This window comes from Natator depressus, chromosome 10, assembly GCF_965152275.1.
Source record: "Natator depressus isolate rNatDep1 chromosome 10, rNatDep2.hap1, whole genome shotgun sequence".
NCBI classification, from domain to species: Eukaryota; Metazoa; Chordata; order Testudines; family Cheloniidae; genus Natator; species Natator depressus.
In genome coordinates, this window is record NC_134243.1 from 42155283 (window position 1) to 42433951 (window position 278669).

Sequence of the window (278669 nt, forward strand, 5' to 3'; positions counted from 1 at the left end):
TCAGACTGGGCAAGGGACTCTGCCCAGCTGGCATTACTGAAAAAGATAATTTTCAATAAATATGGAGAATTAGAGTATTGAAAGCTGGGATAAAGGGTCAGCAAGTGAACAGTGACAGACAGCCTATGCAGAACTTAAACACTACATGGGAGATGGTGGTTTTAATCAGTTGTCTTAAATGAGGTCTACAGAGATCAAGATTTAAGAACACAAATCCCTTCATCTTTAGGAGCTGAAGTTCTTATGTGTACATTGGGTTTCAGGTGATGGGACAGTAAGCAAATAGGATAAAACCTGACCCCTGGAAATTTCAACAGCTAACTGAGGAACATTTCTTTTCAGGGGACCCCCCCCATCCACCCACCCAGCACAGCTAGCTGTGCCCCTCAGTTAGCTCCAGGTGGAGATGCTACTTTAGGAAGCATTTTGATTTACATTTTTAACCTGAAATATAGATTTTGGGTCTGATGTTTTCAAGAGCCAATGAATAAAGTTTGGGTGGCAGAGAGCTGCAAGGATAGAGCAGTTTTAGAGAAGTGAGGCCAGATGATGTCCTCGTTGTTGTGTGCCCAGCCTGTCAGAACAGAGCTCTTCACTGTACAGACATACACCCTCGGATTAATTTCCCTCAGAGCAGCCTTCTAAAGAAAAGGGTACAGGACACAAGTTGTGAGGGTGCATGCGGTCATTCTGCTTCAGTGCAATTCTGCAAGAGGGCTTGAGGAAAACAAGCCCTTTCAGGGGAAGCTGATGCACAGCAGGAGTGGAAGTGCAAAGCTAACCTGCTGTAGGTGTCAGCATTTAGCAGCATCCTCTCCAGGGGCAAGAAAGCTGAAGGAAATGGCTAACACCACCTCAGCAGAAACTGGTGTTTTATATTAGGGACCTCTCTGTAGACTGCCTCAGCTACCCCTCTTTATTCCTTCCCCCTTCACTTGGTAGGTTATCAGCAAGCTTTTAGAACACTGGCCTGGTGAAAAATACCACAGAAGGGATTCCTATACAGAAGTAAATTTAATAAAACCACCACCAATTGTGTACTTTAACATAGCTCTTGTTACAGAAATAATAAAAATGGACTCAGTAGCTAAAACTCATTAGTTCTTACCCCTTTTAATTGAAAAAATATCCCAATGATTTCAATTGCTACTGCACTAGATGGAGTGTTTAATACTTGCCAGGACAGTTTGCCCAATAACTGAGCCCAAAGAAACAAAGACAATTCCACCATCTTCCTTTTCAACGTCACGATTTGTAATAATGTAAGTGAAACTTAAAAACAGCAAGGAATGTTCCATTTGATAGCTAAAGGGGGAGGGAGAAAAGATCCACAGTTGAATTCTTTCAATGCTCTTTAAGAAGTGGCGTAAGAGAGAATCCCCCTTTTCCTCCATCAAAAGAAAAATTCCTAACACACACTTCCCATAGATTTGAACATCAGCCAGGTTCAGAGCGCACGTCCTGGGTGCATGGGAATGGCTAGGTCTGATTTTGGTAACATTCTGGGTGAAAAAGACACAGCATCCTGAATCATAACATACATTCATCTCTAATGAAATGCACACCAAGTTAATCAGTTTGCATTAGGAGCTGGAAATTTGAAGGGGTGGTTCCGTTGCCAGCAATGGACACACAAACCATGGAGGCCAGGGAATCAAAGATGCAGGAAGAGGAAAAACTAAACTTCTCAGGTAAAAACCTTTAAAAGAGTCACTACACCAACACACGCTTCCCCCACCCCAATCCCAGGGCTAAAAAAAAGCAAACAAAGAAAATGCACAGCAAATAGACATAATCTTGAAGATTTTTAAAGAATAAATATTTTTTGTAATTAAACATTATGCAAACACGTGCCACGCTTGCTCTTTGTCCATGCATATGCGCTATATACAATTTTGAAAAATACTGTGTTGTCCTCTTTTTGTTTTAAAAGTCATATACAAAGTTTTTTCCTTGCTGTGTACCCCCCTCCTCCCCTCCCCGAGAATCATCTTTACAATGAGCCAATCAACATTCATTCATGAACTTGGGTGTGTGAGAGGAGGAGGGAGAGGGAGAACCCCTTACCAAAGTACATCAAAATGGCTGGTTTGGACATGAAAAGCGGTGTCAAGAAACTGGTTTAAATTTCATCTGTACTACACACAGGAAAAAAAGAAAAAGAAAAAAGGAGTCGGCTTGGAGAATGAAGCTACGTTACAAGTTAAAGTTGGAGGGTTTTTTTAGTGCGTCTGTCACACTCTTATTGGCCGCCTAGAATACTGTTGTACAATGGTTTATCTACCTTTTTTATTACAATATAATTTACTTAAATTTTCTGTTAGCAAAACAGAATCCCGTACTACAGACCCAGCGGTGTAATAGGCATAGTGCCTCTTTTTGTGTGTGTTTTGTTTTAATTGCATGAGCACTCTAGATGGTAAAGTTTTCAGAGTTCATTTTATGCAGGGCCAGTCTCAGTCCTCAATGTACTCCCACAGGTCCTTCTCATAGCCTTCATGCACATGCTGCAACAAAACCCTTCGTCGACTCTCGCAGTATCTGCAGCAAAGGGGGAGAGCACATTGAGATGCTGGTTAGGAATTGCATGTACACAAGTGACTGTCATGCTTTGACATGGTTTGATAAGGCCTGGGAGTCAATCAAGATGTCTGTGAGGTACACATTATAAACATGCGTAATATAGTGCTTTGATCTGCAGAGAAGGAAGTCATTTGCAAAGCTAGCTCAGCATTATCCCTATTTTACAAGCTGAAAGATGGGCACATGGAGGGGTTGTGTCATACCTACAAGCACATCACAGGTTAGTGGCAGAGCTGGAAACAGAAGCCAAGTTCTGCTGACTCAGCATGGTGCCCTAGCCACTGGACCACATTACAATGACAGACGAGAAAAGCCAATATAACACAAAGACAAGGTCCAATTTTGTTCAGCTCCAAAACAGTAAAGATGGAAGCAATAAAGACAAAGCAATGGCTGGTTACCCTAGCTGGACCAAGAGTCTGTCCTAGGAATCACAACCGCATGTGCCTGAAAAGTTTACCCACTATGTCTTAAAAAGCCTCTCCAATCTGCACACATTCAAAACAGGATGTTTTCCCTGTTGGTGAAGCAGCAGTTAACACCGATCCCAGAGCTAGGTACACTCCTATCAATATCAATGGCATTGGGGCAAAGCAATGAATCAAAAGGAATCATGTTCGTTTCAGATGTAGTAGCCAACTAGAAAGATAAGAAATAAGTCTTCAGTGTCCCTTTAATGCTACTTATTGACACATTTCTGGAGATAATCCCTGTTCACTGGCTATGCCAAGTTCTGCCCTCTGCCCCCTCGCACTTGCATGTTAGGGACAAAAAAACCTTTACTCCATTAATTGCTTCCCAGTACAGCAGGTATGACCATGTCACTAATTCCATGGCTAATCAGTGCAGCTTGACAGCACAGGTGGAATACCACCAGCAGAAAAACAATTAGCTGAGCCAAATCCATTCAGCTTCACAAAAATGTTGAGCTGCAGTATGAAAAGCTAGAATTTAGGAACTAACTCATGAGTTAAAGGCTCCCACTGAGGGTAGAGAGGCATGTGACAAGGGCTGTAAGTTCAGTTTCCAGGCACATTTGTCTGTCAGTGTCATCTGAAGGGCTCTCACAGCTGAGTCTTCTGCTCCACAAAAGCAAAATACCTCTCGCCCTAGCTAAGGCAAGATACACATTAGCAGAGGGGAAAAAAGTTGTCTCGTAGGTCTATTGCAGGAATCTTCAAACAGCCAACAATCCTTGATTACATATGCTACCATACCTAGGAACAAGAGGGAAAGCCACAGAGTAGCAGCACTCAGAATTGTCTTGCTTTAAATTACAGCCTTAACATTAACACTCAGCATCTGATCCAGCTGACAGATTTATTTGAATGAACCTATTCTAGTTCTTCCCATTGGTATCAGCTGTTGGAATGTAAATCATAGCACAAAGTCCCACTGATTTAATGGAACATGTGATAATGGAACATGCACAGTAATTGCTTTCCAATCTTCGGTTATTTTGCTGGCTTTTTCTAACTCCTGTTTTCCAGAAATGTCATGGGCATCACAAGCTGATAGGCCAAAAACAGCTAGAGCTGAATGAACAAGGTGGACATTCATTGGAATTCCCCAAAGAATTCTTTAAAGCTGCATGATTAAGGTAGTATCTGGTTAATCAAGGACCTGTGCATGCTTGGAAGGCCACATGGTCTCCCCAGAAATATAAAGGCGGGTTTGGATGCTGCGTTTTCAGGCAATCCAGACCATGTTTAGTCTTAATTTGTCTGTCTGTTTTGGATAGTTGATAACAGAATAAATTTTAAGAGCAACTGCATCAGAGCCAAAGTAAACAGCCTAATGACAGAACAAGTTAAAAACTACTCAAAACCAGAGAGTCTAACGGAAATGTTCCATTCTAAGTAGTGCTGCCAGCCACTACAGGAATGGGCAGAACCTCAATCATACGATCATTAGTGTTTATATTCACAGGGGAAACTTCCTAGTCAGTAGAACTCCTTTTACTTGTGCAGTGGCTTGCTTTTCCTGCTAGACATATCAGACATTTAGTAACTCTGGCCTGTTGTCTTAGAACTGAAGCCCATAATACTGTAACCCATCTATGTTTACAGTTTTTATATTTCCATATTGTAGGAGCACTTCCCAAGGACTTTCAGGAGCAGTGGGATAATGTGCCCTTTAAGCCCCATCTCTCTAAGAGGCAGTAGTGAGGGAGTACATGACTCTCCCCCTTTTCTTGCATGTTGCTCTTCTCTCACTATAGCCTTGAGGTGGAGGGATAGCTCGGTGGTTTGAGCATTGGCCTGCTAAACCTAGGGTTGTGAGTTCAATCCTTGAGGGGGCCATTTAGGGATCTGGGGCAAAAATTGGGGATTGGTCCTGCTTTGAGCAGGGGGCTGGATTAGATGACCTCCTGAGGTCCCTTCCAACCCTGGTATTCTATGATTCTATTCATTGGTTAGCTTACAGTCAGGGAGAGCAAAGATGCAATGGAGTCTAGCTGCCCAACTACAAAAACATTTTGGTTGACTCATCTCAGGGCAAAATTATTGGAAAACAACATTAAACCAACTCATCCCTCTCCCTTCACTACATATGAATCTTCCTTGATCTTTTTCAGAGCCTCCTTCCTTGCACAAACTGCATGGTCCAAAGGCAACCACACTTTACAGAGGAGCCTTATCTACACTAGGAACACTCTGAAAGTTTCCCACCACTGCTCAACAGAAGAGGAGTTAACAGTGCTGAGAGTCCTGCTGTGGGCTTCCCTCCAGCACCACAGTCAGTTCAACTTGCTCCCAAGAGGGCTAGATGACTATGCTGTAAACTGTGCTGGCAGCCTGTCTTCACTAGGAATCCCGCATTGCTAATACTTGCTTGGTTTGTGTGTGTGCAAGAGATCAGCCTTCTGCTGCTTGACTAGCTGCTGGTCAGAGATTGGCTGCTGATCAAGAAACAGGGCAGAAAGCCAACAATGAGTGAGACTCTCGGAAGGGATAAGGTCCGGGAGAAACTTGCGGCCTGGCTGTTACACATGCACTCTCCACAGGCTCTTACCTACCAAATCAAAAGTGACCTACAGAGGGATGATATCAGGGTCTGTGCAATATATGACATACACTCATTTCAAAGTGTACCTGTACTTATCTTGTACTTTCTGCTTTATGTCTTGCAGCGAATCTTGGGATATATCTCGCTCCAGGTACCCAGAAAGCACCTCCGTAGCATTCTCTAAGTCTGCTTGGTTATTCTGCAAAGACAAAGAGACCAGTTTTTTGTAGACACTTCCTCAAATCCTCTAGAAATCCTGACCTAAACGAGAAACAGGTGGGGGCAATTAGGTTGGATAACACTTCAGAGAGTGCCCCTCTACAGATCAGAGGTGTGAAGGAGAATTCATTTCACAATTCAACCAAAAGTTACTACAGATATTCAAAATTTCCTTTACATTTTTTGACATAATGCTTGTTTCCTGGTTTGGTTTTTCTTGCAGGGCAAGCAGAATCCTCCCCCCTCCCATCCTTTGTACATCTAATTCCGCTCAACACTAACATCATCTTTGCTGATATGTCCATAATCAATGACAAAGCACAGCTTTGAATATTGGTCTTTTACTCTACACTCCTTCCACGGACTGTAGGGCCATACAGCATTTTGCTTAGGTCCTGCATGAATAATGGTGTATGGTTTTAAGTTAACAGCCACCACTGCTTCTATCTATGTAGCATAGACTCAGGGACTGTTTTGGCTTTTGACCACTATTTTACTGCTACTGTCCTGAAACCAAGCAATATTGGATAGATAATGTTAAAGCGAAGATCTAGGTGACACTTTCAACAGATCAAACCTAAAACTTGCTTTTTGTAGGTCTCATAATACAGTGATTATTTTATAGCATGAGACAGCAGTTAGACAATGATTTACAGTGCCAGTTTACTTTACTTTCCCCTTTCCTCAGCGGGGAATGCTTCATGTGATACTAGATGACCTCTGATTATTACAGCCTCACCAGCACTCAAGAATACTCAATAAACCCACATCTGTATGGCCTCTGAGTAACTCCTTTCCACGGATCAAGTCCCCCCATGGTACCCAGTAGTGTTGCTTGCTGGGAGTAAGGAGTACAAAGTGTATTTTCCCTACCTCGAAGATAATGGACTGATTATTCTTTTTGAGGTAGAAGGCAAAGACATAAGTGTACATGAGTGTGGCACGACACTGGCAGAGGACGTCAACTGCTTTCTTCAGGAACTGCACCTCGATCCACGACATGTTGTGCTGCTGCATCTCCTCCATTTTCTGCTTCACCTGAGCATAGAGTTTGTGCTCAAAGCGCAGGCTCTGCATGTGGTTCATATAGCGGTTGCAGTAGAACAGGTACCTCTGCAGGGCTGCTCTGGATCGCTGTGTTAATTCCCATTAGGGAAAATAAAATAAATAGTTACAACAAAGTAATGGCTGAAAACTAGGAGAGAACAAATAGTCTGAAGGAATTCAACTCTGACCAACAGAACAGAGCTTCCCTTCGGAAGATGTTTTTGCGCCTTTCAATAGATCAGGCTCAGATGGGACCCTGGCACCACTGAAACACACCCAGTCACTGCGCAGGTCTAAGTAAGCAGGTCCACACCCTCTGGGGAAAACCAGATCAAAGAGGGCGTTAGCACTGCAGGAGGAAATCCCAACCCATGGCATCTAGAAGAATAATTAAACCACACTTCTAAAATACAATCCATTTACAGTACACAGGCACACCTGGGTTGTCATGCCAAGCACTGAATGAGGCAGGAAGAAGAGAGGAGAGCATGGAGGAATGTGCTACTGCATATGCACAATAGCAGGTTTAATTCTGACATTTACTAACTGCTGAGTGCTTGATTTTGCTTTAACAATCCAATGTAGATTTTTGTAGGTTTTTAAAAAGAAAAAACATTCTATTTTGCACAACTAACACCCTAGCCCAATTATCAACAAGGTTTGAACTCTGGACCTTCTGCACCTGGGCTAATAGAGTAACTTCAGTAGCTGTCAGCAGGAGTAGGTTGTTATCCTCTATGGAACAGCCACTGAAGGACAATGAACACCACATTGAAGGCAGTGGGTTATACATGCAAGAGCTGCCCCATTTTACAGACAGCACAGCCAAGTGCAGATATGGCAGCTTCTGGGAGGCAGCACGGTTAAGCAAGTGAGACTGTGTTCAACTATGTAGGAGATAATGGGTCTCTTCCCAGTTCTGTCAGAAGTGACCTTGTGTAATCTCAGGGGAGTATGAGGCTTTGCTCTTAATAAAGTTTGTGAAGGGTACAAAATTAACACCAACAACAGTCAGCAAGGAAAAGAGTTACTTTTTCCGTAACTGGTGTAACCACGTGCACTGGTGCCGGAAGCCTTTCCCTTAGCAGTACCTGTATGGGAGTGCCCCTATCCACCCCTGGAGTGGCACCTCCATGACGTGGTATAAGGAGAGCCGCGCGTTCCCCCCACCCTCAGTTCCTTCTTGCCAGACAACTCCAACAGAGGGGAAGGAGGGCAGGATGTGGAATAGACATGAGCAACACATCTCGAAGAACATCAGTTACAGAAAAGGTAACTGTCTTCTTCGCGTGATTGCTCATGTTTATTCCACAATAGGTGATTCCAAACTATATCTGTTGGAGGTGGATAGGAGTTCACAAACTCTCGGGACAGAGCACAGCCCTGCTGAACCCAGCGTCTGGGAGACAATCACACAATGTGAGGTGAATGTGTGAACTGAAGACCATGTGGCATCCCTGCAAACGTCCTGAATGGGGACATGGGCTGAAAAGGCAGCCGACGAGGCTTGCACCCTAGTTGAGTGTGCCCTCACAATCGATGGCAGAGGGATTCCCGCCAGGTCATAACAGGTATGGATACAAGAGGTGATCCATTTGGAGAGCTGCTGAGTGGAGATTGGCTGACCCCTCATGTGTTCGGCCAAGGCAATAAACAACTGCAAAGACTTCCTGAATGGCTTAGTCCGCTCCAGGTAAAAGGCCAGAGCCTGTCTCACATCCAGTGTGTGGAGGCGGCACTCCTCACTGGGTGCATGGGGCAGAGGCCTGGCAGGAAAATGTTGTGACCCATGTGGTAGGCAGAGACCACCTTCGGGAGGAAGGAAGGATGTGGGCAGAGCTGGACCTTATCTTTATGGAACACCGTGTATGGGGGCTCGGAGGTCAGAGCCCTGAGTTCCGAGACCCGTCTAGCAGATGTGACCACCACCAGGAAGGCTACCTTCCACGAGAGGTGCGACCAGGAGCATGTAGCTAATGGCTCAAAGAGGGGACCTGTCAGCCAGGCCAGCACCAAGTTCAGGTCCCACTGACGGACTGGGGGCCTAACATATGGGAAGAGACTATCCAATTCCTTAAGGAATCGGCCAGTCATAGCATGGGAGAATACCGCGTGCCCCTGTACCAGCGGGTAGAAGGCTGATATGGCTGCCAAGTGCACCTTGACCGACGAGGGCGCCAGGCCTTGGGCTCTAAGGTAAAGGAGATAGTCTAAAATGAGCTGGATTGGGGCAGCCACAGGGGAAACGCCCTGCTCAGTCGCCCATTGGGAAAACCAAGATCACTTTGCCAAGTAGGCTCGATGTATGGAGGGTCACCTGCTTTCCAAGAGGACACACTGAACCCCTTCTGAGCATGCCCTTTCCTCCCAGCGTAACCATTGAGCAGCCATGCCGTGAGGTGTAGGAAGTGACCCTGGTCCTGGGAGAGCAGGTCCGGGTGGGACAGCAACGGCCATGGCGGAGCGACCACCAGGCTCGTGAGGGCCCCGTACCAATGTTACCTGGGCCACGCTGGGGCAATCAGGAGGACCCGGGCCCGGTCCGTCTTTATCTTTTCCAGGACCTTGCCGATCAACAGGATCAGGGAGAAGGCATAGAGAAGCTGGCCTGACCAGGATACGAGGAAGGCATAGGCCCATTCCCAGCCACCCCCCGGAGCAGAACTGGGGACACTGGCGGTTCTGCCAAGTCGCGAACAGGTCCACCTGGGGAGTTCTCCACTCTTGGAAAAATCTGTGCATCCCCTCTGGGTGTAGAGACCACTCGTGCTGAGAGGCGAAGTCTCGGCTTAGGCGATCCACCCAGTAGGTGGCAGGACTGTATGCAAATGTCATGGGCTATACTGAAGTCCCACAGCCTGAGGGCTTCCTGGCAGAGGAGTGGGCCCCGCCTTGCCTGTTGATGTAAAACATCAAGGCCGTGTTGTCCGTGAGAACCCTGACGACTCTGCCCTCCAGGTATGACAGGAAGGCCACACATGCCAGCCGGACCGCCCTGAGTTCCTTAACATTTATATGAAGGGCAAGGTCTTGCGCAGACCACAGACCTTGGGTCTGAACATCCCCCACATGGGCTCCCCACCCCAGGTCCGAAGCACTGGACACCAGCTCCACCGACGAGGGCCTGCCCCTGAACGGGACCCGGCGGAGCATGTTCCCCGGGGAGGACCATCCGTGTAGGGAGGCGATCACCGGCTCGGGCACAGTGAGGACCTTGTCCATCCTGTCTCTGGCCTGGGAGAACACCAAGGCCAACCAGAGCTGGAGGGGCCTCTTCCTGAGTCTGGCGTGGCGAACCACTTATGTGCACGCCGACATGCGACCCAGGAGCTGGAGACACATGAAATTTTGTGACTGTATCGACGAGCCCTTTCAGGGTCTCAAATCTGTCCAGTGGGAGGGAGGCCCTGGCCAGCGTCGCGTCCAGGACCGCCCCGATAAACTCTATGGGCTGTACCGGGACTAACGTGGACTTGGTGTCGTTCACCAACAGGCCCAGGGTGGTGCACGTGGAAGGAGGAGCACCATGTGATCCCGCACCTGCGACCGGGAACTGCCCTTGACCATCCAGTCATCCAGACAGGGGAAGATCTGGACCCCACAATGTCTGAGGTAGGCTTCCACCAGAGACATGCACTTTGTGAATACCCTGGGAGCAGTGGACAGGCCAAACAGGATGACCGTAAATTGGTAGTGCTCCTGCCCAACCGTGAAACAGAGGAAATGCCTGTGCCCCTTGAATATATGAATGTGGAAATACGTGTCCTGCAGATCGAGGGCGGCGTACCTGTCCCCGGGATCCAGGAAGGGGATGATGGAGGCCAGAGAGACCATGTGGAATTTGAGCTTTACCACGTACTGGTTCAGGCCTCACAGGTCCAGGATGGGCCTGAGCACCCCTTTGGCTTTCAGGATAAGGAAATAGCGGGAGTAGTACCCTTGCGTTTGAACTCCGCTGGCACCACTTCCACCGCTCCTAAGCCAAGGAGCTGCCCCACCTCCTGCTTGAGAAGGGCCTCGTGAGAGGGGTCCCCAGGAGGGATAGGGGTGGAGGGTGGTTGGGTGGGGTAGAGGTAAATAGGAGGGCGTAGCCCCAGGAGATGGTGTTGAGGACCCATCGGTCCGAGGTCAGCCGCAACCATTCCGGGAGGAAAGCACACAACCGGTTGGAGAAGGGAAGCTTTATTACAGGTGGATCCCTGGTGTGAACTGGTAGGTCGCCCCCGGACGTCCCGTCAAAACTGACGTTTCCCCGCCTGTTTACCCTTGGAAGACCCAGGCTGTGGGGCAGACCGGGACTGCCTCTGTGGGCGTTTCTTATAGTCCTGCGACTTTTTACAAGTATTTAGAGTGGATGGCCTGGGTGGGAACCTGCTGCAGCTTAAACTTAGGTCTAGCTGGAGCTGGAACATAGAGGCCAAGTGTCTTAAGCGTAGTGTGGGAATCTTTCAGGCTGTGCAGCTTTACGTCCATCTGTTCCGCAAACAGGGCCTTGCCATGAAATGGGAGGTCCTGCAAGGAGTTCTGCACCTCACTGGACAGCCTAGACAGCAGAAGCCACAAGGAGCTTCCTCATGGACACCGCAGAGGCCATGGACCATGCAGCTGTATCTACTGTATCTGACACTGCCTGTAGGGTTGCCCTGGCAGCTGCGGTACCCTCCTCCACCAGAGCTTTGAACTCCTTCCTGTCACACTCCTGGAGGGAGTCCTCGAATTTGGGTAGAGCGCTCCACAAATTGAACTCATACCGATCCAGGAGAGCCTGATGGTTTGCCACCCTTAACTGGAAACTCGAGGACAAATAAACCTCTCCCCCAAATAAGTCAAGCTCCCTGTGGCTGACCGACTTGACCACCAGGGAGTTGGGGGCAGGGTGGGTGTACAGGTATTCATGCCCCTTGGCAGGCACAAAGTACTTCCGTTCAGCCCTGTTAGAGATGGGAGGCAAGGAAGCCAGGGTTTGCCACAAGGCGTTTGAAATTTTTGCCACCCCTTCGTGGAGTGGGAGAGCCACTCTGCCCAGTACTGAGGCCGACAGAACATTGAAGAGGGAGTCTGAGGGTTCCTCCAACCTCCTCGGCCTGAAGGTTGAGGCTTGATGCCACCCTTTTCAGTAGTTCCTGGTGGGCTTTAGAGTCCTCCTGCGGTACAGAGGGATGAGGGGTCATAATCGCCTAATCAGGGGAGGGTGAGGAGGCGGACGCAGTACTCTGCGTACCCACCGGTACCGGGGGTCCCACCACTCGGTAGCCCTCTGGTCATGGATGCGAAGATGCACATCCCACCGACTCCTTCCTAGGAGGCTGCGAGAGAGAGGTCAATGGCTGTTCCAAGGCTCCGGCCACCGAGCGAGCCCTGACCGGGGGCTGCGTCGGGGCCACGGGGCCCATTGGTACCATGGTGCCAGCCAAGGAGCCCAGTGCCACTGCACATGCTCTGGTATGGCGGAGCAGGCTGTTCAGCCTGACTGGCCTGTCCCATTGATTGGCGGCTATGAAGGGAGGCCGGGATGGCATACGACCTGTCGCTGTCCCTGTCACTGGACCAGGAGGAGAGTCGTCGTTGGGAACGGTGCCGACCACGAGACCGCAATCCTGACATGGAGGAACGGTACTGCAGGTAGAAGCTGCTCCACAATCTGCTCCAGTGGGCGGATCCGTGACAGCGAGGTGCCGGTGATCAATGCCCAGGACTGCGGGAGCGGTGCCATAGCAGGGTCCTGGAGCGAGACGACGAATGGGAACAGCGTCGATGTTTGTGTAGCGACTGGCTACAGCAGCCCCTCGGAGACGAGGGCCTTTGGTGCCATCTGTCTCAGTCTCAATGGGGCCCGCTCCTCGAGGCAGAGCGGTGCCTGGAGCCTGTTAGTCAGAACCCAGCCAGACAACCAGGTAGGGGTTGACGATGACCGGCGTGGACTACGCACGGGGCAGTCGCTGAGCAGCCAACAGCGTCGGGAACATTCCCTCTACCGCAAACAGTACCGAGCAGGGGCGACTGTAGAGATCCCAGTGGTGGCTTGCCTCTGGACCGGGGAGCCAGAGTTGGTGGTCCCCGTGGTACCGGCAGGGACATAACGTCCTGGACCGCTTGCAGGGCCTCCGGCGTGGAGGACATCCGGACATCTGGGGAAGCCTGCTCCAAATGGGCTGGGCTACTCCGCTCAACCTGAGTTGGAGGCCTGGAGGCCAATGGGGACCAAGGACTGCCCAACATGGGTCTAGCCTCTCCCCTGGTCTTGCTCTGGTGCCGCAGCGGAGAAGGCCTCTTCTTAGCCTTCTTGGCATGCCCCACTGATGGGGAGTGGTGCCGACTGGTAGATGGCACCGAGGGGTTGCCGTGCACCGACACCATAACTAGTGCTGACTCGGAGCGGCGCACTGGAGTTGCAGTTAACGCCGACTCCATCAGGATAGCCCCGAGCCGAATGTCCCTTTCTCTCTTGGTCCAAGGCTTGAAAGACCTGCAAATCTTGCAGCGATCACTGAGATGGGTTTCCCCCAGACAGCGCAAACAATCTGCATGCAGATCACTCACTGGCATCGGCCACCTACAAGTGTCGCACAACTTAAAGCCCGGACCCGGGTGCACTAAACTAAACCAATCTGACTCCTTCAACTACAAGTACTACTACAATGAACAAACGAGAGTTCTAGAGGAAAGCTGCAGACAAGCTGGAGCAGAGCAGTTCCAAAGCACCTTCACTGGCAGCTGAAGGTAGGGGGAGTGCGCAGCGCCCCTTATACCGTGCCATGTAGGCTCCACTCCAGGGATCGCTAGGGGCACTCCCCTTTGGGTACTGCTAGGGGAAAAACTGCCAGCACCAGTGCACGTGGCGAGCATGCACACCTATTGTGGAATACACATGAGCAATCACTCAAAGAAGAACATCACTCTAGAACCTCACTTGCTCCAAGCCAAGTGTATCTTCATTTAAGTCAGTGGTTCTCAACCTTTTCTAGGTCATGACCCACTTCAGAGTTTCAGAAGGTGCGGGAATCAATTATATTATATTATATATAATATATATGAATAAGGGGGAGGGGGGGACCCCCAGGTTACAACAGAAGTTTTGGGCCTCCCACTCCCATCTAGTTATGGGAGAGGGAAGGCGGTCAGAGAATTCAGGCCTTAAGTCAAAAGATATTGAGATCGACAAGGAAGAGGCCATGTCAGCAGCAGCAGAAGGAAGAGCAGGGGTGTGTCCCCAGCCAGAGGTTTTGTTGTATGCACATGTGACCACAAGAAAATGTGGGGAGTAGAAACCAGGAGTGGGAACTTTGTTCAGCATTAAATATTAAACAGGCACCCACCTTGTCCCTACAGCATTAAAGACGCTCAAGAAAGGCAGGCTAGCCAGCCAGGGTTGGCCCTAAACAGTTTACTATCCTTCAAAGCTCATTTTATCCAATCCCTTAGTGGATTTTTGCCAAGCAGCAAAAGGCACCCCTTTGACCACAGGGCCATCCCCTGGCAGATTTCAAATCCCTGCTGCAAACCAAGAAGACATTAGAGCAGCTCAAAAAAACTGCCAGAGAAGTTTTGATAACAGGAAGAGTTAGGCAACTGTATCAGAGGAGTTGTTACAACTCATCTGTATTGATCTGTATTGTATTGTTATGGGTCATCTGCTATTACATACCCTTTAAATGGCACTTGAGAAGCAGGCATACAAGTTTTTGTCATAAGACCTTAGTTAGCATGCATGTCCTTACAAAGCCAGTTACCTGTAGATGAGGCACAAGACTGCGTGCATGCTGGCACCCAAAACACAAAATCTAAGGAAGAACTTTTTTATTATTTATTTTTTAAAGGAGGCCCTCTGTTCCCATTGGATACCTGAAGATATGTGCCCCCATTTCAACCTTAGCTCCTTTGTGGCCACTACTGCTTCTAAGTGGAAAGTAAGATTGTCACTCAAAACCCCATCCAGACCAGAATGGTGATTAATCTTATCTCTGTCTCAGCATCACTGCTAATCCCTGCCATTCCATGCTGTTAGACCCACAAAGTAAACCCACATCTTCTGTACAGTTGTTAGACGCGCGATAGACCATTGGGATGGTCAAAATCATCTCCTTATGGACATTCAACAATTGTTTTCAGGAATTTAACAGGAAGTGATACGCTATGGGGTCATTTCATTCCAGTATGTGTGTACAGCGCAGCACACAAGGGCCTGATCCTGACTGCAACCTCTGGGTCCAACCCACAAAGGAAATTAATATCCTAATTAGAACACTGATTTACACCCTTCCAAGTTAAGTGCTGGTTATAGGTTACTACAATGTGGTTGTAAGAAACAATACTTATGACCAAGATTGATTGTACAGCCAAAAATATTTTTTTTAAATTACATTTTGAGATTAGCAGCTAGAGATGAAAAATTAAATCGTTTCACTATACTGATATTTACACTATATCAAGGAAAAACCTGATCTCAGAGTATGGGAAAGAGGTGCATATATTTAGTATGGAGAAATGCATCACTGATGAATAGTACAAGCATGAATCACATGCATCCTAGTTTTCTTTTCACTGGCAGATTAGCTGAGGTAGTAATGACATGCACAGGATAAATATGATGTGCAGAAGATGGCTTATTATATACTTCAGTACACGTTATAGCCATTTGTAGTACAGGGTGTTTCAGGAAATATGCTAGTTACCAGCTATAGGAATACTTAGCCAAAGTGGGTGAAATGAACTGCTGCAATCTGCTGTATACAGGGTGCAATCCCTCCCTGTTTGTGAGAGTCCTCCTGGTTGTACTACCCATATTCACACTACAATGTTTAACTCAGCTGCAAGTATACCCAGGACTTCTATTCAGTGAGCCTGCCTTTCACGAACATCTCAGTGAATGTGATGCATGCAATCAACAAACCAGCAGGCAACAAGAATGACAAATAGCACAGTTTAAAATGTTCTGAGGACATTGTACATTGACCTTATCCCAAAAGGAAGATTTCGTTGTTGTGATCGAATTTAAATGTTTTTTGGAGGTTAACTGTCAACCTTCACTATTTGTGTATTTTAACAAGAAGTAACAATATATGGTATTTAAAGGTTTACGAAGCCCAAAAGAAAACGTTCCTCAAAACTAGATGTTCTTTCAATGCCCACCAAGAGTTATGTACTCACCTCCTGTGCATCTCTTGCTGCCTTTGCATCATCCTCATTGTAGCGATTACAGTTGTACCTGGAAAAAAAAGACAAAGACTGAGTTCATGGACTGAAGTTAAAACATGTAGAATGTTGGCAATATAGCTGCCCTATCCTTCCACCAGATTAAGGTTCTAAACCTACCAGGCAGATCCATGTGGCTCCCAAGGACCAAGACACACCCAGCAGAACTCTGCTTTACAGTTCTGGTTCCGACAGACCATGTGGTTGCAGCCTCCATCTTTTTCAATGGTCACATGGCATTTTGGGCATTCCTGTGAACAGAACAGACACTGCGATCAATGTTAGAAGCAGGACATCTGCTCAAATCTTTCCGATCTTGTTAGAACACAACACAAATATGGAACCTAATACAGCCAACTTGGTTCACAACAGAACTGTGAAAAATTACACGCCCTCAGAAATGAAATGGGCAGGAAAAAAGTCAATATGATCCTCTTCCCTCCTGAGTCAGGCCCCAAGAAACTTTCAAATACTGGAAAAGGCATAACTATAAAGCTTGAAGAATGACTAATCCGGTTACATGACTAGTCACTGTAAGCTGACTTGCCAATATTGCCCTGGTACTTCAGGGGAAAAAGGTAATTTTATGATCATCAGTAATATCAACAACTGCCCTACTACTACCAGCAACTAATAAAGTGGCTCAAAGTAGACTAAGTGTGCTTCACACATGTTGGGAGATTTACCTTTTTTTTTTTTTTTTTTTTTTTTAAACTTTGAAGACCAAGGCTGATATAGGCCAAGATAGACTTACACCAGCAAGACTTTTTGGATTGGCTGAAAATTGTGAAGTATTTAACATTTGGCTGCCACTTATAGAAGCCAATCTGTGTTGATGTAAACTGTTATTTTTTTAAAGTCGTCCCCAACATGTGAAGAGCTACTGTACTCAAATGTTTCCTCTGTTTGGGCAGAATGTCTCAACATCCCAATTTAGGCAGTGGAATTTGTTTTGCACACAGTTCTTGTAATGAACACCAGAACTGCTTTCGCAGCATGCTGCTTTCTTCACAGCAAAACTTTTGGTCTACTCCAGCACATACACTCAATATCAGAGCTCAAAGTGCCCTGGAGGCTGTCTTGGATCAGTGACAACAACTGTGATCACATTTCATCTAAAAAAGTATCTGAAAACCTCAGAAAAAGTTCCTCCTTCTGAAGTTCAGCCTCCCCGCCCCAACAACTAAACAGGCCATTAGTTCACCTTCGCACAATATGCCTACAATAAAATAGAATGGAATTAATGATTCCCACCTCATACACACTTTCCCCGTGGTGATTTTCACATTCCTGTTGTACTCTCCTCTCCCCCCACATGCCACCCCAATCAAGGCCTTGCATTACCGCAAGGGATTGGATGGTAATCCCTCTGGAGTCTGCCAACAATTTTCAGTTGGCTATCAGGTAAAGGGGTGCCAGGAATGCAGCACTGACCGTGGCAACCCTTTCCAAAACAGGTTTTCCTAAACCCAGGGCCCCAGCCACATAAACCATCAACGTCATTAGTAAGACACAGTCTCATCCTTCATTGTATTCATGGGCTACCTTACCTCTTACATGGTATTGTCAGGAAATCAAACACATTTCTCTTAGTGTAATTTAATGATTGCTACATTACACACACACACAATATTTGCTGACTTGCCTATTGTGTGGTAAACAGTTGAAGCAAGACCCAGAGAAAAACATTTCCAGGGCCTCTCATAAACCAATATGCAAACTGCTGTGTGGCTGTAGTAGCAGCGAGAGTGAGTGTGCGGGTACAGTCAGCATCAGCAGCTAGGGGAACATCTCTGCACTTTATTTGCCAAACTGCAAAAATACCAAGAACATGATTTCTATTTCTTGCACTCTTGGGGCATAACTGTGCAGTAGAGAGATGCTCTACAAGGGGCTAAAATAGATTTAAAATTGGTTTACAGTTATTATTCAGCAGTTACTTCATTTATTTCAGAACACAATTCCACACACTTTGTGCAAAGCCACTTTTACAATCTGAACTTCAGTTTTGCTCATTTACATTTCAGGATTGGAGTCTTGAGACAGAAATAGGATGTTTCTAAATGTAACTCCTGGCTTGGGAACAAAGAAGAGAAAGTTACTCACCTTGCAGTAACTGAAGTTCTTCAAGATGTGTGTCCCATGGGTGCTCCACTCTAGGTGACGGTGCGTCCCAGCGCCGTTGATCGGAGATCTTCGGTACCAGTGCCTGGTCGCGATGCACGCACTCAGTTGGTATCTCCCGTCTCATTGGAATCTTCCTGAGTGCGTGCGTCCCACACCCTCCTCAGTTCCTTCTCTACCGTGGAGAAATCATACTAGTACTCCAAAGTGGAGGGGAGGAGGGCGTGGAGTGGAGCAACCACAGGTACACACATCTCGAAGAACTTCAGTTACTGCAAGGTGAGTAACTCTCTCTTCTCCTTCGAGTGCTGTCCCTGTGGGTGCTCCACTGTAGGTGAATGTGTAGCAGAACCCACTATGGTCGGTGTGACTTTGGAGATGCTGCAGTGAGTACTGTAGAGAGTACTGCATGGCCTACTATGGTGTCTGCCGTGGTATCTTGCGTGATAGCATAGTGTTTGGCAAATGTGAGTTCAGAGGACCATGAAGCTGCTTTACAGATGTCAGGAATGGGTACGTTATGTAGGACGGCAATGGATGTCGACATAGCTCGAGTGGAATGAGTTCCAATGCCTTTGGGAGGTTGAATATTTTGAGTACTATAACAGGATCTGATGCAGTTAGAGATCCACTTGGACAGACGTTGCTTAGAGATTGTCTCCATTACTGAAAGATCGAAAGGTGCAGCTAAGAGTCGTGGAGACTTACAGAATGGCTTAATCCTGTCTAAATAAAAGGCAATTGCTCGCCTGATGTCGAGAGTATGCAGGGTTGCCTCTTGAGGAGTCTTGTGATGTTTAGGATAGAAAGCAGGTAAGTATATTGGTTGGTTAAAGTGGAAGGTGGATACCACCTTAGGGAGAAATTTAGGATGTGGTCTCAGAGTGACTGTCTTTGGAGAAGGTTGTTTAGGGAGGATAGGCCATCAGGGAGTGTATTTCGCCTACTCTCCTTGCTGATGTTATTGCAACTAAGAAAGCTACCTTCATGGACATATGAAGAAGAGATGAGGTCGCCAAGGGCTTGAATGGCGGTTTCATGAGACCGTGAAGAATGAGATTAAGATTCCATGTAGCTGCTGTTGGGTAAATTTATGGGTAGAGATTTTGTAGGCCTGTGAGAAATCATTTTATGGTGGGAGAGTCCGTTTTTGACGGGAGGACATGCGGAGTAGGTAAGGATACCACAACTGTCTGGCCCAAGCCGGGGCAATAAGTATGATCCACGCATTATCGTCTATGATCTTCCAAAGAACCCTGTGTAGCAGAGGGATTGGTGGGAAGGCGTTCAGGAAAGAGTTGTTCCATGGGATGAGGAACGCGTCTCCTAGGGATGCAGTCCCGAGTCCTGCTCTGGAGCGAAAACAGGAGACATTTTCAAATCTGGGTTGTGGCCAAGAGGTCTATTGATGGGGTGCCCCAGAGGGAGAAGAGCTGTTGAAGTAGTGCGGGGTGCAGTTCCCATTCATGTTCTGTCGAAAAGTGCCTGCTGAGTGCGTCGGCAGTGGCAGCTGGGTAGGTATGAGGCAATGATTTATATTTGATGTTGTGTGCACCAATTTCATAGGCGGATGGCTTCCATGCAAAGGGAATGTGATCGGGCCCCCCACCTTGTCTGTTGATGTAGTACATACATGCTATGTTGTCTGTTAAGACCCGAACAGATTTGTTCTTTATGAGGGGAAGAAAGTGAAGGCATGCTCATCGCACTGCTCTGAGCTCTAACAGATTTACGTGTAGGTGCGTCTCTGATGCAGACCACCAGCCTTGTGCTCTGTGTCCCCCTAGATGCGCTCCCCAGCCGATTAGGGAAGCGTCCGTGGTGAGCATGAGCGTTGGGGATCGTTGCTGGAAGGGAACGCCCGTGCAGAGGTTTTCTAGTCTTCTCCACCAGTGTAGGGAAGCTAGAACATTGGGAGGAGGAGTTAGCAGCGTCCCTAAGGTGTGTCTGTTGGGTTTGAAGTTGGAGTTGAGCCAGCCCTGAAGACATCTCAGGTGTAGCCTGGCATGCTGGACCACGAAGGTGGTGGCTGCCATGTGAGCAAGGAGCTGTAGGTAGATTCTTGCCTGTGTCCTGGGACGAATAGAGAGCGTGCATATCAGTTGTGTGATAGTGAGGAATCTGCGATTTGGGAGTGAGGCTCTGCTTCAGATTGAGTCCAGATGAGCTCCAATGAACTCGATCTGTTGGGTAGGTGTCAGGGTGGATTTCTGGACATTTATTTGGAGGCCTAGGCTGTGAAAGAGGGAGATGGCAAAATGGGTAGCTTGAGGTGTCTCGCTATAGGAGTTGTCCTTGATGAGGCAATCGTCCAGATAGGGAAAAAGCGTGATTCCATGTCTGTGGAGATGAACCACAACCACGGCTAGAGTCTTGGAAAAGACTCTCAGCGCTGTGGAAAGGCCGAAAGGAAGAACTCTGTATTGAAAATGGTTGTGACCAACTGTTAATCGTAGGAAGTGTCTGTGAGCTGGATGAATTGGTATATGAAAATAAGCATCCTGTAGGTCAAGGGCTGTGAACCAGCCCCCTTGATCCAGTGCAGGAATTATTGTGCCCAGTGTGACCATCTTGAATTTTTGTATCCTCATGAATTTGTTCAATCGGCATAGGTCCAGTATAGGCCTCCATCCCCCGGTCTTTTTCTGGGTCAGAGAGTAATGGGAGTAGAACCCTTTCCCTCGATGTTGTGTCGGCACAGTTTCCACTGCGTGTAGTTGTAGAAGGTGAGCCACTTCTACACGAAGTAAGTACTCGTGAGAGGGGTCCCTGAAGAGGGACAGGGAAAGGGGAAGGGTAGGATATAAAGGGGATAGAGTAACCGGACTGAACTATTTTGAGGACCCAGCAGTCATGTGTAATCCGCTGTCAGGCATGTTGGAAACTCTGGAGGCGGTGGCCAAACAGGCAAGTAGGCAGTGGATTCAAGGGGAGGTCCTGCAGACCCTCGACCAATGTTTCAAAATTGTTTATTCCCCGGTGGGTGGGAGGTGGTTGCTTGAGCTTGATTTTTTCTGTGCTTAGGGATTCTAGCACGACTCCTAGTTATGTCGTATGATTTGGGTTGAGGCCAATAATACTGTTGTGTGTGTGGTCTTTGGTAAGGTTGGTATTGTCATCTCCTGGGAAAAGAGGGGTGAATGCCCAGGGTGTGCAGTGTCGCTCTAGAATCTTTCATGGTGTGGAGGAGTTCATCAGGTTTTTTTTTTGGAGAAAAGTTTATCCTTATCAAAGGGGAGGTCCTCCACTTTGGTCTGTAGATCTTTAGGGATGCCAGATGCAGAGCGCCATTAAGATCTGCGCATAACCACAGCAGTTGCAGTAGTACAGGCTGCTGTGTCTGCCATGTCTAGAGCTGCTTGTAGGGCTGTTCTGGAAATTAACTGGACCTCAACCAGGATTGATTTGGAGTCTGCTCTCCTATCCTCTGGAACGTAGGAGGCAAATTCGAAAAGTTTACTGTAATTATTGAAGTCGTAGCTGGCAAGGAGGGCAGAATAATTCGCAATTCTGAACTGTAGAGTGGAGAACATGTAAACCTTGCGACCGAAGATGTCAAGGCGTTTAAGGTCCTTGTCTTGCGGAGTAGGCCGATATTGCGGCTGTTTTATCCGTTGTGCAACTGCATCCATGACAAGAGAGTTCGGTTGTGGATGAGAAAATAGGAAGTCAGCGTCCTTAGCGGGAACATACTATTTACATTCAGACTTTTGCAGGTTGGTAATAAAGAAGCTGGAGTTTGCCAGAGAGTGTCAGCTGGCTCCAAGAGTGCCTCGTTTATGGGGAGCACGATCTCTGAGGGCACAGAGGGTTGAAGGATTCTGAGGAGTCTGTGTTGTGTTTCCTGAACCTCTTCTAAGGGGATGTCTTGATTGATTGCCACCCTCTTGAAAAGTTCTTGAATTGTTTAGTGTCATTCACATTCTGTGAAGGCGGAGGGAAGAGGGCTCAGTCTGGAGCTGATGGAGCGTCAGCGGTCGGTGAGTCAGGATACGGTCCGTAGCTCATGTTCTCAGGAGGGGGTTCAGGCACTCTAGAAGTGGACGGAGCTGGAGATCGAGGCATAGAAGGAGGTAGTGGTTCGGTAGAAGAGGTCTGAGGGTGAGTAGGAGGAGGATGTGGCCCAAGGGTACCACTGAGGCCAAGGCTCCGGTGGAGGAAGAGAGGCAGGTGGGGAGAACTCCACCTGCTGCTGTACATTAGGTTCGCTATCAGTAAAGGTAGCCAGCTCAGGTGGGGAAAGCGACTGTTCAAAAAAATGAGCCCTGTGTGTCCAGGAGCGGGGAGTTAGGCTCAGGTGGTACTGAGAGGTCACCTTGAGTGAGGGGCTGTGCTGAGCCTGAACTGTGCTCTAGCCCATTGTCAATTGAAAGCCTCACTGGTGCCCTGGGGCTTACGGAGGAGGCCTGCTGGGGGTCCGCTGCTGGTGCCGGGGCGGGAGGCAGGTTTGGTGCCAACGTTCTTCCCAGCACAGGGGAGAGTGCGCAGTCGGCACTGCGGCTATTTTTAGCCCGGAGCGGGTCGGTGCTGACGTTCTTGTCTGCATTGGAGCGGAGCGCGCAGTCCGCACCACAGCTATTTTTAGCGCTGAAGTGCTCAGTGCCGCGGAAGCCTTCTCAGCACAGGAGGTCGGGTTCCTGCCTCTGCGGGAGCCGTGGCTGAGGTGTTGTGACAGCCTGAGGCGCCTGCCTTCTGCGCTGTCAATACAGAGGGTAAGGATCTCGTGGGAGACCTTTTACCCTTGTTAAAGTCTCTGCTCGGAGACTGTTGCACTTCTTGCCTCTGCTACAGAGGGTGAAGCCATGCTCCCAATTGGCTCTGATCTGGCCCGGGAGCGTGAGGGAGAGGGTTTAACTTTCCCCATCTCCGAAGGCAGCTGCAGAGATTTTTCCATTTTAAGCCGCAGGTCCCAGTCACAACAAAGCCCTGGTCTTGAGGCTTGCACAGTGAAGGCATTTTGCAGGGACGTGTGTTTCGCCAAGGCACTTCACACATCATGAGTGCCCATCAGACCTTGGCATGGAGTCCTGACAGGAAACACTTCTTGAATCCTGAAGCCCTGGGCATATTGAATTGGAAATGGCAGGGGAAAGTGTCCCTGCGGGAAACAAGCCTGAGGTGAAAAGGTTTTTTGTTTGTTTTTTTAAACTAAGTAACTAAACTATGTAACTATTCTAAAGGAAGGGAAACAACTGGGATGTAACTAATAACTATTTCTATGTTCTTTGTTACTGTTTCCTACAAAGCCCAGGGAAGAGAAGCAGCACTGCCCCGAGTCCCATCTTCAGCCTTGGACGGTTGAGAAGGAACTGAGGAGGGTGCAAGACGCACGCACTCAGGAAGATTCCAACGAGACGGGAGATACCAACTGAGTGTATGCGTCCCAACCAGGCACTGCTACCGAAGATCTCTGATCAACGGCGCTGGGACACACTGTCACCTAGAGTGGAGCACCCACAAGGACAGCACTCGAAGAAGAAAATGTTATTTCTCTGTTTCAGTGCACCGTGCAGCCAGTCAAACTTCCTTAAGCTCCCCGACCCAGGTTAGCCATGTTGCATTAGAACCAAGTGAACGAGCAGGTAACTATTCTCCCCAATTCCTCAGAAGTGTCAGGAAAACAATTTCCTAGGTGCTTGGCTGCCTCCCACCCTGTCATCATGATAGTATCTAAGCGCCTCAGCCTTTAATGTACTCATCCTCACAACACCCTAGAGAGGTAAAGCAGTGATACAATCTCTGTTTTACAGATGGGGAATTGAGACACTGAGTGTCAAAGGGTAGTGCCCAAGGTCATGCCGGAAGTCTGTGGCAGAGAAGGAAATGAATCCAGATCTCCCAAGACCCAGGCTAGTGCCATAACCACTGGACCTGCCCTCCTCTAAAATGTTAAGTTTAAACTTTCAGATGTTTAAATGCCTTTCCCATCATCCACCTGTGACCCCTCTTCCTAGGAAAAACCAGGAAGAGCAAGCAAACCTTGCAGTGTGACCCAAAGGTCAAATTCTCACCAAAACAGTCTCCTCCTCTCTGTCCTCACAGTTACACAGGGAGCAGTTAGCTCAAGTGCCTCTGATCTCCATGGTATCACACCAAGAGAGAAGTATCTCCACCAAGCCCTAATGCAACTAAGGCTTTCTAGGTTAAAGACAATGACTTAAGTTGCACCAGAAAGTTATTACAAAGCTAGTGCCCCATGACCTGCACTAGTTTAATTTTTTATTTTTATTACGGTAGCATCCTAGTGGTGGACCATGACATTCACTCTTCAAGAAATACCCCTCAACTAACAGTCCGCGGCATTCTGCATCCATTCTGCATAGTCCATTTTTAGGTGTTGCCCCACATGCAGTAATCCTATTATGACAATGGCCTGGATTGCTGAGAGGAGGTCACTAGACTAAGATCACTGCCTTTGTGTTAATTAAAAGGTGCTTTACCCACTGTTGGTTCCTGGCCACCCGGAAATAGCTGGAGATCCAGGAGGACACCAAGTTTGCAAAACAGTAATAAGAGAACAGATTTCCTACAACAAAGGAAGCAAACATCAACCCTGCTATTTCTTGCAGTTGGCTCCCCTACAGCACAACCCAACTCTTCCAGGTTGAATCATTGTCAACTTACCCTAATCAAAACCTTGATCCTAGCAGGACGCTGGACAAGCCAACCAACCACACTAGCTAAGTCTAACAAAACAGAAATAGAGCCAAACCATTCAGAAGAAATCTCAGTCCTTCATTATCTCCACATTCACATAAATAGGGTGCGTGACAAGATAGAACCCTGTGGGACCTCACATGAGAGCCCACAATGCAGCTGAACTGTTATCCAACACAACACTCCAGGTCACATGAAGGTGAAGAAACTGAGCCACTCAACAGCAACTGTATCCATGCCAGGGTCTCCAACTTAGCAGTAATACTTCACGGTCAATAGTTGAAAAGACAGCTGATAGACCCAGGAGAATTAGACGCTTTGCTTTCTTCCATCACCAGAAACCCAACCAGCCAAGGAAACCAGAGCTGCATCGGTCACATTCAAGCCTAGAACTAAATTGACCAGGATTAAGGAAAATTGAGTACTCTATGCACAAACAAAGACACTTCACCACCTTCTAACCTTTTTTGGGAGATGGTTAGAGAGAAACTGGGTGGTAACTGGTGACACTATCAACTTCCAGAGAGGGTTCTAACTGCTACTGTAAGAGAAGCTGGGACTGTGTCACTGCATCCTTCCAATCCCATCCTCAATAAGGGCCCCAATATCTTCACTGGCTGAGCAGCGAAGGGATTCTGATGCTACTCACAGGTGGTGACCAAATGCTCCTATAGCTTCTCCATGAATAAAAATGGCCAAAATTCAGAGCTTCTAACCAGAGATGGAACCATCCTATCCACAAAGAGCAAAGAAAACTCACATCAGTAAGCGAAAGTGATCTAGAAGAATAAAGCTGAGAAGGGCACATGGGAGTCTCAGTATGACTAGTTACGGACAAGAACCTTATGATGCCCTGCCAGGCTATCCACCGGGTGACCATATGGCTAGGAAGCATCCACCTGTAAGGGGCTTCTTATTCCAGTTCTGTGAGCCACAGAGATTCAGACAGGTCTCCAGTCCAGGAGGGTATCTAACATTTTAGCTTAGAGTGGGGATTTTAATGTCCATTTTTTCCAAGGGAGATCGTATTCTCTCCCTCCTGCCATCTTCCTTTAAATGCAGGAGAGTCAAAATTAGATTTACCACTTGGATACCTTTCACACTTGCGTGGAAGGTCTCAAGACAGCTAAGCCACAATTTTTGCATAATCTTGCTGAGACTTATTAACATATCTGTTTATATTATGCTGCTACATTAAAAAACAGCACATTTTATGTTACTGGTCCAACAATTAACCAAATATTGGTCCTACAGTAGGCTGCTCTGGACTGGAAGTGGGTGTCTGGTGCATTTTTAAGAGCGCTGAGGAAGACCACCCCCAACTTTCATGATTAGAAGAGAGACAGGAAGTATTTACAAAAGCACTTCATGGTACTACCAATCCTCAATGCTACTTTAGATTAACACAATACTAAGTAGCAAAGTCTGTTGCGCCTGACCAGACGTCCTGATATTAGGGGCTTTGTATTATACAGGCAACTATATTCCCCGCCTCCCAGAAAAAATATCCCAATTTCTCACACATGCTATCTGGTCATCCTAATTGTGCATCTAAATCTATGATGCTTGTGTCCCCCTAACCTTTCAGATTCAGATTAAGCAAAAATATCCTAGAGGAAAACAAAATATATTTTTGATGATTCCATCAAAGCTTCAGAACCAATTTCCTTCAAGCTTGGCTTTAGTGAGCTCTAAGGAGCAAGCAAAGTTTGAACAAAGCGGTGTCTGCTGTTGTATGTTTCAGAACAGTAGTTCTCAAGCAGGGTTACATGTACCCCTGGGGTACACAGAGGTATTTCAGGGGGTAGATCAACTCATCTAGATATTTGCCTAGTTTTACAACAGGTTACATAAAAAGCACTAACAAAGTCAGTGCAAACTAAAATTTTATACAGAAATGACTTGTTTTATATGCTCCAGATACTGTACACTGAACTGTAAGTACAATATTTATATTCCGATTGATTTACTTTATAATTATATGGTAAAAAAATGAGAAAGGAAGCAATTTGTCAGTAACCGTGTGCTGTGATACTTCTGTATTTTTATGTCTGATTTTGTAAGCAAGTAGTTTTTAAGTGAGATGAAACTTGGGGTACACAAGAAATCAGATCCTGAAAGGGGTGCAGAGAACCACTGCTTCAGAACACATTAGGAAATCATTTTATTTTCCACAGAAGTAAAAAAAAAAAAGTCATTTTACTGAGAAATTCCCAGAAGTTTGCCTAGAAGCAGAGCACAAGCATACTAAGTTTCAGAATTTGAGCCAGTAAGAAAATGAACAGGGTCTTGCAATGGAAGCACCACTTCAACTGAACATATCAGTACACTCGGTAGTTCTGCTCCCACTAAATGTAACTGATTCTACTTAAACAGAAAATAAGCAATGCATGCCCCAGACCAGGAGCAGCTGTCTGCAGCAAACAATGCTGTTACCAGATTACACTGCAAAACTAATAAGAAAACAGACTGGCCATTTCCTAACACCCCCGCCTCCCCTATTCACAGCAAAATCTCACACACATGCACACAGCCTCTTGTCTTCACAGGCAAAGGCCCAGGTTTGCTCCTAAACTACATTCCCCACGTGATAGTTACATGTTTTGCCTCCTTGCTACCATGCCAACCCTTGTTTTGACTCCTCACAAAGCACACAAAAACAGACCACTGAAGTTTTATGTAAAGTTGGGCTGGCTAGAACCAATATATTTGCATAATAAAATCTTAACAGCTGGTCTACCAGTCTCCATCTGGAATCCTGCCCAACAGAAATGAACAACTGCTGAAAAGCGAAACACGGGGGGGGAGAGGGGGGGAGGGGGTTAAAGGCAGATGTAAATTAACCCAGCCTAACCAAGCCATGGGTGGCATAAACGTCTTCCACACTTACAACAGAACAAAGCACAAATTTGCTGAAGGACATAATCAGTGCTGGACAGAAGCCCTAAAAGCAATAGCTTCAGCTTGCTTTGGGTTTCCAATTAACTCTTTAGTACAAAAGCAAATAATCAAATGCCACTCCCTCAGCTATAATATGAAGAATCTTACCCATCCATTAGCAGAAGCATTTTTGCTTGCACCTAGGATGATCATTTTCATCTTACTGGTGTTGTTAGCGTTTGACGTTGACAACAACACTGTGCTGTGGTGGAGCATACTCCTAGTGCCAAAGGATTACGCTGCTGTTCTGGCTTCCATCAGGGCTTCTGTTTAGTATGTTTATGAAGGAAACTGAAACCAACCTTTGTGTTTGCTGCAATCCAATTGGAAGTTTCACTGTCATCATCACACTTCTTAATCCACTTCTTTAACCACTGTTCAGAAAGTGAAAAAATAGAATCCATAGACTTTATACAGTTTAAATCTATCTTGCACAGACATTACATTAAGCTAACACTAAGCACTTAACATAAAAAGGAGAGCTGCAAAGGTACACCTGAATGACATCATTTGCCAAGCAGGGTGGAGTGAGCTTTAACTTGACAATTCCTTTTGTGGCAGAAAATTAGTTTGCCAGAATCACTAGATAAACCCTGGAAAAGAGTATTATAGAACCACAGAATGCCATTGGCTAGGGACTGCATTACTTGTGAGTCCAGAACAAGAAGTTTTTGGAAGGTAAGCTCCAGATGTAACTTGCTTCTGTGCAGGCTCTGCCCCAATACCAACATGGTCCAGTTAGTAGGAGCACACAGACTAAAGTCTCAGTTTCCCTTTGCTATTCTACCAGCTAAGAAAAGCAAGAAAAAAAAGAGTACTAACGCTATCTTTTTGCTCTTACACATTAGCTGTAATATTCTGGCAGGCTGTAAAACAGGGTTGCTTTTCTTCTCTAACGATGTGTACTAACCCAATTTGCTATGTTGGGTCTCTGGGGATCTCCATGCACTACATTCCATCGACTAGCAATGTTCATACATTTCTCTGCATAAACTCAAAGATGCAAAGCCTCCACAGGATAAGTCTCCTACGATGTCCTAGCTACTTTTATGTCATGAGAGAATTACATATTATTCTCTCCTGTAAATTGTTTTTTGTATTAAAGATGCTGAATGTGTTGCATTTGAGATGCACATTGGGGCTATTTGGAAAGCCTGCACACCCTTTGCTTTCACATACTTCCCTACATTTCTAGGAGGAACACTGCTAAGTCAATGGATTTAAATTACTGAAGAAAAAAATGGGACTTCTTATACCGTGTAGATCAGGAACTGACTGAACTTCTCATGGAAATGCTGATAAACTGAGCTACAACCCCTCCACCCCCCTTTACTGCTCCAATGGTAGCTAACTGCACTCATTCTTCCATTAAAGATCTTAGATTTTATTCTCTTTAGGGTATGGAACAAGTCTTCCTGTGTGTTTGCACAGCGCCTAGCCCAAGAGGGTCCCACAATCTTGATTAGGGCCTCTGGGTGCTACTGTACTAAAATAATCATCCATCTTTTCCACAGATCGTGCTAGATGGCAGGGGCACCTGAAATCAGGACCACTGGGATTAAATATTAAAACCAGAAGCAAGCTATGAGGTTACTAAGGTATTAAAGCACCCACAGGAGTGTTGTGAGAATAGGAATACTCCTTGTAGAGTGAAGTGTTTATTCCGGAGGTCGCCCATCTCTACTGATGTAACATTATTCTACGACAACAGACTCTTCCACATAGCTGCACTAAAACACTCTTTTCATGAAGGCAACGCCGAGTGGTGACCCTGAAGACTGCTAGCAGACTTCAGGTGCTGCTTGTTACTTCCTTGATATGAAGAGGCAGAAGCCTACAGTGCCCCTTAGTGTGAGCATAGGCATAGTTCGACTTCTCAGCTCCAGTCAGGCCAACGGGGCCACGCGTGGGTGGGCAAATTCTGTGCCTGCCCAAGGCTTGCAGTTTGGAGGCAACGCCCCCTTTACACCTCCCCAAATTAAGCTCATAGGTGCGAGTGGTTATTGTACAGCAGCTATGGGCTCATACCTAGACACTGTAAATACCCACAGTACCACACTACTTTGCTGGGGGTCCTGCAAGCAGTTTGACTTTACTCCTTTAGTTTTGCAAAGCCACAGGTTCAGCGAGGAAGTTGGACATGCTCACCTTGCACTTAACAGGATCATGCCAATTTTCACCGCAGTTAAAGCTGTACGTGAAAAAGAGAATTAATTCACAGAAGTTTAGCGATCACACTATGTAATTAAATCATAACTCCATTAAAAACTTACTTTTGCAGTAGTTTTTGTCTTTTGGGTTACTCCACTGAAAGGGTCTGGGCACCAGATCTTGCTGAAGATAATTACTGTAAGTGTGTTTCAGTTAAATTAAAACGAGGAGTCCAGTGGCACCTTAAAGACTAACAGATTTATTTGGGCACAAGCTTTCATGGGTAAAAAACCCACTTCTTCAGATGCATGGAGTCCACTCGAAAGCTTATGCCCAAATAAATCTGTTAAGTCTTTAAGGTGCCACCAGACTCCTTGTTGTTTTTGTGGATACAGACTAACACGGCTACCCCTCTGATACTCAGTTAAACTAGAATCCCATGCCCCCGATGGGTGCATGACACACTTTAGAGTGTTCCCAAAGGTGCCTGGCTACTAACATTAGATCTGAAATGGATTAGTTTTCCATCCAGACGTATAAGGCTGCCTTGTAAAATAAAACAGACATCTGGACTCTTAATAAAAAAGCATAATGCTGAATAAAAAAATCTTCATCTATGCATAGCCCTTCAAATGGCTAGAGGGGTATAAAAATGGACTCCTTGGTTTATAGGGAGTTTCTATGTCTAACTGTTTTCAGACTCCCCCCCCCGAGAAGTGTTTCCTTTACTGAACATCATCTGTTTGAATGAGGTTAACTGCCCTAACAGTTTGCAGACTTCCATGTAATTCAGGTCTCAAGCAAAGTTCCTTCCCAAAACATTTCAAGAGCATTTAAAAACTTGTTTCTTGGCTTTTGGCTACAGCTGTTGATTCTCTCATTGAAAGTGAAAAGATCTAAATTAGATCTTTAAAAGCACTTTATGCACAATATAAATAATAATCCTTTGCTATAGGTGCTTCACATATGAGGCGCTCTCCCACTTGGCAAACGGATTAATTCAGCCTTAACCCACCTGTGAACATGAACTACCTTCACTTTAGATGGGATACCAAGGTAGAGAGAGGATGACTGAATTTTCAAAGGCCATTGAGTGAGTATGGGACTGACTTGATTCTCAGTCCTAGGTTTTACCCACAAGATGACCCTACATTGTTAACATGTTAATTTTGCCATTTCTAAAATGAAATTCCAGTCATTTATCAATACATTTCCCAGCTTTAGCTTTTAATTTCATACATGCCCATCACCAAGTGCTCACAGAATGATTTGGTTATGAGGGAACTGACTTAAGCAGCTTCAGTTTGCTCAACATGACTCCCGTTCCTTCGTTAAATGAATCAATTGAGGGAGAGAATCCAAGGGATTTGGAATTGCCCCAGAAATTTCTCTACAAGAGAGATTTCTCCCCATCAGCTGCTAGACATTTTCACTTGGAAGACGTTTTTATTTTCCAATTAGGAAGATGGGCAAGAACATTTTCAAATGAAGCAAAAGAAAGATGAACCACAAAACTAATCCTTGCTTTTAAAACCTCTCCTCTTCTTCCAAATGGTTACTAAGCTCTCCCCCCTCATATTGGCTCCTCTGGCACAAAACTTCTCAAAAAGATATTTATACAGTACTTAACTCTTAACTTTTGAATGGTCCTTGAAGCTCTGAATTAATTCATAAGAGTGTTCTTACCAAAACTGACGTCCACATTTGCAGCGAACAGGTTTAGCATCAGGATACTGAACTTTAACAACATGGTGGCAGTCTGGGGCAGGACACCATTTTAACAGTCGATTACACTAGAAAATAAAGTGAGAAAACATGGCACAAAGAACTACCAGGAAAAGGACACTCACCCTAACAAATCATCCTTCCCCCCTGTATCCCATTGTCCCTGTATCCTTTAACCTTAAGTGTCTTCGGGTATGTTTATGTTGCAATTAAAAAGCCACAGCCGGCTCATCCCAGCTGACTTGAGCTCAGGGGGCTCGAGCTGCAGGGCTGTTTAACTGCGGTGTAGACTTCCAGGCTTGGGCCAGCCACGGGTGTCCAACTGCAGTGTAGACATACTCTTCCTGTCAGACTCCTATCCACAGTGGCCTCGCGTGTCTGCTTATTCTACATGATCACTCTATCCCCACAAAACAAGTGACTGAATAAATCAGTCAGTCAATTACTTCACCGTTGCGTCTCCTTTCTGAACAAGCAGTAATGTGAACAGTTACTGCTGTCCCACTTTTATCTCTTGTATTCTGAATGTATCTACTAGGCCACCTGGAAGATACGTTTCATGAGGAAAGTATAAAACGTTTAAGCTTTCCTTTGGGGAAGTATTGGTCAAACTAACATCTGAGCAGTTTAGCCCCTCTCCCATTCTCTATGCTGCAGTGATACCCTTTTAATGAAACACTGTCTACCTACAGCTGTGTTCAGGAACTCACCTTTACAAGCCATACGTATTCTCAATCCCTCTGGTAACACATCCCACTGCTTTGTTTGCCTTTTTACTGCAGCCACCAATGGACTTCTAGGACTTCTTCTAACCATTATAAACCCTTGTGGATTGTAACAACTGTGCATCTCCAGTGCTACATTAGTGCAATGTCAAGAAGGCCAATTTAAACAAGAGTCAAGAAGTGAACGTTATTGTTTGACTGCAACCTTAACTTTCCCAAGCTATTTCTGATTACTGAACAGGCCGTTTACAGTATATCTGAATATTCGCAACACAGATGCAGTGAGGGAGTTAATACAATGAAAATTTCCCAACTTGCATCTTTAAATCTTAGTTTCTGTATCTAGGTTTATTCATTTATTTGTCAGTTATGGAGCCCATAGTTAACAGAACACTGAAATATTTTATTCAAAGCAGTTATACATCGTCATGTCTTACAGACTGGCACTTGGGGTACCCTCTACACTTTAATGCTTGGTGTGTCCAGGTTTTGAGGCTGAAAAAAGCTTATCCAAATACAGTGATTACCATATTGGAAAGACAAGAACCATTAAATCCTTCTCAGGACTTCTGTAACACCTACTGCATTTTGCTCATCTACTGTGACAGTAATTCTCTAAATTTCTAAGTAATGTTCCACTGTCTCTCCCACTCACCCGCACATACCTTTCTGGGTCATGTGTCTTCCTGGTACACTGGGTTTAATACTTTCCCCATAATTGCACATAGCCTAAACGGTTTATAAACACTTGCTGCAAGAGCACTACCTTGTTACAACTGATTAGAACATCTCCTGTACAGAAGTCTATAGCCATTAAACTTGGGCAGCTCTTCATTTTCTGCTGACTTGGAGCATATTGTCAAAAAAGAGTCAATGCAAGCTCAGCCTTCAATGAAAAATGCCTGCTCATTTCAAGAAAGTGTTGCCATAGTAAAAGGAAAAATTTTGATTACTAGCTCTCACATGCATATATTCTATCACAATTTAGAAATCTACATTGTCCCCCACAAGAGTACCCGACCTAATTAAAACGAAAAGGTGTTAAAAATGAGCCTTTAGACTTAAACAGAAGCAAGCCCCCATCCCGCAACACCAACCATTGAGCCATAATTCAATCAAAAACGTGTCCAATACACTACTATAAATGGAAATAATCAAAGCTAGGTAACAAAGGGGTCTCACTGTATCTGTGTAGAAGAATAAAAAGATTAGAACAGAATTATTTCTTTCATGAAAGAAATTCAAATAAAAAAACTCACCTCTACAAAACTATTAGTTATTAAATGCTGGTACTTTAATTTAACCTTTGAATCTGTGATCAGACGCCTATGGAAAGGAGAGAAATGCAGAAACATTCACTGTAGTAGAAAACTCGTTTATTTGCACATAGTCAACAACTAAAGAGACAGTGTAAGAATGTAGTTGTTTTCCCATATGCTTGCAGTTACACAAACATGTATCAGGATCCACAATCCAGGAACACTTATCTGTTTCCTATTTGTGTAACATTACAACACAATACAAACACTTTGAACCTTACTGTTTTCATTTTGGATTCTTAATACAGAAGCACAAATGAAAGTTGTACAGTTCAAGCAAGACTGTTTTGAGGAGCGTACCTGCATTTTTCTAAGGCTTTCTTGAAGAGTCCAGGGGTACAGTAAACAATTTTGCTAATTTCTATTAATGTCAGGTTTGCACGTTTCCTATAAACTGCTTTCAAAGGCTCCAGATTGCACTCGCTGCACTAGTGACCAGCACCAGGTATGCCCAAATGTTATTTGGATTTCAACTGAAAGTTAATGATCATCAGCTTAAACGTTAACAGGATATTGCTGATATAGTCATATACAGAAAGGCAACAAGTTAAAGCTGCAAGATCAGCAAAATACATGGTCTTCTGGACAGTGGCAAAAGCAAATAAAATCTCACTAAGTTAATCATTTCAATTGTTTTAGGGGAGTTTGGGAGCACTTTCAGTTATATTTATTGATCCAATCTGCATGATTCTGGGTTTTACAATTATTATGTTGTGTATATACTGAGCTTAGGACTGGTGCATTGTAAATAACGACATTAAATTATGTATTACTGGAAACACAGATACAAGACTTTAGGACTGTCAATCAGTTAACTCAAGCGATTAATGCAAAACAATTAACTAGATAACTAGTGCCAATATTTGTAATCAAAAATATGAAGTGACCACTATATACTTTGTGTTGTAACTGAAATCAATTATATTTGAAAATGTAGAAAAGCATCCAAATACTTTTACATCAGTATTCCATTATTGCTTAACCGACTTAATTGCAACCTTTTTTTTTTTTTTTTTTTTTTGCAATTAATTGCAACTTTTTTTAAAATCTCACAATTTCCTTTTTTTTTGCGGGGGGTAATTTGACAGCCCTAATGCCTTCATGGGTACAAGGCAGAACAGTTATGACTGCTTGAGGACTATGACTGAATTTCTTTTTTTAGTATTTAAAATCTCAACCTATGAAGTTGGAATGATTTACACTTTGCACAAGTTATTGTTAAAAACAATCACTTTGTAATCACACACTGGAATATACACGAAAAAGCTTTGAGTGATTTTACTACATACAGTACATGCACACCAACCTGTTTATATCTGGAGGGCCACTCAGAAGTAAGTAAATACTGAAACTAGCACACAGTAATAAATATTATAGTACCTAGCTTTTATATAGGACTTTTCATCCATAGATGTGTGTTCATTTCATGGTGTAATCAAAGGAGCTTTCACATACTCATATTAATAATAAAGATTGAAATGAACCTGCATTGAAGTTCACCTCTGGGATGAGAATAGGAATGAGAAATTTCAGCCCCAAATTTTCCAAAAGCTGCACATAATCAAAGACAAAATTTAGGATGCAAGAGCCACCCCAAATGTAACTAGAATACAGCTAGTGTGACACTAGAATCCCTTATATGTGTTGTTTACCAAACTAGGCAAAGAAGCCACCTTCACAATTGCACCCTGCTCCTGTCTGTAGGATTTGGAAGTGTCACTTTAAAGTGACAACTGCATTTCTATAGCACCATTCACCTGAGGATCACAAATTCCCATAAGGTGGTGGGTGTTATTTGACAGACAAGGAAACTGAGGCAAACAGGGTCAGTGACTTGCCCACGGTCACAAATCAGTAGTTATTTGGAATAAACCCCATCTCTTTCCAATTCACAGCCCCCATGCTCTAGCCAACCAGCCAAGCTTCCTTCCTTCCTTAACAAATTAAGTTACACATACAGACTGACCTCACTGAAGGAATCAAGCAGGAGAAGCAGCTGCTTGACAATTTGTTACCCACTAACCTCTCCTGGCAACAAAGGGACGGGAAATAAATGCTATATACTGGGGGAATGTTTTTACAACAGCTCCATTAAACTTCACCTAAGTGGTCCTTTAACTTTGTGGTAGTTTTCTTTACCAGCTGATAAGGTTTAAAACATTACTACATTACCAAATTTCTTGCTGTCTAAGGAATTTAAGACCTAGAGCAGTAGAAATATAGCAGGATGCATATGATATGGAAAGAGGTAGCCAAATTTGGATCATAGCACGCTATATTGAAAACTCAACTGGTGCTGTCTGCTCAGTAGTGGCCTCCTGACAATACTCTGATGAGGGTTAAGGGGCATGAGGATCACTAGTGACTGCAGACATGGTGCGGATAAAAATAAGGCCCTAATGCTGGAGTGTAAGCACTTCTGACTTGCTGCATCCTCCCCATTTACAGAGTTCCTCAACACTGTCCTTTCAATTTTGTCTGAACTTTCTTAGCACCAAATGGGAACAAGACCTACTGTCTAACTATAAAGTTGTAGAGAAGCTGAGAAGGCAGATTCTAGCCAGTTGCTACTGGACAGCAGAGGCTACATGACAGCAGCAGCCATTTGGCACCAGTAATAAAGGCAGCTTGCTGTGCTTATTAATGAAAGCAACAACACTGCATGTAGGTTAAAGCAATTACCAGCAGCATTAGATAGGGTGAGGAAGGAATAGAACAGATTACCTTTAGCTGGTTTGAAGGTCTTGAAAGATTTAAGACAACCTTCTTCCTTCTCCCCCACAAGATCAATAGCTATAAAAGCCATAGGAAGCATAACTGACAAGAATATAGCTACACAGTGATGGATCTGGGAAAGTCTATCTTCACTGCTGAAACTGGCTTGCTCACAGGTAGCGCAGCTTAGAGATCCCACTCCTTCATAGACTGGGGGAAGGCAGAACTGGGTCTGTGCTTTCTCTGCTTTTATGGTGGTTAAAGAAGCCCCCAAAATTGTTTTTTCTTTTCAATATGCTTGCTTTTAAGAAATAGAAATTCAGGTCCTGTGTAGTCTGGAAGGCTAAGGTTGGAGAGCTTGAGAAACGGTGACATCACATGGCCTAAGAATGGAAGTTGGTAGGGAAGGGCTTTTTAGTCAGACTATTAAAAACAACTTTTGTTTGCAGCTGTTTAATTTTAGTCACTTAATAGCTTGAAGCCTCTTAAAGGTTGAGCATCCTTCACACTTTCAGTTAAGGTGTTACACCTCCAAGACCTTCCAGAGATTAGGGAAGAATGGAAACAACAGGGATTTAGAATCCAAGTACTTGTTCAGCTAAGAGTAATTCCTGGGTGGAACTATAGAGACATAGCTCCACTGCTGCAAGCCCCTAGTGTAGATACATGCCTCTAGGGAAGTCTCATTTTGCACTGCTGTATTCTAAGTCACACTGGTGGGTAAGTTTGGATCCCAGTAATATAAGATCCCTACAAATAAAGTCTACTTAAAAGGTGGAATCTAAAATACTATGCAAAAACTAAAATTAAGTGTCACTGCAACACAACAATGTGCCTCTTTCCCCCCCACCACACACACACACACACACTATTTCCTTCCCAGTCATGGCTGGTTATGAAGATATTTAAGAGCAGCTTTCCACTTACTGTCAACCTGGTTCCCCTTTATGATTGACTCAATGATGCCTCCATGCACACAGTGACACTGCAATTCACTACCTTGGAAGCAAGTGATGTAAAACAACAAACTAACATAAATGAACAAGTCTGGCTCCAGGCAGGAGGAGCAGGTTGACAAGGAGAAAGCTTCAATTCAGATGCTGATCTGGCATGAAAAGTTAGAATGGACGTAACTGAGGTTTAGGATTATGAAGGGTGTATCTGTTCAATAATAAAGGTGTCACCTCACATAAAAACAAGAAAGGCAAACCCATAGAATTCATTGTCGCATAAGGCTGCAGTCACTTACTGTAGCTGGTAATTTTATGAGCAACACCACTTAGGACACTGGCTAACATAAAAGGGTAACTGAATCTCATGACTCAGGGTGTAATTAACACAATTCCCTATGAAGGGGTCAGGAAGGCATCTCTCACATCAGCCTATGTGGAATAGGTAGCACTGCAGAGTTGGCCAAACGCATTACAGGAGTGCTCTTCTGAAGCTTCAGGTATTTTTCACTGCCCAAGACAGAATACAGGACTTGATGGACCAGCGTGTTGACCTGCTGTAGGAAGTTCTATATTCCTAGTCAGATGAGAGGAAACTAACAACTGTACAGGCAATTAACTGGGGTTTCGGTGACAGCGTGCAAGTGCTTTTATTCTACTTGTAAGTTTAAGAAGTGTGGCAGGGATTCTCCCCTCTAGCACAGAGCTGAGAATTGGTACACCAGTACAGGGCAGTTCCTTGATCAATCTCTTTACACATTAAGACTTTAAAGGAGCTTCAAATGAGCCATTTCATACATACAACATTTACTGGAGGGGCAAAATGGAAAAACATTAACAGAGGAAGGGTGACATGATGCCATCCTTCACCTGTGGTACTTACATAACTGTATTGTCGTCAACTAAGATATCACAGCCATGAGCAGGGCATGAAATAGTCTGAAAAAGGAACAAACTGATCAAGTAAGGTCTTGGAATGTTTTTTTGGTGCCCCTTTACCCTCATGAGGAACCCCACAGGATTTTATTGCAAACTAGCCATATTTGCTCAACAAAATCAGAACTCCAGATACATCAGCCAGACCCACCTCCTTGAGCAGCATGATTATGTTCAACCAGGGCTGAGATGCTTATACAGAGTCCATACAGTTCCCCATGAAACTCACATGCACTCTGTAGATGAAGAACTCAACCTCCAAGACTTGTTTATTCATTTTTGTTAGAAAAGACTCCTGCCTCCATCCCATCCTTCCCTCTTCCCCAACACAAGACCAGCACAAGTCACACAGATCCAATATTTACCTGTCCCATGCCTTCCTCCATTATTTTGGTAGTTAAATATTCACTCCAGCACTGCATACAGAACTTATGTCCACACTCTAGGCCAGTAAAGTACTGCAACAACAAAGACATGTGACACTGTATCCATTCTGTCCTTCCTGGAGCTGTGCAGTTTTGCTTATTTCACTCTTACTTGCAGTACAGAATCTGACTGTTCCAACAATACCATATTGTTTACTCTGCATCATTATCACATCACTACATTGTTACAGCAGCTTTAAATGTGCTCTCAATGTAGCTGCAGTCTGCATCCCTAACAGCAGCAGGAAAAATGGAGGTATAGGATTTGCCCCTCCCTCCTCAAATACCTCTAAGTTGTCCTTCATTTTAGGTTATGTCTACACGGAGCCAGGGGTGTGATTCCCAGCTTGGGCAGACACACTCACGCTAGCTCTCATTGAGCTAGTCTGCTAAAAATAGTAGTGTAGCCATGGTAGCGAAAGCAGCAGCACAGATTAGCCCCCATCGAGTATAAACCTGCCCAGACCCCAGGGGTATGTTCTTGAGGCAGCTAGACCATGCCTCCATTGCCAGTGCTACCACAGCTACACTACTATTTTCAGCATGCTAGCTCAATAGGAGCTAGTGTGAGTATGTCTACTTGAGCTGGGAATCACACTCACACCTCTATCTAGATATGGCTTTTGATTTATGCACCTGGTATGAGAGAGCTTTTTTCCCTATCTTTATTACTGTAAGGCTGCTATTCTGTCATGGAGGTTGCAGAAATCATGGATTCTGTGATTTTGGCAACCTCTGTTACTTTTGTAGCTGGCAGCCCTGACAGCAGTCAGCCCCGGGGAGCGCCCGAGCACTGGTCCCAGGAGCAGCCCTGGAGGCCAGCCGCACCAGCCAATGCTCAGGCGGCCACAGGGAGCCCCCAAGCAGTGGTCTTGGGGGCTGCCTGGAATCAGCCACACTAGCCACTGCTCGGGTGCTCCCCGGGGAGCACCCGAGCAGTGGTCCTGGAGGCCTTGCAGCAAACAGGTGGCTGGGGGCAGTCAGCCACCGCAGGGGCTAGCTGTCAGCCCCCGGGGCCCCACGAGCTGCTAAGTTTTAGTCAGGGGTATTTATATAGTAAAAGTAATGGACAGGTCACAGGCCATGAATGTTTGTTTATTGCCCATGATCTGTCCATGACTTACTAAAATACCCATGACTAAATCTTAGCCTTCACTGTAAGTCACTAACAAATGCTGCACCATGGAACTAGGGTTAGAGTTAAAATGATACCCACTGTTTTCTTTCCTGCACTCACATCCCTCCACTTGGAGAGCACACTCAGTCGCTCACAGTTCCAGAATGATTACCAACCACATTCTGCCTGAGGCAGCTAAGATACTGCCCATGCAGGTAGAAGCAGAAAGGAAAAAAGGGGGAATAGGATGTGTTATGGGACTAATGTCGAGTAACAGGAGTTTATAGCATTAGAGGTCTACGTGAACAGACGTATACAGTTAACTTTCAGAGGGGTAGCTGTGTTAGTCTGTATCAGTAAAAACAACAAGGAGTCCTTGTGGCACCTTAGAGACTAACAAATTTATTTGGGCATAAGCTTTTATGGGCTTTCACCCACTTCATCAGATGTATGGACTGACAAAAAGTTAACTTTCAGTATGTCAACTTGCTTGGTAAACTCTTTAGCCCCTTTAGAACCCAGATGTTCATCTGATCAGAAGGCTGAAGAACCTATTGTTAGAAATAAGTTACCAACTGAGATTTGATACAATGTTAATCATGCAGACAGTGATCCAGCAAGGACAACTGACTTTGTATGCATTATCCTCTACACCAGTGGTTCTCAAACTTTTGTACTGGTGACCCCTTTTAAATAGCAAGTCTCTGAATGTGATTCCCCTTAAATATATAAAAAAGTGTTTTTAATTTATAACACCATTATAAATGCTGGATGCAAAGTGTAGTTTGGGGTGGAGGCTGACAGCTTGCGACCCCCCATGTAATAACCTCACGACCCCCCCATGTAATAACTTGCGACCCTGAGAGGTCCCGACCCTCAGTTTGAGAACCTGCTCTATACAAGGTGTGCCAAAACAACTTGTGGGACTCAAGTGATTATGTTGGGGGGGGAGGGGGGAAGAGGAAGAGAGAGAGAAGAACTAAAGAACAATAAATAAGACTGCTAGAGAGAGTAACTTTGAAGTGACGGTATTATATAAATGAGACTCAGATAGGACAATTATGTTTCAAATCACAGGGGGGAAAAAATCTCCCTCACTACCACTGTGCAAGTTCTAATTTCATATCATCTCAGGATTGAACCCTCATTTTATGTTCTGCCTGTAAAGCACCATACACTTGTGTAAGGCTATACAGATAATAGGGTGTCTCCTGGACAGCAGGATGATACAACAGAAGCAAGATTTTGTCAATTAAAAGACCTTCAACTTGAAAAAAAATCACTTTTTCAGAAAAAGTATTGTTACGAACAACACTGAAGATTACAAGTTTTACGTTTCTTTACTTTGGGCATCTGGACACTGGAGTATAGTTTACACTTCCTTCACTAGCATGACCACCCTACTAAGGTACCGCTCTGGGGGGCACTCACCTATACACTCTTCTCAAGGCCCTGCTAGGGGGTCCCTTGGCCTCCACTAGAGCTGTCTAGATTAGTAGTTCTGCCTGGAGTCATCTCAGGTCCACTCCTCCTTCCCCTCTACTAACCTAGACAGCTCAAGTGCAGGCCAAGGGACATCTACACAGGGCTTTGCCTTTAAGTGGAAGCTTCCTGTGGGAGAAGACCTTCATCTTCTGTCAGCACTCAGTTATCAATGATGCAGGCAGCTACAGGGCCATAATCTCCACATGGGAGAAGACCTGCGTCAGTTTTCAATTATTATTTGAACATCCGATTCAAGAAGACATCTGAGGCTCTGCAAACATTCCTGTGCTCAAACAATGCTCCCCTGGAGATGGAGCTTCAGTCGATCGGCAAGGAATTTCCCCCTGAGGTTTTGAGAAGTCTCTGGTACATTTGGGTGGAACTATGGGAGACCAAAGATTTGAAGATTGTGCTGGTTTACTCCAGATCTATGGTTACCATGGCACAGAAGGTTCATCTGCATGGGGTGGGGGTTCACAGCCTAAAACTATCATTAACAAGGATATCCTTTAACTATCCTTATCAAAGCAACTATACCAAAGGAAACACCATCCCTAGAAAAGAGATAAATGTGTGTCCTTAGTGCAAGACTGATTTTGATGGCTTCCAGCAAGTAAGCTGATAGCTCCCTATTTCATGGTCAGTCACTGTCTCCTCCCAAGCTGTACAGAACATCTGCTTCTCTATCTAGCCATTTCTTTACTTTGAGGAACTTCCCTTCTTGCCAGTCAGCTTCAGACAAACTGAGAACCACCAATAAAGCTGCCCCCTCCACACACCCCTGGCAATTAATACAGCTGATAAATAACTATTCTGTTCCAAAAATGGCATATCATGGGCAGACATTACCTTACTTTCACCTTACCTTGCTATACTGATGAGATTCTAATGACCTCATTTGGGGGGCCAGGAACAGAGTCATTTTCCTGCTTTTTGCTTATTCCTATTTGCAAGAATTCTAGCATCGGTATTTTACTACCTTTTGATATCAGTATCTGCTCTTTTGTAAGCAATAACTGAGCAAACACAGCAAGGACTCTGCTGATCCAAGACTGACATTTTCCCGAGCAGCTCCACTCAAAACATTTTTCTTCTTTAGTAAATAGCTCAGTGAAAGGTACCACAGTGACAGATCCAAGGAAGCCATCTATATGTCCACAGAATAAGTGCACCGCCTGGGCTACAGAACAAGCTTCCCAGAAACACTACCTGTTAATGCTCCCATCAAATTTGACCTGAAGGGACACTGGGGCAGCAGAAAGGACGGAGTTCTGTCTACATAGTCCTTTCAATTCTTGTCCTCACATCGAAGACTGCCAAGAAGGGGTCACAGTACAATTAGTGACTGGCTGACACCTATCCATTAGGAACCAAACAGACCAACAAGTTTCACTTAGGCCACCAAACTGTCACTGCTGGATTCAGACTTGTGATATAGCAGCAAAAGGCTCTTCTCCAACCGGTATTCCCCACCATTCTCAAAACATGTATCATGGTGGCCACCATTCTGCCAGTTGAAGTTGGGATTCAATAAAAATCTCTCCTGAACAGACCAGATGGGTTACTATAAAGGAACACAAAATCTACACTCCCACTAGTCAGAGAAGGCAGAGTGTGACGCCATCTGCGATCTCTGCACCACAAGTTGTCTCTTGTGAATTTTTAGCACTTAAAATTTAAAACATCTGAAATCCCCAGCATTTTAAAAGCAGGAAGGAACTCTTACCAAAACTGTAGTGTTTTGGATCACCTGGGAAAGAAATCAAAGCTGTTCAAAGTTAAGGAGGTAAAGAATCTCGGATTTTTAGGTTAAATGTTCACTTTTTAAAAATATCTATTTATATCTAAATATATATCCCATAGACTCATAGGACTGGAAAGGACCTCAAGAGGTCATCTAGTCCAGTCCCTTGCACTCAAGGCAGGACTAAGTATTATCTAAACCAGTAGTCACCCATCGGTCGATCGCAATCCATTGGTCAATCCTGGAGACTCTCCTAGTCTATCACTGTCTCCAGTGGTGCAGCCGGGCTCCCTGCTTGCCCCGGCCCGACACCACTCCTGGAAGCAGCCAGCATGCCCCCGTGGCCCTGGGGCTGGCAGGGGTCCCCGCATTGCTCCTGTCTGTAAGCACCGCGCCTGCAGCTCCCACTGGCCGGGCACGGGGAACTGTGGCCAATGGGAGCTGCGGGGGCGGTGCCTGCAGAGAGAAGCACCCCAGGAGCTGCAGGGGCACACTGGCCCCTTCCGGGAGCGGTGTGGAGCCAGGGCCGCCCGAGGTAAGTGCTGCCCCCTTCAATGGGAAGGTTCTGAATGGCTCTGCAGCATTAAGACCAGGAGTAACATGAGTACAGCAGACCCAGCTACGCTGGACCAGCATTTCTCTTCCACCACCCAACCTGCAGCCTCCCGGAGCCAGCCCCCCATATGCCCACCTGCACCCCAAGCCCCTGCCCCAGCCCTGAGCCCCTTCCTATAGCCAGCACACCATACTCCCTCCTGCACCCCATGCCTCCACCCCAGCCATGAGCCCCCTCCCAGAGCCAGCACCCCGACACTCTGCCCCAACCCGGAGCCCCCTCCTGCACCCAAACTCCCTCCCAGAGCTTGCACCCCTCACCCCCTCCCAAACCCCAGACTCCTGTCCCACGCTCAGCCCGGAGCCCCCTCCCACACTGCGAACCCCCCTCCCACACTGCGAACCCCTCGACCCAAGCCCAGAACCTGCACTCCCTCCCATACGCCAACTCCTTGCCCCAGCCTGGCGAAAGTGAGTGAGGGTGGAGGAGAGGGAGAGACGGAGAGAGGGTGGGGATGGAGTGAGCGGGGCAGGGCCTCAGGGAAGGAGTGGGGTAGATTCTGGGTTGCCCTTAAATTCAAAAAGTGATTTGGGCATAAAAAGTTTGGAGACCACTGATCTAGACCATCCCTGACAGGTGTTTGTCTAACCTGCTCTTAAAAATCTCCAACGATGGAGATTCCACAACCTCCCTTGGCAGTTTATTCTCCCAGATCCCTTTCCATAGTACTCCTTCCTAGGCAGTCATTTCCAATTTTGTATGTACACATCGGATTGTTCCTTTCTAAGTAGAATACTTTGCATTTGTCCTTATTCAATTTCACCCTTTTTACTTCAGACCATTTCTCCAGTTTGTCCAGATCATTTTGAATTTTAATCCTATCCTCCAAAGCACTTGCAACCCCTCCCAGCTTGGTATTGTCCACAAATTTGTAAGGGTGCTCTCTATGCCATTATCTAAATAACTGATGAAGATATTGAACAGAAGCGGATCCAGAACGGATCCCTATGGGATCCCACTCAATATGCCCTTCCTGATAACTATTCTCTGGGAACAGCTTTCCAACCAGTTATGTGCCCACCTTATAGCAGTTCCAGCTAGGTTGCACTTTCCTAATTTATGAGAAGGTCATGCAATACAGTATCAAAAGCCTTACTAAAGTCAAGATATACACCAACTACGGCTTCCCCCATCCACAAGGCTTGTTACCCTGTTAAAGAAAGCTATCAGGTTGATTTGACATGATTTGCTCTTGACGAATCCATGCTCACTCTTACTTATCACTTTATTATCTTCTAGGTGTTTGCAAATTGATTGCTTAATTATTTGCTCCATTATCTTTCTGGGTACAGAAGTTATGCTAACTGGTCTGTAATTCCACAGGTTGTCCTCATTTCTCTTTTTATAGGTTGGCACTATATTTGCCCTTTTCCAGTCTTCTGGAATGTCTCCTGTCTTCCATGACTTTTCAAAGCTAATCACTAATGGCTCCTCAGTCAGCTGCTTGAGTATTCTAGGATGTACTTCGTCAGGCCATGGTGACTTGAAGACATCTAACTTGTCTAAGCAATTTTTAACTTGTTCTTTCCCTATTTTAGCCTCTGACCCTACCTCATTTTCACTGGCATGCATTAAATTAGATGACCAATTGCTACTAAACTCCTTGGTGAAAACTGAAACAAAAAATTTCTGACATTTCCACATTTTCTGTTATTGTTCCTCCACCCCCCATTGAGTAATCCCTACTGTCCACAGCACAGCCACAGCCCCAACACAAAAGCTTCAATTCAAATCCAAACTAGGTGGTTGACAGTGACCTCAGGCATGAACAGAGACCCATGCCTTTCATTAAAAAAGGAGAGTAAAGGGCCTGGTTTTCCTGCACCATTTCCCCTAAATTCTTCATATGCTGAAAAAATGGAGGATCTCCTTCCATTTTGCCTAAACATTATACCGGGGTGGGCAAACTTTTTGGCCTGACAGCCACATCGGGGTTCCAAAACTATATGGAGGGCCGGGTAGGGAAGGCTGTGCCTCCCCGAACAGCCTGGCCACCACACCCTATCCACCCCCTCCCACTTCCCGCCCCCGACTGCCCCCCTCAGAACCCCTGACCCATCCAACCCCTCGGCTCCTTGTCCCCTGACTGCCCCCTCCTGGGACCCCACCCCATCCAACCCCCCCACTCCCGTCCCCTATCCACACCCCCGCCCCGACAGGCCCCCGGGACTCCCATGCCTATCCAACCGCCCCCTGTCCCCTGACTGCCCCCCCCCCCGGGACCCTCTGCCCCTTATCCAACCCCCCCACTCCCCGCCCTCTTACCATGCCGCTCAAAGCGGCAGGACTGGCAGCCACGCCAGCCGGCCGGAGCCACCCACGCTGCCGCACTGCCCAGCAGGAGCTCACAGCCCCACCGCCCAGAGTGCTGGCGACACAGTGAGCTGAGCCTGCGGGGGGGACACAGCAGGGAGGGCTGGGGGCTAGTCTCCCTGGCTGGGAGCTCAAGGGCCGGGTAGGACGGTCCCACGGGCCACAGTTTGCCCACCTCTGCTTTATACCCTTACCCTGGAGGTTTTCCCTAACAGACACTATCCTCCTTCCAGCTAAGCTAAAGACTAGACTGTTCTACTGACCCTGATGCTACTGCTCTCAAAGTACTTTTATATTACAAAGGAAAGCAGAAACATCAAAGGTGAGCACCCAGGCTACCTGAGGGAACAGGAAATGGAGCAAATGGAACACATACCAGGGAGCACACTGTTTCAATATAGGTTTCAGAGTAGCAGCCGTGTTAGTCTGTATTCGCAAAAAGAAAAGGAGTACTTGTGGCACCTTCGAGACTAACCAATGCACTCGATGAAGTGAGCTGTAGCTCACGAAAACTTATGCTCAAATAAATTGGTTAGTCTCTAAGGTGCCACAAGTACTCCTTTTCTTTTTGTTTCTATATACTGGTCCCAAAATGGTGACAGGGAGGGGACCTGCAGTCATAAGTTTTACCTTAGCACAGTAACTTTATTTAACCTCAGGAGTTTCTTTGGCCACATGAAAATCAAGAATATTAGGATTGGAAGGGACCTCAGGAGATCATCTAGGACCAATCCCAAACTAAATCATACCAGCCAAGGCTTTGTCAAGCCTGACCTTAAAAACCTCGAAGGAAGGAGATTCCACCACCTCCCGAGGTAACCCATTCCAGTGCTTCACCAACCTCGTAGTGAAAAAGATTTTCCTAATATCCAACCTAACCTCTCCCACTGCAACTTGAGACCATTACTCCTTGTTCTATCATCCGCTACCACTGAGAACAGTCTAGAGCCATGCTCTTTGGAACCCCCTTTCAGGTAGTTGAAAGAAGCTATCAAATCCCCCCCGCATTCTTATCTTCCGCACCCTAAACAATCCCAGTTCCCTCAGCCTCTCCTCAGAAGAAATGTGTTCCAGTCCCCTAATCATTTTTGTTGCCCTCCACTGGACTCTTTCCAATTTTTCCACATCCTTCTTGTAGTGTGAGGCCCAAAACTGGACACAGTACTCCAGATGAGGCCTCACCAATGCCGAATAGAGGGGAACGATCACATCCCTCGGTCTGCTGGCAATGCCCCTACTTATACAGCCCAAAATCCCATTCGCCTTCTTGGCAACAAGGGCACACTGTTGACTCATATCCAGCTTCTCATCCACTGTAACCCCTAGGTCCTTTTCTGCAGAACTGCTGCCTAGCTACTTGGTCCCTAGTCTGCAGTGGTGCATGGGATTCTTCCGTCCTAAGTGTAGGACTCTGCACTTGTCCTTGTTGAACCTCAGATTTCTTTTGGCCCAATCCTCTAATCTGTCTAGGTCCCTCTGTATCCTATCCCTACCCTCCAGCGTATCTACCTCTCCTCCCAGTTTAGCGTCACCTGCAAACTTGCTGAGGGTGCAGTCCATGCCATCCTCCAGATCATTTATGAAGATATTGAACAAAACCGGCCCCAGAACCGACCCTTGGGGCACTCCACTTGATACTGGCTGCCAACTAGACATGGAACCATTGATCACTACCCGTTGAACCCGATGATCTAGCCAGCTTTCTATCCACCTTATAGTCCATTCATCCAGCCCATACTTCTTTAACTTGCTGGCAAGAATACTGTGGGAGACCATATCAAAAGCTTTGCTAAAGTCAAGGAATAATACATCCACTGCTTTCCCCTCATCCACAGAGCCAGTTATCTCGTCATAGAAGGCAATTAGGGTAGTCAGGCATGACTTGCCCTTGGTGAATCTATGCTGACCGTTCCTGATCACTTTCCTCTCCTCAAAGTGCTTCAGAATTGATTCCTTGAGGACCTGCTCCATGATTTTTCCAGGGACTGAGGTCAGGCTGACTGGCCTGTAGTTCCCAGGATCCTCCTCCTTCCCTTTTTTAAAGATGGGCACTACATTAGCCTTTTTCTAGTCGTCTGGGACCTCCCCCGATCACCATGAGTTTTCAAAGATAATGGCCAATGGCTCTGCAATCACATCCGCCAACTCCTCTAGCACTCTCGGATGCAGCGCATCCGGCCCCATGGACTTGTGCTCATGCAGCTTTTCTAAATAGTCCCGAACCACTTCTTTCTCCAGAGGGCTGATCACCTTCTCCCCATGCTGTGCTACCTAGTACAGAAGTCTGGGAGCTGACCTTGTTCGTGAAGACAGAGGCAAAAAAAGCATTGAGTACATTAGCTTTTTCCACATCCTCTGTCACTAGGTTGCCTCCCTCATTCAGTAAGGGGCGCACACTTTCCTTGACTTTTTTCTTGTTGCTAACATACCTGAAGAAACCCTTCTTGTTACTCTTAACATCTCTTGCTCGCTGCAACTCCAGGTGCGATTTGGCCTTCCTGATTTCACTCCTGCATGCCTGAGCAATATTTTTATACTCTTCCCTGGTCATTTGTCCAATCTTCCACTTCTTGCAAGCTTCTTTTTTTGTGTTTAAGATCAGCTAGGATTTCACTGTTAAGCCAAGCTGGTCGACTGCCATATTTACTATTCTTTCTACACATCCGGATGGTTTGTTCCTGTAACCTCAACAAAGATTCTTTAAAATACAGCCAGCAAGCCTGGACTCCTTTTCCCCTCATGCGTCCACATGTCAAGTGTCAGTATGAATTTTCCAGAACATTATCTGATGCCCCCTCCCCTTCAACCCTGACCTGTGAGAGCCCCTAGTCCAAGAGCGATAGGCAATGCAGTTATTACATTGTTTTGACCAATACGCTACTGCCACCTGTGCTGAGCTTGGTGTGTGTAAAACCCTCCACACTTAACTCACTGGTATTCCCATGGTGGTACAGGAAACAGAACTGTCAAATAAAGTCTGTCTTTGTCACTGCTTTAAAATTACTTATGGAAGATTTACTGGAAGCTGAAAGAACTGAAACAATTACACACCCCCACACCCCCGAAAGCAGAATACTGAGACAGTCTATTTGCCTGGGGAAATGGAGGGCGAGATTTTACTGAATAGGAAGCTTATGAAGAGCTCCGGAAGACATGTATGGAGGCTGGCAAACTTATTCCAAGCACAGGTTTGGAAAGACCAGGGAGCCAGGAGTAACACCACACCATGTTTCCACACTTTCAGCTAGATCAGCAGTTCTCAACCAGAGGTCTGGGGCCCCCTTGGGGGCCACAAGCAGGTTTTGGGGGTCTGCCAAACAGGGCTGGCGTTGGTCTGGCTGGAGCCAAGGGCGGAAAGCCGAAGCCCCGCCGTGTGAGGCCGAAGCTCAGGGCCCTGAGCCCCACCATCCAGGGCCGAAGCAACTTAGCTTTGCGGGGCCACTTGTGGCATGGGGGCCCAAGCAACTGCGTTGCTCGCTGCCCCCCAAAGCCAGCCCCAGCCTTTATATGCAGAAAAACAGTAGTTGTGGCACAGGTGGGCCATGGAGTTTTTATAGCATGTTGGGGGGGGGCATCAAAAAGAAAACGATCTAGAATCTTTGAGCTAGATAATTTCCCACTGTGATATTGAGGAAGTAGTGCCAATCCCTCAGCCAGGAGAACAGTCCAAACAATCCAGGGCCTGAAAGCGTGAAGATATTAACTTCATGGGTACTGGCTAATACCCAGATGTTTAAAAGCAATGTGTAGAGAAGGGGCTATGGCAGATGTCAGTGATGGGCGAGTGTTGTGGGGTAGTGCCTCAGGCCAGATTGGGCTACAGCAGGCCAGAGCAGCTGCACAGACAGGCAGCCAATCAGAAAGGGCCTGCGGGGAGCCAATCAGGGCTGGGCAAGAGGCAGCCAATCAGGGCCAGGCTAGGTCCTACATAAAGGCTGCCCAGGCAAGAGGCAGGCAGTCTCTCCCAGACCTTCAAGGGAGGTAGTCTGTCTCCTGAGTGAAGGAGCCCAGCCCAGCCCAGCCCAGCCCAGCCCAGCCCAGCCCAGCCCAGATCGTAGGGTGCAAGGGGGCCGAACGGGAAGCGGCCCAGGGAGAAGCGGACAAGGGGAGCGAAGGAGGGCAGGGAAGCTGCAACAGAGGGTGCCTGGGTCCCCCCCTTGTGCTACACCTGTCCGTTAGGAGGGGCCATAGCAGACTGCACCTGACCCCTGATAGAAGGGGTTAGACTTTGGGGATGTGGTTGGCCACTGCAGCTGGGGTGAAGAGAGAAGACTGCTGTTAACCCCCCCCCCCACAAGGGGGCAAGGGTGGACTTGGGGGCACTGCTGGAGGGCAGTGTCCTGAAAAGGACACTGGGAGCAACACAGGTCGAGACGCCAATTGAGGGCAACAGACTGATGGGACACCACCAGCAGAGGGCGCTCTGCACGAACTGAGCTAATTCCCAGAGTGAACAGCAGGAGGCGCTGCAGTGGTGAGTCCCAACCCCATCACAGCAAGGTATAAATATGTAGTGGCAGTAGGGATATGAGCAGGAGGCTGGAGTTGAATTTACTATGCTCCACTTTCAATGTAGAACTCTGGAAAGTGTTATTTTATTTTGGGAGGGGTGGGAAGGGGGGGGGGGGCGCATGCGTGCGTGCGCTCTAAGAAGTAAGGTGACCTGTAAAGGGGGGAAGAGACATGTGCCCTTTCTGTTTCACCATGATAGATAAAAGGTACTCAGTTTGTTTAAGGTGGCTTCTTTGCTTTCTTAGAACTCTGTATTAGGAATGTTAAGTTTGGCTGTCCCTGGCTTTGCTAGACTTGCTGGAACTCTCAAATGAACACCGATATTTAAAAGTAAGTAAATATGTCCTCTCTCAGTTATTTAAGTTAGGAAGTTTAATAGTCTGAATCAAAATCATTTCGCTCTTAGCCAGGCTTCATTTTCTCAATACTTCAATGTCATAACCCTACCAACTCTTCAGTCACCAGACTTTTCCAAGGTAGACTAGACATGAATTTCTAATGAAAAAGTATGAATTTCTACCCCCAGATTTTTAAAATATCTTTATACAACAAAGTGGATCCACACACTTTTCTCCCTTGCAGTTCACCTTTAAAGGTGAAGAGGGAGTGCAGAAGGCTCTGAAGATACAAAGAGGAAGAGGAATGGGCAAGTCTATATTTCCTCAACCATTTATTTGCATTTCTGGAGACAATGTTTTATTCTTTACTGGCTAGAGAGTACCCAATGGTAAATTCCTCCAGTGCAGCACAATGCTGAGATTCTCGCAGGTGGTGGAATCTGTACCTTGCTCTTCCTTCCACACACAGCTCGCACTGCTCATTCTTCACTGGGGAAAGTCTTGCAGCCATGCCAGTCAACAAAACAGTACTCTTTGTCAAGGCAGCTCATAAAACCAAAGTGCAAAATGGAGACCTGAAAAGTAGGCTAATAAAGACACTCAGCATAAAAATGGAAAGCTCTCATGTCTTGCTTATATAAAGGTTTTGTGCTTTCAAAAAAGGTCAAACCAGAGTGCCATTTATTTTTGAAGTTCATTCCCACTTCATATGTAACTAAGTTCAAAGAAAGAAAACCAAGGTCCTGATGGATGTTGATTGCTGGCAAAGCCACAGACAAGCTGAGACTTCTGTGTTTCAGAGACTTACATTTTTCTTCCCATCTTATCCTCCCTCTCCCTGTTAGTTCTGTCCATCTGTAGCATTACAACACCCAAACGGTCAGCTTTCTGGGACGGAAATTGTCATGTTTTTCTGCACAGCACACAGCAGCCCTGAAACCTTGATACAGATTACTTTCCCAAATGTAAGCTAACTGCCACAACTTCTCAGGAGGCTGAACTACAGCCACTAGAGAACCATTGCACCTAGCTATTCCACGAACACAGACCCACTGTGCATATAGTATAGAGAATTAGATAATTCCACATCTGCTAGTTTGTCACTGCAGAAGACTGTATAATTTTATTTTCCCTAGACTCCCCATTTCAGTTTTATCCTGCTATCATGTACTCTTTTTAAAAGTTTTCCATCTTGCCCTATTTTAGTTATATCCAGCGGCTTCTCCTCTAGTGGGGTTGGTTTTTTTGTTTTTTTTAAGAACACTGATTTTTAGACTCGTGACATTTCTTTGCATGGCTCATTGTATATGTGACCTTTTTAAAAAAATAATCTGATCTAATGGTTTGGTCTGTGCTTTACTGAATGGCTTTACTGCATTGCTGCCCACAACCTGACACCACCCCTTAAAGTGTACCATACTTAATCTATCTGCAAATACCGCAATTGTCAATATGCAGCTGGAATGTAACAAGCTTAACTCTGGATACATGACAATGGTTTTTAGTGCAACCTTTAATCAGGCTTTGTTACTTAACACCTTGCTTTCATTGCTCAAATGTTCTGCCACAATCTTACCTGAAATTAATCACTTATATATGAAAAGATTTAGTGCATCTCAAAGTGACTATATTTTAGCTATACAGTAGAACTTAAGAGTTCCAGACACCTCAGGAATGGAGGATGTCTAACTCTGAAATGTTCCATAACTCTGAAGAAGAGGTTAGACTTCAGCCACACAGGGTGGTGGTGGGGTTGTTCTGCCCCACAGGAGCACCAGGGCTCAGTGCTTTAGAGCTAGGGGAGCACAGGGCTTCAGCCCCGCTCCGTCTTTTGGGGGGACACCAGAGGCTCAGGGCTTCAGCCCCCCAGCTCCGTTCCCAGCTGGGATGGGGGGAGGAGAAGGAGGAAAGAATGTGCCAGCATTCTCACCTTCTGTCTAAAGCCCTAAGCGCCGGTGCTCCCAAGGGTCAGAAGCCCCGAGCCCTTTCCCTCAAAGCACTGACAACGCCCCCCCACATTCCCCCGGGCGGCTGCAGCCCCAACCCCCCATGGCTGAAGCACTGAGCCTTTGCTCTTTTTTTGGTTTGCGCTGCTGCCTGATTGAGGGCTTACTGTTCCACAGGGTGTCTGGTTCACCACTAACTCTAACTCTGGGGCTCATATCTTTGAGGTTCTACTGCAAGGGTGGGCAAGATTTTTGGCCCGGGGGCCACATCTGGGTGGGGAGATTGCATGCAGGGCCACTAACATAGAGCTGGGGCAGGGGGTTGGGGTGTGGGAGGGAGTGCGGGGTGTGGGAAGGGGCTCAGGGCGAGGGATGTGGGGTGTACAAGAGGGCTCAGGGCACAGGGTTGGGGTGCAGGAGGGGTTCCGGGTGTGGGCTCTGGCCCAGCGCCGCTTATCTTGAGCGGCTCCAGGGTGGCAGTAGCACACTCAGGCAGGCTCCCTGCCTGCCCTGGCCCCGTGCCGCTCCCGGAAGCTGCCAGCACCACGTCCCTGCGGCCCCTGGGGGCGGGGAAGGGAGGGGGCAGAGGGCTCTGCACACTGTCCGCATCTGTGGGGCTGCGGTTCCCCACTCCCAGCCAATGGGAGCTGCGGGAGGCAGTGCCTGCAGGCGAGGGCAGTGCACAGAGCCCTCTGCCCCACAGGGACGTGGTCAGTGCGGGGCCAGGGAAGGCAGGGAGACTGCCTTAGCTCCGCGGCGCCACAGGGGTGCCAATCCCACGGACTGGATCCAAAGCCCTGATGGGCTAAATCTGGCCAGCAGGCCACAGTTTGCCCACCCCGTTCTACTGTATCTGCATAAAAAAATCAGAACTGGCATTTGCAAAACTTTGAAGTTTGAAGACGTGCTTGTACCCGTTTTTGCTTCTGATGAATTACCATCCCATCCTCAATTCATGTTCACATTGCAAATATTAGGCCTTAATTAAAAAAACTAATCTTTGTTACCATCCACTGGTAGGAAAAACCTAGATTTAGTCATATGGAGTAGTACAGCAGAATTAAGAGAAAATTATATCCTAGAGTCTGAAATCTTTAATTCTCAAGAACAGTCATCCCCCCCAAATATGATCCTATCACAGTTTGCAAACTTGAAACCTGAAAAGTAGTGTTCACTTTAAAAAAAATTCATCAGAAACAGCTTATTACACAAGTTATTCCTCTGCAGCGTTCCAAACGCTACACTGCATCCTTGTGCTTGTACATGAGATCCAAAATCGGAAACTGATTTGAAACTGATTTCAGCAAGATGACAAGAAACTATAGTTAATTTTCTTTGTAAAAAGTTGTAAAAAATCGTTGAAAAAACTATTCAAAATAGTTAAAATTTTGAATTTGGGTTTATTTTAAAAAAAGTGATTAAGAGGAAAGAAATTGGGTTTTAAACATTCTGTACTGAACTGAAGAGCAGGAATTAAAAGTAGAGGATTCCTGGGGAGAAAGGGGGGAGGAGGATTACATAATTCCATAGTCCCTGCCATATCAATTGGATTTAATGTGCTGCTATAGGATACTGGGGCCTACAACAGATTAGAAGTTTCAACCCCTAGTGCAGTGGTTCTCAAACTGTGGGTTGGGACCCCAAAGTGGGTCACAACCTTGTTTTAATGGGGTTGTCAGGGCTGTTAAATTTGCTGGGGCCTGAGACTGAAGCCAAAATCCAAGCCCCACCACCCAGGGCTGAAGCCCTCAAGCTTCTGCACCCCCTAAGGTCGGGGGGGTAGGGGGGCACGCCTCAGGCTTCGGTCCCCCTTCCTAGGTTCTCAAAGTAATTTTTGTTGTCAGAAGGGGGTCGCGGTGCAATGAAGTTTGAGAAACCCTGCTCTAGTGACTTCAATGTCCCTTTGAAAAGGCAATTTTTTGTTTGGAGCAGCTTTCCTATTTCTCAGTGCTTACACAGGTTTTAAGTGGTAACATATTTAAAGTAATCAGTTTGCCCATAAAACATGCAATTAAGTTTTCACTCTGACTAAAGGCAATTCTTCAGTTTAAGAAGAGAGACTTGCACTGAGCTATAAACAATTGCCCTGTGCTTGAGCTGCCAGGTACTCACCGAGTTGGGGTAGTTCAGATAGCAGATCTGACAAGGCATGTCCTGGGCTGATGACCTTGTGTTCATCTGACGTGTTCGAGACTTTTTACTTGGGTTAATTACATGACACTCAGCAAAAAGCTTCTCCAGGTTGCCATCAAAATACCTGCATGATGCACACAGGAAGGGGATGAGAATGTAACCACCACACTTAAAAATATGAACAGAAATAAAACAGGCAATAATTATCTAATAATTCTTTCATTTCAAAGAATGTAGACCCTAATTTTCGATGAATTAAAGAATTTTGCTTGTACCAGAGGACAATTTCAATTCAAATTCTGTGTTAGTGTCTTTGATCAGGTTGTGCTTTTGAGTAAATTGTACTAAATTCAGTTATGTCCAGAGTTTCAGGAAAAAACTGTTCAAAGCCTTATTACGTTTAAAAAGAATAGGTCCAGACAATAACCCTTCATTTGAACACTGGTCAGGACTGTACTATAAAGACTTAGGAAACTAGCAAATGTATAACTTAAAGGAGATTTGGGGTCCTGAGTCCATTTCCCGTGGAAACGTATGGGTGTGTCACAGGGCACTGCCAAGTCCTCGTGTGCATTCCAGCCAAGTTAGTACACAAATCTGAGGGAGATGAAGACCAAGCATATGTTTAACCTTCACTTCCTATAATAAGGTAAAACTTAGATTGTGTGATTATGAATTTGAGTGACAACTAGGTATTGCCTGAATTGGGAAACAGGAACAAAGGCATCCGTCAATAAAATTGCATAGGACAATTTGATTCATGTCCAGTAAAGTAGAAGTGATGATGTGTTTTGGAGTCAAAACGCTGGTTAGGTTTTCTGACAGTCACCTGCTATTTAAAAAAGCAAGTTGTTTTTTAAAATTGATATTGTATAGGGCAATGAGAATGAGACAGGCAAACAAGTTGACAGGACTCTCTGATTAGAGTGCTTCACTCCCACAGACAGCAGTTTCCATCCTCACAGCTGGAAGACTAATCGGCAATTAGCGTAGAAAGCCACAGATGAAACCACAGAGAAAGTCCGAGTGTATATTCCAGTGCCCTTTGATCAAAAGAAGCTTAAGTTAAAAGGGGGAACAGGAAGAGTTCTTCATACAATTCAATTTCTTTACACTAGTTTGTAACACCCTTGGAGCCTTTTGCGCCAGGTAAATAGACTGAGACAGAGGAAAGGTTATCTGGTTTATTTTGTCTGTGAGCTCCAGCCTCATCCACAGGACAGCTCCAGAACAGTAATCATGTCCTTATTCAAAGGAACAGGCCTTACTCAGACAAGAAAACAAAAGAGACCAAGGCCAGGTCTACACTACACATTTACCTCAGTGTAACTACGTTGCTCATGGAGGTGAAAACACACACCCTGAGTAACAGTTATACTGACCTTAAACCCCACCTGCCCCATGTAGACAACGCTACGTCAGCAGAAGAGCTTCTCCAATTGACATACCTACCGCCTTTTGTGGAGGTGGAGTTAAGCTAATGGGAGAGCTGTCTCCCATTGGCTTAGACAGTCTTCACCATAAGCGCTGCAGCCACCCTGATGCAAGTTTGTAATGTAGATCTGCCCCAAGCATGTAACTTCTCTTTAGCTTTTATTGCCAAAATCCATCCCAAGGTCTCAGGCAGAGTTTGTACGCTCCATTTCCCTGCATCACTGACCTAACCTGGCATTCAGGTTTGCAGCAAGTAAAGAAACTGTGGGTAGAGCCAGTAGAAAAATATCAAACCTGTCAAAGTTATTTGTTTGCCAAACTCTGATAAATGTTCTGACCAGTGCTAGTTACGAATTAGGCAAAGGTTCTCTTTTCCTATTTTAGGATTGTACTGCAATTTAAATTTTCCAGATAAATATTAGATGTTTAATACCACTGTGGAAGTTACTGTGCTTACTTCTGATGGCAGATTGCAGCACCCTACTCTGTCACAGTATCACCATCAGATCAACTCAGGGAAGCTGAGAGCTACTTGACATAATAAAGCAAGTGCATCTGGCTCAGAATTTAGAATCCCCTGTGCAATTCACTGCCTGCAGAGGGTTTCCCTAAGTGAAACTGGCCCTGTAATTAGAACTTGCAAACAATTCTGGGGCACAAGAAGCAGAATTCTTCCTAAAAAATTCTACAGGGAGCTAAGTTTGAGACAAATGTTGAAAGTCTCTCAAGCCTTCAAATCAGTTCTGTGACAAATGAACTATGGCATATATATAGCCCCCATTATTCTACTATCAGAATGCCTTACAGTCTAAATTATTTTATCCTCCCAACACCTCTGAGGTATGGATAAAAGAGGCACAAACACTAAGTAAGTTGCCTGTGATGGACCAGGAAATGAACTAGGTCTCCCAAGTTGTAGGTCAGCACCCTAACAACTACACCCTCTTTCCTCTCTAAATTATTCCTGGGGGAATTCTGTGCCACTGCACAATTTCGCCAAAATTAACATGCATGCAGAATTTCCTTTCCCCCACAGAAATGGGCCGCAGTGCTACTAACCGCCACTGGACTTGGCAGAGCGCAGCTGGCACATAGAAGACACTGCTGGGGGAAGGGAGAAGGAGCAAGAGGGTTCCTGGCAGCTGCAGTTCCCAGCATGCCCTGAGGGAAAGAGGACGGTGTGCAGGAAAATCAGTGCAAGCCTGGGACCGAGCATCAAGCTATTTCTCCTTCTAGATCCTTGGACTCTGGGAGCATAGGGGAATGGGTGTAAGTATCTGGGCTAGGGGTCCCCATGGTTGGGCTTTGGAGAGGAGGGGGTTCAGGTGTATTGGCTGGGGGGGCCCACAGGTGGGCTCTGGGGGGGGGAGAGGTTGTGGGTATCTGGCCCCCCAACTGGGCTCGGGTGGGGGGGGGGGGGGGAAGGGGGCAGAGAAACAGGAACTGGGTTGTCAGAGGTTTCTTTAACTCTCTACTCCTGGGGGAATTTGTGTGTGTCTGTACTGTTAGACAGACAGACATACTTGCTGACAGGTATTTGGAAATAAATTACTAAAATAATTGAAACTGGCATGATTATGACGACATATAACATTTGCAGAATTTTAAAGTATTGTGCGCAGATTTTTATTTTTGGCGCAGAATGTCCCCCAGGAGTATCTAATCCATCATCAACATTCTAACATGAAGTGTTTTATTAGCTAAGTGGTGTCCCAAGCAGAGAGGCTTCCATGCTCGGGACAGGTTAAAATACACTAATAAAACAAAAGGAGAAAAAATTTTCACGAGTGATTTTCAGTTTGCCATTATTCATTCTTCATCTTCATTCTCCACCCTGCTTCCCTTTTAAAAAAAGCACCACTTTACTACCAAGTCTCACAGCCACTGCTACCCGCCCCGCCTCCTCCATCACAAGGCTGGCAAGTTGAAGAGCACTTTGGCAGAAGAGTTCAGGAAGATAATCATTCCCTTCTCTGTGAATTACAGAGCAGCAAGAGGATTTGACTTTGAAAACACATCAAAACATCACAAGTTCTTCCATGAGGCTGTGGCAGTTCCAGGTGACTCACCAAGCCAGACAGATGAACTCATTTCATTGCAAAGGGCTCAACATGGGGGAACAAGAAGGGCAATTTGTTGTGACAGCTCTTCCTCCCCCCAAAAAGTTAAACAGTTAAATCTAACCCAGGTGGCAACTGCCCTAAAGTTACCACCATCCGATAAGTTTCAGAGTAGCAGCCGTGTTAGTCTGTATCCGCAAAAAGAAAAGGAGGACTTGTGGCACCTTAGAAACTAACAAAGCGGATAGTGATTCAGTAGAACTGGATTTGATTGTCTTAATTCTATTCCCAGCAGACATTTGTCCATGTAGCTAGGTGTGTGGAGAACCAGTCGTGGTTAAAGAAAGTCTTTAAAAACTACATTATTTGATTTGCCCCAAATCAAGGCACCAGAATGCTGGTCTCTAGTGGGAACTACAAAGCCTCCTCTCACTGGGCAGTCCAAGGTTCTTGCTGCAAAGAAACAGCCTTCTCACACAAAAGCCTTCTCACGACAGCAGGAAGAGTAACTAGCTAACCTCTCCTTCCTGTCAGGTGGGGCTAACGCTGCTTCAATTGTTCTAGAGCCCAGGAGTTTTCAGCAATTCTCCTTGAGCTGTACATGTATTAAAAGGCTTTACACGCCAAATTAAAAGCCTGTTAATGTTTTGTAAATGAAATTCTATTCTCTACCACCATTAAGGGTAACAATTCTGCTTCTTGTGCACCAGAATCGTTTGCAAGTTACAAAGAAAGGATGTAAAATGAGAATCAAAATTGATTCAATGAGCCCAAAAGGGATGTCAAAACATTCACAAAGGAAGAGATACTAAGGACATGAGCAAACTTCTTATGGTATAATCATAGAACTGGAAGGGACCTCAAGAGGTCATCTAGTCCAGTCCCTTGCACTCAAGTATTATCTAGACCAGAGGTGGGCAACCTACGGCCCACGGGACCGTCCTGCCCGGCCCAGCCCCTGAGCTCGGGCCCAGAAAGCTGTCTCCCCACCCCCGCAGCCACGCTGCTATGCTCTGGGCAGCAGGGCTGCAGAGGCTGGCCTGACCCGGTGTGGTATGTGGCATAGCTGCCTGTCCTGGTGCAGCTGCACTGCCAGCCACCAGTGCTCCAGGCAGCGTGTTAAGGGGGCAGGGAGCAAGGCAGGGTTAGATATAGGGCAGGGGAGTTCGGGGGGGGGGGGGGTGTCAGGGAATGGTGGGTTGAATGGGAGCAGGGGTCCCGGGGTGGGTAGTCAGGGGCGGTGGGGGGTGGTCAGGGGACAGGGAGAAGGGGTGGTTGGATGGGGCAGGGGTTCCAGGGGGGGCAGTCAGGAAGGGGAGGGATTGGATGGGGCAACGGGGGGGTGGGGTCCAGGGGACCAAGAGTGGAGGGGTGGATAGAGCAGGGGGCCATCAGGGAACGGGGGGATTGGATGGGGCAGAAGTCCCAGGGGGGCTGTTGGGGTGAGAAGTGTGGGGGGGGGTCAGATGGGGGGCAGGGGCAGACCATGCCTGGCTGTTTGGGGAGGCACAGCCTCCCCTAACCGGCCCTCCATACAATTTCAGAAACCCTATGCAGCCCTCAGGCCAAAAAGTTTGCCCGCCTCTGATCTACACCATCCCTGACAGGTGTTTGTCCAACTCTCTCTTAAAAATCCCCAATGATGGAGATTCCACAACCTCCCTAGGCAATTTATTCCAGTGCTTAACCACTGTGACAGTTAGGAATTTTTTCCTAATATCCAACCTAAACAGCCCTTGCTGCAATTTAAACCCATTGCTTTTTGTCCTATCCTCAGAGGTTAAGAACAATAATTTTTCTCCCTCCTCCTTGTAACAACCTTTTATGTTCTTGAAAACTGTTCAGAAAACTAAGTCAGAAGTGTCCTCTTAGGGCTCATTTATTCCACGTCCCCAGTGTAGTATCACCTATAATACAATACAATACAGCTAAGCTATTTTCTCAACGTGTAGAATACCTGAGGCAAACTACAGAGGACCCTACCTACAAGCTGGTCATAAATGTTGCAGCAAGGACTCTGATTTGTAGCACTGTGGTGCGACAGATTCAGGTAAATTTAAGAATGGAGTTTTAATGAATTACACTTGTGTGAGATGGCGTTCCAGCAGTGGTGTTGGAGAACGGACTTTTGATCCCTGGGGAAGCATTGAAGATATTTTAGGGATCTGTCCCCTCACAAGAAGGTGTTGAGGCTTTTAGGAGTGGGATGGGGATGTCTCTCTCCCCCACTCTCCTTTAAGGGCAGGCTGGAGACCTGAACTTCTAGTTTTCCCATCCCAACAGCCAACTGCTACCCCACTATTCCAATCTCAATATCCACCACTGCACCCAACAAATGAGCATATTAATTTGGCATTACTCCACACCAGTCAGCAATTTAAATCATGCTGACATTTCAAATGTCATTAGGGTTATGAGTTAACATACCATTAAGATAATGGGGCCAATTCACATCTGTTACAGCAGCTGTTTGCAGCAGTTTGCAGACTCAGATAAACACAGCGTAGGCATTAGAGCTCAATGTAAAATTTCTGAATTCTGCAGGAAGTGGTAAATTTGGGAACAGAATAGATTGGGCCTTGGCACGGTTCTTTGATGTTAGTTGAGAGACCACACAGCTTGTAATTCTCTTCAAATATAGTACAGATATGGAGCCAAAAAATCTAGAATGCTTTAATAAATAAACTCATTGCATACCCATTATATTTATTTTATCAACGTCAAGTCAACTAGCAAGTCAAGTGTAAAAGTATTAGGCAGGCCAAAAGAATTCAAAAAGCAACTAGCGAAAGACAAAAAACAGCAAAAAAAATTTCATGTACATCAGAAGCAGGAAGCTTACCAAATAATCAGTGGGGCCACTGGACAATCAAGGTGCTAAAGGAACACACAAAGAAGCCTAGGCCCTTGTGGAGAAATTAAATGAATACTTTGCATCCATCTTCACTACAAAGAAGTGAGGAAGATTCCCACACCTATGCCATTCTTTTTAGGTGACAAATCAGAGGAACTGTCCCAGATTGAGGTTCTGGAACAAACTCAAATTATACAGTAATAAGTCACCAGGACCAAATGGTATTCACCTGAGTTCTGAAGGAACTCAGATATGAAACTGCAGAACTACTAACTGTGGTATAAAGAAAAAGAGTACTTGTGGCACCTTAGAGACTAAAATTTATTTGAGCATAAGCTTTCATGAGCTACAGCTCACTTCATCGGATGTGATGAAACTGTGGTATGTAACCTACCACTTTAATCAGCCTCTGTACCAGATGATGGGTGGATAGTTTATATGACACTGAATTAAAACAAAAAAAGGCTCCAGGGACTCTCATGGCAATTCAGGCCAGTAAACCTAACTTCAGTACCATGCAAATTGGCTGAAACTATGGTAAAGAACAGAATTATCAGACACATAGATGAACATGTTTTATGAACCCAGTTATACTTTGGGCCTTCACGTCCCCTGACAATAAGTTCAACAGCTTCATACAACACACAGTGAAGTAGTACTTTATGTTGGTTTTAAATCTGCTGCCTATTAATTTCACTGGGTGACCCCTGTTTCTTGTGTTATGTGAAGGGGTAAATAACACTTCCTTATTCACTTTCTCCACATCATTTATGATTTGATAGACCTTTATCATCTTCTCCCTTAATATTCTCTTTTTCCAAGATGAACAGTCCCAGTCTTTTTAATCTCTCCTCATATGGAAGCTGTTCCGTACCCTCAGTCATTTTTGTTGCCCTTCTCTGCACCTTTTCCATTTCTAATATATCTTTGAGATGGGGCGACCAGAAATGCACGCAGTAGTCGAGGTGTGTGCGTACCATGGATTATATTTTCTGTCTTATTATACATCCCTTTCCTAATTGTTCCTAAGATGGTTAGCTTTTTTCCACTGCTGCTGCACATTGAATGGATGTTTTCAGAGAACTAGCCACAATGACTAAGATCTCTTTCTTGAATGGTAACAGCTAATTTAGACCTCATCACTTTGGAAAAAATATTCCCAACTAGATTTACAACGCAGATTATTTTGCATTTATCGACACTGAATTTCATCTGCCATTTTGTTGCCCAGCCACCCAGTTTTGTGAGATCCCGTTGTAATTTTTCACAGTCCCTGGGGGACATCACTGTTTAACCTCTCCCCACTGTGAAAATGGACCATTCATTCCTACCTTTTGTTTCCTAGCCTTTAATGAGTTACTGATCAATTAGAGAACCTTCCCGCTTATCCCATGAATCCTTACTTTGCTTAACAGCCTTTGGTGAGAGACCTTGTCAAAGGCTTTCTGAAAGTCCAAGTACACTATATCCACTGGCTCAGCCTTGTCCACATGCTTGTTGACATCTTCAAAGAATTCTAATAGATTGGTGAGGCATGATTTCCATTTACAAAAGCCGTGCTGACTCTTCTCTCCCCCCCACCCCAACATATCATGTTCATATATGTGTCTGATAATTTTGTTCTTTACCATAGTTTCAACCAATTTGCCTGCTACTGAAGTTAGGTTTACTGACCCATAATTGTCATGAGAGTTCCTGGAACTTAAAAAAAAAATCTGTCCTATTAACTATCCTCCCATCATCTGGTACAGAGGCTGATTAAAGTGGTAGGTTACATACCACAGTTAGTAGTTCTGTTATTCCATATTTGAGTTCTTTCAGAACTCTAACTGTTCAATTGATCACTTTGTTCCAAAACCTCAAGCTGGGATGGTTTCCTCAGATTTGTCACCTAAAAAGAATGGCTCAGCTGTGAGAATCTCCCTCACATCCTCTTCAGTGAAGACTAGTGCAGATAGTTCATTTAGCTTCTCTGCAATAACTTTGTATTCCTTGAGTGCTCCTTCAGTACCTCGATTGTTCAGTGGCCCCACTAATTGTTTGGCAGGCTTCCTGCTTCTGATGTACTTAACATTTCTGCTGTTAGTTTTTGTTTCTTTTGCTAGTTGCTCTTTGAATTCTCTTTTGGCCTGCCTAATTACATTTTTATACTCGACTTGCCAGAATTTATGCTTCTTAATATTCTCCTCAGTGGGATCTGACTTTTAATGGATATCTGTCTCTAACTACCTCTTTTACTCTGTTTAGTCGTAGTGGCATTTTTGGCCCTCTGTTTTTATTACTATTATTATTTGGGATACACATTAAGTTTGAGCCTCTATTATGGTATTTTAAAAATGTTTCTATGCCACTGGCAGGCATTTCACTCTTGTAACCATTCCTTTTCTGTTCAACTTTCTTCATTTTTGTGTAGGTCCCTTTAAGGGAAACATTATTGGGTGGGTTTCACAGGTATTTCCCCCCCCCCCCCCCAAGGATATAAAATTTAATTTCATTATGATCACTAGGGTTAAGATATGGCACAGGGATTTTTATTAAAATTCACAACCCTGCAGCCTGAGCCCCGCCACCCGGGGATGATGTGGAAGTCAGAGGTTTGTTAAAGTCATGGATTCCATCACCTTCGTGACCAAATTAAATCCTTAATTATTACTGAACAGTTCTGTTATATTCACCTCTTGGACCAGATCCTGTGTGCCATTTAGAATTCAATCATGAATTGCCTCTCCCCTTGTGGATTCCAGGACTAGCTAGTCCAAGAAGTAGTCATTAATGGTGTCTAGAAATTTTATCTCTGTATCCCATCTCGAAGTGACATGTTCCCAGTCAATATGGGGATAACTGAAAACCCCCACCCTATTATTACTGGGGTTTCAGTTTTCGTAGCCTCTCTAATCTACTTTAGCTTTTCACAGTCACCGTCACCATTCTGGTCATGTGGTTCAAAGTATATTCCTACTGCTGTACTATTATTCAAGTATGGAATTTCTATTCATAGAGATTCAATGGTACAGTTTGATTTATTTAAAGGTTATTATTATGTTTGACTGTTTTCTTTCATATATAGTGCCACTCCTCCAGCAGTATGACCTACTCTGTCATTTGTATATGTTTTGTACCTTGGTATTACTGTGTCCCATTGATCATCATCTTTTCACCACTAGCCACTACTTTTCACCTGCAGTTGTCTTCCTCCAACTGGCAAATTAGTAACAATTTCAGAGCAACTATTTCCCCTCCCTCCTTCCTTTCAATTTTTGCCAACAGCAGTTACTACTCAGTTACAACGTGAAAAGTTTAAAAATGATCCTCAACATGTCATACTACACTAAAGGTTGGGGATAAAGCTCACTCAGACACACAAGTAAACTGGAATTCCTTGGCAAATTTCAGAGCAGATTTGGAAGTACTGAGATACCTCCAAGTACAAGTCACATGTTCAACTTTCTTCAAATCAGTTTCAAGCATTTTGGCAATAAATAATCCTCAAAAAAAGGGTCAGGGATTTAGCACTGCCAAAAGGAGCCTACCGGAGTCAAAATCATGCACTGCTGGGATTGATAGAAGGGAGATTCTGTAGGCCAGACTTTCCTCTGACAGTTGTGCACCCCATTAGTTTCAGAGGATTTGGGCGAGTAACTAACCACCCCTTTAATTGGAACTTTGTAAACAATTCTGATGCACAAGTAGTACAGTTCAGCTCACTCTCAGCTATGCTGGATCTGGAAGGCTCAAAATAAATGAAATTTTTATTCCACCTATTTCCTGCTGCAAGACTTTTAGCCACATCATTTTGAAGAAACTGATGTGACTATTTAAATACTCTTGGATGCTGCGTGAAGAGAATTACAGAAATATGCAAACACACAATGAAGATGTATGACACGGCAATTAGTTACAAGGATTTGGTAAAAAGAAAAGGAGTACTTGTGGCACCTTAGAGACTAACCAATTTATTTGAGCATAAGCTTTCGTGAGCTACAGCTCACTTCATCGGATGCATACTGTGGAAAATGCAGATGATGTTTTTATACACACAAACCATGAAAAAATGGGTGTTTATCACTACAAAAGGATTTGGTAGACAGTTTGGATATCCAGGTCAGCGTTTTTGAAAACCACATTTTCCTAGTACAGGATTACTGTATTCGAGAGTCTCTCACTCTGGAAAATGACTATGTAAAAATAGCACTGCTTACTGAAAGAGATCTGCTCCCTGTACGCATTCAGTGATATCTATTTATTTTAATGACATTTTTGCTTGTTGCAGAAACGTAACTAGAACAGAAGATGTCAATCCCAGAAGAACAGCACAATTTACATTCCACTGTAAATAGCAACGTATCAGACAAATTTGTATGAAAGACCTTCAGGCTAGGGCATTTAGTCATTTCTCAAGCTCTGAAAATCTGAGTAGAAACAGTCTGACATGAAGTAGTAACTTGAGTCCTATGTAATGTCTCCAATTGAGTGTTTCTTACAAAATTGTAATGCTGTTTATTACAATGTTGTATTTTAAGTTTTTGCATTAACAACTATCAGAGCCAGATTCCTGTGCAATGGAATTATATGAATTCTAATTTGGGTAAGCGTCCACAAATATAGTAAATGAATTCCCACTTATGAGTATGTAGGATATCAGCTATCCAGCACTGAATCATGGTTTTAATATCTAGTTTTAGAACTAGACAATTTAAACCATGTCCATTCTTCACACTTGATAGAATTATGCTCACTGGGGAGTACAGGCATTAGGGAGTCCATCTTTTAACTAAGACATTCTTGTTGCCCATCTAGTCTATATGAGGTTCAAGGACACTATTAGGAAAAACTATTTTATATTAAGAAAAACTACTTCACTAGGAGGGTGGTGAAGCACTAGAATGGGTTACCTCGGGAAGTGGTGGAATCTCCATCCTTAGAGGTTTTTAAGGCCCAGCTTGACAAAGCCCTGGCTGGGATGATTTAGTTGGGGTTGGTCCTGTTTTGAGCAGGGGGTTGGACCAGATGCCAACCTGATGTCTCTTCCAACCCTAATCTTCTAGGAATCTATGATCCCCTTCGTAACAACAAGGCTCACTCTCAGAACTCACATGCTCTTAAGCAACTTCCCTGATTTAATGGGACTTATTAGCAGATGATAGTGTGAATGCATTTTCAAGTTCCCATTTCAACTAATCTTTAGTAAACAGTCATTCTGATCACAATTACACATGACAAGTTTTACATTCAAAGGTATTTTCTTCCATGTAACAAAATTCTGTACTTAGACTGGAGATCCGAGTACCGTAAAAGCTTTTTTAACCGGCATGCTGGGGGAACGGGGCAGTACCAGTAAATTAAAAATGCTGGTTAACTCAGAGGGAGGGGTTTTGAGTGTGGGAGAGGTGCAGGGCAGGGGCATGGGAGGGGCTGTGGGAAACAGGCTCTGGGAGGAAGTTTGGATCTGAGATGGGCCTTGAGGCGTAGGCTCGCGGTGCCAGATTGGAGGGAGGGAGGGGTTGCTCACCTTCGGTGGCTCCCCACCCCTGCTGCTCCTGGTGGAGAAGGCTGCCTCCGTCTGCAGACGCTGCCCACCACAGCTCCCATTGGCCGTGGTCAACGCTCGGGGGGCAGCATGCCTGCAGAGCCGCCTGGCCGCACCTCCGCCAGCAACAGCAGGGACGGGGAGCTGCTTGCAGGGAGCTGCCAGAGGTGAGTACCCTCCCCCCTAATCTGGCATCCCAAGCCACTCCTGTGCCCCAACCCCCTATCCCCTCCCAAACCCAAACTCCCTCCCAGAGCATGCCCTGCAGCCCCTCCTACGCCTCAGCCCCCTGCCAGTCCCACACCAACTGGACTTTCAGTGCAGATCAGAAATGCCGGTTTATAGAGCTTGCCGGTTGGTGAAGTGCCAGATAAAAGAGGTTTTTACTGTAATATGGAAACATGCCAGAGGCATTTGGAAAATTCTCTCAATGGGTATTAGTTGTTCCAGCAGACAGTTTTTTGTTTTGGGGGTTTTTTTTAGTTTTTTTTAAAATGACAGATTTCAAGTGATTAAGGGGGAGAGAGTAGGTGCCCACTACCAATGACTTTCAAAAGGAATTAAGTGCCTAACTGTCATGTGTGCCTTTGACAATCTTATAACATTCCCAGACAATAGCTGTATTAACATGAAGTTAAAATTCAGAGTATCAATAACTGGAAGTAAAATGCATTACATGGACACTGGAATTACCTCCAAAACAAATATTACAAATCCAAGAATTCCTTGTTAAGGTTAAGCTTCAAAGACATTAAAACATTTTAAAGGTTTGAAATCTAGAAAAATTAGATCTACATACTCCTGAAAATCTCAATAGTTGATGCAAGGTTATAGGAGGAGATCGTGGCCGCAACTGCTATCTGCTGCGTGCAGAGTACAGTAAACATGCAATGCCACAGCTTATCTATTACATACAGCCAACACATCTTTCACTGAGTCAACTATGCCTGCCCCCAGAGGCTCCTTACTTTTATGGGCCAGAGAAGACTAGGGTTCTGACGCAGTCACCTACGAACCACTCTAAAAGATCAACCATCAAGCCACCCAGATTTCCGCTTTCTTTGGGCGCTGTGGGTAAGGAGTTAATACATTATCCCTTCCCTCAGCCCAACCTGACTTTTCTGCAACCAAGAATGGGGGGATTCAGGAGATCCCATCTGGGTGCCCCTACAGCCACGTCACTTTCCTTGGATATCTTACCAGACGACACAACAGGACACCCCGTTCCCCGACCCGATTCTGTGCAATTTCAGATATTTACCCATTTGCCAGAGGCTCTGGAAATTCAAGCTGTTTGACACCTTGGAATTCAAGGAAAGGGCACAAGTGCCTTACTGATTAAGATAAATCAGAGCAGGCAATGGGCCTGTGGGCTATCCCATAGGTTGTCAAACAGGTCCAAGCAGATTGCAACCACCTTCCTTTTTTTTAAATGGTTAGATAGAGGACCCTAACACATTGTTGTAACATGAAGCTTTAATACTGAAGAGGTTGAAACTCATTGTCTTAATCATATTTTGATTTCTACGATGGCAAACCAAGGCAACCATTTCTATAAAGTGTCAAAGCAAGGATCTGAATACTATAGTCAGCCTTCCCGGAAGCCCTTAACGGACTCAATTGTGTTAAGGACTATGGCTCTGTAGAAGTACATGCCGATGACCTTTATAGGCGTGATGTATTCTCATGTATCGTCACAATATTTGGGTTGCAAACATAATAGGGGCATTTATGTTTAAAGTACTTTCATTGGAATTTGTAAATCTCATGGAAGCACTTCCACTGGAACTAGGTATTTTAAAAGCTCATCTTCACAAAAATTTGGGCCAAATTTGACAGCGCTATCATTAATACATACCATAGAATCTCTGAGGGCAGCTTCCACAAACCCATTAAACTAACTAGATTTTTCTGCTGGACACTAGATTGGCCTTTGACAGAGAACTGAAGAAAATCCAAACAATTCATTCTTCTTTCATTGTCATGACTCAAAACTCCTGGTATGAGGCACTAATTGGCACTGATGCTAAGTCTACTGTCACCACACTATTTGCTACTATGCTTTGGGGTTAAATAAAGAATGAAGTACTGAATCACACAGATAGTTTTCTGCTGGAGGAAAAAATATCACTAGCGTTTGCCTTCACTGCAACAGATGGCTTGAGTTACTACATTCAAGCTAGCCTAGCCTAGCTAGCTCAAGTGAGAGCAGACACTAAAAAAATACCACTAGAACTACACAGAGTGATCGGGTTAGCAGATGAGCTGTTGCATCCCATTGCATTACTAACTTGAGCATCAGCAGCACTCAACTTCAACCCACCCTCCAATTGACCAGATAGCTCGTGCTTTCAGCTCCAGCTAACTCAAGCAAGAGATGTGTGTGTATGAACAGGAGGACGCTAGCAGCACCACTGAAGTTAAAGACAAGCCTTAAGATAACGGACCTACATTCCCTATCCTGGGAAAAAGACCATGTTCGTTGCTGGTGATGTATGAGGACAAAACTGAGCCCGACTTTCACATCCCAGGCTGAGTTTATATAGTGGGTAAACAGTGATTTTTCCTTGTCAACCACAAGCTTTTGCCATAAAATCATTGAGACATGAACATAGCACCCCACACAATACCATTTTAACAGTCATTTTCAGACTAGTGCTGAGCTTGAAGACTAAGTAACAAGTATACCCTTTTTCAGTATTCAAAGAAGGGATGTCAGGTCAGTGGCTAGAAAGATATGAAAAGTCATGAAAAGTTCACTTAATAAACTTCACACATGTACAGGTGGACTAACTCAGGCTGACCATTAAAACTTTGAAGAGAGGTTGAGCCAAGGGCTGGAAGGAAGAGGGTTTAGGATCCTGAGAGCTGGTGTCTGGTAGTCTTGATCCCATGCCAACTCATCTTCAGAAGTAGAAATATTAGAAAACAATAAAACTAAACATACTACTCCATAAGCTGAAGACTACCACATCTGATCATGGAAAGTAAACATTTAGAAGACACTTCAATGGAAAAATCCTAGATTCATCTTTCTGATATGCTCAGCAGTGAAGGGATTCAGATGCCACGGCTATGAGCTGCTACATAAGAGTAAATTATGGAAGGTAGCAAAACTTCAGTTCCAAGCACATTTCTGTCTTTTCCAAAAATATACACCCTTATTCTCTATATGATATTTTCCTGTCACAAACTAACTGGTAACGTTTATGCATTCAGAGGCATGTTCAAGCTTTGGGGAAATTTAAGCACCAGCATCCTGCCAACTGCAGTGACAATAGCATAAATCATTGAGATCTAGAGGGAAATAGCGATACTTGAGCATTTTTTGTTCTCCTGGAGTTGTGCAGCATGTTGGGCATCAAATGTTAACTGCTGCTATCTAATATTACTTCCATGCAAGCCTCAATCCTCCAGCGATCCTTTCCAAACACAAATTTTACTTTCAGACACACAGAGGACAATGGATGCTTAGTCACTGGATAAAACTGTTTCTCGACTAAATGTCTTGCTAATACCACTATACAGAATCTGCTCTGAGTATGAGAGAAACTCACAGACCATGATTTGGACTCTACATAATGCCACACCAGAAGTGTCATCACAAAGGTATAAAAATTAACCTGTTCAATATAAAATGTGCATGACAATTGCAAAATGTGCCAAGGGAGAGAGAGCTCTCCATGTTCTGAGAAAAGACTATATCATGATAGCTTTCACCCATGTTACTGACTTCTTATAATTTAAGAGGAAGTGTTTTATACCAGTGAAGGAAGGCAACAGGATATGTGGGTACTCAGTATCTATGAAAAAAATCAAGCTTCTTATTTATGCGCTTTATATTAGGCACCCAATTTTGATAATATTAAGAACCAGTAAGTGCTACAAACATTGTCCTGTCTGACTCTCCAACACTGCAGAGGGGGATGTTTAAGTGGACAGTGTGCGGTCAAAAGTTACTTTCTTTAAAAAAAGGTATAGTGCTAAGGAAACATTTTAACAATTTATTTTCCATTTGTTGGCTGACTTCTGGATTCCACTCTCCTCAGACAAGGAAAACACTAGTCATTTTCAGTATCACCTACACTAGCACAATGCCAAGTTAACACTTGCCAGAGAATATTTAAGCTAAACAAGACTTTAAAATATGCATTTGGTTTTGTAAGACTACCATATCTAACCATATCTATATTAAGTAGGTGGCCACATTCTTTTAAATAGAAACCGCTCACTGAAATAGAAGGATAAGAGCAAAAGATGGGTTTTGGGACTCTGGGCTCATTTCCAGCTCTGCCACCAACTCACTGAGGCAGAATTAAATTTAAACCCCTGAATGCTCAAATGACTATCTCCTCACCACTATATTATACAACAGCAGCTCAAGTCATCAGAAGTGCTCAAGCTAGTCCCTTGGTATAAAAAGAGGTGTTCAGCTGGGTGTTCTCTATGAAGAATGAACACAAACTTTCTCGCAACCACCCACTCCTTGGTTTCACACATCTGAACTTCAGGGGAGTGCTACAAAGCTTTGCTGTGGGCTTTTCTGGGAAGAGAGGGTTGGCGGCATCAATAGTGGCTTGGGAGGAATTGTTTTAATACCCTTGCTGTAGTAGGAAATATTGTTAGCAAGCCGTTAATATTGTTTACTAGTATTGGCTGGCAAGGATCACTTTTACAGAGCTTGTTTTATGGTGGTAGTTTTCAAATTTTGCAGAAAAACCTAGAGTTAAAATAAGCATTTTAACAATAAATGACATTACCCAAGGTTGATATTTACCCAAGGAGGTTGCAAGTATACACGTGTATTTAAAAGGTTTCTCTTGGGGTTTGTAAAATCCTCTTTAAAAAATGCCTAATTTAACAGCAATGTCCCCTTAAAAAAATCTCACTTGTGGTCTTCCTTTCTCAGACTGATGCTACTTTATACTGGCCAATATACAGGTGGTAAGTGAGAAAGCCAAGAAAAAGGGTTGATGCTTAAGCAAGCATATTTAGGTGTTCCACTATTGCAGAGTGAAAACTCCAGGATGGCAGCCAGATTAGAATTTGACCTGGCTTAAATACTCAACATGGGAAATTCAGACAAATAACACCGCAGAAAGAGACACCAGCTTTATGTAGAAGAATCCAAATGTTACTGCTTGCAGTCAGCAAGTTAAGTGACTTCAACATGAGTGCATTCTTCCAAAACAAAAAACCCTTCAGTTATTTTCAACATTAGCTCTCAAAATATTAAGACGTTTGAAAGTCAGGAATCTAGAAAGTTGTACCAGTAGTTCAGAAAACCTCAATGTCAAAACTTTGGGAATGGCTAAGGTTTTAATACCAGCCTTAACCTTTCCCCTTAGCCTTGACTACCATATATGATTCAGCTACTGTTACAGACCTCTACTATCCTGGAGCAAAGCTATATAAGAGCATCTGAACTGCAAACCCACTCACTAATTAGCTAAAGTCAGACCCCTTTCATACCCCCATTATGGGCCACATGAGATCCTGCCTTATTCCATTATGTGGAATGGACATCCACCACCATCACTTCTCCAATTAACTGAACCTGTACTGATCAGTGACCACATGCTCCCAACACATACCAAAGAAATGGTTTCCACATGTACCCAATATAACAGGCCATGGATCACCCTATTACTACATATTCTAAACAGCTTCATAGGCCAGAGATCCCCCTGTAATCAATACAGGCCAGAAAAAGCAGTTATCCTACAAGACTCCATAGTACTGCAATGCACATGCACACACACTCTCTGCAGTTACATTTTTCTTGTCTGAATTAGTGGAGTTCTAACATCAGCAAGGAGGAGATAAGCGAGGCCATGGAGGTCAAGGTAAAGAACCACCACGGCTGTCTAACCAGTGTTTCTAGACTGATGTCCCTATGTTTAATCAACTTGTATAAGAACCCTGATTTTCTTGGCTCCCATATTCTTTTACAGAGACTATCATATTTGGCCGTGTTACCAATCTAGCTGCTGGAGTTGGGCTCAGAGGTTATACAGCAAAATACACCACCACAACAGAAACTAGAAAAACACTCTTTCACTCCAGAAAACACAAAGATTTGTGTTTTCAGAAGAAACATTTTGTTCTGGCAACGTTGACTAGAAATCAAAAAGGTGGCAGCAAAATACTTTTCCATAGAAAACCCAAGATTCAAACCACAACCCCAAAAAAGACAAGACAAAAAAATCAGTGTCCAGAAGATGAAAACAAGGCAGGCTAGCACATACACATATACTAATGCCCTGTATCAGTCAAGAGCAATTTAGTCACTGCAGGATTAATGCAGAGTTTATTTCTGGCCACCCAAGACTCAACATGTTAGACACAAAAAAAAGATGAACAAGCAAGGATGACATGCAGAAGGCACCCAATCTAAGTATTTGCAAGATAACAGGAATGTGTTTGTGCTTGCTTCTCTTAGGGAAGAGGTCGGCAAACTTTTTGGCCTGAGGGCCACATAGGGGAATAGAAATTGTATGGTGGGCTATGAATGCTCATGAAATTGGGGTGGGGGGGGGCTTTGGTTGTGGGTGCGGGCTCTGGGGTGGGGCTGAGGATGAGGAGTTTGGGGTGTAGGAGGGTACTCTGGGCTGGGACCAAGGGTTTGGAGAGTGGGGGGGGGGGGGAGGAGAAATCAGGGCTGGGGCAGAGGGTTGGGGCGTGGGGAGAGGCTCAGGGGTGCAGGCTCTGAGTGGTGCTTTCCTCAAGCGGCTCCCAGAAACAGTGGCATGTCCCTTCTCCGGCTCCTACCTGGAGGCGCGGCTAGGCATCTCTGCACACTGCCCCATCCGCAGGCACCCCCCTACTGCTCCCACTGGAGTGCTTAGGAGCCAGAGCGGGGCCATGGCATGGCTTTCAGGAGCCGCACGGTGCGGTCCCCGACCCAGCGCCCTGGCCAGAGCAGGGCTGCGTGGTGCAGCCCCTGACTCAGCTCTCCAGCCGGAGTGGGGCAAGCCGCAGACCACACTCCCCAGCAGGAGCTCACGGGCTGGCTTAAAACAGCGATAGTTTGCCCACCCCATTTTAGGGGCATTTGGAATCCTTGCAGAAATACAAAATTCCCAGAGCATATACACATGAAACTGGAAGGGAATTGGGGGATGGAAAAGTCAAGCAACAAATGCCCCCTCAAAAAAGCAGGTATACTTCTCGTGGGTATTTACTTTCCCCATTAGCTTCTGAAAATTAGCAGTGCTAAAACAATAGCTAGTGTGCACTGCTATGTAAAAAGGAAAAATTTCCTCTACCTCACATAATAGATTTTCCATATATGAAAATCTCCACTTTATCTCCACTTCTTATGGGTTTCAAGTGAAAAGTGTCTGTCTACCAAAAAGGTGGCTACTTACCTTTCCATCAGCTTCTCTTTATCCCAGTTGAAATGGCTAAGTAGTATTCTGGTGATAGTTGCCGGATTCTAGAGAAAGAGAAAACAAAATAATGTACAACAAACAGTAAACTCTTATCTCAGTCCATTGGTGATCAGGGACCTGAATAAGGCTCTTGACAAGCAAACATGGAGGCCAAGGATACTAAATGTTTATTGACAAGTTGTACTGTCCTCATTATCTCCACACTGGATGAACTATTAGTCCAAGTAGATAAGCCTATTTAATTTTTCAAATGTGCTTAACATTTGTTTGAATAAAAGCATTTTTCGTAAGTGCTACCCTAAGAAATTCATTTAAGCAAAATGGAAAAAAAAAAACTGTTGTAGACTCAATGCTCCGTGTAAGTCACCACAGCAGTTAACTTCATGTCTACTGCATATCACTAAAGAGACAAGGCAGGTGAGGTAGTATCTTTTATTGGATCAACTTCTGTTGGTGAAAGACAAGCTTACGAGCTACACAGAGCTCTTCTTCAGGTCTGGGAAAGGTACTCAAGAGTCACAGCTAAATACAAGGTGGAACAAGGTGTTTAGCCTGAGGAGTTAACACATTCTAAGGAACCAATCAAGGTGAAGTAGCCTGTTAACACCCCTGCAAGTCACAGGACAAAAAAAAATGGGGATAGTGGGTTATAGACTGTTGTAATAAGCCATACATCCAGTGTTGTTAAGACCATGATTTTTAGTATCTAGCAAAGTTTAAATTAAAGCTCCCAAGCTTGTCTTTTGAAGGCAGGTTTCCTTTGACGATGAGGACTGAGAAGTTAGAGGTGGAGTGTGTAAAAAGTGTTCACCCACAGATGAGACAGTGTTTTTGTCTTTTCGCATTTTCCTGAGAGTGTTCATTTGAGAGCATAATGATTGTTTGATTTCACCCACGTAGTTATTGGAGCATTTAGTGCACTGTATGAGGTACACAACATGTTGTAATAGGCATGGGTAGGACCCAGGGATCTTAAAGTATGTTGTGGCAGGTATTGTTCATCACAGCAGTGGAGATATGTCTGCAGGCTTTGCATGTATTATGGCAGGGTCTGGTATCACTTTGAGTTGGTAGGTCCTGATTTATGTGGAGCTTATTTCTGATGATGAACTTGGCAAGGTTGGAAGATAGTTTGAAGGCCAGAAGAGGGGTTTGGGAGCCATTTCTTTAAGGATGTGGTCCCCATCACGTATGATTTGTAATTTAACGATACCCTACAGACCAGGATCCACCATCCACCAGGCGTCTGAAAGCATACCTTGGCTGTTACAGAAAGGACAAGACTCATTATCTTGTTACACTTCCCTTCTCACATGATCAACTCAGAGGGGGGAGGGATAGCTCAGTGGTTTGAGCATTGGCCTGCTAAACCCAGGGTTGTGAGCTCAATCCTTGAGGGGGCCATTTGGGACCTGGAGCAAAAATAGGGGGTTGGACTAAATGACCTCCTGAGGTCCCTTCCAACACTGACATTCTATGATTCTATGACCATAGGTATATAAACTCACAACAACCCAATCATGTTTCTTCAGGAAGCTCTGGACAACACAGTTATGTTAACATCCCACAGATGTTTTCCGTTTAGTGCAAGCAAAATCAAAGTGGGTTAAGATCCATCACTCAGTGGATGGGAATGACAGGAAAAGCCTCTGAAGTGGTGCAAGTATTGAACAGATTGTAGATAATCACATAATTATGTCTAATATAACCATAAACATTTCCTGTAGTAACTAAACTGAATACTAAAATAGAGCCTGTTACAGGGTAAGTGCTTGCCCTCAGAGCATCTGTGTCAACACTGGCATTGTGCTGCACACCAGAGTCAACACAGCCTTTGTAAAGGGAAATCATGTCTCACCAATCTATTAGAATTCTTTGAGGCCTGTGAATAAATATAATCCAGTGGATATAGTGTACTTGGACTTTCAGAAAGCCTTGGACAAAGTCCTTTACCAAAGGCTCTTAAGCAAAGTAAGGAGTCATCAGATGAGAGGCAAGGTCCTCTCAGACCCGTAACTGGTTAAAAGCTAAGAAAGAAAGGGTAAGAATAAATGGTCAGTTTTCACAGTACAGAAATAGCAGGGTCCCCCAAGGATCTGTGCTGGGACCAGTGCTGTTCAACATATTCATAAATGATCTGGAAAAGGGGTAAACAGTGAGCTGCCAACTTTGGCACATGACAGAATTACAAAGCATACTGCGAAGAGTTACAAACGGATCTTCACAAAACTGGGTGACTAGGCAACAAAATGGCAGATGAAATTCAATGTTGATAAATGCAAAGTAATGCACATTGGAAAACAATTGCAAATATACATACAAAATGATGGGGTCTAAATTAGCTGGTACGAGTCAATATCTTGAAAAAAAATCATGTTTTCAGAGAACTATCCATCCACTCAATGTGCAGCAGCAGTCAAAAAGCCAACAGAACGTTAGGAACCATTAGGAAAGGGATAGATAAGAAGACAGTAAATATCATAATGCCACTATATAGATCAAAGTATGGGCATACCACGGATTACTGCATGAAGTTTTAGTTGCCCCATCTCAAAAAAAGATATTAGAATTGGAAAAGGTGCAGAGAAGGGCAACAAAAATGATGAGGGGTACAGAACATCTTCCATATGAGAGATTTAAAAGCCTGTGACTGTTCAGCTTGGAAAAGAGATGACTAAGGGGGATATGATAGAAGTCTACAAAACCATGACTGGTGTGGAGAAAGCGACTAAGGAAGTGTTATTTACCCCTTCACATAACACAAGAACCAGGGGTCACCCAACACAAGGAAGTATTTCTTCGCACAATACAGTCAACCTGTCGAACTAGTTGCCAGGGGAAGTTGTGAAGGCCAAAAGTATAACTGCATTCAAAACACAATTTGATAAGTTCATGGAGGATAGATCCACAAACAGCTATTAGTGAAGATGGTCAGGGATGCAACCCTATGCTCTCCATGTCCCTAAACCCTGGACTGCCAGAAACCAGGACTGGATGATGGGATGGATCACTCAATAAATTGCTCTGGTCTGTTCATTCCCTCTGAAGCATCTAGCACTGGCCACTGTCAGAAGACAGGATACTGGGCTAGAGGGACCACTGACCTGACCCAGTATGGCCGTTCTTATGTTCGAGAAGGGAGGGAAGGGAGTGTGAGTGGTGGAAAGTTACTATCAGTCAGTCTTCTCCACATGAGTCCTCTAGCCAGGCTCTTTACCACTAATGCCCTAAACCTGGGACCCTCTTCTGGAGTCAGGCCTCCTGCCGTCACCTTGGGAAGAGTTCCTTTTGTGGACTCAGGATCCTTGCAGAGGTCAAGCTGATGCAGCTCTTCTCTGGAGCAGCATGTAGTTCCCCAGCGATCTCGGCCTCTTGCTACTGTCTGGCAAGATCCTGTTGTTGGGACTAGGCTTTCCTAAGGCTGTGTCGCTTGTAGCCCTTTTGGAACCTGCTAACTGCAGGAGTACCCTTCCTAGGTTCCCTTTTTCTGATGAGCTCTCTAAGAGATCCCCTGAAAAGTTCCTTTTCCCAGGGCTTCCCCTCTGCATTGTGGGGATTTCTGACTGAACCCTTGTAAGCCTTTATTAGGCCCAGGTGTTCCTTAATGAGTTAAATGTTATCCAGTCACCTGGGTGGGTCTGGATTGGCTCATTCCCCTTAACAGAGCCCATCACAGAAAGACTGGTCCCTAATTCCCTTGAAAGGGCCACACCGGATTTGAGCTGATTTTACCGCCAGACTACCTAAGTCACAAGTTACAGTTTCAACACTTACAATCACTAAAACTTGTACTTTAGGAAAAAATCCCTTTCTATTTCAATAAGGCAGTATTTGTTTCAGTGTCTCAGGCAAGTCCTGCCAAGCATATAGGACAAATACCATATATGGGTTTCTCCAGCTAATCATCCCAGCACCATCACACATTAAAACAAAACACACTGATTTAAACAAAGAGTTAGCTTTGCCTTGCACTAGAATTCTAAGCAAATCTCCAACAAGAAAATATGTAGCTTTTTACAAATGTAATCTATGATATTTCTTGTTGCAGTGAATTTGCCAGAAGGATGCACAAGGAAGCAATGTTTTCCTAAAGTATTTTTTCCCTACTAAGGTGTTAAGATGGTCTTAATTACCTTGAAGTGCTGTCCTCCCTCTGTTGCAGCAGCCCACCAGGCCCTTGAACCACTAAATTCACACTTCTGCAAGTTCCCATTAAGCACTTCAGAGATCAACTGGGCACAGCAGCAGTGGACTGGTAGGCCCTTTTTGTAATAAACTGTGTAGCACAGGAGGGAAAGCAGGAAGGACAGGGTGGATACAGAAATATCAGACATCTTAAGACCAGTGATTATGCTATTTTGAAGATCAGCAACAATTTTTAGTCAAATGGTTTGGATACAGATTGCACTTCGGTGAATATTTTTTGTTTGACTTGACATTTTACAGGATTTTGATAGACTGACAGATGAATTAGTTTCATTTCTGAATTCTGCTGTTTTCCCAGTGAAGTGATACTGCAGCTTTCTACATCAAATTCTCTGAGTCAGGGTCCCCAAGACATCTTCAGCAATGTAACCATAAAGAGAAACTAAAGGAAACTATTTTCCTCTCTTCCTTCGATGGTGGAAGACTTCAATGTCACAAAAGGGTATGCTACACCAGAATTGGGATTCCTTGAAATACAGCCAGCTATCCTGGACTCCTTTCCCCTTCATGTTAGTTCCCCAGGGGATCCTACCCATCCGTTCCCTGAAGGAGTCGAAGTCTGCTTTCCTGAAGTCCAGGGTCCGTATCCTGCTGCTTACCTTTCTTCCCTGCGTCAGGATTCTGAACTCAACCAACTCATGGTCACTGCCCCCCAGATTCCCATCCACTTTTGCTTCCCCCACTAATTCTTCCCGGTCTGTGAGCAGCAGGTCAAGAAGAGCTCCGCCCCTAGTTGGCTCCTCTAGCACTTGCACCAGGAAATTGTCCCCTACGCTTTCCAAAAACTTCCTGGATTGTCTATGCACCGCTGTATTGCTCTCCTAGCGGATATCAGGAAAATTAAAGTCACCCATGAGAACCAGGGCGTGCGATCTAGTAGCTTCTGCGAGTTGCCGGAAGAAAGACTCATCCACCTCATCCCCCTGGTCCGGTGGTCTATAGCAGACTCCCACCACTACATCACTCTTGTTGCTCACACTTCTAAACTTAATCCAGACACACAGGTTTTTCTGCAGTTTCGTACCGGAGCTCTGAGCATTCATACTGCTCCCTTACATACAGTGCTAATCCCCCCACCTTTTCTGCCCCGCCTGTCCTTCCTGAACAGTTTATAACCATCCATAACAGTACTCCAGTCATGTGAGTTATCCCACCAAGTCTCTGTTATTCCAATCACGTCATAATTCCTTGACATCACCAGGACCTCCAGTTCTCCCTGCTTGTTTAAAAATAGCCTTTTAATAATAACTCAGCTCCTGCTTAGCTCCCCAGCAAAACTCCTCCACCCTCTCAAGACAGGGCATTGATAAGTTCCTCATCTTGGATATTGCCATTATACAGCAGTTATTTAAAATATGGCAGCTTTTGCATTTCTGCAATTTGCATCAAAGGTTTAAATTGACAGCAGGGAATAGAACCTACATGCCACTGTTAAGCCTTATTTGGACTCTACATGGTCAAACCTTTCTAATACAACTTCTGATTGAACATGCAATCTATGCCTTTTGTCGTACTTCTGCATATACATGAGTCAACCATGCAGAGACCCTCAAAAATGCTGACTCTTCCTGAACGTTTCTACAACTCTTCAAATGGCTCAAGTATTTGAATGACAGGCTCAGGTACATTCCACTGCCATACACACTAAGAAAGGTTTCAGAGTAGCAGCCGTGTTAGTCTGTATCCACAAAAAGAAAAGGAGGACTTGTGGCACCTTAGAGACTAAAATTTATTTGAGCATAAGCTTTCGTGAGCTACAGCTCACTTCATCGGATGAAAGGTGGTATTTCAATTCCTTGGCAAGTGGCAGCCAGCTGGTTTCAAAGTAGGTGTTTGAGCATACAGAATGCAAAGTTCTACTTAGCAACACCTTGTATAAGCTGGTGTAAGGCAGGCCTCTGTAAGATGAGCAGTTTAAAAACTGGAAGTTAAGCACTTGAAACAGCCCAGACATGCCAAACCTGTGGAAAAGAACGCAGAAATTGGGCTTGTTTTTGGCTTAATTGGCTTGTGAGTTGCTTGTTGGCTATTTTTTGGCTTGTAGCTCGCTGCAGCTTGTTGCTGTTTTTTTTTTTTTTTTTTTTTTTAAATCAGCTCCTGGCAAGCAGGGGCAAGGGGGGAGAGAGAGTCAGGGGTGCATAGTGTACCTACCATAGTCCCAGACTGCACGCTGGGGGGGATCGAGTCAGAGTGTTGGGGTTCTTAGGGATTGGCTTGTTTTGAAATGGGATTAGCTTGATTTTTGGTTTATTGTGAAAGTCGGGGTGCTTATTTATCACGTGAAAGTTGGCAACTGTGCCAACCACACATACAACCACCACAGACATCTTCCTCTAATAAAGCAGCATCAAGGTAGTGCTGCAGTCATCCCATGCGGCAAATATTTAATCAGTCAAAACTTTTAACAGGTTTGCCAATATAAGCATGCCAAGCATTTTTAAGCACGTGTAGAACAGTACTGGATGGCTCATCCTAAAATCCCCTCTGCCAAGTCACTGATCTGTCTTGTAAAACTAGTGTACAGGTCAGGTCAGTGTTGCTCTAGGTCCACATATTGATCTGAAATGTTATACCTTGGATATTTTAGCAACATTACCACTAAAAGGTAAACTCGTATGTATACAAAACTATAAAGCTTTATCAAACTCTCGATTCCCTGAGCAATATAATAAAGCCTGTCCCCTTCCCAGCCACTTGTGCACATTCACAGTCCAGTTTGAGGGTAGCTATCAAGCTTCTTGACCTCCAGCTACTCGTTTCCAGGACTATTTCTTGGTTGTACACTCTTCCATAGCTCTCTGGAATGGTCTAAATTAATGGGGTCAGGGAGTTAAACATGGGAGTCAGGACTGACTCATACAAGTCTTCACGAACAAGGTCAGCTCCCACACTACTGCACTGGGCAGCATAGCACAGGGAGGAGGTGATCAGCCCTCTGTGGAGAAAGAAGTGGTTCGGGACTATTTAGAAAAGCTGGACGAGCACAAGTCCATGGGGCCGGATGCATTGCATCCGAGAGTGCTAAAGGAGTTGGCGGATGTGATTGCAGAGCCATTGGCCATTATCTTTGAAAACTCATGGCGATCCGGGGAAGTCTCGGACGACTAGAAAAAGGCTAATGTAGTGCCCATCTTTAAAAAAGGGAAGGAGGATGATCCTGGGAACTACAGGCCAGTCAGCCTCACTTCAGTCCCTGGAAAAATCATGGAGCAGGTCCTCAAGGAATCAATTCTGAAGCACTTACAGGAGAGGAAAGTGATCAGGAACAGTCAGCATGGATTCACCAAGGGCAAGTCATGCCTGACTAATCCAATTGCCTTCTATGATGAGATAACTGGCTCTGTGGATGAGGGGAAAGCGGTGGACGTGTTGTTCCTTGACTTTAGCAAAGCTTTTGACACGGTCTCCCACAGTATTCTTGCCAGCAAGTTAAAGTAGTATGGGCTGGATGAATGGACTATAAGGTGGATAGAAAGTTGGCTAGATTGTCGGGCTCAACGGGTAGTGATCAATGGCTCCATGTCTAGTTGGCAGCCGGTGTCAAGTGGAGTGCCCCAAGGGTCAGTCCTCGGGCCGGTTTTGTTCAATATCTTCTTAAATGATCTGGAGGATGGTGTGGATTGCACCCTCAGCAAGTTTGCAGATGACACTAAACTGGGAGGAGAGGTAGATACGCTAGAGGGTAGGGATAGGATACAGAGGGCCCTAGACAAATTAGAGGATTGAGCCAAAAGAAATCTGATGAGGTTCAACAAGGACAAGTGCAGAGTCAGAGTAACAGCCGTGTTAGTCTGTATTCGCAAAAAGAAAAGGAGTACTTGTTCGTCTCTAAGGTGCCACAAGTACTCCTTTTCTAAGTGCAGAGTCATACACTTAGGACGGAAGAATCCCATGCACGGCTACAGACTAGGGACCTAATGGCTCAGCAGCAGTTCGGCAGAAAAGGACCTAGGAGTTACAGTGGACGAGAAGCTGGATATGAGTCAACAATGTGCCCTTGTTGCCAAGAAGGCCAATGGCATTTTGGGATGTATATGTAGGGGCATTGTCAGCAGATCCAGGCACGTGATAGTTCACCTCTATTCGACATTGGTGAGACCTCATCTGGAGTACTGTGTCCAGTTTTGGGCCTCACACTACAAGAAGGATGTGGAAAAATTGGAAAGAGTCCAGCGGAGGGCAACAAAAATGATTAGGGGACTGGAACACATGACTTCTGAGGAGAGGCTGAGGGAACTGGGATTGTTTAGTCTGCGGAAGAGACGAATGAGGGGGGGGATCTGATAGCTGCTTTCAACTACCTGAAAGGGGGTTCCAAAGAGGATGGATCTAGACTGTTCTCAGTGGTAGCTGATGACAGAACAAGGAGTAATGGTCTCAAGTTACAGTGGGGGAGGTTTAGATTGGATATTAGGAAAAACTTTTTCACTAGGAGGGTGGTGAAACACTGGAATGCGTTACCTACAGAGGTGGTGGAATCTCCTTCCTTTGATATTTTTAAGGTCAGGCTTGACAAAGCCCTGGCTGGGATGATTTAGTTGGGGATTGGTCCTGCTTTGAGCAGGGGGTTGTACTAGATGACCTCCTGAGGTCCCTTCCAACCTGATATTCTATGATTCTATGAAATATCCAATATAAAAGTGCACCAATGCCAACAAGAGCGGCTCAGAAAAACATCCCAATAAATCTCCAATTTCCTACCTAGGCAAGTAGAGGGCTTTAAATCTCCCTATTGATGGCAATGGCTCAAGTCCCATACTGCTACACGCACACAAAAAAAGCAACTGACAGGAGGCACTGAACATTGTATACCCGTTTCTACTGTTTGGTTAGTAACTGACTTGAAACCTACACTACCAACTATTAACAATAACCTAGTCATCTGTGCTATTTTAGCCTTCCCCTATTCTAACCACCCCCATCACTGAATTAGAGCTTAAATATTACATGCACTTGTTGTTCGGTAAGTTCACACCTTCTTTTAGCCTGAATCATACTAACACAACATCACCAGAACAAGGCTCAATTTGTTTTACACTTCTACAGTGCGACCTCTGATTGTGAAAGAGGCGATTTACTCTTACAGGGGATTTCTATAGAAAACACAGCGACAGGAATCTCTCAGCTTACCTAACAAAGATCTTATGCCTTACAGGTGAGTAATTCCTGGACTCATGGCTTTGAAATGTGCAAACTGTCCAACAAACTCAGACTGAGTTATCCAGGGGGCTTCTGCAATAATTTAAATAATTGCAGTCTAATAATCCTTTGCCTAATCATTGTCAAAACACTTCATCACCAGTCATTTAGCTTACGCCAGCATCACTTCTGTCGGTCAGGGGGGTGAATACAGCACCCCCGATCAATGTAAGTTACACCGCAATAAGCGTTCGTGTGCACAGCACTGTATTGGTGGGACAGCTTCTCCTGCTAACACAGCTTCTGCCGCTTGCGGAGGTGGTTTTTTTATGCAGATGGGAGCACTCTCTCTCTCTCATCGGCATACAGCATCATCACCACACATGCAGCAGTGGTACTGTACATATAGACCTGGCCTTTGTACCATACTAATCTTCATTTTCCCTTCCCTCCTATCCTTTTGTCAACTCTTCATCATCCCCTTCACAAGAGGCTCTCCCACCTCCTGCAAATCCACCCTCACCCCTATATTCTCCTTTTTTGCCATCCACCCCCCCCCCCCACACACACACACTTTGGTGTCATTTCTCTCAAGCCAGCATTCCCTCCGCCCCAGCCAACCCTTGCCTGCCACCAGTCCAGTCTATCTTGCCCCATAATCTGCAGCCTCACCTTCATTCTCAAATACCTGCTTCATCTAAAAAACCCAATACCATTCACATCTTATTTTTGCTCCCCCACCATCTCCTTGCCCTCACTGAAGCCAGGATTTCCCCATCTCACGTTCCCGCTGCAGCTGTACTCTTCGTGGCTTCTCCTCACCCACAACCCACTGTGAATTACCCCCAGATATAGAAGGCATGCATCTCTCCCACTCCTGTCATCTCTTCCCTATTCCAAGCAACACTGCATCAAACGTCCCTCCCTCATAGCTGTCAACTACCCTCCTCTGCCCCGACACTTAGCTCTGCCCTACAGTCAGTCTGCCACCTTAATCCACATGGGCTCAGCTTCCAGTCTTATCCCTTAATTTCCCCTCACTTCCTTAATTGACTTTCAAACCCCATCAGCTCCCCCACTCACCAAAATAGTGAAGACAAGGCTGCGTGAGTGGCTAATCACTGCCCCTGCGCCCTTCTCCATGTCAGAGTTTCCTCTTACCAGCCACTAAGTTATCTCCTTTAACATTTACTTGGCCCTTTTGTGACATCAAATCCACCAGTCTCACTTTTCTGCCACCTCGCTCGCCTCTGCAGACTTGCCAAGCCCTCCCACTCCTCTCCCCTCCACCTGACTCTTTACCCTTCTTTCAGCACAAAGCCCACCCTACTAAAATAAATCCCAACCCTGGCTCAGTTCCAAATTCCAACAGCTCAACTACTGTTGCATGACTCAGTCTTCAGTGATCACATGGACTTCCTCCACCACAAATTTGTTCTCTTCTGTAGTTCTGCCTTTTTAGGGTCAAACAACATGATTTCACCACCCTCAAAGACCCTCCACTGGGTTTCCATGATATTATTCTCTTCTGCTTCTACTTTTCAAGGCTCAGTTATTCAGTGTCCGCTGGCTGGTCCTCTTCATCTCTCCTATTGTTCACTGTGCAACACAGAGCTGTACTCATAGCCACCACCTCCTCCTCAGTCTAACACCATCTCTGGGTGGTTTCAACTGCTCACATGTTTTCAACTATTATTGCCGTACTGATTACTTGTAAATGTCTCTGCACTCCCGACTCTGAAAGGGGCGGGTGGGCGGTGGGGGGAAGAGCTCCCTTTTAAGGGCACCCAGCCAGCCAGCCGCCATAAAATCCCTCTTAGTAGCTGTTCTGTAATTGCTCTACCGGTAAAGGGTTAAAATAAGTGAATGGGCACCTGGACAAAAGAGCCAATGGGAATGCTAGAACTTTTTAAAATTGAAATAAGACTCCCCATTTGTCTGTCTGTTGCTCTCAGGGAGAGGCAGACAGGGCTGCAACTATGCTGTAAGAAGCTTGGGGCCAGGTATGAAAAATCATCGGTATTATACCTAGAAACTACTCATCTGAAACCCCAGATATGTCAGTAGACCAAGAAATGTCCAGGAAGACGTGATCATGTTTATCTCTTTTATGGCTTGTGGACTCCTCTGTGCTAACCCCAAATGCTTTTGTTTTGCTTGTAACCTTTAAACTGGGCCTCAAGAACATTATTGTTGATGCTTAATCCTTGTAAGTGGCTGTTTTTGTTTTTACATCTAGCAATAGCCTGAGTTTCCAGATGTATTTTCTTTTTGTTTTTAATAAAATTTACCTTTTTTAAGAACAGGATTGGATTTTTATGTCTTAGGAGGTTTGTGTACATGTTGTTTAATTAGCTCTTGGCAACAGCTGATTCCCTTTGTTTTTCTTCTCAGCTCTTCCCCAGAGGGGGGTGTAAGGGCTTGAGCGTATCCCACAGAAAGGAATTCCTAAGTATGCCTTCCTGGTCTCTCAAAGGGGTTTTGCACTTGGGTGGTGGCAGCATCTACCAATCCAAGGTCAGAGAAAAGCTGTAACCTTGGAAGTTTAATACAAGCCTGGAGTAGCCAGTATTAATTTTTAGAGTCCTTGCGGGCCCCCACCTTCTGCACTCAAAGCGCCAGAGTGGGGAAATCAGCCTTGCCAGCCTCTCTGACACCCTTTCCAAAATGTCTCACTGCCAGTTTAACGTGCTGTGACCCCAATTTTCTGCCAGTGAACACCATCAGTCACTCAGGCTTGTGACCTGGGGAAAACTCCTCCCTCTCTAGCACAATCCCTCAAGCCATGACCAAATTCTTCCTCACTAAAATGCAGCCTTTCTATCCCTAAAACTGAAGCTTGTTCACATCCTATTTCCCATCTGGATTCTTCTAAGCTCTGCCTTACTGGCCTTCAACTGCAATTTTACCTTCTCCAGTCCACATAAAATGCAGTCATTACGAGCAAACACCTTGCCTCTCTTTTTGACCATGTCACCCCTTTTGAATCCCTCCATTGGTTCCTTCTCTTTCCTCCCCAGTTCAAGTTTGAACTTAACACTTGCAAAGCCCTGCTGAACTCTGGGCTTGTCTAAACAGCAAGTTGCTCTGCAGCAAAACAAGGTGTGACACTGCCTCCCAGTAATGTCCCTACACTTAATAGCAAGCCAAGCCACTCTTTGGGACTTTCTGTGCACAGCAGTGTCCACGCAGGAAGTTACTGTACAGCAAGCTGGGGCAGTGTAGATAAGCCTTCTAACCTGCCCTGCTTACCCTCCTGTTCTAGTTTTCAACCCTGCTAATGAGGTCAGTTTCATCTGCCTGCTTTGTCACTTTCAAAACATTTCCAAGCATTCTGGCTTGCCACTCCTAAGCTTGGAATTGGCCTTCCAGAGCTCATCAGCTCATCATCACTGTCCTCACCCAAGTTCCTCCTAAAGGCACAGACTGCTGCGGTGCCTACGGAAAAAAGGCTGGTTGGTAATGACACATCAGAGCAGGGATTTGGAATTCAGTTCAATATTTCTACAAATGATATATAGTGTTATGGCACAAAAAGATAGCCAACCACCAATGCAGCCTAATAATGGACAGAAAGACTAATCAACTGCTTCATATTTTGTTGTTTGAGCGCCCTCTGGAAAGCTTCTAGGTTAACCATTAATAGGCACAACGAGGTTACTTTGCTTCATCAAGCTCTTGAAACACTGAATACACAAATGACAATGCCAGTATGAATTCTCAAGTTAGGAATGTTAACTTCAGCTTCTGCACTAGTAACATTTCTCAACTAGAGATCAGCTTGATTTGTCAAGCTTCTCAAGCATTCTCGAAAATCATTTGCTGTTTCAGATGATTGCATAAGCTATGCTATTGCATCATGACAATTAAAATCTGTATATGGATTGCAGGCAAGCAAGGCATTAAAAAAGGTCAGATTTTGACATCTGTTTTTATAAGATAAGGATCAATGGTCTCAGAATAGGAACAGATTTTCAATAAACATTTACAGATCTGCATTCAGGAATATTTTGATTATTAGCATTTCATTGTGGTACATATCTTCTTAGATAAAGCTAAGCCTTTAAAAAACACCAGAAGAAAGTCCCACAAATTTAGAGGCATTTTCAAATTAATAGTGACCAATGCCACTAGACACCTTTCAAGAAATAGAAAACAAAAGCATCACTGAACCTCGGTTCCTTGGCAAACAGTTCTTCAGTTTAACCCAGGGGTTCTCAAACTGGGGGTTGTGACCCCTCAAGGGGTCACAAGATCGTTATATGTGGGTCATGAGCAGTCAGCTCCATGGGGACAGCCCCAAGTCCCCATTAAATTACCCCTCCCATAAGGGGGTGTGTGTCACACTCCGAGGCTTGCTGTATGAATGGGGTCACCAATACAAAGTTTGAAAGCCACTGATTTAACCCTTTCCAGATTTCTGAAATGGTTAGTACCTGTTGTAGTGTTACCCACAGGGCTGTAAGACAGTATGACAGACTGCCATTAACGCAAAATATAACCCAGCAGCATCTTAGTATATCCATTACAGGAAAGATCAAACAATTTTTACCCTAAGGTTTTAACACTCCATACAAGGGTTAATGGACCACAATGAGCCACTTAGATAAGATGCCTCTGAAAGCTCTATACTATATCCCACTTTGGGACCCCAGAGAGTTTTGCAATCCTGAAGTGCAGGAGGCCCTTAGTTTCGTCCAGGTATAATTTTAGTTTCTAGTGAATGCTACTGTTGCCCCTTAGACCCAAGCATTTAACCAGTATTTGGAGCTTTGCAGGTTTGTTTCCGTTAGGATGGAAAATCAATAAGTAAGTGATAAAGAATGTGTGTACACCAAGTCTTGTTTCCCTGCATGCAGTAGAAAGAGCAGGCAGTTTCCTTTCTCAGAAATCCCCAAGGATGTTGCCAATTCAGTGAGCTCTGTTCTCAAGAAGCTCTTCTTCTTCTCACTTTAAAACATTCACCTGCTTCTCCAGGCTCTCTTCTAGCTTTCTCCTTCTAACACATGCAGCCTTGGAAAGCCAATATCAAAACCCATGTTTACAATCAGGGAAATCCCCTTGGCCCACCGAACTTAGCTCTGACCAGCCGTGTGTGGGGCAGTCCCAGATACAAAAAGGTAGTTAACTGCTCCTTCCAGTGAGCCTGGAAGAATGCTTGACACACCCACTGACCCCCAGGGAATCTTTTCATAGATGTCCACGTTTCTATGGCTGGTCCATAGCTGAGCTTGACAGCTTCTTCTCCCCAGGAGATCCACTACCTCCTGTCTACTCCAGGCAAGCATGCATGCAGTACATGGAGCCAGCGTGGCCAGTTGGGCAGCCGCACACAAAAAGGAAGATCTTCTAGGTGTGCTCAGCAAACTGGGCAATCAGGAAAAGGCATTTCAAAAATATGCGGGGTATTTTTAAGAGGGGGTGGCTTCCAGTCTTCCTGGCCCCTGGACACTGTAGTTCACAATTGCTACCAAAGCAGTCACAATTGCAGGGAATAGGGCAATGTGAACAACTGCTGGAGGACTGTTGGGTCAACACAGGTCACACAGGGTTTACCCTCGCACAGCATGGACATCAGTAGGTTGAACATGTCTTTACATCATTCAGGGAGGTGGTTTTACTTCGTCGCTGTAACCGGGCGCTTACATTTGCACTCAAATTTGTTTCTGGCCGACATATGCACAAACAGGTCAATGCAAGGACCTCTGTCAGCCTAACTTTTTAGTGTAGACCAGGCCTAGGTCTGTGATTATCTTTGAATCAAAGAGGCATCAGATGGCGATCATTAATAGCTTTCAACATAACACTTACTTTGGTCTGTTAATGGTCTTTTAGAACAATTTGCTCTTGTTGGAAGACCAGGAATGATGATTGGCAGCCCTTTCAATTTCCACATTTTGTCAAGCCAGTATAATAGCCATAGCTGTTAAAGCACAGAGTCAGATGAAAAACATATTCCACTGGCTCAGAGATTCACAAGGACAACGGAAACTAGATTTGCCTTAAAAAGGAATGACACAGCTAAGGAACTTTGTCACATGTAACAATGCCTCTTATACAAAGAGCTATGGGTATGTCTACACTTAACACACTACAGCAGCACCAGTGCGCCACTGCAGCACTTCAGCATAGACACTCTAGAGCAACAAAAGGGGTTCTCTTGTCACAGTAGTTAACCCATCTCCTGAGAGGTGGTAGGTAAGTCAATTGAAGAATTATTCCATTGACCTAGCACTGTCTACACCAGGGGTTAGGTTGCGAGGTGAAAATCCACACCCCTGAGAGAGATATAGCTATGTCAATGTAAGTTCTCATTGTAGAGCAGCTGGTGCAGCACAGACCTACACCCTGGAAAATAGTGAGCTTGTTTCTTGTGTCAGGTTTCAGAGTAACAGCCGTGTTAGTCTGTATTCGCAAAAAGAAAAGGAGTACTTGTGGCACCTTAGAGACTAACCAATTTATTTGAGCATAAGCTTTCGTGAGCTACAGCTCACTTCATCGGCTGCATACTGTGGAAAGTGTAGAAGATCTTATTATATACACACAAAAAGCATGAAAAAATACCTCCTCCCACCCCACTCTCCTGCTGGTAATAGCTTATCTAAAGTGATCACTCTCCTTACAATGTGTATGATAATCAAGATGGGCCATTTCCAGCACAAATCCAGGTTCTCTCACACACCACCACCACCACCACCCCCCCCCCACACACACACACTCTCCTGCTGGTAATAGCTTATCCAAAGTGACCACTCTCCTTACATTGTGTATGATAATCAAGGTGGGCCATTTCCAGTGCAAATCCAGTGTTTAACAAGAACATCTTGGGGGGGGGGGGGGGGAATAGGCTACCTTGCATAATGACTAAGCCACTCCCAGTCTCTATTCAAGCCTAAGTTAATTGTATCCAATTTGCAAATGAATTCCAATTCAGCAGTTTCTCGCTGGAGTCTGGATTTGAAGTTTTTTTGTTGTAAAATAGCGACTTTCATGTCTGTAATCGCATGACCAGAGAGACTGAAGTGTTCTCTGACTGGTTTATGAATGTTATAATTCTTGACATCTGATTTGTGTCCATTTACTCTTTTATGTAGAGACTGTCCAGTTTGGCCAATGTACATGGCAGAGCTTATATTCTAAATAGTGAGGGGAAAGTATCATTCTCTTCCCCATCTGTAAAATGGGGACAAACTGAATAAGTTATGGTCCGTGGTTGCACAGGTACTCTGTTACAGCTGAGAACTGAACCCAGACACCAAATCCTAGTCCAGTGTCTTAATCACAAATGTCAAGCCGCACATCACTTATAATGCAGTATTATCACTGCACATTAATGGAAAGGACAGTGGTCATCAGTGAGTTAATGGAGTGAGATAGCCAGTATGGCATCATCGTGGGGAATAGCACTCTTGTTGTGTTTTAATGGAATACTTTGAACTTATGGGCTCCATCTACAAGGGGAAGTAGACCACATCCTAAAGTAATTCTTGAATGGTTGACTGTAAAAGTTCACATAACTCAGCTAGAACAGCTAGGTAGGGCACAGCTCTAACCAAAAGCTTCTTCAAAATTGCTTTCCAAAACCTATTTAAAAGCAGTTCCCACCCCACTGCTACCAGCCAGCCCAGGCTGTTGGAAGTGAAAACTGTAAAAGTCAGTTGAGTTTCCCAGCATAAGTGGGCTCTGAATCCTCTTCACCATTAAGCAAGCCTCAAGCCCCTATGAGGTGAGGATGGACAACCTTCATTAATTTCAAGTTACTGGGATTTTGTCCAAAAATACCATTAATTTGCTCCCAAAAAAGTGTAATGCTTGAGTCACAGTGAGTTAGCAGCAGAGCCAGGATTCAAACCCATCCGTCCTGACTCCCATGCCTCTGTACTAGCCACAGGACAACCTGCTTCTCTATTCCTGTTTTTCTTGTTCTGAAGACAATCTGCGGTGTGACCTGGAATTCCAGTGGGGAGGGGAGTCTGTCTATTTGGATATAGGATCAGCTGGGAGCCTCGTGTTCCACAGGAGATGATGCAACAATGCATTAATGTCAACAGCTCTCAGCCAGTTGCTGCTAGCAGTTCCATCACATTCTGGCTCCAGAAAGCAGCATCCTGGGGGAGTCAGCATTAAACATCATTCAAGAATTGGGAAGGAGGATGGAGCCATGTGGGATCACACAGTGAAAAGTGACATGGGGAATAAAGTCTCCCTGTATTTGCCTGGAGACTTTATTTTTGTTTATGTTCCCCAGCCCTTGGCATCTGCTCTTTCACCTCTGATACAGACAGCACTGAAGACTCCCACTTCTGTGAGACAACCTGGATCTCAGGGGAGAAGGTACATGGGGGATCAGGTTCCAAACAGTGCACCTGCGTATCCATAATCAGGGGTATGATGCAGATTAACATCAGGACACAGCACTAGTGCCTAGGGATATGGGACATGCAGCAGCTCAATCCACCAACGGACTTTCAAGAAATCCACTCAGCACTGGAATGCATTCCCTTTTACTAGCCAACCCATCCGCAAGTTTGGAGGCACAGCCACACTGTCCCATCACAATCTGAGATGAGATGCCCCATCACAATCTGGTCAACTCTGGGGCCACTACGACAGATATATCCCCTCTTGTCCTTTATCACAGTTAATTTGTGTAGCAGAGAAACTGGAGACAGGGCATCTGTTAAGTCAGATATCCATCAGGTTGACAGTGAATGAACACACATTCACAAGTGCTGCCCTTGTGTTCAGGTACTAAATGCAATATATCGGTGAGATTGTTTTCAGCAAGTGTCCTGTTGATTATCTTGCAACTGGAAAGCCTCTGGATGTACTGCCCACCTATCTCAGGCTATGTCTACACTCTGCAGTTTTTAGCAACACGACTGTGCCGCTACAGCTGTGCCACTAAAAGGCGCATAGTGTAGCTGCTGTTTGTCATCAGGAGAGAGCTCTCTTGCCGACAAAAAACTTCCACCCCCAACGAGTGGCAGTAACTTTTACAGATGAAAAGCGCCCGAATGAACAGTGCTTTGTTGGCAGGAGCGCTCTCCTGCCGACAAAGCACTGTTCACACAGGCGCTTTTTGTCTATAAAACTTTGGTCGTTCGTCGGGGTGTGTTTTTAACACCCCTGAATGACAAAAGTTTTGCTGACAAAGTTCCAGTGTAGACATAGCCTCAGAACTGTGGATCTCGCAGTTTCATTCACATAAGGGGTAACGTTTCTCTACTAGACTACTCCTTTTTTTGAAGGGGAAGAAAAGGGGAAAAAATGGCAGAGGACTAAATCTGACAATAGCTTGTGAAGCTATTTTACCTACTATTGTTTGCAGCTAACACCAAGATTCCTATAAAAGAAAGATTAGGAAAAGATTTTTTTCCCCTGTTTACTTTGTGCATTTGACAGTTTGCACATTCAATTTCACTACTTCCCCATATAGTCCGTATTATCCTGATTGTGAGAGTTTCACACAAAAGGCAAGACCTTTAAAAATTGCAAACTACTGAAGCTACTGAGATTGGAAGGGGAAATCTTCTAAACTCGAGTTTCAAATTGACAGTGTCACATAATGGTTTATTACAATGCTCCTCTGGATCATTACTTATTGTTTGCTAGCACTATATAGTACCATGTTCTAACTTGAACTACATGGCCTAGTGTCAGAGCTATAATTTGAATTTGTAAAGAACTCCAACTGCTTGCATTTTCATCTGGCTGAGACACCAGTATTTTTCAGCTGGGACCACTTACTCTGAGGTCTCTAGTCTATGTGGCACCCACCCATATGAGCTTGGAAATGGGTTGGTTGCCTAATTCAGTCCTAGCTACATTTCAAGAGACTGGCATTGTTTGCCCATGTCTGATGGCAATGCTGCTGTCTCTGCCAGTCGAGGTTTCCAAGAATTTTTGGAAGAGAAAAAAGGAGCAGGACGCATGTTGTCCTGCCCACTGAACTACTTCCGCTACAGACTAGGGACCGAATGGCTAGGCAGCAGTTCTGCAGAAAAGGACCTAGGGGTGACAGTGGACGAGAAGCTGGATATGAGTCAACAGTGTGCCCTTGTTGCCAAGAAGGCCAATGGCATTTTGGGATGTATAAGTAGGGGCATAGCCAGCAGATCGAGGGATGTGATCGTTCCCCTCTATTCGACACTGGTGAGGCCTCATCTGGAGTACTGTGTCCAGTTTTGGGCCCCACACTACAAGAAGGATGTGGATAAATTGGAGAGAGTCCAGCGAAGGGCAACAAAAATGATTAGGGGTCTAGAGCACATGACTTATGAGGAGAGGCTGAGGGAGCTGGGATTGTTTAGTCTGCAGAAGAGAAGAATGAGGGGGGATTTGATAGCTGCTTTCAACTACCTGAAAGGGGGTTCCAAAGAGGATGGCTCTAGACTGTTCTCAATGGTAGCAGATGACAGAACGAGGAGTAATGGTCTCAAGTTGCAATGGGGGAGGTTTAGATTGGATATTAGGAAAAACTTTTTCACTAAGAGGGTGGTGAAACACTGGAATGCGTTACCTAGGGAGGTGGTAGAATCTCCTTCCTTAGAGGTTTTTAAGGTCAGGCTTGACAAAGCCCTGGCTGGGATGATTTAACTGGGAATTGGTCCTGCTTCGAGCAGGGGGTTGGACTAGATGACCTTCTGGGGTCCCTTCCAACCCTGATATTCTATGATTCTATGATTCTATGATTACTTCCACTCAGCAATAGTGGGAAAGTTTCCATGGATTTTTTGTACTCTGAGGATAGTAAAGGAAAAGTGCTGCTATCACCAACATACTTTGAATGGGATTCAAGATGCCATATTCCAGACTGCATAGTCTACCTGCTCCCTGGACAGTGTCTGGTCAAATCAGTCACTAGGCACTGAATGAATATCAGGCCCTCCTTTCATAGAGTTGCTATTACCACCACCTCCATTTTACTAGACACTACGGATGTGGCTAGCCTGAATGCAAAGCCCATTACTGGAGAGGGACAAACCACGGAGCACTCGGATATCCGAGGAAGACCACCACAAAACAATGCAGCATCTTGGCATATCCAACTTGTTTTAATAACTTCTGTTATGACTAAGGCTAAGATTTTGTTTCAGATATTTTTAGTAGAAGTCATGGGCAGGTCACGGGCAATAACCAAAAATTCACAGAAGCCCGTGACCTGTTCCTGACTTTTACTAAAAATATCCCCAACAAAATAGAGAGGGAGGAGGATCCAGCACCTGCAGCAGCTGGGAGCTCCAGGATGCTCCGTCACCTCCATCTCTGCGGCAGCTGGGAGCTCCAGGAGAGGCCTGTGGCAGCTGGGTAACTGCACGTTTTCCCACACCGCCTGCGGTGGCAGAGAGGTCCAGGGTTCCCCCGCAGAGGCTGGGACCTGTGGTCCCCCCGCTGCCCAGCGGCTAGAAGCTCTAGGGGACCCCCACCGCCCGTCACAGCTGGGAGCTCTGGGGCCTCCCAGCTGCCCAACAGCTGGAAGCTGCAGGGGTGGGGGGGTAGAATGGTAGAGAGAAGGCTGCTGCAACACACCCACATTCATTCCAAGGTCAGTCTTTCTAGGACATGGGGTAAGCAGGACAGGATTTGCTTCAACCTCATTATGCACAAAGGAAGCAACATGCACATTTACAGGAAGATGGATTGTTGGCATCAGAAGGTTCCACGGCAAAAAACAAAGAAAGGCAGCAGCAGAATGTGAGAAAGTGCATTAACAGAAATCTAGAGACCTAGGGAGAAAATGAAGCAAGAATCAAATAGTGAGCTATTTACATAGCCAGTTTCTAGAATGAGACTCCATGGCTAGTTATAACAACACAGTAAGGAGTTTTCAGATCACACTCCCAGCCAAGGGCAAAATGTCTTATGTTTCTAATAGCCCTCAAGATCTATACCACGGTACACAGAGCACCTCTGACAGGACAGTCTTGGCTATGAACCTCATTTAACTGAACTGTTAACAGAAAAGCTTATCCCAAACTGAGCTGCATCCTCTATTGTGCACCATCAACTTCCTTTGCCCAAGTTGACAGAAATATATAAGAACCTAAGAGTACACACACAGCATTTTTACAATTCAGCATTAATTTCAGTTATCAGCAATACAGGTAAGGAAATTTATTTACTATATTATTGAGTTAGATCCTTCAAAGCTAAACGAGCTCAGATGTAAATAAGAAAAAACTTATGTATATTTGTTACAGAAAAAAACTTTCAAAAACCCCTTGCTAGTTTGTATCTAAACATAAAAATGGAAAAAACTGACTCAATCCACCCAGAAGTCCTTAAATTCATATGTGAACTGCTCTGGCCATTGACTATGGCTTTGTTCTGCAGACCTTTATGGTAATAGTACAGCAGTGTTAAACCCCTCATTTCCTAGATCGGGGTGGGGAACCTTCAGCCCATGGGCCAAATTCAGCCCGCTGCTTCATTTCATCCCACCCACTGAGGGGGGAAGCTAGGTTTGCCAGGCCATTAAAAGTCCGGTTGGCTCCACGCAGCTCCTGGAAGCGACCAGCATGTCCCTGCAGCCCCTAGGAGCAGAAGCAATCAGGGAAGCTCCACGCAATGCCCCCAGCCCTGGCTCTGCAGTTCTCCTGGACCGTCCGCCTAGGTGCTGGACATGGCGGCCACTTCAGGGAGCAGCACAGAGCCCTGGGAGGCAGGGAGCCTGCCTTAGCCCCACGGCACTGCCAACCAGGAGCCTCCTGAGGTAAGCACTACCTGGCGAGAGCCCATACCCCAACCCTCTGCCCCAGCCCAGAACCCTCTCCTGCATCCTAACTCCCTCCCAGACCCCGCACCCCAACCCCCTTGTTTCTGGCCCCACCCCGGAGCCCAGGGGAAGCCCGAGCCTCCGCTCCTCCCCCCGGGGGTGTTTGTGGCCCACAACTGATTTTTTCTCTGTGGGTCAGTGGCCCCTGATAGAAACAAGGTTCCCCACCCCGTCCTAGATGCTTGCCAGGCGGTTTTAAGTTCTTCCACCACAGTGAAAGCGGACAGTTAAGTTGAAGACAGACCTGATACCAGCTTGGTTAAGTTTTGAAAGATGCATTCAGAACTTGCACTCTGTTTCTGTATGCTATCACAACTTCACAGTTTATAGAATCATGGGAGACATGAAGTTATCCAGGCCTTCTCTGCCAATACAGGACTGTACCCTTTGATATATTTCCTAGGATTTTGTCCAGTCTAGGTTTAAAATGTATCAAGAAATTAGGCTTCTGACACTTCCTTTGGAGACTGCCCAGGAGTCCAATCTCATTAGGCAGCATTCAGCCTCAATTTCAGTTTTGTCCTACTAGTTCTAGTTACACCTGCTTTCACACTATAAACTCTTCCAGATTCCACTAATCCCAACCCACACATATTATCTGTCTCTTAACCAAGATTTATATATTTAACTCCTAATCTTTCTTCAAATCATTCTCTCCAGCCCCTCAGCATACTACTACAAGTACCTCAATGGACTGTAGATTGTGGACTTTCTTCATATGGAACATCAATATGAAGACAAAATTTCACCCAGTTACTCTTCCTCCCTACAACAGCATACTGGAAGTGTCAGTCCTCATTTGTCCAGATTATTCTGGCTCTCTCATGTTGTTCCCCACTTTATTTTGTAAATTCCACTGGACGTAGCTTATGTTTGCTTTCTACTGTTGAGAATAGGTGCAATCCCCAATGGTATCAACTGTGATATAGATAAGATTTTAGAACAGCCTTGCAGCAATTCTTCAAAAGGCAGGCGCGCGCATGCACGCACACGCTGAGGCAGGCGCGCGCATGCACGCACACGCTGTGATGTAGAGGCCACAAACCCAAAGATCAAGTCCTATTCTAGGTCACAAGCTTGAGGTAGTTGCTTCCTAGCTTTGCATGTTCACCTCACAAACAGAATGCATAGTTTGTCCGGCTTGGTATCCCATGCTTGAAATGCCTAAGTACTGGAACAGCAAGGGTTTGCTAAAAAGTTACAAGCAGAGTTGTAATGGGAAGCGTATCAGTAACTGCCCATAATCCCTCAGTTTCATGAGCATCGAACTGACTCTAAAGTAAAATTTGAAGGAAAGTTACATTCTTTGAACTAAGAACCTCCTTGTAATCCTGTAAGTATTTTGCCATTTCTCACCACATGGATCTAAAGGATTCATAGGAATGATACTGTCAGTGAAATAATCCATTGTGATATCTTTTAAATGGACTTGTTCAAGTGTGCGCAAGCATAAGAAACAGAATGTCAACTATTTCCATTCTAGGTCCAGCCATCATCTCATTCCGTATCACCCTCTGGCACCATTAGTGATGTTGGCCTTATCTACTCATCTGTCAGCTTCCCACACAAGCCTCTCCATACCATGTCATATCCCTATGCGAAGAATGTCCTTCCCAAGCTCATCTACAAGGCATGGACTCAGCTACCTTCATAACATTCAAGTTCCTCCTAAAGGCCTACCTCTCTCAGGATGCCTACAGAAAACATGACAACTGACAGTGATGAGTTTGAGGAGTAATTCTGGGGAAATTTACATTTCCTTTTGTATTCAAATTAGAATACCCTCCCTTCCCCTCTATTTGTGCTTTTGCTGGCCCGGACATATCAGTCGGGGTAATGATGGTGCAATCTGACAGCTGTGTCATCAAAACCCCAGTATAGACTCTGCTATTTCATCGGGGAGTGGGAGAGCTGAAATTTGCCAGCACAAGCTGTATACACACTAAGAGTGCTTTGCCAGCATAGGATACCAGTATACCCTAAATTGGCAAAACACTCCTAGCGTAGACATGACATAACACTACCCTAGTGTGCTATATTATTTCCCATTGCCCTATATCTGTACTTTCCATGTTTAAAACAAAAAGAAAGTTTTGACTTAAATTACAAGCACTACAAAAATCTATCCAGTACCTAACAAGAGTAAAGCTGTGTTTGTTTCATATCATAACCATTAAACATTCTGGAATTTAACTTCACTGGCTATTTCATTGATGCATGAGACAGAAAACAGCTTAGCTCTTCAGCAACTATCTTGGCTCTGCAGTACTGACAGCTGTCAAATTTGTCCTCTCAGGGTACTGAGCAGATATAAGTGACGACAGCAAATATGTGATGTGGAAAGGTTTGGGACAGTTTCATTTTAATTTTTGAAGTAGAGTCTCTTCCTACATTCTCCTGAACTAAGGGATGGGGCAGATCCAAATTTAAAATACTTGAGAGATAAAACACAGAAGTTATTTTGACAGTTGGCATGTAGTTCTGCAGTTGCAGAGTGAGTTTAGCCAATTGCTCACACATTTTTGTTGTGCATCAAAAGGTAAAAACTGCAAGAGGGGTTTTTTTTGCCCCCACACAGCTCCTTGCTCAGCAAGGAACCTTTTAATTCACCCAGCTCAGCCTGCTGGAGAAGTAAGAGCCTGGCTCCCTTACACATGACTATCTGCTTCCAAGGCTTGAAGAAACAGATGAAGAATGCTGCCAACTACAGCCAGGCCTTCAAATTAATGTACATCCCAATGACCAAATCAAAGTCCAGGCCTGGTTAGTGCAGTTGCAGAAGGCTTCCTTTGACATGTTAGTCAATTTAGCTGGACCCCCACCTTGCTTTGAACAGCTTCACATGCTGCTGTTGCCATCAGTCCCCTCCCTCTCCCATTTCTTCAGATTTGATACTTGTTGAGGGCAAAGGCATGCTTTTAAGATGTTTCTAACACTTAGAGTGGGCTAGCTCAGACCAAGAAATTAGAGATGGAGTGAGCCAGCTAGTACAAAAGGCTCCTCACTTGCATGCTGGATGCTTCACTCTAGCCTTCACATTCAAGCCACAGTTACCCCTAGTACAGAGTCTGGGGGAAAGTGGTCCAGAGTCTCACACTGCTCCCAAGGTCTCCAGATAGTAAAGACTGAGTTAAAACATTTTCTTGATATGAGGTTTTTTTTGTTTAGGACAGATGCAAATGACGTTGCTTGAAAAATGGAACGAGGGAACTCCACTGTTTCAGGATGAAACCACAGAGTACAGCAGGGGAACACAAAAAGGGCCAAGAGAACTTAAGGAGCAGAATTCTTGTTAGGTGCTCCTTGTACAAAGCAGGTGATCTCTTTAGATATTCCTAGACTGCTGTCAGGAACCAGTCACTTCCCCTGCTGGCAGCGGCTGCAAAATCCTCAACTGCTCCTCTACCCAATGGCAGTATTTGGATTCCTCATCTTCCCACACAGCTGCTGAAAACTGGAGCCTGCCCCAGCTGCCAGGGAAAATGTGGGACTGCTGTGGCAGCTCCTCGCAGCAGGGGAAGGACGCAGCTCTGGCATGGCTGTGCAGCAGCACTGCATGCCAGCAGCTCAGTTTGTTTGACTTCACACTTTTCCTAGAGATGTGCACTAAGATGGGGATACTCCCTCGCTCATAAGCGAGTCCTTTGGGAGGACTCCTCACTATAGACAGAGTCCCAATTCTCAACAGCCAGGAACCCTGCCTATCTGCTCCCTAGTGCTGCCCAAAATAGTAGCACCAGTTGCCCCTGCCTTCAAAACAGAGACTGGCAAAAAGGTTAGTGTTTCCAGAAGTTACCATGATGTGCACGCTGATTCTGAAGTAGTGGTCAAAGTTTTCACAAAAAGGTGCCTAAAGCTAGGCTACTAAGGGTGGGATTTTCAAAAGCATCTATGTTGCTTAGGAGCACAGGTCCCAAGACTTGTTCCTAAGTCACTTGATGCTTTTGAAAATCACAGAGTTAGGCATGTAAATGTGGACTTAAAAATGGTTTTATAGCTGCAAGTTTAGACACTGGCCAAAGTTTTCTCTAGGTTCACTAACGGTGAGAAATTGAAAGTGCAAATAGCTGCTTGAGCCATTGTATTCCGATAAGTTAATTATACTTGCATGCACACAGTATTTTGAATACTGAGAATAAGTACTCCGAACTATGTCATGTAAATAAGATAGCATTTGAAAGTCACCTGTCTGTATTCCAGGTATGGGCATTTGAAGTGCTTAGGAAACTACACTGAACTCCAGAAAATTACGAACTATACTGGAATGGAGCGGACATGGGAAACGATCAAAAACATTACTGATGTCTTTGCTCACAGTTCAAGAGCAAAAAATTAAGTTGTGTGGAATAAGAATGGCAGGTGAAGAAGCCAAATGCTAATCAGACAAAACCTTTGGCGTCTCAGTATTCTCAACCAAAAAAGCCCAGAATAGCAAAGTGCTCAATTGCAAACCATAATGTTCATATCAGACTACAAAACAGAATTCAAATACTTCAAAAGCAGAGCCAGACACTTCCTCTTTTTGATAATGCTCTTTCACCAGCATCCCTATAAGCTTAGTACAAGGTTTTTGTTTGTTTTTAATACTCACCTACATGGAATAAAACTTGAATTGGTATCCTGGCCCTGCTCAAATATGCCATTCGTAGTACACAGTATCTACAGTCCCTCTGTGTATGTTTACAACCAATGAGATTGCAATTTTCTTGCAAACCCAGATGCTATTGTATAACTACACTTAAACCCAACAACAGTCTGTATTTGCACATGCACAGAGATTCTACATCTTGTGGTTTAAATTGTACCAGTCACAAAGTCACTTTGGCTAGTAGAACAAGAAATTATATTCTGCATTAAGAGGCACAATCTACACATAATTTATGGATGGAAGTTTTTAACCCACTGTTGTTACAACACAAAGGTATAAGTAAAAGATTACAGAAAATTTCTCCAGCCTGTTCTAATGCATCTGACACCACTTTGCTTAGTCAGTTTCTCCTACTGAGATGGCTCTTTCACAAAGTAATGGGAAAGAGGAACATTTTTCAGAATAGGAAAGTTTAAAAGTACAACAAGTGGCAGAGGGATTTGAAGATGCAGTTTATGAAGCTACTTTTAATCTGAGTTAATGGTGTCACTTCAGACAAATGCTGTAGTTTTCCAGGTATAACTTTAATATACCAAGAACTAGAGACTGGCTGTCATATCAGAAGTCAGTGCTTCATATTACCAGACTTAACTTTGCACTCTATATAGCTCTGAGCAAGATGTGAAGCACGACTGCCTTACATAATTGCCATTCCAAAAAATATGGTAAAGCACCAAGTTTCTTACAGGAAATAAAAATAAAGTAAAATTCCTACAGGATTAAAACCGAAACCAAACTGATCCTCACTTGTGGCAAGCATCAAAACCTGAGCGATGGTTTCATGCCTCTGAGCAGGTAAGCTCTGTCCAAGACAACATCTATTGCTCCAAGTTAAGAGTTCCGTGAAAACTACAGTCTCAATTGTAATTGTGCAGTGGCACACAGTGAGCCACTCATTTAGTAATACATTTTCGCTTGGCATGTTAAGTTCTTTCATTTTCAGCTGGTGAAAACTAGTAGGCAAGCCCTAGTTCATTTAAATGCCCTAGCTATATATTAACTATGTTTCACCTATCCTTTTATTTTTTAAGTTGTGACTTTTGGTGCTCATGGAAGGGAACATTTAAGAGGAGCTAGAGCAAGGCAACGTTTTCAGGCACCGTGAAAGCATCTCCAACACATCTAGTGCTGACCTGTGTCAACCTCCTAGTACAGTCCTGGGCTTCTTAAGTGAAGGCTACCACAATCCTGTTGATGTGTGGTGATTTTTGCAAGATGATGCTAAGGGCAAGAATGAGACCAGCAAATTTTTTTTATTTTTTTATTTTTTTTAAACTCATGACCAGAGCTGGAATTTTAACTCACTGCTAGAGACAGAAGTCTAAGGCATTAGCCAAACATGCCGCTTAACTCTGAAGTTCAGGTTACTATGTAAACTTGTACAAATATAGTGGAATTGCCTATCCTACTAAAGAAAAGAATTCAAAATATATGTAGAATCATAGGACCACAGGGTTAGAAGGAACCACAAGTGTCATCTAGTCTAATCCCCTGCCAAGATGCAGGATCTGTTTTGTCTAAACCATCCTGTAAGAAATTAATCTTTAATTCCAAAGAACAGCTATTTTATGCAATAGAAAATGTCTGAAATTAACTCACAGGTGAGCCAATTGACCAATTTGAACAAACAAGTACCATATAATCATTTTTAAACCTGCACAATAATTACAAGAAGCAGATCTTACAGGAGAGCTTTGTCACAATGAAAGCTGCCCTGCTCCTGGGAAACAATGCATTCCTTCTATAATGAAACACCTTATAAACACTATATGACAGAAGTATGAAGTTCAATAAAGCATTTCCTTCTAGCATCACAATGCTTAGGGCCCCAAACAATATTTCATTATAAGCTAAGTACTCACTGAGAAGACAGACTCCAAGGTGTCACAATTTACCTCATACAGGCTACTAGGCCAGATCAGAACATAATGCCCATTAGGTTTAAATGTGCCTATTCCTACAACAGATTTCTACTTAGAATGTTAGCATCAGGCAGTTTTGAGTACTTAACATTTTCAAGATTCCATCTCTGACATTAGATAAGATTTTTAATACAAGCCAGTATGGTATCAGCATTTTCTGCAGCCACTGGCAAATCAATCCTACGGTGGGCAACACGTTTTGACTGTGTTGCCAGCAATACTGAGTCTAGTCAACATTGAGGATATTTCATAAATCGCATGGCCAGAAATCAGTACATTCTGCACTAACCAGAACATCTAAGGAAAACCATTGTTTAATAGTACCACTTTTTCCAAGCAACAATAGGTTCACACTTGCAGTTAAATAGAGCTCTTTTATAGCCAGAGAGCATTCTGAGGAATTTGCACAGCCCCATTTGTGCTGTACTTGAAAAAGCTGTTCTTCAATACTTTTAACAAACACTGCATTGTAACTTAGGAGCGGCCTGGATATTTTTTCGTCTCTGTGTGAAGGCTTTTATCCAGGAAGTGTCTGACTCTCCCCCCACAGACAGCAACAAGACTTGCTAATGTCAATGGAAGCAGGACGAGGCCCTAACGGAGGCACCCATTTTTTCAATACTACAAGCACTCAAATATACTACAATTTCATCTGTTCAAATACTGAGAATTTAGGAAATAGTGGTATTTTTGTACTAGGTCTGGATCCTGCATAGTGCTGAGCTTTCCGTCCCAATGCAGCAAAGCACTTAAGCACATGCTTAAAACTAAGCACATTCTTAAGCACTTCACTGAATCAGGGCCAGAATGCTCAGCATCTTGCAGGACAGAGCACCAAACTACAAATTATGCAATTATGAAACCCTGCCAGACTCCCAACAGTTTTTCCCCTTACATCAGGGGTGGCCAACTTGAGCCTGAGAAGGAGCCAGAATTTACCAATATACTTTGCCAAAGAGCCACAGTAATACGTCAGCAGCCCTGCATCAGCTCCCCCCATCCCTGCTCCCAGCGCCCCCCACCCACCAGCAGCCCTGCCAATCAGCGCCTTCCCCTCCCTCCCCACACCTCCCGATCAGGTGTTTCGTGGCATGCAGGGGGCTCTTTGTGGGGAAGGAGCAAGGGCATGACAGGCTCAGGGTAAGGGGCGGGAAGGGGTGGAGTAGGGGCAGGGCCTGTGGCAGAGCCAGGGGTTAAGCAGTGAGCACCCCCTGGACACATTGGAAAGTTGGTGCCTGTAGCTCTAGCCCAAGAGTCAGTGCCTATACAAGGAGCCACATATTAACTTCTGAAGAGCCACATGTGGCCCTGGAGCCACAGGTTGGCCACCCCTGCCTTACATATTGGTGGGTTCTTCATGAGCAATATTTTTGCCATGTCAGCCACCTAGGATTTTTAGTCAAATATTCTTAATACCTTTACCCGTCCCAAGACTGAAAAAGACTAGTTCTGCTACTGGCAACAGCACTACTGATATAATTCAGAGGCTCAAGTAAAGCCTATTTACCAAGATGGGGAAAAGATTGAAGTCACACAAGCCTTTTGCTTGAAAATAAAAAAGAGAAGAAAGCTATAACAAAACTAATTATCCACATTACCAACCAATCATTCTACTGAGACTTCAAAATAAGTAGAAATATGGATCAAAAGGTTAAAGCTTAATTTTCACAATTGTGTTATTCACAGAAGAGCAAAATAAAACATGAATGCAAATAAATGAAGTCAAGACAGAAGTAGTGACCCGATACAGAAAAGCCTCAATACTAACATAGTGAACCATTTATTCAGGCATAATCCTATTAATAAAGATTTGACAGAAGAAAAACTTGGCAAGACAGTCACTTGTATCAGAAGTGTCCCTTTTAACAAGAAAGCCTTGTCTGTTAGTGGATCAAGTCTCAGATATCTCCCAGCGTATGTTTCTTCATTTAAAAATCAGCCCAGTAAGTTACTCTGCAAAAGCCTTGGGGAAAATATGTAAGAAAACTGAACGCTTATTTTGATGATCAAAACCCAAAGTGGTTTGCAAAGTGGTTCAGTGCAGTACACAATCAGATTCTGAGATAACAGATAACATTCTGACCTGTGGTTTAAAGATTGGTTAGCTGAAAATTCCAGACAGGAACAGCATGAGTTTAAGTGGCTTATTCACATGTCTTCCCCTTGTGTTAGCTGCATCCCACTTGACAGTTCTTCCGCAAAAGACAAGTGAGTTTCTAATCAGATATTAGCAACATAAATGCTGAGTGCTATATGTAGCAAACATTACCAACCATCTGCAATTCTGCTTATGTCTGTGCAAGCACACAGATATAATAAATGTGTTGTTTTCAGCAGTTCAGAGTAATTTGGTAGTGTTTCCATTAGCTCTATTGCACCAGACTCTAGTGGTAAAAAAGAAGTTGCACCTAGTTCTGGAAACAGCCATCTTCAGATTAAAAGGTCAACAAGAATTTACAGACATTGCCGAATCACTGACATTAGGCCAAGAACTTATATCATTTAAGATAATCATCTCCACAATGGTCCTAGAATTGTATGGTCATTCCTGATGGAAGCTGATGAAGCAAACTATGTGATGTTTTAATGCAGGGGTGGCCAACCTGTGGCTCCGGGGCCACGTGCGGCTCTTCAAAAGAGAGTATGTGGCTCCTTGTATAGGCATTGGCTCCTTGTATGGGCACCAACTCTTGGGCTGGAGCTACAGGTGCCAACTTTCCAATGTGCCATGGGGTGCTCACTGCTCAATCCCTGGCTCTGCCACAAGCCCTGCCCCCACTCCACCCCTTCCTGTCCCCTCCCCTAAGCCTGCCATGCCCTCGCTCCTCCCCCCTAAAGAGCCTCCTGCATGCCACGGAACAGCTGATCAGGAGGTGTAGGGAGGGAGGGGGAGGGGCTGATTGGTGGGGCTGCCGGTGGGTGGGTGGCGCTGGGAGCAGGGAAGGGGAATGGATGGGGGGCTGCTGACGTATTACTGTGGCTCTTTGGCAATGTATATTGGTAAATTCTGGCTCCTTCTCAGGCTCAAGTTGGCCACTCCAGTTTTAATGTAATGTAGAGTATCCAGCCTCAGAAAAAAATGACAGTCAGCCAGCATTTCAACAGCATGACAAATTCTATCATTATGAAATTTGCAATTAAGTTTCCATAGATTCAAAGGCCAGAAGGAACCACTGTGATCATCTACTCTGACTTTCTGTCTAACAGGCCAGGGAATTTCCCCAAATTAATTTCCAGAGCATTTCTTTTAGAAAGACATCCAATATTGATTTAAAAAATGGTCACTGATGGGGAATCCACCATGATCCTTAGTAAACTGATCCTTAGTAAACTACTCTTAAAAATGTATGTAATTTCCTGTCTGACTTTGTCTAGCTTCAACTTTCAGCCATTTGATCATGTTATCCCTTTCTCTGCTAGAAGAGCCCATTATTAAATATTTGTTCCTCATGGAGGTATTTATAGACTAACCAAGTGACCCTGGAATCCTCTTTTTTAAACTAAATAGATTGAGCTCCTCGAGTCTATCACTATAAGGCGTGTTTTCTAATCATTTGGTCATTCTCACAGCTCTTCTCTGAAGCCTCTCCAATTTATCAACGTCCTTTATGAACTGTAGACACTAGTCCTGGACAGCGTTCCCACAGCAGTCGCACCAGTGCCAAATATAGAGGTAAAATAATCTCTCCGCTCCTACTGGAGAGTCCCCTGTTTATGCATCCAAGGATCACATTAACCCTTTTGGCCACAGCATCGCACCAGGAGCTCATGTTCAGCTGATTATACACACCAACCCCCAAATATTTTCCAGAGTCACTGCTTCCCAGGATAAAGTCGCTCATCATGTAAATATGGCCTACAGTCTTTGTTCCTAGATGTATACATTTACATTTACCCATATTAAAAACATGGTTTTCTTCCACGCAGTTTACCAAGCAATCCAGATTGCTCTCAGTTACCTGTCCCTCATAATTTACCATTCCCCCAATTTGAGTCACCTGCAAATTTTGTCAGCAATGATTCGGTATTTTCAAATAAAAATGTTAAATAGAGCAGGGCCAAGAATAGATCCCAGTGTGACCCCACTATAAACACGCCTCCTCAATGATAAATTCCCTGTTTACAATCACATTTTGAGACTTCTCAGTTAGTTTGCTATGCTTGTGCCCTATAATTTTATTTCAGTTAAATTAGAATTTCAGCATGGGCTCAGACCAAATCAAATCCGATGATAAACTGTTCCTGTTTAAGATTTACCTTGTTATGCTTTACTTTGGAGGCAAATTTGGGGAGGTTGGGGAAGGTAAATTTACTTCAATCTTATTCATACAGAAAAAAAAATTAGTACTACTAGGTAATAAACTGCTTTCTCACAAATGTTTTAACATGGCCAAAGACCCACTGAACCTGCTAGCACATGGAAATTATACCAGCCAGATTCTGTGTTCATCCATGTGGAGCTTTTCCAGCTTTAATTAGTATTTTTCCTTTGCTACAACTACAAGTTTGCTCAGTCAAAAAATTCTACAAAGTCAGTCTTTAACTTTTCTACCTAGATTCTGATCAGACACAGGTATATTCACTAACTCTGGTAGAACTGCCAGATAATGCTAAACTTCCTGGATATTGGGCAACTCTGCATCAAAACACTCACTTTAATATTATACGAATTACCATGCATTATAAAATAGTTGTAAACATGATTTTATCCACTGCTTGACATCGGACACTATCAGTAAGCTGAATGAAGATACAGAGACGCCAAAACACCTAATACTGGATGGAACAAGTGGGACTGCAACAACAGATCTCCAGCAGGATCCGGGCAAGTACTACTATGTGACCCTAAATAAGGTTTACTGAACCTAAAACAACAGCAGCAGTTCTGGTTGAATGCCACAGACAGAATGCAGACTAGAATCTTTTATCAGAAAGCAAACAGCAACAGAGGAGTAGATAATAGCAATCACTGGAAGATCAATTTAAAAAAAAAAAAGCCTGACTGTATATCTTTATAAGTACCAAATTAAGTTTATTTATCCATGAACAGATTTTAAATCCACTGGCATTCAAATCAACAATTGAACATTTTATACCCTCTTCTGATATCCTCTAGTGCTTAAGCTGATTTTAGGTCAAAAGTTTACTTGTTACTATTCTAACTCAAGCACTGAAACTGATTTCTGAACTCATGTGCATTAAACAAAAAAGACTTACAGACATAAAAATATATAACAGCAGTAAAATGGCTCAAGTTGTTCTGAACTGGCAGACCATAATGCCTGTGGGGAGCCCGAATGAAATTAATGCTCTCTACTATTACATGCTCTAGGATCTATTTTGGGGAAGTTCTATGGCCTGTGTTGTCCAAACTAGATGACCACAATGGTCCTTCTAGCCTTGGAATCTATGAATGTAATGAAGGATCAGGGTATCTTGCATGTATAAGAGCAATGGGCTGGTTTTTTTTGTTTTTGGGTTGTGTGGGGTTTTTTTTGTTTTTGTTTTAACTTTAAGTAACTCTGGATGTCTTGTCTCAAGAGGCCCACTGCAGGAGTCTAGGTGACCACACACAAAACTAGTACTGCTCCAAGAGGCAATATTAAAAAAAGAAAGATATGCACAAAAGACCTTGACTTAGAAATTAATGAATGAGGCAGAGAAGCTGCTGAGTGGTTCATGTTCAAGTCTAGAAAAGCTCAATTTTCAATCTAGTCCTCAATGGCCCTTTAATACTTCTCTAGCACTTTACATACACACTTGGTACAACTGGCTGACTGCTCAGGAATGAATCAGGACTGATTTATATCACTCTGATTTAAATCACCAAGCAGGAAACCTTATTTAAACCATCAATTTTAATTTTGTTTCGCATTTCTACTTTATTTTCCTAAAGAAAGGTTGGTTCTCTTTGATTGATACACCCACTAAAACATTTGCAGCTAAATACAGCCTTTATACTATATTTGGTACTTTTTGCCTAACCAGAAGATATAGTCTATCTATACGCATTTATATAACTAACATTTATTCATTCTTAATTTTTGCATTTATGTTAGAAAATGGTGAATGACATTTATTTAACTTTTTATATTAACAGATTAACTTTTTACTTGTGATTTGTGTAACGATGCATTTGGATGGAACTTGTAATTAAAATGTGCAAGGAGTATTTAAAAACTGTTTTATTAGTTAAATAAAACTACCTTAAATGCACCACATACATAAGAAAAAAGTTGATAAAACATGATTTGTATTTAAAACAGATTTATTTAAACTAAGGAAGGATTCTGTCCTTAGGGTATTTAACTCATGGTTACCTGAAACAATGTCCTCCTAGAGTTCAGAACTAGTAGATCTCTTCCTCACACACCGTTTTTATTCAGAGATCAGAATACTAAAACAAGCTTTCCTGCTTTTTCAGCTCCCAATAGGCTTCTCAACTTTGAATAAACTAGTCACTAAACTGAACTATTTGAACAAACTAAAATGAAGATAATATTCTCTCTGCAGCTGCAAAAGAGGCTACTACTTAGGGGGGAGGGATAGCTCAGTGGTTTGAGCATTGGCCTGCTAAACCCAGGGTTGTGAGTTCAATCCTTGAGGGGGCCATTTAGGGATCGGGGCAAAAACTGGGGATCAGTCCTGCTTTGAGCAGGGGGTTGGACTAGATGACCTCCTGAGGTCCCTTCCGACCCTGATATTCTATGATTCTATACTGTCAAGAGGTGGCTTAGCACTACAACCAACTCTTGGTTCCAGATGCTTAGCCAGTGATTTCCCCACCAGTTCAGCAGTCTAACTTTCTTTAAAAGTTCAGCAGCAAATATGTACTGCTTGATTTTTTTTTATTTACATTTTAAGAAATTATAGAAAGTTTGTCAATTTCAAATTTAATTGTAAATAGTTTTAAAATAAAGATGTACTTAAATACAAATATCCAATAAAAATGATTTTCATCTATCCTAATCAGCACTGGAATGGCAGAAATACTACAGGAAGGATTTAGCTCTCTGTGAGTATGTACAACTGTACAAAAAGCACAGTGCGTGGCTGTCTTTTCTCTGGTTCTAGAATAATAATGCTATCAATTAATGGTCACTGCTGTTCACCCACAAAGCCTCATCTACACAACTTATAATTAAACAGAAAAAATTAGAAATTATAGTCAAAAAAACTCTGATTTATAACATACAATAGCCTTGCTCTTAAGCTTAATATGGGACTTTGTAGGCTTGTGTAAAGCAAATTTGTGTCACTGCTGTGAAGCAGTCAGGAAGCTGGTTCAGATGCAACCAAATGCATCAAGAGAGACTACGTAGTGAGTCATCAGTATAAAAATTGTCATATTGTCTGAAGGCAGTAGATGAAGCAGCCCTTTCAATTAAGAACAACATTTTAACAGTCACCAGAATTTCTACCATTTACTAATTTGTAATCAAAACCTTGGGCACTATTGCATCCAGCCCAACCGAACTAGAGTAAGGCTAGTCTGATTCAAATTGTCAGTGTTTTTTAATTTTACATTAGTGATACGGAGTCATATCTTAGGCAAAGCACCATGCTGAAAGTGGCCTAATAATTTAATGCAGCATAGTACAGTGCCAACATAAGCATGATAGCTTAAGTTGCATTTTGTTACAAAGGTAACACATAAGACAGAAAGAAAAGGAGTACTTGTGGCACCTTAGAGACTAACAAATTTATTTGAGCATAAGCTTTCATGAGCTACAGCTCACTTCATAGCTCACGAAAGCTTAAGCTCAAATAAATGTTAGTCTCTAAGTTGCCACAAGTACTCCTTTTCTTTTTCCGAATACAGACTAACACGGCTGCTACTCTGAAACTTGACATAAGACAGAGACCACCTTCTATGTTTTCAGTTGTTAGTGTTCTGATGTAGAAGATTTTGATATAAGAGGTTTGGTTTGGAAGACAGTTTAATACTTAGACCACTCAATTATATTCTTTAATTTTTTTTTTAAATTTCCTATAGCCAGACACCCAGAAAAAATAATCTGTCAGTGCCACATTTATTATTCACATTGTATGTACTTACTAACTACATAACTTGCTAAATACACTCAGGAAAAATGGAGGGTGACAAACCTGGATGTAAGGAAATAATTCTGTTGAGTATCAAATGTATCTCCATTTTATTGTATAAAGTGAATAGTGACTCAACCAGAAAGAACAAGCATCTTGCAATGTTAGCCAAAAGGTATGTATACTGGTCTATACAGACCAAGTTCTTTGGATGGACAAAAAAAGAAAATCTTTAAAAAAAATTTTAAGTAAAGATTGTTTTTCTATTTCCCCCCATACTTTCAGCTACACGCCCATTAAACAAACAAACTGCCTTCAGTTTCCTCAACTCCAACACAGTTAATTGACTAGAGGTGGGGGTTTTTTTTGTTTTTTTAAGAGGCAGTTATTGGGCTCACCCAGTCCTCACAAAGTAATTACATTAAAATAAACATTCCAAATGCACAAACAGGAGACCATGCATTTGAGGAAACCTGTCCTGTTAACCAAATTTTACTTTCTAACTAAGTTAGTAGAAGCAATCATGCTCTCACTCCTCTGTGCATGTGCTACCATCCCCTCTTCAATTAGATTACTAAAATGCTAAACGGAAGTCAGAAAGAGATCGGACAACCACATACTTTAGCTAATAAATTACTACATGTTTAGAAACCAGACAGACAGGTACCCAGGAAAAAAATGATCTCTTAACCCCCTTAAGACACTGCAAGCAACAAGTTTCCTGAGATGTCAAGTATGGAATGGTTGTTATACCAAGGTAGAGCTGAACCCTTAGAGAAATCCAAAGATGACTTTAGCCTCATTCCTCCACCCACCAAATTCCAACCTGAAGCTGAAATCCAAGGATGCTCAGGATACAAAGATCAGGTGATCCACAAATGAAAGGCTAGTTTGATAGTACAGACATTAGAGACAAAAGAGATTAGCTGTGGCAGAAGATATTTTTCCGCGGGGGGGGGGGGGGGAAAGAGTCCCTGCTACTGGGGGGATTCAGCCCCCTGTGCTGTTATTGTGGGTGAGAGAAAGGTTATCACCGCCCGCCTCACTGATAATTCTGCAGAGAGATTATTTGGCCTTTGGCAATCCCCGCCAGCCCGGTGGGTGCATCCCACACTCCACCCTCCCTGCCACCCGCCCCCCATTCCGTGTGCCCCTCACCCACTCAGCACCCCAAAAGAGGGCCCGCTGCTTTCACCCCCCGCCCCCAGAAACCCCCCGGCTAAGGGGCGGGTGCCCCGGGCCACCGATCCCTCCCGCTCCGGCCCGGCCCGCACCTGGATGACCTCGTTGACCTCCCGGATACACTCCACCATGTGCTGCAGGATCTGCTCGGCCGTCAGCACCTCGTAGCGATAGTCCTCCTCCTGCTCGTGGCCGCCGCCGCCCCCGCCGGGGCCCGGCCCGCCGCCCAGCCCGCTGCCGCCGCCGGGGCCCAGCCCGCCCGTCTCCCCGCACAGCAGCCCGTCGCGCTCGCCTCCTACGCCCAGCCCGGGCTCCACCAGCTCCACCTCGCCCAGGTCCAGGTTATCGTCGTCGGGCTCGTCGTCCTCCTCGTCGTCGTCCTCGTCCTCCTCGGCGCCGCTGTCCTCGCTGCACTCCTCGTCCTCGTCGAACTCGTAGTTGTAGCCCTCGTCCGAGTCCATGGCGAGGCGGCGGCCCGGGGCTGCCCGCGCCGACCCTCCGCCCTCCCCCCGCGCGGGTTCCTGGCTGCTCCTGCGCCGCGGCCTGCCTCTGCCCGCGGGACAACAACACACAGCGCCGCCGCCGCCACTGAGCCAACAAAGGGACGCGGCGGACCCGCTCCGTCACCGCGCGCCGCGGCACGCACGCACACACGTTTGGCGGGGCTCTGCCGTGCGCGCTGTTACATCGCGGCCGCCATCTTGAGTGAGGCCAGAGGGGGTGGGGGTCTGGTCTTCCTCAGCATTGCGACTGCCATCTTGGGCGTGGCATAGCTCTGGGTTTCCTTTCTGTTACGGCTGCCATCTTGGGTGTTGTTGTGGACATCTTGAGTGTGGCGAAAGGTCCTGCGACTAGTTTCTTCACCGTTACGGACACCATCTTGGATGTGGCGAAACTCCGCCAGGCTTCTCATTATATCCGCCATGTTGAGTGTGGCCGCCTTTTTCTTTCCCCTCCCGCTGCACTGTCAGTCTTCTCGGTGTTGGTTCTAGGCAATGTCCACTGTGGTAGCTAAGCAACTAAATCACCATTGGGTCCCTCTGTGTGGGGGTGGGGGCCCAGTTCAGGCTGTGTGATTCCATGTCAGGCACACGCTGCCCAGCTCCACCAGCAAGACGCATGGCCCCTTCACCTGCCACCCCATCCCATAGCATGTTGGGAGGGGTCAGCATAGGGATGGTTTGTGGTAAGGCTGGGAAGGCAGTGCTATGGGGGGATATGTAGAGGATTGGCATAGGGAGGGGCAGGTGGGATTTGGGGTTGGCGTAGGGATGGGTGGGTGGGATTTGAGCTGCAAGGTTGACATAGGAGTGGGTGGGTCAATGGGATTTGGGGTGGGAGGCTGGCATAGCAATGGGTGGATGGGATTTGGGGTCGGAGGTTGGTGTAGGGATGGGAGGGATGGGATTTGCGGTAGGGGGTTGGCGTAGGAATGAGTGGATGGGATTTGGGGTTGGCATAGGGATGGGTGGATGGGATTTAGGAAAGGGGGTTGGCGTAGGGATGGGTGGATGAGATTTGCGGTAGGGGGTTGGTGTAGGGATGAGTGGATGTGATTTGGGGTTAGCGTAGGGATGGGATTTTGGATTGGGAGCTGTTTGGAGTAGGGATGGTGTAATTTGGGATAGGAATGGGTGGATGGTATATGCAACATTGACTCAGTTTCAAGTGAAATTCATGCTTTTCAGAAATACCAGCAGCCCATAGGTATGAATCACAATCCCATTTCTAACTGGAGAAGGTACTGAAAAATGTGATTCCATGTCAGGCACACGCTGATTTCTCAGTGCAGCAGGGAAATGGCGTCAATTTAAGTAAATCAGTGACGACAATCTATCAGACTGCTTTGCTGCCCACTGACTGCTGGGGTTCCAAACATCTTTAAAAAACAAACATATGTTAACATAAATGCCTTTAGTGTATATTTGCATAGTAATCTCATGTCAGTAGAGCAAATGCCTATAATACTGTGTCAATTTTGATTAAATAGAAATGGCAGATAATATACTGTATTTTATGAGTTGAAAGTAAAAGTATTAATGACATAAAATCAGGGTTACCATAAATCCTTTGAAAACATTTCTCAAGGCAAAACTTGCTGCGGGGGCATGATACATACATTTGACAACATTCCATCTCTGCGTTATATAGGAGGAGGAGATGGAGGGGTGCCACAAATATGATATGGAACTAGAGAACCACCATGTTTTTCTGCTTCACACCCTGGCTCCTGCTTGCCTAAAGGCCCAATCCTACAAACACTTACTCACAGGCTTAACTCTGTGTTTGAGCAGTACCTTTGATTTCAGCAGCACTACTCCTGTATGAAAAGTTAAGCATGTGCATGTTTGTAGGATTGGGATTAAGTTAGGAACCTCCATTCACTCCTATCAGCATCATGTATTTGCAAAGACATGTGCTGCACCATGCAGGATGCAAATCCTGTTGAAAAGTGGGTGGAGCAAAGTCTGACACCCCAAAATGATTTGTTATACCACATGAATGCCAAGCTGAGGAAGGAGGAATGTTTTGCAGTTAGAGCAGAGAACTGGGAGTCAAGAGGTCAGGGCTCTGCTCCCATCTGTCACAGATTACCTAGGTCTGACTATACTAGGCCTAAAAGCACTGTACAGTACTAAAAACCTGACCTGGAATGCCTTACATTTGCTACACATGTGCAATACCATGTAGTCACACACAACAGCAGTCCCAGGCATTTTATGAGCATATGGTTGTGATACCTGGGACAAAGCCTTTAGCTCAAAGCCAGCTGAACTTGTGCAGTCTCCACTGATTTCTTCTCGTTGTGAAGTGTAAGCCACTAATGTTTCAAAAAATTCACTGGTCCTCCCAGTCCTCTTAATGATGTCATACAATGCAGCCCCTCACAGACACAGAAAATGGCTAGGATGATATAGTTGGGGTTGGTCTTGCTTTGAGCAGGGGGTTGGACTAGATGACTTCCTGAGGTCTCTTCCAACCCTAATCTTCTATGATCCCACTCCACCCCCAGCTCATCACTAACTTTCAGGGGAGAGCTCATGCAGACCTTACTTACAAACCATAATTTGAAATTACTAGGTTGGCCAATATCGCCAAAATGAATGTGCTGATATTGTCATAAAAAAACGCAAAGCCGTGTGAGGAAGCTAGTCTTTGTTCATACTTTTCAAAGCTATTATGGTTTCTCAGGTACTAGTATTTTATCATATACTGTATATGCTTTTAAAGTGTGTATTAATGTTTCAATTTCAATTCAAATTTCCAACCAGCAACTAAATTGTAGTTGACCATCTGGAGTGCGGGGGTGATGGGGAAATTCAGGGGGCTTGTAGGGAAGTCTCTCCCTTGGGGAGTCATTTATATCTGTGCCAAGTGGCTACATTCTGATTTGGAAGCATGAGATGCCCACTGAGTATAAATGACTGCAGAATCATAGGATTGGAAGGGACCTTGAGAGGTCATCTATTCCAGTCCCCTGCACTCATGGCAGGACTAAGTATTATCTAGACCATTCCTGACAGGTGTTTGTCCAACCTGCTCTTAAAAATCTCCAATGATGGAGATTCCACAACCTCCCTAGGTAATTTAGGTGCAGAGCAAAAGAGAACCATGTTCATTTGGTGCAGCATAGTGTGTCTTGTAAGTTCCTTGGGGCAGGGACTGGCTTTTTGTTCTGTGTTTGTCCAGCACCTAGCACAATGGTGTCCTGATCCATGACTGGCACTCCTAGGTGCTACCACAATATAAATGAATTAATTAATTTAATTAAATAATATCTTGCCTAATAAGCTACAGTGCTTGCAAGCAATTGATAGCTGATTTTATAAAGCTAGCTCCCGGGGGCCGAGTTAAGCTTGCGTGGACATTTCTTTAACTCTGTATTTCCTGCTTTTCAGAGGTTTTAATTTTGATGAACTCAGTGTTCTGGAAGGGTGTGGATTATCACCGGGCAGCCTTGCCACTGCATTAACAACATTTTTTCTATTTAATATTCTAAGGCTAGATTGTCAAAGGTATTTAGGAGCCTAAAGATGCAGGTGCACAGTGGGATTTTCAAAGCGCCAAAGCAGACCCAACTCCCATTGACTGCTTGGCACTTTTGAAAACCCTCCTATATGCCTGTTTCTTTCCTTAGGTGCCTAAGAACTTTTGAAACTCTGGCCCTAGGTGTTTGACACCATTCAAACACTGCACTAATTTATGGGCAGAACTGTCCAATGCCCTCACAATACAGCAACCCCCTCCCCCTCAAGTAATCATAATTTTCAGGCCAGAAGGCACCATTATGATCACCTAGCCTCACCTTCTGCATCACGCAGGCCAGAAAATTTTAGCCAGGCAAACAACTTAACCAAGGTCATATAGCAAGTTAGTGGTCAAACTGGGAAGAGAATTCAGGCTTTCTGCAGCTATCTAGGCACTAGAGACCACACTGCTTACCCAAAACCCTGTATCATGCACCACTGGGATTTGAACCCAGACCCTTCTGGTTTGTAGGCAGCTGCCTTAACCAGCTAAACTACAGTGCTCTGTTATTAACCCCTCTCAGACCCTCCATAGCCCCACCCCAACAGTTCATGCTCTCATCACCCTTCCTAAATGTCTGGGAAGAGGGGTGAGGAAGGTCACCAGATTTAGGCTGTGCTCAGGTGGATCAAAGGTGGAGTGACTTCCACAGGCAAGGACCCTCCCGGGAAACATGTGTTCGGACCAAAGGGGCTCCAGCTCAGCTGCCTCCACCCATCACAGTTGCAGCTGCGCAACACAGGGGCTGGCTTCTTCTGTTAGCAAGTGTTGGATGCCTGCAGGAAGATGGTAACTCAGCTCTGGGGTCTCACTGTGGCAGGAGTAGCTTCTTATCTCCACCCTGTACATAAGGGCTTGATCCTATGAGGAGTTGGACACCTTAAATTCCCACTGAAGTAAACAGAAGTTATAGAATCATAGGACTGGAAGGGACTTCGAGAGGTCATCTAGTCCAGGCCCCTGCACTCATGGCAGGACTAAGCATTATCTAGACCATCCCTGACAGGTGTTTGTCCAACCTGCTCTTAAAAATCTCCAATGATGGAGATTCCACAACCTCACTAGGCAATTTATTCCAGTGCTTAACCACTCTGACAGTTAGGAAGTTTTTCCTAATGTCCAACCTAAACCTTCCTTGCTGCAATTTAAGCCCATTGCTTCTTGTCCTGTTCTCAGAGGTTAAGAAGAACAATTCTTCTCCCTCCTTCTTGTAACAACCTTTTATATACTTGAAAACTGTTATGTCCCCTCTCAGTCTTCTCTTTTCCAGACTAAATAAACCCAATTTTTCCAATCTTCCCTCATAGGTCATGTTTTCTAGAGCTTTAATCATTTTTCTTGCTCTTCTCTGGACTTTCTCCAATTTGTCTACATCTTTCCTGAAATTTGGTGCCCAGAACTGGTCACAATACTCCAGTTGAGGCCTTCAGCACGGAGTAGAGTGGAAGAATTACTTCTTGTGTCTTGCTTACACCACTCCTGCTAATACAACCCAAAATGATGTTCACTTTTTTTTGCAATAGTGTTACACTGTTGACTTATATTTAGCTTGTGGTCCACTATCACCCCCAGACCCCTTTCCGCAGTACTGCTTCCTAGACAGTCATTTCCCATTTTGTGTGTGCAACTAATTGTTCCTTCCTAAGTGGAGTACTTTGCATTTGTCCTTATTGACTTTCATCCTATTTACTTCAGACCATTTCTCCAGTTTGTCCAGATCATTTTGAATTATAATTCTATCCTCCAAAGCACTTGCAACCCCTCCCAGCTTGGTATCGTCTGCAAACTTTATGCATACTCTCTATGCCATTATCTAAATAATTGATGAAGATATTGAACAGAACCAGATCCAGAACTGATCCCTGCTGGACCCCACTCATTATGCCCTTCCAGCGTGACTGTGAACCACTGATAACTAATCTCTGGGAACGGTTTTCCAACTATTTATTCACCCACCTTATAGTAGCTCTATCTAGGTTGCATTTCCCTAGTTTGTTTATGAGAAGGTCATGCGAGACAGTATCAAAAGCCTTACTAAAGTCAAGATATACCACTTCTATCACTTCCCCACATCCAGAGGCCTTGCTACCCTGTCAAAGAAAGCTATCAGGTTGGTTTGACACAATTTGTTCTTGACAAATCCATGCTCACTCTTACTTATCACCTTATTATCTTCTAGATGTTTGCAAACTGATTGCTTAATTATTTGCTCCATTATCTTTCTGGGTACAGAAGTTAAGCTGACTGGGTTGTCCTTGTTTCCCTTTTTATAGATTGGCACTATATTTGCCTTTTTCCAGTCTTCTGGAATCTCTTCTGTCTTGCATGACTTTTCAAAGATAATCACTAATGGCTCAGATATCTCCTCAGTCAGCTCCTTGCGTATTCTAGAATGCATTTCATCAGGCCCTGGTGACTTGAAGACATCTAATTTGTCTAAGCAATTTTTAGCTTGTTCTTTCTCTATTTTAGCCTCTGATCCTACCTCATTTTCACTGGCCTTCACTATGTTAGATGTTCAATCACCACCTACCTTCCTGGTGAAAACCGAAACAAAGAATCATTAAGCACCTCTGCCATTTCCACATTTTCTGTTGAGTAACGGGCCTACCCTGACCTTGGTCTTCCTCTTGCTTCTAATGTGTTTGTAGAATGTTTTCTTGTTACCCTTTATTTCTCCAGCTACTTTGATCTCATTTTGTGCCTTGGCCTTTCTAATTTTGACCCTACATACTTGTGTTATTTGTTTATATTAATCCTTTGTAATTTGACCTAGTTTCCACTTTTTGTAGTACTCTTTTTTGATTTTTAGATCATAGAAGATCTCCTGGTTAAGCCAGAGTGGTCTCTTGCCATACTTCCTATCTTTCCTATGCAGTGGGATAGTTTGCTCTTGTGCCCTTAATAATGTCTCTTTGAAGAACTGCCAACTGTCTTAAATTGTTTTTCCCCTTACACTTGCTTCCCCTGGGATCTTACCTACCAACTCCCTGAGTTTGCTAAAGTCTGCCTTCTTGAAATCCATTATTTTTATTTTGCTGTTCTCCTTTCTACCATTCCTTAGAATCATGAGCTCTTTCATTTCACGATCACTTTCACCCAAGCTGCCTTCCACTTTCAAATTCTCAACCAATTCCTCCCTATTTGTCAAAATCAAATCTAGAACAGCCTCTCCCCTAGTAGCTTTCTCCACCTTCTGAAATAAAAAAATGGTCACCAATACATTCCAAGAACTTGTTGGATAGTCTGTGCCCTGCTGTGTTATTTTCCCAACCGATGTGTGAGTAGTTGAAGTCCCCTTATCTACCAACTCCTGGGCTTTAGATGATTTTGTTAGTTGTTTAAAAAAAGCCTCATCCATCTCTTCGTCCTGATTAGGTGGTCTATCGCAGACCCCTACCGTGACATCACACTTGTTTTTTACCCCTTTTATCATTACCCCAGAGACTTTCAACAAGTCTGTCTCCTATTTCCATCTCAATCCCAGTCCAAGTGTATACATTTTTAATATATAAGGCAATACCTCCTTTCTTTTTTCCCTGCCTGTCTTTCCTGAGCAAGATGTATCCTTCTATACCAATATTCCAGTCATGTGTATTATCCCACCAGGTCTCTGTGTTACCAACTATGTCATAGTTGTTTATTTACTAGCATTTTGAGTTCTTCCTGCTTATTCCCCATACTTCTCGCATTAGTATGCATACATCTAAGATACTGATTTGATTCCCCACCCCAGTTCTGTCTTCTCTCTTCCTTATCCCTGCTATAACAGCCCATGCTCCCCCCAAATTCCGACCCTTCTCCCAGGTCTCCATGTTTTTAACTTACCTGTGGGCTTTGGTCACCTGCCCCCTTCAAACCTAGTTTAAAGCCCAGTCTGTATCCAAATATGCTCTTCACCTTCCTGGAACAGCATCCCGTGGTCAAGGAAGCCAAAGCCCTCCTAGCAACACCATCCTCACAGCGAGGCATTCACCTCCAGGATGCATCTGTCTCTGCCTGGGCCTCTACCCTTGACCGGAAGGATCGAAGAGAACACCACCTGCACGCCCAACTCCTTCACCCTTACTCTCAGGGCCCTAAAGTCACTTCTGATCTCCTGAGGGTCATACTTTGCAGTAGCATTAGTGCCCACATGGATGAGTAGCCTGGGGTAGTAGTCAGAGGGTTGGATGATCCTCGACAATCCCTCCATAACGTCTCAGATACTGGCCCCTGGCAGGCAGCATACCAGTTGAGAGTGTTCAGCACCTTGCAGGACTTAGGCTTAAAAGAGGCAGGAATGGTCCGTGATCAGAGGGAGCTGGGGCTGGGGACTGAACAGTCCCACTGGAAGAAACTTAGACACAGCCAAGACTTGGGAGATAGCTGGGACTGGTGTGTATGTTGTTTCACATTGAATTATGGAGTTAATAAAGCCAAATATCATGAGCTTTCCTCATCTTCAGTCCCACCAATGGGCTGTATCTCTCTTTTCTGTTGCCAGGTGGTAGAGATGCTTGCTACATCTTACGCTTGCTAAATTATGCAGGTTCCCTGTGTACAGTGGTTGGAGAGATAAACTAGTTTAGAAAGCTATCCATTCACAGGAGATGCCAGTGCTATTCAGGACAACATTATAAGAGATCACACCATTGTTTTTGGTAATTTGCCTTTTTCTCCAATTCATCGTGAACAGCTTACTAAAAAGCTATGCTTGATTCTCTGCTATCAGTGGAGATTAGAATTGTCTTGGCTTTTTGTACATAAGTTTATTACCAACCAAACAAATTGTTCAAGATGAGGTCCTCAGATTTTGCTCTAGAGCAGAATTTCTGTGATTCTATTATACCACCAAACCATCTACACAGTGATTGTCTTCCCCAGGCTCCCAGACATTAAGAAACAGCAATATTCACTAGCTCATCCTCCTCAGGTTTAATTTCTAGTTTTTATACATCCTTAAGTCTTATTCTGGAATATCAAATTCCCTGTTTAAGTAACTAGCAGGAATACATCAACATTGTTTACACAGCAGCTCACCTAGAAATACATATTTAACCGTTCTTGGTTGCTAACGTTGAAACATGTTTAACATCTTGTGTCAAGAAGCCCCGTTTAAGTTCAGAACAGATCATAACCCTAGCAAAACTGTCAAGTACTAATTAAAGTTTGTCTTTTCTTTGCTAGAAACATTGCAGCCAAAGAGGCACCCCATTAAATCTGTGGTGGCCATGCCCCAAATTTTCTTCCTTCTTGTTATTCAGACAGAGAAGTTTCAGACCACAGCTGCTTTTCACACCTGAAATTTTCCTTCTGGGATTTCATCCCAATGATAAATGTTTATAAACAACCACGAGATCATCTTCCTGCCACAAAGACTGCCCTTGTGCAAATGGGGAAAATGAGATTCTCCTCCTACAGAAAGAATAGGGATTTAGCTTAAATGGGCTTAAATTGCAGCAAGGGTGGTTTAGGTTGGACATTAGGAAAAACTTCCTAACTGTCAGAGTGGTTAAGCACTGGAATAAATTGCCTAGGGAGGTTGTGGAATCTCCATCATTGGGGATTTTTAAGAGCAGGTTGGACAAACACCTGTCAGGGATGGTCTAGATAATACTTAGTCCTGCCTTGAGTGCAGGGGACTGGACTAGATGACCTCTTGAGGTCCCTTCCAGTTCTACGATTCTATGATTGACAGAATCTTCAACATGGAGAAACTGACTTATTTACTACAAGATATGCGTCAAAACTTTACCAGTCTCTGGTTTCCTTTTCATACAATTTTATGGAACTCAATTATCCAGGGGCTAATTATTCATCACAATTCCATAACGTTGATATTTACTGGTTACCAACTTACTTCTTAGAAATAATATTGCCTTGTAAGATGACACTGCTGCGTAGTTACAATTGTATATAGAGTACAATTTTTGAAGAAGTGTGGATTTTGTTTGCTCTTGTTTTTCATTTTTCCTTGAATGTTTCTATCCAGGTTGAAATGTGATTTAGATATAAGTGGGCACCCCGTGCTATTTCAGTCTATGTTAATTACATGAACAGTTTTAATAACTGTTAATAGTGAAACTTACAAGAGAAAATATTGCATTGTAATCATTGCCCTTGGTAAAGTTAAGCAAATGCTTAACTGCTTTATTGAACTGGAGCCTGTCAACACACTCATTTCATTTAGGCCTGGTCTACATCTAAAACTTAGGTCAACCAGATACACCGCTCAGGGCTGTGAAAAATCCATCGACCTAGTTACCTCCTCTTGAGATAGTGGATTTACTACAGCAATGGAAAACCCTCTTCTGTCGCTGTAGTAAGTGTGTACACTACAGCGCTACAGCACAGCTGTAGAGTAGACATACTCTTATAGACTGAGGAATTCGCCAATGTACATCTCTGGCTACTAGTTGATTTAGGTTCACCTAGCTGCTTTAACTCTGTCACTGGCCCCACAGACACGATTCATGGCTCCATACTCCCTGCCCCCACCACACACAGACCTGAGAATTTCACACATTGAAGATTCTCAGCCTGCATGATTCTCAGGTGCTGATCTACTAACATGTCCACCTCTCAGCCAATGCTGCTGACCTCTGGAAGTGGGTAGGCAAAACGAACATATCAAGAGGCATGCTCTGAGTTGAAGAACAGCAGATGTTACAAATCAGACTATCTATTGCAAGGCCTCCCCTGAATATAGAGGAACCTCCACTGCTACCTATAAGAAGGCGCAAGCCTCTGTATTTAATGTTATGACTTTTTTTCTTTTCTCATGTAATGATGCCCTTATTTAGGTCATCTCTGGGACCTTTGGGGATAAAAGCATGAGCCTCTACTTCTTAACTCATAATGACAGGTTTCAGAGTAACAGCCGTGTTAGTTTGTATTCGCAAAAAGAAAAGGAGTACTTGTGGCACCTTAGAGACTAACCAATTTATCAAATAAATTGGTTAGTCTCTAAGGTGCCACAAGTACTCCTTTTCTTTTTACTTCTTACCTAAAGGAGCAGGTCCCAAAAACTCACAGTGAGTAGCTCTCATAGATGCCTCTGCATGGTCTAGCCACTAGAGGGCAACAAAAACACATCATGTTAACCTGGTTTATACATGCATGCATTTGTTGTATTAGGATTATAACTTGCACAGTATGAGACACCTTTCATTACAGCAAAGGGATTCACAAACTTATACCGAAATATAGGAATCATTTCACCCAGTGCTGAAATGCAGCTACATCTGGGATGGAACATGTCAACTGCTTAACAGTGCACAGCAGCAGTTCCAAAGAGAGAAGAAGATTGTATCCAAATGAAACAACACAGGGAATTTGTAGATATGCAGAATGCAGCTACCTGAGTTTGACTGGCTAGGACAGTTAACATTCCTATACTGACAAGTGCACAAGATCTTTATTAATATTATCCATCATTAATAGTGTGGTAGCATCTAGAAGCATCAACCAAGTCGGGACGCAGTTATACTAGGTTCTGTACAAACATATAGAAAATAACATACCTTGCCTCAAAGAGCTTACAATCCACTTACATGGTCAAGACTCTGGTTTTACATCTCTTCCAAAAGGCAGCACAGCTGCTCCTAGGAAAGAGTGCCACCTACTAGATCAATATCACTTCCTGCAGCATACACCATAGGTATTCTTTGGAGGTCTCCACTCCCACTATTGACCCAGCCCTGATTTAGCTGGAGAGATTTGAAGTGATCACACAGGAAGGGTTTTTCTAGACTAGACTTTGACTTCCTGATTTAACTAGTTAATTGACTGCCAGTAAACTCATTAACTAATACCACTGTATTACTAGTCTAGATACTATACAAACATTTGCAGTTTGCCCAGTACTGAAAGCAACAAAGCCGTGAGTTGAAAGCAACAAAGGTATTTGCACTTTGTACACCTATAAATAAATAGATGCTTTACAAAAAAAATCCAATAGTTTTTGACTGTGCAAATATCCCTCAAGGCTGAGGTAAAGATTTCCAAAGCTGCCTGAACTGGATAGCCACATCCTTTCCCTGGCTTTGAAAAATCTCATCCCAAACGTTTTGTAGTAAACTTGCCTTTTAAGTTACTATTTGTTAAAATGTTCCCATTCACAAATATATCCACAGCTGAGAAATTGCCTGTCTGCTAATACTGAAATTGATAATATTTTGTCATGCTTCCCTGTGCCCTCACATCTCCAACGGTCCCTTCACTTACACTCTAACTGAAATATAAATTGACCGCATTCATCTGTTAAAACCATTCAGCGGCAGAATATAATGTAATAGGAAGCCATATCAACAACCGATCCAGCTGCAATGTCATGGATTGCTTTTTAATAGGTTCAAAATTACACCAGACTGAATCCTGCACTAGAATCAGGCTTCTGGTACAGAAGAGGGTAGTCAATCAAAGTTCTCTGCACCTTCAGGTACCAATTCAAAACCGTCTTTAGCTTAGGAGCTTCTTTACTAATAACTGTGTTACATTGTACTTAGCTGTCATTTTTTAACCTTAACAACCACCAATTCAGGTTACAGTTACTTTAACTCTTAGCCCTCTGTCTAATGTAATTAATCATCCAATTACACTACAGGATTTAGAATGACTACATATTAGCAGTAAAAACTTTAGTAGAACTGACTCCCAGATAAATTATTCCAAACCCAATGAAGGAAATACATTTTTGTTGTTTCACTTTCAATATAGCACAGCAAATATGCCAGACACCACCTCATCCAGGAGGCTTGTTACATTCCAGCTCTTATGTGAAGTTGTCCTGAGCGCCCTTGTTCCAAAAGTACAGAGATTTGCAATATAAGGGCCCAATCCTGCAAACGCTTGGGCATCTGCCATGGCCCCTTACAGCTGGGACAGTTGGACATGCTCATTTCAGGAGTCTGATCCTGGAAAGTGGGCAGTGACACAGGACTAATGCTGGGCAGCAGAGTCACCACTCGGAGAGGGGGGATGGAAGAGCTCAACTGAGTGTGTTAGTGTGGACCCCATGGCCAGGGGTAACTAAGGCCCTGGGTGGTGCAGGCCTGTGGCTAGGGGTGCAATGGCCTCATAGGTTGGGCATTGGCTGTAGGAGCCCTGGCCCCCACGCTGGGTCTCATTTGCACCCTTGGCTGCATTTTCTACATTGTGCCTGGCTGGGAGTGTCAAATCCCCGGTCCGGAGGCCCAAACCCTTTGAGGATCTGGGTCTGGCCAGGGGACTCCTCCCCAGGACTCTCAGGGCCCATCTCTGGGGGGAAGGGAGCACCGACAGGCACTAGTGTTGCGGAACTCGGGAGTAGAGTTTTGGGCCCAGCTTTGTGGCTGTAGATAAATGACTCTTGGTTGTGGGGGTGTCCTGGGGGGAAGGTTATGCTGGATGAAGCTGAGGAGATACTTGTGGGAGGGGAGCTCCAACCTGATGATTAGAGGGGCCTTTGAGGAAAGTGCCTTCCTCTCTGGGGATGCAGCCCCCTGGCATTCTCCTGATTTACAACACTCTCTCTGCAAAGGCCCTAAGTGTGATCCATTAGTGTCAGCCCCAGAATACAGCACAAGTGGACTGAGTTAAGGATCCTCGGGAAATGGTAATTCAGGCACTTCTGAGCTTGCGAGTGATTGGCTTTGCCACCTAAATGTCCATTTAACATCAGGGTCTGGGGTGAAATAGAGAAAGAGACAGGGCCCAAATTTGGGGGTTTGTCTCAGGAACTAGCCCTTATTGTCCAATACATAAGCTGATAGCAGGGGCACCTGGAGATGGGTACTTCATTGAAATCTCCACATAATAAATGCTTTGGGGAAATATCTGTTACATTTTCCATGTTTCCATGACAACCAGCATCTCTGCCTTTACCCAGGGAAGCTGCTGTTGCAGACAGTGACACTGGCCCTGTTTCTCCTCCCACTCCCTCCTAGTTTCACCCCTGTGCCTGCCATTCATTTCCGTGGAGTTCCTCTTGATCCCCTTGGTGTGAGATCAGAATCAGACCTGCAGGCCTGGGTTAGGGGAAATGCACTTCTGGAAGTGGGGAATGTTTCCATGAATTGGCTTTTATGGTTTCAGAGGCCCCGGTTCAGCAAAGCAGTTATGCATGTGCTTTATTTACAGCACGTTATAAATCCTACTGTAGTTAACTGGAGTAGAGTTTAGGTATGTGCCTAAGTGCTCTGTTGAGCTGGGACCTGAGGGTCAGATTTTCAAAGGGATTTTGGCACCCAAAGATGCAGATAGATAGCAAGGTGCCTCACTCTCTGGATATTCCTGGGAAGAGTCACACTGGCCCTGGGGACCCACTGGGCTGTTCCCATGGGGGTGAGCCATATGTCCTTACAGATGCTCACCCCAGGGGATTCTGGGGTCCCCACAACTGTACAATCTGCCATCCCCTGGGCCTCACCACACTCCCCATCCCTTTGCAGGAACTGGTTGTGGTTCTGGGTGCCAGTGACTGCAGCTCTCCCTCTCCCAGGAGCTCAATAACAAGTCAAAGCCAGAAGCAGCTCCTGCCTGGGAACCTGAAGTCGCAGAGGCACCAAACCGCCCTACATCTGTCCACACAGGTGTTGCCAATGGGCACCTCTGGCTGGCACACAAAGCATGGTCTGGGCCCAGCTGCAGATATGATGAGGGCAAACCCCAAACTCCACTCCATCCCAGATTCCACTCATCCCTAGGTAGGGCTGCCCCCTGCCCCACTGAGTGAGAACTGACCTATTCCCAGCCCCAGACTGATACACCCCCCCCCCAGCCTCTGGGCCCCCTGGGGATCCACCCAATCTCCCCAGCAAAGGCCCCAAAGAAACCACTGAACTCTTCTCTGCCCAACAGAACAAGCTGGAAGTGGCTCCCATCCCACCTCTCACATGGAGCACCAGGGTGCAAGTCCCTCCCCATCCCCAGAACAGGTCCTTCTGCAAGGACAAACACAAAGCAGCAGGAATCAGGGGACTCACCCCCAATCTTCACTATGGACACTTCTCAGTTCCCTCCCCATGGCTCAGACCCCTCCAGCCCAATGGAAAAGCTGGAGATAACAGCTGAGCAATGGCTCCTACATCTAATGCTGGCCTGAAACCTGCTCAGAGGGCACAAGGCTTCTTGCCATCTTGTACTTAGCAATTGTGTTGGAAGAGGCAATGGAGATGTTTGGAGTTTGGGCAGTGCAGTTCTGCTATTTCTCCGGAGCCCGCTCTTTTTATGTGATTAAATATTAGTACTGCTTTTGGACAGACCAGCCACCATAGAAATACAGGATAAACCGAGGGTGGATTCCTCCTCCTGAAATAGGAGCAAGGAAAAGAAAAAAAGTGTGTGTGTGAAGCTATGTGGCATTGTTATAAGGGAAAAAACAGAAGAAACTTAGGGGTCTGCCAACTCCAATATGCCCTGGATGTTGCCATGTGACTGATCAGTCATTCCCAGGGCAGTAGAGACAAGCACACTTCATGTTCCAGTCCAAAACCACATTTGTTTTATTTTATCATGGTGTTCAAACTCTCCGTTCCCTCCCCAGCAGCTCTCTTCATCACTGACGTATTGTTTGCACTATTTTTCTGTCATTGCAAGTTACAAAGTCAACTGAGAGGCCCTTGGGAGCCATCTTTCAGCTGAACCTATGAACTATAAGGCATTGAAGATTGCTGCCAACACTGACAGCTCGGGGCTCCTTGAAAGGCTCCCCTGACAAGTGAGATTAATGATAGTGTCTAATCTGTAATTATAAAATCCAGCCAGTAGTGTAGTCAAGGGTAAACAGAGTATTGGTATATCCATTAGGGGTGTAATTTTTTACCAATATAGCTGTACAGCCCCCAGTAGGACAAAGTCATAGAGCTATAAAGCTCCCTTACACTGGGACAGCACATTCTCCTTCCCATGGGGGAATAGCTGCATGAGGCTACATCTATGCTACAGCAGCACAGCTACAACATGGCACTGTAGATGCTTCCTACCTCGGCGGAAGAGGGCTTTCTGTCAGTGTAATTAATCTACCTTGCTGAGGGGGAGTAGCTGGATGGGCGAGAGAATTCTTACATCCCCCTAACAGTATCAGGCGCCCTTACTACAGTACTCAGCACCTGCCCTGACCGATGCAGCAGGTTGATCTAATTTTTAAGTGCAAACCAGGCCCTAGTATAAGCAGCCTTTGTGTGGTAAGTGCACACACCATGTGCGTCAACTAGGCCCTAGAGGCTCTGTGCCCTCCTGCACCAGAGGGCCGGGTGCTCCCCTATGCCCGGGGCCTGAGGCTGAAGGGGTTAGAGAGAATGAGGTGCCCAGATGTTGTGGTGAGGGGACTGTGCAAGGCCCTTGGCTACATGGGGTGTGAGGCCGAGACCCTGACCCCAGAACACCCTGCTCCCTAGGCCCCCCTGGACAGGGCTCCTGAGAGACCCCGTTTGTGTGGCCAGAGCCCTGAACTCCCCTGCGCACGCCTCCTCTGGAGAAGCCCCACCCCCTCTGGCTGATGCCTGGCCCCTCTCAGTGGCCCGCGGGGGCGATTGTCACGTGGCCCGCCGTCACGTGGATCACGTGACCGGTGCCGGTGCCGGTGCCATGGCCGGGCTGGGGCTGGCGCTGCTGCTGCTGGGGTTGGTGCCTGCGGGCGCCGTGTGGCCACAGCCTCAGCTGGTCCGCGAGTCGCCGGGCGGGGGTCGCTGCCGCCTGAGCCCCAGCCGGTTCCGGTTCGGCTACGCGCGCTCGTCGGCAGTGGGGCCGGGATGCGCGGTGCTGGACCAGGCCTTCCGACGCTACCAGCGGCTGCTGCGCGACGCTGGGCCGCGGGGGCCAGGTGAGGGGCCCGAGGCCGCGGCGGCCCTGCCAGGGGGTACGGGGCACTGCTCCTGGGGGGGCTCCACGGATGTAGCGCTGCCCTGGCAAGTGCGGGGAGTGGCATGGTGAGGGGAGGCTGGGGCGGGCTGCCGTGGAGTTGCGGAGAGCGGTATGGCGCGAGGGGGGATGGGGTGTTCTGATGGAGGAGAGGGGTATAGTCGGGGGAGGATGTGGTGAACTGCCCGGGGGGGGGGGCAGGTTCCTGCTCTACTAAATGGTTCCCCGGTGTGCGAAGCCCCCACGTTTTGGTATTTCCAATAAAGGCTCGAGGCTGGCAGGCCAGATGCCATCTTGCTTTCCCTGTGGTGCAGGTATTTGGCCTGGGCTGGGGTTTGTAGGGATATTGCAGACTTGGAAACAGCAGACCAGTGTTCTTATGTGTGTTGGGGTGCTTCACATTGCTACCTCCCTCCTGTTTGGGAAGCACAAAATAAAGCTCTAACTCCTTGTGTAAAGTGGGGTGCTTAGCTGGACTGGAAGCTGGTGGGGCTGGGATAGCTTGCCCTATGTCAGCACTGGGCTTTGAATTAATGCATGTCAAGGGACTTTAAAATTTCTGCAAAAGTAGCAATATTTCCATGAAGTTTTTAAAGAGAGACCTATAGCGACACTTCTTCAAGCACAAATGTTCCACTGCAGTCTTTGCAGCACTGGCAACTTGAAATAAAATATTACTACAAACAAATATGCTGCTGGCTTCATGACTTCTGAGACTCAGGGAAATGGAGTGCATTGGTTTAACATAATGTAAGGTTAATAATGTGACTGTATTGACTAACCAGTAGCACCTCTTCCTGTCAGTTGCAAACCTGCAGCCATTGGGCAAGGTCTCCTCAAAGTGTTTGCATGTCTGATTATGAAAAGTGCGTGCACTGGGTTGGCTTTTTGTTACAGCAGCCAAAAGTCTGTGCTTCCTGCTGGTCTGCATGCCCTTGCTCCTCAAAGCAGGTTTTACAGTTGGAAATTAACATGTATGGATAGAGGGCAACAAATAGCAGCTGCACAAAAATAATTCAGGTGATCCTTTTAGATCACGTCTATGGTACATGTCCTATAATAATAGCCTATGGAACATCTGTGTTCTAGCACAACTTTTTCTTTGTAGTGAGTACTGGACTTGTTGGGCTATAACACTGATCTATAGCTGTTGTCCCACAAATACTACAAGCCAAAACCATGTTAATCTGATTGGGGCAGGCAGCTGTGAGTGGGTACAGTTAGATTTGTATACATGAGTCCAGCTGCCTCTTCCTGGGTCACACAAGTAGTATATAATTTCTTCCTTTAAATGCACACACGTCTGTTTTCTGTCTTTTAAAAAGCTTGATCTTGTTAAATTTCATAGTAAGATTATATGTTGGTAAACTGGGAGTCAAAGTGGGCTCCTCATTTAAAATGAACCCTTGCAGTAAAACATCTGGTACGGTGCTGTGAATACTGAGTTTTCAAGACATTGGAAAGTCAATGGCTTCAACCCTCCTAATGGGTCCCTTCCCTAGATTCATACCCAAACTGGCTTCCTGTGAGAACAAAACTGGCTACTAGTTGTCTATTGGAGTCTAGTAGCCCCAGTCATAGATCAGGGTCCCATTGTACTAGTTTCTGAATGAAAATAATATCTAGCTCTTACATCAGACTTTTCGTCAGTACCTCTCAAAATGCTTCACAAAGGAGATCAGTAACATTATCGTCATTTAACAGATGGAGAAACTGGGGCATAGGTAGGTGAGGGAGAGATAGCTTAGTGGTTTGAGCAGTGGCCTGCTAAACCCAGGGTTGTGAGTTCAATCCTTGAGGGGGCCATTTAGGGATCTGGGGCAAAAATTGGGGATTGGTCCTACTTTGACCAGGAGGTTGGACTAGATGAGCTCTTGAGGTCCCTTCCAACACTGATATTCTATGATTCTGTGAAATTACTTGCCCAAGGTCACCCCACAGGCTAGTGCTAGAGCTGGAATAAAACCCAGATCTCCTGATCCTAGTTCAGTGTTCTCCCTGCACCAAAGAGTTAACAATTTTAACATAAAACTGTAAGAAACACAAACGAAATCACAGTGAGATGTCAGGTTAAATGTTTGTAGCAGATATCCCAATCCTTAATACGAGAGGAAGCACAGCAGTGACTTGGCAAACATCCCCTGAACATGTGTATATAAAACTCAAGCACACTCAAACAGTACACTGTAGATTGTTTAAGCAAAAGAAGTTTCTTCTGGTTTATTAAAGTCAATGATTACCAAACATTACCCCCCCTGGCCCAGCCTCCAGACCGGCGAACGAAGCAGTTTCTCTTCCCATCTCGCTTCCTGGATCTTGTCAGTTCTGTCAAACACGGGCAGACACTAGATCAGAGGTGGGCAAACTACGGCCCGTGGGCCACATCCGGCCAGCGGGACCATCCTCCCTGGCCCCTGAGTTCCTGGCCAAAGAGGCTAGCCCCCAGCCCCTCCCCTGCTGTCAGCCATCCCCTGTAGTTATGCCGCCATGCGGGCAGCACTACTTGCACCCGCCCACCTCCCAGGCTTTCCAATAAGCCTGTCCTTCTGCTCTGAGCAGCATGGTAAGGGAGCAGGGGCAGGGGGGTTGGATAAGTGGCAGGAGATCCCAGGGGGCAATCAGAGGACAGGGAGCGGTTGGATGGGGCAGAGGTTCGGAGGGGCAGTCAGGGGATGGGGAGCAGGGGGTGGTTGGATGGGGGGTGGGGCCCTGGGGGGGTAGTTAGGGAGTGGGGGGGTCCCAGGAGGGGGCGGTCAAGGGACAAAGAGCAGGGGGGGTTGAATGGGTCGGGAGTTCTGAGGGGGGCAGTCAGGGGGTGGGAAGTGGGAGGGAATGGGGGCCAGGCTGTTGGGGGGCCCACCCTCGAGCCAAAAAGTTTGCCCACCCCTGCAGTAGATCCCATTTTCATTGGCAATCCAGTCTTAATTCTAAGAGTGGTGATAAATTGACCATACTTGATTAAATATGGAAATCACTTGAACACTCATTGAGCTCTCATCTGTATGGGATGAGGCTGCTGAATTGGCCTGTGTGTTCTGTTCTGAATTACATTCTTCCCTTTTGTGCATGGGCGTCAAGGTGCTTCATAAATATCAATGAATTAACCTGTACTGCCCGCTCGGGTGTCAGGGAAGTGTCACCCCCATTCTACAGATGGAGAAACAGGCAGAGCTGACAGGCCAGATCCTCAAAGGCATTTAGGTGCCTAACTCCAAGTCAGTGGGAGTTAGGTGCTTAAATGCCTTTGAGGATCTGGACGTAAGTTACTTGCCCAAACTCATAACTGTTTATAAGTATGGGAACAGAATCCAGAGCAGTCCTCCACGCGAGTACTTCAACTACTAGCCCATGTTCCTGCTCTGAAGATGAAAGTGGCACTTATTTTATTCCACCCCACCCCCTTTAGTGTTCACAGGGTGTGATGGTAACCTAGGCATAGATGGTACAATTCTGGTAACTGTGCTTGTAATCCAAGGTCAGTGCTTGGAGGATTGCCCCTTATTGGAGTTCATTACTGTTGTAAATGCAGGAGGGCATTCACTGCAGGAGAATGTCTCTAGTTCAGAGGTCCCCAAAGTGTGGGACAGGCCCCATAGGGGGTGTGGAGAAACGTTGGGGAGAGGGTGTGGTGGGCCTGTGCCAGCCCCCATGGGGGGCAGGGAGGGAGCACCACCCAGCCTCTCCCAGCTCTGCCCCAGTCCTGCCCCCAGCCACCTCCCCAGCTCCTGGCCTTGTCCCCAGCCTCGGCACAGCTTCGCCCTCAGCCACTGGCCACGGTTCTGTTCCCAGTTCAGGGCCAAGGCTGGGGCGAGAGTGGAGCCGCACCTGGCTGTGGGCCTGGCTGCCAGCCCCCACCGCAGCCCAGCTACAGCTCCGCTCCCCCGCCCAGCCTTGGGCCCTCGCCCCGCTCCCAGCCCAAGACCCATCCCAGCTCTGGCCCCAGCCTCGGCCCCATTACCCCTGTCTGCGTCCCCCCCACCCATCCCCCTGGGCAGGTGGGCGCAAACGGGTGGGGGGAGTGACCCTCAACAGTTTGCGGACTACTGGTCTAGTCTCTTATTAAAAGAAGTTGGGTCAGTTCCAAGCCTTCATGCTCTCAGTGCAGAGCCAGTAAGGAATCAGCTGCCTCACTTCACTCTCTGGGAGGGTTCTAAATGTGAGTACGTTCTCTGTTGCTTTCTCCTTGGGTGTCTTGGTTTCTTTCCTTCTCTTCAAATCCTGTCCATGGCATCGGGGTTCTACTCTTTACCTTGCTTCCCCCTCTCTCCCTTGTGGTGGGCTGCTACTGCTGTAACTACACCAGCTTTGGTTTTCTCCACTGTCTTAGCTTTTTCTCTTTGTAGCATGGCCCTGGCCCTGAACATGCTGCTCACTGTTTGAAGAGTAGTTGGAAGGATACCCCTCCACGTGTTACCCTCTCACAAATGCATCTCTATCCTCAGCACATTCTCTCCATCCAGGAGCACCTGCTTTGGCAGGGGAAATTGTCAAGCACCCCGTCCCCAAGACAAAAAGCAAGGTTTTTCTATCCTGGCAGGAAGGGGACATGACTTCTCCTGGGTTCATGCTACAAGTTCAAGTACTGAAGGGCAGAAACTTGGTGTGGGATGGCTCATGACTTCCCAGTGAGCCGGTACCTTTTCATGGTGGCTGCAGTCATGTCCTCCAGAATCTAAACTTCCATTTAAAAATATTCCCCTAGCCCTTATTGTCATAAGGCTGTGAACCCACACTGAGGGCTGTAATGTTTGGATAAGTCTGAAGATAGCCTGAAGCAATAGCTCTGAGAAACACAAAATGCATCCCATTAATCAAAAATAAACAGTAAATCACATGCCTAATAACTTGAACCATTTCACCATTGATCAAAGTGGACAAGGAAAGAAGGGAATTGGTAGTATTAGAGTTCACTCTGCACAATCTGCCGTGAATGCACCTTATTGCAGATGAATAGAGCTGGGGTTTGACTAGACAGAAAAATAAACAAGTGGTTCGCTCCCAAATCTGACTCTTGTAAATAGCAGTGGGAAACTTTTGATTTAAGATCTAGGTGTTGCTAGAAATCTAAACTTACGTGGAATGGTCTCTTAGGATATGAGTTAACTACTTATGCTAAACAATCTGTTCCACCTTGTATTTAGCTGTGATACTGTGTGACCTTTCCCAGACCTGAAGAAGAGCTCTCTGTGGCTCAAAATCTCATCTCTTTCACCAATAGAAGTTGGTCCAATAAAAGATCTTACATCAACCACCTTGTCTTGCTAATATCCTTAGACTAACATGGCTACAACTACACTGCAAACAAAGAATAAAACTAGTATTCACACTTCACCATCTATGCCAGCAGGAAAACATGACCATCAAATCACTTGGAACATTTCTTAGTGCTTGGTCTCGTGATTCTGTGTGCCCACATCTTCCTCCTCAGCTTCAACATGTGCTTGCATTCTTTCCAAAGTACAGTGGCTCATGCAGGGCTCAAATTACTCCCTTGTGACTTGTCTAATTGTGTTGGTTTAAAAAAAAAATCTTATTGCAAGGTTTTGTTAGGTATAACAAAGAAAAGGGAAAAATCCAAGCAATATATAGAAAGAAATATTGTGTTCCATTGAACTAGGTTGAATTGGAGTTCCAGTTAGAAAGGAGCATTGTGATCATATTTCAGAGAGTTGGGGAGACTTCAATGTGGATTAGCTACTTATTCAAAATGTGCCCTTGCAAAACTCTGATCTAGTTGGTCTGGGTTGTTTGTGTTTGGAGTGAGCATCCAGTGCCCACAAACTAAACCCTCTCTGAGCTCCGCAAAATATTCCCATCTACTCAGCCTCCTCTTGCCCTTCTTGAAAGAGCCCGTTCAAACAAATAAACTTTGCAGCCTGACCACCTGGTTACTAAACCTGGCCTCTGGCAGATGGAGGTGTTGTTTCACACTGTATTTTCACACTGTATTTTCCACTGCATGCATCTGATGAAGTGGGCTTTAGCCCATGGAAGCTTAAGCTCAAATAAATTTGTTAGTCTCTAAGCTGCCGCAAGTACTCCTCGTTCTTTTTGTTTCACATTGACACTGAGAACACCCTCCCAGCAGTACTCTCCCATCCACACAGGAGGCTGATAGCTCAAAGTGCTTTAGCTGATTGCAGCTGTCATGGTGTCAGTTGGTGAGAGAGAATCATAGAATATCAGTCCAACCCCCTGCTCAAAGCAGGACCAATCCCCAACTAAATTATCCCAGCCAGGGCTTTGTTGAGCTTGACCTTAAAAACCTCGAAGGAAAGAGATTCCACCACTTCCTTAGGTAACCCATTCCAGTGCATCACCACCCTCCTCTTGAAAAAGTTTTTCCTAATATCCAACCTAAACCTCCCCCACTGCAATTTGAGGCCATTATTCTGTCATCTGCTACCACTGAGAACAGCCTAGATCCATCCTCTTTGGAACGCCCTTTTAGGTAGTTGAAAGCAACTATCAAATCTCCCCTCATTCTTCTCTTCTGCAGACTAAATAATCCCAGTTCCCTCAGACTCTCCTCATATGTCATGTGCTCCAGCCCCCTAATCATTTTTGTTGCCCTCCGCTGGACTCTTTCCAATTTTTCCACATCCTTCTTGTAGTGTGGGGCCCAAAACTGGATACAGTACTCCAGATGAGGCCTCACCAATGCCGAATAGAGGGGAATGATCACGTCCCTCGATCTGCTGGCAATGCTCCTACTTATACAGCCCAAAATGCTGTTAGCCTTCTTGGCAACAAGGGCACACTGTTGACTCATATCCAGCTTCTCGTCCACTGTAACCCCTAGGTCCTTTTCTGCAGAACAGCTGCCTAGCCACTCGGTCCCTAGTCTGTAGCAGTGCATGGAATTCTTCTGTCCTAAGTGTAGGACTCTGCACTTGTCCTTGTTGAACCTCATCAGATTTCTTTTGGCCCAATCCTCCAATTTGTCTAGGTACCTCTGTATCCTATCCCTACCCTCCAGCATATCTATCACTCCTCCCAGTTTAGTGTCATCTGCACACTTGCTGAGGGTGGAATCCATGCCATCCTCCAGATCATTAATGAAGATACTGAATAAAACCGGCCCCAGAACCGACCCTTGGGGCACTCCACTTGATACTGGCTGCCAACTAGACATGGAGCATTTGATCACTACCCGTTGAGCCCCATTATCTAGCCAGCTTTCTATTCACCTTATAGTCCATTCATCCAGCCCATACTTCTTTAACTTGCTGGCAAGAATACTGTGGGAGACCGTGTCAAAAGCTTTGGTAAAGTCAAGGAATAACACGTCCACTGCTTTCCCCTCATCCACAGAGCCAGTTATCTCATCATAGAAGGCAATTAGGTTAGTCGGGCATGACTTGCCCTTGGTGAATCTATGCTGACTGTTCCTGATCACTTTCCTCTCCTGTAAGTGCTTCAGAATTGATTCCTTGAGGACCTGCTCCATGATTTTTCCAGGGACTGAGGTGAGGCTGACTGGCCAGTAGTTCCCCGAATCCTTCTTCTTCCCTTTTTTAAAGATGGGCACTAACATTAGCCTTTTTCAAGTCATCCAGGACCTCCTCCGATCGCCATGAGTTTTCAAAGATAATGGCCAATGGCTCTGCAATCACATCCACCAACTCCTTTAGCACTCTTGGATGCAGTGCATCCGGCCCCATGGACTTGTGCACGTCCAGCTTTTCTAAATAGTCCTGAACCACTTCTTTCTCCACAGAGGGCTGGTCACCTCCTCCCCATACTGTGCTGCCCAGTGCAATAGTCTGGGAGCTGACCTTGTTTGTGAAGACAGTGTCAAAAAAAGCATTGAGTACATTGGCTTTTTCCACATCCTCTGTCCCTGGGTTGCCTCCCCTAGGCAGTTGTCTAGTTAGTCAGAACCCCAACATCTTAAACTCCTGGAAATCAGGTGTGGCCAGTGCAGGTGTCAGGACCGTGTTGGGAACTAAAGTCTGCGCTCCCAGCTCCAATCACCCTTGATGCTTCACTGACCCTAATTTGCTGTGATTGTGGGGTTTTTTTTAAGACTCTTGCTTGTGTTCCAATCCCAGACAATAGCTGGCTCATATAACAACTTCCTGGCACTGCTCTTAGCCTGGATCCTTGGCGAAAAGGGTTATTATGTGATCGTCTCCATGTCTCAGCTCAAATGGCGAGCATGTCCCCTTCCCTCTGGATGCCTGCTTTATCTATGTTTTTCCAAGGGGTGTGGCTGCTCTGCTACTTGCTTGCTCTCTGATAGTCAAACATACTCTTTCTAGCTAAGATCCATGGGGCTGGCTGGGTGGGACTCAGTTGCGGGCCCTGCTTGGTTATTGTTGCCCCATTAAATTCCTTGGTGGCTGTGGATCTCATCCCATCCTGGGGATGGCCCTCTCTCAAAGGCATATGGGTGCACTTTGCTCTGCTGATGCTCACTGCACTCTTTGTATTAGAGGATTATCTGCGTTCATTGGGGTTGGTTGCTAGATCTCACTGGGCCGGTTTGCACGGGGCAAGGTTGTCGGGGGAGATTCCATCAAGGCTCGGTGCTTTCCTTACAAAACCCACTTCTGTTGCGTGTAGCATTCCCTTCGCATGCTCCTTGGAGAGCTGGGGCAGTGGTTTTCATTTCTCTCTGGGACAGGTTAAAATCGAATGGGCTATTTGGCTAGTGGGTGCTTTGCCAGCTCTCAGTTCATCATTGAACAGACAACTCCATTGCTTCCTGGTGAGGCTGCTTAAAGAACAGCTGGTGCCTTATGGAAAATTCTGAAAGGCCTTTGCATTAGAAACAATCCTGCTCTTACTGGATCAGCCTTGCAAGAGAAGAACCACAGCTATTGTTCTGCACTTGGAGAGAGCTGTTTATATCCTGCACTATTGGCCTTCCGCTGCCTACTCATAAAGAAGTCCATCTAAAAAAATCCCTTATTCTCCTGACTCGAGTCTCCACTTGACCAAGCTGGGAAATGCTGTCCCTTGTTTCTCTTGGTCCTGGGAAGAGTCCTGGGGTGAGCCAAGGCCCTACCTCTTCAATTTAGTGGTGGCTGTTGCTGTGTCACTCCCTCCAATAGTGGGGTTGTGAGAAAGGGACATTTCTGTCCCTGATACACTATGGGATCTGGGTTTTCTGCTTTGCCGAGCATGGGCAATGTGGCAGCCTTTGTTACTGACCTCTCTGTATTTGGGAGTTAAATTAAAAGGCTTGCTACCCATCCCTTCCTCCTTCCCCATATCCTACAATCTGCCATGGAAATATTTTTTGTGGTTCCTTAGAACCACTCTGCAAACTTTAGCTCACAGCACGTGGTCCCTCATGCCATCTGAATACTTGGTGGGCCAGAGCCCTTGGGAAGTCTTAGTCTCTGTAACTGTGTGCACTCTCATTTGGATCCTTTAGCATGTTGGGCCCTTCATCTTCAGCCAAAGTGTGTTGGCACTGGTTCCCCCCATGAGTATTAATGCTCAGGGAGGGGAGTAGCTAATGGTGCTGGTTAAAGTGGACAAAGTATGAGCAGGTGCCATTGGGCCTGGTGGGCAGCACCTCTTGCTACTTTAGATCTGAGCTCTTTCTGAGCTGAGACTGGACATAGCTGACCATGGTTCCCAGTGGTGGCTTTATATTACTGCCCCTCAATTAATCATCCTTGAAATTGCTTTGGACAGTCCCACCCCTCGCCCTCCTTGGCCTAGCTGCTCCCATTGGAGTCAGTGAGTGTTTTTGCCGAGGGACTCCAGGTGGAGCAGAGTTAGGCCGATAATGGGTACTTTGGAAAATCCTACCCCAAATCAAAACTGGGCTCTGGTTTTCAGGAAGGAGTGACTAGGGCTTTCACCTGGTGAGCCACCAAGTGCCACTGTATCCTCTCCACTCTTTAACTTGGCTGGGCTTATTCTCCTCTGAACCTGTTGCTGCCTTGGCCGCATGAGGGGGCCTGATCAGTGGGGACTCTCTCTGCTAATTTCATTGGATTGGGGCCTGGTGATAAGATTACATTACATAAGCCTCTTGATGCACTCTGAGATGCATCATCATCTTCCCCCACAGTGTTTGGAAATGGGGAGGAATGCCCTGGGGCCTCTGTCTCCATCCAAGTACCCTGAAGTCCTGCAGCCCCTGAGACTGTCTAATAAAACATGACCTCACCTCTTCGCTTTCCAAACAGGGTTCTGCTATCCAAAGTTCTGTGTGAGTGGGTGATAATGTGGACTCTGATCTCCCTTAGCTGCCACTAATCAGTCTAACCAGCCTGTCCTTTGGCCTCTCTAGCGCTGGGGGCAGACGGCACTGGTGAGAGTGGCACTTTCTGCTCAGGTGGTTTGTTAGTTATTGGTCCCATTGCTGATTCTCCCATCATGTCCAAGACAGTGCTTATCAGATTCTCCTACTTCAGGCTGTTCTTCCAGGTGTCTGGGTTAGGGTTCGAGAGGCAACACACATTACTCATGTTACTGTTGTCCTGGAATGAGAGAATTAGGCAGCAGCCTAGCAAAGGGTTGGCTGGGTTGTTTGTTTGCTTTGTCTTTGTCTTCCAGGACAGGCCTTTGACTTTGGAACTCGCTGTCCCCTGTGGTCTGACGAAGCCCCTGTCTCTTGACCTTTATGGCTCTATGAACAGGCAGAGTCCTTGCCTCTCTCTGGATTAACACCTGCATTTGTCCCACTTGCTGGGGCAGTTCTTTTATTGGCAATTGAAGCAACAGTAACATGACATTCAGCTCAGTCTAAGTTTGTCGCTTTAACTAGGCTGTTCGTAGAGTTTCTCTACAGAACCTCTCTTCCAGACCCTAGTTCACTCTGCCCTGACAGCCCTTCCAACCTTCCTTAGCCCCAGCCTGTAGTTAAAAGCCACCCCTACCACACATGTGAGCAGTGATCAGTCAGCATTTCCATCACTTAACGGACAGCAGGTACCCTGCAAAGCTGGGCTTGGGAGGCAGAGTGTGCTGAGTCGGTGTTTGGTTAATCCATATTCTGTGTGTGTTGCAGAGGATACGCGACCCTGGGAGCCTCTTTGCGCTGAGTTGCTGGTCTCTGTTGCCACGCCGCATTGTGATGGCTTTCCCGACATGGACTCTGTGGAGAGCTGTAAGCATCAGTCCATCACAAAGCAAGAACTGCTGGTTGGGTAGCAATGATCAGGACCAAAGATCTAGGCCCACTTTAAATGAGGAGGTGATATGCTGCAGCCAAACAGCACTGCCAGGAAGCCCTGGATGCAGTGCAACAAATGCAGGGTGTACCCGGCTGTACAGAATGTGCCCTCTTTTAGGGAGTAATGACTTCTGGCAGCTGTCAATGAGACACTTAACCAGGGAGTCTCCTGTTCCCTGGAACCCACAGTGCTGGGCCCACCACTGAGTCACTGCTGCGGAAAATTTCAGTGCTCTGTCTGTTATACCTAGGATCTTGAGTCCTGCCTCACTGGCGAGCAAGTGGCTCTGAGGGAGTGTGGGGCTGGTTCTGGGCCTACAATTGTCAGGAATACATAGTACTCTCTATCCCTAGATCTCCAAGCCCTCTACAAAGGAGGGCAGAATCATGATTTCCATTTTACATTTGGGGAAACCGAGGCACAGGTGGGGAGGTGACTACTGGCCCAAGGTCTCCCAGCAGGCCAGTGCAGAACCAGGAGTAGAACCCAGGTCTTCTGACCCCCTCTCTAGTGCTTTATTTGCTAGGCTATGCTGCTTTCCATACAAACGTCAAGTTTACTGTTGCCCTGTTCTTTCTTTAAACATTTTCACCTGAGACTGTATAAATGGGAAGGCTAAGGAAGGGGTTGATTATATCTGGCTCCCACACATCTTCCATTATTTCAGAAGTCCACCTTTCAGTCTCTCATCTGTTGGTGTACACCAGTTATTGTTGAAGTGACCCAAGAGTGCCAAAGGCATTAAGCTAGGCAAGCAGTGTGGATTGGACCCTGGGTGGGAGCAAGGGTTCCTGGTGAAATATTCCTCTTTAAACTATCTAAAACTTGGCAGTGCCCGGCTCAATCCAGGTCCTGGAGCTGGAGCTGTAATAATTTGCAGTGGGGTTCACCCAGCTGGGGAGGGCTGTGCTAGAGGTGCTAACATCCTGTATGATGCTGTGTTTCAGACAAGCTGTCTACTTCAGAGGACCTTTCGCTGCTGTCTTCAGAGAGTGTCTGGGGAGCTCTCCGAGGTGAGGCTGCATTTGCCATTTGGGGTGTCTGTCCCCATTAGTGCTTTCTGCTGAGCCTTGCTGCTGCCTCTACTCCCAGGCCCATTGGATGGAGCATCTCCCTGTTTCAGTGTGTTCTAGCTTGCTTTGTTAATTGGGCTCTTCTTTGGGAGGAATCCATGCCCAAAGCCTAGCTCTGTCTGTCTGCTTCCCACAGGCCTGGAGACCTTCAGCCAGCTCATCTGGAGAGATGAGGACGGGACGGTGAGTGTGACACTTGCTGAGCTGGAGGGAGGCATTGATGCAGTGCAGGGTGATGGGTGCAAACTCTAGTGGGGAAGCCCTGCCCTGCTCTGCCTCATGGGGGAAGTATTGCGTAGCTGCTAAATGTGGCCATGCTGTGGATGGACTGCAAAGAGAATTCTCTTGGGCCTTCCGCCTCAAAGACTGGAGCTTCAGGGGGGAGTTTTTAAACCGGGGACCCAAGTGGACTCCTGGGGCACCAATGAGGTAGTGCAAGTAGGGCTGGGGACCACATGCTTTGGCAATATAAGGCTCTGAATAGTGCCCAGCCCCTGGCAGGAGGGAGCCATGTACTGGAACTTTGTACTGATTCTTCTGGCTGGCTTCTCCAAAGTGCCATCTGCAGGCTAATGAAGGCACTCCTGCCCAGCCGTCCTGTGCCCCAGGGAGGTGCAGATCTCTGCCTGGGGAGGCAGCTAACCCTGCTGTAGAAAGCACTTTCCTGGTGACATTGTGGTGTCTGTGTATTTGCTCTGGGCCTTCCCTGAGGGGGCTGCTCATCTACTGCATGCCCTTTCTTGCAGTTCTACCTCAACAAGACGGACATTGTGGACTTTCCCCGCTTTGCTCACCGGGGCCTGCTGCTGGACACATCTCGCCACTACCTGCCTGTGAGAGCCATCCTAGAGACTCTGGTGTGTGCCCGGGTGCTCAAGCACATGTCCTGCCTTGCTGGGAGGCTTGCCAGCCTTTGATGTGGCATTGTAGGCAGAGCAGTCTGGCTAGCTGTTCCCTTCTACAGGTCAGCTGGGGGCTTTCTGAGGGCCTCTGGGCCTGGGCACTGCATTGGCTCTGCAGACATGTTTGATGGTGCTACAGGGTCAGATACTGCCTCCCAACCAGGGCCAGCCCTTACAGCTGGGTATAGGTAAAGCACCATGGCAACGCTCAAGGGCGAGGAGAGGAGCTCACAGAGTGAAGCTGTCTGATGGGTTTCAGCTGTAGTGGAGAGAGGGGCTGTCGGAAGGGGGTTGGGTGGTGGCGGATCTAAACCAAGGACAAGTGCTCCTAATGCCCCGCACCCCTTCTAGTTGCTGTTCTCCTTAGGCCCCTTGTGGGTTCACTCCCTGGGGAACTCACAGCTGACTCATTTGGACTGTTTTCATTCTCTGTGCAGATGAACTGGAGAAAGAGAGAGAGCCCCACAGACCCTCCCACTACCCTCAAAGCTGGCCTTTTCTCTAGGCAGTAGGAACACTAGCCCACTGCACTTGGAGCAAGCCACAGTGGCTTTTCCGGGAAGAACGGGGCCAGAGGGTGGTGATGGAATCCTTGCAGATAGTCCCTTGGAATTATGCTTCTGGTATCTTTTCCCCAAGTCTCCCCCATCCCTGCTGGGGAGCACTGGCATTTCCTGCCAGCCCCAGAGAGTAAAGGACTATAAACCAGTGTGTCTAATGAAGGGGCCTCCCCTGCCTCCCCATGGTTTCCCTTTTCTGTACAATAACTCCTCGCTTAACGTTGTAGTTATGTTCCTGAAAAATGCTACTTTAAGTGAAATGATGTTAAGTGAATCCAATTTCCCCATAAGAATTAATGTAAAGGGGGAGGGGGTTAGGTTCCAGAGAAATTTTTTTCACCAGACAAAAGACATTATATACATATATAGTATAAGTTCAAACTATTTAATACTGTACTCACCAATGATGATTGTGAAGCTTGGTTGAGGTGGGGCGTAGTGGGGTCGGGGCGCGGGGGCTAGCCCCACTCCGCCTGGCTGGCGCTCCTGCCAGGGGTCGGGGGCTTGCCCACTCCCCAGCTGGAATGCCGGGCAGGCAGAGTGGGATAAGTCCCTGCACTCCGACCCTGCTTCCCAGCTGGAACGCCAGGTGGGCAGAACGGGGTAAGCTCCCACTCCCCAACCCTGCTCCCTGGTTGGAATGCTAGGTGGGCGGAGCAGGGCAAGCCCCCATGCCCCGACCCCTCTCCCTGGCAGGAGCACCGGGCGGGCGGAATGGGGCAAGCCCCCGTACCCCGACCCTGCTCCCCGGCAGGAGCACCAGGTGGGCAGGTGGAGCGAGGCGAGCCAAACAACCTTATAACAGAACGTTGCGCGACTTTAAACAAATATGTTCTCTAATAGATCAGCAACCTAATAACGAAACAGTGTTAACTGGGATGACTTTAAGTGAGGAGTTACTGTACAAAGGGAGTACCCTTGGGGCCTGTCTGTGCTGTGCCTAGGGTATTTCTTTATTTGGCCTTGTTTACAGGATCTTTGTAAATGAGAGACTCGTTCACCTCCTTGGGCCTAATCTCTCTCACCCCTCTCATGATGCTGGTGTCCCTTTCATAGAAACAAATGCAAAGCAGTTCCTAGAGCAGATCAAGCTCGGTTTACAGGAATAAGTGGAAGATCTTCTACACTTTCCACAGGATGCATCCGATGAAGTGAGCTGTAGCTCACGAAAGCTTATGCTCAAATAAATTGGTTAGTCTCTAAGGTGCCACAAGTACTCCTTTTCTTTTTGCGAATACAGACTAACACGGCTGTTACTCAGGAACAAGTGTGGGGCAGTCTTGAGATGGACTAGTGTCTCATTTAAATGACTCCCAACTTAACTGAAATAAAGGGAGGAGAAGAGGGATTAAACTTGTTGGGATCGCTTCAGGAGTAACTGGGTGAAATTTCCTGGCCTGTGCTATTCAGGGGGTCAGACCAGATGATATAATGGTCCCTTCTGCCCTTCGAATCTTTGATTCTGAAAATGACAGGGAAGGAGAGAGTGATCTAGGGCTTGGAGAAACGTAAGGAGCCGTGGGAAGGTCTGTTTAACTCTGTCCCTTAGCAAGGGACCCCAGAGCATTAGTCTGAAATAGAATATTTCCAGCCACTCCTCACATTGGTGTTTGGCTCTGAAGAATGGCCCTTACTGGTGTGCCCCACCACTTGGAGTCTTAGTTGCCAACCTTACTGACAAAACCCAGGCTGTACTGTGCTTGTAGCCCTGCCAAGCCAAGGTAAACGGCCTAGTGCAGGATTCCCTTGCATTGGCAACACAGTTCTGTTCCATCAGTTCCTTCTGTGCAGATCCTGTGGCAGTTTCACAAGTGTCGAGGGCAGCCCTTGACCTGCAGAACCTCTTACTAGTGACAATGGGTATATCCCCCGTGACTCTCAGATCCCAGAGGGAGCCGGAAGGGCTTGTGTGTGTGTATGAGCCTGTCTTTGTGATTGGGGTTTGTTCCAAATGTAAGTCGAGAGGGAATAGCCCTGGGTATCCTGATCCCCGTTGGGAGGCCACTTTGGCATAGAAGGGTGTGCGAAAGCAGGCTGGCTGAGCTGCCAGAGTAGGGCGTGGGTGTGTTTGTCTGAATCCTGTTGCTCTCTTATGGCTCCCCAGGACGTCATGGCTTATAACAAGTTCAACGTATTTCACTGGCACATCGTGGATGACCCCTCCTTCCCGTATGAGAGCGCAGCTTTCCCGGAGCTCAGCCGAAAGGTAGCGCATCCCATTCCTTGTGTGGCACCCTAAACTCTGACATGCTCTCAGAGCAAGCGCCAGGGGTCCTGTTCTCCCACCACTAATGTCTGGGGCCCCCACTAAAGCCAGTGGGAATCCCCTGTGTCCTGCAAAGGAGAAGTTGGCCCCATATTCTTTGTCCTCTCCTGATGGATATCTCTGTGCGTGTGCTCTCTGTGTAAAAGGGGGTCCTCAGCCCATATGCCATCAGGCCAAACCTCTGTGCTGCCCTCAGCACCTGATTCTGTTAGTACCCCCTCTGTTAGAAACTGCAGCATCATGCATTCTTTGGCTTTGTGTTGCAAGGAAAGATCAGGTTTGAAATAGAAGCCTGGATCACAAATGAAATGAGTCCAGTGGTCTCAGTCCAGGCCCTGGACAATATTTGCGTCACTGAATCGCAACATGCATAACTTAGCATAATTGGCAGTGTTGGTGTCTGACGGATCCAGGGCTGGGATAGCGGAGCGGGTTAGGGCAGGACTGAGGTGCACGGGCAATGTGTGTGGGGTCAGAGCTGGGATAGCAGGGAATACAGGTCCAGGGCTGCGAATGGAGAGACCCTGGCCATGTGCTGCACTTTAGCTGGCATGACTGGTCTCAGTTTAAGAGCCGTATTCTCTAATTCAGCTGTTATCAAATTGTGGGTTGGGACCCCAAAGTGGGAATCGACCCCATTTTAATGGGGTCACCAGGGCTGGCTTAGACTTGCTGGGGCAGAAGCCTGAGACCCATTGCCCAGGGCTGAAGCTGAAGCCTGATGGCTTCCGCCCTGGGCATCGGGGCTCAAATTACAGGCCCCCTGCCTGGGACTGAAGGCCTGGGGCTTTGGCTTGCCCTCCCCCCTACCCGGGGGGCAGGGCTAGGGCTTGAGTGGGTTCAGGCTTCAGTCCCCCTCCTGGCGTCGTGTAGTAATTTTTGTTGTCAGAAGGGGGTCGCGGTGCAATGAAGTTTGAGAACCCCTGCTCTAATTTCACCCTAGAATGTAAGGAGCAATGCTGGTGACCTGTAACGAACAAGAGCTTCCTTGCTAGCAGCCCTGGGGACAGATCTGGGTCCCCCAGGGGCAGCTGCCCATCTTTCTTCGCTCTTACGTGACTGAGTCAGAACAGATGTGAGGAAAGAACTTATGCAGTTCCTGGAAATTTGCTGGTCAGCCTGGGAACCTGGGCTGGGCTGCAGCCTGGCAGGAGGAATTCCCAACCACACGCTGGCCTGCTGGGGGAGCACATAAAGTGTAGCCAGTTACTCGGCAGGGGTTGTCTATCCAGACTTCTCCGCCCCAAATGGGAAGTGGTGCTGGCAGTGGCTGCTGCCCAGCTGGTACTGTTGTGGGAGGGAGGCAGAGCTCTGTGCACTGCACCAAAGCTTTCCAATCATTACAGGTTGCTTGGGCCAGGCACGGGGCCTTTCCTGTCAGCGCAGTGGGAAGCTGACTATTGGTGATGGCTAACGATAGGCGGGGTGGGTCTGAATGGGTGCACCCTGGAGCAGTAGGGACCTGTGATTCCTGTGCCCTCCCAGGGAGCTTACAATCCCGTCACCCACGTGTACACGCTGAACGACGTGAAGCTGGTGATCGAGTACGCCAGGCTACGTGGGATCCGAGTCATTTCGGAGTTTGACACCCCTGGCCACACCCACTCTTGGGGCCCAGGTAAGGAATGGGGCCTGCCCTAGGCCCCAGAGCAAAGGGTGGGTTGGGGATTCTGGGGTTGTGCCCAAAGATGGGTCTCAGTGATCTAGGTCTTAGCACAGATATCCAGCTAGATGTGTGTGCATCCCTTTGTCAGAGCCTGGGCCTGGCCAGTAACTTGCTCTTAGCTATCCTGTCCGCTTGTCTGGTGGGTCTGAGGAACTCAGGGGAGGATATAACCAGGCATAGTACAGGGAGATGCTGTTTGTGCTGTCCTCCCCCGACTGTGTACCTCACTCCTGACCTACAGCATCCTTGCTATCCCAGTCCTGGGCCCCCAACGCCTCTGCCAATACACCTCAGCTCATCTCAGCACACACCTGCTCCATGCCTGTCTCAGAACATTGCTTGCTAATCTGCTTCACGAGCACTGAATTTGTAAGGGAGGGGATGGGCTGGGGGACCATAATCCAGTCCAGGCCCATTAATGAACACAAGATTTAGGCAAGGGGAGGAGAATTCCAGATCTTGGCTAGTCCACGTCCTTCCAGTCAGTTAGTATTGTGCTTTCCTTCGGGAGCACAATAGTCTGGAGCCATCACCCCCTTGTGGGACCTTAATCCATGTAACTGTTACATTTCCCAGTCCATCTCCTCACGTATGCTAAGAGCCTGGTGTGGAGGGGGTCAGGTTCTGGCCCCTTCCCATCCTGCAGAGATGACTCCCTGCACACAGCTACCTGCTCCAGCGCAGCCGCAGAGTTCTCAGCCTTTCTTGGCATACTTGAGGCTGCCTGACCCAGATGAAGCACTGGACTGGGAGTCCAGAGGTCTGGGTCTATTCCCAGTTCTGTGACTGACCTGCTGGCTGACCTTGGGTACATCACTTCCCCTCTCTGTGCCGCAGTCTGCCCCTGTCCAGCGGGGTGATGGGACATACCCCACTTGTGTGCTATGTGTTGAGATCTGTGGCTGGGACATGCTCGCTTGGTGTTGGGGGCTGTGCGCTGGCATGTGCGTTACTGAAGCATGAGATGGGAGAAGACAGCTCCAACCAAGCAGCTGCCTGTCCTGCGTGGAGCCTTTGCTCTCTCCTCTCCCTGACCCCCTTGTTTGCTGTGCCTGGAGTTGCCTGGCTGTCCCCTCCAGTGGTGGGGAGCAGCAGGTGGCATTGGCCAGCCAGTGACCCAGAGCTTGGTGGCACGTAAACTCTTCCTTACAGCATTTTTTGGTATTGATCCAGGTGCTCCAGGCTTGCTGACGCCCTGCTATGCAGGCTCGATTCCCTCCGGGGTCCACGGGCCGGTCAACCCCATCCTCAACACCACTTACCAGTTCATGACAGAGCTCTTTAGGGAGGTCAGCACTGTGTTCCCAGACTTCTACCTCCACCTTGGCGGCGACGAGGTTGACTTCACCTGCTGGTGGGTTACGCTTCTTTGTAGCTGCTCGACGGCAGCCGGGATAGCAGGGACAAGTCCATGGGATAAATGACCTTGGACTGTCGACTCTGATCACTAGCTAGGAATGGTCTGGATTATAGCAGTGCTTAGAAGCCCCAAATGAGATTGACACCTTGCTGTGCTAGGCACTGTATGTAAACACAGTGAGAGACAGTCCCTGCCGCAGGGAGCTTCCAGGCTAAATAGAAAAGAGAGACAGGGAGGCAGGGCAGTGCTATTATCAGAGGGGGAACTGAGGCACAGAGAGGCATGAGGTCACACTGTGTTTGTGGCAGAGCTGGGAACACAACCCAGGTCCTCCTAGTTGTGCCTTGGCCACAGACCATCCTTCCTCACTAGCAGTCACTCTTGGCCTAATAAAACAAGTCAGCCCCCAGCCTTTGTCCTACTACACAAGGCAAGAGACATTAGCGCTGAGCGGCTGCCCGAGGGAAGCAGACACCACCAGCCCATCCAGAGACAGCTCTCGGGCTTGCATCCTTCGGGCCATTGGGGATGATCCCTCCCACCCTGTAGAGATGGCCATTGAGGCACAGCAGCCCCGTGACTCGCTCTCCTTCCTGTTGCTCTTGGCACATGTCTCCAGGGTGCTGGACACTCCGCAGTGCGGCCTGTGCTTTCATACTGCTCCTCTCTTTGATGCACAGGAGGTCGAATCCGGAAATCCAGGCCTTCATGCAGAGGATGGGGTTTGGCCAAGACTACGCCAAACTGGAGTCTTTCTACATCCAGAGGTGAGGGCCGTGACAGGGGCCTGCAGAGAGCAGCAGCTGCAGCACAACCAGTGTGCCTTCCGTGGCTCACACATCCACCCCACCACACCGTATTTCCTCCTGGGGAGCAGGCCCCCTTGAGAATACCCACCTCCACTCCAAAGCTGGTACCTGGGTATGGCCCCAACACACCTTGTCCCACACAGGCTTGTGTGGAGAGTTTACCTCAAAGGGGTTCAGGGTTGATGATGGCTCTCGATAGTGGGTGGGTGATGGACTGGGAGCCCTGGTTAGGACCTGCCTTGGGATGGGGAAGGGAGAGAACCAAGGTAAGCTCCTGGCCTAGGTAACGTTCCTGTCTAGACACAGGCCCTGACTTGAGTGATGGAGGCTCTGGCTGGACTCTCCTTGGTCACTGCAGCTCAGTGGTGGGGGAGCTGTCCCTGTTTATTCTGTACTGCTTCTCTCCTGGCTCCAGGCTGCTGGATATCATCTCTTCCTATGGCAAGGGCTATGTAGTGTGGCAGGAGGTGTTCGATAATGGCGTGAAGGTGAGAGCCGCTCTGTTTTCCCTGCTACAGGCCCCTGGCTCTCAGCAACAGCCAATGCAGTGTGTCTCAGTGTGCCTTGGGAATGGAGGGGCCTGGCTGTGTGTTGATGGAGGGATGTCTGCTTACTGCATGGTCTCCTCCTGCCCCATCCCCTGCTGGGCTCTGCCAGGCACTGGGTTTGCTCTTGGGCCAGGGGTTGGTGGAGAGGGGGGAATTCTCCACCCTCGCCCATGGGCTTTTTCCCTCCTTTGTTAGCCATGGTTCTTCCCCTGATTCCTTGTGGCCTGATCCCTTAAGAGGCAGGTCTTTGATCCTGTCCCAGGCATGCTCTCCCTTTAGGTCCATAGCTCCCTCCGCAGCAGGTGTGCTGTTCGCAACTTGTGGTTATTCGGTCACAGCCTACTCTATCAGCTGCTCACTATACCCACTCCAGGCCAGTGCAGGGGGCTGGCTCACACCATGACCCTGCTGGTGGTGGGGTTGGGTGAGGAATACAACCAGGCACTGTCACTTGCTGGCATGGCATTTGAGAACTCAGAGCTGCCCTGCTGCTGCAGCCTTGCTGCTCCCTCCTCAGGGAAGGCACTCCCAGCATCTCTCTCTCCAGGCCTCTCCACTTCTCTTTCCCCAGCTGAAGCCAGCCACTTCTGCCTGGTACCTTGAGGGGATTGTGTGGGTCAGAGAGGGCGTTGGCTAGGGGAAGAGCAGAGCAGCAGGGACTCCCCTGGGAGTGAGCTGTCTAGGTACTTACACGGCCCTCGTTGCCATAGTAACTGAGCACCTCACAGTCTTTTCTCACTGGGAGGCTTGCAGGGGCTGTAGTCTGGGGTACTGAGGCACAGGCAGAGCTCAGAGACTTGACCGAGGTCACATAGGAAGTCCAGAGTCTTAGTCCAGTGCCCTGTCTGCTAGAGCATCCTTCCTAGTTTACCCTTTGGGCTGGGTGCGTGGAGTAGGAAGGATGACGGAAGTGCCCTCCGTGGGGTCAGTTTCACATGAGGGCGCAGCGTGCCTGTGCTACATTGCTATCAGGTAGGGATGTGGTTGTCTAGAAGAATCGTCTTGCTGACTCTTGCCATTACCAGTGCAGCAGTGACTTCCCATTTCTGCTGCAGGGTCCCAGGCTGAGCTAGCAGGAGAAAAGTGTGTACAGCACAGGGGTGTGTGTGGCTCTGGGGAGTGTGAACTGAGGGTCGTCCTTGGGTTGCACTGTTCCCATGTCCCTGCTGAAGGTCCCCACGTGGGTGGTGTGTGCCTTGCAGTGCTGTGTGCTGCAGATTGCCTCGGGGGCTGTTGGCCTGGCTCTTCTCGTGTGCTAGGGGAATGGGGCACGCTGACCCCTTGCATGGAGCATCATGCGTATTTCTGTCATGCGTGGCCAGGTGAAGCCAGACACCATCATCCACGTATGGCGGGAGAACGCCGGGCCGTACCAGCAGGAGGTGGCTCGAGTCACCAAGGCCGGTTACAGGGCCCTGCTGTCTGCCCCCTGGTATCTCAACCGCATCTCATATGGGCAGGACTGGCAGACGGCTTACCAGGTGGAGCCTCTGGAGTTTGAAGGTGTGTCCCTTGCACGTGTGGGCTGTGTCAGCCTCCCTTGCGGGGCCTCACACACAGCTGGCTGTCGAGGGGGTGATGTAGCAGTCCTGGCTGGTCAGTCAACTAACAAGCAGGCCAGTCAAGTACTTCCTACTGCTGAACCAAGTGAGCACAAGTTCCTGTGCCCTTGGCTCCAGTGACTGGCAGCTGCGCTGCTTGTCAGGGGATGGGCACTGAACAGCCTCCCTCTGGCGTGAAACAGTCAAACTGTCCTTCAGCACGTGTAGCTGATGTTTGCCATCGGGGACCTCCAGGGCAGAAGCCTGAGTCTCTGCAGCTTGAGCTGATTAGCTAGGCTCTGTAGCTGGATGCTATAACAGACTCCTCTCTGTGGGCGGGGACAGAGGGTACATGCCACCCCATATTCTGATCCTTTGTCATTCGAACAAGTGTCTCTTTTGACAGGCAGCCCTGAGCAGAAGGAGCTGGTGATTGGCGGAGAGGCCTGCATGTGGGGTGAATATGTGGATGTAACTAACCTGACGCCCAGGCTCTGGTAAGAGAACCCATCAGAGTGGTGGGGGGCTGGCTTGAGCCCTTCTCTTCTAACATGGGCGATGGTCCTTGGCCCGATTTCCCACTGCATTGTGTAAATTGCAGGGAACTCCACTCCACTGGGGCCAATAGGGCGAGATTGTGGGAAGAAGAGAATTGGGCCCCTGTGTCTCAATGGGAGTACAGCAGGTGTGGTGGTCTCCTGATCTGTCTCCCATCGCTGTAGTGGCTGGCTCACCTGTAAACCTGGATTTATGGCTGTCTGCTTGGATATAGTGAAACTCCACAGAGGGAAGCCCCACGTTGTGGTGAGTGCGTCACAGCATCCATAGCAGCTCAAGGTGTAGGGGACCTGTGCCTAGCACGACACTCTATGGGAGGAAGGCAGTGTAGTGCAGGATTCCCTGTTTTCAGAATGTAGATGTACTGGCAGATCTTAGCAGACAGCGGCCTTCCAGTTGGGCATGTTTCCACTGTAAATACACAGGCCCCGGGTGGCAGGCAACCTTTGTAGATGAGCAGCTGTGCTTCGGTGCTTTAGAGTCCCCATCTTTTGGGTGCTGAATGGTACCAGGCTTTGGTCCTTGTGCCTTACAGTGAATCCCACCTCCATCTGACTGCCTTGTGCTGAACTGAATGGCCTGAATTATTTACAGTCTCCAGTTCCTGCTGGAGCAGAGTTAACTGGCTGTTACCATAGGCTGGGCACAGAGTGGTTCCTTGAGCTCTTGTTTTCCAATGGCTTTTTTTTTTAAACACTCACTTGCTAAATTATTATAAAAATAAAAAATAATTACGTTGACTTAAAATGTTGTCCCACCAGACCAGTGGCCTTGCTCTGCTCCTGTCATTCTCATGCCAAACTGGCCTGCTCCAGGCCCCCCAGCTCAATTAGCAAAGGAGAGGTGTCAGCTAGTATTCTCTAGGCCCTGTGGGACTCATTACCTCCCCCAGGAGGGAGGCATTGTAAAACCTCTATGAGGTTGTCGTGCTACCGTCCTCCTTTTGTTTCCTTCCTGCCTTCTCTCCTAGAAGCTCTAAGTGAATGAATCTAACTGTTGATCAATGCCTGATTTAGGGACCCTTATACAGGACTTAGCCAACCTTCCTGTCTTAAAGCCTCTGTAGAAAGACTGGTTAATCTCAGCTCAGCTTTCTCCTCTTCTCCACTTATACTTTACTATGCAGGGGCAGGGGCTCATGTTTTTGCTGCAAAACTTCGTGAGCATGTAATCCTGTGTTGTCTGCTCTGCCATCCCACCCTGTTCAGTCTGTTTCCAGGTATGGCAATGATAGGCATGTTGGTGTTTGTTGGGGGAACATCTGCAAGGAACCAGCAGGCGGGGTTTCCTTAAGTACATTCAGTGTATTGGCTGTGGACTGGCATAACATCCTGTTTGCTAAGAGACTCCTATTTCTCTTCTTTCCCACCACCCACCTTTCTAGGGTCTGTCTATGCTGCAATCACCGGGTGTGATTGCCACATGTGCAGACATATCCAAGCTAGCTTTAATTTAGCTCAGGTACCAGTAACAGCGAAGCCATGGCAGTCCTGGGAAGATTTGTACAGCCTGTGCTGAAGTCCCATGCTCCCAGAGCTTCACTAATCTGGGCCCTGAGCTAGTTAGATTAAGGCTAGTTTGGGTGTGCTGGCTTGAGCTGCAGCCACACCATTAATCCCGCAGGCAAATGGCACTCTGCTTTCCCAGTGACGTGGAAGCATGAATGGGTCAATGTTATTAATTTGCTCAGGTGCCAGTTAGATTTTAAAGCTGAAACGTGACAAACTAGATTTGCCAATTGAATAAATGTTCTAGCCAATATTGGAATGGAAAATAATTCAGAGAACCCCTTTTTATTTAGTACAGGGAGCAATAACTTACTCATTAACACTGCCTTCTTTTCAGATCTACTTTTACCTTGGGACAGTGCTTTTCTAATCAGGACACTGAGTTGTTCTTAACCAATCAACAAGTTTATTTATTCAGCCAGAACCACATAAGTATAAAATCAATAGTCTATAGTCAAGTTTAGATGTCAGAAGTTCTAGTGTGTGCTGAATACAACATGCTGTTTATACCATAGAATAGTACAAATAACCAATATTTCTTATTATGCTTATAATTGTCAGTTATCAATTCTTTAGTATCTGTAGTACATTTGTCATATTTCAAGTAATTCTGCAAAGAGTTAGGATGTACTTGTTTTAAGGCAATCTTAGCAGTGTGGTTCTAGTGTTTGGTACAAAAAGGACTAGTTTAAAACATCAAAAGCAATTTCTTCAAGTTATGATTTAGTTGGGGATTGGTCCTGCTTTGAGCAGGGGGTTGGACTAGATGACCTCCTGAGGTCCCTTCCAACCCTGATATTCTATGATTATTTGACAGGTTTCAGAGTAACTGCCATGTTAGTCTGTATTCGCAAAAAGAAAAGGAGTACTTGTGGCACCTTAGAGACTAGACAATTTATTTGAGCATAAGCTTTCATGAGCTACAGCTCACTTCATCGGATGCATCCGATGAAGTGAGCTGTAGCTCACGAAAGCTTATGCTCAAATAAATTGGTTAGTCTCTAAGGTGCCACAAGTACTCCTTTTCTTTTTATGATTATTTGAGGTTCTCTTCGGCCAATTTTATATATTCAATATAGGGTTCGTTGAGGTCTCACTAGAAGGGGTGGTGACTCAACAAGGGAACTTTCAGGTTTTTATTTAAAGAGCAGAAATAAATACAATCTCTGAAATGAAATCTCACCCCTCCTTTGTGCTGGGAACCCAGGAAAGGGAGAGTCTGCCCATTCCAGGGGCTGGTCAGGTGTCTGGTATTGAATCTCGCTTCTGCAGTATATTTTGGAGAGAAGGTTCAGCAAACTGAGCCCCACCCCCACAGTGACCTCAGTTTTACACCTTTTCAGGGACAGGGAGTGTTGGAGGGGGCATGGCTTTTATTTCCAATTTGATACTGACCAAACAAACTCACATTTCAGCACTCAGTTTTCCTGCTGCTTCCCTTGATATCCAGTAAATGTTTTTTTTTCATCAGAAGTTTTTTATCAGAGGTTTTTGTTCTTCATTTCAAGGATTGTAGTTCTCTATTAATCCCTACTGTTAATTGGAATTTTCTCCCCTTTAAGCGATTTCTTTCAATATTTCAAAGCTGTACCCTGTATAGGTGCTTATATCTGTCAATGGTCTTTTTCCTCCTTGTTCTTTACAATTAATATCGCTTCTAGAGTGCAACAATCATTGAGAAAGAAAACCAGCAAAATCCCTTATCATTCTGCTAAATTTAGTGGATCTAGCCTATTCATTCTTTGATTATATATACAGCATTTCACATCCTTGAGGGCTTGCAATACAAGAAAAAAATATTTTGAAGGAACAAGACTGGAGAGAGGGTGCATTTGATTGATAAAGCAAGCAAATGTACATCTTAAAATTTGGGGTGAAAGCTAGTTGGTTGGATTTCTTGGGGTATTGGGAAGTTTGTCCTGTGGAACCTTTAGTTTTCTGGGTCTCACAGTAAGCTACTATTTGAACAGTTTATTTGATTTATAGTTGCTCCCCTCTGCCCCAAAAAAGTTTCTGGCATTTAATTCACTCCTAGGATGAAACAGGCTAATGATCACTGCTGTCAGAAAGCAAGGGGTTCCTTCGGGATTTTATGGGCAAGAGAAAGGGGGTGTTCATAGCAGCCAGCTAGCATCACAAGATGCTCTGTCCACATGCTGCTCATGAGAGGAACTTGTCTGAGTAACAAGAGCTTGCAGAGTTTGTGTTTCCTGTTTCTTATTTCTGGGGGTCTGAGGTTTCTTAACCCCATCTGTCTTGCTCTCTGGAGGTGGATGTTGATCTCTTGTTGTCTTGAGTTCCTTTAGGAGGAGCTAACATTTGGAACAGGCGAAGGAGTTGTAGGTGCAATCCTGGTTGTCATGGAGAAGGGAATAGAATGGTTGCTTTTCTCTTTTAAGGTCTTAAGGACTAATAGTTACTAATAATATTCAAGGCATATTTGACATTCTTCTTCTCACAGCTCCCCAGCCTCCTCCATCATTGTTCCAATTTTTCCTGGCCTTGGAGAGCCTTTTGTAAATCATGTCTGTGCTGACCCCACGTATAGCAAAGTATAGCACCCTGGGTGTTAGTAATGCCTCTCCACTCCCAGGGATTGCTACTGGAGCCCTTTGCATTCCCCGGGAGGTTAGTCCAGCTTTTCTGCTGACATCCCTGCATTTCTGCCTCAATAGGAACAGTTTCATCTCACAGTTCAGTGCAGGAGTGTTTGGGAGCACCTGCTCTTAGCAGCCCTCTGACTTCCAGTGTAGAGTAACACATCTTTGCATCTCATTTCCTCAAGGCCAAGAGCTGGGGCCGTAGCTGAGAGGCTGTGGAGCAATAAGACTGTGAGAGGTCTGCAAGATGCGTATAGACGACTGGCAAATTTCCGCTGCACACTGCTCAGGTAATTGTGACTGGCCTAGCTCCTTTCATCCAAGACCCCAGCTAGACACAGGAAATCACTCAGTCACCTCTGGGGTGGGGCAGCAGTGAGGAGTGAGTCCCTTTGGAGCTGCTAGGGAATCTAGGGAGGCAGACTGTAACTGGCTGCTGGGATTTCACCAGGGCACTGGGGTTATGCAAAGTGCCATGGCATCATTAATGCCTATGAGTGGTCAGGACCTTAGTTTGCCAACTCTGGTAGATGGCACCACACAGCAGCACAGCACCCCTAGTGCCATGCTGAAGCATTGGTTCAGTGCTGATTCAATGGCAGAGCACTCCCTACAGAGTTGCCAGCACTGCTGCTTGTAGCATGTGGATTTTTCTTGACGGTCTCCCTTCAGGTAGAGACCAGGCTCCACCCTGCTTAGCCTGTGAAAACTGGTCTAATCCCTCACTTTCCTGAGCCCTAAAATATCATCAGATACCTCAAAACTTCAGTATGCAGGAGAGAGAAGAAATGAACCCTGTACTTCAGCACATCACTCTCATCAGGGCACCAAAGGGTTAAGAGTAACTCCCTCCCCTTTAAGGACTGGAAGCCTGAATGGGTTCTGTGTAATATTCCTGTGTCTCTTCTATTCCAGGCGAGGCATCCAGGCTCAACCTCTCTTTACAGGATACTGTGATCCTGAATACAGTGGGTTCTGAACGGAGAGCTCAGCTGCCCCCACCCCTTCGACCTGCATGCTGTGTGTGTATCTCAGACGATAGCTGCTCCCATGTGCTACAGGTCGTCCCTGTTGCTCTTGTTCTTGCAATGAGCTGATTTAGATACTTTGCCTTTTTTCTACTGTTTGAATTTTAAATCCAATAAAGAAGGAGTCCCAGTGCCGGGGCAGGCTGCGTGAGACTCCTGGCCCATCCGCAGCAGGGTAGCTCCAGTCAGCTATTGCACTGGGGATGCACAGGGATTGGTGTGTGGAAGAGCCCAGGCTGGAGCTGCCGGGTTGGCAGCTACAAACCCTCTTTACTTTGTAGTGACATATGCAGTGCCGCAGTACCAGTGTGAGAGTCACTTCAGAGCAGACACCCCCCGCTCCACTCCAGCAGGGGAGCCTGCAGACCCTGCCCTGCCTGTGCACTGCATGTGCTACTGCACCCGACTCCTAGTGCAGCAGAACGGCTCCACTCCTGTCTACGTCCATGCCTGCCTACCTCCAGGAGCAGAGGCCTCAACTCAGGGTTTGCTCCCTGTCCCGAACATGCCTGAGCATGATGATATTGCTGGGAAGCCCGGCTGGCTTGACTCGCGCTGTGTGCCTAACTGTATAGCTTGTGACTGGTCTGTGTCTGTCTCAGGTCTTGGGGGCACAAGGGGTTTAGCCAGGTGGGGCAGGCAGTTGTAGTCTTAGTTGGTCGGATGAAACCTTAGGCTCCGCCTAGCTTTTACCTTGACCACTGAAGGTGTTAAAACTGCAGACTATTTTCTCCATGCTAAGCTGTTACCGTGTGGTAACACCCCCCCCCCCCCCCAGTGTGGACACACCTTTGGCGTGTAAGATTCTCTCCGCACCAATGCACAAGCTGTTAGTGGGGACTAGCCATTCAACCCAGCTCTTGTTTGTTCTGCTGTTTCTTTTCCCTTTGTTCCTCCTAACTCTTCCTGCAGCCCAGTTGTGCTTTCCTCTTCATGCCACCGTCTCTGCTCCTTACCCTGGATGCTGCCTTCTTCTCTTGCCTGTCTCAAGAGAGTGGCCCCCCCCAAAGCCTCTATGAGGCAATAACTCCAGATTCCTCCCTCAGCTTCCTTCTTGCCTTCTCCTTTTTAGGAAGCTCTGAGGTAATTGCCCAATGATATTACAATCCCAGCTGGGCCCTCACTGGCCAGTCCCCTTGTCGGGTATGCAGCCTCACACAGGAGTCAGTCAGCGTATCCAACTTCCCGGTGTTTGAGTCCCTGCAGTGAGGGTCGGCTCAGATTTATCTTCTTCTAGTCTTCATTGAATTGATTGAACACTCCTAGAAGCAGGGACCAGCTTAGCTGTTCACTAAATGATCAGTGAGTTGAGACACTTGTCTTCGACAGCTAGGATCTCCTGATGAAAGCCCCTACCGATGCAACTGGTATCTGGTTTTGGGTTAATTTTTCTGAACTGGACAAGATGCTGCACTGTAGGAACGCTATGTGACTTTGCTTTAAATAAGCCACTGCTATGCTGTCACTTCTCTACAACTGTTCAGATGTTATGATTGTTAAATTTTCATTAAAAATATCCAGAAATGGCTGAGTTTGAATTTATTTTTCATCTCTAGTTCTAGGGTACATTCTTAAAGGGACGATTGTCTGCAGTCCTTCCTGTCACCACTAGGGGACAGTCTTGGGAGATCTGCTGTTTACGTAGGCCAGTGGTTTTCAACCTGTTGTCTGTGGACCCCTGGGGGTCCGCAGTCTGTGTCTAAGATTTCCAAAGGAATCCACACCTTAATTTGAAATGTTATAGGGGTTTACAAATGAAAAAAGGTTAAAATCACTTCCGAGCTAAAGCCCTCAGTACTGGCCCATGTCCATGGAGGGTGCTATTAAATGAGGGAATAAGAGGGAACATTTCCAGGGGCCCTGCATTGTAATATGAAATAGTGTTGCAAATCCCAACCTTTTCCATAGCAGGGTGCCCCTTCCAGGCAGCAATCTGGGCAGTGCCATGACCTACAGGGTAAGAACAGTTAAAACAGCCTAAACACTGTATCTGATTTAAAGACTGGGGTAAATTAATTTACTGCCTACAATGTGTGTTACTAAAAAACAAAACAAAAAAAAGAAAACAGGAAACTGCTGTCTTCAAAGTACATTGAATTGTGCCACACAGCCTGTGCTGAATGAGGTAGACTTCCCAAACGCAGTATTAAAAATTGGTGCCTTTAGTTGCAAGTGTTTTAATATGCATGATTTTTATTATAAAGATCACTGGAAAGCCGTGTTTCATAGTGGTTAGAGCACTGGACTGGAACTTGAGGCCTGGGTTCTATTCCTGGCTCTGCTATAGACCTGCCGGGTAACCTTGGGCAAGTCACTTATCCCTCTCCATGCCTCAGTTTCCCCATCTGTAAAATGGGGATGATAAAAATGCTTTGAGGTCTATGGATGAAAAGCAGTATAGAAGAGCTAGGCAGTAGTATTTCTTTTATCCATGTAGGTTTGTTAACTCTTTTAAACATCATCCAACTTATTGAAAGCAATTTTCTGGACAATCCAGATACATTTTTATCTTAAAAGGTGTTGCCAACTCTCATGATTTCATCGTGAGACTGGCACTACTTGGTGTTTTTTCTTGAAGCCCCAGCTCCTGGAGTCCTGGGATTATGTGAGATCTCAGCTTTCATTTTAAAAACTTCAAGCCCTCAGTGCGGAAATAAGCTTGAAAACATGATCCCTCAGGGCTCAAAACTCCACAAGGGGAATAAAAAGATTCCAACATTTCTTTTTTTTAAAAAAAACTCATGATTTTTAAAGCAATGTCATAACTTCTCTAGGTGGGGCGGGCCTCCCAGGCCCTGCAGGCCTTGAGCACAGCCCAGACTCTCTGTGGGGGGGTTGGGGGGGAAGCAGGGACGGCCCTGCCTGGGTGGCAGCATGGGCACTGGGAGCAGTGTGGGGTGGGGTAGGAGAGGGAGACAGCACATAAAGAGCCCTGGCATAATCCTGCAAAACCCAGTTCTTGAGCTAAGACCAGAACAACCTGGGGCCAGCTGCTCCCTGCTTTGGAGGCCAAACACCGCCTGGCCTGGTGACCCAGCTCTGGGTGACTCTGCTGAGGATCATGCCTGGCTTCCCCTTTGTGGCAGCGATTCCTGAGTGTAACCCCACCCTGTCATCCCTCATCCAGGCTTCCTGGCGCAGTCACAGGGCTGGGGGAGGCAGAGGCCTGTGGACAATGATCACATTTGGAGTGGCTAGTTGTACTTCACGCAGTGTGGCTGAGGTGCCAACAGGGGGCAGTACTGCTCTGGGGATGAGCGCCCCTCTCCCTTTCTGCGAGGGGTAGCCCACATGGAGGGGAGGGATTCTCATCCCTTCCTATTTTTAAAAGTGACTATAGCTTTTCCCATGCAGCGTAAATTGTTACCATGTGGCGTGGGCGCCTTTGTTCCGCGTGAAGCCGGTGCGAGCAGGCGGAGGCTGACTGGCGCGGGTTGCCGCTCGCACTACGCCCGATCTCGGCTTCAGAGCTTGGGTGATGGGGAGACTGGGGCCCTACCCCCCAGCCACAGAAGTGCAGAGCCCTGGGGCTGCTGGTTGTGCTGTCAGGCCTGGCCACCTGGACTCTGAGCAGAGATCCCCCTACCCCACACACACACTTCCCACAGGCTGGCTTTCCAGTCAGTTTGCAGTGAATGTGAGGCTGCCTTAGGGAGCCCTCTCTACCCCACAGCATGGACACAGCATGAGAAGCAGCAGGGCGAGCATCTTTTGTGCTCTGGTAGCAAAGGGCCTTGCTTGTTGACTGGCACAGAAGAGAGGGATTCAGCCTCCCATTATATGTCCTTCCTGTCTGACTGCTCCTTTCACCTCCTGCCTCACGCCTTTTCTTTCTCCCCCCACCCGGAGCGAGGTGTCTCCCCCCTCTCAGCCTCTTTCACCCTTACTTCTTGCCTCTCTGCCCCTCCCCTCACTGGCTCTTTCATCCCATGTGTCAGCTGCTCTGGGACTGTTGGTAAAATGTCTTACGCTGCTGTCTAAGGGCCAGCCCCTCACCACAGCTCACCAGCCACTTAGGGGGTCCTTAGCCCAGCAGGGAGCTGCCAAACCAGAGCTGAGTTGGGAGCGAGGCTAGATGGACACAGGACCGGACCAGCCCCACCCAGATAGCAGCGGGGTCACTTTCCCCTGTAGCACCCATCAGTGTACCACCTCGCCGATATGGGGTGATGGGCACAGTATGAGAACCGTGAGTAGACTAGACTTCCCTCGTTCCCTTTGATCCTCGGTCTCTCTGCTGCACCTGCCCGTGTGGGGCCAGCTGTAAAGTGGAGTCAAACCCCCACCCATTGGCCACCAAGTGACCATCTGCTGGGGTTGACTTGTGATGGGTGTCAGCCTGGGCTGGATCTGCCCTGCCAGCCTGGAGGCAAAGGTGCTGTCCCGTTCCCTGTTCCTAGAACCATTGGGCTACCTTGCTCTCTCTCTTGCACTCCGCAGCTTGAGGGCGGTCTGCTGCCTGTCTGGGCAGGGCTGCAGTGGCCACGGGATGCGATGGAGGTGCCAGCGGGACAGAGCAGCCTGATCCGCATCAGGGATTTGTTGTGAAAATCAGGCTGCGCTAACCCAGAGGCCAGGATCAGCTTGGTTTACCCAAGCTTAGGTAAGACTTGGAGATTGCCAGTGGTGGCCTTGGAGTGACTGACTTGCCACCTGTGGGCTGGTTTGTCAGAAGTGCTGAGCCCCAGCACCTCCCGTTGACTTCAGCTGCAGCCGTGGGTGCTCCGGGGGGAACTCCCATGTGTTGCCAATGGGAGCTGGGTGTCCTGCTCAGCTGAACTATGGCCCTGCGCACACAGGGCTGGGGTGGGGGGGGGGAGGTGATTGACCTAGCATCGCCACAGCTTCGGACTGCCTGTGAGATGGGGGCCCAGGTTCAGCTGCAGAACTGAGCAGATGTTGATGTCCCACGAGCTGTCCCCACTCAGTCCTGGCCTTGTGGAAAGCTGCCCAATGACGCTAAGGCGAGGAGACAGCTCAGGAGGGTGATGGCTTACTCCTGAGTCCCATGTGGGAAGTTGAGAGACAAGGCCTAAATTCATTCCTGGTGTAACACCACAGAGATCAATGGATGGGGCTCGGTGTATCCCCCCCATCCAGCACACAAGGCCACCCCACCTCTGGAGAGCGATACCAGGGAAGCCACCCCTGTGAAGCAAGTTTGGGCTCTGGCCAGTGCTCCCTGCGGCGGGAAGCATGCTAAGCTTACCCCAGACTTCAGTCCAGGCTCCACCCACTGGGGTTTGGTGTTCCCAGACCCTTATGAAGAGGGGAGGGGATGGAAGTAAGGGGTCACAGCATGGAGGGGGCTGGGGAGAAGCAGATGGAGTTAGTCATTGCTGCAGCGTCTGGTGTGGGGGAGGCAAAGCACAGCCAATGATACCACCTGTCTGCTGGCACCGATGGCGTCAGCAGTGTGCTGAGCCCGTCCCAGCACTGGCACTCCACAGCAGTGACTGACTGCCCGGCACGGTGACAATTCAGTGGGAGTGAAAATGCTCTCTCTCTTTGGAGAGGAAAAAAAGCCCAGGAAGCAAATAATAATCCAGAGCCGGTAACAACACAACTCCCGGTTTTATGGCCTCGGAGTGGAGCTGCCTCTGCCTTGAAGGCCGCATTCGCCCCATGCCACTAGTGCCGTTAGGAGCTGCCTTAGACTCTCTCTTGTCAGCTGGCAAGCAGGACTCAGCTCCACCGCAGATGTGTCAGTGCCCTGAGAGCGCTAGACACGGAGATGCTCACACCAAACACCTGCATCCGCCATGCCCCATCACACACACAGCCATGCGCCCAGAGGCACGCTTGCCCAGCTGTCCTGCCACAGCCACATGTATCCATTCGAGATCTCAGCTACCCGCACAGCCAGATGCTGTCAGATGCTCACAGCATTGTGCACACACTTGTACGTTCCCAGAGCTGCAGGTGTGCCTGCGGGCTGTGCCCCTACACGTTCGTGGTGTGTGCATACGCCTGAGTCACTCAGCTGTGCCCAAACACACCTGGATATACCCCACCTACAGCCTGATGCTCTCTCGCCTGCCCCCCAGTGTGTAACCCCCTCCACCCAGGAGCTGGGAAACCTCCAGAACTCTGTATCACGCTTAGGAAAAGGTATTTGCCATTGAAATAAAAGCTGCTGCTCTCCTGGTTTTGCCTCAGCCATTTGTGTAACCCCCTGAGGAGTGAACCCACACCCTCCAGGCCTCCAGGCCTGCTGGGAGCTCAGAGCTGAGATCTGGAGGGCACAGCTGGTGAGCCCAAGTGCCCGCTGTGTGGGGCCCTGGCATGCAGCTTTCCATCCTCCAGCCCTGCTCCGCTGGAAGAGCAGATGGCTGATTATTACCTTGCTCAGAGCTCGGCGGTGAGAATGCTGAGTGAAAAGTACCTGGCGGCTGTTGTCTATCCACAGGGCAGGTGCAGTGCAGGGCCTGCTTGCCCCAGGCTGTCCTGCCCTGTAGGGATCAGCCCTAGGCAGGAGAACACCCCCCTCCCTGGCTCCTTCTGTTCTTGGCCTTCAATGCAACTGCCCCCAAGGGGCCAGCCATGCTGGTGTGTGTGATGACGGGCTGCTCCCCTCCCCCCTGCCAAGGGCTGTATGGGCCATGCCATGTGACATCCCCTCCCAGCTCCCATCCTGCAGTCCCCAGGGCTCTCCTCTCCCTCCCTGAATGCTCTCACCCATGATCTCGAGGAGCGCCCTCCGCGGCCGCCTCTGGTTCCCAGCGGCCTACTGTGCCCTGCATGGCCTCTTCCTCCTCCACCCTTGTCCTTAGTGAGAGCGCCCCCCTGGAGCCATCCCACCCCATAGCAGGCTGAGAGGCCCAAGGCTGGGCAGGAGGGTCCATGCTGGGGACTCGCCGGAGGGAGCGGAGTGCATGGGACAGAAGGGAGCTCTCTGGGCCTGCCGGCACTGCCTCCCTTGGGGGCCGTTCTGCTGCAGCACTGGGCGTGGCTGCGGAGGGGGCACATCCCAGGAGGTCAGGTTGGCTTCCCAACAGCTGCTTGCCAAGTGGCTTGGGAGGGCCCCTGCTTGTTGCTAGGGCAGTTGCCGTGATACAGCAGTTCCTGTGCCGTGGAGCTGGCAGGTGCCTAGCCCAGGAGGGGTCAGCAGGTCCAGCTGCAGGTGGCGTTTCATTACTGTAGGTCGGTTGGGGTCCTGGTTGCCATGGCCACACTGTTTAAGGCCAGCTCCCTAGTTACCTAAACACAACACCCACTGGAGGGACTCAGAGAAATCCCATGCCCAGGCCGCCCCCTCCCATCATCACCATTCAAATCCTGCCCCGTGCCCACCTGAGGTCTCAGATCCTGTGCCCAGCCCCCTGAGTGCCACCATTCACACACTGCCCCATGCCTGCCCGAGGGGCTCAGATAAAGGCTGTACCTGTTCCCTGCCACCTCCAGAGATGCTTTCCCTGCCCCCACCCAAAGGGCTCAGATTATTATTTTGCTATGTGCCAATGGTAAAGAATCCCAGAGTTGCTTTATTAGAATAATGGAACCAGCTTTATCCCAGAAGCTCCTCCCTGTCTCTGCTTCTCTGTCGCTTCTGCTACAATCTCCCCACCCCACCTGGCTTCTTGCTACCAATTCAGACACAGCACACACAGCCACACGTCTTGCCCACCATTTTTTGGCACAAACTATCCTTACCAACAGCATGTAGAGATCCAGCCAAGTCACTGGCTTCAGCCCCTGCCCATTCACCTTCTGGCCTTGAGCTTGGGTTTGTCTAGTGGATGCACCTGGACCTTCACATCCCAATGTGTAAAGACTGTTCTGGAGGGTGAGGGCAAGTGTCACCATAACAATCTACAGCTGTGGGGTGAGTGCCTTTTCTCTGAAGGTCACACGGCCAATCAACAGGCTTTCAGAGCAGCTGAGGATTGCCCTGGTCTACTGCACTGAGTACTTGGTACCAGTCTCAGCCAGGTAGGGTGTCAGGATGTGGTGAGGACAGGTGATAACCAAAGCTGGCTTAAGCATTGGGCTGCACTCCCCAGTTGCAGAAGGCCTGAGTGTGCTTGGATTTGCAGCCATTTCTTCAGGGCCCCATGGGATGGAGGTTACCTCTAGGGCTGGGGCAGTGTTATTCTGACAAGTCCCTGGGCTGACTGCAGGGACCGGTGGGGCGTAGCTCAGCAGTGTTTGCATGGGGGGTTTGGGGTGGAATTCTCTGTGCTGCTATCTTGGCCAGTCCATCCCCTGCTGGGTGGTGGGTGCTGGCATAAATATGCCTGAAAAGATACTGTATCCCAAAAGCTTGGAATTTGAAGTGGGCAGACAATGGCCTGTTGGCCAGGGTTATTCCTCCTGGATGCCAGAAGGAGAGAAGTTGCTTTTCTATTGCTCTGTGACCTGGTGATCCAATGAGAAATAGAATTTGTATGGCCCTAGTCAATGGTTCCCTGATAGGTAAGTCCTGGTCCTTACACAGCTCCTCCAAACCTCTCACGTCATGCTAAGAGCTCCTTCGAATTGTGTCTCTCTGGTCATTTGGTAAGAGTCACGTGATGCCACCTTCCTTTTCACATCAAACTATCTTAGGGGCTTGTAGGGCTTCCTTTGCCATAGTACCTGAGTACTTCACAAATCCTTAATGTATCCATTCCCTGGCAAAGCAGGGTATTATCCCCATAGTACAGAGGGGGAACTGAGGGACAAGTGACTTGCCCAAAGTCACATATTGTCTGTGGCATAACAGGGACTTGAGAGCTGGTCTCTCAAGTGATAGGCTAGTGCTCTAACCACTGGGCCATCCTTCCTCACTGTTTCCTGCTCTGTGTTGGGCCACCACACTGAGACTCATGCCTAGCATTTTGTGAGGCCCTGGTGTCCCACATTCAGCCTTTCCATCATGTCCTGCAAGGTCTGTGGTTCTACAACATGATAGCCATAGGAAATCAGCCCTGCAGTTTTGGAGAGTTCCCATCTCATTGCAGAGGAGTCACAGGTGGATGTGGGATCCCCACTGGAAACTGGGCCAACTGTGTCTGGTAGCCATGAGTACACTTAGTTGTATAACGCTAGGGGCTAGTTTAATCAGGTCTAATTTCTGCCATGGCTGACCCGCCCCACCAAGTGGTCACTATGTGGGCTTCTCTATCACCCAGAGTTGAAGAAACGGTGGGATCACTCAGGATTTTGTTCAACATCTTTATTAATGATCTGGATGATGGGATGGATTGCACCCTCAGCCAGTTTGCAGATGACAATAAGCTTGGGGGGAGAGGTAGATAAGCTGGAGGGTAAGGATAGGGTCCAGAGTGATCTAGACAAATTAGAGGATTGGGCCAAAAGAAATCTGATGAAGTTCAACAAGGACAAGTGCAGAGTCCTGCACTTAGGACGGAAGAATCCTATGCACCACTACAGGCCAGGGACTGACTAGCTAAGCAGCAGTTCTGCAGAAAAGGACCTGGACTTAGAGTGGATGAGAAGCTGGATATAAGTGAAAAGTGTGCCCTTGTTGCCAAGAAGGCAAATGGCATATTGGGCTGCATTAGTAGGAGCATTGCCAGCAGATCGAGGGAAGTGATTATTCCCCTCTATTCAGCACTGGTGAGGCTACATCTGGAGTATTGCATCCAGTTTTGGGCCCCCCACTACAGAAAGGATGTGGACAAATTGGAGAGAGTCCAGCAGAGGGCAACAAAAATGATCAGGGGGCTGGGGCACATGATTTACGAGGGAAGGCTGAGGGAACTGAGCTTGTTTAGTCCCCAGAAGAGAAGAGTGAGGGGTGATTTGATAGCAGCCTTCAACTACCTGAAGGAGGGTTCCAAAGAGGATGGAGCTCAGCTGTTCTCAGTGGTAGCAGATGACAGAACAAGGATCAACGGTCTCAAGTTGCAGCAGGGGAGGTCTTGGTTGGACATTAGGAAACACTATTTCACTAGGAGGGTGGTGAAGCACTGGAATGGGTTACCTCGAGAGCTGGTGGAATCTCCATCCTTAGAGGTTTTTAAGGCCCGGCTTGACAAAGCCCTGGCTGGGACGATTTAGTTGGTGTTGGTCCTGCTTTGAGCAGGGGATTGGACTAGATGACCTCCTGAGATCTCTTCCAACCCTAATCGTCTATGATTCTATGATTCATACAGGTTTAAATTTCTCCAATCGCATGAGAGATCTCTGGGACTGAAGGGCACCTTGACTAGGCCGTTGCTGTTTATTAACGGTGTGGGTGGCTCATGGTCTGTCATAAACCTGATATTATCAAGATCCTGAAAATAGCTTAGGACACATTTGCCTGCCCATGCCCGCACCAGACAGTCGAGGAGACATGGCAAAGCTCCCCGGGACTTTGATGGGGTCAGGATTTCATCCTCTCTCTCTAGCAGGGGATACCTGCTCTTGCAGTGTGAAAGTCACCTGGAAAAACATGCTAAGGGCTCCCAGTCATCTTTAAGTGGAGTAGCACTCCACCCCTCCCGCAACTGCCCAAATAGTTGTAGGCTCCAAAACAACATAACATGCAAATAGTGGGAGGTGGTCAATTGATTCTGTAGATCCTCAACTGCACTTGATTCCTGAGAGTCTCTTGTAGGTCATCCATAGAACACTTGGCCTTTTAGGGCCAGATCAGGACTGAATTAGCACCAAAAGTCGATCATGCCGAGGAGCCACGTCAGTTCTGATGCATTTTGAGGTGGTGACATTTCATCTGGGGCTAGGCTGATCAGATAGCAAGTGTCAAAAATCAGGACAAGAGGTGGGGGGTAATAAGTGCCTATGTGAGAAAAAGACCGAAAAATCGGGACTGTCCCTATAAAATCGGGACATCTGATCACCGTAGCTGGGGCTTGGACTTTTTCTAGCTCCTCCCACTCCCACTACTTGCAGAGTGGGACTTGACAGCTCCATGTCATTCAAATCACCAATTGAATCTGCTGTGTTGATGGGATAATCAGTAGTTTTCCAAGACTCCTTCTCAATTGTGTGGGCTTGAGTGACTGGCTCAGAGTCCCAGGTGCAACAAGGCATTGAGGCCTTCATTTATCTCCTTAACAGCTGCTCTCAGCTGTTTCTCCTGGGCTAGCCCACCTCTCCCATGCTGGATTCCTTAGTTTTTATTTCATAGAATCATAGAATATCAGTGTTGGAAGGGACCTCAAGAGGTCATCTAGTCCAACCCCCTGCTCAAAGTAGGACCAGTCCCCAATTTTTGCCCCAGATCCCTAAATGGCCCCCTCAAGGATTGAACTCGCAACCCTGGGTTTAGCAGGCCAATGCTCAAACCACTATCTCTCCCACGCCTTCCTGGGCCCCCGTTTCTCCATCAGTTAAATGAGGATAATGTTACTGACCTCCTTTGTGAAGCATTTTGAGAGGTACTGACGAAAAGTCTGATGTAAGAGCTAGGTATTATTTTCGTTCAGCAACTAGTACAATGGGACCCTGATCTATGACTGGGGCTACTAGACTCCAATAGACAACTAATAGCCAGTTTTTCAACCATGACATCATTTTACTTGTGCCTACCAGCATATTGCTGTGTCAACGCTCACACTACATCGCCATGGCTTCCGAGTAGTTAGGAAAGGGCTGGGTGCCAGGGATAAGAGTCAACGCTGATTCCCTGATGTGTGTAACTCCAGCGACTTCACTGGGGTTATCCCGGATTTCCATCTTGGGGAGCGACATAAAATCAGGCCCGAGTGTGGGTTAGTTCCTTGTTGGGGGAGAAACGAGTGGACACAGAATCAAGAGGCTCTTACCTAGTGTGACCCTTCACCAAATGTCAATGGCAGCAAGAAGGAGCAGGTTCTAGGATCTAGAGGACCCTGTCTAGGATTATCTATAGCTGTCTGCTGTGTGGTCGTGACTACAATGTTCCCTAAGCCTGAGAATCTTCCCTTGTGCAAGAGATGAAAGGGCTGGGAGCCAGCCCAGCTGGGGATCTAGCCCAGTCCCAGTGGAAGGGCCAGCTCAAGGGAAAGGGTAGGCTGGGCAGGGGCAGGGATGGGACAGGAGCTGCAGAGCACCATGCACCAGGCCTGGCTCAGTGCTGTGCGGGCTGGGCTGAGCGAGGGAACATGTTCCTGAATAGAAGGAGATAATGAAGGAATAATGGAGGTGGCCCCTGTGATTTATGGGAATGGATTAATTGTCAGTGCTGAAAAGTACAGGTGAAATCGCTGTGACCATCTGTTACCATGTGGGCAAGGCCAGGCTAAGGCATGCCACTGAGTTAACTCCTTCAGTGCCAGACTGGGGACGGGCTAGGGCATGCCACTGAGTTAACCCCTTCAGTGCCAGATTGGGGGAGGACTAGGGCGTGCCACTGGGTTAACTCCTTCATCGACAGATGGGGGAGGCGTACCACTGGGTTAACCCCTTCAGCACTAGATCAGGGGAGGGCTAGGGCCTGCCACTGGGTTAACCCCTTGAGCACTGGAGCAGGGGGAGAGAGCCAAGCTGGGCTAGTTCATTTCCAAGTATTAACCCCTTCAGCACCAGGACTGGAGGATGGTGGCTAGCCTGGGCAAATGTATAGCACTGCATTAATTTCTTAAGAGCCAGGACTGGAGGGGGCAGAGGGCCACACTGAGCTTGGGTAGATCCCTCCAAACAATAATTCCTATAACAGCGGGATGAGGAGGCTGGCATCTGGTCTGGTCTAATGAGTACCATGGCATCTACTTCCCTGGCAGAGGGGCGGTGGGAGGGGGTAAGAGAGCTGAGCTGGACTAGGACCCACCATTATATTAACCCTTTCAGTGCCAGCATTTGGAGGAAGGGGACTGGGCTACTGCATATCACAACATTAACCCATTCAGTACCAAGACTGGGTAAAGGCAGACAGGTTGATGTAGTGCATATCCCAGTGTTAACCCCTTCAGCGCCAGGAGCAGCAGGTGGGGGTAGGTGAATGGGAAGAAGATTGGCGCAGGAATAGGAGTCTTGGGGAAATTGTGGGGACATGTTGGCTACAGATCTGCTGGGGCTGCTGTGCCATCCCTAGAGCAGTGTCGGGCAGAGGGCAGGGGCAGGCAGCAAGCAAGACATGGGGGGAGAGGGAGTGGAAGCAGAACTCTGGACACTCCTCTGCCCCTCCATGGTAACAGATGGAGTGGGGGGTGCCCCGGGGACACAGCTCAGGCTGGAGAGGCCTAGTCACACCCTGAGAGACCTGGTCTCGTAACCAGCTACCCGATCTTCCCGCTGCCCTGCCATGGTAAGGAGGGCAGCAGCAGTGTGCCTGCCTGCCTGACCCCCCTCCAGAGCCCCAGGGGCTAAACAGCTGGGGAGGGGGGTCCATGGATGGGAACACAGGCGAGGAACACCTGCCCTTTGTTGACAGGTCAGGTCAGTGATTCCTGAAGGAAGGCCAAGCTGCCTACAACCCTCTGGCAGGTAGGGATCTGGCCCTGGCTGGAGATGTCTTCCTTTGCCTCTCCACCACACTAACCTCCCAGTGATAGAAAATGCCACCCAGCTCAGGGCAGCTACCGATCAGGATTGAACAGTGCTAATCTCTGTGATCCACACCCTCCTCCCAGAGCTGCCCTGGCTGGTGCAGCTCACTTTGTCCATAGCCCTTGATGCACCACCAGGAGCTGGGAGCCATGCAGGGGTGCATGCATTGTCCTAGCTCCGGGGTGCCCAAAGTGGGGATTGCGAGGGGGATGCCGGGGGGATCTCGAAGCCTCTAACTCAGAGGTGCTGCCTGTTCTCTGGCCGGGGAGAGAGAAACAGCCTTTCCTTTAACTGGCAGGTCTCAGCCACAGAGGCAGGGCTGACTGTGGGGTCTGGGAAGGAGCCCCGGCTATGGGGCACTGGGCCAATGGGCACTGCTGAGAAACGGGAGGTGGGAAGAGGTGGGGCTTAGGTGCCTGGCTGGACCCAATCAGGTGTGAACTCCCTCCTCAGTTCCTCCCACTCCAGCTCCCTCCTGGCCCCTCCGAGCTGCGCCTGCAATGGGCTGCCTGCTGGGATAGTGCACATTGTGCAACTACTGCCTGCCATCTGGGCGCTGCCTGGCCCATTGGCGCACAGTGCCCGCTGCCTGGCTCTCTGCAGCAGGCATGTCCCAGTGTGGGGTCTGTGTGAAGTTGGTGTGATTGCCATGACTGCTCGCGTACAGTTGCCATCAGATGGGAGCCATTCCTGAGAGTAGGCTTACCTGGCACGCCTTGGCACAGTGACAGACCCGCTCACCCCACAGTGAGGGCTGTCGCTGGCTGAGTGGGGGAAACGAGCTACTGGTGTATACGTCAGCCTTCCGAGGGATCCGGTCTCCCGACGGGCTCGCCCAGCTCCTGAGCCATTCACACCAACACACAGGAGACCCAAGTCATTACGTGGGACCACACCGCAAGTGCAGATGTGTACAAATATACTCACAGTGCTACATACATTGTAATCGTGCAGTGCGGCTGATGGAGTCTCATCCAGTAGCTTATCTGTGGGGAAGGGGGGGCATTGACTATGAGTGGCCTAAAAAAGGGGTCGTGACTTTGAAGCTCAGAGTGTTTCCACTCATCCTGTGGCAGAGATCCTGGGGAGCATCTGAGGGGCCTGACCGACCCCATTGGCTGGGGGTCTCCTGGGTAGAGCTGTTGGGGTGATGGGCTCCAGGGGCCATCAGTATGCTAATGGCACAGCCCTACGTCTCCTTTCCATCAGATCCAGACAAAGGCATTTCCTTGCTCTCTCAGCCTCTGGCAGAGACACAGACCTGGACAAAAGCCAGTTGGCTTAAACTCAACCCGGATGAGATGAATGTGAGGCCTGCTGGGAGGGGGCAGCATCCTGAGACCCAGCAAAGTCTGGCATGGCCTCAGCACTCCAAGGCCTCTGCCCCCCACACCCATGGTCAAAGTGGCCTGAGACATTTTTGCCCACATGGGATCTCCTGTGTGACGAACGTCTCACCTCCATCACCCATGCTGGGCTACAGCACTGCTGCCACCTGGGACTAAGTGCAGGGGGCAGCCAACAGCAGTGCACACTCACCTCAGGGGAGCCCTTTGCTCTGTGCTGCCTGCTGGGAGGCTGCTGGCTGGAATTCAAGGGGCAGGTTCCTAGGGCAGGTTTCCCTACCTGCCCAGCCCTCCAGCCTGAGTTACAGTGACCCAAAGGCCTCCAGAGGCCAGCTGGCAGAAGGCACAGAGGTACTCGTACATACACTAACAGTTCTGTGCTCTTGGGCTGTAGGTAAAAGCAGGTCGCTCAAAGGTAGCATGTCTTGAGACAAACTTCTCCAGGCAGGATGGGGGAAACATTTATTTCCCTGGGGGACCATTGTGTATTGTGTGTTATACAACAGCTGCCTATTAGCATACTGAATCAAATGCTAATGAAGAGCTGGCAGAGGCTTCAGGAGGAAATGAAGGGGAAGAGGTAAAGGGGGGGAGGGGAAGGAGGCGGTCGTTACCATAGAACAGTGGTTTTCAACCTGTGGTCCATGGACCCCCTCCCTTTCCAAAGGGGTCTGCACCTCCATTCAAAATTTTTTAGGGGTTCGTAAATGAAAAAAGGCTGAAAACCACCGCTATCGGAGACAGGGAAATGCCTTGTGAGTTAAGGGCAGGCTTTAGAAAGCATGTTAGGATTTTGTTTTATATGTAGCCTTTTGTTTCCAGTATTCTGACTTTCTATCGCTCAGATCTGTTGGTAAGAGTCTTGTTTTCACTCTTTCTATCTCAGTGCTCTGCTAAGCAGAGCCAGGATCCTGAGCTGACTCCTGCCAGCTGGTGTGTGCTGTTCCTTTGGGAACAGTGTGTCTGAGTCCAGGGAGTGCTCAATGGAGCGGGGCGGGGCGCTGGAGGACGATCGAATGAGGCCTGATTGTGTCGCCAGAGGCTGGTGGAGTCAGGCAGCTGACCCAAGCTTCATGCTGAGGGCTGCTTGGAGCGAGGTGCCTCACAGCTTGGGACGCATCATGGAGTTAACTGGGGGTGGCGTGTCCTCAGGAGCTGGGGCCCTCCTCTGGCTCTCATGCCAGCCAGGAGTTCCTCAAAGCCTGAGTCTGGCCCCAGACAGAAAATGCCCTTGAATGCAGCTGTTTCTCCAAGCCTTTGATCAGTGGCTCCCCCACCATCTGCTCTCGATGTCCTGGTGCCAAGAGGTTTGGGGGGGTGGTATCTCCCTAAGCCAGGGAGAGTTTGTGCCTTCATCTGAGCCACAGGCCATGCTCCCAGACACTGCGGTGATGGACAACATGCGGATAATCATCAATAATAGCTCCTGCTGGGGACACCCGAGTCAAACAGGGTCCATGCACTCATGGCCGGGCAGCTCCCTCTGTTAGCCAGGTAGCCACATGTGACCCCTAGGCGAGACACTCATTGCTCAGCATCCCAGCACAGCAGCAGGGTCCATGCTCCAATGCAGATATAAGGGAGAGTGACGGCTGACAGGAGTGTACTGGAGACAGTGGATCTCGCTGGCAGTCTCTGGCAAGCCCCCTCCCCCCAACCCTTCCAATGAGGTCACCAAGTGACTGACAGCTGTCATGTCAGCCTGCTGTTCCTGCTCCCAGCCTGAAGGGAGCAAGCAACGTGAGACATGCAGGGCTGCTCTGCAACCTGCATTCGTTCCTACTGGCATGCTGCCACCCTTGGCCTGGGCTTGTGCCCTGGGATCTCTTGCTCGCTCTGCCACTGGTGTGCTGGGTGACACTGTGCAGGTCATTTTCCCTCTCGGTGCCTCAGTTTCTCAATCAGTGAGACAGGAATGATGACACTGACCTGCTGCCCAGGGCTTGCACACAGGTGGTGCTTTGGGATCCTGGCCTGGATCTGCAAGGAGCCCTTTAGCTAAAAGAGAAGCGTTCAGTGACTGCCAGAGGGAGATGGAGGCTGAAGAGAAATTCCCCACCCTGAGCAACTGGGGTGGGCCCTGATATCCGGGCGGGACTCTGCTTCAAGTGGCGGAGCAGATCTGCCTCAGCAGGAAACACCCAGCAGCAATGAATGGGAGGTGGCTCCGGACACACAGGGAATTTGTGGCCATGACCCCCTCTCCCTTGAGAGTTGCCACACCCCATTGCACAAGGAAGGCCTTCCAGAATCAGGTAGCTGTGTGGAAACTGGGGGGATCCCCACAGGCACCAGGGAGCAATGAGTGAGGATAAAGATGTTGCAGAGAAGCTACCACCGAAAATGCTTACCCTGGAACAGACCGAAGACACGCTTAGTTTGTAAGCCCTCTGGGGCACGGCTCTTCTCTGTGTACAGCACCTAGCACAATGGGGCCCTGATCCTAAGTAGACTGTAGGTATTACTGTAATAATAATAATTTCCAGCTGCAGCTTCTGTGTTGGCAAGGGAACACAGATATACCAGAGTGCTGAAAGCCAGCCTAGACTGCTAGCTGGGAGAGCCTTGGCCATCTACCCCTGTGTAGAGCCAGATAGAGTGCACTTAGAGGAACAGCCATCAGGCAAGCCACAGCCCCTGCTGGAAGCTCAGCAGCGTCTGTGTGGGGACTAGGCAGCAGCCGAGATGCCGGAGTGAGGACCAGAGACCGTGACTGCAGTTTGGTTCTTTTCCAAGTCACTTTTCGTCACCCAAAAGGTGGAAAAAAACAAACAGTTTCTGAGCGGGGAATGGAGAGAATTACTATTCATGGTGGCTCTAAACAGAAAAGAAAAGAGTATTAAAACCCACTTTATAAGCAGAGAATGCTCATGCGAAGAGCTCATCCACAAAGACAATTGCCGTGCCAATATCTGCCGTGCCACTCTACTTCCTTTAACTCCTCTTTGGAACAGGCGCTGATCAATCAGGGGAGGGGCTGCTCCCCGCTCTCTCCTCGCCAACTGGGAACAGCTTGGGCTCCAGGCCTTGGCGCTGACGTCAGGGACGGGGGACGCAAACACCAGCAAGAAGCCACCATGGGGAATAATATGGTTTGTCTGGGATGAGCCCCACGCTTCCCAGCATCTCGCGCCCCAGGGATACCTTTGTATTCAATTGATTGTTAAACAAATCAGCCAGCCTTACAGTGAAATTAGATTAGCAATTTACACCTTTGTAAAAGGATTAGCGGAACTCAATTCTTTTGATGTCTGAGTCTTAATTTGCATCCTTAACGAGATGGGAGCCCATCCAGGGAGCTGGCTCCCGCGCCTCCATGTTTGCAGCTCCAGACAGGATGAGGCAGGGCTGGGTGTCTTTGAATGAGCACTGGGGCTGATTCTGCCCTCAGTTGGGCGTGCTTGGGTACCAGAGAGGTCAGTGGGGCCTGCGGAGCCAGCGGCGGCCATTATGATTTTGCTGCTGGCTTCTGCAGGGCTCAAAATAGCTGTGTAGAGGCTTGGGCTTGAACCTGGACTCTGAGACCCTCCTCCCTCATGTGGTCTTAAAGCCCCGGCTCCAGCCCAAGACTGGATGTCTGCACTACAGTTTTATAGCCCTGCAGCCTGAGCCCCATGAGCCCAAGCCAGCTTTATTGCAGTGCAGACACATGCGTTCCAAAGTCACATGGTGCCAGAGCTACAAGCAACCCATTACACTGGGGCAAGGATAGCCATGTGGTTAGGCCCAGGGCATTCGCCTGAGACATGGGAAACCTAAGTTTGTTTCCCTGCTCTGCCATAGACTCCAGTGACGTCAGGCAAGTCTCTCGGTGTAGTAGGCCTGGCTCTAGCACCCGCTCCAGCAGGGAGGCAGCAGTACAGAACATTGGCCTTGGGGGAGAGACAGTCACTGGGAGGCAGCTTGAGCTTGGGACCACAGGGAAGGAGGAGAAAAGAGGCAGTGCTGGGTGAAAAGGGGATTTGCTGAGGAAGCTGGGCCATGAGGGCCACAGAGCTATCCGTGGTGAGATCGGCCATTGGGACACTGACAGAGGGATAAGGTTTGGGCACCTGGGGAGTGGGCATGGCTCTGCAGGTGAGTAGCCATGGGCTGCGGGTGGAGCTGCTGAAAGAGATGTGGGCATTGCAGCATCTGAGCAAAGGAGCATGGCAAGCTGGAGAGAGATGAAGACAGTTCAACTGGGTGAACTGGAGTTTGTAGCCAGGCAGAGGAGGAGCTGCTCCCCGTCCTGGGGTGACATACAATGGGGTTGGAAACCTTCTTTCATGGTGATGGTAATTTACAGTTTATTGTTTTGCTAAGCGAGTGTTCGATGTTACTTGTTATTCTATTGTTCTGTTACTGATGCTCCTGCCAAATTTCTAGGGGTTTCCTTTAATAAAATTTAAAATGGAAGGTTATCTCCAGTGTGTTGGTTTGCCTCCTCTGCTCCTCACAATAGGCGCAGCCTAGCCGAGGCCTGAGTCACTGCAATTGGCCTCACAAATAGGCTTGGAGGAGTCCAAAGCAGGAGGTTACCGTTGCAGAACACGAGTCAGTCAGGAGAAAGGTTTTACAGGTGGGGTCCAACTGCCCCTCGGACAGACACCCCTAAGCATGCCATATTTCTCTGGCGCACCCGAGTTACCTAGGTTTTCTGGAGAAGACTATGAAGGTCATGCTGTTTCCTTTGGGGAATTGAAGGCAGTGTTTAGATGGCATGAGCTGCTGGAAAGACAGAAAATAGAGGTTCGCTGCTGGGGCAGCTAGAAGGGCAGTGCGGACGTGGCTGGAAAGGGAAGGCGCTATAGGGCAGATATTTAGAAGGCTGGGCTCTATGTTGGACACTTGCACTTTGTCAGAGCTAAAGCGAAGGTTCTTCTTCAGAGTCCAGCAGAGTCTAAGGGAACACACAACGGATTACAAGAGGCTTTGCAAGCAACAGAAAAGTTAGAACCACTTGAAGCCCAAGATACAGACCAATGCCGAAGGACACATTTGTTGAGGGGTTACATGCTGATACTTTAAGGAGAGAACTAAGGCTGTCACAAAGACAGAATCCAGAAATTTCCTTCCTAGACATTAAGGAGGATGCTATAAAATTTCTAGGAGGTAAAGGACCAGACAGGGCAGTTGTGATGTGTCCCCGCATGGATACAAATGTGTTGTTGCTTTGTGGCTGGGAGATCCTGGGCACAGTGTGGTGCAGGCTAGCCAGAAGTCAGAGGATGGTAATTCTGCAATAGAAGATACTTTTCAGAGGAGATTTAGAAGGGAGCTAGAGGGTTTGAAGAATTGTGCACAGGACAACTGATAAGTTTGATCCTGATGGCAACCCTATTTGCAGAAGATGCGGTGAGGTGGGACATATAGGAAGGAGGGGCATGTCTGAGGATAATAATGCCAGGGCGTTAAACACAAAGTCACCTGGATTGGGGGTAGGATTTTGGGGAGACTGAGAATAGACCCAAATGTCATTAAAGGGCAGGCTACTGCTGTGGGCAGGTGCCCGACTGTGTTGGTTAAGGCTAATGGGATATACATGTGGGCTTTGCTAGATACTGGATCTCAAGTCACCACCTTACAGAGCCAGATTTTAGGAAACATTGAACTCCTGATTGGTTGTTGACTGCCGAGAACAGGGTCAAACTGGTAGTAGGACATGGTTTGGCTATCCCATGGGCTGGCAATATGGAAGCTGAAATTCAAATTAGAATTACTAAATCTCCAGACCTGGGTATTTCTGTTAGCAAATGTCAGCAGTGAATGTTTACCCCCAGCAATCACCAGCCTGGATCCACTGCAGCATTGTTACAAGGAGTTGTTACAAGTATTAAAGGAGGAGGGGCAGCAGCTCCTCAGTCAAAACAAGAACGTTTGGCAGAACACTACTGGGTATGTCAGAAGTTATCAACGTTTTGCCAGTCAATGCGGGGAAGCTGGGAAAGTGAGAATAAAAGATCTGCATCCCCATAAGCTACACCCAATACAGAAACCATTCTCATGTGTAAATCACAAGTTGGTCTACAGGGTCAGAAGGAGATCCCACGATGGTAGCAAAAAGTGTTGTCACAGTGGAAACAGGATTAATACCAGTTAGGGTCTGAATTATGGAGCCAGACCAATGACACTATATAGAAATCAGGTGGTTGGCATCTGATGTGCACAAGTTGGGCAGAGATCTTGGTGCCTGGGGAACAGATTGGGGAAGTCGGACAGTGATCTGGGATGCTGGGATAGATAGATCCATATGCACGGATGAAGGAAATAGACTTGGGAAGTCCTTCAGCACCTGCAGAGCAGGTGGAAGGATTAGTACAATTAATTAAGAAACATGAAAAAGCTTTCTCCTAACATCCTTCGGATTTTGGGTGAGCCCCCCAGATAAAGCACACCATACTCACAGGGGTACATCCTCCAATTAGGGAATGATTTTGACCAATAGCTACAGCTTTAAATTAGCCGGTGAAGGAAATGAAAAAAGAGATGTTGGAAGCTAATGTAATAAAAGAGAGTCAAAGTCCATGGGCTGTGTCCATTGTGCTAGTTAAGAAAAAAGATGGGAAACTATACTGTTGTTTCAGAGTAGCAGCCATGTTAGTCTGTATTCGCAAAAAGAAAAGGAGTACTTGTGGCACCTTAGAGGCTAACCAATTTATTTGAGCATAAGCTTTCGTGAGCTACAGCTCACTTCATCGGATGTTAATTACCGAAAATGGAACCAGGTCATCCATAAGGACGTCTATCCCTTACCTAGAATTAAAAATTCCTTAATGGCATTAAAGTCTGCAAGTTTCTTCTCTACTATCGATTTAGCAAGTGGGCACTGGCAAATTCCAGTGCACCAGAAGATCAAGAAAAAAAAACACCTTTGTAACACTCCTGGGACTTTATGAATTTACAAGAATGCCATTTTGGTTCTGTAATATTACATGGACTTTGCAGAGATTGGTGGAGCATTGTCTAGGCTCTGAGAAATTTAATACCATTTTGATGTATCTAGATGACATCAATGTATATTCAGAATCCTTTGGGGAACATTTACAACACATGTATGTGATATTCGATAGTCACCTTTTCGGTTAGGAAATGAAACTTTGAAGGTTTTATTTTTAATCCATACTGTGTGAGTCTATTTGGGACACCCAATGTCTGCCACAGGGAAGGCTCCTGATCCAGACAGTGGCAGAGTGGCAGAGGAGTGGCCAGTACCTGATTTGGTACAAGACATACAGAAGGGTGTAGGATTTCTCAGTTAGCATCATTGATTTATTAAGGACTTTGCTCAAGTTGCTCTGCCATTACATGAATTGTTATGAGACATTGAAGACAAGAACATTTCTAAAGCTGCCCAGGTAAAATGGAGCTCAGAGTGCCAAGTAGCACTGAAGAATTAAAATCTCTTCTAGTGCAACCACTGATCCTGGCACATCCTGATTAGGAACTACCTTTCAGAGTGCATATTGATGCCCATAACAAAGGATGAGGAGCTGTCTTTGCTCAGGAGCAAGATAGTAGGGAGCGAGCGATTGCTTATGCAAGTCAGGGCTTAAAGGGGTCTGAAAGAAATGATGAGAAATACAGTTCTTTCAAAGTGGAATTCCTAGCATTGGTCTGGGCAGTGGGAAAAAAGTTTCACCATTATCTTACAGCAAGCCCAGCTGAAGTGTTTATACTTAACGGACTGGTGACATATTTGCAACTGGGCAAACTAGGGGCATTGGAGAAATGGTGGGCTTCTCATCTGGTGAACTGTAACTTCACCATCAGGTACCGATGAGGCAGAATTAATGTCAATGTTGATGTATTGTCTAGGCCTCCGCAAAAGGTGATTCCAAAAGAAGACTCAGATGAAAGGGAGGATTTGGAAATGCCTCCATTTCTGAATGTCCCTATCAAAGCGGTACAGGTTTATTGCCAATTCTATGTAAGGCATGAGGTTGGGGATGAAAAGCTAGAACTTGATGTACAGCAAGATTTATGGAAGGAGATTTAATCACAAAGTCTGGTAAACCAGGAATTAGTAAGGCATCTGAGAAAAGACCAAGTGCTGATGTTTGATTGCTGGAAAATGTTACCAGCTGAGGTAGTAAAACTGCAGAGACAACAAAAGCATCTCCAGGAAGAGAATGGGAGGGTAGTAAGGAGGGTTATAGATCCTAAATCTAACAAACAGCCAATACTGATTGTCTTTCCCAGAGAGAGAGTAAAGCTGGCATCAGAAGCTTATCACAATGTGTCTGGACAGTTTGGACATAAAATGACAGAATTAAATTGAAAACAGAGGTTCTGTGGGCTTGGGATGAAGGATGACATCGCACAGTGGTGTCAGAAATGTGAAATTTGCAACCTGACAAATAAAGCAGCAGTTCTGATAGAGCCTCCTCACATCCCGTTCATAGCAAGAGTCCAGTGGAATTGGTGGCCTTTGATCATTTACAATTGGAACACAGCCGGGATGTAGTTACCGAGGTACTTGTCCTGACTGATCATTGCACAACATTTGTGATGGCTGTTCCTGTGAAGGATTTGTCTGAGCAGACTAGGGGCCAGGCCTTCTGGGAGTATTTTGCAAGGTCTTAAGGATACCCAATGAAAGCGTTGACAGATCAGAGAGCTGCTTCTGAGTCCCAGTTGTTTAAAGAACTTAGTACACTTTATGGCGATCATAAACTGAGAACAACAGCATATCACCCTCAAACAAATGGATTGTGTGAAAAAATGAATTGGACTATAATTGGAAGGATTCACAATTTGCAACAGGAACAGAGAGCAGACTGGCCTAGGTTATTACCTGAGTTAATTTATGTGTATAATAGTTCAGTGCATTGCTCCACTGGTTACACTCCATACTATCTAATGTTCAGTTGACATGGAAGGTTGCCGATGGACGTAGCTTTATGGATTAAGATAGAGTAAAACATCCTTAATGTGTCTGATTGGGTACATGAACAGCATAAACGAATGAATGTGGCAAGAACCCAAGTGCAACAGAATATGGGAAAAGTTAAGTTTCCACAAGAGTACTATGATAAAACAGCCAGTGCAGAGCCCTTAATAATGGGAGAAAGTCTTGTTGAAATGCACAAGGGGTGGAAAGTTAGCTGACAGACGGATGCCTGAGCCATATATCGTGACTGACATCCCCTATGCAAATTTACCTGCGTAAGAAATCCAAATGGAATCTAATGAGCACGTGACTAATGTTGGACATAGGAACCTGTGGAAGTAAATCTCCCAGTGAAAACGGCGACTCAGAACTCTGGCACTGTGCGTGAGCAGCAGGGTCCCGCTCTTGAAGAAAGGAAATGATGTGGGGGTCCGATAGAACAGTGGGTTTTGATACCAGGGCAGACACCTAGAGGCGAAAACAGGCTGGTATCGGAGATGAGGCTGCTGGCAAATCCCCAGGCAAGTGTGAGGTCAAATCTGGGGATCCCTCCGAAAGGACTGGGAATAGAATCCAGGCCTGGTTAATGCCTTTTGTAAGTCTCTACTCACCATGTCTCCTGTATTTCAGCACTGAGCCCCCCGCCCCCGCACCCGATGTGTGGCCGACCGGACTGGTTAGGGAGGGTAAGCAGGCACTCCTTGGAAAGAGCAGTCTTGCTCCATCACGGCTAGGACCCAGCATCTGGCTGATTATTTGAAGCTACAACCCCCCCCTCCCCACTTGTCATTCCTGTTTCTTCTGTTGTTTCCCGTCTGCATGCTGCATGCACCATAATGGCAGGAGAGAATCTCACGCTTGTGCTCCCCCTAGTGGCTGTGCCGCACTGCCACTGCTGCAGCAGGCGGCGATTTCTCTTGAGTTTCAATCCGGGAGGGGTATGTTTTGGGGGCAGAAGATCCATAGATCTGTCCTGCAGGGTGCCTGTGTAGGGGGCAGATAGCAACTGGGGGTGTGACTGAATGAAACTGCAGCTTCCTTCACACGTTTCAATGCCAGAAAGGAACCTGTGTGATCCTCTGGTCTGACCTCCTGCATAGGGGACCCATTACCTAGGGAGGATGTGGAATCCCAGCGTAACCCTTCTGCCCGTCAGAGTTGGCAGCAACAAGGGCCGGGTTCAGTATCTAGGGATTCCATTCCAATAACACAATGCAAAACCGGCTCGAGCCCCACCCAGTGACCTGGGACAAATATATACCACCCCCGCTGGGCGCCTGCAAGAGGCAATACTTCCCCTCCCACAAGCACATAGTCTGAGTGTAGCAAAAAGCCCTTTAATAACAGAGAGAAACAATGTGGCATTTTGTTGGGGAAACACCACCAACAGGATTCATAACACAACCCATGAGCAAAAATTGGGGCATGCCCTTTCCCTTTGGTTCTTGAGTCCAGCAACCCCAAATCACCCAAAGTCCCAAAAGTCCAGTGGCCCAAAAGTCTCTGTCCCTGGTCAGGGCAGCCCCAGAGTTTGAAAGTTTATCTGCAGAGCTTTACCTCCCAACCTGGGTGGAGATGGGGGGTGGGGGGGGGGAGAGAGAGAGAGGTAAGGGGCACCTTACATGATCTGAAGCTGACCGCCCCACAGCTCCATAGGCCTTCGCTTCGCTCCGCCCCGCCCCACCCCATTCCGCCAGCCGCCCCACAAACTGCTTCGCTCGGCTCGGCTCTGCTCTGAGGCCCACAAGCAGCTCCCGCCGTCCCACAAACTGCTCCACCAGCCTCTCCACAAGGCACTCCAGCACTCCTTGCAAACTGCTCCACAATATATCTTCAGGCTCCCCCACTACTTAACACAACGCTCAGTGATTTCAGCTCTTAGGTGAATTCAGTTTGTAGTAGGGGAGCCTCAGTGCTGGTACACCATTAGCCCAAAGTGAGCTCAGCAGCCTGTAATTAAACTCCTAATGGAATCAAAATTAGCTCTGATATTCTACAGTAGAGAAAGGAGGAAGTGCAATTAGCACATAAGGCCCTCACCAAGTATTAATACATATCCCCAGCCTCTCTCTAGTCACAGAGTTTTGGAACCCATGTCCCTTGCCTAGCGAGTGCTGCTTAGTTGATGGCGAGTCCCTCCATCATAACAAAAGGCCCAGTACAGTTCAAAGCACAGTTCCCATAGTCAGGGTAATAACAATTTATTCTTCCTGCCCCAATAACAGAGACACTGGGAATCCCACAGCAGCCAAAGTGACCATTTGGGCAGCTATGGGCTCATGCTAGGCGGGGTGGGTGTGCCTATGCAAATGAGATCAGCCCCTGAAGTTCTTTTCCACAACTTGCCACACCTCACCACCAGATGTCAGGGTGGAGGTCATCCTGACTCTGCTTACACCAGCACTGGAGGATTTTAAGAATGGATCGGACTAGGTTTACTTTATCTTGCCTCAGAATACGGGTGTGGAGTTTATGATCTCTTGAGGCGCCTTCTAGCCCTAAATTTCTGTGGTTTTATAGCAGAGGCCAGAGAACCGCACCCAGTGATTCCTGCATTCAAGCCCATCACATCTGGTTGAGCTAGAGCAGGTTGTTTAGATGAACATCCAGTCTCGATTCAGAGATGCCAAGTGAAGGAGAATCCACCCCATACTTTGGGGATCTCTTCAGTAGTTAATTCCCCTCACTGGTCAAAATGGGCGTCTTATTTCCACACAGAACTTTGCTGACTTCAACTTCCAGCCATTGGCTCCTGGTCATATAGTTGTTAGATTAAAGGGCCCTTCAATATTGGCCATCTTCCCCGGGCAGGCCTTCATAAACCCTGACCAGGTCACTTTGCCACCTGTTCTGCCATAGGATAAAGAGATCGAGTTCCTTTAGAATCTGCCTGTAAGGGAGTTTTTCTGGGCCTTGGATCATTCTTGTAGGTCTTCTCTGAACCCTCTCCCAATCTCCAACAGCCTTTGTGATGCATGGAGGCTGGAACTGGCCACAGCCCTTGAGTAATGGTCTCGCAAATGCCATATATATATAGGTATCCCCGCAGTGTTCCCCTGTTAATACAATGCAAATGGCAGTGATGCCGCAAGAACATGCAACAAGCCATCTCCCTGGCTGGATTTCAGGACCTTGTGAAGCTGCCAGCACAGCCCTGCTCTGTACAACTCTTCCTCCCTGGCTGTGTGTCGTTAAATGGGTTAATATGGGCCTGAGAGGCCCGTTAGCTCACCTGGCTACACATGGAGGGTGGGCCAGGCCTAAGGAAAGCTGAAGCCCAGTTGGGGGTGCTATAAAGAGAGGGAGGCTGGCGCAGAAGGGGGCTGGTGGGAAGAACTCTGTCATCCCACACTGGGCACTAAAAAGAGCTGAGGGGAACAGGAAGGCTCCTGCAGGGTGGGGGAGAAGGCAGGCGGAAAATAGCTGGAAGAACAGGATTGGTGCAAGCTCCTGCTGCTGAACCTGCCCCACGGGTGGAACCAAATGTCTGGGGCGGAGCCCTCGGTGGTGGTGCTTGTCACAAAGAGCACAGGGAGGGGGTGGGGAAAAGGTCCAAAGAATGGTAGGGAGGAATCCAAGAGGCAGTAGCAAAGTGCATGATGGAGCAGACTGTGGCTGCTCATCCTAGGCTCCCGGACTGGAACCCAGTGTGGAGGGAAGGCCTGGTTCCCACCCAGCCCCTGGGAAGGTGGCATGAGGCCCCTGACATAAGAGGATAAGGACGACTGAAAACCCAGAGAGAAGGAGAGCAGGTCCCACAGGGCCCAGAGCTGGGGCTGAAGATCCCGGATAAGGATTGCGACTATTTGTTGGACTTCTTGCTACCCTGGCAGGGAAGGGACTGATCCTGCCTGAAGGGCTCTGAAGAGAGAGACCACTGCAGGGCTGGAGTGGCTGCCAGCAGGGGGCACTGGAGAGGAAAGAGCTGCTGTGCTGTACCCAGCCACGAGGGGTACGCTAGCAGCGAGGCCTTCTTCTGCACGCCCTTGTTCACAGCTGTCCTCCTCCCTCTCTTCCTCGTGTAATGTGTGGGGGGACTGGGCTGTTTGATTCAGCTCTGGCTATGCATGAATCCCCTGATCACCACTCCCTTCCCAACAGAGAAGCAGTCACACGAAAGAACGGCTGTTTAGATAACAGCTCAGTACAAACCATGCAGCACGACCGGGCCACGTCCCAGTTAACATTCTGGAGATGCAAAGCGCCGGAAACCTGGTGAATCCAGCCAGCTGAGAATTGCCACTATGAGGTGTAAAGCTGGCAAAGAAGCTCCCTACACCTGCTCCCCAGAGCAAGGTGGGAGGGGGTGGCTGGGAAAAAGGGGGCAGGGCCTCAAGCAAAGGAGGCAATTGCTTGGGGCCCTACACTTTTGTGGGGTGCCAACAAACAATTTCAGGGCCCATCTTTCTCCAGCAGCAGGAATGGAGGGGGAAGCAACTAATTGAGTATGCTCAGGCCCCCGCTAGCTACACTGAACGCCAGGGCATGGCTACTACAGGGCCTTCCCCAGTTCCAGCCAGTGCTTAATTTGTGCTAGGGCTGAGCACCTCTAGGCCTGGCAGTTCAGAGCCCCGGCACCTCTGGGCCTGGCAGTTCAGAGCCCCGGCACCTCTAGGCTCGGCAGTTCATAACCCCGGCACCTCTGGGCTTGGCAGTTCAGAGCCCTGGCACCTCTAGGCCTGGCAGTTCATAGCCCCAGCACCTCTGGGCCTGGCAGTTCATAGCCCCGGCTCCTCTGCGTTTGACAGTTCATGGCCCCGGCTCATCTGAGCCTGGCAGTTCAGAGCCCCGGCACCTTTGGGCTCGGCAGTTCATAGCCCCGGCACCTCTGAGCTTGGCAGTTCAGAGCCCCGGCACCTCTCGGCTCGGAAGTTCATAGCCCCGGCACCTCTGGGCTCAGCAGTTCAGAGCCCCAGCACCTCTGGGCTTGGCAGTTCAGTGTCCCGGCACCTCTGGGCTCGGCAGTTCATAGCCCCGGCACCTCTGGGCTTGGCAGTTCAGAGCCCCAGCACCTCTGGGCTCGGCAGTTCAGAGCCCCAGCACTTCTAGGCCTGGCAGTTCAGAGCTCCGGCACCTCTGGGCTTGGCAGTTCAGAGCCCCAGCACCTCTGGGCTCAGCAGTTCAGAGCCCCAGCACTTCTAGGCCTGGCAGTTCAGAGCCCCGGCACCTCTGGGCTCGGCAGTTCAGAGCTCTGGCACCTCTGGGCTTGCTGCATCAGTAATGAACATAAAAAAATTGCTTGTGCCCCAGCACCTAATTGTTTGAGCCCTGGCACCTCTTTTGTTACAAACGAAGCACGGGTTCCAGCCCTCTGGATTGCCAAGTAACTTTGCCTTTTAAATGGGAAGACTCATGCAGGGCCCTAGAAATCCAATTTCTGCCTGTCAAACCCAGCCAGATGACCATCCGTTAAGAGTTAATGGGCTTCAGATGACTAGAGTGCTATTGGCATATTGTTTGTGTCTCTTTAAAAGCTGCCTAATGAATTGGATTGTGAGTATTGATCCTGCATTTCCTTCTTGCACTTGTTCTCCTTCTGTTCTGCATTATGGGCCTGTCTGGCTTCATTAAAACTTGCAGCTTGTTTAATCTGTTGGATGGGCGATGGGGAGGGTCGTGGGGGAAGGACAAAGGGGGCTTTCTCCTCTCCCAGTGCAGCTGTGGGAGGATGGCTGCGCTCCTGGGCCATGGGCCTTTGGTGGTACAGCCCAGAGACATCCCATTCCCGAGGCTGCAGATTCTCTCATCCAGCGGCTGAACAATGTCTGCAATCGATACCCAGCCTATCTCACAATAATGAAAGGGGAAATGGACGTGAGCTTCCTTACCATATCTCAGAGATGGAGAAGGAGGACGTGGCCACGGGATCAGAGGGGCAGGGGGTGGGAAAGTCTTATCAGGGCGTCCGGGGGTCCTCAGCTCGGGCCTGTCCCCCCCTTTCAGTGGTGTCTGGTCCCTGCCGGCCAAGGGCCCCTTGCAGAGCCTTCAGTGAGACTGACCGCAGGCTGGCTGAGGCCATGTGCTCTTCAAGGGCCATCCCCCTCCCAGGTAGCCGCCATACCACCTGCCAGCCCCACCCAGCCTCCTAGTCAGCTCCCCTCCCCTGCCCCTTGGCTGTAGAGACTCTCTGGCCCTGACTCTGGTTCCTGGGCTTTAGTCCACCTTTGCAGTCCTGGTCTGGGTCTATCCAGGGCCTTCCTCCTCCCTGGCTCTACGTTAGCACAGCTCTGAGCTGGAATGGCAGGTGGGGCTGTGGGTCAGATACATGGGCGGGACAGAGCTGTGGGGCAGGATTGAAGGGCAGTGGCAGGAGGCCGGAGGTGTGCATCGTGTCTCCCCACAGTACCCCCTGGCTCCAGGCGATGCTATACCAGCCCCTGCCTTACAGGCAGGAAGACATGACTCCACTCTGTGTTCCGGCTTCACTCATTGGGGCTGACACGGCCGCGTCAGGCGCCGGTTGGCCGTGTCGGCCCTCGCTCTGTTGATCTGGGTGCCCCATCACAAGCAATAACGCTGTTCCCCAGGACGAGTTGGAGAATCTTGCTGCGGGTCTCCACTGGCTTTTCTTGCTCATTGATCGCTGTCAGGCCGCCTGCCCATTGCCTGGCTTTCTCGCACACCCACGCGGCACCATGATTAGATCTGATGCAACAATAAGGATCTTAACTTAATTTCTCTTTGGTCCAGCCCCCTGGTCTCCAGAGGGGCAACAGCACTTCTGTTTGCTGACAGCTGGGATGCAGATCAGAGCGGACAGCTCTGCTCCCTGCTTACTTCACGAGTACTTTTCCTTCCTAGCACTACTGCTCCTGCAGAATTCACCCACTTGCAGGTTCCCATTGCAAGAGACAGCTCAACTGGTGCATTAGTCATTGCTGCCTCGTCCCCCATCCCTGTGCTGCGGCTTGCTGGGCTCGTATGGAATGGAGACCCGCCATAAGGCTCCACAGAGACCTCAAGGGTCAGCACCCTGTGCACCTTCCCTGCCAGGAACTCAGGGTGCTCCACCAGCATTCACTGAGCCTCACACTGCTCCCCACCCGGGCACAGAGAGAAGGGACTTGTCCAAGGTGACAGTGAGTCAGTGGCAGGGCTAGGACACAGGTGTCCTGCAGAGCAGGCTTTTGGGGCGGCATGCTAGCACCCCTTGCTAATGAGGCTATGTGGGTGGGCCAGTGAGCTCCCTCCTAATATGAATTCCCAAAGACTGTGTCCCCAGTGTGACCTCAGGGGCCTTGTTCTGTCATCGTGAGATACCACTCTTCCCCTGCAGGAGCATGGCAGTCCCTGGTGCAAAGCAGGCTGGTGTTGGGTCAAGATGGAGGCTTCTTAGGAAACCCCAGGGTGTTGACCATGCAGTTGGTCCCTTCTCCCTTACACTCAGTGCTGCGGCCATGGCCCTGCGTGCAGGGGTCACCAGAAGAACAGTCCTCAAGCATCGCCATCTGCGCTGGGGATACTGTGGCTGCTAAGGCAGCCTGTTGATCAAAGAAGAAAGGAAAATGCCATCTGTTGGTCCAGCTGCATGGGGGTGTCCCGCTGTCTGGAGGGGCTTATGGCTGTGAGCACCAGCCTCAGGGCAGACTGTCAGGAACAGGGCAGACACCCCGAACTGGTGGTGTGTTCTATAGATTTCATAAACCCTATAACAAATGTGAGCACCTGGATCACTGTAACAGTCCTACCATGGAGTCACAGATAGACAGTCCCCTGGGGCTCTCCAGTCTGTCTTGCCAGGCAAACTGGATTTGATGATAAATGGTCACTTGCTCCAAAAATGGTCAGGTTGCTTCCAGTCCCAAGAGACCAGTCACTTACCCCAGATCAGTTTCTACTCCAAAGACAATGCCTGTAGCCAATCCTGTAATAAACTGTCTAAAGGTTTATTAACTAAGAAAAAGAAATAAGAGAATTATTTACAAGTTAAAGCAAGCAAACATATACACACCAATGAGTTGCAATCTAAATCCTATGAGTGACTGAGTTGGAGTGATCTGTCAATTCAAAATGTCTTTCAGGGCAAACCCTGGGATAACCGTGGGCGATCTCTCGCTTCAGTTTACAGTCTCTGGCCCTGGGAGAGTTCCAACAGCAAAGAGATGAAAAATTCTCTTGTGACCCTGTTTCATCTTTTACATTTAGCCTTCCAGGCTATGCGACGAGCTCCCTGGCACGTAGCATTTCCAAGGCAGGAGAGGGCCGTTCACCGATCCTTTGTGCCGCGGTGCTCTTTAATGGCACGTTTAGTCTTGACAGGCCTCCTGAATGGGGAGTGGGGTGTGTGATTTCTGTGCCTGGGTTCACAAGTTCAGAGTAAACATTTTCCAAGTTATAAAGCAAACGTATGTATTTCCTTCTAGCCTGGGATACAGACACTACCAGTGAGATTAATGCAGGCAGCAACTTACAAGCATTTCATAGTGTCTGAACACTAAATACATTCTTATAAGATTAATACTGATTTTGAGCAAAGCTAACGTACAGGGGAGCTGGTTTGGTTTCCAGCTATGAGTTTGTCAGTTCTTAGCTAACCCCTAAGGCCTCGGCCAGAGCTGGCACTTGGTTTACCAGCATCACAGGAGATTCTTCTTCACTTCCTGGCCACAGCTCTTATATAGTGCCGCTGTGCCCTGCTAAAGAGCTGATGTGTTCCACCCTAGCGGTGATGGGACACTCTAGAGATGAGCCGCTATCATTGCAGGGTGTGGGGGAGGGGTTTCTCTCCGCATAAAATGGGCTCGACTGGGGTAAATATCTCAGCTTAGGGTTGCCCATAGGCCCCTGGACAGGTGTCACATGGGGCTGGCTGTTGGCAGTGATTGGCTCAGGGTGGATGGAGGCTGCTAGATACAGCACAGCAGCATTCCTGTTTAAGTGTTCCATTTACCTGACAAGCAAATTCATTCTCCGCACAGCCAGTGTTTTGGCCAACCCGTCCTTGGGGCTCAGCAGGAAGCCCTGGTTTAAATGAATTGGTTCAGCCGAGGAAATGGATATAAAATTAATGAGAACCTTTAAATAACCCAGCTCTGGAAAAATAAAATACCACTTGCTAAGCTGGGCAGGCAGCAGACAGGATCCATGAATTAAGCTGCAGTGTGCGTCTACCCACCAAAGCATTGCAAAGTGCTTTACAAACAGTGCCTCCCCAGTCACATGGTCAACTGCATTGTCCCCAGTGTCCCCATTCCACAGGGGGAGAAATTGAAAGGAAAGTGACTCAGCCAAGGTTACTCAGCAAGGCAGTGGCAGAGCAAAGAGTAGACACCAGGTCTTGGGGCTCTCTGTGTGAACCACTCAGTCATCATTCCGTCCAGACCAGCCTTCTCCTCGCCTACCTTTTTAGTTGGTTTGGCCAAAGGGCAACCAGCCACATTTTCCCCTGTCCCAGGGCCTTGTCTGGGCTAGAGATGGTTGGGAAATGGGATTTCTCTTACAAATGAAATTCATTTTTGTTTTGAATTGGAACAATAGGTTGAAATTTCTCCTGGAATGGAAATTCAGAAAAAAATAGGCCGACGTCCTCCAACCAAGGCACGCTTGTTAAGGTCCAACAGAAATCAGGAAAAGCCGCAACTCTGAACAGGGTCATCCGATGAACCCTCAGTGGGACCTCACCCTTCTGTTCAGGGCTTGACTTCCAATAACCAGTACTCCTGCCACTCTGACAGGGTCTGGCCATCCCTTCCACTGGCCATCCGTTCTGGCTTGTCAGACTGGCAAGTTACCTCAGTCTCTGGACTTCTCTCACATCAGGAGAAGCGGAGCTTTGCTCTCCTTCCTGGCCAGCCCTGAAGTGGGCTAGGTTTCTTTCTTTTAACTCCCTTTCCTGTGCCTGACATCTGCTGCAGGTGTAGGGTTGCCAGTTTTGATTGGATGTATTCCTGGAGGTTTCATCACAGAACATAATCTTTAATTAAAGATTAATCTTCAATTCCTGGAGACTCCAGGACAATCCTGGTGGGTTGGCAATCCTATGCAGGTGTAGCAGGGGGGCCTAACTGGATCCACAGGCCCTCACTAACCCCCTCTTTGCCAGTGTGGGGCATATGTGCCCCATCACAAGCTGTCAGTTTAGACAAGAGCTGGTCAAAAAACAGAACAGTTTTCCATGAGAAAATGCAGCTTCATAGAAATCAAAACATTTTCTGGGAATGTGTCCATTTTGACAAAAAATTTTATGGGGAAACCATCTGAATGAACCATTTTGCCTTTCTCACTTCATTTTAATAATGTCAAAACAGGTCATTTTGAAAAGAGAAAAACGTTTCTGTGGTGTTTTGCAAACTGTTCCAATTACAAGCTACCACTTTAATTGTAAGGGGTTTCCTGACTGCTTTGAGGTCTGTAGGAAAGTTGTGGGATATGGGTCTGTCAGCCATCACTCTGCGAAGAGTCAGCCTAGAGTAAGGTGGGATGAGTTGTGCCTCACTGCCTTGAGGAGCAGCCTGCTTTGTTTCTCTGTGGTTTTGGTCCTTGTGTGTTAAGGTTCTTGATTTTGAGAAATTAAGTTTTGTTACATTGCTACCTTCCAGAAAGATAAAAACATAAATACACTAACTTCTCTTATGCTGTGAACATAACACCTTTGTTTCAACTTTATTGTTTGGCTTCATTCCATTTAGATTTTTAAACCATTCGTTTTAATATATATTATATTGAAATAAAACCTTTTTATATACCAATTTTTTTCTGAATTTCCATTCCAGGAGAAATTTCAACCTATTGTTCCAATTCAAAACAAAAATTAAGTTTTGTTACATTGCAACCTTCCAGAAAGATAAAAACATAAATACACTAACTTCTCTTATGCTGTGAACATAACACCTTTGTTTCAACTTTATTGTTTGGCTTCATTCCATTTAGATTTTTAAACCATTCGTTTTAATATATATTATATTGAAATAAAACCTTTTTATATACCAATTTTTTTCTGAATTTCCATTCCAGGAGAAATTTCAACCTATTGTTCCAATTCAAAACAAAAATGAATTTCATTTGTAAGAGACAGCGATCAACTAGCAGAGACCTGTGGCTGTGTGAGCTGTAACTGGATTGGCCATGAGGGGGCGCCAGAGGCAAACCGGATCACAGGCCTTGTCTAGAAGCTGGTCAAGTTACAGCAGAGCCTGTAACTTGACCAGTTTTGAGTGTGTTAAAGCCAGCATGGCCCTGTCTACACTAGACTCTTCGGCTGTGTTCGTTAGAATATGTTTCTGTGCTAACATCGCTCCTTTTAGCAGGCAAGACCTGCTTGACATTTTGGGTAGCTCTTCACTGCAAAAAGCCCTAGTGTGTTCTCAATGCGTGTTTTATCTTGGGTGAGCAGCTCCAGTTCAGTCCCAGGGTCCTCTGTAGCTGCTAACCCAAATTAAAAGCTGATCTTCTGTGTCACTGCTATTCAAAGCCAAGTTAGCTAAGGGGGGGTAAGAACACACCTTGGGGGTTTTGTGCAGTGAAGACATTCCCTTTGAAAGGACCAAATTAGAGCTTACCTAGACTAGAATTTGAAAACTAAGTTTGGTTCAGTCATGTTGGGGATCCTTTTGGGTTCGCTGCCCACAGAGGTTTGTGAACCAGAGCGTTGCCGAGGGTGAATCCTGACAAAGAGCCAACACTTGGCACAACCAGCCAATGTCCAACTGCATAGCCATAACCTTCTCCATTCCCACATATTGGGATCCAGTCAGCGGCTGGGAACAGTATCACATGACTACTGTAACTTACCAACAAAAGCAGTCCTGGATTGGTGTCCGTGTGGAGGTGGGAGTCTGTGGGTTATGTTCATTGATCGTGCCTGTGAATGTTGTGAAACTGAGAGTGGGTTTCCCAAGTTACTGGGCTCAGTACAGGAAGAATGGAGGGAAGTTCTCTAGCCTGTACTCTGCAGGAGGTCAGACTAGGGGATCATGGCCAAGATGCTCCACAGAATAGTTTATGGAGAGAGATCACCCCCTGCGAATTACTGGCTCTGCTCTGCTAGTGGGTAACTTTCATGGGGTGTGTGGATGTTGCACATCAAACCTATGGTATGGAGATCTCAAGCCAGGAACATTTGCCAAGGAGAGGAACTGCAAGCAAACCACCTTACTTTGCCGCCTGGAAAGTATGCAGATTGCTTCTTGCTCAGGATTACATTTATAAATAGCAGCCTGGCACAGGCTGCTGCTTCTAGCCTCCTCCCTCCAGCCATTACAGAGTAAACTTGAAAGTGAGAGAGAGAGACATGTACGTGCAGAAAGAGACAAAGGGAGGAAGAGATGCAGAGAAGGAGAAGAGAAAGGGAGAGAGAAATATACACAAGATGAGAGAAAAAGAATGGGTGGCAACACAGGGAACAAGGCATGCGAGCTGCAGTGTCTTGAAGGATCTTAACCCAGAGCTAAATAATTGTGCTGCAATGTGTGTTGTGTACTCAATTTGCCCTGCTATTGATCCCAGTTAGTAAATAGGAACTGCGAGCCCAATAAAAATTATTTATCCTCCCCAATTCCTTAATCCGGATCTGATCCCCTCGTTAAGGTGATTGACGACGCTGACAGGCAGAACACTGCTCAAACTCCCTCCTGTGCTGTTAGCAGCTTTCGGTTCCCTTCTCCAGCTCCCATCACCTCCTGTTAATGACACTATTGATCCAGCCCTGGCTAGTGGTTCGCTGATAATTCAAAGCCCATCTGGGTCTCCAACAAGCTTGTAAAACACCCCACTGAAAGCAGGCTGCCACAGTCCGTGAGGCATGGAGCAGCCCAGGTGCTCAGCGGCCCCACCTGCTGTTTCTGTGGCTTTCCCCAGACCCCTTGATGAGCAGGGTGGGTGACACTGGCAGACCCTACAGATCCTGCATCGCCCCACCACTGCTCTTTCAGGAAGGCATTTCACTGGCCAGAAGGCAGAATCCCCAAGTCCCATCTCCTTGTCCTCCCCACCCCCACACAAACGTCTCCCCAGAGCACCTGCCCCACTCCCCAGAGCCCCTGCATCCCTCTCTCCATCAGATGGCCCCATGGAACGGGCCATTATGCTGTCACTTTGCTGAGATGCTGCGTTCTGAGTTGGGCACCTAGAGCACTGGCAGCGCAGACTCCCCTGCCATGTGCCTGAGCCCTGCCCTGGAGGGACAAAGGGATTTCGGTACCCATGGCCCAGCCAGTCCTTGGGGGCTGCCCACAAGGGGGGCAGTGAATGCAGATGGCCTTGGTGGGCTTGGGGATGTGGCACTGGCCTGAGGTTCCCCAGCTGTCACCCCGGGAATGAGTTTTGGCCCCTGCTGATCTGTGTGGGGTCAGAGACGGTAGCAGGCTTCCCATCTGCTGTCCATCCAGCCTTCCTCAGTGACATCCTTCACCCCAAAGCTGCTCAGATGACTGGAATCCTGGGGAGAGCTATAGCCTGGATTCCAGGGCTGCTGAGCCCCAGCCAGGACTTAGGGAGACCTCTGTGGTGCCTGGGAGCTAGGCAGCCAAGGAGAGCCCTAGCGATGTCTGTGTCCAGTAGCCTCAATACAGGATCCCTTTTGTATTCACTGCCCCCGAGTCCTGCCTCTTCCCTGCCATACCAGATGCTACAGGGCTAAATCCAGCCTACCTTTATGCCAGAGGCAGGAAGCAGCAACAACCTCCCCTTCACCAAGGAATCTGCCATGACAGAGTGGCACTAGTTGTGGAGAAGGCTTGGCCAAGGTGCTGGGTGCATATGCTAAGCCAGGGCATGACCTCCGCAGCCTCCACCTGGGGAGGTCCTATGGTGCCCCCAGCAGATGTTAAAGCTGCTTCTCTACCCCTTCAGGGCAACATGTTCTGCCAGGATCCAGGGCATAGCGGGACACTCAGGGCTCATCTATGCTAGCTATTGCTGTGGAACAATGGCAGAAGCCTTGTTCAGACCAGTTCTGAGCAGGGTCACTTGGCTCAGTGGGAGTCCAGCCTTGTGCCCTTGCTGCTCTAATCACTGGCGGTAGTAACTGTGGGAAACATGGGGAAAATTTAGGACAAAGCCTTGGAACCAACCACGTAAACAGGGGAAATGGGCTTGTTTTCCCTAGTTTACTATTGTTGGGGGCAGGCCATCCCTAAGGTGGCTCCATCAGGTGCGGGACAGGAGACACGCAGGAGTAGCAAGGGTGTCTTCATCACCACAACATATAGCCAGCTTGGCATCTCTCTTAGGGCAGTGACATTGTGGCTAACTTGGCAGGCTGAGCGCTGTGGAACCCTTCCGGTGCAGTGCTGGGAGGCTGAATGGGATGGCATTGTTGGATACCACCAGACCACAACCCTAGAGACAGGGCAAGCTGCTTATACCCAGAACCCCTGGGCCTCCTCAGCATCTCCAGACTACCCCTGGTGGCTCTGAACCAGCAGGGTCTACAGTGACGCTTCCATCCTTTCCTGCAGTGCCATAGTCTAGAAGTCGATGGTTTCAGCTCTAACATCTCGACATTGGCCAAGAGACATCACCTCACAATGGGACTTCTCTCCTGAAGTGTTGCTCTCAAGGGCAGCAAGTCCCTGGGCATGATGAGTGCAACAGAGATGGTAGAGCAGGTAAGGAGGTGGAGGATGGAGAAGGCACAGAGACAGGAAAGAGGGCTAGGGTTGGATCCCTGAACACTACATGGATTTAGAGCCCAGCAGTAACAATGACCCTGAGATTGGCTGATAACTTGCAGCTCCAGTTGAAGGCAATGGGATTTGCACATGCTCAGCACCAGTTTGGGCCTACATGAGTCTAGGCATTAAACCATGCACCTCAGTGTGGCACCAGAAAGGTCACCACCAGCCCTCTAAGATGGTGTGACCAGAGAACGAGTTCAAGTGGTACTCCCAGACACCCCCATGATGGGGTTGGGTTGGTCTGCACCCAGACATGGATTACCCAAAGGTGGAGTGTAGCGGGGTGGACACCCGCTCAGGCCCAGAGGGGTTTAAGATAGCTCTGGAGAGGGCTGGGGCAGTGGAAGAGCAGGGCTGATTGGCAGAGCAGCCGCAGCTGGGGGCCACGCCCCAGGCAGACCCAGTGGGCCTTATAAAAGCCAGGGAAGCCAGGAGCAGAAGAGCACATTCTCTCTAGCTCTGAGAGAGAGGGACCTGGCTGCAGAGACCTGAATAGAGGACCCAGTTTGGAGCAGGGCTGGGGAAAGGCCAAGGGAGCCTGGGAGCTCCGGCTTAGGAAAGCCCCAGGCTGCGGGCCTGGTACAGTCTATTAGGTATGGGGGTTGCAGGGGCAGCCACAGGTAGGCAGAGGCAGCAGGTCCAAACCCAACCTTGCCTGTGATGAGTGGCTCATACTGCAGTCTGCCCCAGGGCGCGGTGGCTAGCTGGTGACTGGCAGGAGCCTATGACTGAGGTGAGGTAGGGATAGTGGGTGGGGGTTCCCCTGGGAGGGGGAGACCCAGAACTGTGGGGTACTGCCAGGAGGCAGCACCCAGTGAAAGGGGCACCGGGGTCCTGGGAGGGACATGGGAGCCAGCAGCAAGGTGAGACACCGGCCTGAAGAGGGCACTCTGGAGGCTGGAAGGCTAATTCCCAAGGACAACCAGCAGGAGGCGCCGCTGGTGAGTCTGCGTCCTGCTACATGCAGGAAGAGAACGTCTTGGTCCTCCTTCTGCTGGGAGCCAGTGACCAGCCTCTCCTGGCCCCTGGGGAGCTCTTTATTGCCATGAAGTTAACAAAAGAAAATTTCCATGCAATTGACCTTTAAGTATCAGATAATTTATCGTGTGTTTACCCACAATGACACTTGGTCCCTGCTGGGGATTTAATTACTAACCCAGATTGTTCCAATAAAGCTGCAGGGAGGCAATTACTAGGTGATATTTATGATCAGGTGTAAATATCGCCTTCCTCTTGCATTTACATTTGTTATTTATTTCTTCTATCCCCCACTTTCAAGATCAAACAGGTGCTTTATATCCACTGGCCACAATGGCCTGTGGAAGCATGCAGACCCATTGGCTGGGACGACCCGGCAGGGCTCCTGCTCTCAGATCCCAAGCTGTGATGGTTGTGTAATGTCGAGTGGGCCCCATGGAGCGGCACAGACACAAATGAGCCCCGGAAGGAGACCACCGTGTCACAGTGGCTTTGGTGTGGGGGTTAAAGGTAGAATGAATGGCAGGGGTAGGAGCTGTGCAGAATGCCCCATCCTCCCAAGAAGGAAACCAGTGCTGGGTGCTAATTGTGCTTTAGCACCATAATCTCCACCCAGAGATGCTTTGCAGGCTCCCAATGGCTGGAGAAAGTCCTTGGCAATGTGGACCATGAGCTCATCAGCTACAAGGGTTTGTGTCTGCACAGTGCGTGCATGGGAGCTGCCGAGTAAAAGCCAGGTAGACACTGGAAGAGGCCTTGGTGCACTCTGCTGTATTGGCCCAATGCTCTGACATGGTACTTGGGTGCTGAGCCCTGGTGGGGGGGCGGGGGCTGAGGCAGGGGTATGCTTCTCCGACAGAGAGCACTGACCCAATGCCTCAGCCTAGTTTTAGGGGGCCTTGCAGTGGGGGAGGTGTCATCTTTCAGATGATGCATAAAAGAGAAATCCCGACTTCTGCTCCTGGCCCTTTTCATGTAAGTCGGGGTGTTAACCCTGCTGGACTGGCCAGATTCCAGCTGAGCCAGTGAAAATATTCTGCTGTTGCTTCACTTAGATAAGGTTTTCCTCTTCCTGTCCTGTTCAAAGCCGCTCTGTAGCGTGGCTAGAATACTCATAACCGATGCTTCATCCCACCTGAGAGGTGACTGCGTTTAGGTGCTAGGTGAAATGACCTCCCTGCTGCAGGCATCATCTGCCATTCCGTAAAGCACTGGGACATGCCCCAGGGAACCAGTCGTCCTCCGAACAGGATAGGATGGAATAGCCATCCCCCATGGGCACAAAGCCAAGGCTGCTGTCCTGGCCCAGGGAGCGGCGTGACTCGTCATTGAGACGGCAGTAAGGCATGTAGCGGTAAGATTCGGAGAGTGACTGTGTCTTTGGGGGGAGAGGCAAAAGGGTCACCTGGAGTCCAGAGAAGTGAAGAGCACCAGGAGGCAGGAGCAGGCAATCGGGGCATCAGGTGAAGCACCAGAAGGGGAGTTAGCTGCTCAGCTGTTGTCTCTGTCGATGCTCCCGCTCACAGACACTAGTGGTTTGCTCTAATGAGGCCATCCTACCTCTGCTCCCGTCCAGCTCTGCTGTGAGGTGTGTTCTGGTGCCTCTGCCGGTCTCTAATTGCTGCGCTCTGCCCTGATGGCTGAACTGGGGAAAGCAACCAACCTCCACACAGTGCCTTCTCACTACGCACCTCCCATGGGGTCTGCACCACTTTGTCAGCCAAGCAGCTGATGTGTTTCATCCGCCTGGCAGTCTGGTTCCCCACACATACAGGGGGAACGACAGTTTGTGTCCTCGCCACATGTTTGATTCCTTCAAGAACATCTATTTTTAACTTGTATTTGTCGTGCTAGGCTTGCCAGGGATACACAAGAACATACAGCGTGCGAATCACGGATGGCCAAGGCATTTAAAAATAAGCCCAGGCTTCATTAAAGAGCATCTGATACCTCCTGCACAACACTGCGAGACATTCTATTTTGGAATAATTACATGCTGCTCTCACCTCTCCACCATGGCCAATTCTTCCCAGCTTCTTTATTGTCGAGGAGATATGGCCGTTTGCACGAACACAGGAGCTGGGGTTCTGAAGGGACCATATTCTTTCATTGCTTGTCATTCACTGGGGACAGAAAATGTACGCACAAAGGCACCAACAATGTAATCCATACCCACCCTTATCCAACTCTGCCAGAGAAGATTACAGGTCCAGCATCCAATACTACATCTGAATGACCTCCCTTGAATGTATCCCTATCCAGGGGGCAATCTTTGGGCCCCAAATGGCCACTGGAAGGTCTCACGAGTTCCTCTTGCTACAAGGAAGCAGTGGGGGCCCCCTTGGCTTGGTGCCAGGGGGCAATTCTTTCTGGGGAGCAGGCATAAGAGTTTCCCTGCACTAGCGGGGCCCAGGGTAGCTGGATGTCATGCAGCTAACCGCATAACCCACACAGGAGCACTGGCTGAAAGAAAAGCCCAGACATGAGGGGACAGAGGAGCCCCCAAAGCCCGCTGCAGTCAGTGGAAAGACTCTCATGGGTTTCATTGGGTACAGGACCCGGCTCCAGCTTGCAAAGGTCACAAATGGGTCAGATGATGGAAGGAGGAGTCCTGACAAGTTGCAATGGGGAGGTGGCACCGGGCAGCCTTCAAGGTCTTCTCTGCCCCTACAGTCAAAGGTGCTGAACCCCTGCCATGTCCCATGGAGTCAGTAGCAACTCAGGGCATTCAGCACCTCTCCACTTACGCCTGCAGGCCAGCACTTGCCTCAGGGTTGGATGCCCAGTCTGAGGCACCTGGTGCTGAGCACCCCCAGCTTTAATTACAGTGAATGAGGAGCTGAGGGTGCCAGCACCCCTGAAAATCAGGCCCAGGGAAAACAGAGGTGCCCTAAATCCAAGGCTACTTTTGAAAATGCTGGTCCTCATGGCGTCATAATCCTCTGCCGCGACATCACCTGCTGTTGCTGTGGAGATGGTTATGAGGTCACAGACATTGGGTGGGGAAGAAACCATGTCACAATTTAAGCTCCATAGCACAGGCAGAATGGGTGGCCAGCATTCTGCAGCCCTAAACTCAGCAGGTGTGAGCAGGAAAAACCACAGTAAATAATCACCAGGGATTCCTCCTCAAGGACTGAGCTCAGTCGCATGGAGAGCTTCCTGGTGAGACTCCGAAGGCAATTCCTAACCTGGACTGGGATCTCCTGTGCCTGGCCAAAAGGGAGAGGAATTCAGCAAACCACTGTTGTTCTGAGTGACCCCACCGTCAACTCTGGCTCGACAAGCAGTGTAACTGTGAGCAGACCATGGCCCTAAAGCAGGGGTGGGCAAACTTTTTGGCCTGAGGGCTACATCTGGCTATGGTAATTGTATGGCGGACCATGAATGCTCACAAAATTGGGGGTTGGGGTGCAGGCTCCAGCTGGGGGTGTGGGCTCTAGGTTGGGGCCAGAAATTAGGAGTTCAGGGTGCGGGAGGGGGTTCTGGGCTGGGGCAGGAGGTTGGGGTATGGCGGCAGGGGTGAGGGCTCCAGCTGGGGGTGCGGGCTTTGGGGTGGGGCTGGGAATGAGGGGTATGGGGTGCAGGAGGATGCTCCGGGCTAGGACTGAGGGGTTCGGAGGGCGGGAGGGGGATCAGAGCTGGGGCAGGGGGTTGGGGTGTGGGAGGAGGTTGGGGTGCAGGCGCCAGGCGGTGCTTACCTCAAGCAGCTCCTGGAAGTAGCAGCATGTCCCCCCTACAGCTCCTACACAAAGGTGCGGCCAGGTGGCTCTGCGCGCTGTCCCATCCACAGGTGCCACCCCTGCAGTTCCTGGCCAATAGGAGCTGCAGTGGCGGTGCTTGGGGAGGGGGCAGCATGCAGAGCCCCATGGTTGCCCCTACACGTAGGAGCCAGAGGGGAGACATGCTGCTGCTTCTGGGAGCCACACGGAGCCACGGCACACACGGAGTGGGGCAAGCCCCCGACCCTGCTCCCTGGTAGGAGCTTGAGGGCTGGATTAAAAGGTCTGATGGGCCTGCTAGCCGTAATTTGCCCACCCCAGCCCTAAAGGGCCTGGTGGGGTGCATATGGTGAGCAGGATCGGGCCCATCGCAGTTTCCTGCTGATGAAGCACGCAGAAGGTTGGGGCTCACTGCAGCTTGTTCACAGGCAATGTAGACACCACCCAAGGTTGGACGCCATTGGTAGACTGGCTCTCGGAGGACGATGCTTCCAATTGGACCGCATGGTAAGGCAGTGTGTTTTTTTTTCAAGAGCCCTTTCATGGCTGTCTGTGTAACCAGCATGTGTTCTCGTGCCTTCCGACCCTCAGTCACATCCTCCTCTCAGAATGGTCCTGCTCTTTGTCTGCGGAGTTAATGAGGTTTAATTGTTCATGATGTTTGCAGTTCTAGCCCATTGGGATGATCATTCAGCCCTTGCATTGCCTGAGCTTTGTTGAGTGCTCAGCGGTGCCTTCTGGGGCTGTTCTCGGACAGCTCCCTTACGGAGGGCTCTTTGTGAAGGACTCTGAAGACCCCCGAGACGGGCCGTGCCAGCGTCCCTGTGACGGGCTGCGCCAGCGTCACCAGTGAAGGGCTGTGCCAACATCCCCTGTGACAGGCTGGGACAGTGTCACCCTGCAACGGGCTGGGCCAGCAACCCCCCATGACGTGCTAGCGTCTCCCCATGACAGACTGTGCCAGTATCCCCCCCCCATCCCCCACAATGGACTGTCCCAGTGTCCCCCTGTGATGGCAATGCCAGAGTCCCCCTGTGACAGGCTGGGCCAGCGTCCCCTCAAGATGGACTGTGTCAGTGTCCCCTCCCCCCCGTGATGGGCTGTCCCAGTGTTCCCCCATGACGGGTTCCCCCATCATGAGCTGTGCGAGCATCTCCCCACAACAGGTTATGCCAGCGTTCCCCATTACAGGCTGTGCCAATGTCCTCCCGTGACGGCCTGTGCCAGCAACCCCCCGTGACAGGCAGCGTGTCCCCCACTGACAGCCTGTGTCACGGAGTCCTGGGGCGATGCTCTGGAACTGCTCCCTACGAAGCCAGTCAGGACTTGGGTGACATCTCCTCTCTGAGCAGCCTGTCTTCAGAGCAAGAAGCTCACACGGCTTCCACCTTCCTGGGTCTGACCTCGGAGCATTCAGCATCCTCTGCCCCTCGGTGCGCTTCCCACAGCGAGTCCACCCAGGTGGGGCTCGTGGGGAAGCCAGAGGGCCCTGCACCCAACCTCCGCAGTTAGACGTGACTCTCAGTCAGCTGGTAAAACAGAAGGTTTATTAGTCGACAGGAACACAGTGTAGGGCAGAACTTGTTAGCACAGAAATCAGTGACTTTCAGCTAAGTCCATCTTGGGGGGAAGGGAGCCCAGTGCCAGGGCTCTAGCCCTACTCCCGTGCCGCAAGCCAGCAGAGAGCGACTAGCTTCCAGCTGCCTGGCCCCTACCCTGCCCGTTGCTCCTCCTCTGGCCTTTGTCTCACTGCCCCCTCCTGGGTCTCAGGTTATGAAGGGGCAGCCATAGCATCCTTGTAGGCAGCTGGAGAAACCCTCACAAAAGTCACACACACTTATTCCCACCACCTAGACACTGGTGCAATACAAAGGGAAACTGAGGCACACATAGCATTCATGCAAAACAGTAAGACTCACATACAACATAACAAGGGAAAATCTCCACTTCATCACATCTCTCTCCTCTTCAAGACCCAGCCGAGCGGGATCACTTTAGTCAGTGACCTGGAGAAGTCCAGGCCCCCCTCTCCGGGACAAAGCATCAGCTATAACATTTGCACTCCCCTTAACGTGGACCTCCTCCATCTCATAATCCTGAAAGGACAGACTCCACCTCAGGAGCTTGGCATTGGCCCCTCTCATCTGGTGCAGCCATGGCAGGGCAAGTGGTCCGTGTACACAGTGAAGTGCCACCCAAATAGATCTGGCTGCAGCCTTTTAGTCACAGCCTGTGCCAGCGTCCACCATGACAGGCTGTGCCAGTATCCCCCCCTGTGACGGCCTGTGCCAGCATTCCCCCATGATAGGCTGTGCCAGCATCTCCCGACAATGGGGTGTGCCAGCATCGCGCATGTCCCCCATGTCAGGCTGTGCCAGTGGCCTCCCGCAACAGGCTGTGCCAGCATCCCCCCGTGACAGGCTATGCTAGTGTGCCTCATGACAGGTTGTGCCAGCGTCCCCCGTGATGCCCTGTGCCAGCGTCCCCCAATGACGGGCTGTGCCAGCGTCCCTGTGACGGGCTGTGCCAGCCTCCCCCATGATGGACAGGTGATGTGTCCATTTGCACACGGGCACAGTACTGCCCTTGGCTGGCTGGAATGTCATAATGGCTCCAGCAGCTGCCATCATGTTGCCCTCTAGTGATAGCAAGGAAATAAGCCTTGATAACCTCTGCAGTTACTAGACCAGGGGTGGGCATACTTTTTGGCCCGAGGGCCACATCTGGGTATGGAAATTGTATGGCGCTGACTTCCCCTCTTAGGCACATAGGCACTGACTTCCCCTCTTTTCCGTGGGTGCTCGACCCCCTTCTGCCCCTGGCCCCGCCCTCACTCCACCCCTTCAATGGGGCCTCGCCCCCTCCCTGCCCCTATTCCAACTTTTCCCCCAAATCCCTGCCCTGGCCCCACCTCTTCCCCGCCTTCTCCCCAGAGCGCGCCATGTTCCTGCTCCTCCCACTCCTTCCTGGAGCCTGCTCCCCGGCAGGAGCTCAAGGGCCAGATTAAAACGTCTGAAGGGCTGGCTGCAGCCCCTGGGCTGTAGTTTGCCCACCCCTGCACTAGACGCTTTCCTCTCTGCCCACACGGCCACCCTCTCCTCTCAGCCCTGATCCTCTGGTGCCTCGATAATGCCCTCCCCTCCCCTCTGGCTCCTTGGTAATGGCACTCCCTTCCCCTCCCTTGTGGCTTTGAGACCTGCAGCCTCGTTCATCTCAAATCCATTCCTGATGTGGCTGCTAAGATCAGCTGCTCAGACTCTGCCACCACCCCACACCTCCAGTGGTTCCCCATCTTCTGCTGCATCAGACACAAAGTCCTTCCTGGCAACCCCCCTGCCCTCCCCATCCCCCTGCTTGCTTCTAGCCAGGCCCGTGTTTGCCTTCGCTCTGCCATTGACACCAGCCTCCACGTTCTCTCTCCAGCCACCCCGCTCACACCAGTGGGAAACAAGTCCAGCCAGAGTCACCCGCATATCCACCTGTGACTCCCTTCCCCCAAACTCACCTCTGCCATTGTGCCAGAGGATGGTGAGGTGTGTGCCCTGATTGGCTTAGCTATGCCACGTAGTACCCCCTTGCCCACACCCACTTCTCTGCCTTGTTTGCCCACTCCCCCTTGTCTTTGAGGCAGGGCCTGTCCTTGGATTTTTGGTTTGTACAGTGCCTAGCACAATGCCATAGCACTGCAGAGGCCTTCAGTGCTAGCACAATAGCCATGTTAATGAGAACAGCAGTTAGCTCCAGTGCCTTCGGAGCAGGAAGTGTTATCTGTCCTTAGTGCAGCATGGTGGGAGCTAGCTGACACCAACGGGGCTTGGCCATGGGCTGTGTTAGACACTGGGGTCTGCAGCACCCGACCAAAGGGAGCTGGGGGATTCAGAGCTAGTTATTCAGGAGCATAGTTAAGAGATGCTATCCGCTTGTGCACAGGAATAAGGAGGCATTTGACCATCTCCATTTGAAACACAGCTGCTGGGCATTAGGGGCTGTGGGTTATTTTTTGTCCTGTCCTAAGGTAGCTGCTGCTGGAGCCAAGACCCTAGATGTGTCGGCTCAGTCATCTGGCCACTCCTATGACTGGCGCCTGGACTCAGAAGGGGAATTCCCCTCCATTCGCTCATGGCTGGGAGGTTCTGCTCCCAGCCACCCCCCATAGCCTCAGTCGGGCTGCAGGGCGTAAGGCAGCAGGGTGGAATTTGGCCCTCTGTGTACGGACAGGCAGCCTTCCACTGCACAGTGACTCCAGCTGTGGTGTGAGCCGGCTGTACGGGGAGAGGGAAGCACAACGGCAGTCAGTGAGCAGTGCCAGTCTGGCTGTGAGGGGAGAGCTCTGGGCTGAAAACATCAACATTCGGGCCCAGATGTACAGGGGTGGGTGTGTCAAATGTGAGTGAAAATCTGTGTGCACAGTGATAACCCTCCCGCCCATTTCCATGGACAGATCTAAAACTCCTGCAGGAGAATGGCACTGATGTTTTCTGAGCGATACACATATGTGCTGGGAGTCGCTAGTGATCAGAACGCCCTGTATAACAATGTGGTGGGGGCTCCACCCCACACAAGGCCTGAGGAGGCTACGGGGGCCAGGTGGACCAATTAACTGCAGAGGCTGCACCTGCAGGAGGAGCCAGGGAGCAGTGAGGACTAATTACAGACAAGGCTCAGCTGGGCAGGAACAGGACGCAGCTGTATAAAGCCCAGCGGTTGCAAGCAGAAGGCACTGTAGAGAGAGGCTGTAGTCACTCAAGGGGAGAGATCGCACGCACGCACGGGTAGGACTGTGAAGACCTGGACTGCTTGTTGTAGGGTCCCTGGGCTGGAGCCCAGCATAGAGGGTAGGCCTGGGTTCTCTGTTAAGGGGCAGTGAATTGGAAGACTGCCTGGGACAGTGAGAGACTTTGATTACCCCTCCCCCTCCAGGAGGGGAATACTACAGTGACCTAGCTGGAGGGCCAAGCCACGGAGTGTGAGTAAGAGGAGGAGAGATAGATGGAGTGAGTGACTGCAGGAAGGGGTGTCAGACTGGCAGAGCAGGTCCCCAAGGAGGCTTATTCTGTCTTAATAAGCCTCCTATTCACAAAATAAGCCAGAAGGAGGCGCACAGGGTGAGTAGAGCATTATGTGAGCAGTAGGTAGGCAAATGGCTAGCTTAGATAATAAGCAGTCTCCAAATGTCCTGTATAAAATGGCTTAGATAAAGAAGTTCCCACACAGATCCATGGTGGGGTCCTCAGAGCTATTGGTTCACTGGGAATAAGGAAAAGGGTAGTTTCATAGAACCATAGATTAGGGTTGGAAGAGACCTCAGGAGGTCATCTAGTCCAACCCTCTGCTGAAAGCAGGATCAACCCCAAATAAATCATCCCAACCAGGGCTTTGTCAAGCCAGGCCTTAAAAACCTCTAAGGATAGAGATTCCATCACCTTCCAAGGTAACCCGTTCCAGTGCTTCACCGCTCTCCTAGTGAAATTGTTTTTCCTAATATCCAGTCTAGACCTCCCACATTGCAACTTGAGATCATTGCTTCTAGTTCTGTCATCTGCCACCACTGAGAACAGCCGAGCTCCATCCTGTTTGGAACCCCACTTCAGGTAGTTGAAGGCCGCTATCACATCCTCCCTCACGCTTCTGTAGACTAAATAACCCCAGTTCCCTCAGCCACTCCTCATAAGTCATGTGCCCCAGCCCCCTAATCATTTTCGTTGCCCTCCACTGGATTCTCTCCTATTTGTCCACATCCTTTTTGTAGTCAGGGGCCCAAAACTGGCTGCAACACTCCAGATCCTCACCAGTGCCAAATAAAAGGGAATAATCACTTCCTTCGATCTGCTAGCAATGATCCTACTAATGCAGCCCAATATGCCATTGGCCTTCTTGGCAACGAGGGCACACTGCTGACTCATATTCAGCTTCTCGTCCACTGTAATCCCTAGGTCGTCTTCTGCAGAACTGCCGCTTAGCCAGCCGGTCCCCAGCCTGTAGCGGTGCATGGGATTCTTCCATTCTAAGTGCAGGACTCTGTACTTTTCCTTGTTGAACCTCATCAGATTTCTTTTGGCCCAATCCTCCAATTTGTCTAGGTCACTCTGGACCCTATCCTTACCCACCAGCATATCTACCTCTCCCCCCAGCTCAGTGTCATCCGCAAACTTGCTGAGGGTGCAATCCATCCCATCATCTAGATCATTAATGAAGATGTTGAACAAAACGGGCCCCAGGACCAACCCCTGGGGCACTCCACTTGATACTGGCTGCGAACTAGACATCGAGCCATTGATCACTACCTGTTGAGCCTAACGATATAGTCATCTTGTTGTCCGTTCATCCAAGCCATACTTCTTTAACTTGCTGGCAAGAATACTGTGGGAGACCATATCAAAAGCTTTGCTAAAGTCAAGGTATATCATCCACCACTTTCCCCATATCCACAGAGCCAGTTATCTCGTCACAGAAGGCAATGGTCAGGCATGATTTGCCCTTGGTGAATCCATGTTGACTGTTCCTGATCACCTTCCTTTCCTCCAAGTGCTTCAAAATGGATTCCTTGAGGACTTGCTCCATGATTTTTCCAGGGAATGTGGTGAGGCTGACCGGTCTGTAGTTCCCCAGATTCTCCTTCTTCCCTTTTTTTTTAAAGATGGGCACTATATTTGCCTTTTTCCAATCGTCCGGGACCTCCCCCGATCGCCATGAGTTTTCAAAGATAATGACTAATGGCTCTGCAATCACATCCGCCAACTCCCTCAGCACCCTCGGATGCATTAGATCTGGACCCATGGACTTATGCATGTCCATCTTTTCTAAATAGTCCTTAACCTGTTCCTTCACAACTGAGAGCTGGTCACCTCCTCCCCATACTGTGCTGCCCAGTGCAGCAGTCTGGGAGCTGACCTTGTCTGTGAAGACCGAGGCAAAGAAAGCATTGAGTACTTCAGCTTTTTCCACATCATCTGTCACTAGGTTGCCTCCCCAATTCAGTAAGGGTCCCACACTTTCCCTGACCGCCTTCTTGTTGCTAACATGCCTGTAGAAACCCTTCTTGTTATTCTTCACATCGCTTGCTAGCTGTGACTCCAATTGTGCTATGGCTTTCCTGATTACACCCCTGCATGGTCAAACAATATTTGTATACTCCTCTCTAGTCATCTGTCCAAGTTTCTACTTCTTGTAAGCTTCATTTTTGTGTTTAAGCTCACTGAAGATTATCTGTTAAGCCAAGCTGGTCGCCTGCTGTATTTGCTGTTCTTTCTGTACATCGGGATGGTTTGTTTCTGCACCCTCAGTAAGGCTTCTTTAAAATACAGCCAGCTCTCCTGGGCTCCTTTCCCACTCATATTACCCTCCCAGAAGATCCTGCCCATCAGTTCCCTGAGGGAGTCAAAGTCTGCTTTTCTGAAGTCCAGGGTCCGTATTCTGCTGCTCTCCTTTCTTCCTTTTGTCAGGATCCTGAACTTGACCATCTCATGGTCACTGCTGCCCAAGTTACCACCCACTTCTTCTTCCCCTACCACTTCTTCTCTGTTTGTGAGAAGCAGGTCAAGAGGAGCACAGCCCCTAGTTGGTTCCTCCAGCACTTGCACCAGGAAGTTCCCAACACTCTCCAAAAACTTCTTGGATTTGTCTGTGAACTGCTGTATTGCTCTCTCAGCAGATGTCTGGGTGATTGAAGACCCCCATGAGGGTCTGTGATCTGAAAACTTCTGTTAGTTGTCTGAAGAAAGCCTTGTCTACCTCATCCTCCTGGTCTGGTGGTCAACAGCAGACTCCCACCACGACATCACCCTTGTTGCCCTCTAATCTTAACCAAGGCTTAACAAGCTTTTCTCCAGTTTCATACTGGAGCTCTGAGCAGTCATACTGCTCTCTGACATATAGTGCAACTCCTCCACCTTTTCTTCCCTGCCTGTCCTTCCTGAACAGTTTATACCCATCCATGACAGTGCTCCAGTCATGTGAGTTACCCCACTGTGTCTCTGTTATTCCAATCACATCTTAGTTCCTTGACTGTACCAGGACTTCTAATTCTTCCTGTTTGTTTCCCAGGCTTCTTGCATTTGTGTACAGGCTGTGACGGTGCCCCCCATAAGTCTTTATGGAAATATGCTTATGAATGTATATATGACATAACTGGAATATGTTTTATGCTACATATGCCATGTAACATATCTCTGTAAAGGTTATGATCTACTGAATCTATTCATCCTATTTGTATGCATGTCTTTATTGTATTCAAAGTTATGAATATTGGCTGCATACTTGATTTTTAAGTAGCCTTTGTAAAGTATCTGGTCAGCTTCTTGAGAAAGGAATGTGCAAATTAAGTGCCCAGTCAAGAAGCACTTAAGGGACAATGAATCAGAAGGCTCCAATCCACATAAGTCTCATGAGGACGTTCAAGGTAACATGTGAACAAGCCTGCAAAAACTGAGTCATGCATGAACATGTGACTTGCCCATGTGACTCCAAAACTCTGTCTTGCAGCTGGACTTTGCATAGGAGAGAGTCTCCACCCACAAGGAAAAGTCTGTTTAAACCCCTGGGAGACCCCTCCATTTTGTCTTCAGCTGGCTAAAGAGAGAGCTTCTCCACCCCCAAGGACACCTGAAAGAAACTGGAACAAAGGACAGTAACTACAGGGGGTGTGAGTGATTGCTGAATATAAGCTTAGGGGATCTTTCATGCGGGTCCCTACATCTGTACCCCAGAGTTCAGAGTGGTGGGGGGAACCCTGATAAGTTGATCCCATCTCTGCCTAAGTTTGTCCTGGACTCCAGTGCTAACCTAGTGCAGTCCCTGGCAGGAGACCCTGGCTGGTCTCTTGCATCCACCTAGAAGGCACTGCTGCTCTCCCAGTGAATGGCATGCTAGCTAAGCCTCCCGTTTCCACCCACACACACCACTGGCTGAGTGGCCTCTCCACTAATTCCATAAACTAATCAGGGCCAAAGCAGTGAGTATGCACTTGGTGCAGAGAGAGCCTGGGCAATCGGAGACTGCAAAAAGGTTAATTACTCTGGAATTGATTAATTTATGACCTCAATACATCTCCAGTTTTTCGCAAGCAAGATGCTTTTCGGAGAGCTGCCAAAAATGGCATATGTCTCCTTTAAACCCAGCTCTGGTCCCAGCCTGGGCAGGTTGCAGGCCAGGATACCTCCCGGAAAGCAAATCCACAATTAGTTTGTGAAGTTTCGCCCCTAAGCATAGGGATGCAGCACAAGCAATGAATGGCATTCGCTGGCGTCTGTTCCATCCCCAATTGCCCCGGTCTCCCTCCAGCTCATACAACTGCTAAGAGAGACCTTTCCAGCTCAACAGCTGTCCCTGGAGGTGATTGTGGGCTGAGTGCGACCCAGCACCCGTTCCCTGCCAGAGGGAGAGCTCCCCAGCTCCGAGTCAGCCCATGCAGCATGGTAACAGCCCTGGGCTCCTGCTGCAGCATGACTTCCTTTGGTGGATTGCAAGCCTGGGACGAGGCCCTCATCCTTCCTGTCCCCTCTTAGGGCCCCAGAGGAAATGAGTGGGTGGGGTGACCAGTGGGTGCCGCTTTGCCAGAGTGAGCCCAGCATAGTGCTGCATGCCTGGCTGCTTCGGAGAGCTGGGAAAGTCCAGGAGGCCTGGAATAGCAGGGTGTGAGTGCGCAGGTCATGGGACATTGAGAGAACGGTGCGGATCCAGGGCTGGGAAGGCAGGCAGCCGTGGGCCAGGACTGAGGGGCACTGCCAGGGCTCGGGGGAACGACCCAGGGCTGGGGTAGCAGGGGGCTGTAGGCCAGGACTGAGGGGCACTGGGAGGGCTGGGCAGGGGGATGACCCAGGGAGCTGTGGGTGAGAACTGAGGCACACTTACCCCCCTCCCATCATATAATGGCCCCCACTTGCCTTAGGACGCTGAGTGAAACCCTTCCTGGGGCTGGTTCATGAGGAAAGCTGCACCCCTGGTAGCATGGCCCTAACCCTGCCTAGAAGGAACAGCTACATCCAGAGCTGCTGTCAAGCTCACCTTGGTGTGAGTGCAACATCGACACCCCAGCAGCGTCCCACCATTCACCACAGCATGCTCAGCTCCCCATCCTGACCCGCAGCCCCCTGGCTATCCCAGCCTGGGGCCTGCCCCCAGCTCTGTCAAACCCAGCAGAGAGTGAACTAGGAGGCCCCATGCTGGGGCCCAACAGGTGTGCTGGAGCAGGAGGTGAAGCTGGTGCAGCGGGAAGGGAAGGTGGGGGGATCGCTGGAGGTAGTTCAGCCATAGGCAGAGGCCAGAGGGGCTGTGTTCCCTTCCTGCTCACTCAGGCTGCAGGGAAATGGGGCAGAAGGCGGGGCCTCAGCAAAGGGAGCAGGCCCTCGACCTACCCAGACTGGAAGCTCTCTGGGGCAGTGATTGTCTGCCCAACGGCTTCCTGCTCCCTGACTGGAGCCCTATGGGCGGCCACAGCGCAAGTCCTCCTCCTCTGCCCCCCCTTCTCCCTAGGGATCTGATCCCACCCCCTCCCCGCTGGCTGGGGTCTCTGAAGCAGGGTAGTTTTGTGCTGCCTTCAAACAAGCCCTTGTTGTTGGTGTGAACGTAGCTGGGGTATCCCTGCACCGCCCCCTCACACAGCACAGCCTGGCTCCCAGGCAGCCTCAGCTCTGCCCTCTCCACTGGGGAAAAGTGCGCGTTACCGCCTCGAACGGGAGTGAAGGGCTCTCGGCAAACACAGGCAGAGAAAGACTGAGCCTGGGTCGGGAGAGAGCCAGATTGGTTCCTGGGATGGAGGTGACAGTATCCACAGGACCCACCATACTCAAATGGCCATGACACAGAGATGTGCCCCATCTAGATGCTGCGATGGATCTAGACTCTTCCTTGGGACACTCAGAGGCACAGCCTGGCCTCGGTGTGCTCCATGGCAGAGACAATAACTGGGGACAGCCACGCACCAGATGAGCTTAGGACCCGCTTCCATCCCAAGCAAAGGGCACATCCAGAGGGCTCCACTGATTCTGTCCTGCAGGAAAATGGTTGCAAAACATATCTTGTGAGTTTACTTGGTAACTGCTGGGCCGCCAGCAGTCCCTTCTCTGGCAAGGACCCATTCTGGTTCTCTGACTGTCTCATTATAACATGCAGGCTAATTGTGTTGGTGACGGCACAGATCCACCGTAGGGCATGAATTGCTGAGCCACTCTCCCAATGCATTTGCACGCGTTTGTTTCTTGCGTGTCCCAGGCAGCCACGCAGTGAAACGGAACCCTACAGGCTGAGAGGGGCTGTGACATTGTCCTGAGGGTCTGGGCCAGCGCATTCAGTTCCTGTCTTCTAATGAACTGTCTTTGTAAATTTCCCCAGAGCTTTGGGCCTTGGCTCCTGTGTGTTCTGGCAGGGAGCAGGGAATTTTTCATGACCCACAGAGTCAATTATGCTGGAGTAATCCCATGCAGGGCGCTGACTGCATTACAATGAATTTGGGTGTAATTTGAACTCTCTGAACCAAATAAGTCAGAAGAAGAAAGAGGCGGGGGAGCGCGTGTGAAAGAGAAATACAGACCAGCAACAAAAACACACACAAAGGAGGAAAAAACGGGTCCTGCCCCCGAACTGCTTGTGCTGGGAGATTTCAGGCAGGAGCCAGAAACTATCGGTGGAAATGCACTAGAAGGAAAATATTTTGGGGGCTCTGTCTGTGTGGTGCAGAAGCTGTGTGCAATGTATGTATAAGGGGACTGTTGCCCCCTTACTAACATTCAGTGGGGGTGTTTTAGTTGCTACCTCCCAGTACTAAAAGGGGGAAGGGTCGATGGAAAATCAGGAACAATGGGGAGAGGTCAATGCTCCAGGTCAGCCTGACTGACAGGGTGGGCAGGCTAATCAGGGAGTCAGGAGGCCAGGGAGGGCCCGTCCTCCGTGTGAGCTGGAATTGCCTGGGTCAGACAGAGTGGGGCTGAGCTAAGGAGAGAGCAGGGGTCGGAACTGAGCTGGGGAGCAGAGCAGAGCCGGGCCAGATCCAGAGGGGCCAGAAAAGCAGCCCAGAGAGAGCAGACCCTGTGCTGGGAGGGGAGCTGCAGCAACCAGAGCCAGAGGGGCCAGAGAAGCAGCCCAGGGAGCTGGAGGCAGAGCAGCAGCCGTGCTGAGGCAGAGTGGGGCTGGGGCTGGGACTGGGGCTGGGGTTGGAGCAGTCCGGATCCGGGTGTCGTGAGCAGCTGGGGAGAGCGAGGGGGGACCCTGGGCAGCAGGCCCAGCACAGGGAGACGCCTCAGCCAGGAGGCTCTGCAGGCCAGACTTGGGGGGGATTGGTAACCCCGACAGGGCGGGGGCGACGCTGGGAAGAAGGGCCCTGCCACCTAGAGCCTGAGAGCGTCTGGCCACCACCAGAGTGAGTGTCCAATCCACAGCATCCCTGCAGCACAGCCAGGGCCTGAGAAGGCGGCCTGGGACTTACAAGGAACAGACTGTGAACTGCCCTGACATTCCAGAGACGCTGCTTGTGATGTTCCCTGCCACAGAGCAGGGTGATGTGTTTCCTTTAACCTTTCCCATTTTTCCTTATTCTTTTTAAAATTAATTGTTGATTAAATAACTTGCATTTGCTTTAAATTGTATGTAATGATCAGTGGGTCAGAGAAGTGCCCAATGCAGTGAGAGTACCCCCGAGTGGGGACACCCTAGCCCCTGTCCTAGGTGACCACAGCAGGGTTGGGGGTTGAGCCCCCCAGAAATCCTGGGCCCAACCTTGTCGGGGTTACGAGGACTCTGTCAGAGTGGAAGGGGAGTCCTCAAGGGCAGGGAGGCCACTGGGTAAAGGAAGTGGGAGCGAGGACCCAGATCCTTTCGCTAGCCCACTTCACCGGGGTAGTGCAGAAGCCAGGAAAGTTCCCCACAATAGTGGGACTATTCCCCCGCTTACATATGGGCTGGGGCAGAGTGACAGGCGGGCTGGAGCTGTGAGCCGCTCTCCCAGTTAGAGCACCAGCAGGGAAATATGGAGGGCCAGATCCTCAGTGGGTTAAATGCGGGGAACTCCACTGAAGTCAATACAACAATGCTGATTTGCACCAGTCTGGCCCAGGATCAGGTCCAGATATGGGCTGGATCCATCTCTGCAATTCACACTGGTGTAGTGCGCTGTGTCCCAGTGTGGAGCAAACATCTCCTCTGCTCCAATCCAGCATGGAAGCTGACTCACTGCATCCCCTGGTGCCACAGCCATGCTCACATCCCGCCAGCACTGCCCACTTTGGGTGTCACACAGGGCCTCCTGGCAGAGTGGCGATGGTGCCAGATTCCATAGACTCCCTGCATAGGGCCCAGAGTAAATTCAGCCCTGTGGCTGGAGTGTGCCCTTGATAGTGCTAGATTCCCTAGCAAAGAGCCCGAAGGGAGTGGGAGCATTTCCTGGAGCCCTGCCTTTCTGTGAGCTGAGCAAGATGAACCTGCTGCACTGAGTGATGTTCAGTTTCCAAATGTCCCCACTTTCAGGCCCAGACTGAGGTCATTCGTCAGCTCCCTGAGATCACCCAGGAGAAGCGGTGATCAAACATCCATTGTGACCCACAGCCTCCCACTCTATCCCCGCTCTGCCACCAGCTCTGAACTGAACCTTGATCTTTAGCTGAGCTCAGCAGTGAACTCACCGAAAGCTCTAACCATTTGGAGAGCATCAGATGCCCTATGGGAAATGAATCGAAAGCATGAGTCCAGCTCTGAGTAAACAGGTGTCAGCATCACAACCCACAGCCTCCGCTGAGAAGTCAGGACTGGGACAATAATGGAGACAAGCCAACGTTTTCCGAAGGGGAAAATGTTGAAACAAAATGTAAAACATATCTGAAATAAGTCCATACACATTTTTCATTTTTTTAATGGGGAAAAAACAGCCACAAAACATTTGTGCAAATTTGCCATTTTTTTTTTCAAATTTTTGTATTTTTTTTCAATGGGAGAAAAAAGTCCAGTATTTCCCCCTGATTTCCCTCTCCCCCCATTTTTTCCCAACCTGTTGTAGAAAATACTTCTCGTCCCATCCTCCTTTCTGGAGGTCTCCTTCCCAGAGCCTGCAGCTCAGCAGCGCATCCCCCTTCTTTGCTTCCTCCTGCCTCGTCTGGGATCGGCCTTTTTGCCATCAATGGGCATAGGGCGTGAGCTGGGTTCACCTGGCATCAAATGGCTGCTTTGCCAGCAGAAGAACAAGGTTATCAATCGTCCCTTTGGGTGCTGTTTTCTAAGCGAGCAGAAACAGCTGTTAGTAAGAATAGGCCAAGCTGATTGTTTATGGCTCTTAACGGGCCCGTGGGAAAACAAATCCATAGCTTCTTAACTATGGCATAAAATCCATAACTGTACATCACATTAAAGGGCCTCCTCCTGCTAATGCATTTATTAATGATCAGCTACAAAGCATGAGGTGCAAGCTCTGGCTCAGCCTGGCATGGTGACTGGTCGCCTCCATGACTCTAGCATGGCAAGCATCACAGGGCTCTGAGCACAGCCAGCCCTCGCAGTGGAGGAGAGAGGCACTGGAGAACCTCAGGTGAAAGGACTTTGGAGCCACAGGTTCTGTGTCCCATCAGCAGCACCCCAGGAATGCATAGGCAGCTGCTGTTATTGCTGCTGGATCCACAAAGCTCTGGGCACTGAGCTCCCGGTCCCCCAAACCTACATTAGAGATGCACTGCTGGGGGCGGAGGCTCTACCTAGGTAGACTGGCCCCGACTCAGCTTCCCCCTTCTTGCCCAGGTGCCCGAGGTCTGGGACATGTGAATTTGGGAGCGTCGGGCCACACAAGCAGGGTCTTTTGCAGGCTGGAAAAAAATCTAGTAAAATAAAAGCAATATACTGTAGATATAATTCAGTACATTCAAAACCGACAGCAAAAGCCAGGCCAAGCAATCCCTGAGCATTCAAATTCAATACAGTAGAAATCCAGTCGAATGCCTGCTAGCCATCCAGTTCTGGGCGTTGCAGAAATCCCATTCTATCACTATTGGAGGCAGGTTTGCTAGTCCAAGACACAATATTTTGCTAGTACACAACAATTGCCTTGCATTAGATTCAGGAAAGAGGTAGACACTGCTGCTGGCTCAGAGGGCTTGGCTGGGACTGGCCCATGGAACTAGTCGGCAACCACTGCTCTCCTGGACTTGTAGAGCTTCTGGTTCAGCCTGACCTGGATCTGCCTTTGTCAGCTGGCAAAGTTTTCAGGTCAGTGTTGTTTGACCTGCACGTTTCTAGGAAGAGCAGCTTGTCTCCAGCCATGGTCCAGCGCCTGCCCACGCCATTCTGCAGTGGGCACTGGGGGCCCAGTGCTAGGAAGAGCCTGGCAGCATACGGCCCTGGGTGACCTTGCGCCACCTTGAGCAGCTGCCAGTGATAGATCCACCAGGCCCTCCCGCCTGGGATAAGTTTACAGTGTTCACTACACTGTCCCTGCCCTTGCCTGGCAGCTCCCCCGCCCCCTTCGGTTGGTTTGCAACATGCTCCCATGTCGTCCCCCCCCCCCTCCCACGCCAGGTGCTGTCATGCAGCCCTGAACAAGCCATAGTCAGTGTGAGCCTGTCCGTATTCTTATGCAGATCTATAGGGGAAAACCTGCAGGGCTTTGTGCCACTTCTCTTTTGCTGCCTACTAAGCCCTTGACTCTTCCAGTGGCTCTGTCTAGTTGTTTCTCTGATTGTGACCTTGGCTGGCTGTCCCCTGCACACATGCAGAAAGACTAACCAGCCGGGGTAAGGTGGAGGAAGAGCCACCCAGGGGAGGACGTGTTCTCAGAGCTGCTCAAGGCCAGAGCCTGTGAGGGCAGGACCGGGAACACGTGAGGAAAGGCAGAAGGTGAGAGGGGGCAGCGGCATATGCACCAAGCCACCATGCAGCAACCCAAGCAGCAAACCCAGCTGCTCTAAAGTACCATGGAGCCGAATGGCCAACGGCCGACACCCAGCAGCCATGGCACTGGAACACTTCTTTCGTCCTGGGGCTCGGAGCATATTCCCTGCACCTCAGGGCGCCAGCCTGCCCTACAGCAGTACCCCTGCCACTCCGCCGCGGTGCCTGACAAAGAGGAGGGGGATGGGCACACGGCTGTGTGACGCAGCCAGCCCCTGGCACTCTCGGCTGTAGCACTGTGTCGGCTGTTCGCTACAGTATCGTAACATTCTCCTTTGTGATATTCTGTGTCTGACAATACAGAGATCTCATCCCCCCCGCCCCAAATCTCAGTGGTAGAAGATGACAGGACAAGGAGTAATGGTCTCAAGTTGCAGTGGGGGAGGTTTAGGTTGGATATTAGGAAAAACTTTTTCACTAGGAGGGTGGTGAAACACTGGAATGCGTTACCTAGGGAGGTGGTAGAATCTCCTTCCTTAGAAGTTTTTAAGGTCAGGCTTGACAAAGCCCTGGCTGGGATGATTTGATTGGGGATTGGTCCTGCTTTGAGCAGGGGGTTGGACTAGATGACCTCCTGAGGTCCCTTCCAACCCTGATATTCTATGATTCTAAATCCAGAGCCCTTTAACAGATTAGAGAGCCTGGCCATGCCCCAGCAGAACCCAAAGCAGCACCTGGCTGGCCACAGCCCAGCCAGAGTGTCTCTTGGGGCTCCCTCAGGGTTCCAGCGTCCAGCGGGCTCTGCTAGCTGCCCTCAGGTCAGGCTGATCACACCCTGCAGCCAGCCTGGCCCTGCCTTCCAATTCCCCCCAGGAGCAGCAAGTATTACAGGAAACACAGCGTGCTGGAATATGAGGCTAGTCATGAGACCTCTCCACTGGCCCACTCCTGGCCACCCAGCACCTGCTCAGGGCCCAGTTAACACTTTCCTTTCTGCTGTCCAGTTGCCCAGTTTCTGCCTTCATGAGCCAGGGAAGTCTGAGTCCCTGAGAATCAGTTAGCATTGCCACCCCAATGTGACGGCTCCCAGAGGTAACCAGGGCTGGGAGGCACCTTGCTACCACCTGCCCTTGTCTGGGCCTGTTGGGGGTCAGCTCCCTGACTCCACCAGCCACGGACCATGCAGGCCCTCCCGTCCCAGCCTGTGCAGGCCCTGCCGTCCTCTTCAGGCTAGTGAGAGGCACCCTCAGAGCCTCTCCCTGGAGTGGCCAGCACCTGGGTCTCTGGGCTCTCGCGGTATTCCCCAAAGGAACAGTGACCCCAGCTAACGGGTTACACCGCAGCTCACCACCCCGTTGAATGCCCTGCACTTCGGATGTTTTATAGTGTGAACACGCTGATGTTTGTTTCCCAGAGAACAAAGCTTTAGGCGATACAAGTAGAAGTCTTGGACACAAATGTTTACATGGAAATCCTCAGAGGTTTTCTGGAGCCTAGACTTACCTCACAAGGTACTGGCCTGGCTAAGGACATGTAGCTCACCCAAAGTCTGTGCAGTGTTTTTCAGCCAGGCTGGCTGGGACCCACCTTTCGTAAGACAGAACCCTCTGGTAGTTCATCTCCTTGGTGAAGGATCCTGGGTGTACCTCAATCCCCCAGCTGTACCTCCCAAATCCATTGTCTAGTACATGCAATTCCTTCCCTGCTGGCTTTGTTGTTTCCTGCAGCTTTCATCTCTTGTGATTTCACAATCTCTTCATTAGCACCAGCTCAGTGATGCAGACAGGCCTCTGCTGGGATACATCCAGTGCCCAGTACACATGTGACCAGACCAAGAGAGGCAGGTGTCTGCTACCCTGGCCTGAACAGAACTCGGTCCAGGCACATCCCTGCGGTGAACCTGCCTCTAACTTCAAGACTTTAAGAACACAATTTCCAGCCTAGATACATAACTCCATAAGCATTACATGTGCAGACATGTCGCAATGATCCTGATACCCAGTGGGCTATGGGCTCTCGGCAGGATCTCACATGCCACCCTTTGGTGAATATGGATATGTCTGCCCAGGGGATCCCTGTGCCCCCCGTGCCCTCTGCTACTTAGCATCATGAGATCCCTGGGCCACACCCACCAATGTGAATGTGCCAGTATGAAAAATGTCCCTGCTTGCAGCTTGTCAGGAAGGCCCGTGTACCTGAAGATGCGAGTGTCATGCACCATCCCCAACCAGCCACCATTGATGCTAGCGCCAAATCCCAGTGATCTACCAATGCCTGCATAGCCGGGAGAAGTGCCTCTTTCTGTTATGTGCTCGGAAGCAAGGTGAGGGGGGTAGGGGTGGGGGCACCAGAATCGAGAGACACGTCCCCTCTACTACCCCCAGCATGGGTTGGGAAACTAATTTAATTCAATCCATCAAATATTCCCTGCACATTGACCAGAGTCACAGCCCTGTGTAGCAGGACACACTCAGGGGCCTTGCACACCTGGATGACAACTACCCCCACCATTGACTTTCCAGCACCAACCTGGTTGTTCGCTGACCAATAACGATCCAGGGTTGCCAGCTTCCCCGGTGAGATGGCCCACTGCCAAGGCAGCTCTCGTTCTGGTGTCCCTGCGCTGCAGGGCTGGGGTGAGCTCAGCACGCAGATCCAGGAATGTGGCCTTTCACGTCTGAAAGCCCTTCTTCCAGAAGTACCTCTGCTTCTTCGCCCAATGCACAGTCACCCTGTGGCGCGCACTGCGGGATGTTGTGAAGGCCAAAAGCATAATGGGGTTCTGAAAAGAATTAGATTTAAGTTCCTGGAGGATAGGTCCATCAATGGCTATCAGCTAAGATGTTCAGGGACACAACCCCATGCTCTGGGTGTCGCTAAAGCCTCTGACTGATGCTGGGACTGGACAACAGGGGCTGGATCACTTGATAATTGCCTGTTCTGTTCATTCCCTCTGGGGCACGTAGCATTGGCCACTGCTGGAAGACAGGATACTGGGCTAGATGGGCCATCGGTCTGACCCAGTGTGGCCGTTCTTATGTCCTTAAAGTTCTGCAGCCTCTGCCGATCATCTCAGATCATAGAATCACAGAAGATTAGGGTTGGAAGAGACCTCAGGAAGTCATCTAGTCCAATCCCCTGCTCAAAGCAGGACCAATCCCCAACTAAATCATCCCAGCCAGGGCTTTGTCAAAAAAAATCTCTAAGGATGGAGATTCCACCACCTCCCTAGGGAACCCATTCCAGTGCTTCACCACCCTCCTAGTGGTCTGCATCACGACCTAATCCTAGCACTCGGGGATCCTTTCACCAGCTCGGCAGTGCCCCTCCCCCCTGTGCAGCTGGTCAGTGATTGCCTGCAGCATCCAGCCAGTTTCATTCGCTGCCCATGGCATCCACTCCAGCTCAGTTGTCTCATGTTCACTGCTGCGCACCTGGCGCTGTGGTAGTCGTCATAGTTCCTCAAATGCAGATGAATGCAAATGCAGACAGGATTGCCCTGTCTCTAAAACACACAAGCCAGCTGTGCTGATCTGTTCGGTATCCATGCGTCGGCAGTGAGGTGGCAGGGAGATTGAAAACCAGAGCCGATTATGGGATGGAGCAGGAGGAACTGTGGGAAATTGACCCCACAAATGTTCTGAGAGTAGTGCTGGTATCCCACAATGCACTGCAAAAACCCTCCCAGAAGGCAGTGCGTCAAATGGTGATGCGGGGACCGGGGGGATGCCTACATCTTTCACTGATATAGCCTGTTGCTGGGAGGACATGCGGCACCGGCCGAGGCAGCCGAGCCTGATTGCACTCCAGCAATGCAGCACCACCAGCAGCTGTGGGCCAACAAGAGACGAAGCCCCGCGTGGAGCCTGCTGAGGGGCCCATCGGATGTGCACACAAGGGTGCCAGTGTACACCGCCCGCAAAGGGCAACGACCCCCAGCGCAAGCAGGACCCAGTCCGGGGGAGACTTTCGGCTGCTCAACCCGAGCCACGCAGGAATGGTGAAGTGGAATAATTCGCAATGGGTGGCTGATAAAGGCTAAACATACCCAGCAGGAGTCCTTGCTGCCTGGGGCCAGGGATGCTCCTCTGAGTGGTGAAGGGAGAAGACTACTAAATGAGCAGAGCTCACGGCCAGGTGTAGCTGGAGGGGGCGGCGCTGTGGGGAATGAATGCAGCTCTCATGCCCCCAGTGGCATGATGCAGTTCAGGTTCAAATCACAACAGGGGGATGGGATATGCTAGAGCAGCAGTGTGGGCTAATGGATAGAGCAGTGGGCAGAGACATAGGGGATCAGGGTTCTGTTCCCTGGCTGACTGTGACCTTGGGCAAACCACATCCTTTGTCTGCTTTGTGCTTGTCGGGGTAGGGATCATCTCTCGCTGTGTGTGCTCTGTGTGTGCAGCACCTGGCACAGTGTGGCTGCATTCATTTAAGAATTCAGCCTCCCTGAAATCTAGCGCAAATCCCTGGGTGAGTCCCTTGCTGCCACTGTGCCTTAGTTTCCCACTCTCTAGAATGGGGATAATGATACTTGCTGGCCTGGCAGGGTCTCTTTGACCCTTCCTCTCCAAATCCCTTTGAAGATGATGGCCCAGGTTCTGCAGTCAGTGCCATGGGGCCACCTGGAAGGGCCAGTGTGATGCAGGGCTGAGGACGGCTCCCAAAGCGCTAAGTGACACCCCTGTGTGTGTTCTTGCCTGGCTCTCATCTCTTCAGATGTAAGTGCTGCCTAGCGGTTAGCGTGGGGAGCTTCTGGCCAGGACTCCTGCGTTCTCTTTGTGTCTCTTCCACTAGCCTGGCTGCATGGCTTTGAGCAAGTCACATAGGGACAGAGTCACAAAGGGGTTTAGGTGCCTCATGCTGCAGAGAGGTGCCCAGTGGGAGTTTCAAAAGCGCCTAAGCAGGTTAGGTGTCCAACTCCTGTTGACAGGTGCTGAGCTGCATCGTTCTGGAGCTGCCTGAATCTGGCCCTTCACTTCCTTGTCCTCAATCTACTCAGCTGGCCCCTGGGAACTTTGTGGAAGGCAGAGTTCAGATCCTCCTGCTCCAGAAGCCCAGGCCCCTGAGCTACAGAAGGATCCCCAGGAGCTGTTAGCAGTATAGGGACTGTGAGACACAGTTAAGCAGTCCTGATTCCATCCAGTAGAGGGCAACACAGCAGCCAGCACATTGAGGGCACCTAATGGCCCAGTTAGTCCAGTGTGAACATAAGAACGGCTGGGTCATACTGTGTCAGACCAAAGATCCGTTTAGCCCAGTATCCTGTCTTCCAACAGTGGCCAATGCCAGGTGCCGCAGGGGGAATGACCAGAACAGGTAATCACAAGTGATCCATCCCCTGTCTCCCATTCTCAGTTCCGGGCAAACAGAAGCTAGGGACACCATCCCTGCCCATCCTGGCTAATAGCCATTGATTGCTCAATGATGAGGTGCAGGAAGAGTGTTACACGGCAAAGTTAATTCACTGTCAAGGTTCCTCCCCTAACACCCTGGCTGATTTCCTGCTTCCAAATGGGGTGTGGAGCAGTCAGCATTAGGAGCCGGTACAGTACATCTGTCAGAAATTAACTTGGATGCCTTGGAATAATGGCCATTAACTCCCTAAAGCAGGCTCCCCGGGTGTCTCCCGAGCCTGTTGTTAATTGCCAAAATGAAGGCAATCTTTACCTTTTCAATGCATTATTGCTTTCCTAACAGCTTTGGAATTTCGGTACCAGAGCAAAGGGTGGGAGAAAGGATCTGTAAATCCAGGCTGCTGCCGACACAGTAACAGACTGTGGCCAACAGAGGCGGGCAGGCACTGGAATTCATGAGCTGAAGGAAAGCCTGCAATTTCCACAGTTGTTTTCCAGTTGAACCAGAGCAAAACCAAACGCTTTGGCAGTTTCCCTGGAAATGAAATTTTTGGAACAAAAATATTTTCAGTCAATTGAGATGTTCCATTTAGATAAACATGAAATGTTTCATCCTGATTTTGCCTTTTTCTATTCTATTCTATTCTGTTGTCACTTTTGAAATGTGCAGGTGCTGGGTAAATGCCCGCAGTGCTCCTCAATTCTGACCCACAATCCTCCTGCTACTCCAGGCCTGGGCTTCCACACAGTTGTGTATCTGTGCCAGTTGTGTGAGAACCTTGACCACTGGGGGGTGGCTCACTTCACTTAGATCCCCTGACAGCCACCAGATGGCGGCAGTTATTACTTCTTGTATCCAAAGGAATGCATTGCACCTACTGACCTAGTGGGGAAAGGCTCCGCAGATCAATGCCAATCCCTGAGCCAGCCAATCCCTGCAGATACGTTATTCCAAAGATCTAAGGAGGGTGCTGCAGACAGTGAATTAAAAAACAAAGTAAGATTGAACCCATGCTGCAAACACCATAGACAGACAGACAGGCAGGCAGATTGGGACTGCAAGAGAGACAGACAAGTAGACAGGTGTGTATAGGGATCGATAGAGAGAAAGAGACAGACAGGTATGTATAGGGATGGATAGACAGACAGACAGGAGTGTATAGGGATAGGGAGAGAGAGACAGACAGACAGACAGGTGTGTATAGGGTTAGAGACAGACAGACAGGTGGATGTAGGGATAGATGGATAGACAGACAGACAGATGGACAGGTGTGTATAGGGATAGATAGACAGACAAACAGGTGTGTATAGGGATCAATAGAGAGACAAACAGACAGACAGATGTGTATAGGGATTGATAGAGAGACCGATAGACAGGTGTGTATAGGGATAGACAGACAGACAGGTATGTATAGGGCTAGATAGAGAGAGAGAGATGTTGCTTTATATAAAACTCAAAGCTGTTCAGACACTGACTAAGCCCCGTCCAGCCCTCATTAGGGCGCCATGTCCATTAACCCTGAATTCCCCTCAGCTTTGGCTGCTGCCTCCTGCAGGGCTGTTAAGGACCAAGCGTCTGTGCTGACTGAGACAGGCCAGCCATGTTACCCCGTCTGATGCCTGGTTGGAGATGGGCTCCCAGCTTTCTGCCTGCTGAGCTGGTCCCAGCTCATGCCAGGAAGGTGCGGGTGGAGGATGGAGGGCTGGGCTCCCACAAGGCGTGGGAGTGACTGGCTTTTGGAGGGAGACTCCTGGGCGGGGGTAGGGTCACAAAAGATCCTTTGAGAGGGAAACAGGAACCCCAACTGCTGACTGTGGCAAAGGGGAAGTGGGTGGTTGGGGAGCTGCTGCGCAGCCTGTATCAGAGGTGGGGCCCTGCACAGGGACCACATTGGAACCTGTCCCTGCTGATCAGAGAGCCCGGACCTTGCTCCTGCGCCTTGGGGTTTACATATACCTGGACGATGACAAGTGTAACTGTGACCTACAGCCTGTGTGTGTACAGGGATCACAGCAGGTTACATGTGTGTGCGGATATACAAGTATGATGGGGTTTACCCCCACCCACGTGGGAAAAGGGTTAATGGGGGCCTGAGAGGCCCAATACCCACCTGCTGGCACCTGGAGGGTGGGCCAGGCTTGATGGAGCAGCTGGGATGCCTGATATGTGTGTGTGTGTGTATGTGCACACCCCACACCAGTGGGGCCCAGTGAATGCAGTAGGGCGTTGGGGTTAGACCCCTGGGTTCTGGCCCTGCCTTTCCCTAGGGGACTTGGCCCACAACAGCAGTGCGTGGGCAGAAGGTAGCTCTCCTGCTGCCTTTAGTGAAGGAGGGGAGCTGCCCTCTCTGGATCACATTTTCCCAAGTTACTACAAGTGAGGGCCCTTTGTGACACTCTGCACCTGACTCTGAAGGTGGATGGGGGGCAAAGCAAAGAGGGAAGAAAGGACATGATAAAAGGGATAGACATTTGCCATGCTCTCTCTCTCTCTTCCACCTACATCTACAGACACCACACTAATCTGATCAAAGGGGAGAGCCTGGCTGAAGAGCAACCAGCCGGCCTGTGGTAAGAAGCATCTAAGTTTGTAAGGGTATTGAAAGTGTTAAGATCAGATTAGAATGCGTTTTGCTTTTATTTCATTTGACTAAATCTGACTTGTTATGCTTTGACTTATTATCACTTAAAATCTATCTTTCATAGTTAATAAATTGGTTTGTTTATTCTACCTGAGGCAGTGCGTTTGGTTTGAAGTGTGTCAGAGGCTCCCCTTGGGATAACAAGCCTGGTACATATCAATTTCTTTTTTAAATTGACGAACTCATATAAGCTGGCAGCATCCAGCGGGCATAAGTGGACGCTGCAGGATGGAGGTTCCTAGGGCTGTGTCTGGGACCGGAGATGTTGGCTAGTGTCATTCGGTTGCACAAGGAGCAGCTTACATGCCAGAGGCTGTGAATGAACAGCCCAAGAGTAGGGATTCTCACAGCAGAGCAGGGTAAGGCTGGCTTCCAGAGTCAAGGATTGGAGTGACCTAGCAGATCACGAGTCCAGATAACACCAGAGGGGAACGTCACACCCTGTTTTGGGGGCCCTGCTTGAGACACCTGGGGGCTGACAGTCTGAGGTGGGCTGAGCACCCACAATTCCCAACAGCTTCAGCTGGAGCCACAGAGATGCAGCGCTTCCAGATACTGAGCCCCTCTGTCTGCATGTGGGCCCCCCCAAACCAGCGGCTGCTCCTGAGAGCTTTGCCTTCCCCCTCCATGTGCTCCACCTGAGATGGGGGTGTTTGCGGCATTGCCCAGAGCTGGCCAGAGTGTGCCTGCTATTGGGTGGAATCAGACCCACTCAGCCCCATGACATGATCCAGCCTGCTACTGGTGCATCTCCTTTAGCTCAAGTGGCGGGGGACAGGCCTTCTGCAGCAGGAGGAGCCGAGTTCTGTCCCCTCTATGCTGGGAAGCTTTGCGGCATGGTGCTGTGAGCCGCTCCCTGTGACAATCAGAGCACAAAGCGTTTGGGAGTGAAATGCTCTAGCTCACGGATCCTGTTCCATTTGTCCCAAGCAGGGACAGCAGAGAGCAGATGACTGCCATCAGCCCAAGAGCCCACACCCAGCCAGCCCTCTCATCACCCCCACCCAAGCTCCATCGCTTCCTCCTCCTCACTTGGCCTGCGCCCGCACTGGTGCTGCCTCCTGCAACGGGGCACTTATAAGGCCTCTCCAGGATCCCATGGCACAGCTGAGCCCCCTGAGCCAGTACTGGGGGGCTGGTTGTTGGGGGAAGCAGCTTGGGAGCTAAAGGGAGAACTTGGAGAAGCTACAGGTGGGCTGACGTCATGGAGACGCTGTGGTAGGGAGGGCTCTGATTGGCGGTTACCATGGAGACATGCTAGTGATGATCTTTTGGTTTCAGTGGAGACTCAGGGTTGTGGCTGCTGTTTGCAGGGAGCTGCCCGATGAGGTGTGTCTGGAGATGCTGCCCCAGAGACGCAGAAAGGGTTCCCAGCCCTGCAGCAGGGTGTGTGCACAGGTGCGTCACCACCGCCCCTGCAGCAGGGCGGGGCGGTGGTGACGCACACGTGCACACACCCCTGCTGTGCACACACTCTCCCACCCACGCTGCTCACGCTTATCTCCATGCATACGCACAATCCCAGTTCAGTTCAATCAGGTTTTACTGGCATGATAAGCAGTGCCAATGTGTAAGAAAAAGGCATGTGCTGGAGTAGGCCCACCCCATCCTGGCTAGGGGCTGGGGGCTAATCCGGGTCCTGACCACTCCTGCCCCAGGGGTGGGTTGTTCCATAGCACAGCACTGTCTGCTGTGTCTTTCCATTCTCCCACGGCAGGCACAGTTTTCCCTTGTTGCTTTTTGATGAGGCATCTTTCATGATTCCAGATACTCCAAGGAAATCTCTCTTGGGCTTCCTTGTGTGTGGGCCATCAGAGTGGGAACTGGCTCGGGCTTGGGCTCGATCTCTCCTGCTGAGACCCTGACATCTCACTGCTCTGCCCCGGCTGGTACCAGCCTGCCTTGCAAAGCTCAATTCCAGGGCCCCTGCCAATGACCTTGCATGGACAGTCCATGCCAAGTCAGGCTGTGCAAAGGGTGCCATCGTGAGCTGTGGCGGCACAGAGCAGCTGACGCCCAGTGGGGCTGGATCTAGCTTTCCTGGGGCCCCTGTGGCAGCATGGATTGCACATGCCTAGCGCTGCTGCTGTACAGAGCCACTGATGTGCAGCGCTTATTATCTCCTGCACCCACAGTCCAGGCACATCCCATGGGGACGCTTCGTCCACCGGCGCTGGGATTGCTGCCACGCAGGGAGTGGCCATGGCCCAAGCAAAGCAGTTATGACTGCAGGAGCAGTCCGAGCCGTATTTCGAGCTAGGCAGCAAGCATTTTTGGTGCCCTCCCGCCCCTCACCCCCAGAGCAGGCAAGCCCAACCAGTGGAGCAAAAATGTCTGGCACAGCAGATCAAAAAGAGACCAGTGATAAGACACGCTGTAACGATGCTGCCTCTGGCGGCACACAACTGAGAGTATCAATTCAGGACAAATTGCTTAGAGCAGGGCAGTCACAGTCCAAGGCTGGGTTTCCTTTATTATTAAGGCACGCCAAACCAGCCAAACAGAGAGGACTTCGGTTTTACCCCACTGGCTAACCAGAAGTCATACAAGCAATTCCCTCAGACACTCCAGTTTCCCAGTATCACCACCAGTGCCACTCATTATGGGGATGTGTGGTTATGGAAACCAATACCCCAGTAAAAGAAAAAAGGTTCTCCTGATCCCAAAGGACCAAGCCCGAGACCCAGGTCAATATACAAATCAGATCTTACCCACAAATCACGCTGTTGCCAATCCTTTAGAATCTAAAATCTAAAGGTTTATTCATAAAAAGAAAGATATATAGATGAGAGCTAACATTGGTTAAATGGAATCAATTACATACAGAAATGGCAAAGTTCTTCATTCAGGCTTGTAGCAGTGACGGAATAAACTGCAGGTTCAAATCAAATCTCTGAAGTACATCCACAGCTTGGATGGGTCATTCAGTCCTTTGTTCAGAGCTTCAAAGTAGCAAAGTTCCTCCAGAGGTCAGAAGCAGGATTGAAGACAAAATGGAGGAGGTTTCCAGGGCCTTTTTTCCTCTGCCAGGTGGAAGGACACCCCTTTGTTCTTACTGTGGAAAATCACAGCAGCAAGATGGAGTTTGGAGTCACATGGGCAAGTCACATGACTCAGTTCTTTAACAGGGAGAGCAGCCGTTGCTCACTTGCTACCTTGATGGAGCTTGGCTGTTCTCAGTGGTGGCAGAGGACAGAACAAGGAGCAATGGTCTCAAGTTGCAGTGGGCGAGGTCTAGGTTGGACATTAGGAAACACATAGGGTGACCAGATGTAAGGGAGAAAATATTGGGACACATGGGGGAAGCACCAAAAAAAAAAAAAAAAAAAAAAGCCGGAGCGGCCAAAGCCGCAATATGGGGACAAATGGCATTCCGACCATGCATCGGTCAGGATGTGGGACAAAGACCTAAAAATTGGGACAGTCCCAATTTTATCGGGACGACTGGTCACCCTAGAAACACTATTTCACGAGGAGGGTGGTGAAGCACTGAAATGGGTTACCTAGGGAGGTGGTGGAATCTCCATCCTTAGAGGTTTTTAAAGCCCAGCTTGACAAAGCCCTGGCTGGGATGATTTAGTTGGGGATTGGTCCTGCTTTGAGCAGGGGGTTGGACTAGATGACCTCCTGAGGTCTCTTCCAACCCGGATATTCTATGATTCCATGATTCTACCTTGAACGTTCCCAGGAAGACTTCTCAAGTGGATTGGAGTCTCCCAAGGTCCATTGTCAGTTAAGTGTTTGGATTCTCCCAAGGTCCATTGTCAGTTAAGTGTTTCTTGATTGGGCACTTAATCTGCAAATTCCTTTCCAAGAAGCTGACCAAATGCTTTACTAATGCTACTTAGAATCAAACACATTGAGATACAAGTACATAGCCAATATTCATAACTTCACCTACAAAAATGATGCACACATACAGACAGAATAATCATAACCAGCAAATTATTACCTTTTCATAGAATATCAGGGTTGGAAGGGACCTCAGGAGGTCATCTAGGCCAACCCCTGCTCAAAGCAGGACCAATCCCCAATTTTATTTTTGCTCCAATCCCTAAATGGCCCCCTCAAGGATTGAACTCACAACCCTAGGTTTAGCCTGCCAATGCTCAAACCACTGAGCTATCCCTCCCCCTAATTTCATAGACACCTCACATGACAACCTTTGTACAATATTTGCTGCAAATATATAGCAATGGTTGCTACAATGATCTATAGGGTCACAGTTCATGTCAATAACGTCACACATGCCCACCCCTGGAAGTGGCCCCGAATGCATGGGGTGCAGTGCAGAATATGTGAGAGCAGGAAGTGGAATGAGGGAGCAATTGGCATGGGACAGAACAGCAGGAACCCGACTGGGGCAGGGTGGGTCTCAGGTAGCGACTAGGGCAGGAGAACTGGCCGAGAGGGGAAGCAGTTAGTGGTGGAAGGCCTTGTCCCAGCTAATCATTCCCTGCAGCCCCTTAGGCAGGGCTGGGTCCAACCTAGTTCTCAACAACTCCATGACAGGGTCCTGTTGCTCTCCTCCAGAGAAAGCTTCACAGGCCCGTGTCTTTGGAAACTTTGCTGCAGGTTAGTTCCTATCCCATCCTCTTGGGGTTACCCAGCTGGGAGAAAGGCCAGCTGCCGGGTAAGCCAGTTTTTGTACTGAAATGCTTTTTTTTTTTTTTTGCACTCAGATAACTTAAAAATGGCTTTCTAAAGGTGCTAGAACTCGGCACCAGCTTGCTGTCCAATGAGGTGCATGCAAAGACATTTGGGCTAGAAATAAAGCCCTTGGCAGGATTATGCGGGGCCTTTATGGGGCTGGGCGATGGTGGGATCCCCATAAACATGCTCATGGTTCTTATTCAGCAGCCGGTACCTGAGGTACTTCCACCAACTGTAACGAGTGAGGCATAAAAGACAGTGGAAGGAGCCCGATGGGGGTGGGTTCCGGCTGCCCCAGGAGCGCTCACTGGGAAGGTCTGGAGTCTGGCTTATTTCACAAAGGGGCAGCCACAGCATGTTGTGGCTCCCTCCACCCCCCTTTGGTTTAAATTTCTCTTGTGGGCTCTCCCTGTGAGCTCGCTAGGGCAGGGTTTATAATGAGAACCTGGCCAGAGCCTGGGGCCAGTATGCAACATTGTATTAAAACAACCCTGCCATCACAGAACATTCTAGCTGCAGCAAGGTAAGTCAAGAGCTCAAAGGCTAAGAAGTGCCAGAATTAAGGTTGCCGTGCAGCCGGAACTGGGCTCCCTTGTACATATGCAGTAAGCTCAGCCTTGCCCAACAACTGCATCATGCAGGAGGTCAGACTAATGGTCCCGTCTGCCTTAGAATGGATGAATCACAGCGGAGTTCCATGGCAAAGCCAGGAACAGACACTGACCCTCCCGGGTCCCAGCTTTAACTACAGAGAACTTCCCTGCTCTCCTTAAAACCTCCTGCCTGGTTCATTGTCCAGCCGGTGCACTGACTGAGGCAGGGGTTCTCTACAGCACATCCTGTGTGATCATGTAATTACAGGCTGTATCATAACATATATGGACAAAGGGGCTGAATGGAAATTGCACGGACAACCTTGGTTCGCCTTGCCTAACTCTTAAGGTCTTGACTTTGCAACCTTAAATGAAAAATTTTATAACATGATTTCCTAGGTTTTTTTATAATAATAATACTTAGCTCTTTCATACCATGTGTCACCTACTGATCTCCAGGCTCTTTTCAGAGGAGGTCAGTAGATTTATCTCCATTTTACACATGGGAAAACTGAGGCACAGAGCAAGGAAGTGACTTGCCCAAGGTCACCCAGCAGGCCAATGGCAGTACTACCAGGAATAGAGCCCAGGTCTCCTGAGTCCCAGTCCAGTGCTCATTCCACTAGGCAACACCACCTCCCTATCTTTAAAGAAAGAAAATGTTGGGGGGGAAATCCCCAAAAGGCCATCATATGGCACCACATTGATTCTATGCATATCAGCAGTCACTATGGCTCTATTGCAGCCTTTTAGATCCACAGCACAGAGCTCTACTGCATGAGCTGAAGGAATAACCAGTAGCAGCAGTAGGCTGTTATGCCCTGTATGGACCAGTCACTAGAGGGGGACATGGCATACATAACGCCTTCCCAAACAGCAGTTAGATGGTCAGAATCATGGGTCCCGCAGCGGCGTTTTTGGACTGCCCTCTCGTCCAAGAGCTGCTCCAGAGTGCGATTCTCTCTGGTGGTTGGCTGAGAGAACAGCGGGCAATGTGACAGACCTGGCTGCGACTGGGTTCTAAATGCTGCAGACCCGTGCAGGAGTGGGGCAGTCTGGGGTGGGCATGTAGCTCGGTCAGACCAGCCTGCACGCATGTTGTGACCTGGCTGGGATCGATCTAGTTCTCTTTGCATGGAGACCAGGGCACCTGAGTTTTACCTTGGGCCCTCGTCAGGAACAGCTCTTGATTGTGCTGTTCCCGACGTGCCGGAGGGTAGCACGAAGCAGCCTGATGCGATCTGACTCACACAGCACCCACGAACTCTCTCTGCACTGCGGGGCGAGTGATAGGACTGACAGATGTACCAGGCAGGGGATTACATGCTCCACTGTGATTACAACAACCTGCTGCCCTCCGGATCCATCTCCCGGCTTTTAGCAAGCGCCGGTAGGTGCTCAGCCCTTGCTGATCAATGGAAGGCAGGAAGCGGGAGGACCCAGACTGACTTGTGCAGCTATGGACAGGTCCACTGGTACCCCATAGGCATCTAGGAGTGGGATAATGAACCCTGTGCCCCCCATCAAACTTTGCTTTGAATGCTGCCTGCTCCCCTGGTGCTACCTGGGTTTAGTTTAGAGTTAATAGGCTTTCTTGCTTGCAGTTGTGTTCCTCTCCTTTCACCAGTGCACAGATGGCTCCTCCAGGAAAGCAGCTGGGATGGCTGCCATCTTGGACTTGAGCTGGGGATAGCCAGAGTTAAAAGTGTGAACTGCGGCAGCCCAGCTGGCCCTGTAACAGCCTGATAGGCTGGGGCATGGAGGAGCCCTGGGACCACCAGTGGGTTACAAGGCACTGTCCTCTGCTGTGTATGTTCAGGCTGACTTCCTGGGAGCTGAGGACACAAGGCAGGGGGATTTACTGCTTGGACTCTGCTTTGTTTCCACCCCACAGGTTTCACCCCAGATAGGAAACAGGCTTTTGCTGGGGAATTATTTGCTTATCTGAGCCCCCTACGGTTTCCATTTGACCTTTAAAACCAGAGGCGTAGTTTGAGTGCTATATTGGGGGGGGCACACATGCGCTGAAGCCGGTTCCTCTGGTTCTCTCCCCCCACTGGAGTGGTACCTGGGCTGCCAGTGCTGGAGGGGGGAAGGGCCTGCTTAACTGGGGAGCCCCAGGTGCTGCTGCCATTGAGGGGATACTGCATGCCGGGCTCCCGCTACCCCATTGTTTCCCTGTCCCAGTCTCTTCCCCGTCCCTTCCCCTGTCTCTTCTCCCCACTGTCCCCTGCCCCACCCCTTTCCCTCACTTCCACATCCCCCTCCTCCTTCCCCACTCCCCTATCCCCTCCTTCCCCCTGCCCTATACCATCCCTCAGGCCTGTGGCATGCCTATATAGAACCACCAGCAGTTGGAGCACTGCCGCTGCCTCCAGGAATGCACCAGCCCAGAATGTCAGGCACGTTCCTCCCACTCCCTGGGAAATCCTTAGTGTGTTCCTCCCTCCCCCGCCCACCCCAGGCCCCTTTCTCTCTGTGTCCGGAGACTAGACACACACAGCCGCTCTCACCTGTGCGCACCGCTGCGGTGTGTTACCTGGAGTGCAACTGGGCACCACTGCCCTCTCCTGGCTGGACCCAGAACCACCCCACTGGGCATCAGGCCCAGCCTGCTCCCAAAAAAGGGAGGCTGGGGCTAGTTCTGTGACTGGGGTCTGAGCAGGAGGGTTGCGGGAGGGTGGGGGAAGACCTGCTGTTGGCAGGTGGTTCTGAGTGGGGGTGCATGTATTGAACTGTTTGCAACACACATTGTCAGGCCTGGGCACATCCATGTGCCAGAGGCCACCGCTGCTTGAATGTGCAAACTGGGGGTGGGGGGCATCTGCCCGTTTGGCAATGAATTCCCTGATGGTGTCTGTGCCTTTGCTCATTGGCAACCCTATGCCTTAGCTATGGGGCCTGGCCACTTTGCCATGTCACCCACGTGCTGCTACGCACGTTACATAAATGCAAGGCATAGCTCAGGGAGGACTGGTGTGTGTACAAGCTCATGCAGGCACACGCACATTTGTTCACCCATGCACAGGCATGAACATACTTGAACACACGTGCACACACATTCACATTCACATGTGCTCACCAACCCTCCCCGAGCAGGTTTCCCCTCTGCTCCCTCCCCTCTGGGTCGACCCCTGCCTTGCTATGCACCAGATATCATCAGTGATTCTGTTGCTGTCTCTGGCTGGTGCTGTGTGCATAAATACGAGCGGTGCCCCTGGGCATTGGCCCTGCCCTGACCTCAGCTCTTCGTGCTTCCCTGGTGCTCTTTGGAAGAGGGCAAGAAAGTGTTTCCTGCCTGGCATAATGATGCCAAATCCTCTTTTCTCCTCCCCAGAGACCCAGGGCTACTTTGCGGCTGCATTGCTCCAGTTAACCGGCTAAAGGGCTGACAGTGCCTCAGCAGATGGGACTGGCTTGCTAGAGGTCTGGCTATTGGTATTTCCAGTGCTCGGAACCCTCACACACCTGCAAGTCACCCAGTGCATCTCAGACTGGACCTGCAGTGTCCCATGTTGTTCCAGGCTCAGCCCCTGGCCACACAGCTCTGCCAGTACCTTCCTGATCGATACCCCTCCTCCCCCCACTATTCCAGCCCTGGACTCTGTGTCGTCCGCCCAGCTCTGCTAATGCTCCTCAATCCTGATCTGCAGCCCACCCCTCGCTGTGCCTGAGTCCCCCCTCCCACAACTCTGCCAGTGCCCCTCAGTCTGTTTGTCTCCATCCATTCCAAACCTCCCTTTGCCAGCGCTGGTGCCCTGTGTCTCCCTGGTCGGCCCCAGTGGCTGGCAGCGTTTTCCCTAGAGCTCAGTTAGGGCCATCTCTTCTCTCTGCCCCCACTGTGGGTCTTAGACTCCTGTCTCCAGCCCTGTGGGGTTTGCTCTGTCCTGTCCTCCCAGTGCCTCAGACCATGTCTGAACTTCCCAAGCCCTCCACCTTGCTTTGAGCAGTCACGAGAGTTGTGTGTCCCCGGAGCTGTTGGACTCGGGCCACATCTGGGCTGAGTGGGCCTGGCTAGGTTTGCGGCAGCTTTCAGAGGGGCTTGCTTGTGCCCATCCTTCCCTGCAGCAGTTTTCTGTCCTCTGAGTTCTCCCAGAGGCTAGAGACAGGAGCCTGGGGGTGTGGGGAGCTGGATGGCATGAGAGGGGCCATGATCTGCACACCTGCTGGCCAGCAGTTCATGGTGTTAGAATCCTGCTTAGGCCCCATTACCATCTACGGCCCAATTCCCCACCCATTTGCTGTCCCTCGCTCCACATTCCTGAACAGCCGGGGGCCTGGCGGGTTGGCGTCATTAGCAATAGCCAGGCAATGACTGTCCGGGGGACACCGGGGTGGGTTGGTGGAGCAGGTCTCCTGGAGCCCTCAGCTCATCGCCTCTCTCTGCTCAGGCCCCTGGGTTATGCCTATTCTGCGCAGTGAACAGGGAGTGCGGCGGAGACCCCTTAGCTAGCTGCAGGCCATAACTGGGTCACCTGCACTGCCACGTGGCTGGACATGTGCAGCGCTCAGAGCTTTCCTCCCACGCCTTGGGGCTCTGGTTGCAGTGCACAGATGGGGGAGTGGGGCCTGTTCAGGGAGGGGGGCTGTGGGTGGGTGGGGTCTCCTGCCCCTGTGGTGTTGCTAGGCAGGAGGAGGTGGGGGGTAGGAAGGCATCTCCAGCCCCTGTGGTGTAAGTCAGCAGGGCTCAGAGGCCCATGTGGGGATGGTGGTAGAGGCCCAGGCCTGGGTGCTCTCACCTGGTGCTGGGACCTTCCCAGAGCAATGCCCAGCAATTCCACTCACATCTGGAACGGCTGCAAATTCCTTTTCTTTGCTCCCTCCCCTCTGGGTTGGGCATAAACTTTGTCTCATGCTTAACCCTGAGCTCTGAGTCATGGGGAGGGGGGGAAATTGACTCTCTACCACAACCCCCCCATCTGCCCCACTAGCCCCTATGGCCGAGGACCCCTTGGCACAGATCCAGAACCTGCTAGGTCCTCCAAGCCATTTAAAGGGCAGCACCCTGGTTTTGCTGAATCACCCAGGGAGCTGGTTAGCAGAGGTGCAGGAAGCTGTGCCTCCTTCTGAGTCCGCTGATTGGCTGCCCTGAGCAGCTGGGCATGGTCCCAGACTTGGGAGTGGGAGTGGGGGTGGGGGTGGACTAGCCTGCATGGAGGGGCTACACCTGTGTGTAAAGAAAGCTCCATGGCAGGGTTTGGCTGCCCACGAAAGGGGCAGGGGGTAGGAGAGGGGAGCTGGGGCAGGATGGGGGGGTTAGGTGTTCAGGCCCAGATCCTCCAGGGTATTTAGTTGTCTAACTGATCTCATTGGGTGATAACCACCTGTGGGGATCCTGGCCTCAGACACTGCTGAGTGTGTGGGGTCACTAGTGGGGTAGCCAGCCATCTGGGGAAGATGCTGTGGTATGAAGCCCGGGGCTCTCCTGGGGACTGGGTGCCTGGCACACAGAGATGGGTAGACAGCTCTCCACGGTCTAGCAGGCCAGCTGAGCTCTCGGCAAAGGGGTGTTAGCATGGAGCTGTGCAGGCAGGGAGAGCTCAGTGTTGGGTGTCTGGAGGGGAGGCCCTGCGGGAGGGAGGGGGGGATTGAACTGGTTTCTCTGCCCTGGCCTTTCATGCCACCACACCGCAGCAGGAATGGAATGGGTCCTGAGACATACATGGGGAACTGTCCTTACAGGGTTCCTACATCCCTTCCCCTTGCTGATGGGCTGGAAACCAGTGTGTGGGCCTGTGCATGTGCAGGGGTGTGTCCTTCTCCCCCCACGGACGAGACAGGACACCCGCATGTGTCTGGGCGCATGCACACGCAGGAGGACTGGCAAATGCAAATTGCAAAAGAAATGCTGATAATGTTTGTACAAAACCTCCATATATCAGAAATGAGATTAAAAAAGTAATTACCAAAGTCAGGAAGGAAGGACAAATGTATTTCGTAGTGCAACAAGCAGCAGGAATCAATAATTCCCAGCTCAGGTTAAGATGATAAAAGATAAGTACATTTTGCCTTTGGGTTTAGTTGTGAATTAAATGGAGCTTCATGCTGTATAAATTAATTTCCATTTTCCATATAAAACTATCAGTCCTTGCCTGGAAATACTTAAAGGTCAGATAGACACAGCAAATCAGCTTTGCCAAAGGCCTTTGGATGTGAGCCAGCAGTTTGCAACATGCTGTGAAAACATACCCGCTAACACACACACACACACGCACGCACGCACGCACTTCTGAGTACATCACACCCCCCCCATCTCTCACAGTATCATTAACAATATACACAGTGTGTGTACATGTGCGTACAGATTTCTAAACACACACGATTTGTTACGGGTGATGGCCCCATAGCTGTGGCAATAATAACTTTCTTTCTACTGTAGGGCTAATTTTGACAGTTGCCTCCCTCTGTAACTTTTCCAGAACAAAACCATTTCCCCAGATCTTTTCCTTATGGGGGTCTCTGCTAGAGTGAGGTTTTGGAGGGTGGCTGGAGGCTAATCGGATGAGGAGCTGATGAGATAGGAGTGTTTGAAGTGAGCTGTAGCTCACGAAAGCTTATGCTCAAATAAATTGGTTAGTCTCTAAGGTGCCACTAGTACTCCTTTTCTTTTTGCGAACACAGACTAACATGGCTGCTACTCTGAAACCTGAAAATCTAAAGGTATCCTAGTCTTGCTAGTATTTCCTGGCATGTCCTATTTCGAGCACGCTCCCTGGAGTTGGTCCATTCGGCTGTGTTCATCTGTACCTTTGGGGTAGGGTAGCTGGGAAGTAGCACCGTTCTTTGCTTTGATACTGTGCAGTCTTGTAGGAATGTCACTAGCGAGCCAGCACTTTATAAACTCTGCAGGCTCTCACGATGTGGAGTACATGGAGCCTTAGGAAGTTTGTTGCTTACGTGTGGCTGTTTCCCCTTTAAGACCTGGAATATTCTGGATGGAGTGTTCAGGCTTGTGACCTGCGATCAGCTGCAGTGGGCATTGGTTGGAGTTCAAGCCCAAGAATGAACGTCGCTTATAAACAGGGCTACAATTTTGTCACAGAATCCGAGCCTCCGTGACGTGAGCCTGTGTGGGAGCTGCAGGGTGCCCCTGCCGCCTGTGGTGGCTGGGAACCGGAGAGGCCTGAGCTCCCAGCCGCAGTGGGCAGCGGGGGTGCCCTGCAGCTCCCAGCTCCTGCGGGGGCAGCAGTGCCCGGGAGCTCCCAGCAGCCACGGGCAGAGGGGCCCCCAGGAGCTCCCAGCTGCCGCAGGTGCCGGGCTTGCCCCGCAGCTCAGAGCCGTCACGGGCTTCCATTAATTTTTCATTATTGCCCGTGACCTGTACATGACTTTTACTAAAAATATGTATGACAAAATCTTAGCTTTACTAATAAACAAGGCCAGCTCAGTTATTTACCTCGGTTGTTTCTCTGCCTCAGGTAAAATCATTGGAAATAAATTAAAGGCACAATTGGCTGACTGGCTTCCTCAACATTAGACTCCCCAAAGCCAATAAACTGTGGAGATCCTGGGAGAGTTTGCCCATTGCCACAGATGTGAGAGTCAGCTGGAAGGAAAGCAATGAATGATGGCCTGCCCTTGCCCATTGCACCTTGGGAGAAGAGAAGGGGCTTAACCCCAAAAAAGAGCTGAATTCTCAGAAAATGAAAAATGGTTTGTAGAGACATGGATGGATGCAGTGAAGCAAGTTGATGGCACTTCCCTTCCTGATAATCCGAGGGGTAAGTGGGGCTAAATTTTATTACCATGAGAGAGTCTTGCTGTACTCTGGGCTGGGTGTTTCAAAGGCCCCCTAAGGCAGTGCCAGGCCCAGCTCCCAGGGGCTGTTGATAGGAATTGGGTGCCAGATTCCCATGGGCCCCTTTAAGTTGGTATGCGAGCTGGAGACTGCTTAATGTGACAGCCTCACCGCAGCCCATCTGTGGTGTTACTGAAATCGTTGGAGTCCTTGGGGAAGGAGCTGGAAAGTGGGGAAGCACAAAGCACTGAACGGGGAAAGGAAGGGAAGACCCCTGCTAAGACTGCTGCTGCCGCTTTAAGGATACGTCCACACTGGAGCCGGAGTGAAATTTCAGCTGGAGGAGAACATAAGAACATAAGAACGGCCATACTGGGTCAAACCAAAGGTCCATCTAGCCAAGTATCCGGTCTTCCGACAGTGGCCAATGCCAGATGCCCCAGAGGGAATGAACAGAACAGGTAATCATCAAGTGATCCAACCCTGTCCCCCATTCCCAGCTTCTGACAAACAGAGGCTAGGGACACCATCCCTGCCCATCCTGGCTAATAGCCATTGATGGACCTATCCTCCATGAATTTATCTAGTTTTTTTTTTAACCCTGTTATAGTCTTGGCTTTCACAACATCCTCTGGCAAGGAGTTCCACAGGTTGCCTGAGCATTGTGTGAAAAAATACTTCCTTTTGTTTGTTTTAAACCTGCTGACTATTAATTTCATTTGGTGGCCCCTAGTTCTTGTGTTATGAGAAGGAGTAAATAACACTTCCTTATTTACTTTCTCCACACCAGTCATGATTTTATACACCTCTATCATATCTCCCCCCTTAGTCATCTCTTTTCCAAGATGAAAAGTCCCAGTCTTATTAATCTCTCCTCATATGGGAGCCGTTCCATACCCCTAATAATTTTTGTTGCCTTTTTCTGAACCTTTTCCAAGTCCAATATATCTTTTTTGAGATGGGGCGACCACATCTGCACGTGGTATTCAAGATGTGGCCGTACCATGGATTTATATAGAGGCAATATGATATTTTCTGTCTTATTATCTATCCCGTTCTTAATGATTCCCAACATTCTGTTCACCTTTTAGACTGTCGCTGCACATTGAGTGGATGTTTTCAGAGAAGTATCCACAATGACTCCCAAGATCTCTTTCTTGAGTGGTAACAGCTAATTTAGACCCTATTATTTTATATGTATAGTTGGGATTATGTTTTCCAATGTGCATTACTTTGCATTTATCAACACTGAATTTCATCTGCCATTTTGTTGCCCAGTCACATGAGATCCTTTTGTAGCTCTTTGCAGTCTGCCTGGGACTTAACTATCTTGAGTAGTTTTGTATCATCTGCAAATGTAGCCACATCACTGTTTACCCCTTTTTCCTGATCATTTATTAATATATTAAATAGGACTGGGCCCAGTACTGACTCCTGGGGGACACCACTATTTACGTCTCTACATTTTGAAAACTGACGATTTACTCTTACCCTTTGTTTCCTATCTTTTAACCAGTTACCAATCCATGAGAGAACCTTCCCTCTTATCTCATGACTGCTTACTCTGCTTAAGAGCCTTTGGTGAGGGACCTTGTCAAAGGCTTTCTGAAAATCTAAATACACTATATCCACTGGATCCCCCTTGTCCACATTCTTGTTGACCCCCTCAAAGAATTCTAGTAGATTGGTGAGGCATGATTTCCCTTAACAGGAGACATCCCAGCGCTACCTCTGATGGAGCTAACACACTAACCATCCAAGTGCAGCTGCAGCAGCACAAGTGGTGGGCGTGGCTAGTGGTCCCGAGTATGTACCTAGCGTTTCAGATGGGATTGGGCTCCGGTAGCCCTGCTACAGCTGTTTGTCTGGTTTGAGTGTGCCAGTGGCTATGTCTCCTCCTGCTGGAATGTGCATTTCCCACACCAGTGCAGCTGTACCCTGAGACACAGAGCCTCTGGCTCTCTGCTCTGCTGTGGGAGATGTACATGGAGCGGCTCTGCCGAAGGCAATGGAGTTGTACAGGCCTGAGTGCTCTTGTCTGGTGTCTATAGGTTCTAATACCGCACTCATCACCGTAGTACCTGAGTGCCTTGCAGTCATGCAGTAAGCAGCGTGGCTAACATCTGTCACTATGGTGTTTGTTCTCTCCTCTCCTAGAGGGGAGAAGTGTGTGGAGTGTCTAGTTAGGGAATTTTGTATATAATATACCTTGCTGTGTGTCTGGACTAGAGAAGGCAGGCCCAAGACACGTACCTGGTCCTTGCAGTGGAAGGCGGGGAGGTTTGGATGGTCCCTTGTTCCTGGGAGAGCCTGTTCCACAGTCCAGGGTCAGCTTCTGAGACAGGTCTGTCTCCTGCACAGAGGGAGTTTACTTTGGGTAGAGAGCTTCCTGGTGCCAGGGGAGTGGAGCTGTGACCATGCAGCAGAGCGGAGAAGCAGGGCCTAGGGCAGGAAACGTCTCCTAAATTGGAGAAGTTCTTCACGTTGCATTGTACACGTCAGCTGGGCAAAACCCACTAAGAGCTGCACCCACAGACCATCTCTCTGGGGAGAGGCAATGGGTGGGACCCTCACCTGGCATCTCTACCGGCCACGCTGATGTATGTCAGTTGAGGATCTGGCCGAATGTGCTGCGCATGGATAACCTGCCTCTTTCCTATTGCTGGTCCATCCCATGGTATCTGGTCATCTCCTCATTTCACACGAATTACCCTGTCTGGGCCTGCCTGTGCGCCATAAACAACCTAGGACCAGTGGAGCAAGGCTCATGCTATCAAGCCAACTTCAGTTGCTGTTACCAGCCTGGCAGGCTCCCTGTATACTGGCCTATTTCAGAGAAATCGTCTGGCTAAGATTTGGGGAAAGATTACGTTTTGCAGGCGATCAAGAGCCAGATTTCCTGTTTCCCTGATGGTGGTGTCATCATTTACACCACTAGGTAAAATGCGTCTGAATGAGAATAGCACCAATTTACTGTGTCCTGGTGTAAATGATAGTAGCCCACATTTCAGGGCACGGGGAAACGTGTCCCCAAAGGCTGTATTGATTTTCCAGTCCCCCAGTCCTCCATTTACTCCCCACTAGTTTTTCCAATGTCAGTTATGGCACATCAGTAACCACAGGTGGTAGATGCTGCACAGATGCAGAGGGAACCGCAGGCCCTGTCCCAGAGTTTACAAACTCAACAGACAACAAAAAGAAGAAGAAGACTGGTGGACAAGTGGGACCACAGGCCACATGGTGTTGATGGGGATCATGGTACATCCCTGCCCCACCAGAGGGAGTGCTGTGCTTTGTGAGTACGCTCCTCTGAGACCCCGTCTGCATGTACTGATATAATGACAGGTGTCAATTTATACCAGGTTCATTAAACTGTTGCACCTTCATGTGTGGCCATTGACTTTAGCTTGTAAGGCCTGCTCTGCACATGGCTTTTGCAGCCACGTTCTGAGTGAGCTCTCCCCTGCCCTCTACTGAGGAACTGGGGGAAGAGACCTCAGGAGCAGACCATATTTGCATAGACATCTGCTCTGCCTAGAGGATCAGCAGAGAGACCTGCTGTGCCAAACTGATTAATGTTTTGGGTTAAAATTCACTTTAGTCTTGGATGCAGGCTAACGAAATATCATTATCCTTATTGTATGAGTCAAGGGCAGCAGAACTGTACTTTACATGCGCTATCTGAGGAGGGTCACCCTAACTGAACCTCACTTGCTAAGCGGTGGGGGTGGGAAGGTAGGGATGCTCTATCCAAGTGAAAGGCAGGGGGGAAGGGGGACAGGGACAGGGACAGGGACAGGGACAGGGACAGGGACAGGGACAGGGACAGGGACAGGGCTTGGTGGGAGCCTGGATGGGACCTTGCCATGGGGGTTAGCAGCTGAGAAGCTTTTCTGTTATTTGCAGATTGCCACTGTGTTCTGTGGTGCCAGCTTGGGGGCAGTGTGGGGTGCTATGCCCTTGAATGGGCATGGAGGTACATTTACAGAGAAGATGGCCCTTGTAAGGGGCTCTGAGGTGTTTGCATGGGAAGAGGGATGAGTAGACACTCTGGGTTTTTGGCATGCACATGTGCACATGCAGGTGTGTGTGTGTGTGTGATTCTTCCCGTGGAAGATGTTCTAATAATGCCTGCCCTGTGGCACACCTCTCCAGAAGGGACCTGGGGAGACTGAAGCCCACCCCCTGCAGGAATCCAAATTGGGACTTGGGTCTCCTGAGGCAGGCAAGCTGGGGAGGTCAGGGCCTGTATGTGCCGAAGTGGCCCCCTCCATCTCTGCTCTCTCTGTTTCACTTCCAAGGCTGCGTCTGGAGACCAGTGATTGCCCCCAGGGGCCTTCTATAGCATATAGCTGGGGTGGGCTTCATTGCCTCCTCCTGCCGTCACACCACAGACATCGAGGGTGATTCTGCTGCTGGAGAAGTCACATGGATGGTCCTGTTGAGCAGGGGCTGGGTGGAAAGCTTGGGTCGGTCCCCCACCCCCGCTCTTCCCTTCCCTAGAGAATGGCTCCTTTAATAAGCAGTTAATTAGTACTCGAGGGTGAGATGAATCTGTAGGATCAGAGAGCGCTTTAAAGTGCTCCAATGAGAAGGGAGAGGGAAAAAGTCTCCTGCCCATGATGTAATTACATTTTATACAGCTGTGTGGTTCCACACAAGCTGGGGAAGGCTGACCTGATTCTGGCAGCCCGGCCGGCCAGTGCACTGGCCCAGCTGGGGTGGGGAGCTGTCCACAGGGAGAGCGAACGGGCCTTGGTCTGCATAGTCTGTGCCTCAGGAGTGGGATGAAAGGGGATGATCTCCTGCACTGTGGCGGCCCAGGAGAACTAACATGACCCACCCCAGTGCTGAGGAGGCCAGGTTTAGTCACTTGAGAGTGTGGCACAAAGACTTCTTGTTTTGTCCCTATCCAAGATATGGAGGCTCGGGGAGTGGGGAGCTCTTGGGGCACTGAGGAGTGGGAGGTCTCCATGCCCAGAGCCTGACCCTGTCCCCTGTGAAGTTGATGCAAAACTCTCAGGCCCAGACTCTGAGACCCACGGGTGCCCGTTGGCACACACCCAGGCTGCATGCGCAGGAGTCAGGAAATTGGGTGCACACCTGGGGCATTCTGCACGTGTGGGCAGCCAGCAGCACGGGCAGAAACTCCCTGATGCTGGGGGGCTCCTCACCGCATGGGGGCACTCCCAGCACATGGGGGTAGAAGGGCTCTCCATGCGTAGGGCTGGGTGTGACTGCGGTGCAGACTTCCAGCACAGTGGTGGCAGCATCTTGCCTGTGGATGGGGAAGGCAGAAGAGCGGTGGGATTAAGATGGAGGTGGAGGGGCAAGCAAAGGACAGGAAGAGAAAGGGGCTGTGGGTAGAATTAAGTGGGAAGCCGGAAACATAGAACAGCCTGTGTGGATTGAAATCTCTGGTGTTCGGAGTGGAGATCTGTGAATTCAACTGAATTCGGAGCAATCTGTCCTCTCCCCACCCCCGTCCTGACCTTGAGAGCACTATCAGGCCTGGTCTGTGCGGGTCAATAACCTTTGCAATTGATGACAGCTTCAATCAGCCATGGGATTTGTGCTCCTTCTCTTTCTGCCTTTGCCATGGCACTGATGTGAGGAGCTGGGCGCTTATCTCTGGCAGGCAGCTACCTCCGAGCCACATTCAGCCTGATTGATTTACAAGCCCAGGGTTTTTAGCCTCTCCGTCTATCTGTGCTGGTGACGGGGGGAAGCTGCTCAGAGGTACAGGGTGGAGATACATTTTGTTATTGTGAAACGTAACTGTGCCCCCCAAAACCCCTCCAGTGTTTCAACTTGTTAATATCAGAGCTTCATCTTGAAGGAGGCAGAAGCAGGAGCCCTTTAGCTATCCAGCCCTAGGAACTCAGCATGCTAATTGAAGTGGGTAGCTCATGGAGTGTGGGGAGGCAGAGAGGAGGGGGGTTGTAGGCCAAGCTATGGACAGGTAAAGGAGAAGGAGTAGCTGGCTACATTGTGGCATGGGAGTTGGCCCAGGCTGGGAGGGGGCACATGTCTGACTGTCCTGGAAACTCTACCCCAGCCAGATGGACAACATAGCAATGGAAAGCCCTGATTGGTTGAGGGAGTCTTGCCCATGTGACATCATAGCAATGGAAAGTCCTGGTTGGTTGAGGAAGTGATGACCTTCCCGGTGGATCCACTGGTAGCTCCTCTAATGAAGGCAGCACAGGGGCACCCTGAGTATTTTGGGGCTAGGGGCCTGTATTAGGCACCTCAGGACACTTCGGGGGGGGGTGTCCGTCTGTCTGTCTGTCTGAGGGCTTGCCTGGGGAGGCTGCCTTTGCTTGTCCCTTGCTGCGGCCATCGTCCATACAGGGGTTGTGGGGTGAGGTATTGGGTGGAAGAGCTGGGACTTGGCTGTGTGTGAACAGTGCAGAAGGGCCTACCTGAGACACACAGGTCCAACGTGCCCCCCTTCACCAGTGTCACTCAGGAACCCCGGGCACCTCCCAGCCCCTCACAGCAACCCCTCCACGCCATAGGGGGCTGGCTCTGAGCCATCCCAGAAGCTTTAGGGCTTGACCCAGTGTCACAAGGCTCAGGGTCCTGGGAGCCCTGGCCCAGCTCTGGTATCTGCCCTGGGCTGCTCTCCCCCACTCGCTGCAATGGGTGGGAGCCGTAGCTGGGGACGGGGTGCTCCCTTGCCACGCCAGGCTCAGCCTGGCCCTAGGCCTTCACCCTCGCTCACCCCCTGTGTGGTGCCCAGGCCTTTCCCTCGGCTGGGTTTCATCAAGGACAGGCTAAATATAGCAGGAGGATCCCTTGTTTCTCCCCAGTGAGCCGAGCGGGGGTGGCCAGGGGAGCAGCTGGGGAGAGCCAGCATCCACCCTGTGGGGGCCGGCACCTCCCCAGCCAGGGGATGGCAGAGGGGGCATGGCGGGAGCTGTGATCATGGGTGATTTGAGGGCTCCCCCACCCACAGGCAGCAATCCCATCTGGTCTCGTCTCCTCTGTGCTCCCCACAGCTCAGCAAGATGTTTGGGGAGGATTCCAGGCGGCTGCGGCTCAGGAAAGCCTAATTGGGTCCCTTGGGCAGCACCAGGGCCCTGTGTGGGTTCCAGAGCCCGTGTTCTCCTGCCTTCAAGTATTTCAACCCCTCTCTCTCCCTCTCCTCCTCTCTCTGCCCCTCTCCCTCACCCACCTCTTCTCCATCCCTCCTTCCCTCTATTCCACCTTCCCACCTGCCCTCCTTCTCTATCTCCCACCTGTCCCTCCAGTCACCCCTCCCCTGTTTTCTCCCTTTCCTTCTATCCTTCCCCTGTCCCACTGTCCCCATCCCCCTCATCTCCTGCTCTCTCCATCCCCTGAGCCCCTGCCTCAGACGGCACTAGGCTCTCTGTTTATCTCCTTCCCCAGGAGCTCAGCTGGTTCCTTCGGGGTGGCAGCTCCGAAATGCTCGTGTGTTTTTCTCTGATGCGCCCACTCTCCAGCCCCCTTTTATCTGATTGAGCAGCCGCCCATTTGTCAGGCTCTGGCTGAGCCCTTCCAAGCTGCGCTCTTCTCAGGTCCATCCCATTTATTGGACGCCAGCTTGTTCCCCCCGCCTTGAATCACAGCCTCTGGAGCCCCTCTCTGGCCTGGGGCTCTCCGGAGGGAAGCAGGTGGGAGAGCCGATGCCATTACATACCAGGGACGAGCAAGATGGCTTGGCTAAGATCCCACGTGGAGCTTTGTCCCAAAGTGGGATCGGTGTTGCGTGTAACTGAATCTGCAACGCTGTGTGTGTGTTCTGTGGTCTGCACCTTTACATTGCCCCAGACTTGCCCTGTGGGCCGTGCTCCTCTCCACTGGCCACAGCCTGAAAACGTGGTTCCTAAACACTGCCCGGGGAGCTCCACTTTGGGCCCCCATTCCTGAAAATCTTGGCCTAAGCAGCTGGCCCAGGATTACAGGGCCAGTCAGCGGCAGAGCTGGGGAAGAGCCCCTAGGAGTCCAGGCTCTAACCTAGCACAGATCATTGGCACAACTCCCCTGGTGACGTGGCAGGTTCTGCACCACTTGGACTCTTTAGATGAGACTGGCTGTCTTAGCTCTGCTCTAGGTCAGCTAGAAGAGATGAGCCAGACACAGGGATCAAGGAGGGAATTCTGTTGCCTGCGTTATGCAGACTGGATAACGCTTCTCCTTTCTGGCCTTAAAATATCCTAATTTGTGAAGCTCAGCTCTCTATTTACTCGCCACTTCTTTCTTACTGTGTGTTCACAGCCTGGGGTGCAGGTGTGTGTGGCAGGAGTCAGGCCAGCCTAGCAGTGCCAGCTCCCTCCCTTTGGACCGTTGCTAACGACCTGATCTGTCCCATTCCCAGCCCAGCAGGGCTCGGCGGCTGGCGGCACTTTCCTTTTTATGCAGTGCTGGTTAGTTGATAAACAGACGGCTCAAGCACCACATGCTTTGCAAGGAAGAGCATCGTGTTGCCTGCAAAGTGCCAGGGGACTTCCAGAAGAATAGCTTGAGCTGTTAAAGTGAAGAGGGAGGCAAAATCATTTGTCTTGCTGCTGCAGCGGCTGTTCCCAGAGCGCAGCGTGGCCAGCGGCAGGTATATCTGCTTGAGTTTGGTTTTCCAGACACGTGGGGCTAGACGGCCCCCGGTGGAGAACATAAGACTGGCCAGACTGAGTCAGACCAATGGTCCATCTAGCCCAGTATCCTGTCTTCCGACAAAGGCAGGAGAAAGATCGGCTGTGGATCCTGGAGGAGCTCAGCAGTCTGGACACCTCGGTTACATGACTCTCCTCTCTGATGACAGAGCTTCCCCACCATAACCAGCTCCATACCGGAGGTGGAGAAGGAAAGGAAGTGATTTCCCAAGCCGCATCTCCTACAACAGGGACAGAAGAGGAGCAGAGCACTCACGGAGTCCACTAGAGACCGCGCCTCACAGAGCTAAATTACCAGGGCAGCATTAGACACAGTGATGGGAACCATAGGAAACCCAAGATAGAGATACATGGCTCATATTCTCCGCTGTTGGCACCACTCAGACATAAACTCAGGAATCTGGCGTGTAGAGGATTTGCCCAGCGTCAGGGTAACCTCCTGGGGAGTAGGAGCACTATTGCAGCTAGTTCACTGTCCTTCTCCGGACCCATGGCTGGAGAAAAAGGGGCATCCCTGCAGCCCAGTGGTCCCTGGCTGCAAGAATGTCCCTTGGGAATAAAGTAGAGCAGTCCTGAGGCTGCTCTGCTTTACATGGGGACTGGCTGACATGTGGGGGGGTCCCCATTCTCTGAGGTCTGTATAGAGCATGTGAAAGGAGCTCAAAGCCACCTTTGCCCTGCCTGGGCTGTGCTGGGCCATCGCTGAGGCTCTGTAGGAATTAGCTCTTGGTGAGAGCTGTGGCATTTGGCCAATCTGGGACAGCCCAGGATGGGGGTAAGGGTTGGGGTGATTCTGGGATCCAGAATTTGCTGTGAGGGGTGGAGTTCTGTCTGGGCCACTTTGTGCTGGTCTCACCCCTACAGAGCACAAGACAGCATTTGGAATGCAGCTTTGCTAGCGAAAGGCAGAGTCAGGACTCAGATAAATTACACCCCTGATTCACCCTCTCAGCTGGAGGGAAGGCTCACTCGTAACAACCGCCCAGATAACGAAAGGTTATTTCAGCCCCTGACCAGGCTGCAGCTGTGCAATGATACATCTGAGACCTGCTGCAGGGTCCTCAGGGCCAGTGTCCAGGGCTTGATCTATGCCGGGCTTTTCATCCAACCTCCCTTCACACAGATTTTGTCGGTGCAAATAACTGTGGGTGCAATGCTGCACACACAATTATTTGTGCATGTAATTTACGTCACTTAGATAACAAAGCTTCATGTGGTTAGGCATCTCTGGGCCAATGTCTGCTCTCGATTTCAATGGCGCTCCTCTGGCTATAGCGCTCAAATGCTGTACACTTTGCCTGGGCATAACTGTGATGCCAGCCACTAAAATCAGCAAGGCACGTTTCTAGCATGACCTCTGACCTCCGAAATACGGGCACTTGTGGATCAGATGACAGTTCCTAAGATAAGCATTTAATTAACTACCAGTATTAGGCCTGTGAAAGATCCATTTGAGGTAGAGTCATGTATTTAATTAAAGCTTCTTTAAAGGCTGCATTCCCTTTTGAGGTACCTGCGCTGAAATTTCCTGGATTTCATTAAGAGTTGGAGTATTTTTCTCTCTTTTAAATTTAAATGTCGGGTTCAGTTACGATCTGGCTGTACTGACAGATCATTTATTTCACTTCCAGACCCAGACTGGTTACTGGCTGTATGTCAAAAGGGCTTTGTCGTTAGTTTTATTTGTATTGCGGTAGCATCTAGGAAATGTTGTAGCACTTCAGCATAGGCACTGGCGGGAGGGCTTCTCCCACCTGCATAGGTAATCCACCTCCCCGAGAGGGGACCAAAGAACTGCTGACAATGTCTACACTGGAGGTTACATCGGCAGAGCTACATCTCTCGGGGTGTGGATTTCCCCTGAGACATGTAGCTATGACGGTGTAAATTCCCAGTGAAGAGAGTTCCTGCCCTGAAGAAATTACAGGGTCTGTCTTCACTGCAGAGTGAACTGGAATTCTCTACACCCCACTTACTCCTCTTGAGTGAAAGCACCATGCTGCAAAATAGCCCCCGAATGCGCAGTGCTCGCTTGTGCCTGGCTTTAAGATTTCAGGGGGCATATCCCAGGGTTCTTTGCACTGGAGTGAGCTGAGCTGCTTATGAATTCTTTCCTGGTGAATTGAATTGTGGAAGAATTTGTCTGTCCAACAGCATATTGGGGGAAGGCATTGGAGGGCTAGCTGCACTTGAGTGCAGCTAGCCTGTGTCCCCACTGCAGCGTGGTTGGGTTAGCAGCTGACAGTTGGTACTAACACAAACTTTAGCCTATATGCCCTGGCAGGCCAGCCAGCTTGAGATAAAAGCACCACTGGGCTTGAGTTGAAGGTTTTATGTGCAGAGTTATGGGCAATACTCCAGTTATAACTCAAGTTAACTTTGCAGTGAAGATTAACCCACAGTCCAAGTAGCCGAGACAGACACATAGCTGGGGAGAAGAGATATCACACACAAGCAGAATGAACAGTGTGAGGATCTGCAAATGTTGTGTTTGATTCCTTTAAAAAAATATTGATGGTGGGGGGTTAGCTACAATGAAAGAGCAAAAGTCCCGGTTGACAGGAAGATTCCACTTCTAAATGGGTGACAAATGAATCATCACAGATGTTCTCAGAGTGTTACAGACATGGGCAGTGCATGGTGGTAGATGGTTCGAAGCATGTCAGCAGCAAGAGCTGCGAGTATTCGGAGGGTTCTCAGTACATGCTAGGCTCTCACATCAGTGGCTGGGCCAGGCTCCCAGCTTCACGATTGCTTTCCCAGAGCCATTTGCATTGCCAACATCTCTCAGCATTTTCCGAATGTCACATCTTGTTTGTTCTCTGCTCCAGTGTGGTTTCCTCCTCCCAAAGGAAGGATACTTGCAGCAGGTAGTACTGTGGCTAAGGGGTAATGGTTGGGATTGGCTGGAGTCTCGGTGAGCGGCTTGGAGATCATCTTTGGCAGTGTTACTGTGGAGTTACATTCAGGACTCAGGAGTGAAGGAGCCACTCACTTTCCTGGAGTTCACCTCCCTTTTTGGTTTGTTTCTTGCTCACCTCCCCTGGGTACATTCCCCTCTTTGCTTTATCTGCTGCCCAGAAGCCCTTTTGGTGCTGCATGGCTGTTACTCAGAGCTAAGGTTTTGACCCTCCCCCTCTGTTTCTCTCCATTGTCACACTGGGAGGCACATGGTAGCATGTTGCCATGTACACATCATTACTACTGGGCCACAGTATTGTCCTGACACCACAATATCATGACAAGAGGGTATCACATCAGCATGAAATAGATTCTTCCAGGGGGTGGATGCTCTTGTATTTACAGCCTAAGGCTAAGGACTGGGACTCAGAAGATCGGGGCTTGATTCCCTCCTCTGCCAAAGACTTGCTGGGTGACCTTGGGCAAGTCTCTTAACTGCTCTGTGCTCCAGTTTTCCCATCTGAAGAGTGGGGATAATATTTCTGTCTCGTTGATTTAGCCCTTGTCTGCCTGGGATGGTTGCACAACTATAATCTATGGTGTGAACTGAAACTGATCTAGTTCAACAGGTCAAATCCCTGTGCCTCTGTGTGGAGAATCTGATTTCGGGATAAGAGCAGCTTTTATCAATTTGGTTGACGTTGATGGGGAATAGATTAAACCAAAAGCCGTGGACTGGTTTAAAGCCCCATTTGTGTTACAACGGAGCTACTTTCCCATGTAGACATTTTCAAAAGCACCTAAGCCCCATTTTCAAAGTGACTGATAAAGAGGTAGGCTCAGATGCTCAAAAGAATTGGGGCACCTGCTTTCCATTGAGGATCTGGGCCTATGTCTCAGTGAAGGTCAATGGGACCTGGCTGGAGGGGCCCGAAGTGGGGAAATACTAAAGGATGGGATGGGAGGGAATCACCGACAGGAAGGATCTCCTCTCAGAAAATAAATGAATCAGTGACAAGTCTGTGCCTGCCTGCAAAGGGTTAAGCAGCTCAGACAATACGGAGGCAAGACATAAAATGCAACTAAACAAATAGAGAAAACCTTTTGCTTTCAAGTAGTTTCCATTTATTTAAACCCTGCCATGTTCCCCGGTTCCTTTCTTTAACGAGTTGTCTTTGTAAATTTCCCCAGAGTTCTGGGGCTCAGCTCTTGTTTGTTCTGGCACGGAACGGGGAGAGGAATTTTTCACGACCCACAGATTCAATTACGCTGGAGTAATCCCGCTCAGGGCGCTGACTGCATTACAATGAATTTGGGTGTAATTTGAAATCTCTGGACTAAATAAGGAGGAAGAAAAGGGGAGGTGAGGGGAGCATTTAAAAAAAAGAGAAAAGACTCAAACTCTTCACATTCTCTTCCCACTAACAGCCCGTTTTCACGGCGTACTTCCTGGCCAGCGCAAAGGAGAGCAGGAAAGCGCAGATCAGCTCGAGGGAGGCTGCTACAGCAGCACAGCTCCGGGCATTGCTGATGTGGTGCTGGGCCACACGCTCTGCAGGGTGAGGGCCTAGCAGAGCTTCCTGGTCATCTCCTGCTTGCCCAGTGCTCAGAAGGGACTGGTGGGGGAGTGGGGTGTTCTCCTGGCCCAGGGTTCAGATTGGCAATCTCTCACTCTCAGACCTTGACTGTGCGGATGACGTTGTTCTTCTAGTACAGAGCCCAGACAGGTTTTGAGAGGCACTCCAGCAAATCGAGGAGGCATTGGCCATGGTTGGCCTCCATGTTTTGTGGTCAAAAACAAAGCTGCAAAATCTCGGACTGGCTCCACCCACGAGCCCAAACTGTCGAAGCAGTCTCCAGCTTTTGCTGTTTGGGTTCTGTACTCACCCGTTCCTCCAACACTCACATGGAGGTTCTCCACTGGGATTGGCATCATAGAGTCTGCCATGGGTCATTTACAATGAATGTGGAATCAACATCATCTTGGCACGACAACCAAATTCAGGCTCTATTCGAGCTAAATCCTCCCTGTACTTCTGTATGGTTGCGAAACATGGACACTATGCCACTTAGACCAGGCAAAGCTGGACTTTCCACACAAAATGCCAACATTGTATATGGGGCATAAAGTGGAACGACTTCATCTGTAATGCAGATGTTTATGGTTGCTCCGGTCTACAGACTCCTGGGGCCATTGTATGCAGATGGTGTCTTACGCTTTTTGGACATATTGTGAGAATGCCACAAGGCATTCCAGTGAACGCCATTCTCTGGGTGGCTTGTAACATCCGGGATAAAATTCCACCCACTAAGGGGTGGAGGCGGCTCGGAGGCAGACCCCCTATTACATGGGTGTATCATGTCTGTTCCGAAGTTGAACTCTCAATGCTTAGCCAGAGAAGAAGGGTTCTGAGCTTTTTGGTGAATTCTTGCCCTCTCTGAATATGGACCCCTCGATCTGCTGGGCCGGTGCACAGGGAACTCTCCCCAGTCGTCTCGTTTGGCGGGGTCTAGGTATCCAGGGCACACTGCCCTGTGCAGCCAGGCCTAGTCCCATCCTCTCAGCTTCTCCTCCTCTCTCACCAGTGCCCCCATCCAGCTGCATGGGCTTTGGTGGGAGGTTTTCTGCCAGGCTGACCCCACCAAGCAGCACCCTGTCATGCTCAAAACAGGGCCAGGGGCTACAGTAGAGTCCAAGGCCTCCATGCTCCCTCTGCATGGGGCCCTGGTCAGCAGATCAGTGTAGTGGGGGATCCACCAGCTACTTCCCAACTTTCCTCATGCAGGGGGAAGGAGAGAGCTGCTGCTAGGCACTCCAGGGAAGAGACCTCTCCACAACTGGGACACGCTGCGGAGCAGAACAGAGCTGGACTGGCTGCTGAGCAACCCCCAGTGGCCAGCATCCCAGGGTACTTGCCCCCCACTGCTCTGACTGAGCAAGGTGGGTCACCATCCTCAGCTGCCCTTGGGGAGCCCATTGGAGACACCCCCCAGGATGGGAAGCTAGGAGAGTGGCTGATCTGTGAATGGGATGTGGGGCATGAAATAACAGAAGCATTGCAGGGGCGGGGCGGGGGGGGGGCGCGGTATTAGGATTGGATACAAAGTCCAGTGAAGCAACGACTTCCACTGATCTCAATGGGCTTTGGCTCAGGAGGTCTTTCCGTTCCCTTCCCCCGTTCTAAAACAGTCAAACCCTAACCCGAGAGCCACGGAGCCAGATCCTCCCTTCCTGGGGCTTGCCCTCACATCCGTTGCCTGATTTCAGGAGATGAATATTATTATTGAGGTGATATGAGTTATAGGCACGCCAATTGCTCTGATCAGAAGATAACAGGGTCCTTGTCCCAGCATCTGGCTACACAGAGTTTGCAAGGACCCTTGGGATGTATGACAAGGACACAAACTGAGAACAAAATGCATCTTAAAGACTTTCACTGAGATACAAGTAATCGAATGGGAAATAGTCACTCAGAATTACAGAGGCAATAATATTGTTCCTGTGGTACCTGTGGCAGTCTTTCAGAGGGCTGCCCCTCTTACAGAGCCTGAACTTTGTGTGCCCTCCTTCCACGTCCAGACTGAAGGTCCTCACCCACAAAATATCCCGGTACACTCACTCTATAGGCTGGCGTGTTCGTGTGTATTAATGACATAACCTATTAATGCCATTAGCTCAGTCTCACCTCTGTTATTTCTGGCCTAACCAGTTCTGTCTATGTTCTTTGTGATGTACTTGTTAGGTTTAAAGAGGGTATGAACTTAGGTAGCCCTCTACTTATACCAACTTGCCTTAGCATCCTCATTTATCTATGTTAAAGGTCACAAATATATATATACTTTATGCTTTAGCTCATCACCACATATCTAGGCTCACGGGCTTGAACATATGTGCGCTAACTAGTCTTAGGTCAACATACAGGAGGTGGCCTGTAGGTTCCTTACGTTACAGCCAGAATACTCTAATACAAATCTATAAACCTATTATAATAAAACAATAATCAAGCCTATAAGAAAAGATATATAAGCAAGGGGGGGTTAGCCCTATAGGCTACATGTCTCTGCTCGGAAAATCTCTGCAGAAGGGACTTGCTGTGTCTGGATCCTCTGTGGCATGTTTCCCTGCTCCGGGCTGCCTTGGTGCAGAGGGCAGCTGGGAGCAGACGCCCACTGTGTCCTGCTCCTCCTCTCTGCCCCAAGCCCCTTGCCATCAGGGGAGTGAGCTGCTGGGAAGCTGGTGCCCATGGGCAAATGTGACGCAGAGGGACAGGCTCAGACGCCTCGGTCCCAGCTCTTGGACAGGCCAGGGCAGAGCAGGATTCCACCTCAGTGCAGTCAGTGACCCAGGGACATGTCCAGGTGGAGCTGGGGGGTGACTGCAAGCTGGCCAAGCATCCCCAAGGCCCAGTGTATTGATCATGCCAGCACTATCAGCACCGAGCCCCTGCCCGTTACAGGCTGGGATCCAGGGGTTACCGGTCAGCTGAGGCCTGGCGTGAGCCATCACTCTCCTGGGAACCAAGAGGCAGCAAGCACAGGACTCCCAGGTCCTTGTTAGGCCAGGGACTGCTCCTGCTTGGAGCCCATGGGAGGCCCTCTGGCAGAGAGATCCCAGCTGTGGGGCCCTTCTGAGCAAACAGCAGGGAAAATCTGCGGCTTGGATTGCAAAGAGGTTGATGATTAACTGGGAGGTGAGTTCAGTGCTGCAGCAAGTGGGGTCTGGCGAGCACTGCAATCATGTGGGCAGGGGTGCTAGCTTCCTACGCCCTGCCAGTGCCCCTCAGTGCTGTGGGGCACCCCACTGCTACATCACACCTGGACATCCCTCCCCCCCAGCCCTGCCAGTGCCCCTCAGTGTGTCTGATCTGTGATCAGCTGCAGGGGATGGGGTCTGGGCTGCGTCTGACCTGTGATCAGCTGCAGGGGATGGGGTCTCGGCTGCGTCTGACCTGTGATCAGCTAGGGACAAGTCTGGACTGCATCAGATTCTAACCTATGATTAGCTCCTGGGGACGAGGTCTGGACTGCGTCTAAGCTGGGGACAGGGTCTGGACTGTATCTAAGGTGTAGTCAGCTCCCCACTCCCCACTGCTAAATGAATAATAGTACGGACCCAGTGAGGGACTTTCCAGAACCCACCCCTGGGGGAGCCAGAGCAGCATCAGGTGCTAGCCAGCTGTGTCAGCACTAACAGGCAGGTGTCCCTGCTCAGGCAGTGCCCTCCTCCGGCATGACAAGCGGGGATATGTACCCCTTTTCCTGCCCCCCACCCACCTGACTGCCCTCATTGGGGGTCTGGCCCTACCATCCCCTGGACAGAAAGAGGCCTGGGTTCCAATCCACCCACCGTTACGTAGCATGCTGGGGGTGGGGAGCCCAACAGGTGCCCATGTCACACTGATCCCTGATGGGCAGGGCTGAGTGGAGACCCAATGGAGTCCAAACGCCCTTTAAACCCCACAGCTGATCCCTTGCTTGGGCTGGTGAGGGGGCAGCAGGCCCAGCTGCTGCACCGGCTCTGCGGGGTGATCTGTGGCCTGGCACCAAGCCCCAGCACTGGCATTGTTCAGAGGGGACCCCAGAGCCTTCCCATGGGGGGGAGTGGCCTGTCCCTTTAAGGGGGGTGCCGTGCCAGCTCCTGAGGCCGAGGCGGTGCAGGGCTCCATCTGCTGCACTTTACTTGTTGATTGTGAAGACGCAGTAAAGCAAATGGGCCTTTGTCTTGAGCGCTTGGCACAAGCCGCGCTTGGCACGGCCATCCGGCGTGGGCCCACTGACTGTAATTAAGTGGGATAAATATGTTCTCTTGGCTGGCATTTGCCTGCAGCTCAGCTCTGCTGCTTGCTAAGGTATTCATGTTGGGAGGGAGCCAGCAGGCGCTGCCTAGCCACAGGAGACACCTTTGGAATCAGAGCCGGGCAAATGAGGCTTGTGTTGGCGTGGGTGTGGGGCCTCGGGTCTGGAGGATGGGTGCAGGGGTGGGGGATTGGCGCAGTGGGTTGGAAGTGGGGATGCAGGTCTGGGCTCCAAACCAGGGGATTGGTGCAGAAGTGGGTGGGCAGAGGTGCAGGTCTGGGAGACTGGTGTGGGTGTGGGCATGGGCTGGGGATAGTGCAGGGGTGGAGGATTGGCCTGGGCATGGTGGGGAGCCGCAGAGCTGTGCTCCAGGGGATTGGCACAGTGCTGGGTGGGCAGGGGTGCAGGGCTGGGGGATTGGTGCAGGGGTGGGCAGATGAGGGTGTGGGGGTGGAGGACTGGCATGGGGGGGTACAGGACTGGGCTCCAAGGGATTGGCTCAGGGATGGATGTGAGGGGGTGCAGACCTGGGTGATTGATGTGGGGTGGAAGGGTGGGGGAGGGCATAAGTCTGGGTGATTGATGTGGGGGTGGGGCATGCAGGGCTGAGCTCTGGGGGATTGGCATGGGGTTGGGCAGGGGAGCATGGCTCTATGTGATGGGTGCAGGTATGGATGGGTGGGTGGGGTCACAGGTTTGAGGGATTGGGCAGGCAAGGGCATGGGTCGAGGGGCTTGGTGTAGGGATAGGCAGGCAAGTGGGGTGGGGGCAAAGGCACTGGTGCAGGGCTGGGCGGGTGGGTGTAGGGGCTTGGCATAGGGGTGGGTAGCCAGGGGCACAGGTCTGGGGGATTGCTGTGGGCGTGGGTGTGGGCAGGCGGTGGGCATGGGTCTGGGGGATTGGTGTGGGTGTGGGCAGGTGGTGGGCATGGGTCTGAGGGTTTGGTGTGGGTGTGGGCAGCCAGGGGCACAGGTCTGAGGGATTGGTGTGGGAGTGGGTGTGGGCAGCTAGGGGCACAGGTCTGGGGGTGGGGTGGGCAGATGGTGGGCGCAGGTCTGGGGAATGGGCCTAAGGGTCGGTGGGCCCCAGTTCTGTGACATGCAGCAGGTGGTCTGAGCAGTTGCTGCCCCCCACCCCCAGGCCTTGCTTCTGTTGCTATCAACACCCCAAAGAACACTTGGTGACACTGGACCCCACCCAGGAGGGAGCCCTGCTCTCTCGACATGGGTTTCTGTGGTGCCCACCCTAAACCAGCCCCATCCTGCCCCTCATCCACATGCCAGGGGCTGCTCAGCGGCCCTGCCCCAGTGGGAGAGGCCCCTGTTCCAATCCTGTGGCCCATGGGAGTCTCGTGCATCCTCAGTCATCTGCCAACAACCCGGCACCCTGCCCGGTGCACTGCCACCTCCTCCAGGAGCCCAGTTCCTGGTGTGTGAGCCCTCCTGCCCTGGCAGTGCTGCAGCCCACAGAGCCCTGCCCCCTTCCCGGGCCCCGCCCTAGGGCTCCCTCTCCTGCGTAAGAATCACACTTTCCCATCACCTCAGCTCAGCTGGGGAGCAACCCGGGCCCCCCAGGCATTGCAGAGTGCTCCGCTCTGGAATGACTCCCTTGCGCCCAGAGCTAGGCCAGGCCCCCCGCCTGCAGTGCCCTGGGTGCTCATTCCTGGGGGTCTCAGGTGAGCTGGGTGGCAGAGTGGCCCACGCAGAGCGGCCCACGCAGCCCGACTGCTTGGTGCTGGCACCTGGGGAGATGGATAGCTGCTCGTGGGCACATGGCACGCGCTGCGGCTCCCTCGCACAGACCATCTGCTGCCTCTTCCTGCCAGCGATGGTTGTGGAGGGGTTGGGAGGAGGCTGCACAGCACCAGCTCCGCTGCAGAGAGGAAGCCAGGCCCTGTTTGTGCCAGCTCCATGCTCCGTGGCATGCTCAGAGCAGACTGCGGGGGCCTGCATCGGAGCTGGGGTTCTCATGGTGGCAAAGGAGGATGGTGCCACATTCCCCCTCCCATGTATAGGGCATGGGCCGCAGAATGGGGCTCCCTGCTCCCCGAATGCAGCAGCTCTTTAACCAAGCAGATGAGTGGAGAGCTCCCCAGCGGGCGTGGCACCAGCCAGGCAGACCCGGAGTGTTCAGGCACGTAATTCAGTGACTCTGGGGACCACAACAGGCACAGATCCCAGACTCCAGCCCCCATTTCCCTAGGGCCACCTTGCACCAGGCATTCCAAGAATTAGGGGCACATGATCTGGGGAACCTTGGGCACATGGGCGGGGACAGGGACTTCACCCCACATCTTCACAGCATTCCCACTCAACCTTAGCTGTGCTTTGTGGGGGGGACAAAGGTGAGGGACCCGCATACCAACCATGCACAGACAACGTGGACAGCAGGACCCCGGGCCCGTACTGACCAAGCTACAGGGGAATCCCATCCACTGCAGTGCTAGGAAGGTTATAGCCCCTGTAAGCTGCAGCCACTAGAGGGCGACACATGTGCGTGCGTGCAGAATGCTCATGTTCTCCAGCAGAGGGCAGTGGTGCACACATGCACCCAGGTGAGCTAGGCAGCTGGGAGCCGGGATCTGCACACCCCAAGGCAGCAGCATCCATCTCACAGCGTGGGTGACATGCGGCTGTGTCGGGGTGTATGGACCCCCCACGGATGACAAAGGTGCCAGAGAGGTCCTGGGGGCGGGGCTAGCCCCACCCCTTCAGGTCCTGTCAATCATATATAGTAGGGAGGAGGAATTTAAAAGGGAGGAAAGTGCAGGCTGCTGGGTGGGGGAGGCTCAGGATTGAGTGCGATCGCACTGAGCAGCTGGCTGTGGGAAGACTGATGAAGTCAGGCCCTCCCAGGCAGGGGACCTTCTCCCCAACCCTACGGCAAGGGCAGCAAACTCCCAGGGTGAGCCAGACAGACTAAGCCACAGAGCCAGGGAGATTTCTCAAAGCCCACTCTGCGGGTGCTGTGTTGCTGGCAGCACTGTGGACTCCCCCCCCCCCCCGATTTTGGAGGAGCCCTGGGAAATGGGGTACCCTTGAATGTGTTGGGGTTTGTGACTTTCCTTTCTATCCCCCATCCAGAGAGGCTTAAGAAGGCCACAAAAGGGAAGACCCGCCTTCCAAGTAGTAAGGAATTGGGCCTTGTGCTAGAGCCATCCACAGCAAAAACTGGGCGCAGTCACCTCCCACCTGCTGCGGGAAGAACCACAGGGGCCTCTCTTACGGTGTTACTGTCACATGCTGCTAGACTCAAGTGACCGTACTACTGCCATGCAGGAGCCCAATGCACCCTTCCCTTCAGAGCGCTGATCCTTGTGCCCAGCTCTGTCCTCTTCCAGCTTGCTGGCTGCCAGCAGCCCAGCCTGGGTAGTGCTCGCCAGATGGTCTGCTTTCCAGGGCAGAGAGCTGTGATGGCCCAGCACCACCGCGTGAGGACACAAGCGGGTAGCTAGACCCTAGTAGCTGACCAAGCATGTGTGCGTGCGTGCATGCCTGTGTGTGTGCAGAAGCAACTCCTTCTTAGGGGTTGTGCTGACCTGCTCCTCCAGGACTCCAGAGGCTTCTGCTTGCCTTGGGCACAACTCCTGCAGGAGCTCCTTTCAGGCAGGGAATCCCCACAACTCCCTGCACAGTGGGTCTCCCCAGCGAGCACAGAACTGGCATCATGGGCTCTGTTCCCAGCCACTGCTGCAGAGGGGTGGGTCATGGACAAGGACATGCTTTTTTTTGCCTCTGTTTTCACTAACAAGGTCAGCTCCCAGACTGCTGCGCTGGGCATCACAGAATGGGGAAGAGATGGCCAGCCCTCTGTGGAGATAGAGGTGGTTAGGGACTATTTAGAAAAGCTGGACGTGCACAAGTCCATGGGGCCGGACGAGTTGCATCCGAGAGTGCTGAAGGAATTGGCGGCTGTGATTGCAGAGCCCTTGGCCATTATCTTTGAAAACTCGTGGCGAACGGGGGAAGTCCCGGATGACTGGAAAAAGGCTAATGTAGTGCCAATCTTTAAAAAAGGGAAGAAGGAGGATCCTGGGAACTACAGGCCAGTCAGCCTCACCTCAGTCCCTGGAAAAATCATGGAGCAGGTCCTCAAAGAATCAATCCTGAAGCACTTACATGAGAGGAAAGTGATCAGGAACAGTCAGCATGGATTCACCAAGGGAAGGTCACGCCTGACTAATCTAATCGCCTTTTATGATGAGATTACTGGTTCTGTGGATGAAGGGAAAGCAGTGGATGTATTGTTTCTTGACTTTAGCAAAGCTTTTGACACGGTCTCCCACAGTATTCTTGTCAGCAAGTTAAGGAAGTATGGGCTGGATGAATGCACTATAAGGTGGGTAGAAAGCTGGCTAGATTGTCGGGCTCAACGGGTAGTGATCAATGGCTCCATGTCTAGTTGGCAGCCGGTGTCAAGTGGAGTGCCCCAGGGGTCGGTCCTGGGGCCGGTTTTGTTCAATATCTTCATAAATGATCTGGAGGATGGTGTGGATTGCACTCTCAGCAAATTTGCGGATGATACTAAACTGGGAGGAGTGGTAGATACACTGGAGGGGAGGGATAGGATACAGAAGGACCTAGACAAGTTGGAGGATTGGGCCAAAAGAAATCTGATGAGGTTCAATAAGGATAAGTGCAGGGTCCTGCACTTAGGATGGAAGAATCCAATGCACCGCTACAGACTAGGGACCGAATGGCTAGGCAGCAGTTCTGCAGAAAAGGACCTAGGGGTGACAGTGGACGAGAAGCTGGATATGAGTCAACAGTGTGCCCTTGTTGCCAAGAAGGCCAATGGCATTTTGGGATGTATAAGTAGGGGCATAGCGAGCAGATCGAGGGACGTGATCGTTCCCCTCTATTCGACACTGGTGAGGCCTCATCTGGAGTACTGTGTCCAGTTTTGGGCCCCACACTACAAGAAGGATGTGGATAAATTGGAGAGAGTCCAGCGAAGGGCAACAAAAATGATTAGGGGTCTAGAGCACATGACTTATGAAGAGAGGCTGAGGGAGCTGGGATTGTTTAGTCTGCAGAAGAGAAGAATGAGGGGGGATTTGATAGCTGCTTTCAACTACCTGAAAGGGGGTTCCAAAGAGGATGGCTCTAGACTGTTCTCAATGGTAGCAGATGACAGAACGAGGAGTAATGGTCTCAAGTTGCAATGGGGGAGGTTTAGATTGGATATTAGGAAAAACTTTTTCACTAAGAGGGTGGTGAAACACTGGAATGCGTTACCTAGGGAGGTGGTAGAATCTCCTTCCTTAGAGGTTTTTAAGGTCAGGCTTGACAAAGCCCTGGCTGGGATGATTTAACTGGGAATTGGTCCTGCTTCGAGCAGGGGGTTGGACTAGATGACCTTCTGGGGTCCCTTCCAACCCTGATATTCTATGATTCTATGATTCTAAGGAGGGGGCATGGCCAGCATGCACAGAGGGCCCTGAGAAGCAGAGCGCAAGTTAGAGCAACCTCAGGGCTGCTAACTTCTCCCAGGGGCAGGGCAGGCTGCAGCTGCCCCAGAATATGGGGAGCCCCACATGGCTTAAAGTCACCTTGTTCCTGGCTGTCATGTTCCTGTACCAGATCGGGATTGGTCATAGAGCTTCCTTATGACACCCCAGATGTGTTCAGCATCAGATCCTTTAATGCTCTGCCAGGTATAGCTGACTGTCATTTAAATAAGGTCTTTTACACAGAGCACCACCTGATAGCTGGACAGTATAATACAGTTCAGCATTCCATTCGCTGTCCCTCTTTAAGTTCTACATTCCTACCATTTACAATATTTTCATTGTCATACTGTCTTTGAAGTTCAGTCTGCTAAGTGTCTCTGAATTGTACTGGTTTTCTAATGACATGACCTGAATATAACTTGGTCATCTGGCTGTCCATTAGTTGCAACGACTGGCTGTTGGCGGTTTGGAATCCTTGAGTCTTCTTCTTTTTGTTCTGTATCTGCCATTTGTAGAGTTTGCTCTGTTGATTGTTTTTTCTGAGGAGCAAACTAGATGTTGACAGTATCTGTTGAACTCTCCAGTGTCGGTCTCAATCACATATGATCTGGGCACTGAATTCTTTTTCTTTATGATAGATGGAGTTGTCCATCCCTTTTCATCATTCAGTTTGACATGAACGCAGTCACCAGGTTCTAGACCAGGGTAGGCAAACTTTTTGGTCCGAGGGCCACATCTGGGTATGGAAATAGTATGGCAGATCACATGCTGCTAGACTCGAGTGACCGTGCTACCGCCATGCAGGAGCCCAATGCACCCTTCCCTTCAGAGCGCTGATCCTTGTGCCTAGCTCTGTCCTCTTCCAGCTTGGGTAGTGCTTGCCAGATGGTCTGCTTTCCAGGGCAGAGAGCTGTGATGGCCCAGCACCACCGCGTGAGGACACAAGCAGGTAGCTAGACCCTAGTAGCTGTCCAAGCGTGTGTGCGTGCGCGCGTGCCTGTGTGTGTGCAGAAGCAACTCCTTCTTAGGGGTTGTGCTGACCTGCTCCTCCAGGACTCCAGAGGCTTCTGCTTGCCTTGGGCATAACCCCTGCAGGAGCTCCTTTCAGGCAGTGATAGATCCCAGAAACAATGTCTCTTGGTTGTCTGTAATATGAGCTAACACCCTAACTACTTTGGTGTGGCAAACAGCTGCAAAATGTTCATATTTGGTGCATTTATTACAAAGTGCGCTTCTGACTGGACATGCAACATCTCTTGGGATATGACTTTTTCCACACCTTGTGCATGTAGGCTGAAATTTGTCCCTCTTAGCCTGGAAGCTCTCTCTCCTTCCTCAGGGGTTTAATGATAATGACCTTTAACCCTCAAGGGTCTGTTTATAGCTTCTAAGATAGTGTCAGGTTTTTCAAGTTGTGCCTGCCTTTTGTTCTGTTGTTTGACTAATTCTGACTGCTTTGCTCTCTGTATAGCTGTGGCTAGGGTTAAATCTCTCTTCAATTGCAGCTGCTGCGAAAGGTTTTTATCTGTTAACCCAATAATGAGTCTGTCTCTAATATTTTCATGTTTTGCATTCCCAAAGCCCAGTTTTCAGCCACTGTAAGCAGAACTCTTATAAAACATTCAACATTTTCCCCTCGTTCTTGAATTCTGAGCTGAAAACATGCTCTTTCATAAATCACATCTTTCTGAGGTATAAAGTATACATCAGTCATAACCAGAACCCTTTCATAGTCATCTTTGTCTTCAGGATTTAAAGATATATCCTGCTTGCTTCCCCATAGCATAACTTAGAGGAGATCCCTATATATCTCCAAGTTTCTTTGTGGAGTTTGTGTGCAGTGCAAAATCTTGTTTCCAGTCCCTCCATTGTGAAGGTTTGTGAAAGCATGTGAAGGTATGTTTCTCTGTGGCATTGAAGAGTGACATGTTGATGAAATCCGGCAACCTATAATGCTTTATTTCTTCTGTCTACAATATTTGTTGCTGTTTGCCTTCTGTTTCTTTTCTTAATTTACTCCTGACACCATGTCATGTGCCTGCGCCAGATCTGGACTTGTCACAGAACTTGTTTATACACAGCAGATGTGTTCAACATTAGATCCTTTAATGCTTTGCCTGGTATGGCTGAGGTTTGCTTAAATATAGGTATTTTACTCATAGCACCACTTAGTGGCTGAACCATATAATACAGTTTAGCATTTCATCACACCAGCCTTATTCTTCCCTGCCCAAATGTGGGAATGGGGAAACTGAGAATCAAGCTCCTTATGTCTTTATGTTTCTAGTTTTTATAATCCCAAAGGAAACTTTCCAAATGTGAACTGAGTGTGACTGGTGCAGTGTTGTCTTCCTGAGCCTGCAGCCACCCTGAAACAATGGCTCTGAGGAATGTGAACCGTCTCATTCATCACAAGGGGGAGTTAACATCTAGGTTACCGATTAGGTCCCAGAATTAACATTGTTAACTGTTTCACTGCTGGTCATTTTATCATTCAGGTTGCATGCTCATTGTGTGGTGCGGGGCAGATACTGGAGAAGGAGACAGTGGATTGCTGTCAAGGGGTATGCCATAGGGTGACTGGCCCCTTTAAGAGAGAGATGAGCCAGTGCACCTGTGACTGGTCTGCTGACCCTCAGTTAAGCTTAAGAGAAGGCACTTGACTTAGGTCATATAAACTGGAGACAGGAAGGAGACTGGGTGAGGTAGAAACCGGAGAGTCAGGGCCTGAGAGAAACAAGGAAAGGTGAGAACTGCCTGGGAGAGACAGAGAGTGGAAAGGAATAGGGAAGATTTGGCAAGGAGACTAGTGGAGGGGTTAGCCTGCTGATCTTCCAGGCCTGGAGAGCTAGTGCCGGGAGGCTAAAAACAGCCAAGTTATTGGACTGTGTTTGGGCAGAAGAGTCATGGGACTGGTCCCTCTCAGCTGGACAGCGTAGAGCCTGGAGCCTGGGACCGGGACCTGAGTGCTGCGGCCCCCCAGCTGAGGGAATTGGAACCGTGCTGGGCCTTTCTCTGTCTTGCTCTGGGAGTCGGAAGGAGAGTTTGCCAGTGGACTGACAGTGAGAGAGACAGTGCTCTGCTTATGGCTAGGCCAAGGGGAAACTGAGGTGTCCTTGTGCCAACAACCTACCACAGGGGGTTTCCCCAAGTGGGGGCCACCCTATGATAGGAAACCAAGAAGTCAAGTCCCCCCTGCCACCATCAAATTTCCAGTCAAACTTGCATACATGAGTGAGGCACCCCCCTCACTCAATAAAATCCTTCTCTACCTTCTAAGAGCTGCAGATACGAACCCACCCAACTCCCCTCAACCCCATGGCCAACTCTCCAGCTTTCCCCCACCAACCGCTGCAATGCTGCCAGGGATCAGCAATGCAAAAAAATTTGGTAGCCGAATGGGAAGCATGGTGGGCACTGTAAAATCAATGGAACAGAATCCCAGAACGCACAGCAGGGCAGCTGGACTGGCTGGCTCAGCCATTGTCACACTGCGGCCTTTAGACTGTAAACTAGCAGGGACTGGCTTCTGTTACCTGTTTGTACAGCACCCAGCACAAATGAAGTCCCAGTCCCAGCTGGCACCTATAGGGGCTACTGTACTGCAGTATGGGCAACCCCCCAGCTTCAGATATCATGAGTCAGGCCCCGAAAGTCATGATCTTGTCTTAAATATCAAGCAATTTTTTTAAATGTTCTTTTTATTTCCTTTCTGGTTAATGAACCTTTAAGGTACATTGGGTCACATTTTCAAGCTTTTCTCAGCTACCTTGTGGGCTAGATATGTACTAAAAAAAGAAGGCTGAAATTCTCATGAATAATCACATGACTCCAGGAGCTAAGGCTTTAAGAAAGATATCAGATATTGCGAGGCTCGAGTCAAAATCACAAGAGTTTTTAAAGCTCAGGTGTTCTACAAATAGCTAATAATTAGAGCTGGTTGAAACATTTATGGTGGAATGTTTTCCATTGGAAAAAGCTGTTTTGTCTAAATTAAAACTTTCTGAGGGGGGGGGATGGGAGTGCTGATTTCAATGAAATTTCATTTTGAAAAACCATTGAAAAAAAGTGTTTCCATAAGTTCAAAACACAGTTTGGTTTCTGCATCTTTGGAAAGGGAAGTTTAATTTTTTTTTGTTTCAAAATGGCTTTTCATTTTGAAATATATATCATAAATTTTGTTTCAAGAAAAAGTTAAAAATCAAAATTGAAAGGAAACTTTTTGATTGACTGGAAATGAATTTTTTTTAACATTTGGTTTCACAGAAAATTGAGAAATTCTTTGCTTACGGTCCGATTTGGAACAAAGGCAAATTTTGAAATTGTGGAATGTCTCACCAAAGAGAAATCCTAGTCCCCACACAGCTCTGCTAATAATGATTAGAAAGTGAGGATGGCCCAGTGGTTAGAGCACTTACTTAGGATACTTGGGGTCAATTCTTTGCTCTGCTGAAGACTTTGTGTGAACTTGGGCAAGTCATTTAGTCTCTCAGTGCCTCAGTTTCCCATCTATGTGTTATGAGATGTGCCAGCTTGGACGCACAGATTCTGTGGTGATAGGGGCCTGCTAATTCTGCTCAAAACCTGAAGCTGCCTCCAGTTTCCAGTGTGATACAGCAGTGTGCCATGCTAACCAGGGGGAGGCACTGTAGAGCATAGCTCCAGCTGGCCACAAGGTGCGGAGGATCTTGTTTCTACCCTGAAATCCCTCCTTTTTAGTGGCTTGTTCAAACAGGAAGAAAACAACCCTAAAAGCCCCAACCCCCATATACGTTTATGTGTTGTCTGTATAATTTATACAAGCACATTTAATGCTTTATGGAGAGCCCCATCTGCCTAGCTTCTCACTTTCCAGAGACCCCTTCCTGCATACTTAACAGAAGAGAAACCAAAGCCCAATAAAGTCTGAATAATGAGCTCTTCAGCAAGCTGGCACATCTCCCATCGCTGCCGCACACTCCTCGGCAGGGACAACTGCCCTATCGAACCATCAGGCTTCCAGCGGCCAGCCCGCCTGGAGCGACAGCTTCCGGTCCCAGCAGGGCTGCCTGAATCCTTCAGCTTTCCGCAGCACATAACCTGGCCTGGATGGGTGGGATTCACAAAGGGAGTTGGACACCCAAACACCTTTGGGAACGCCATCTGCTGTCTCTGCATTTCTTGGGTCGGGGCCAAATTCAGCCCCAGTCTGAACAGGTTACAGTTTCCCTTCAGGTTAAGGGAGCATCTCTGTTCTCTGACCCCCAGGCTGAACCTGGCCAGAGACCTCTGCAAGCGGAGGGTGTTTAACTCAGTGCAGTGTTGTCCCAGTTTCATGGACATCACCCTGCCATCACCGCTGAGCAGTGCCCTGTGCATTGCTTTTCCTCCAGGCTGCTGCTCTCCACCCCAGAGGTGGCTGTTTCCTTGAGGAACTGTCCCTGCCTATACGGCTTGTAAAGTGCTTTGGGAGCCTTTGCAATGGAGGAGGCCCTAGAAATAGAAAATGGTGAGAGAGGCTTGAACCCAACCCGTGATCAAACAGCCAGGACTTCAGGGTCATTGCGCTCTGCAACTGAACAGTGCAGCCCTGGGCTAGCTCTGCGCAGTATTTAGGCAGTGAATGGGAGAGGCCTGTGGCGAACACGTGGGGTGGGGAGTGGGGAGATCTGGCATTGCTGAAAGCCAGGGGCTAATGGCAGTAGCCAGAAGGGAGAATAGCCCAAACGGGGAGCCCCACAGCTTTGCCATTGTCCTGACCTGCACCCCTCCCCGTTGTGGTTCCAATCCTGGGCTCTGGAGCATAGAGGCTGGGTTTATGCTCTGATCCCAGGAAGGCTACTGCATTACCAGCCCCCAAGGGCTGCTGCACACACTGTCCCCTCTTTCCTCTGTGCCAAACTCAGCTTCTGAGGCATCCAACCACCTGACTCCCATACGTCATCCATGGAGGCAGTGCCTGGGACATGCCCCAGGCTGGCATGTGACCAACCCATGTGAAGCACGTCTGACTGCATGTTACAAGAGGGTACAGCAGGAGCGGAGATCTCAGGTGGGCAGCAGGCCCCGGGCCCTTGAAAATCAATTCAGTTGCAGCTCACAGTTTGCGGGTGCTATGAAACCAGCCCTGATTTGCTGGTCACCTCCAGCCTTCAAACCCCACTTCTTCCCACAGAGACTGGTGGCTTTCTTCACAGGGATGTTGCTGTGCAGTGGGATTCCTCCCCCAGGGTGGGCTGGGATTTGTGTGATTCCAGGACTGTGTATTATGAAGGCCAGCTCTATGTCAGTGAGGGGTGTGGTATTATGGAGCTAGACCTATGCTGGTTATACTGATATAAAGGTGTCTGGGTCCAATGTAGCCTATTCCCCTTCCCATATGGGAATAGTTCTACTGGACTAAGCACCATTCTACTGGTACAATTGCGTCCACACTAAGGATGTTGTACCACTTTAACTCTACCGAGCTAGCGAAAGCGTAACACTAGGCTAGGCCTGTGGAGTGTAGGTGTGTCGGCGGAGCTCTCCGAGGCATGCTTTGCCCTATGGAGAAGGAGGGTTGAAGAACACTAGAAAACAACTGGGGCTGGTCAGTGGCTGGAGGGCCGGAAGAGGCTAGTCTTGCTCCTCCTGAGTCTGAGATTGATCCAAAGACCGCTGGAGTCTTTCCATGGGTTTCAGCCATGAATGCTGGGGACTGAGCCCCTTGCTGTACTTATTGATCCACAGAGGCTAGACTGTAGCTGGCCAAAGTGAGCCTGTGGCTAGGAGGATGTCAGGAGCCCAGCGTACCTGGGGGTCTAGCATTGCTGTCACAGCTAAACACCCCCAGGGGACTGTGACATGGGGCCATGGCCCCTTCCCCTAATGCCCGCACAACTGGGGGAAGGGCGAGCACACGCTGACCCCTGTAGCTGAGTGCAGCAGTGTCCACTCCGGCTTGCTAGCCCTGTGCTCCACAAGGCACCAGGCCTCTCCCCACCTGTTGTGAGCCTAGTCTGTGGAGAGTATGTTGTAGCCCGCTAGCCCCCTGGGAGTGCTCCCACTGATGCCTGGCATTGGTACTGGGCTCTACTGGCTCCAAGAGGCACAAGGGAACAAGGCCCTTTGCTTCCCCAGAGAGTCTCAGGTGTGCCTGATAGTCTGGGAACATGGAAAAGTTCTGCAGTCTACGAGGAGAAAGAGGAAAGTACCAACTACCCACAATGCACTATGCCCACAGCCAAGAGAGACTGACTACCCACAATGCACTATCCCCAACACTTCCAATAACAGAGGATGTGCCAGCTGGTTCCAGTGAAATAAGAACCACCCCAAACTGCGCCAGGTTCCTGGCCCGGCCTGGCAGACTCACGCAGGTTGGAAAAACATCTAAACTTTCGAGAGTTTCTCTGAACCCAGCTCTGGCCCTTCCCATGAGCAAGTCCCACGAAGCCCGGGACAGCAGAAACCTGGAGAGCCAAAGCCAGCAAGCAAACAGCAGGTAATCAAGCCAACTCAGCTGGCACAGCCCCGGCCTGTGGCTGCCCCCCCAGCAGACATGGTGACGGATGAACAGCCATGCGCTGGCTGTTTCCGAAGATGCCAGCTATTTCTGGAGAGCTCGGTTTTCATAATTAAATTCCTAATTATCTGTTTGCTTGTTAATTAGGATTGTCAGGATAACTGGCAATGAGACGCTGCTAAAGAGGCAATTACCCGGGAACGGGCTTGTGCGCCGAGCAGCAATGGCTGTGCGCTCACTCACTGCAGTCAGATTGCTAAAGACATCCCCCAGCTTGGCTGGTTTACACTTTCCTTTATTCCCTTCCTGGTACTGAAATTTGGCTCTAGATGCGGGGTGTTTTTTCATGGGGGCAGGTGCGGGCAGCTGTGTGCTCAACGGGGGCAGCTTTCCTGGGCTTCGTTCCCCCCGGGGGATGCTAATTGCATTTCCCCTGCACCCCGCATGGCCAGCTGTGCCAGAAGAGGCATGCGCTCCAGGTAGCACCACCACTGCCCTGCCCCAGGGGGCCTCCCAGAGCCGCACGCTGGCTGGCAGCTGCTGGGATGATGCGCTGAATCAGTGCAGCTCCTGGGCCATTTCAGGGCTGTGCCAGTGTCCCCAAGCCGTTCAGCAGAGCTGGATTGGAGCGACCTGTCACTGCATCCCTGTTCTTAGTGAACTTGAATCGGGGCTTCTGTTGGGATCTGGGGATAGTGACCAGGGACACCCAGGTACCTCAGGGGTGCAGTGGTTCAGTCTGGTTCACACTGCAAAGCCTGGCTCCTTCTCTGCTTCCAGGTCTGGGCACTATACCAGCTATGTATAGCGAGTGGTATAGTGGTATACCACTATACCAGCTATGTATAGCGAGGAGCTGTTTCCACCAGCTGAAACTATTCAGCCAGCCTTAAATGCTCAGCCAGCTCCCTGACGGACAAACAGAAAATGGGGTCAGTCTTGGATGGAGCTCAGGGGGTGGGGTCGAGTGATCATACAGAACTCCGCCCACATTCTCTGTCTGGGGAGCTCAACCCTTAAAGGCACAGCCCCATATACTACAGATAGGGTGACCAGATGTCCCGATTTTATAGGGACAGTCCTGATTTTGGGTTTTTTTTCTTATATAGGCACCTATTACCCCCTACCCCCATTCCAATTTTTCACACTTGATATCTGGTCACCCTAACTACAGAGGACACAGTAAGGGGCCCATCCTGCAGTTCTTGCTAGGTAACATGTCCATTGACCACAGTGAGAGCTTAGTACAGCAAGATCAACTGCAAACTCCTCTGTTCAGGCAGCATTCACTAGTCAAAGCAAGGTACATTGCCAGGATCTGCTCAGCTAACCGGCAGGAGGAGGGGAAATGAGCAGCAACTGACATGGTATCAGGCAGATACGTTTGGCCTAGGGTAGCCAATTCTCAACGAGTAAAGAGCCAGTGATCTGCATCCTTAATACCGTGAATGCCGGCCATACTGTGACAGAGTTTAGGAGGCTTCAGTAAGCTTCAGGGAAACATCTGCCTCTCTTGAATTCAGCTAGACCCAGCTAGCTCCTGAGTCATAGCCTGCGCTGTGATGGATCCTCTAACAGGGGCCAGTCACTGAATGCAGCGCTTGCCCCACTGGGGATGTCGAATTCCACATAGCCACAAGGAGAGTGCCCTGGCAAAGGACAGATCTACAGTTTCCCAAGCCATGCACCATGATGAGAGATGGGATGCATCCACTAGCAGACCAGGCAAGCCACAACGGGAAGAAAACCGGGACAGACCGATTTCCCTGGAAGAAATGGGGTTTGGGGAGGTGATGAATAACAACACTTGTGTGAGTCGCAAAGCCCCTGGAGGGCCATTCTCCCAATTTGATAGATGGGGAAACGGAGGCACGGAGGAGAGGGCCATTCTCCCCGTTTGATAGATGGGGAAACTGAGGCACGGAGGCATGACTTGCCTATGGTCACTGCTGAGAGGGGCTGGTTGAAATTGTTTTTGACAAACAGTGGCTTTTCAAAGGAACCACAGATTTTCATGGGAAACCTTTTTGGTTCCTTTGCAGTTTTCTGATGTTGCGCCGAAGTCCAAAAACCGAAAACAGTTTGCTGTTTGCAAACGGCACATTTCAAATGCAGATGGAAACGTTTTCAGTGTTTGTAGAAAAATGTTTGCTTGAAAAAAACCTGAACATATTTGTGGAAAATTTCGGGGGGGAGTGGGTGAGGAAGGGGCCCAGGATGCTCTAGGCTCAGTGGCTCTGTGGCGAACTTCTGCACACCTAGTGCATTACTCTGCAGGGAATCAATTCCTGCATGCACAACCCTGCTGCCTCCTCTGTCACTTCCCTTCCATGGCACAACAACTCCCGCCCCTGGGTCCAGCAATCCACCTTCCATCAGCAAACACCTGGCCCCCTGACAAGTTACCTTCATCCCCATGACGTTCCACATGACCCGGAGAGCCCTCCCCTAAACTGTGCAGAGGATTGTTCACACTCTCAATGAGGAGGACACCTTCTTCCCACCCTCAAGGACTAGGTTTCCCAGGGGGAGCCTGGTGTCATCTCACCTTAGAAGCAGCAGACTTATGTCCTGATTGATGAGTCACCCTATGAAAGCCAGTTGGACAACTCACAGGCTTAAAGTTGAGCATGTGCTTAAGTGCTTCTGAAGGAACAGCAGGCCAGCCTCCTCCCATACTGGAGTGTCCAGCAGAGAAGGGACAGGCCAGATTGCTCCGTCCCCGCAGGCACATATAGGTCTCCAGCAAGGATGTTCAAGGCAGCCACATGACCTGGTCTTCAGGATCTTCGAGAGCCATGAAGCTGTTTGCAGGGGCTGCTCACACTAGCTAGTACCTTGCAAATACAGTGTTCAACCAGGCGCATCTGGGTTTACAGACGGGCCCAGAAGGTTGGCAAGGATGGACAGAAAAGGGAGGAGGAGGATTCCAGGTAAGGCAATGGCATCTTGGAGAGAAGGAAGGTTTGAGGAGCCTTCCCAGCTGCTTCATGTTTGGAAGAGGTGCCTGGGCATGGTGAGAACCTAAATCCATTCTTCTTTATTTCTGCCCCAGTTAAACTTTGTTATACTTGAACTTGTTAAATCTTTCAGCCTCTATGCCCACAATAAACCACTGCTGACCCTGGGAATATTTGCCTGTGTTTAATATCCTACTTAACCATCTCTGCCTGTTAGCCAAAAAAAAACCCCCAAAAAAACCAATTCTGCTTCCAAGAACCTGTCACAACCAAACTTGGCCTCAGGGAACTCTAACCGTGGCTCTCACGACTTAGAATTGTTTGCTTTCTAATTTTAATGTCATGGACCCCCAGGATCAGTGCTACACCCCCAGTTCTGGAGGAACCCCTTCAATGTGCCAGACCCCCAACGGGTCTCACTCTTCCACATGGCCTCACTGCCTCCTGAGACTGAACCTCTTCATGCCGTGAGCTCCATTCAGCATGTCCAACTGAGACAGACTCCTGGGTCAGACCTGTCCACCCGTCAGAGGTTAATGCACCTCCCCCAGTGATGCTCAGGCAGCATTTGCAAAACCGTGAGGTTTATTAGTCAACTGGAACTCAGCATAGGAGGTCCTTAGGTCAACAGAGAGACATGGAGTTCAAAGCACAGTCCATTCTGGTCAGCACAGAGCACCCGCCAAGCTGTAGTGAACTCCATGTTCAGGCTCAGTGTGTCCTTCCTCAGTCAGTTCCCAGGTGAGAGAGCTCCCAACTCCTCCCAGAAGCCAACTCTTATTCCTGACCCAGTCCTTTGTTCTCGAGCTGGGGTCTCCTCTCCAGTCTGGAAGGAGGGCCGTTGGTTGTTGGTGTCCATGTCCTGGTGAGTGGGCTATCCATCCTCCTCTCCGATTTTTCCTTGATATGGGTTGGCCTAGGCCAGTCCTTTTTAATGACCCATTCAGGCCATACAAACAGCCAGTGACGCACACACATCTATGTCTCTTAGCCTGCCTTGAGAGCAAACTTAATCCTTTCCCCCCTGACTGGGTAGCCATGCAAAATAGGGGAAACCCAGGCACACAAAGTACTCATAAAAATACTACAGAAAATTCCCACTTCACCTTCAAGTTCCAGCGAATTCAACAATTGCTTTCCTATAATGGCACAATTCTAATATAGCTGTGTTAAAGTCATTTAGAATGACTTACAAACTTAACTCTAGCTTAACAAAGGTTTTTGTCTGAGAATGTCCTTAGTTTTTTTAAGAAATGATTTTAAAACATTGCTAGGTGAAAATCAGCTGTTGGTTATTTGAAATGAAGGAAGAGTCTATGTTTTGCTACAATTACAGGTGTGGTAGGCAGATTCTGTTCTATAAAGGTTCAAGTCCCGCCTTCACCACCATTGTAATCGGAGCACCTTCCAGTAGTGTAATAAGCGACATAACTGACATCTGTCATGTGTGGTTCATTCTCTCTCTCACCCTTTCCCCAGAGAAGAATTGTGCGTGCAAATACCTTGTCATTCAGTGAAACTCCAAACACTGTTGCCCTAAATAATGTATACTGCTGACAGAGTTTGTAACTTCCTTGCACCTGAGAAGTTTAGCTGATGGGATTTGAAAATGGTGCTGACTGGGCCAATAAAGTCTCAGATATGAGTGGTTCACTGGTTAGATTTTACAAGCCAAATTTCCAGTAGAAAAGCATTTTGCCCTTGGCGGCGTTGTGTGGAAGGTGTTGAAATCAGACTTACAGTGGAGAATGAATTACAACTTTAACGAGAGCATGGGGTCACTGCCGTGTCTCCATATCCAAAGCCATCTAGGCAGAAAGGAAGCCCATTAAAGGATAATGACTCCAGAGAGGCCAGTGGATATGAAACATAAACTGCCCAAAGACATGGGTGTTAACTTGGAGATGAGTTCTTCTCTAGCTGGTGAACTCAGAGGAGGCCTGGGCCGTTAAAGAGCCTGCATCCAAGACCAGAGGGAGTGCTTTTAGGAGAAGATAGAGACAGGCCAGTGGGGAGGATCAGGATATGACCATGAATTCTGAAGAGTAATTCCAAGTTATGGTTTATTCCCTAATTCTGTGTAATGGAGATTTCTGACCACTGGCCCATACGCCCTGTAGATTTATGTCAGGCAGCTAATGGCAAAACTTTCCTCGCTATGGTTCTCACCTTGAGATAAGAAGCTATTTTTATGCCACCAGCAAAGTGGAGTGTCTCAAAGTGACTGCATGGCCAGGCCAGGGCTGAGGTCTCTTCCTGTCTCTGTTTCATTGTCAGTATGGGCAAGGCAGCGCTGCCGGAAGGAGCCTCTCATTTGGCAGAGGCAGCCACTTTTGCTTGCTCGGCTGGAGGCAGCAGAGGTGACACGAACACCCACAATTCCAAGGGAAGGTACAGGAGCTGCAGGTGCTCAGGCCACGCGGGCATCTCCGTCTGGCCACCCAGAAATGGAGGTGCCCAAAAATCAGAGGTCACTTTTGAAAACTGAGGCTTGACCCTTTTTGGCCCTCAGTTTTCCCATCTGTAAAATGGGGATAATGATTTGGCCTGATGCCTGATAAGGTTATAATAACATGGAAGTAGGGCTTGTGAAGTGCTTGGAGATCTTCAGCCAGAAGGAGGTGAGTGATACTGTTATATCCTATAACTTGCTGAAGCCCAGCATTGCTCTGCCTGTGAGTGTCACAGAGGTGAAATTCCCCGCCACCTGGCACCTTTCCTCGGACAGCCAAAAGGAGGAGCTGAGGGAGAGTACTGGGTTTGCTGGGTCCATTTCAGCGCTAGCCAAGCCGCGGTCTGCTGGAGGAGCTGGGGCCCAGGGCCATGTGGCAAAAGGGTCACTGACTTCTTTAAGACTAAAACGCCGCCACTCAAGCAGCTGTCGGAGACTCCAGCCCATGAAAGGAATGAGACGAGATCTGTGCTGCCATCGCTCATCTGTAATGGGCTCAATGTTCTGTGCAGGAACATTAAATTCTAAGTAGCCCATGCGTGGAGCATCATGGGCACGCCGGTGGGTCTGAGATGAAGTGATGGCCGGGAGACGAGCACCCACACCGCATCTGTCTGGAAAGAGGCATTAGGAAGGAGAAGGTCACATGGGGTGGGACCGATAAAAGTTTCTTCTGCAAAATGGGGGTCCTGGTCTCCCCTTGCCTTGTGTAGCCATCCACGCCTTGTGCCTTCTGATCTGCTCACCTTGGATGCCACTTTGCCCACAGTGGAGAGCACTCTGCCTTGCTGGGTGGGGCCGGGGCTGGGGCCAGCAGCATTTGCTAAGCAAGGTGAAGGGATAGCTCAGTGGTTGAGTATTGGCCTGGTAAACCCAGGGTTGTGAGTTCAATCCTTGAGGGGGCCATTTAGGGATCTGGGGCAAAAATACAATTGGGGATTGGTCTTGCTTTGAGCAGGGGGTTGGACTAGATGACCTCCTGAGGTCCCTTCCAACCCTGATATTCTGTGATAAGTGCAGGGCGTAGGCTAGACTCAGTTTTGCTTCAGGGGGCAGCATTGCCTAGTGGCTAGGGCACTGAATTACAATTCAGGAGCCCATGGTTCAATTCCTGGCTTTGCCACTAGTTTGCTGGGTGACCTTGGGCAGTTTCTCCACCTGGAAATCACTGAAGACATATGCGATATCAGGTCTGGTGGTGGTGGTGGTGGTGTTATTATTGCTAACATAGCCTGAACTCTGCCTAGCTTTGCTCTCCAACACGCCAACCCCCAATGTCGGAGCTGAGTTCCATTCTCTTACACCAGTGGAACGATAGCTCGCACAGAGAGGTTCCCCACGGGAGTCAATGGCTTGATTAGCCTTTATACTGAGGCCACTTTGCATCTGCAGAATCTTACAGCGAGTGTCAATGTAATTCATTCTTGCCTTAGGCCCCTTGACACCCCCAGAGCCCCGTGGTCTTCATGTGAATGAGAATCTGCCCTCCTAGGGCTACTTGTGGAGCCAGGTCCTACTCAATGGGCTGATGCAAAACAACATGGCTCATTGGGTGCACCCTGGCTATGGATCTAGCCCCAGGAAAGGAAGGGAAAGGAAAGGAAGGGAATTGCAACTCAGCCCGCAGCTAATCACCTGCCCATGCATGTCCCCAAGGCTCTTCTAGTCGCAGAGTCAATGTCACTGTAGCATCAGGACAGGCCACAGGACTATCGAGACCCTTTCAGCTCCGTTCCAACACACAGCCCCAGAGGAAAGGCGGCGAGAACAGATAGGCAGGTACCTCTCCCAAGCAGCATTGCCCTCTGCCAGTTGACATTGGCCAGTGTGGGCAGGTCTTACAATCTTACTCCAAATTTTGTAATGTTGAGGTTTTCTTAACCTCCCAGCTTCTGGGGTCATGTTATTACCTGAACATCTCAGCTTTCCTTTTCTTTAAAGTAAGGCCCCAGCCCGCATGGCTGCAATGCAAAGCTTGAAAACATGAGCCCCCAAAATTTCCAGTAGCAGAAGACAAATAAAAAGACCTCCATATTGATCATGTTTGAGATCTCATGATTTTAAAGGCAGACTTAGGATTTAGATGGGGCCTGGCTCACAATTTCTGACTCCTTGTGGCTGGTGATTTTGAATATCCCAGAGGGGAACACCGCTGAAAGGAACAGTTGGCTCGGGAAGGGATTTTCTATTTCATGGGAAATTCCTCAATTTTGAATTTTTTTCCAACCTGAAACGGAGCCAAACCCCCAAATTACCCGTGACATACATTATTTTTTTTAAAATGGATCAGTCAAAATGAGTCACTTTGATCAAATAAATACAGTTGTTTTGAAGCAAAACATCGGGACATTCCATTGTGAAACTGGCGAAACAAAATGTTCTGCCCTTAGCAAAATGCTTTTTCCAGTGTTTTCCCAAAATGAAATGCCATCGAAATTGACGTGTTTCCCTGAAACGTGATGATCACAATGGACCCTTCTTTTCTGGCCCCGCGATCCATGCAGGTGTTTTGCTTTCAGTTAATTGACATTTTCTGATGGCCTGGCAACACTCCCAACCAGTCCAACTGAAAAGCAAAGTTCCTGAGATGGAAAGCTGCTTCCAACTGCCCAGAGCTCCCCAATCTCCAGGTCAGCCCCTCTCTGCAGCTGAATACGCAGAGGTGCTCACTCCCAGAAAGGGCTGCAAATTCCAGCAAGAAACATCTCTCCTCTGGCTCCCGAATGGGGTTTGTAATGTGTCCCAAGGTCCCTGTCATTTAGGAGTCCAAGTCCACACTGGCAGCACCTACTCAAGACTTGGACCCTCTGTGCAGGGCGCTGCATGGAAAAGACACCCGCTGACCCAGAGAGCTCCCCCTCCACCCAACAGACGGGACAAAGCCCAAGGCACTAGGGGTCCAACTGCCCCCTCCCAGCTTTCAGCTTCCTAGGCCGTAGGTTGGTGGGGTACACTCAGCGGATACTTTGTGTATTTTCTCGCTTTTCTTTCCCTTATTCCATTTCTTCCATCCCTGATTTCTCTCCTCACTGTTCCCTCTCTCCTTTTCCCTGCTCTCTGCTCCCTCTCCCCAGAATTTCCTTGTCCTATGTCTTCTTTCCGCATCTGAGTCGCCTTTCCCACACTGCCTGGTCTCTGCCCCTTCCTTTTCCTCCCTCTCTCCTCCCCTCCCCTCCCTCTCTAGGGCAGTAATAAAGGGAGGGCAGTGCTGCTTGTGTGCTAGGCCCAGGGCAGAGCCCAGCCACAGAGCAGCCATCTCCCCACGGTCCCCTCGCAGGTGCTGCAGACGGGCTGCAGCCAGAGTGTTGGTTTTCCAGGCTCTGGCCCGGGGCCAGCTCTGAATCACCCAGTGGGGCCTTCAAGGTTAACTCAGACACGGCTGAGGTGAGCCTGGTGCCAAGATCTGGCCCGGAAGCGGCTCCTGTCACAAACCTCTGCGAGATCCTTGTCACCATCCCCTGCCAAGGGCAAATGCCTTGTGCGGTTCCTGAGCCACCTGGGAGAATGCCACACACAGTCCTTAGGCACCTCAGGAGGCCAGACATGGCATGGGAGTGGGCACAGCCTGCCACCCCTGTGCCGTTGCTGCGTCCCTCCACAGGGCTCTCAGAACTCTCCTAGAAAATTACTGGTGGCCTGGATTCTCTCCAAGAGTTGCCAGACTTTGGGGGCAGGTCCCTGCTGGGACACACACATAGCTCCTGGGACCACGGGACCGAAAGTATCTCAGCTTGCCGATGGGAAAGTCACAGAGCTCTGGACGCACCCAGGCCAACCTGGTGCACAACAGACTCAGTCCTGCATTACCACAGTGCCTAGAGACCCCAATCAAGTCAGAGTGAGAACACGTGTCTGCACAGGACAGTTTCCTTTTGCCAAACAAAGCAGAGGGGACCCCTGAGAGAGTCCCTCCCTGGTGCCACACTGAGCGAAATGCATGCTGGGACAGGACTTTGGGAGTTTAGGGCCACTAATCCAAAGTGGCCAGTAGTTTGGGTGCCAGCTTGACACACTGAGGACCTGATGTTCAGAGGGGCAGAGTCCCGCAGCACCCACTGGCTTTATGGCTGGCCCCTTCCTGCCAGGGTTGGCCCGCTCCGCATCAGCAATGTGCTGCAGAGACTCCGGCTGGGCCTGTGGAACACCTCACCTGGAGGGGCCTGGGCCACAGGGCCAAGGTGGGCGACCTTGAGAGCGGCTCGCGTCAAGCCCCATGCTCAGGAGGGGACGTCTGATTCAGCACGGCCAAAGCACAAGGAACATTCCCCTGTGGCAGCCGAGGGCTGCAGGCAATGGGTGTTGGGCATGCGGGTGCTAACCATGGGCAAGGGCGGGGTGTGTGGGCGCTCGTTATGGGTGGTGGTATGAATGCTCGTTATGATATGCGGACTCCTCCAGAGAGGCGGCCAGTCTGGGACAGTGGCTCAGTCCCCTGACTTGAGAATCCCCTCAGGGCGGACAGCCCATCCTCAGTGCTTAGCGGGGTCGACCTGTGAGCAGGGACAGCTGCACGGCTGGGTCCGACCTCATGGAGGACAGGCTGAGGGCGGCACTAAGCCGGGTGCGTGTGAGGCAGGGTCCTCAGGAAGGGAGAGGGGCTGAGGCTCCTGGGATACAAAGCTGCTATTATGGGAGTGTCTCTCTTGCGGCATGAAGGCCCTCCCCAAGGAAGCAGAGGGTGAATGCTGTGGGGGGGCAAGGCAGGGCAAGGTGCCAGAGCTGGACATGCCATAAGCAAGAGGAACTACCCAGCCTGGCAATGTCAGTGTGGGTCCATGCCACCCCAGCTGGCTTTGCGGAGGTTCAGGCTGCCCCGGGCAGTAGGCACAGGCTGGGGATGTGGCAGCCAACCAGGCTCCAGCTGAGGTGGTGCCCCATGACGAATAGTGAGCCAAACAGGACGTGGATGGGCCTTGCTCCAACCACTGATGCTGCTAGGCCTGGGCCAGCCACAGCCTCCCTCACAACATCCTGGAGCCGCTCTCCCTGCCCACTGGAGGCCGGGGGAGGGCAGAGAAGTAGGGTGCCAGGAGGGAGGTGCTGATAAGTTAGAGGAGAGCTCTGGCTGGCTGCCCTGTTTATAGCCTAGTGCCCGGGTCACTGGGCTCAGAGTGAAGTGATAGCTTCTGGGATCTCCTCCCCAGAGCCATGAGAGGAGCCCCTTGGCATGGCACTGCACCACTCAGGCCAGGTGCTCTGGGGTGGGGGGGGGCAGCTTGGCTCAGGACTCCCATGGGGCGTCTGCCTCACATGCACTGGGCCAGGCATGCCACCTCCTCCTGCCTGAGTTACCAGGGCTCTGCCCTGGCCTATGGGCTGCTGACTTCACCTGGGCTTCCCGGAGCTGTGACAGGTGGCTGGGACCCTTCCAGCCTGAGCGTCTGCTCCATGGTCTCGGCCCCAGTCCTTGGTGGCACCCGACAGGGTTAGGGTGGGGCGATGATTTCCCTGCGTGGCCAGGTGCCCTCCCCAGTGCCAAAGCCTGGTGCCCTCGGCATGGCCAGGAAGAGTGCTGTGTCCAGCCTCCATCATGAGGCATTAGCTCAGCCACCCCATGGGCACTCTTCAAAGGGACGGCAAAGCAGTATCAGAGCGGCTGGCAGGGACAGGTGTATACAGGCACCCCCCTGCTCAGCTCTGCCCTGGCATCGCTGCAGATCTGCACCGTCCCTGCTGTAAGCCCAGCGCTGCCCATTCCCCTCACTCCTGCCCTACAGCACCCCCTTGCTAGTCCTGTCCTGCACCCTCACACAACACCTCAGTCCTTCCCTGTAGCCCCCTGTTCATCCAGTCCTGGGGTCCCCCACACAGCTCCTCTGCTGCGCATTAGCCTGACCTGCTGCCCCCTGCTGCTACACTGCTGGGCTTGTCCGGAGCCAAGCCTCCCAGCCTGCAGAGCTGTGCGCTGAGGGTGTGGAGAACTAACTACGCCGGGTGAGGCTGAGACCCCCACCCCTGCTAACACCAGAGTTTGGAGTGTGTTCTCCCTTTGAGCCCATGGCCAGTGCCCAGAGCGAGAGCCCATGGCTTATGGCTGCCCAGCGTGCCCACCCACCGCCCTGGGAAACCAGCGAGCTCGCACGGGTGCACTGCAAAGCCGCCTGGCTCCCTTCCACGGGCAGATTAGATTAAGAACGGAAATGAGGGGCTGCGGCTTTAAAGGGCCCCTGCATTTTAGGGAGAGAGAATCCCGCCCCAGCCAGTCCTGGGCCTCTTGGCAGAGCTAGGGCACAGACCCGAGGGGAGCACTGTTCTTATTGAACTCACGCCTGCGGGCCCCAGCCAAGATCAGGGCCCCGCTGGGCTAGGCACTGACCAAACCTAGACGGAGAGACAGCCCCTGCACCAAAGCCCTGGTGGGTGAAAGACACAAAGGGCGGGAGGGGAAGCAGAAGGAATCTGCTCCAGGAGATGAGTGGCAGAGCTGGCGTAAGTCCTAGGCTAGGGCCCTGCTCACTAGGCCACGCTGCTGCTATGTAGTTAGCTAGGGGGAGCTGGAATTCGAACCAGAGGGAAGCCAGACTTGGGCAGGAGGCTGCACTGTGCCACGTAGAGACACACACAGCTCAGTGGCACAGGCTCCGTGGTCGATGGGGCAGCAGAGCAGCCAGCTCCACCATGCTCCCAGGGGAGATGGCTAGTGGGAGCCTGCTTCGGGGGGTGGGGGGCAGACAGGCGGAGGAACTCAGGGCTCTTCAGAGCCGAAGCTCAGGACTTCCTGCTGGTGCCCTGGA

General features: G+C 48.8%; 2 protein-coding genes across 3 annotated transcripts; one reads left to right on the plus strand and one right to left on the minus strand.

Moving 5' to 3' along the window:
• Nucleotides 1-447: 447 nt before the first annotated feature.
• On the minus strand, nucleotides 448-112724 carry ARIH1 (ariadne RBR E3 ubiquitin protein ligase 1). Its single transcript, XM_074965877.1, has 14 exons — nucleotides 112204-112724; nucleotides 74167-74234; nucleotides 54901-55045; nucleotides 38658-38750; nucleotides 38240-38295; nucleotides 33632-33698; nucleotides 31609-31715; nucleotides 29920-29962; nucleotides 28074-28145; nucleotides 16171-16301; nucleotides 16006-16063; nucleotides 6685-6945; nucleotides 5679-5791; nucleotides 448-2541 (listed from the first exon to the last, which is right to left on the minus strand). Exons 1-14 carry the CDS (start codon nucleotides 112570-112572, stop codon nucleotides 2457-2459), a joined length of 1668 nt encoding a protein of 555 aa, XP_074821978.1. The 5' UTR covers nucleotides 112573-112724; the 3' UTR covers nucleotides 448-2456.
• A 15930-nt stretch (nucleotides 112725-128654) lies between these two features.
• Nucleotides 128655-158044, plus strand: HEXA (hexosaminidase subunit alpha). 2 transcript variants are annotated; one of them, XM_074965884.1, is made up of 14 exons: nucleotides 128655-128924; nucleotides 139938-140036; nucleotides 141051-141116; nucleotides 141313-141359; nucleotides 141923-142033; nucleotides 144743-144844; nucleotides 146390-146522; nucleotides 147744-147924; nucleotides 148611-148697; nucleotides 149155-149227; nucleotides 150610-150790; nucleotides 151235-151325; nucleotides 155680-155784; nucleotides 156410-158044. In XM_074965884.1, exons 1-14 carry the CDS (start codon nucleotides 128690-128692, stop codon nucleotides 156471-156473), a joined length of 1575 nt encoding a protein of 524 aa, XP_074821985.1. In that variant the 5' UTR covers nucleotides 128655-128689; the 3' UTR covers nucleotides 156474-158044. The 2 variants fall into 2 exon arrangements, with proteins under 2 accessions (XP_074821985.1, XP_074821986.1); XM_074965885.1 differs by lacking the exons at nucleotides 155680-155784; nucleotides 156410-158044 and adding an exon at nucleotides 151430-151763.
• Nucleotides 158045-278669: the final 120625 nt, after the last annotated feature.

Bases quoted from the DNA above. Each gene is read 5' to 3' on its own strand.
- ARIH1 (XM_074965877.1), bottom strand. From the start codon at position 112,572: ATGGACTCGGACGAGGGCTACAACTACGAGTTCGACGAGGACGAGGAG. The intron at 55,046-74,166 runs GTAAGTAGCCAC...TGCATCATGCAG, and splicing joins AAAGAGAAGCTGATGGAAAG to GTATTTTGATGGCAACCTGG. The intron at 38,751-54,900 runs GTGAGTACCTGG...TTGTTGTTGCAG, and splicing joins ATCTGAACTACCCCAACTCG to TACTTTACTGGCCTAGAGTG.
- HEXA (XM_074965884.1), top strand. From the start codon at position 128,690: ATGGCCGGGCTGGGGCTGGCGCTGCTGCTGCTGGGGTTGGTGCCTGCG. The intron at 140,037-141,050 runs GTAAGCATCAGT...GCTGTGTTTCAG, and splicing joins CATGGACTCTGTGGAGAGCT to ACAAGCTGTCTACTTCAGAG. The intron at 141,360-141,922 runs GTGAGTGTGACA...CCTTTCTTGCAG, and splicing joins GGAGAGATGAGGACGGGACG to TTCTACCTCAACAAGACGGA.